Here is a 288,358-nt window from a genome sequence, read left to right as displayed (position 1 = left end):
TGAACATAAAATATCAACAAGTCATCTTTTAAGCAAATATGATTTAACTTTACTATGTATTAAATTGGGACAAGGGATACGGGTCAGCCCACGGCAGATCCACTTGGCTTGAATTTTTGTGAAGAATAACCATGGCATTTTTTAAATCATAATTGGCTTTGAAAGCTTAGAATGGCCAGTAATGGGGGGAATTGGATAAACCATCCCCTTCACTATGAAAGGGGCCAGAAGCCATAAAGTCCCTGTATTGAACCTGCTGTAGGTAGAGGGGGAATTAGGTCTGTTGGAAAACTTTACTTTTGTGAATTTCAGGGGTAGGATCTTATTTAAACAAAAATTTATTATTAGGGTTACCATTTGCTTGATTTCTAACTCTTGTCCAAATATCTCAGACAGTTAGTGAGTTTTTTGATTTAGTGTTCTTTTTGCCGCTGATCTAGCTATAGCAAACCACAAACACTTTTTATCAAAGTCCAGTTGCAGGTGTGTAAAAATTAGCTACAGGACAAATTTAATGAATAAGAACAGGAGTCATTGCAGAGACACATGGTACAGACAAGTGTCAAAGATTTAAATGTCTCAGCACTTTAGATGATACATAAAGGCAAGAAAAACACTGCGCTAGAGTGAAGAAAAAAGCTGCTGACACTAATGGTGCTTTTCCCCTGCATGGAACCAAATGGTTCAGCTTGCTTTTGTGCTTTTCCACTGCATGGTACCGCATGGTACTGTGTAGGAACGCTACGGTACGGCGGCGCTTTTCCACTACATGGAACCGAACGGTACGGCTCGCTTAAACAGTACCACCTCAGTTGTGGTTCCAAGAGGGCCGTACCGGTATCATATCCCACAATCCTTTGCATGCAGCCTTGACTGTTTGTCACTACTAGCCACTGATTGGTCAGACAATCGTTGTTATCCCACCCACTTACTTTAGTACTACTTTAGTGGAAAAGCAAACTGTACCAAACCGTACTGAACTGTTCCATCACCGTACCAAGCGGTACCATGCAGTGGAAAACCAAACCGGGCCAAGCAGGGCCAAGTGGAGCTGAGCTGGTACTTGCAGTGGAAAAGTGCCATAAGAGCTAAGAGTATACCCTAAAAGATCAAAAACAAAAAACAGTGCAGTGCTAAATGGTAATTGGCTTATTGTTTAAAAAAGTCAAAAAGGAAAGAAGACCAAAATCCACAGAAGTAGTCACAGCAGGGAAGGAACCACCGGTGATGTCAGATGTGGAAAAATGAAGAAGGAGGGGAACTGAAAAGATTCACATCACACCCAAGGTGAACAATTTAATCTGCTTACCAGATAATGTGACCACTAAGCTATAGGTGGTCAAAAGCAGGGATTCAATTTAATTTTGCCTGTTCAATGGGCTCACCTACCAACATCTGTGAGAGGCTTATCGGTATATGCCCTGTATGACTGCCTAATTTAGGGGTCTTCTATCTGAATTTGATCCTGTCTGCTGTATGGCTTCCATCCACCAATATCAGCGAGAAGCTTTTTGTTTCTATGCTGCTTTTGACCACCTATAACTTAGTGGTCACATTATCTGGTAAGCAGATTAGATTACTCACCTTGGGTGTGAATTTAATTTTTTCAGTCACCCTCCTTCTTCATTTTTCCACATCTGACATCACCGGTGGTTCCTTCCCTGCTGTGACTACTTCTGTGAATTTTAGTGTTCTTTCCTTTTGGAATTTTTTTTTCAAGACTGGACTTAAAAACAGTCCAGCTAAAAGCTGGACTGTTTTGTTCAAAGTCACAAAATATGGCAGGAAAAAAATAAAAAATGTGTGGGAGAGATGTGTTATATGATCTTGAGCTAAACTGCTTTTAAACTGTGTGAAAAAGTTAAGTAAAAAAAAAGATATTAATAAAAGTGTAAAACTTAAAAATAGCTCCCGGAGTCTATTGCTGCCCGATAGCCCATGTGAGCATGCTCCAAACCAAAAAGTAGGCAAAAAATAAAGTTTTTGAAAACGTTAGCGGGCGGTATAGTAGATCAGGGGTTCCCAAACTTTTCAGACCGCGACCCCCAATATTAGATTGCTGACGACCCGCGACCCCGACCCCTCCCCCTCCCCCTCGTATGTAAGATTTGCGATTTGGTTACATACTGACAGAGCTAAAACAAAAAGGAACACAATCTCTAAGCCAGGCTATTTTATTAACAAATTATGGACAAAAACAAATACATCCATAACTGTGAAATGCTTACAGACAGAATACGAACAAGCTGCCCACCAGAAATGAAGTATTTTAAGTTGTTTCCACTGTTGATAGGAAAATGCGAGTGATGGCAGCCGCGCCTCTATCCATGTCATATAGTGCGCGCTCCACTCCGCACAAACACTTGGATATGCGCTTTATAAAGGCTAACATTTATCTGGTTAACGTTAGAGTGAGCGGCCTCTTTCTTTAAACAAATTTGTTTAGGCTTTACAATAAATATTGTTTATGGGCTAATTAATGCCACAATAATTTGTTTATTTTATTGGCTAATTGTATTTTTCATTTTTGTTTTGCACTGAATACCATTGAATATTTTCATTGAATGCATTAAATATTTGCCGTGCACCGCTATGCCAGAAAAACGTTAAGAGCCACCTATTTTTTTTATAATAAAGGGTTTCTATTTCCTATTTACGCGAAATCTACAGACGCAAACAGACAAAGTGTAATAAAATAAAGACCTAAATGTGTATTTCGGACTTTTTTTTTCACCACAGTCTGAAAGAAGACATGTTATTGAAGACAAATATCCAAAAATCTCAAAATTGACCAGTAAAAAAAAAAACAATGTTTTTGCCTGCCGTGTCTCGCATTAACTCGCATTAAAAATAATAAAAAAAAGTTTCTGTAAATCATCTCGCGACCCCCCGCTCCCCACTCCATGACCCCCCGGGGGGTCGCGACCCCCACTTTGGGAACCACTGTAGTAGATTGTGCTAGCGCTAACGCCGAAAATCGCGGTAAAACAACGTTCATCCGGCGCTAATTGTTTTTTTTTGGATCCTCCTTTCACATTAGACATGGGAACATAGATAGGGATACCTAGGCACGAATATATATATATCTATATATATATATATATAGATATATATATTTATATATATCTATATATACTGTATATATATATATATATATATATATATATATATATATATATATAGTGTGTGGGGCTAAATTGTAAGAAATAATTAAAGTGTTTATGTATAGATTTAGCTCAGAATATATATAAATTAAGGAATAATACAAAACTTCCATTCAGCCTCTGTGGATGAATGTAACCAAAACATTTAATAAAAAATCACTAAAAATGATTACTGAATAAAAGATTGCTACAGCGCTCACTCACCTTTTTAGTTGGCCTAGGTCAGTGATGATGAACCTTGGCAACACAGGTGTTTTGTAACATTTCCCATGATGCTCACCTACACTGCAGAGTACATGAGCATTATGGGAAATGTAGGGCAAAAACATGTAGGGGGGGAGGGGGGTTAAGGATTACCATCACTGGCCTAGGTAAAACATTTCCAATACATTTTAGTTGTCTGTGTGCACCATTTTTAACATAAAGCAAAATCTGTGTGTGTGTGTGTGTGGGGGGGGGGGGTCTGTGCTTGTAATCAGAGCATTGATTAACAGTGCAGACCCTTGCAGGATGCCACTAGAGCCACCAGGGATTGCTGACCCATGGCCACCAGGGATGCCCTCCGATGCCACCATAGATGCCAATCAGTGCTCAGGGAACCTGTTAGTGCCCTCCTCATCAGTGCTGCCCATCATTACCATCTATCAGTGCTGCCCACCAGTGCCAATCATTGCCCATCAGTGCCACCTATCAATGCTGCATATCAGTGCCGCCTATCAGTGTCCATCAATGCTGCATATTAGTGTTTCATCAGTGCCTGCCAGTGCAGCCTCATCAATGCTTTTCAGTGCAACAAAAAACATGTTGATTAACCAAATTTTATTACATAAACAAAAACACATTTTTTTTAGGGGTCAAACATTTAGGTCTTCTTTTTACCAATAAAAAAAAAAAACTTGCAGTGATCAAATACCACCAAAAAAAAAAAGCACTGTTTGTGTGAAAATAATGTCATACATTTGTGTTAGGTACAGGGTTGCATGACCATGCAATTGTCATTCAAAATGCAACAGCATAAAAAGCTGAAAATTGGCCTGGGCAGGAAGGTGTAACTGCCCTGTAAGGAAGTGGTTAACTATTGAAACATGGGACTAAATATTCCATGGGTAATCATGCTCAGCTCAATGGTTTAGTGGTTAGTGGTCCTAACTATAAACACTGAGAGCATGAGTTCAAATCCCAAGTATGCCATCGCCTCCTTAAATTTTAGACAGCTGTAAATAAATACTGAAACTTGGCAAATGCATAATGGCACCCTGCACATATGTATGTCTGTTTCTTGAATATACATGCAATTTTTGGTGATGTAGCCAATGTATTACTATGTGGCAAAAAAAAAAAATAATGACACACAACTGTGAGCACACAGGGTGTTATCATGGTTGGGCCTTGAACTCATGACCTAGCAATCTTTGTCTATGAGCATAGACCACTACACCAAAGTGCTGAATACAATCAGATATGCCTGAAAGTTTCAGATGAATAAAGAATGAAGATTGCTAATTAGACAGCTGTGTAGTCTGCTATTAGTAAATCTAAAGGGTTAAAACACATAAGATACATAACTATACCTTAAAATTAAAATAAACCATAATAGATGACATTGCTGTGTAATAGTGATTCAAAATAGACAAATTTCCTTTTATGAAAAACACAAAGGGAATTTGGTTAACTCCAAACCCAAATTCACTCTTGGTTAACTCCAAACCCAAATTCACTAAAGCACCTAGTTGAAGGTTTAACTCCAGCAACTTCACCTAATTAGGATGCAATGAGTTTAGGCTGGAGTTATTTCCGGAGAAGTGAGCAGCTCTACTCCAAACTTATAGTGAATTAGGCCCTTAGCTACAATGTAAAGTAGTGAGTGTATAGCTTGTATAACAGTGTAAATTTGCTGTCCCCTCAAAATAACTCAACACACAGCTATTCATTTCTAAACCGCTGGCAACAAAAGTGAGTACACCCCTTAGAGAAAATGTCCAAATTGGGCCCAAGTAGCCATATTCCCTCCCCGGTGTCATGTGCTGTACCCAAATAAAATGTATGTCCTTTTTTCCCCACACATAGAGCTTTCTTTTGGTGGTATTTGATCACCTCTGCGGTTTTTATTTTTTGCGTTTTAAACAAGAAAAAGCCGACAATAAGAAGAAAAAAAAACAATATTTTTTTTACTCTCTGCGATAAAACATTCCCAATAAAAAAAAAAAAAAAAAAAATTTCTTTATCAATTTAGGCCAATTTGTATTCTGCTACATATTTTTGGAAAAACAAAAATCCCAAAAAAAGGTATCTGCCTTCTCCTCTTCAGTCCTAGCTATAAGCATATTATATAAACAGACCAGTATGGTATAAGAACAGTTGACATTATTAAACAGCAAATAAATCTAGGGGTTCAAGGTTTGGAGTATAAGCAAACGTATGCAGAAATTTTATAGGACTACTAATTTAGTGTGTGTGTAGAGAGAGTTACTTGGTATACCACAATATACAGTGATATATTGTGAAAGTGTATGTTGAGTGCAGTGTTATGGGCAACATATTCTTGTGTAACCCACCTCCCTTGGAAGGCTGTCCACAAGGTTTAGGAGTGTGTCTATGGGAATGTTTATGGCCACTGATATGTTTAGTAACAAGGTATTTAGCCTATGCATTGGGGCTGTGATGAAAATAGCTAACAAGGTCAGCTTCACTGAATTTTAAACCAAATTTGCTGAACCCTCACTGAATTGAACCCAGGCAGATTTGCCCATCACTACCCATGGCTTTCTGCACTTTATGTTGAAGATCTATAAGGCATTGTCAAAATAAATATATGTTTTATATTGTTTACATTTTTACAGAAATAAGGAAAAAACAAAACAAAACAAATACATACCTGTAGCTTTAGCCATCCTAAAAGATGTGGAGTTTGTCTGCAACTGTCTCTTTGTGAATGCTGAAAAAAAAATTATAGTTTAGTTACTTGTTTAGACTAAATAGACTGTATAATATATATATATATATATATATATATATATATATATATATATATATACACAGTGGGGATCGAAAGTTTGGGCACCCCAGGTAAAAATTTGTATTAATGTGCATAAAGAAGCCAAGGGAAGATGGAAAAATCTCCAAAAGGCATCAAATTACAGATTAGACATTCTTATAACATGTCAACAAAAGTTAGATTTTATTTCCATCATTGACACTTTCAAAATTACAGAAAACAAAAAAATTGTGTCTGCAAAAGTTTGGGCACCCTGCAGAATTTATAGCATGCACTGCCCCCTTTGCAAGGCTGAGACCTGCCAGTGTCATGGATTGTTCTCAATCATCGTCTGGGAAGACCAGGTGATGTCAATCTCAAAGGTTTTAAATGCCCAGACTCATCTGACCTTGCCCCAACAATCAGCACCATGGGATCTTCTAAGCAGTTGTCTAGAAAACTGAAACTGAAAATAGTTGATGCTCACAAAGCTGGAGAAGGCTATAAGAAGATAGCAAAGCATTTTCAGATGTCAATATCCTCTGTTCAGAATGTAATTAAGAAATGGCAGTCATCAGGAACAATGGAAGTTAAAGCAAGATCTGGAAGACCAAGAAAAATATCAGACAGAACAGCTCGCAGGATTGTGAGAAAAACAATTCAAAACCCACGTTTGACTGAACGATCCCTCCAGAAAGATCTGGCAGACACTGGAGTTGTGGTACACTATTCCACTATAAAGAGATACTTGTACAAATATGGTCTTCATGGAAGAGTCATCAGAAAAAAACCTCTTCTACGTCCTCACCACAAAAATCAGCATTTGAACTTTGCAAATGAACATATAGACAAGCCTGCTGCATTTTGGAAACAAGTTCTGTGGACTGATGAGGTTAAAATTGAACTTTTTGGCCGGAATCAGCAAAGGTACGTTTGGAGAAGAAGGGGCCCAGAATTTAATGAAAAGAACCTCTGTCCAACTGTTAAGCATGGGGATGGATCAATCATGCTTTGGGGTTGTATTGCAGTCAGTGGCACATGAGCATCTCACGAATAGAAGGAAAAATGTATTCAATAAAATTTCAGCAAATTTTGGATGGTAACTTGATGCCATCTGTGAAAAAGCCGAAATTAAAGAGAGGATGGCTTCTACAAATGGATAATGATCCTAAACACTCCTCAAAATCCACGAGGATCAAGAGGCCTAAACTGAAGGTTTTGCCATGGCCTTTACAACCTCCTGACCTCAACATAATTGAAAATCTATGGATAGACCATAAAAGAGCAGTGCGCGACAGACAGCCCAGAAATCTCAAAGAACTGGAAGACTTTTGTAAGGAAGAATGGGCAAAGATACCTCAAACAAGAGTTGAAAGACTCTTGGCTGGCTACAAAAAGCATTTACAAGCTGTGATACTTGCCAAAGGGGGCAGTACAAGATATTAACTCTGCAGGGTGCCCAAACTTTTGCAGACACCATTTTTTTGTTTTCTGTTATTTTGAAAGTGTAAATGATGGAAATAAAATCTAACTTTTGTGTACATATCACAAACAGCGAGGAAGACATTACACCCCCCCCCCCTATCACCTTCTACCGCTCTGCCCTGGTCTCCCGTCATACTCTGCACGTAACGCACTCCAGGAACTCTGCACTCTGTATGTAACGCACTCCTGAACTCTGCACTCTGTATGTAACGCACTCCTGAACTCTGCACTCTGTACGTAACGCACTCCTGAACTCTGTGCTCTGTATGTAACGCACTCCAGGAACTCTGCACTCTGTATGTAACGCACTCCTGAACTCTGCATTCTGTATGTAATGCACTCCTAAACTCTGTGCTCTGTATGTAACGCACTCCAGGAACTCTGCACTCTGTATGTAACGCACTCCTGAACTCTGCACTCTGTATGTAATGCACTCCTGAACTCTGTGCTTTGTATGTAATGCACTCCTGAACTCTGCACTCTGTATGTAACGCACTCCTGAACTCTGCACTCTGTATGTAATGCACTCCTGGACTCTGTGCTTTGTATGTAATGCACTCCTGAACTCTGCACTCTGTATGTAACGCACTCCAGGAACTCTGCACTCAGTATGTAACGCACTCCTGAACTCTGCACTCTGTATGTAATGCACTCCTGAACACTGCACTCTGTATGTAACACACTCCTGAACTCTGCACTCTGTATGTAATGCACTCCTGAACTCTGTGCTTTGTATGTAATGCACTCCCGAACTCTGCACTCTGTATGTAACGCACTCCTGAACTCTGCACTCTGTATGTAATGCACTCCTGAACTCTGTGCTTTGTATGTAATGCACTCCTGAACTCTGCACTCTGTATGTAACACACTCCTGAACTCTGCACTCTGTATGTAATGCACTCCTGGACTCTGTGCTTTGTATGTAATGCACTCCTGAACTCTGCACTCTGTATGTAACGCACTCCAGGAACTCTGCACTCAGTATGTAACGCACTCCTCCTGAACTCTGCACTCTGTATGTAACACACTCCTGAACTCTGCACTCTGTATGTAACGCACTCCTGAAATCTGCACTCTGTATGTAACGCACTCCTGAACACTGCACTCTGTATGTAACTCACTCCTGAACTCTGCACTCTGTATGTAACGCACTCCTGAACACTGCACTCTGTATGTAACGCACTCCTGAACACTGCACTCTGTATGTAATGCACTCCTGAACTCTGTACGTAGAGTAATCCTGAACTCTTCACCCTGTACATAACGCACAGCTGAAGGGTTTTCTCAGCTAAGCACAGCCATCTTTCTTCGTACCTGAGCTAGGAGCAAATGGATTCCATGAAGTAAATATTACATTAATTTTCTGCCCTTACTCAAGATGGCCGCAGCTAAAAATGTTGCAAAGTGATTTCTCAACAAATGAAAGCATGGAGACATGAATGGGTGGGGAAGTTTGCTTTGAATATTAAAAATAATTGAAAAAACATTTTCGGTTTGTAGTTTTCAGATACAGTTTAGTTCTACTTTGAATTTTTCCAACACATAAAGGACCTTTTTCAACAATCTCTGTTATTTATTTATTTATTTATTTTTTTGGAGTATCCACTTAATATTATTGCAAATTTCTCCCACGTCTGCCTTAAATCCTTTGTTAAAATAGAACATCTCTTAGTGACTAGAAGTCCATGGGGCATGATCTTCAAGTCTTGAATTCCACTTTTGATATCCCACCAGTGAGAAATCAATTAATAGTGAATCCTCCAGAGCTCCAAATCTCTAAGTGATCTAATCTAAAGGTAAAAAGTATGCCATTAATTGTTTTATTACATGTATTACCGCGTATGTCATCTATGGTGTAAATTACCCTTGTGGCATCTATCTCTTGCTCTAACAGCGGTTTCTATTCTGTGCATGGTAATCCTCTTTCACAGAGCTGCAATGTTTCCTGATATTAAAGCGGAACTAAACCCTCCTATCCTTTTCAGGCAAAGAAGCTGCCATCTTAGCCTCTGTTTGATCTGCAACTTCCATTGTGCTGCAAATGTGATCATTTGTGACACCAGCCACTTGATGGCTTCACAGTTTGATTGAGAGCACAAGCAAATGTGACTGTTTTTCACCAAGCAGCTGACCATCTGTGTTCAGAATGCAGCTTCTTGGCACGGGATCCGAAAGCCACTGTAGTTTTGGTGTTGATTGCAGTGATTTTCAGCTTCTAGAGGGATCCCACAGGTATGGTGTATACATAGTTATCTCGGTCCAAGCTAAATATGTAAAAATATCTGTACCTAGCCTCTTGCTGACTGCCGCGTGACTATTTACTGCGCCGGTCAGCCCCTCACAGGCAAAGTGACGTAGGGGTATGTCACTAGCGTGTGAGGCTCTAAGGGGGCGAGTGCGCGCTGCCGGAGGCAGGCTCCCGCCCCCGCTCGTTCGCAGACTCCCCCGCGCGTGTGACCGGCGGACCCGATGTCCGCCGGTCACTCGCGATCATCGGGTGAAGAGGGAGAAAGGCAGGCGGCTAATGTAAACAAAGCCGCCTGTCATTCTCCCCTGTGTAAGAACAGAGATCATACGGTCCTGCTATGCAGGATCGTATTTCTCTGTTGTTACACAAACAGCCACATCCCTTGACATTTAGAAACACGCCCCTAGGGACACACTTAACCCCCTCCTTCTCCAATAAAGTTAACCCCTTCCCTGCCAGTGTCATTTTTACAGTAACAGTGCATATGTATAGCACTGATTACTGTAGTAATGTCACTGGTACTCCCAAAAGTTTCAAAAATGTCAGTCAAGGGTCCGATCTGTCCGCCGCAATGTCGCAGTCCCGCAAAAAAAAAAAAACGCAGAACACCGCCATTACTCGTTAAAAAAAAATGATAAAAATCTTTCCCTTAGTTAGTAAATGCAATAACTTATGCGCAAACCAATCAAAATACGCTTATTGCGATTTTTTTTTACCAAACATATGTAGCAGAAAACAAATTGGCCTAAAATGTTAAAACATTTTGAAATTTTTTTTTTGGTAATTTCATATTAAAAATTGTGAAAAATATTGTTATTTTTTCAAAATTGTCGCTCTTTTTTTGTTTATAGCGCATGATCAAAAAATCGCACAGGTGATGAAATACCACCAAAAGAAAGCTCTGTTTGTGGGGAAAAAAAAGGACGTCAAATTAGTTTAGGTACAGCGTCGCATGACTGCGCAATTGTCCGTTAAAGTCACGCAGTGCCGAATCGCAAAATAGGCCCTGGTCAGGAAGGGGGTAAAATCTTCCGGGGCTTAAGTGGCTAGACCGGGATCCATACCTGTAAACCTCAAAACAAAAATGTAATGCGGTATATTGCAACTTACCAGTCCTTGGATGAGATGGCTTCATTACTCCTCCTTTATTAGACATTTCTTTCCTTATTTTGACCTGGTGATTCTTCAAATAACACACTTCCTGTCGTAAGATGACAGCAATAACTCACTGCACTATGTTTATATAAGAAGCAAAGGCAGTCATCCAAGTTGGACTTCAAACATGTCTGTCTTGGTTCATTTTTATTTAATGGGGCCCGATGGGACTAGTGGTTTTTAGGAAGAAATAAACACTGTTTTATGCTTCCGGTTCATCTCACAGGAAGTGACAAGGTTGATGTTCCTATCCTAAAAGAAAAAAAAATGCATCAGTCACATTTAGAATGGGTAAGCTGCAGTGTATTACATTTTGTATTATATACAGACATATTACATATACATTTTGTTTTATTATTAATATACATTAAAAAAATTCAGCGCTCAATATTTTATTATTAATCCTTTCACGCCCACTGCCCAACCCTTTAACCGGTTCCGGACCACCCCCACCTTTTTATTGCGGCAGGGTGGCTCTCCTGCGCGAACCGACGTAGACCTACATCGGTCGCGCATCTGCAGCTAGGGGGCGAGCACTCCCGCCCACACTCGCCAGCGGGGAAGCCGATGCACGGGTCAGGTGGCTCAGATTGCCACCTGACACCCGCGATCGTTCCCCGCTGAGAGAGAAAAACGGTCGGCTGTTGTAAACACATCTGACCGTTCACTGGTACCCCCAAAAGTGTCAAAAATGTCAGTTAGGGGTCTGATCTGTCCGCCGCAATGTCACAGTCCCACTAAAAATCGCAGATCGCCGCCATTACTAGTAAAAAAAAAAAAAAAAAACAATAAAAAATTTGATAAATCTTTGCCGTAGTTTGTAGACGCGATAACTTTTGCGCAAACCAATCAAAATACGCTTATCATCTTTCTAACCTAAGGCACCACCAAGCTACTCTTTTGTTATCTCCTATCTTGATTTCTGCAACTCCCTCCTCATTAACTACCTCCACACAGTCTCTCCCCTTCAGTCTATCATTAATACTCCTGCAAGACCCACCTTACCAACCGCTCAGTGTCTTCTACCCCTCTATTCCAGTCTCTCTACTGGCTTCCAATCACCTAACGTATAAAATAAAAAATGCCATCTGATCACTTTAGCTGTTGGGTCTCTGGCAGCCAGCAAGTCCAGCCTGTATGCCATCTGGGACCTGCAGGAGATATTGACCCTGGGTGGCATTTTAAGACCAGTTACAGGTGGGGGAGGTGACCACTTTTTGCAATATCGTTTATATTGGTCAGGCAACGCACTGACACCTTTTCTGCCATTGTGCGACGTGCTGGGTGTTCAGCATGACCCTGTGCCTTTAAGGAGGGGTGGGCTCCATCCAGTCACCTGTCCTCCATCTATCTCATCAGAATGCATGCACTCCCATTGTGGAGAGACTTTAAAGGTAGAGTTAGGGACTGCAGATATCAGGGTGCCTTGCCATGGCCTGCAGCTTACGCATGTATTTGCAAATGTGTGCAACTAAACCCCCGCTTTTAACGCATACTGTTAGACAGGTTAATTTGGTTGGTTGCTGGCTGATTGGTAAGTAGTGACTGGAAATCCCCTTGCTTTTTTGAGCCAGCAAGTCCAGCCTATATGCCATCTGGGACCTGCAGGAGCTATTGACCCTGGTTGGCATTTTAAATTTGCCCTGGGACGAATAGCCATTGCCCCTATGACATTTAAAAACGGCACCTGAGACTCAGGCAGTTAAGGATGCAACAATATTGATGAAACTCTTGCAACATTTGGCATATTAAATAGCCTGCTATAATACAAATGTGGTGTTGCATTTTTAATATATATAAAGTACTGTGCAAAAGTCTTAGACAGGTGTAAAATTAAGAATGCTTTAAGAATTATTCTACTTTCCACAATTTTTATTGAAAAAATAAGCAACGGTGAAAGTACAATTACAGAAATAAGTACATTCAAAATCGGCATCTGCTAACAGCAAAAAACACTCGCCCTAAGGCTTTCGTAACGCTAACGTATAAGGACTAAAGAGCGGGAATATTCGTGAGATAGTAATTTGCTAGTCATACAAACGAGCAACCAAAGACTAGTATGCCTCTAAAATGGAATTAGAAAAAAAAATGGCATATCAGGTGTTGAGGACAAGGCCCATGCACCATGGTGTGGTTTCAAAACATATAGGACCCTTGCCCTCACTCCAAGTAGAGGCTATGGAGCCCCTGGGATAATACATCCATAGGGAATCCCAGAAGTCATCCTGAGGTCCCGCCGGGAAAGGGGGGACAGGCAAGGTGTACAGTCAGCAGAATCTCATAATTGTCATCTAAGGTCATAAAGTCAAATAGAGATATGTGCATGGGCCTTGTCCTCAACACCGAAATGTCATATATCAGGTGTTGAGGACAAGGCCCATGCACCATGGTGTGGTTACCCTTGCCCTCACTCCTAGTAGAAGCTATGGAGCCCCTGGGATAATACCTCCATAGGGAATCCCAGAAGTCATCCTGAGGTCCCGCCGGGCCTGGATGAGTGTTCAGAGTGAAAATATTTTGGGCCCTATGATACTTTTAAGCTCTGAAACACAGACTGCCCGTGAAGATCTCTGCTCTCGGTCCAGGATAAGCCTGGATCCAGGAGAAGAGACCAGCCCATATCCTAACAAATGGGGGATAGGAAATACAAAAGATGGAAAGGGGGAAAGGAAAGGGGGGACAGGCAAGGTGTACAGTCAGCAGAATCTCAAAATTGTCATCTAAGGTCACAAAGTCAAATAAAGATATGTTCAAATGTTGCCCACGGCTCGCAAATTTGCTCAAATCTGTTTTCAGAATTGTCAATTTACCAAATCCAAAGTGAGCCGACAGAGAAAAAATCTAAACCAAATCAATATTTGGTGTAACTACCCATTGGCTTCAAACCAGCATGAAATTTACACTTTCACACTTTGAATACTTGTACAAAGTCAGGTAGGATTAGAGGCAGGTGTATGTTTAGCTAATTATAGCGAGAATGTGCCAATGATTATCAATTTCAGCTGGAGGTTGAAACACAGTCATTAACCGAAACAGGAACAGCTGTGTAGGAGGCTTGTCACTTGGTTTGGAACAACCAAACTCTGACGTTGTGGAAGATAGTTTCATGTCACAGGTCATACACCACGGCAAGACTGAGCACAGCAGCAAGGTAGTTATACTGCTTCAGCAAAGTTTCTCTCAGACAAAGAGCAGACTGAGGTTTCAAGATCTGCTGTTCAAGCTCTTTTTTTTGAAAAACATTTTATTGAAGTTCAACTCTTTACAACAAAATAAAACTGCAAACAAATATGAAAGCATAAAAGACATTGACAATACAAAGTATGACAATTGGTCATAAAATACTGTCCCGCTAGTAGGCTCGAGGAACTTCAAGGTTAGTGGTATCAGTATTGGGCGAGAAGTGTATCGGTATGAATGATACCATTTTAACTAAATAGTGGAGAGGGAGGGGGAAGAATGGAGGGGAGTCAAGTAGGGTAGTGGGGGGGGGAGGGGAGGGGAGGGTTGGAGATAGGTAGCTAGAAGGATATGTGTCAAACAATCAGAGTTTATGATGGGGGGCATAAGGCCCACAGGGAAAATGCTAGTAAAAGAAGCGAGTATCTCGCATCGTAGGTCACTGTCTCAGCTGCCCCTTGAACAGTACAAATCAGCATAGCATATTAAGAATCAATTATACCAAATGTCCCCTTTATACAAACTGGCAATCGGTGATGGCACTCGGCTCCCGGCAGGGTTATTTATAACAAAGGAGTTCAAGCTCTTTTGAAGAAGCACAAACAAACGGCAATGTTGAGGACCGTAGACGCAGTGGTCGGCCAAGGAAACTTAATGCAGGAGATGAAATCATGCTTACTTCCCTTCAACATCGGAAACTGTCTAGCAGTGCCATCAGCACAAAACTGGAAGAACCCAGTGGGACCCAGGTATATCCACCCATTTGCAGCCTAGTTTGTATACAGTATACACCGATCAGCCATAACAATTATGACCACCCACCTAAAATTACGTATGGCCCCCTTTTGCTAAAACAGCCCTATTGCATTGAGGCATATGGACACCAAAGAAACATCCACATGAATGGCAGGACCCAAGGTTTCCCAGCAGAACATTGCCCAAAACTTTACACTGCCTCTGCCGACTTGCCTTCTTATACCGCATGCTGGTGCCATCTCTTCCTCAGGTGAGTGACACACACGCACCCGGCCATCCACATGATGCTAAAGAAAACGTGATTCATCAGACAGGGCCACCATCTTATATTGCTCTGTATTCCAGTTCTGATGTTCATGTGACCACTGTAGAATCTTTTGGCTGTGGTCACAATGGACTTCACAGCCCCACACACAACAAACTGCCATGCCCATTTTTTTCTGCTTTCACCACATCAACTTCATGGACAACATGTTCACTTGCTGCCTAATATATCCCACCCATTTTCAGATGCCATTGTAATGAGATATTCCCTTTTACCTGTCAGAGGTCATAATGGTATGGTTTATCGGTGAATATAATAACTAATGTTTATAAAATATAAACAAATTTTAAAACACACACATGCATAATATAGAAATGTTACGTATACAATATTAACAAATCTGCAGTGTGAATTTATTTAAAACTCAATGTGCATGAGACATTTCATAATTACAGAACAGAACTTTATATCTATATACTTTTTGCATGCACGTTATTCTAGAGGTTTTGGAGTCTTTATCTTAATGCAAAATTCGAATACAACATACTGGAAAGAGTGGCAATGGTAACTAGCCTTACCTCCAGCTGAGAACGTAACCCAGGACACTGGCGTGAAATACTGACTGCACCAACTCTTTACAGAAGGCATTTTATGATATTTTAGATACTGTATTTTGTGTTGGGTGAGGTACTTAATGAGAGTCACAGAAGTCAATTATTGACTAGATGATAAATGTGTTTCTTACTTTTGGTTTCTGGCATCCAACTTCAGATATAAAACATCACCAATAGATGGAGCTACACAACCCTTAGTCATCACTGAGCCACCACTCATCCAACTCTCACTAACGCTTCATCCAATAATCAATAATCATAAAAGCAGCACTAAGACTAATCACAGAAGCAGCCCTAAGTTTAGTTTTACTTTAATTGTTTACTTTAAAGCTTTTTTAAAATACATTATTACTTTGGAGAAAAGGTCTTTATCTTTTATACTATAATTTGTCAAATTTACTAAAACTATGATTTTAGTATAGCGTTCCAAATTTGCAAACAAAATAAAAAATTGTTTTTAAGTTTGCATTTTTAATGCAACCAGGAAAAAAAAACCCAAACTAACTATATAAATCTTTTAGAAATTAAATAATAATGGTTAAACATTGGAATTAAAAAAAGTATAGCAAAAAAATAATAGCTAAGGGGAGAAGGGGGTGGGGGAGTTAATTGCAACCTCATATTAATATTAAGTAAAGGTTAAATAGCAGCAAACTTACATCATATGCAGAGCAAAAGTCACACATTTGGGCTACATATGAATGAAAGGCAGTAAATACAACATGGACGTCCGCTGAAGAAGATGGAATTGCAAAACGCGTCTGGGGCGTGACCACGTGACCTCAGCAAGGATTTATTGTATGCAATATAAGTACACTCACATATACGTGTGCCAACTGGCACATCCAAAGAGCAGAGTAGGGTGTGAGCGCCGATCGGTAGCAATGTGCGTTCCACAATGCGTTTTCAACAGCGGGCGGAAGTGGGGAACCGGAAGTGATCACCGGACCAACCTCAATGCATTTTGTGAAGTTCCGCCCCAAAGCACCACAACCCCCCATGTTGAGGGCATGTGGCCTGGTATAATTCAGGAGGGGGAGGGGGCGCTCACTCATTGCAAATGTAAAGTGAATGTAAAGCCAAAGCAAACACCACACAAATCCGAAATGCAAATCGTGGTAAATACGCAGTACTTTTGGATTCAGGTTCATTGAAGTCTGTTACATGCAAAACGCTGACTTTTGCGGGGAAAAAAAGTCCCCAACCCTTTCCAAAAGCTCAGAGGCACAAAAATGCATTGATGTGAACGTGTTCCATAGGAACCCATGTTAAGAAAATGAAATGCATTCCTGCAAAAAAGCATTAAAAAAACACAGTGTGAAACGAGCCTTATTGAGGACCTGTATCTCCTATATTTTTTTGGAGATACTCGACCTAGCTTATATATGCCTTCTCCGATTGTTCTCTTCTTTTTCATGTTTTTTTTTTCCCTGCTCTACATTCCCTCCTCTTTCTGGGGTTCTTGCTCTCCTGTTTTCCCACCAGTTTTGTTTGTATGTGCATGGCTGCCTCCAATTGCCTAAAAATGGCCTTGGGGATGTACTGTATCATCCTGATATTGTTCTCTCAAAGATGAAACCTATTGGATAGAGGTATGACATTATACCTGTAGTGTATTATAACAAGTTTTTGAGGTCCTGGTCTGAACTTTATGTTCCATATATTTCCTTTATTCCTTTGGATTCTTCCTCTTTCTCTTCTTGGGGGCCCACGATTAATCAACCTTAAATTTTCTTCTCCTTCAATATAGTATAGAGCAGGGAAGAATATATATCAATGTCAGTAGAAAAATAGAACAATAGGGGATGGCATATATAATCTGAATGGGTTTTTTTTTTTTTGTTAAAGCGGAGTTCCGGCCACGAAAATTTTTTTTCAATAAAAATACCCCCGGGACAGTCAGGGCTAGTACTTAGTACATTCCACAATGGATAGCCTCTGTACTGTCCCGGGTCGCACTTACCTGCAAGAAGAAATACTTACCTTTAAAATTTCTTCTCCAGCATTGCCATCTCTGTTGTGGGCAGTTGAAGCCAGCGCGATCCTCTTCTGTGTCCTCTTCCGTGTCCTCTTCTCCTAGAATGCGTCGGCACCGGCCCCGCTCGTCACTTCCGGTGCGGGCGCATCATCCCTCCACAGCTTCTGGGCATGCCTAGAAGCTGTTTAGCAGGGAATGAGGCACCGCACCAGAAGTGACGAGCGGGGCCGGTGCCGGCGCATTGATTCCTGGGAGCGATGACGTTCAGCTCCCAGGAATCATTGCAAACCGGAAGTGACGGAGCGGGCCGCGGCCGCCGAGGGAGGAAGTGGAAGAAAGGTGAGTATATTTTTCTGCAATAACAAGGTAAGTAAAAAAAAAATAAAATAAAATCGTAACTATCCATTTCTTTTTCAGGTGACAAATAGGAAGCGGATGGCCACAAAATTGATTATGTCGATTTTGTGGCCAGAACTCCGCTTTAAGGGAATACCTCGTTTTTATTGAAACACTGTACGGATTTTAAAACATTGAAGATCTTTAGTTACAAAACTTGCAGCACTTCACATTCCTATAATTTGTATTTACTAGTGTTTAACCACTTTAGGACCGCTCACATTGCTGCTACTGCGGCAATGTGGCACGATCCCGTCCAGCGACGTAGACCTACGTCGCTGGACTCCTCCCCCTGTAGGCGGCGCTCGCGCGCCGCCGGAGGCGCGCTCCCGCTGTTTTCATTCACAGCGGGAGTCGGACCGCTGCTCTTCCCCGATCGTCAGGGAATCTAGTTTGGAGATCCGTCCGCCTGTGTAAACAGAGCGGGCGGATCTCCTCAGTGACAGGGAGTGACAGATCGGAGTGTTCAGCATAGCTGGACATCCGATCTGTCCCTGACTTACTCAGTCACCTCCCCCCACACACGTCAGTAAGCACCAGGCATACATTAACCCCTCCCTCTCCAATAAAATTAACCCCTTCCCTCCCAGTGTAATTTTTACAGTAACAGTGCATATATATAGCACTGATTACTGTAGTAATGTCACTGGTAACCCCAAAAGTGTCAAAAATGTCAGTCAGGGGTCCGATCTGTCCGCCGCAATGTCGCAGTCCCGCAAAAAAAATCGCAGATCGACCGCCATTACTCGTTAAAAAAAAAAACACAAAAAATGACAGAAATCTTTCCCTTAGTAAACGCAATATCTTTTGCTCAAACCAATCAAAATACGCTTATTGTGATTTTTTTACCAAACATAGGTAGCAGAAAACAAATTGGCCAAAAATTTAAAAAAACATTTGATTTTTACATTTTTTTGGGGGGGAATTTCATATAAAAAAATGTTAAAAATATTGTTGTTTTTTCAAAATAAATGCTCTTTTTTTGTTTATAGCGCAAAAAGTAAAAATCGCACAGGTGATCAAATACCACCAAAAGAAAGCTCTGTTTGTGGGAAAAAAAAGGACGTAAAAACAGTGCCGAATCGCAAAAAGTGTCCTGGACGTAAGAGAGCAAAATTCTCCGGTGGTAAAGTGGTTAAATACATTGAATATCACATCTTATAAGGTTATAAAGATTATTTTTTTCCTTGAAAGCTTCTTTTACAAGGCTACTAGTAAAAAAAAAAAGATGTTTGAATATTTTAAATTTTTTTCTGGAAATAAAAAGTATCTATGGGTATCTCTGCACGTACACATTCTAAAGATCCATGTCTTGTATTTATCTAAAAGATGAACTGAACAATTAACTGGTAGGATGGTCCATAGGCCACCGCTGGACGTGAGGGTGCCCAAGGACAGTCAACCACTAGAGCATGGGTGGAGTGCCATCTGCTGGGGAAGTGGAGGATCAGATAAGTAAAACTGCTTTTACTCTCTCCTAGACTAAACTGGCAGTTAACCCTCGTAGTGCAACCCAACTACAAGGGATAATTTTAAAGTTTCCCGGCGTTGGGCTTTATAGATAACTAAACTCAAGGACAAAAATTATAAAAAAATGTGATATACTACAGCCAACAATACTTAGATGTGGCAGCTGCCTTCATTTTTTTTTTTTCAAGCTAAGAACATTTTCAGCAAATACAAAGAATACCGCTTGATCCTGCTGGAAGTGCTGTGTTTTTTTCCACTTTTTGTGATCCTTCACTGAAGATTGTCTTCCTTCCTAGCGATCTTCTGTAAACTACCAATTGCCTGCACCCCATATAATGAAGATAAAGATATAAAGACATGTTTGTAGTTAAAACCAGTAGAGCAGTCTAGGGTGACAACCATGACTCCCTGCATAGATGAGTGAAGGAGAAATGTAGCCACCCAGGGACAGGAAGTGTGTTATTTGCAGGATAACAAGGTGAAATTAAGGGGAAAAATTGAAAAATTAAACCTAACACAGTCACCCCCACCAAGGACAAGTAAGCTGCAATATATTACAATTTAGGTTTTGGGTTTAGATACACTTTCATTTTCTATATCTGCTTATTATGCTATCATGAAGATCTTGCAAGCTCTATTACAGTAGAATAATAGACTTATTACCAGGATCATTTTCTGGCCCGGAAATGAAGACAGAGGAAAGCAATAGAAGGATCAGCATTATATTTTTCCATTTCTACTAAATCCCTGTATGATGCAGCATATAAATTTACAGCACACTTAAAGTGTATTTTTATCCAGACCTATTTATTTTTGTTTTCTATAGAGCAGAGAAGAGTTAGAACCCATATAAGACTTTTAGTTCTGTATTTGTCCCCTATACTTAGACTGGCTCTCTTTATTTGTCTTGGTGACTAAAGATGAGATTCAGGTTTGGGTGGAATGTTATTTCAACCCAAACCCAACCTGTCCATTATTGGCCCATGAGGCTGCCCAAATAACTGGCTGCTGTAATGTAAACAAGCAGCCAGGGATCCCAGATGACATCCTGACTCTATTCGGTCAATGACATCACCCAGGAACCTGTGTGCTCTGTAGCACTGGGAATTCTGTCATTTGTGATGGGACTGTAGGGTTGAGGTGCAATTAATGATTTGGTGGGTCTTTCGGCCACGGGGAAACATCATCAGGTAACAGGCTATTGTGTCTGAAGTGGATTAACATCTCTGAATGCCGTGATTGACAATCACCTATTACGGTTCCTGAATTTAAGACCTTTCTGGGCCTATCCCTCAACATGGGCATTACTGAAAAGAGTGAGTTGCGGTCATATTGGTCCACTGACCTAATTCATCATATGCCTGTGTTCTCTGCTGCCACGGCCATGGCTAGATACAAGCAAATATTGCGGTTTATGCACTTAAATGACAATGAACTCTGTCGTCCCAGAGGAGTGATCTAGGAACCCTGTGATATCGAGTAAAATCTCAGTATTTGCGGATGATACTAAACTAAGCACGCCAATATCTTCTGGGCAGGATGTGGAAACCTTACAAGCGGACCTGAACAAAATTATGGGGTGGGCAACTACATGGCAGATGAGGTTCAATGTTGGAAAATGTAAAGTAATGCGCTTGGGTGCCAGTAACCAGAAAGCAAGCTACTCACTGGGGGGGGGGGGGGGGGAACCTCTGGGTGAGTCTAGGATGGAAAAGGACCTGGGGGTACTGGTAGACAACGGGCTTGGCAGTGGCATGCAATGCCAAGCCGCTGCAAGCAAAGCCAACAGAATACTGGGATGTATAAAAAAGGGGATTCACTCCAGAAATAAAGAGATTATTCTCCCGCTCTACAAGACTCTGGTCCGGCCACAGCTGGAGTATTCTGTCCAGTTCTGGGCACCGGTCCTCAGAAAGGATGCGCTGGAGCTGGAGAAAGTCCAGAGAAGGGCAACAAAAATAATTAGGGGAATGGAGGACATCAGCTATGAGGAAAGACTACAAGCACTGAACTTATTCTCTCTGGAGAAGAGACGATTGGGGGGGGATATGATATCAATGTACAAATATTGTACTGGAAACCCTAGCATATGGAAAAACCTATTCAGAGAAAGGAAATACAATAAGACACGTGGCCACTCACTAAAACTAGAGGAAAGGCGGTTTAACCTTAAAATATGCAGGGGGTTCTTCACTGTAAGAGCAGTAAGGATGTGGAATTCTCTTCCACAAACAGTTGTATCAGCAGGGAGCATTGATAGTTTCAAAAAACTATTAGATGGGCACCTTAAAGACCACAACATACAGGGGTATACAATGTATGGTTAACAGTAGACACACACACACATCATAGGTTGAACTGGATGGACTGATGTCTTTTTTCAACCTCACTAACTATGTAACTATGTAACTATCTCCTTGGAGTGACCCTGGATATGATTGGCTCCACAAAATTTGGCCCCTCGTAAACAACTTCACCTAAAAATTTGCAGTCTTATATATCCCCCAACAAGATGTCTGCATAGATGAGTCCCTGATTAAGTTTTCTACCTGCCTTGTTTTCAAACAGTTTCTCCTCAGCAAGCGTACCAGATATGGGGTCAAAAAGCTCTGTGACAGGGCAACAGGCTATACATGGACTTTCCTGTTTTACGTGTAAACTCAAACTGCCCAGACTACATAGGGAGCAGAAGCAAGATTGTTTAGGACTTGGTGTCACCCTTATTTGGAAAGCGGTACCACTTGTACGTGGACAATTTTTATACAAGCGTGACACTTTTTAGACATCTATTTAAGTTTGGAATTGGCGCATGTGGCACCATGCGACCTAATCACCGGGGTTCCCCCAAGTGCTTGTAAGTGCCCTCCTTAGACAGGGGGAGAGAGCCTGCTTGAGGTGCAATGAATTGCTTTTAGTAAGGTGGAAGGATAAACTGAGGGTTTTCGTTCTGTCTTTCATTCACGCAGATAAGGCAGTCCAAACTGACGGTGTTGTTAAGAAGCCCCTCTGTGTCCACGGCTACAACCTTAACAAGGGAGGGGTGGACTTTAACGAACAGATGATGGGGCCGTACTTAATTGTCCGTAAGGCCAGACGCTGGTACAAAAAAGTGTCTATATATTTATTCTAATTGGCTTTGTTTAATGCTTACAGTATGTACTATACAAAGAGTCAGGAAGAGGTGGATCCTTACTAAAATTCCAGGAAGAGATCATCACTGCCCTTTTGTATCCAGAAGGTGCTGTGGCCCAATTTCCCAATCCAGATGCAGTGAGCCGACTGCATGGGAGGCATCTTCCTGGATACCCCTACCCAAAGAGCACCCCAAAAAAGATGCCGTGTCTGTAGCAAGTGCAGATTAAGGCTTGACACCTGTTATTTCTTTTCCTCCTGTCCTGGCAAACCTGGTCTCTGCATCGGGGACTGTTTCCGTCGCTACCACACACTAGTAGAGTATTAGTATAGGGTACAGCATGGCACAGTCTAGGGCACATATTCACACAGGGTCTCGAAAGATGTTAGATGGCTATCACATTTTGAGAGACCCCAGCCTGGAACATTTATAGTTACAATAAAAGTGTAAAAAAATAAAATAAAAACATAAAAAATAAATAAAAAAATAAAAAAGCCAAAAATAGTTGTTTTATTGTTCTTACTGTTTTACTGTATACTATACTGCTATACTGTAATGTTTTAGTGTTACTGTGTTTTATTGTTAGTCTGACAGTGCTCTAGTGGGTACTCCGTGAGCCCTTTCAACGGCAAACAGGGGGGGAGAAAGCTTCCTTGCCAAAAATTTCACACAGCCACGTTTCCACAAAATCAGTGGGGTCCCTGCCCTCCACTTTCTCCAGGAGCTCCACTTTTTCATTTAATAATTTTTTTATTGAAAAGAAAAAAGGATTTTCCAGCAAGAAAAACAAGGAAATAGAAAAAAGATGACAAAAAATCGAAAAATTCAAAAGATTCCAAACAAAATATTAATATTATATTAATATTAAAATACAAAATATGGCCATATTAGCATAACATAGTATAGTGTGTGAGTACATATCATTATTCAAATAATAGGTCATTTTGCCATATTGGCATAACATATTACAACATATTAACATATGTCATTGTTCAAATTACAAATCAAATAGCCATATCTAAGATATGTGACATATTTGGATCAAACTATCACACTAAACTTCTATATAATCATAACGAGAAAAAAAAAAAATAGGAAAGAGATGGTAGGGAAAGGATAAGGAAGGGAAGAAAAGGGAAGGTATCATCCGGAGACCTCCGTGGACTTCTTAAGTCAAAGTATTTGTATTAGATAACATAGTTTCGATATATTCCAATAAAGGAAAACCAACCAGCCCATCTTTTAAGATATGTATGATTTTGATCTTTTAAAGTTAGAGAGAGATCCTCCATCCGAGTGCGACTCGTTCTAAGCACATTTGGACAGTAGGGATAGTAGGTTTTTTCCACAGTTTAGGGATTAGGGATTTTGCCGCATCTAATAGATGAGGGGTAATAGATCGCTTATACCTGTCCACTGATTCCCCTGAGCAATGGAACAAGACCACCCAGGGATCATCCAACACTGGATGCCCCTGGATGATGTTAATCCAATGCAACACAGAGGACCAGTATGGGCGCAGAACTGGGCATGACCACCACATATGGGCATGAGAGGCTTCTTCTCCGCATCCTCTCCAACAAAGAGCCAAGTAGTCTGGGGAACATTGACCGCAACTTTCTAGGAGAGTAATGCCATCTAGACAACAGTTTATAGTTTAGTTCTGAAGATTGTGTAGAAATAGAAGAAGTATGTACTAGCTGTAATATCTGTTTACATTGTTGATCAGTTAAAGGGCGGTCTAGGTCCTGTTCCCATTTCAATAAAAATGGGCTATTCGATGTCTTCTCAATTTTTATTAATGCCCTATAGAAGTCGGATTAGCTGCCTTTGGTTGTTTGTGACCTTGCCATGATCTCTTCGATAGGATTCAACTCTGCCAATGAGCGAGTAGGCTTAGGTAAAGCATGAAAAAATCCAAATATTTGTCTACATTGCCATTTAATCATTGTGGTTGTTGTTGATGAATCGGGGATCAAGTCTGAAAGAGATAGCACTCCTGTGGCCGAAGTAACATGTTGGAGTGTAGGCGGGAAAATAGGGAGCCACTTACCAAAAGCAGGGTCCATATTCCCTGGTAAAAAGTAAGAATGGCCTAATAGGGGCATCAGAGGAGAATTATAGGGCTAGTGGTTATGCTTATGGCACGCGTAGAGGCATTTAGAGGAGAAATATCTCCAAAGTGTGGTCTGTGTTGATGTGGTATCCACACCTGTGTATATAAAGTAGTATGGTACATATCCGACTCTAGTTGAACCCAAAGTTTGGTATCCTCATGTTGTTTCCAATCTATCACTCGGAGAAGTACTGCTGTCTCATAAAAATGGACCTAAACTGTCATTTCATATTGAGTACACCTCCATCCCTATTGAATACATATAAAAAGGAGAAAATTGCCCACGGGACTTTAGATGAGGTGGACAACGTGAATGTTTGACATACACAAAACAGAACATGGTCATACAAATATGTTAAAATGTCTCATAACAGTAACAATATGCACATCAATACAAATGTCTTGAAACTCGACGCACGTTTCGTGGGTCACATTGCCCACTCGTCAGGAGTGTAAGTGTGTCACATGTATGTATATATACACCTACACATATATAGGTGTGAAAGTAGCAGAAACCTATGCCAGCGCAAATGAAATAATTAACAGCCATAGGGCTTCGCTCCTATCACACCTATATATGTGTATAAATACATATAAGTGTGTGTGTGTATATATATACCCCTATACACAAGTTCAGATGTTATGCCTGCCTCCAAAGACGCCCAAAAAATGCCCATAAAAAATGCCTGCAATAACACACCTGGGCGTTTTTGTAGCAGGCGTTTTTTTGGGCATTTTTTGGGCGTCTTTGGAGGCAGGCATAACATCTGAACTTCTGTGTAGGGGTATATATACACACACACATGTATGTATATATACACCTACACATATATAGGTGTGAAAGTAGCAGAAACCTATGCCAGCGCTAATGAAATAATTAACAGCCATAGGGCTTCGCTCCTATCACATCTATATATGTGTATGTGTATAAATAGTGTGTGCGTGTATATATACCCCTATACACAAGTTTTTATTGGGCATTTTTTGGGTGTCTTTGGAGGTAAGCATAACATCTGAACTTCTGTATAGGGGTATATATACACACACACTTATATGTATTTATACACATACACATATATAGGTGTGATAGGAGCAAAGCCCTATGTCTGTTAATTATTTCATTAGCGCAGGCATAGTGTTCTGCTACTTTCACACCTATATATGTGTATGTGTATATATACATACAGTACATGTGTGTGTGTATATATACCCCTTCACAGAAGTTCAGATGTCATGCCTGCCTCCAAACACGTCCACAAAAAAGCCCTATAAACACCTGCAACAAAAAGCCGGGTGTGAAAATAGCGAAACCACTATTCTGCTCTACTGCAATTCTAATACAAAAAAACTTTTTTTCTAGTTCTGGACATGTTACAGAGCTGAAACCTCACAGGTACACTTTTAGACCCACCAGACACTAAATCCAAAGAAATCTAATTTTTTTTTTTCAATAATTTTTTCAATAATTGGCTCTCTATCAAAAATGACAGTTTTTAAGAACTTTTTTTGTGTGATTAATAGTCCCTGGAGCATGACCCAGAACCCTAGGCACTTTTTAGTGGCATTTATTGGATTTGAGGGCTTCAAAATGGTGTTATTTGATTACCGAAGTTCGGGTCCCATTGATTTCAATGGGGTTCTGAAATCCGTGCCGAACTTTCGGGAGGTTCAGGTGTTCTGGTCGAACCGAACTTTTCAAAAGTTCGATCATCCCTAATGAAAACCTGCTCCAGAGCACTCTGGACCTCAGACTGGGGCGAAGGTTCATTTTCCAACAGGAAAATGACCCTAAAAACACCCCCAAGATAACAAAGGAGTGGCTAGGGGACAACTCTGTGAATGTCCTTGAGTGGACCAGCCAGAGCCCAGACTTGAGCCCAACTGAACATCTCTGGAGAGATCTGAAAATGGCTATGCACCGACGATCCCATCCAACCTGATGGAGCTTGAGAGGTCCTGCAAAAAAGAATGGGAGAAACTGCCCAAAAATAGGTGTGCCAGACTTGTAGCATTATATTCAAAAAGACTTAAGGCTGTGATTGGTGCCAAAGGTGCTTCAACAAAGTATTGAGCAAAGACTGCGAATTCTTATGTACCTGGGATTTGTTTTCCTTTTTTATCTTTTAAAAATTTGTAGATTTCAAACCAACTTCTTTCACGTTGTCATTATAGGTTATTTGTAGAATTGTGAGGAAAATAATGAATTGAATCCATTTTGGAATAAGGCTGTAACATACTAAAATGTGGAAAAAGTGAAGCACTGCAAATTCTTTCTGGATGGTGATGAACCTCAAGTGGTTGATGCATTTTTCAGTGAGTAAAGCCTGACCAAACTTCTCGCAAGCCCACTTTTATTAGAAAACAAAACTAAAGTCCATAAAGCTTATCTAGGCAGGGGTTTCCATTATCAGCAAAAACAGAACAGAAAATTCCACTCCACCTGGCTCTCCTTCAGCAGCACCTCTGCTCCTGACACAGACCATGGGCTCTTCAGACTTACTCAGCCTTAGTTACAGCATCTCGCTGCATGGGCCCACTACTTTTTTTTAGATGGGTTTCTCTTAGCACCCCAGGCTCCCCCACTTTTCCACAGACCCCTTCAGTCCCATGAACCCACTAAAGCTAGGTGATTCCCAGAGAGCAGGAGGGTAAGGCTGTGATGATCTTAAGTTTCAGTTTCTCCTATACAGTGCGTGCAATGGATTGATAACCCTCTCACCAGATCCTGCGCCTCAGCCATTTGTGCTTGGTGCGGGGGGGGGGGTGGGGGGGGGACTCGAAGATTAATGTTTGGAGCTTCAGTGAACCCACTTTATTCTGCTGGAGAGGCAGAGTGTAGCCCAGGGAACTCACCCTGTGCTGATAGAATGCTGGGGATAGGTCATGCTGGCAGGCAAGTGTTAGGTAGGTTCAGCAATCTGGAGCAGTTCCACCTATGCATAATGGAACTACACCTCCCATTGTTCTCTTCTTAATAGCGCTTCCTCCTCAGTGTCCAACATTGACCAGTCAGAGAAAGGCATAAAAAGTCAAAAGGATCATAGCAGGGTTCTGATGCAACAGAGAGAATATACTCTATCATTGTTTGCAGATGACATCTTGTTGACCCTGACTAACCCGTTGCTGTCCCTGCCATCCCTCCATGCTGTGTTGTCCTCTTTTAGTGCCATTTCGGGTTATAAAGTTAACACCTCCAAAACGGAGGCTATGCCGTTTCATATGCCCCCGGGTCTTCTGTCCCAGATTCAACAGTCCTATTCCTACAGATGGTGCCCGTCCTCCCTTTCCTACCTGGGGGTAAAATTGACTCCCTCACATGCTACCCTCTATCAGATCAACTTTGTCCCCTTGTTTCGTGAGATTTTGGGTTCTCTACGTCAGTGGATGGGGTACCCCCTTTCACTGCTAGGTCGAATTAAGGTTCTAAAAATGTCCATCTTGCCTAGACTGCTCTATTTCTTTGACACCTTACCCATCCAGGTCCCTATGGTACAACTTAAGTCTCTGCAACGAAGTTTCCTCAACTTCATTTGGAATAACAAAGCCCATAGAGTGGCTAGTTCGGTGGTTTTCTCCCCGAGGCGCAGAGGTTGTCTTAAATATTACTATGCCTCCCCCCTCCGCGTGGCGGCCTCCTGGTCTTCTCTGGCGGCCCCCAACCGGTGGTCAGAAATCGAGAGGGGGTGTGATTTTTCCGGTGCATCCCTGCTCTCTTTTATGGTCCCCCACCCTGCATACTGACCGAGCTCTGCAGGGGATGTGTCTTGCCTCAATACTCTCCATGATTGATGTTTGGGTTAGATGTTATCGCAAGTATTCCCTCTCTTCAACATGCCCACCGCTCACTAATATTTTGTTTAACCCCTTAATTCCAGATAGTTTACAGGTGGGCCGTGTGTGGACCTGGTCTCGGGCACCCCTTTTCCAGCTCCATAACCTGGTCCACCCGGTCTCGCGCACAATCTATTCATTTGAGACCTTGAGGGAGAAATTCAATATCCCAAAGCATACCTTTTATTTCTATTTACATGTAGGGATGTAACGATATCGAAGATATCGCGATATCGTATCGTCGTGTTCGTCTCGATATCGTCGTGGTCGTGTCTCGATATTGTCGTGGTTGGGTTACAATATTAAAAGGACAGGTGTCCGTCAAAAAGCAAGAGGAATAAACACAGTCCCGCGGAACAAATCATTTTTAACTACATAGACCAGAGTTTAAGGATTTTTTTTACTGTTTTTTTTTTTTTTTTTCTTGCAATGTAGATATTTTGATCTTTCTGATGAAAAACGTGAACATAAGCTAAATGATAGGTCAGTGTTTTTTTTAAAGGCTTTTTGATTGACTATTTTATTTAAGTTTAAGTTATGTTCCTAAATACCAGTTTTAAAAGGCTGCCTTTATTTGCCTTAACTTGATCTTTGTTTGCACTTAAAGGGAATTGCCTTTTGTTTGTTTACAATTGTTCTACCTGCTTCTTAACTTGAACATTGCACAGAAGAATCAGTTATGCAACCAAATATTACTATACAGAATATTGATGTTCCTGACTACAACTTGCACTTTAAAAGCACTATGTGATCAGTGTTTTATGTTGTCATGGATCCATAAATACAACAATAAATTGCCTGTTGACTGGCAAAAGCAGAATAAATGTCGGTATTTTTTCGCTATTATCATCACAAACACTATCATGAGCTATTTAACAATACCATGAGCTTTTCCACAATATCGCAATAAATATCGTACCGTGAGGTCAATATCGAAATTGTATCGTACCGTGAGATTTTGATATCGTTACATCCCTATTTACATGTACGTCACCTTTTCCACTCCATGACTAAATCGTTGTCCCTGGAGAGGCCCACTGCTTTTGAACAATTGTCGGCACAGGGACCTCATCAGCGACATTTGGTCTCCACCATTTATAACATTTTACATGATGCCCTTCCCTTGGCTGAGGATTCCCACCTCTATATGCGTAAGTGGTCAGAGTTATTGCAGAGGCCCATCTCTTTGCAGACGTGGGATAAAATTTGGACCTCTGCCTTAAATCATCCAGATGCATGGTGCAGAGATAGACTACGTTGAAGATTTTGATGTTCTGGTATAGGACACCTGCTAGATTACACAAAATTGATCCATCCTGCCCTGCCATGTGTTGGCGATGTGACAAGGATCTGGGCACACTATATCACATTTTCTGGCAATGTACTCTCATACAACCTTTTTGGGAAATGGTGGGGTCAATGATTCAGTCGGTGACTGGCCTATCTTTGCCACTTGATCCTATTCATTACCTGTTGGGTCTTCCATTCCCTGGGGTCTCCAAACACACCAGACGCTTGATCACCTATCTCCTGTTGGCAGCCAGGAGGGCTGTCCCATTGTGCTGGCTTAAGCCGGGACCTCCTGATAAGGCACTTTTCCGGCGCTTGGTGATGGAGATACGGAGAATGGAATTCTTGACCGCTACCTTCCATGATGACATTACCCACTTCAATGCTACTTGAGCTGACTGGGATCTGCACGTTTTGGTCTTGACGCGAATGTACCTTACATGTTCCTGACACTGTTGTTTTGATGTATTTTATTGTTTCCCTTTATGTTCTTTAAGTTCTCCACTCTGACTTATGATCTGGTTGATCTTTTGATGTTTCATTGTTCATATTTAGTTCGATATTTGTAATTTTGCTGTGCTTTGATTTTTGGAGACACCCAAAATTCTATTCATTCAATAAAAATACAATTATAAAATAAAAAAAAAGGATCATAGCAACCAGACATGCCGGAACTTAAATTCAATATTGTTTTTATTTCTTCATTTTCCTAATAATTGTGACAAAAAATTACAACTTCAAAACTAGTCATGCCTCTTACTAAATACCTTGGACTGTCTTCTTTCTAAAATGGGGTCATTTGGGGTATTTTTTTTTATTTTGGGCATTTTTAGGCCTCAAGAAATGAGATAGTCCATCAGTACATCAGGATTGATCAAGTTTCAGATATACTGTATACCATAGTTTGTGGACTCTATACATTTCACACAGGCTAAGTAATATACATTGATTTGGGTTATTTATTTAATATTTAATTTTTTTAAATTTATTTATGAAGAACAATTATTTCTTTCCAACGTTTTATAACAGAAACCAAAAAAATATATATATTTTTTTCAAACCTTTCAGTCTTTTTTAATTTATTTAGCAAAAAAAAAAAAAAAAAAACAGTGGTGATTAAATACCGCTCAAAAAAAGCTGTAGTTGTGTGAACAAAATTTAAAAAAATTAGTTTGGGTACAGTGTTGCATGACCGTTCAATTGTCATTCAAATATGTGACAGAGCTGAAAGCTTACAGAAATAATGACCGTAAAGCAGATCTTCTTACACTTGGAGTATCGGCCAAATCTGCATATAAGACCAACCACTTCAGCATACAATAAACCATTTACCTGTTCTATAAATACTTGCGTATTAATCCAAAGTCAAAATAGCATTTTGATTGGATTGGTATACTGTTCAAGCAACAGACCTCACTAAATGGTGGGAAGCTGCTCAACTGCACAACTTCAATAGAATATGGTGAAAGGGTCATACATCCTTGAATAAAAACTCATGAATACATCATGTAAAGGAGTTCCTAATGATCTCTTTACTATGGATCACTATATGACTGTCGATTCATATTAAAGACTGTTTTCAAGCTTTGAAGTGCTTGCTCTCTGGTGATTTGCTTCCAAATATCTGGCAGATCAGTTGGTAATGTTCCAAATAATTCTGAAAATTCTTGACTAAACTTTACAAAGATGAACTTCCAGTAATCCGAGGACTCAATGCTGAAGTCTGGATGAATTGCCCAATCTGGATAATAAGTACGATACTCTTTATAGGGATGCCATTTCCATTCAGTTTCTAAACTTGCAAAAACTGTGTTAGATACCACAACATTAGTACAAATATCAATTTCCAGCTTCTTACTTTCCTCATCATAGTAACCTGCCAATCCCTGTGGTCTGTGAATAGATGCTGAATGAGTCTTATGATCAACCTCTCCAGCCTCACAGGGGACTCTACAGAATGGACACTGCTTGCCACATCCAACCACCTTCCTGTATAATTCATCCTGAGGCTTCACTGTCACCCTGGAAAGTACAGACTGTATGTCTATAGATCGTAGTTCTGATTGGATTTGTTGTTGCGTCTCTGTGAGGAAATGCTGGATTTCTAATGAGAACTGCATAACGCTCCCCGAGTTGTGAAATGCGATGACTTTCATCTCTTTCTCTGGAATCACCAATTCTGTTTTTAACAATTCACAGAACTGCTCCAGAAATCTTGACACAGAATCTCTTTTGAGACAACTTGCACTTTTAAGAGCGTTTTTTATTTTGTTGTCAATGGATGACAGAATTTGCCCCAACAAGGTTTCTAAAACTGGCGCCTTGTCAATTTTTTTTGTGATGTAACTTAAAATCCATTTCTTTAAAAAATTGTCATAAGAACCGATGTATTCAACATACTTTCGGAATGACATGTCTTCTAGAAGCCCCTCCAAAATTGTACACTGAAAAAAACTTCGGCTGCTAAATGAGAAATTTTCAGAACCAGATAAAATCTCATCCACTATTTTTTGTCCAAGATGTTTGAAAATGTAATCCATTATTGCCGGTTTCAAGCACAGCTCACAAAACTGTTTAGCTCTGTTTCGGTATTCATCTTTTTTGTGGAAAATACTGAGAAACATGGACAGGTATTGGGGCTTTAGCTTTTCCAGGCAAAGTTTGGGGTCATTCGTAATTATAAATTTGTCATGTAACTTCTGGAAGGCTTGTGAGGCTTTCCCAAAAACGAGAAGTTTGATATCCAGTTCAAACTGTGCTGTGAAGTTAAGCTTTCTCGCATCTATATGAGCTAGTATATTATTGATCTTGTGTAGCAGTTCCATAGCGTATATTTCATTGTAATCATCACTGGAAGACATCTTCTCTTTTATATACTCTTCACTGGTCTGAATTATTGAATCAACCAGATTGGTAATCTTCTTTTTGCAGTCTTGCCTAAATATTAGGTTGTTAAAAATTGCACTATACGAGTGGTCAAAGTACCTTCTATCTTCTCTACAAAACTTGATATCTTGCTTTGCATATTGATGTAAATCATTAACCCTAATTAATGCTTCATTTATTTGAGGTCCTCTATTCTGCATGTCATTTCTGAGATAGTGAAGAAGGGAATGATCCACATTACATCTCCTAAGTTCTTCAAACTGCAGCTCTGCTAACGTCTTCTTCCACATCAACTCAAATTCTTGTTGAATTTCTTGTTTACCTACTTCATGATTATTCTGTCTATGTCTGTGCAAAAGATGTGTTATTCTATCTTCAATTGATGTCTGGGATTTCTTCTGGATGTTCTGGATTTGTGTTTTCCCTTTCTGGATAGAAACAGCCTCATGGTACTTACTAAGAGCATTTCTTTCAAGTTCTTTTCTCAGGCTCTGTATACTTAATTTGAATTCTTCTTTGTGTCGTTCTATAAGATTAGCATTTTCTGACTTTTCAAAATATTTTTCTAGTGATTCAGTCATCTTGTTTTCTTCCTCCAGAAGAATATTCTGCAGCTCATGTTTAGTGATTTCATATGTTTCTCCAGATTGATTTCTAATGTCATTTTCTGTGCTGATCACCCAGTTGTGAATTCTTTTACAGAAATCCCATTTCCACAAGGAATACTGTCTAGACAAACAATTGTAGGCTTTGGCCACCAGGCTGTTTCTGAAACTGAAGATGAATTTCTCATGTTTCACAGATCGCCATAAACTTTCTATCCAAGTAATAAAGTCAGAGATGCTGGATGCTTTGTTATCAGATTTCTCACTTTCCATAATCGTAAGCAAATACATTTTTATCTGAAGCAGATTTGAGCTGTAGCCACGATTTACTGGAGCCATTGGTGGGTCTCCCTGCCACAACCCGGGAATGTACCAATTGTCCTTCTGAAGATCATATTTCATCACATCAGTGAAAGCTGAAATATTATTTTTTCCCTCCATTTTGGCAGCAACTCTTGTCATTTCATTCAGCTGTTCCAGAAGTTTCTTCCTGTCTCTCATGTTCTTATCAGGAGCAGATACATCGCTGACATTCTGGTGTACAAACTGGCAGTTGGGCCTCTTCCCAATTTCTGTCATTCTAAGAAAAGCATGGACTACGATTTGTAAAATCTCCTTCATTTCTGTCGTGTTTTCCATGGCCATATTGACTATGGTGATATCACTCAGCCCAACCACTAGTGTGGCCAGCTCATTGTCATGTTCATAGCTGCCCTCCAAAGAGTCTAACTCAGGAGCTTTAAGTCCCTCAGTGTCAATCACCAGAATGAAGTGACAGCCCAGCTTTTCCTGAAATTCCTTTTTCACATTTAGAAGAGTCATGAAGGCCCCTCGTGTGCATCTTCCACTGGCCACCGGGAACTGCAGACCAAACATGGTGTTTAGAAGGGTGGATTTCCCTGTACTCTGCACTCCCAGCACTGTTATCACTCTCAATCTGCATTGTCCTTTTGTTCTGATGTCCAGCTCAGTCAAGACATCTGTTATCCATTGCAAGGGTATGTTGGAGGCATCCCCATCAATAAGCTCCAATGGAAACCCATCCAACAAAAGATCGGCAGCTATTCCTGGAAGTTTAGCAAACTTTTTTGTGTGTATATCAATTTGTTTTTGTTTTGTCATAGAACTTTCAGCTTCATAGAACTGACCCAGTTCACGTAAAAAGTGTTCTATCCCTAAAGAGCTATCTGAAAGTTTATGATCCAAGTCCTGAAGTTCTTTTCTATGTGCAGTGTTGGTACATTTCTCCTTATATATACTTTGAAGTTTAGTCAGATTGTTTCTTGCAATTGCATCAAGCTTAAATTTCATCCATTTTAGAAAATATTGTCTTTCTTTGTCAGACAAGTCAGTAAGAGCATCCATAAATATCTGTATACCATTTGGAGTTTGATGTTTATATTGCTCTGAATACAGGTTATTGCATTTCTTAAGGAGAGCAGACTGATATTTTTCTGCATTTTCGTCTCCTTGATTTTTCATTCTGCAAAGTTCTTTTTCTATTTTGGACAACTGTTTCCAGAGATCTCCTTGTAATTTCAGGGTTTGCTTTTTATACTGTGCTACATTATTAATTCCTCTAGTGATTTCATTGGCAAGGTCTCTTGCCCTCTGGCATTCATTTGTATTTTCATCAACCACAAAATTGGGATCATCAATGGAAGCATCTCCTAATATTACATTTTTGCAGCATCTCTTTAAAACACTTTGAAGTTGTGCTTGCAAAGCTTTAATGAAAAGTGCGTCATTCATTTTTCTGCCTTTTCGGATAACGTTTTCTTTCTCACTTCCTAATTCTGATAATAGACGCTGAAGAATACTTGATGTCTCTTTCTCTATATCTTTGCCTGGACTAGGAGTAACAACAAAGTAAAATGTGGTATCATTTTGAATGCATTTTGATAACAGCTGGCATTCCCGCTCATTGATTGTCTCCATAAATATAAACACAGCTAATGAAATTTTACTCAGAAATTTAAACTGGTCCCAGTTGGACTCTATGTCTCCACGTAGGTTGGTCACTGCAAAGGGTTCTGGAAAAGTATCATATTTCCCAGAGGGAAAATACCAGGACATTTCCACAAGTCCTTCAGATATTTTCCTCTCAAGGTTTCCTCCTTCCATATCATCATGGATGAAGAAGTTGTGAAGCTGTTGGGCTGGATTAAGAACTTGATTCAAGATTTTAGATTTGGACAGCTTGTTTTTCCCCAATCTTACAAAGGAAATAACTGGCATGGAAATATTCACCACATTTTCCTCTCTGGACCCTTTACTGTCAGCTAGTGACTGAGGTCTCCATTTTTTCACAATGTCTCTCATTGCCCACAGCATGAAGGTACAATGTGACCCGTCACCAGCAGGGAGCAGCAGAGGGACAGCGAACTGACACATGGCCATTTTGCTGACAATCTCCTGTTGTAGAAAACTGTCTGAACAATGTAGAAGAACACAGAGGACATCAAGGGGGTGGGGGAAATAAGCATTTTGTAGATCTTCAAGCATAGTTTCAACAGAATATTTTTCTTCTCCCTCATCTGTGTCAAATAGAGTGTTCCGTGCAGTACTGTCCAGAGCCATGATCTTCCTTAGAGTATACCACGGTACATCTTCTATCTTCTGGGGTTTATTTCCTTGACTGTTCTCTGCAGAGATTTCTAGAATATCCCCCAAAGTCAGCTTATTAGAAATATACTTCTCCATCTTCAACTGTACAAGGAGACTCATAAAAGCTTCTTTCTCTGTAAACAGAAATAATGAAAATAAAGTATCAACAAGTCATCTTTTAAGTAAATTTGATTTACCTTCACCATGTTTTAAATGAGGACCAGGGATAAGGTTCAGACCATGGATTCATGGCATATCTACTTAGCTTAAATTGTTGTGAAGAATAACCATGGCATTTCTTAAATCATACTTGGCTATGAAAGCTTAGAATGGCCAGTAATGAGGGGAATTGGATAAACCATCCCCTTCACGCCAGAAGCCAGAAGCCATATCCATACTGCCAAATTACTATACAGCCACTGTGCAAAATTTGTTTCTTTTTTTCTCTTAGGTAATACACTTCAGTTTCAAGATAAAACACTTTTTGTCTTTTTTTGTGGCCTAACTTAGGTGCTCATATACTGTCCAGCCACTGCACAAAATTTTGTGGCTATTATTACTTCAGAGAACACATACTAATGCTTATTTCAAAATAAAACCTGAATCTTCTTAATTATGTTGCTGTATACCCAAGGTGCTCACATACTTTACAGCCACTATAAAAGATTTGTGGCTATTGTCTCTCCAAAGCATTTTCATTTGTATTTCAGGATAACAACTGCAGCATCTCTACCACTTTTGTACTTTTGAAGCAATGGATACAGTCTCCTACACACTCCACGGGCAACACCCTTGACCATGTCTTCTCCTATCTATGCACTCCCTGCAACCTCTCCAACAAACCTCTCCCACTCTCTGATCACCACCTTATTGGTTTTGCACTCTCCCTGTCTTCCACCTCCTCTCCCTCCAACCGCCTAACAGTTACCCGTAGAAACCTTCGCCACCTCAACCCTTCTATCCTCTACTCTGCTACTGACCATCTATATGACAAAATATCACACTTGTCATGCCCCAACCTAGCCACTTCCATCTACAACAGCTCACTGTCATCCTCCCTAGACAAGCTCGCTCCCCTCACTACACACAGAATTTGGCCCCGACCACTACAACCCTGGCAAACAGACGACACCCGAAGTCTCAGAAAACATAGCCACGCTCTTGAGCGCCTGTGGCGTAAGACTAAGTCCCTGGAAGACTTCAGCAAATATAAATCTGCCCTTCTAAAATATTATTACTGCCTCCTCACTGCCAAGCAAACCTATTTTACCAAGCTCATCCAAACATTCTCTTCTAGTCCCTGTCATCTCTTCTCTACCTTTAACTCTCTACTCTGTCCTCCACCAACTCCACCTTCTAACTCGCTCACTGCCCAGGAGATCGCCAATCACTTCAAAATTAAGATAGATACAATTCGCGAGGAGATCTCCAATGTGCAGAAACCTCCCCCACCTACCAACCCATATCAACAGGTACAATCATTACTTCCCTCGTTCCACCCTACTAGTATTAACGAGGTTGCTGTACTTATATCTAACACCCATCTAACCACCTGCCCCCTGGATCCTGCTCCCTTCCACATGCTATGCTTACCCTCTGACTCTATTCTGCACTCTCTACCTCACATCTTCAACCTCTCCCTCTTTTCTGGCATCTTCCCTAATTCTCTAAAACACGCGCTAGTCATTCCCATCCTTAAAAAGCCCTCACTGGACCCCACCATACTTCACAATCTACGCCCCATCTCCTTACTCCCCTTCTCCTCCAAACTCCTTGAACGATTGGTCTACAACCAACTGAGTGACCATCTGACTAAGAACAATCTACTTGATCCCCTTCAGTCCGGATTTCGCCCTCAATATTCCTCTGAAATTGCTCTCCTTAAACTCACAAACGACCTACTAACAGCTAACACCAATGGACACTATTCTGTACTACTCCTCCTGGACCTCTCTGCTGCCTTTGACACAGTAGACCACCCCCTCCTCCTCAAAAAACTCCACTCCTTTGGCCTACGTGACCGTACTCTTCACTGGTTCTCATCCTACCTATCCCAATGCACCTTCAGTGCTACTTACAACTCTACTACCTCCTCTCTTCTTCCTTTCTCTGTCAGGGGTCCCCAAAGGTTCTGTCCTTGGACCACTCCTTTTCTCAATCTACACCTCCTCCCTGGGTCAACTGAGTGCCTCCCATAGCTTTCAATATGATCTCTACGCTGATGACACCCAAATCTATCTCTCCACCCCTCAGCTCACTCCTTCAGTCTCCTCACGCATCACCAGCTTACTAACAGACATATCAGCCTGGATGTCACATCACTTCCTCAAAATCAACCTATCCAAAACCGAGCTCGTGATATTTCCTCCCCCTGTCAACATTAACGGCAAAACTATCAACCCGCCCACCCATGCCAAGGTCCTAGGTATAATCCTGGACTCTGAACTATGCTTTCAGCCACACATCCAGTCACTGTCCAAAACTTGCCGCCTCAACCTCCGCAACATCTCCAAGATACGTCCCTTCCTAACCAATGATGCCACAAAGCTTCTAATACACTCCCTGGCCATCTCTCGTCTCAATTACTGCAACTCCATTCTCATTGGCTTACGTTTAAAAAGACGATCCCCCCTTCAGTCCATCATGAACGCTGCTGCCAGGCTCATCCACCTTGCAAACCGCTCTGTGTCTGCTACCCCTCTTTGCCAATCCCTCCATTGGCTGCCACTCAACCAACAAATTAAATTCAAGTTACTAACCATAACTTACAAAGCCATCCATAACTTGGCGCCCAGCTACATCACTAATCTGTTCTCAAAATACCAAACAACTCGTTCTCTTCGTTCCTCCCAGGACCTCCTGCTCTCTAGCTCCCTTGTAACCACTTCCCATGCTCGCCTCTAGGACTTCTCCTGAGCTTCTCCCATCCTCTGGAATGCTCTACCCCCATCTGTCCGACTATCTCCTACTTTGTCTACTTTCAGACGATCCCTGAAAACACATCTCTTCAGAGAAACCTATCTGGCAACCACCTAACAACTGTACTTTTATTTTCTCCATCAGCCCATCCCCCACAGTTATTACCTCTTATATCTCTTGACTGTCCCTCTTAGATTGTAAGCTCTAACGAGCAGGGCCCTCTGATTCCTACTGTATTAAAGTGTATTGTATTTGTACTGTCTACCCTCAAGTTGTAAAGCGCTGCATAAACTGTAGGCGCTATATAAATATTATATAATAATAATAATAACAACTGCAGCATCTCTACTACTTTTGTACTTTGCAGTCTAACCAAGTTTCTTACATACAGTACTTTATGTCCACCATAAAATATTTGTGAATATTTTTTTTCCCAGATAATATGCTCCGATATTTATATTAAGATAAAACATGCCTTGTTTCCCCCTTATCTTGCCCTTTAACCAAGCTGCTTACATACTGTCAAGGCACTATAAAATATTTTGGATATTGCTTCTCAGGTAATGCAGTTTACTACAAGTTTTATAAAAGCTGCCTCATCTCCCTTTTATATAATGAACTAACCAAGCTGCTTACATACTGCTCAGCCACTATAAAGTATTTGTGGCTATTGTCTCTCAGATAAGGCACTATTTTTTTTTTTTTTTTTTGTAACAAAACCTATATTGTCTCTCTATTTGCTGCATATTTAGATGCTGACATGCCGTCCTGACATAAGCCAATTTCTATCAAATACAAACCTACAGTCTATAGTTTGATTATTTTGGGAAAAACTGTAAATACAGGGATGGAAAGGTATGTAGGGACTGTTGGGCTGTGGCTTTCAAGAGTTTTTATGAACTCTGTATTGATATTCTATGAAACCCATAATGTGGTACTTCAAAAAAAGAAGTTCACAAACTATACTATTAAACTGTTGGGCCACTGGCCAGTTTGTAATAAGTTGATGGCTTTAGCTTTATTCATTTTTTTAAGAGGGAACCTTTCAGATTTTATGTGGCTGCTACTTCTTTCTGGTCAGTTCAGCCCTATTAGCACTTGATGAAAAACCAGGTATCATGGCCAAAACTACCTAAAAAAAGCATGTTTTACATTGAAATGAATTATATTGACATGCTGCTGTATGTAAGCCAAACTGAATGTGAATGTGAATTTCTTTACACAAATTGCTAAATACGTGATGCCAGAAAACAGTGTTGCTGTCTGGGAAAATTGTACTATCCCATAGCACTTCATACAGCTTACAGGTATCTTTCAATCATGTATTTAACCACTTGCGGACCGCCCACTATAGATAAACTGTGGCAGGGCGGCTGCTCTGTGGCAGATCACTTACTTAGTACGTGATCTAACACTCCTGGGTCTGGGGCACACACGTGTGTTACCGGGGACCTGCTCCTGCTGTGATCACACACAGCAGGACCCAAGCGGTGAGTACAGCGGACTTAATGTTCACTGGCACCTGTCACTTATACAGAACACAGGCAGAACAGTCATCTGCCTCTGTAGACAAGGCAGATCACCATTCTGCCAGTAGAGAAGGCATTGATCCTGTTTTCCTGCAGAGAAGGATCTATGCCTTCCCTTAGTAAAAGCAACTCCCCCAAAGTACACAAGCACTGGCTAGGAACAAAGTTAACCCTATGACTGCCCCTGATGTTAACCCCTTCCCAGCCAGTGTCATTAGTACAGTGACAGTGCATATTTATTTATTACTGATCACTGATCAACAGAATACTGGCATGTCTTAAAAAGGGGATTCACTCCAGAGATAAAACAATAATTCTCCCACTCTACAAGACTCTGGTCCGGCCACATCTGGAGTATTCTGTCCAGTTCTGGGCGCCGGTCCTCAGGAAGGATGTGCTGGAACTGGAGAGAGTCCGAAGAAGGGCAACAAAGCTAATAAAGGTAATAAAGGCTATGAGGAAAGACTACAAGCATTGAACGTATTCTCTCTGGAGAAGAGACGCTTGAGAGGGGATATGATATCAATGTACAAATACCGTACTGGCGACCTTAGCATCAGGAACAAACTTTTCAGTGAAAGGGAATATAAAAGGACTCACGGCCATTCGCTAAAATTAGAAGAGAAGCGGTGTAACCTTAAACTGCGTAAGGGGTTCTATACCGTCAGAGCAGTAAGGATGTGGAAGACTCTTCCACAAGCAGTGGTATCAGCGAGGAGCATCGATAGTTTCAAAAAACTATTAGATGGCACCATAAGGACCACAACATACAGGGGTGTTCGAGGTACTATTGACATAAACACACACACACTCATCATAGGTTGAACTGGATGGACTGGTGTCTTTTTTCAACCTCACTAACTATGTAACTATGGAACTATGTGTTAGTGTCACTGGTCCCTAAAAAGTGTCAGGTGTCAGATTTGTTTGCCGCAATATCGCAGTCTTGCTATAAGTCACTAATCTTCAACATTACTAGTAAAAATAAATAAATAAATAAATAAGAACATCCCTTGGTTTGTAGGCACTATAACTTTTGCACAAACCAGTCAATATATGCTTATTGAGATTTTTTTTTTTTTTTTTTTTCAACAAAAAATATGTAGCAGAATACATATTGGCCAAAACTGATGAAGAAATTTTATGTTTTTCATTTTTTTTTATTGGATGTGTTTTATAGCAGAAAGTAAATATATTGTTGTGTTTTTTTTTTTTTGTTTATTGCTCAAAAAAATAAAAACCGCAGAGGTGATCAAATACCTCCAATAGAAAGCTCTAAATTATGAGAAAAAAAGGACATACATTGTATTCAGGTACAGTGTCGCATGACTGCACAATTGTCAGGTAAAGTATTGCATTGCCGTATCTCAAAAAATGGCCCGGCCATGAAAGGAGGGTAAAAATTCTGGAGGTAAAGTGGTTACAGGATTGGAAGTATTTTCATTTTGCCCCCAAAGCCACATTAATAGCCCCTTGTTTCCGGCGCTGTATTTTAAAAGTGTTTCTTGCTTTGTTCAGAGCCTGTCCGCACTAGTGAGCCGTGCCCAACACATGGCCAATAATCCTGGCACATTGTACTCTTTACCTATTTTCACAAAGCGTTATTGAAATGTTTGGAGACACATTTCAATACAGTTCTATGCACCATGGCAGTGTAGTGATGTGGCAAGTCTTGTTACAACCCACTGAAAAAAGAGGTGCATATAGTACTTATTGTCAGCAAACACTACAACAACAAGGTATTTATCCTATGCATTGGGGCTGTGATGAAAATAGTTAACAAAGTCAGGCTCACTGAATTTTAAACCAAGTTTGCTGAACCCTCACTGAATTGAACCCAGGCAGATTTGCCCATCACTACCCATGGCTTTCCACTCTGTTAATGCTTCCAGATTAGATTCCGATAAGCCTCCCTCCCACAAAACCCAACAAACACAGCCCAGGGTTGTCGGGAAGAGGACCTTGTCCCCATCAACATGGGGACAAGGTGCTTTGGGGTGGAAGGCACAGAGCCCCCACCTGCCCAAAAGCAACCAGCCCCCCATGTTGAGGACATGTGGACTGGTATGGTTGAGGGGGGGTGCTCTTTCGCCCACCCTTTAATGACCTGCATTTTTTTTTTTTTTAATAATACCTTTTAGATCTTCAAGATATATAAGGTATAATAAAAAAAATGGATTATATATTGTGTATTCATTGTTTACATTTCCACAGAAAAAAAGACAAAAAGAAACATACACATACCTGTAGTTTTATCCATCCTAAATGATGTTGAGTTGGTCTGCAATCGTCTGTTTGCGCCTACTGAAAAATAAATTATAATTGAGTTACTTTATTAGACTAAGAAAAAAGAATATATATTGTAGAGAGTCAGCCTGGGGCAGAGTTAGGAGAGGGTTCATTGAAGAGGGCCGGCTCGGTACTTTCCCTTCATACCTGCTTATTAGTCAGGTGGTCTGAAAGTGTCGGTGGAGCTGTTTGCTGAGAGACATCAGGAAAGGCTCCACTTGTGGACTGCGACCTGCTGGGTGATCTAAACTTTGTAAAGGACTGTGGCTCTGGCTAGAGCTGTGAAGTTGTGCATATAAGCTAGATATGTGTAAAACGAAAAAAAAATGTGTTCTGTTTAGTTTCGGATAGATCCGTTATGTTACTAATTTTGTTTCATTATGGAATTTGTTTAGTTTGGTTTCGGAATTAGTTTCGTTTTCGTTAAATTTAGTTTAATTTTGGTTAAAATGAATTTAATTTATTAATTTTCTATGGAATTTCAACTTTTCAGAATGATTAGAATTTGGATTGGTCGAAAAAAAATTGACCGATTCAAATTCTGTGTAAAAAAAAAAAAAATAACTGGTTGTTAAGCAGTGGGCCAGGAAGCCGTCCGCCCCCGTCTTTAGCAACCATGAGTCATCATCTGTTAGCAGGCTTCCCCACTAACAGATGAATGTAGAGATAAAGAATGCTGTTATAAAAAAATAAATAATGCCGGCAATTGCCAAGCAATAGAAAAATGGAACAGGGCCCCCTCCCCCTCCAGTCCATACCAGGCCATTCGGGTCTGCTATGGATTTTAAGGGAAAGTCCAAGCCAAAATTAGGATGTTTGTAAATGTTTGTCTCATGTTGTAAAGTGCTGCAAAAACTGTTGGCGCTGTATAAATCCTGTATAATAATAATAATAATAATAACTCTAGTAAACAACACATATGGTGCTTTTCCACTGCATGGAACCGAACGGTTCAGCTCGCTTTTGCGCTTTTCCACTGCATGGTACCGCATGGTATGGTGTTGGAACGGTTCGGTACGGTACGGCGGCGCTTTTTCCCTGCATGGAACTGAACGGTTCGGCTCGCTTTTGCGCTTTTCCACTGCATGGTACCGCATGGTACGATGTTGGAACGGTTCGGTATGGTACGGCGGCGCTTTTCCACTGCATGGAACCGAAAGGTACGGCTCGCATAAACAGTACCACCTCGGTTGTGGTTCCAAGAGGGCCGTACCGATACCATATCCCACAATCCTTTGCATGCAGCCTTGACTGTTTGTCACTACTAGCCACTGATTGGTCAGAGAATCGTTGCTATCCCACCCACTTACTACTAGTGGGTAAATAGTGGAAAAGCAAACCGTACCAAACCGTATTGAACCGTTCCAACACCGTACCATGCGGTACCATGCAGTGGAAAACCGAACCGAGCCAAGCAGGGCCGAGTGGAGCCGAGCCGGTACTTGCAGTGGAAAAGTGCCAAGATAAAGCTTTCCCTGAATGGACAAGATGTGACATCACCATATTTCCTCCCCACTATCTCCATTTAGAGAACACTTTGCCTTTAATGAGAAAACACAAAGCATGCTCTGAATGGCACCTGTACTAAGCGGCTGACCATCTATGTCCAGAATGCAGATTTTTGGCATGGGATCCGGACGGCAGGGAAGATCACTGTAGTATTGGTGTCTAGTACAGTGATTTTCAACTTCTAGAAGAGTCCCACAGGTATGGTATATACTGTACAGAGGTATCTTGGTACAAGCTAAATATGTAAAAAAATATCTGTACCTGGACCTTGATCCATACCTGTAAACCTCAAAACAAAAATGTAATACAGTATATTGCAACTTACCAGCCCTTGGATGAGGTGGCGTCATTACTTTTCCTTTTTCAGACATTTTTCCCTTTATTTCCACTTGGTGATTCCTCAAAAAACACACTTCCTGACGTAAGATGAGAAAACTCACTCACTGCACTATGCTTATAGAAGAAGCCATGGCTGTCACCCAGGTTGGACTTCAAACATGTCTGTCTTTGTTCATTTCTTTTCCATTGGGACACCTGTGATATACGACAAAATTTGAATAGGTACATAAATAGATTCAGGAACAAAGTAATGGGTTGCTCACCCCCACTTCCACTCCACATACATATTGATATACAGTACACCTTGTTTTGTCTGAACCATTAGGAAACACATGGTACTTCCCAGTATGGTGGAGCATTTGACCTCTTTCTCCTAATGTAGGTATCCAGATGCAGCAGGGATGGCCAGATCAATGTAGCTGTACTTAGGAAACTGGATTTAGACTGATTAAGATTAAAATAAAGTTTATACATGCACACAATACCAATACAACATCAACAGACCATAAGTAAAGAAAAAGTAAAACATAAATGTGACAGTGAAACAAAACTAAACCAACAACCTCACTTAGGCCTCTTTGACTTGGAGTGGATCTGTTTGGACAGACTCCGCTTACTCAGCAGGGATCACTCCATTAATTTCTGCTGAGCAGGTGGATGACAGGTCCGTCTCTGCTTACTGTGCAGAGACAGACCTGCCACTGGCTGTCTGGGAAGTGCAATGCTTTGCAGTAATATTCAGCAGAGAATACAAAGGAACATAGAGTAACATTGCTAAAAACCACAAATGCACATTATACAAATATACTCACAATCACATCTTAGGGTAACGGAAAGCTCAAAAGGCACCATGCCACGGTGCACTGGGGGTTGTGCTGATGTCATAGGCCATTAGCCCTGCCCTACATGCTTTGCCTCTGCAAGGGACATCTTCAAGGGACATCTGTTACCCTAAGATGCTTGTAAGTATATATTTATATGAAATATATTTGGGGGTTTTAGCAATATTACTCTATGGTTCTTTGTATTCTCTTCTAAATATTACTGCAAAGAATTGCACTTCCCAAACAGCCAGTGGAGGACCATGTGGGTGTTGAGGTTGTTCCCTCAAGATTTTGCATTGGTCCCTTAGTGGAGCCCTGAATGTCTCTTTTGGGAATGGATTTTTATTATCAATATAATATTATTCTGATTTCCATGGAACACAATTGTTTTGTGATGTATGGTTTTATTTTGTCACATATTGGTGGCATTATACATATTTATCTATGTTGACAGCGTGTATATAATTTTAATGTTTGATTTCTTTATTCTTTATTTTGAGTTTTATGATTACAGGTTTTGCACACTTTTTTTGTATATTATTTGCTTTTTCCTGTATCCAAAACATAGTGTGAAGCATTACCCCAGCAATGAGTGCATAATTATTTGTTGGATTATAAACAAGGCATAAGCAGGACTGGGACTAATAATAAGGGGAGCAGAGATGTAGTAACAAGATACAGGGTACTAGATGCAAGCTGCATGATAAGACAGGGATCAGGAGAATCAGCAATCAGGGATATGGCTAACAGGCAGAACACTGACACACAGATGAAAAGCCAAGGGAGGGGTTATATACCTTTCCAGCGGCCAGCATCAGGTGGAACCTATTTACTGTGATCTGCTGGCTGCTGGGAGACACCCACTGGTGGCCATGGGAGCGGCACCCTTCAGCTATGGGAGCCAAATTTCCTCAGAAATGCCCACTGTCATTCTCAGTGACTTTAACATTCTTGTCAATGCTAACACCTTAACTGCTTCTCAGTTTCTCAACTTGACTTCTTCTTTTGTTCTAATATTATAGACTCATACTCCTACTCACTCTAAAAGCAGCACATTTGACCTTGTATTCTCATGCTTCTGCACTCTTTACAATCTCTTCAACACTCCTTTTCCTCTTTCTAATCATAATCTTACTGGTTTAATGCTCACCCTGCCTTTAATGCCTCCAACCAGCAAACAGTTACCCGCAGAAACCTTTGCCACTTCAACACTTTTCTTCCACTCACTAACAACTTGATAGCTGCTAAAACCATTGGACAATATTTAATACATGTACTATTACCCCTTTCAGTTGCCTCTGACACAGTTGACCACCCCCTTCTCCTAAAAAAAAAAAAACCTCCTCTCCCCTGGCCTGGCCTCCTATTCTTTCCTGGTTCTCTTCCTAAGTTTTCTTTCTGTAAGCCCCCCCCCCCCCCAGGCTCTGTCTTTGGACTACTTCACCTCACCCCTTCAGTCTCTATGCTCATCATTAATTTACATACTGACATATCAGTCTGGATGTCACAATACTTTCTAAAACTTGTTCTCTTGAAAACTAAGCTCATAATAGTTCTTTCCTCTATACCCCTTTTCCAACTGTTCTATCACGATTAATAGCACAACTATCCTTTACATCTCCCATGCCAGGTTTCATGTTCACCCCGCCTTTAGCCCTCTATGCCTTCAACCAGCAAACAGTTACCCACAGAAACCTTTGCCACTTCAGCCCTTCTCTTCTTTATTCTGATACCGGCTACCACTCACTAACAACTTGATAGCTGCTAAAGCCATTGGCCAATACTTAAATTGCTTTTACTATGACACCTTTCAGTTGCCTTTGACATAGTTGACCACCCATTTCTCCTAAAAAAAAACTGCACTCCCCCGGCTTCCAAGATGCTGTTCTTTCCTGGTTCCCTACCTGTTCTTTCTGCAAGTGACCCCCAAGGCTCTGTCCTTGGAATACTTCACCTCACCCCTTCAGTCTCCATGCTCATCAGTAATTTATTAACTGACATATCAGTCTGGATACCTAAAACTCAATCTTTCAAAAACTAAAAAGCTCATAATATTTCCTTCCTCCGTACCTCCTTTTTATACCAAGGTCTAGACGTAATCCAAGAATCCAAGACTCCAACCTACCCTTTAATCTCCACATCAAATCCCTGTCCAAATCTGTCCAAATCTTGTTCCCTTCAACTCTTAACATTTTCCAAAATACACACATCTCACCAAAGACACCACCCAGCTACTCAATTGTTATCTCCCAGCTTGACTGCTGCAACTCCCTCCTCATTGGCTACCACCACATAGTCTCTCCCTCTTTAGTCTATCATGAATGCTGATGTCAGACCCACCTTACGATCCACTTATGCCTCGTACACACGCATCGATTATTGGCCGGGAATTTTCGGCCAACGTCCGATCGGCCGATTTTCGGCTTGTTAGTATGATGCTTTCGACAACCGACTCCGACTTTTCGGCCGAAAAAAATCTGGTGTACAGGCTATAAAATTTTTGTTGGCCTTCAACACAACGTCCGATTTTCGTGCAGTCAGTACAGATTTCGGCAGACAAAAATCTGATGAGCAAGACTGGGCATGCTCAGAGAAGAAAAAACACACGGAAAGTAAACCAGCACATGACATCACTTCTGAAGTAGATTTTTGTTGGCCGAGAAAATTTGTGTGCAGTCTAGGCACATTCCAACCAACAAAACACAACTCTGGACAAAAGTCGGATGATCGGTCGGCCGATAATCGTTGCGTGTGTACGAGGCATTAGTCTCTTCTACATTTCTATTCCAAACCCTCTACTGGCTTCCAATCCCCCAACATATAAGATAAAAATACCAACTGATCGTTTGCTATATTGACAAACCTGCAGTGTGAATTTATTTAATACTCGGTGAGCATGAGACATTTCCTAACTACAGAATTTAGGCTTATATCTGCAAAATGCTATTGATCTGCCCTGTTGAGGTAAGGGTGATACAAATAAGGTAATTTCCTAAGGAGAAGAACTTTATATCTATATATTTTTTGCATGCACGTTATTCTAGAGGTTTTGGAGTCTTTATCTTAATGCAGAATTTAAATACAAAATACTGGAAAGAGTGGCAATGGTAACTAGCCTTACCTCCAGCTGAGAACGTAGCCCAGGACACTGGCGTGAAATAATGACTGCATCAACTCTCTACAGAAGGCATTTTATGAAATTTTAGATATATTGTGTTGGGTGAGGTACTTTATGAGAGTCACTGAAGTCAATTATTGTCTAGATGATAAATGTGTTTCTTACTTTTGGTTTCTGTCACCCAACTTCAGATATAACACATCACCAATAGATGGAGCTACACAACCCTTAGTCCAGTGTTTCTCAACCTTTTTTCAGTTGCGGCACCCTTTAAAATTCTGCACAACCTCGAGGCACCCCATTCTAAAATGTAAAAAAAAAAAAAAACGAATAGTTTTACATATAGCAGCAACATCCATACACATGGGCCATCCAACGTTAGAACTTATTCCTCCTCTATTGCAAACTGGTACTGACTAGTATTCTAGCGTTTCTTTTCTCCCTTAGTTTCTCTTCTTCTACTTGCTAATGTGACCCCAGTGCTGATGGAGAGGGGAAGAGGAGGAGTAAACAAGGATTCTATGCAAGCACCTGTCATTCTCCTTATCAACCAGTGATGTCATTGGTTGCCAGTGGCTTGACCCGCCTAGGATTGTGATGCTGCAATGTAAAAAAACCTGTTTCAATTTGTTGCAATTTTTAGGCACTTTGACAAGGCACCTCTGAAGTACCCAGGAGGCACACCAGGGTGCCTCAGCACCCTGGTTGAAAAAGGCTGCCTTAGTCATCACTGATCCACCGCTCATCCAACTCTCACTAGCCTATTTCATCCACCAATCCTAGAAGCAGCACTAAGAATAATCACAGAAGTGCTGTATCACCAAGTTTAGTTCTATAATTTGTCAAATTTACAAAAAAATGTATTTTAGTAAAGCGTTCCAAGGTTATTTCTAAACAAAATAAAGCATTTTTTTTTTTAAAGTTTGCATTTTTAATGCTACCAAAAAAAACCCCACACTAACTATATATAAATGTTTAAAAATGTAATGTTATTGGTTAAAAAAAATGAATTAATAAAAAGCACAGGCAAAAAAAAATCACTAAAAGGAGAATGGGGGAGGGGCTGGAGGCGTTTATTATTACAACCTAAAATTATTATTAAGTAAAGATTAAATAGTAGCAAACTTATATAATATGCAGATCAAAGGTCGCACATTTGAACTACATATGAATGAACGCAGTAAATACAATGTAACAATAATGTTGTTACATTGTATTTCTCAATTAATCTTCTGCAAGCTGTTCCAACTTCTGTTCAGAAGCTTCCGTTTACACAATAGCAGTTGCTGTGTTACATGACAAGTTTTGGCTGTCATGCTGACAGCTGGAATTTTCCAGCAAGTGTGACATGAGTAAAGGGACAGTGTATGTCCTGTATGTTTTAAATACATTTTATAGGGGGTACACACACCCAAAGTCTGGTTAAGCAGCAATGGTGAGCTAGCAAGTAATGTAGGTTTGTGGTGATGCTGGATCCCAAGATAAATTTGATCTGTATATTAAATCATACCGAGGACTTATTTACATCCATTGTCCCTCTGATCCACAGTGGATTATTTTTCACAGGCATTTGACAGGTGGCTGGGAGGTGACATGTCACCTTTACACCATCTGTATTAACTATGAAAAGCCTGAACCACCACACAGCAGTTGCAGTGCAGTTCCAAAAAAAAAAATAATAATAATAATTCTTCCATGCTGTTCAGGTAGATTTCCACCTCTCCAAGGTTGCCCACCCGTGTGGTAGAACATGCATTTGCTTCAAAATGCATTTTAGGAACAGCCTATGGATGAGAGTGATGACCCCTGGCTCGCGTTCCAACGACAAGGGGGCTTCTACTAATGTGTCCACCCACATATTCATGAGAGAAAACTGAGTGTCCTGGAAAAGGGCGATAGCTACCCTGAATTGTTTTAAGTGTCTCAGGATCTGAGAAAAATGTTAGTCATTAGTAATTTGTCATAAGTACAGTGACAGTGTATAGTATTAGCACTGACCACTGTATTAGTGTCTGTCATGTACCTGACTGGAGACTGAGGTGACAAGAGGGTTCCCCATGCGGCTGAGTGCAGAGTATCCCTGAACGTGGTGACAGAGGGTGCTATGCCCAAAGATACACGGGTTGCCTACAGGTGAAGCTGCCTGATGAAACCAGATGTGAGGACACCCAAGGGTAGAGACGGTGATCACAGCCAATGGTTCTCCGGAGGTGCTGGCGGATCTTGACAGATGGGTAAGCAGGAGCAAGGTAAGAGGGGTTTTTTTGGTGTCTCAAACCAAAGTGGTGGGACTTTGTGGGCAAGTAATGATTTTAGATCAAGAAAGTAAAAATAATTTTGGATTTATTCCATTAATACATATAAACATACATATCGGTAATGTGAAAATTGGTGTTTGGGTATAAGCCCAATGTGATAAAGATTGGTGAAAGAAAGATTCTAGTGAATCTGTGACATATGTGGTAACTTGTGACAAGGATATGGATATTGTCTCTGTGTTTCCTGTAGAAATTCCAGGAAAAGGTGGTTCACAGAGTTCATCCGTAAACTGACGCGTTTCGGCTGTTTATAGCCTTTTTCAAAGATTTTCGTCACCCAGCTGTAATGTATAAACAATAACATTTCCGTTATTGAAAATATACATGCAATTTGAGTTACAAATAAATAATAATATAAGGTATTTGTACATACATAGTTTATCTTTGTTTCTGCAAAAACTTTTTCTCTCTGTGTCCTCAAAAACTGCAGCAAGGAACCGTAGTGTACCTTGGTCTGGAAGGATATATATTGTATACAAGTTTAAGTAACATATATAGGCGTTTATACCATGTGATTTTGGTTATTTTCATTTACTCACAAATAAATTGGGTGTAAACGTTCATGTATGGGTAGCCAGGTAAGTTGCAGCACTATCCTGAATAATCCGTTCTAGGGAGATCATATAGATGTTTATTTAGATGTTTATTACATCAAAATAGTGAAATCAACAATATTAGTGACTTTTACATGGATCTTAATGCCCATTGTGACTTACTTTTGCCAAGTATTGTAGGGGGAATGGAAGAGAAGAAAGTGGTTCTTCCAGCGCCGCAGGTAAATTGCAGCACTGTTCTGGTGGACCGTTCTAGGGAGATCATATGGATGTTTTTGTTTCAGTGCTTTTACATCAAATAATAGTGAGTTTTGCAGTATTTATTAGGTGACTTTTTAGTATTTTTACATGGATCTTCAAGGTCCATTGTAACTTACTTTTTGCCAGGTGTTAAAGAGGAGAGAAGAAGGTGGTTCTTCCAGCGCTGCAGGTCCGTGTCCGTCCTGTTCCCTCGCCTGGAGGGAAGTGAGGAGAGACGTCGGCTCCCCGGCCTTTTAAAGCTGTTCGTGCATGCGCAGACGGCGCTGCACATACTCAGCCTTCTTGTCAGTGACATGGTATCTCCGTACTGCGCATGCGCCTGGGTGATGCGCGCGCAGTCTGACTTTTCGGCTGCAGGAGCAAGGTCAGAAGCCAGGCCGGGGGTCAAACACAGCAAGTCAGTCAGGAGCAGAGGCAGGCAGAGTAGTCGAGATCAAGCTGGGGTCAAACACAGGATGTCAATCTGGAATAGGCAGGAGCAGGTCTGTGAAGAAAGCCGGTTCAGAGCCAGGAGAGAAGCCAGAGCAGGTCAGGAATAAGCTGGGTTGGTAACATGTAATCAAACAGAAGCACAAGGCACAGGAACACCGAATACAAGGCTGATGATAATCCAGCAATTTATGATAGCCACTGATGTCCTTATATAGGCCTGTGAACACTGACAATTAGCACGCTTTGCGTACGCCAATGCGCTTTCGCGTACAACGATTTGACATTGCATGCCTTTCGCTAATGCGCATGCGCAAAATAGCGTGGCCATATCGGGCATTGGCATATTTGCCAGTTCTTCTTGGAATTCTTCCCTGACAGCGTCACTGGTGATGTCAGTGTCAGTTAGTCAGTTCACACAAAGTGTCAGATTTGTCAGTGTCTGACAAATGTCAGTTGGTGTCAGATTGCCTGCCGCACTATCACAGTCCCACTATAAGTCGCTAATGACCACCATTAGTATTAAAAAAAAAAGTCCAGTATATATACTATAGATTGTGGATGTTATAACTTTCACATAAACGTTTTTGCCAAAGATATGTAGCAGAATACATTTTATACATATGTATAATACATTTATGAAGAATGTATTTTGTTATGTTTTTTTAGCAGAAAGTAAAAAAAAAAATCTTCAAAGTTTTCGGTATATTTTTGTTTAAAAAATAAAAATAAAAAACCCAGTGGTGCTCAAATACCACCAAAAGAAATTTATGTTTGTATGAAACAAATGATAGAAACTTCATTTGGGTTTGGTGTTGCATGACCGAGCAATTACCAGTTAAAGTAGCACAGTGCTTAATAGCAAAAAAAATGGCCTGGCCATGAAGGGTGTAAAGTTTTCCAGAGCTCAAGCGGTTTGTATTTATTTTTCCACAAATAATTTTTATTTATCATAAAAGAAATGGTACAATTCCGACAGGCCATATGTAACAATGTACAGAAAGTAGTCAAACAGAAATAATAACATAACTTTTGGGTCATGGGTCCTGAAGAGCATACACAACCCTCTGCGTCCAAAGCAATATTGTATGTGCATCAACAATACAGCAACGCAAATGGTGTACCAGAAAGTAAGAAAAACCTCAAGATATGATATAGTATCCTAACAACTTCAGTTAAATTTGCCTCCAGGGCAGGGACCGTCGAACGGCCTAACATGGGGGTTATGTCCTGGGGCATTACAAAAAGAGTATATTTTGAGTAGAACAGGACAGCTAAAGAAAAGAGATAAAGAGAGAAAGGGAGGGGGGGGGAGGGGGAGAGTTAGGGCCGTTAGGGCCGGGTAGGGCGGGCGGATTACCTTACCACTCTCTCCCCCACGTTGATCCAGAAAAAACATGACAGGCATAGTCATATTGGGGTGGGTTATAGGTCTAACTCTTCAAGGGAAGTATCTCTTTGTGGTTTTGAAATGAGACCAGCAAGACCAAGTAATGGCAATTTTTCAAGTCTGTCCTGAGAGATGTGAATCAATTCCTCCATCTCTTCCACCTTGGAAAGCCTAGTAAACCATTCTCTGATCGTGGGGGTGATGGCAGTGCGCCAGTGAACAGGGTGCACAGAATGCAAAATCTTGCCACATTCACCATATGCATGGACAGTGATTTAAAATATTATTTTTTAGGTAAAGATGTATAGTGTAGCAGAAATTGCTCGGGGGTAAAATCTAGAGTGTACGTAGTGACCTGATGTATGAGCGTGGTTTGTATTTCTATCATTGTTATTCAATTTGTTCTAAACTATTTTCATCACCCTGCCACACTATTAGCAGATCATCTATGAATCTCTTATATAATTTAAGCTGTTTCGGTGGGTGTTTAAGTACTAAATCCTCGTCCCAATTTGCCATGTACATATTTGTTATATTGGGAGCAAATTTGGCTCCCATTGCCCCCCCCCCCCATCACTTGTTTGCCAAAACGAGAATCATACCAGAAGTAATTGTGTTGTAAAGAAAATTCCAGGCATTTTAATAGATTTTTTTCATGGGCCTCTCACGTTTCCTTATTCTTTCTCTATGGCCATCTTGATGTGTTTATGGTTCCTTTATGGTTGAATATTGTATAGTGAACACACGTCAGTAGTACTAAATCCTCCTCCCAATTTGCCATGTACATATTTGTTATATTGGGAGCAAATTTGGCTCCCATTGCCACCCCATCACTTGTTTGCCGAAACGAGAATCATACCAGAAGTAATTGTGTTGTAAAGAAAATTCCAGGCATTTTAATACATTTTTTTCATGTGCCTCTCACATTTCCTTATTCTTTCTCAATGGCCAACTTGCTGTGTTTATGGTTCCTTTATGGTTGAATATTGTATATAGTGAACACACGTCAGTTGTAGCTAAGTATAGTACTCTCTGTAGTTTGCATTTCTTTTAACACCTGAAGTAGACGTTTAATATCTCTTAGGTATGTTTGAGTTGTTTGAACTATAGTTTACAAGAACCAATCTATATATTGTCCCAATCTGGCACAAATGGAATCCCATTAACTATGGGGTGACCTGGTGGGTTTTTACTATCCTTGTGAATTCCCAGGATACAGTAAGTAATCGATAATCTGCATGTCGATGGAACCAAATATCTTTCCTGTTTTTTATTTAAAATTTTCTTTCTAACCCCCTTTGTTACTGACTTTACAACCTAAGGTCTCTTTGACAGACCCAACCAGGACAGGGGCTTTTGGACTGCAGGATGGCCTCTTGCCTACTGACTATGGGCCCTGGCTTTTAAGGGAACACTAGTCTTTGGGAGGTGTGTGCCTGGGGGATCCTTGGAGTGGTCTTGCTTTGGGTTCAAGCTTATGTCTTCCCAAAACACACAGACTCTGGGAACTGGAGGACCCATATACAGATTTAGGGCTTCTATGCCCAAAACAAGCAATACCTGCTTTAGATTGTGATATCAGAGCAGATGTTAATATCATCAGCTCAAAGCAACCTGATACTGGGGTCCCCTGATATAATCTGTTTAAGGTGTTATGTGTTAAGTATCTTTAGGGTCAATTCACAAAGCTTTACCGCATGCGATAAGGGTATCATGTTACATGCATGTGGTAAACCTTTAGTCCAATTCACAAGAAAAAAAACGATTATGCGGTATTTACCAAACAAAAAAAAAATGTGGCAGTAAATACAGCATAAAAAGTCCAATTTAAGAATGGAACAGAGCATAAAAAGCATGCATTATTTACCACCAGGGTTTTGCTGGCAGTATCAAATGCGGGGGACCCTCAGGCTGATTTTTGACATATAGCTGATTGCTAGGCAGCGGGTCAGGAAGTCGGCCGCCCTTAACAACCGATGATTCCCTGCTGACAGTTGATTGTGGAAAAAAAAGGACAACAATTAAAAGTATGAAAAAAAATGGTGCCCCCCCCAGTCCATTCCAGGCCCATGGTGGGTCACCAGGTGGCCCCACCCCTTACCTATATAAGAACTGTCAAACCGTGAAGGAGGCATTTGGCGGCCAGCCATCCTCGGGAGCAAAGTTTTTTTTTTTTTTTTTCCGGTTTCGGCGCCATAATCGACTATGGATTTACATCAGGGGACAATATTATTTTATTTTTTATAAAGCACTTGTCAAAAACTGTCTTTGTGTGTTTTTACTTTGTGAATGGGTAGGAGTACGATGTACCCAATACTCATTCAAATGGGGAGGGCGGGATCTGGGGGCTTTCATATTCCAATAGGCTGCCTGCCTGCAGACACCAAATCGTGGTTTCCCACACCTCTGGGAAAGAATATATTCACTATTTTATTAATTGTGGGACAAACAATTAATTATATGTTGTGGAATGCACCGCATGCAGGCTGCAATTTGTAGGGTGTACAACTATATCGAACTAGGATTGGGGAACACTACAATAGTGCTAATTATGCAGATGACAAAAATGTATCTCATGTGTTTAGACATTTTTAACATACACATGTGGGAGACATGTAATCCTTTGAGTTCACTGGCATGGAAAGAGTTAATAGGTCTCTTCATGCAGGTGATGTCCACTGTAGACTTCTTGAGAGAGAGGTCTGGTGGATCTTCACCTTAGGTACTAGAAGCCCTCCTGGTATGAATTCCAGATGGAATGTAGACCTCTTGTTTTTTTTAATAATGATTTAGTTTGTGTATGTAATGATAATATTTTAGTCCCTCATTTGTTGTTTCCTTTCCTTAGCTCTGCAGGTCAGTTTTCATCGGTCCCTGTAAAAATGATTGTGTTCTGATGTTTAAGAATTGCTATGGAATTTTTCTAAATGTTCATTGCATTTATTCCCTTGCCATTAAGCACATCACTGACTATTCCTTGTTACATTAGATGTTAATTGTTTAATGTTGTTATTATGTTGTGCCAGCCCCTTTGGGTGGAGCAAATTTGTGTATATATGTTCTGTCTTTTTTTTATTAAGCAAGTGAATGAAGCTACATGCCGAAACGCGTTAGCTTGTTTTTTATGTCACTCCTAAGGCACGATTAAATAAAGGATCAAAAGGATTTTGGGATTGATGGCTTTTTTCATTTATGTATTTTGCATTTCTGAATTCATACATAAGCCTCAAATTTATTTCAACTATTTTTTTAAGTATTTCAGACCTTTATTGAGGACATGTACAGTATCTCACAAAAGTGAGTACACCCCTCACATTTTTGTAAATATTTTATTCTTTCTTTTCATGTGACAACACTGAAGAAATGACACTTTGCTACAATGTAAAGTAGTGAGTGTACAGCTTGTAAGTTTGCTGGTCCCTCAAAATAACAAAACACATAGCCATTAATGTCTAAACCTCTGGCAACAAAAGTGAGTACACCCCCTATGTGAAAATTTCCAAATTGGGCCCAATTAGCCATTTTCCCTCCCGGTGTCATGTGACTCGTCAAGTGTTAAAAAGTCTCAGGTGAGAATGGGGAGAAGGTGTGTTAAATTTGGTGTTATCGCTCTCACTCTCTCATACTGGTCACTGGAAGTTCAACATGGCATAGAACTCTCTGAGGATTTGAAAAAAAGAATTGTTGCTCTACATAAAGATGGCCTAGGATATAAGGAGGTTGCTCTGAAACTGAGCTGAGCTTAACAGGACAGGTTCCACTCAGAACAGGCTTCGCCATGGTCGACCAAAGAAGTTGAGTGCCTTGCTCAGCGTCATATCCAGAAGTTGTCTTTGGGAAATAGGCGTATGAGTGCTGCCAGCATTGCTGCAGAGGTTGAAGGGATGGGGGGGGGTCAGCCTGTCAGTGTTTAGACCATACGCCGCACACTGCATCAAATTGGTCTGCATGGCTGTCATCTCATAAGGAAGACTCTTCTCAAGATGATGCACAGGAAACAGTTTGCTGAAGAAAAGCAGACTAAGGACATGATTTACTGGACTCATGTCCTGTGGTCTGATGAGACCAAGATACATTTATTTGGTTCAGATGGTGTCAAGCGTGTGTGGCGACAACCAGGTGAGGAGTACAAAGATAAGTGTGTCTTGCCTACAGTCAAGCATGGTGGTGGGAGTGTCATGGTCTGGGGCTGCATGAGTGCTGCCGGCACTGGGGAGCTACAGTTCATTGAGGGAACCATGAATGCCAACATATACTGTGACATACTGAAGCAGAGCATGATCCCCTCCCTTCAGAGACTGGGCTGCAGGCAGTATTATTCCAACACGATAATGTCCCTAAACACACCTCCAAGACGACCACTGCCTTGCTAAAGAAGCTGAGGGTAAAGGTGATGGACTGGCCAAGCATGTCTCCAGACCTAAACCCTATTGAGCATCTGTGAGGCATCCTCAAACAGAAAGTGGAGGAGCGCAAGGTCTCTAACATCCACCAGCTCCGTGATGTCGTCATGGAGGAGTGGAAGAGGACTACAGTGGCAACCTGTGAAGCTCTGGTGAACTCCATGTCCAAGAGGGTTAAGGCAGTGCTGGAAAATAATGGTGGCCACACAAAATATTGACACTTTGGGCCCAATTCAGACATTTTCACTTAGGGGTGTACTCACTTTTGTTGCCAGCGGTTTAGACATTAATGGCTGTGTGTTGAGTTATTTTGAGGGGACAGCAAATTTACACTGTTATACAAGCTGTATACTCACTACTTTATATTGTAGCAAAGTGTCATTTCTTCAGTGTTGTCACATGAAAATATTTTCTTCTCTTTCATTATACACAGCTCAAAAAAATTAAAGGAACACTTTGAAAACACATCAGAACTCAATGGGGAAAAAATATCATGCTGGATATCTATACTGATATGAACTGGGTAATATGTTAGGAATGAAGGGATGCCACATTGTTTGATGAAAATTAAAATGATCACCCTACAGAGGGGTGAATTCAAAGATACCCCATAAATCAAAGTGAAAAAATGATGCAGCAGGCTAGTCCATATTGCAGAAATTTCATTGCAGCAACTCAAAATGGTCCTCATTAGTTTGTATGGCCCCTATGCGCTTTTATACATGCCTGACAACATCGGAGCATGCTCCTAATGCAACAACAGATGGTGTCCTGAGGAATTTCCTCCCATATCTGGACCAGGGCATCACTGAGCTCCTGATCAGACTGAAATGCAACCTGGTAGCATCAGATGAACCTAAACATATCGTCTCAGAGGTGTTCTATTGGATTTAGGTCAGACGAGCGTGGGGGCCATATGGTATAAATTCATTCATCCTCCAGGAACTGACTACATACTCTCGTCACATGAACCCGGGCATTGTGGTACACCAGGAGGAACCCGGGAGCCACTGCACCAGAGTAGGGTCTGACAATAAGTCCAAGGATTTCATCCCTATACCCAGTGACAGTCAGGGTGCCATTGTCAAGCCTGTAGAAGTCTGTGCATCCCTCCATGGATATGCTTCTTCAGACCAATCCTGGTGTCCAATGGCAAATGCTAATCAGGCTCCATGGTGCCAGGCAGTGAGCACAGAGCCCACTAGAGGGCGTTGGTCCCTCAGGCCACCCTCATGAAGTGGCCTGCTGGAGGTAATTTTGTAGGGCTCCTGCTGATGGGTTAAGGACGTTCTACACACCTACACAGGTTGAACTGGATGGACTTTATTCAACCTCACCTACTATGTAACTATGTAACTATGGCCCTTCTCTCCTACAGTAACTACCTGTCTCCTGGAATCTCCTCCATGCTCTTGAGACTGTGCTGGGAGAAACGGCAAACCTTCTGGGAATGGCATGTATTGATGAGCCATCCTGAAAGAATTGCCTGTGCAACCTCTGTAGGGTCCAGGTATGGCCTCATGCTACCAGTAGTGACACTGACCCTAGCCAAATACAAAACTAGTGAAAAACAGTCAGCAAAGATGAGTAGGGAAAAAAATGTCAGTGGCCTCCACCTGTAAAACCATTCTTGTTTTGGAGGTTGTCTCACTGTTGCCCATCTAGTGCACCTTTACGTAATTTAATTAATACTAAAGCAGCTAAAACTATTAACAACCCCCTCTGCTACTTAACTGACCAGGAGTTGAATTGACTTGATGTTATACTCTGATTAAAATGTGTTCCTTTAATTTTTTTGAGCAGTGTATTATAGAGCAGGAAAGTATATCAATATCAGTAGAAAAATAGAACAATAGAGGATGGCATACATAATCTGAATGGGTTTTTTTGGGAAGTGAATAAAACACCTAGTTTTTACATGAAACACTGTACTGATTTCGAAATGGAGATCTTTAGTTACAAAATGTGCAGCACTGCACATTCCTATAATTTTTAAACACATCACTTCCGAAGACGTCACACATTGATGACGAAACGCGTCAAGTTGAACCGCACATAGCCTCGTTTTCACTGTGGTACGTGGAACGCAAGCCGAGTCACACCTGGAAGCTCCGTGTAGAGAGCGGCCGAACCCTCACCGGCGTCCCGCAAGGCTTCCAATCACTCAGGTTTTTTGCGGTATTCCACTGTCATCTTAAATTGTACCACCAATGTTTTACCACCAATGTTTTATATGAACCATTTTTTAAGCACTATTGCACTTTTTTGTTCTTTTAAAAAAATAAACACGGAGTTTTATACTACACCATGAGGAGTGCGATACTTTTGTCTCAATACACCAACTAATAGGATCCAGGACCACCTGAGCACGGGCGGCTAGGACCCCGCTGGACACTCACCACATAAGCCCATTTGACCCACTTGCCGTATGACATTGAGGGTCAACAACATCTGGTGAGTTTGCATTGCCTACCTCATGTATACAGGAGCACGGAGGGTGACACCACCATTGCACTGTTGATTTGAACAAACACCAACACTGAATTTAGAACAGTCACTCGGAATTACTTATTTTTGGAATATATGGACACTATCCTTTTGCACTAAGCACTTTTCCTCTGTTTTGTTGGACTTTTTAATGAACTTTTTATCACTGTCTTATGAATATTTATTTATATAACGTATATACTATTTTGTTTGTAATAACCAAAATAAGCACAGCTTATGCACTTTATACAACTTTATTTGGTTAAGCAAGCACAAGGGATTTAGCGTGTGCATTATTATTGTTTATGACTACAAAGTCAAATTTAGCACAGTATATGCACAATTTATTTTATATTATTTTTTTGTGGTTTATTAAGCACATGGGAATAACATATAGGTGGTATCAGACACCCCCTATATTCAGGTATATGCTGTAGGTAACATTTATTATACTACCTAGTACTACATGTACACTTTTAGGGCTGTTAGCAGCAGCAACCCCTAAGTCATAGGTAGACTTTGTTGGTGTCAATACTAACACATTTGATATCCATATACCATCATATACAGCAATTTTTCCCATACCACCCTGCTACAGGATATGCGCTGTTGACGTAATATCCAATATTACATACATTTCCAGCTTTTCACCCTTAGAGGTTAATCACAGCAGCAATCCATTTTTTCACCAACTATTGGCGCGAGTGCTTTTCATTCCCATACATCATATATAACATCTTATAAGGTTATACAGATTTTATTAATTTAATGCTTCTTTCACAAAGCTACTAGTCTCTGCATGCATACATTATAATGATCTATGTCTTGCGTTTATCTAAAAAACGAACTGAACAATTAACTTCAACTTGTCATAGGCCATCACTGGCATGGGTGGAGTGCCATCTGCTGGGGAAGTGGAGGATCAGATAAGTAAAACTGCTTTTACTCTCTCCTAGACTAAACTTGCATTTTTCCCTTGCAGTGCAACCCAACTGCAAAGGAATAGGCATAAGATTCCCAGGGTTGGGCTTAAAGGATAACTAAACCTCAAAAATGTGATGTACTCATATGTGTGTGCAGCCTATTGCATTAGGGTATGAACCCCAAAGCATGTATGTATGTATGTTTAACCACTTTAAGACCGGAAGGATTTGCCCCTTAATGACCAGGGCCTATTTTGCGATTCAACGGACAATTGCGCGGTCGTGCAACGCTATACCCAAATAAAATTGACGTCCTTTTTTTTCCACAAATAGAGCTTTCTTTTGGTGGTATTTAATCACCTGTGCTATTTTTATTTTTTGCGCTATAAACAAAAAAAGAGCGACAATTTAAAAAAAAAAAAAAACAAAACAAAAAATAAACAATATTTTTCACATTCTACTACGTATATGACATTCTCAAAAAAATAAAAATAAAAACATAATTTTTTTTTTTAACATTGTAGGCCAATTTGTTTTCTGCTACATATTTTTGGTAATGCAATAAGTGTATTTTGATTGGTTTGCACAAAAGTTATTGCGTTTACTAACTAAGGGAAAGATTTATGTAATTTTTAATGTTTTTTTTTTACTAGTAATGGCGGCGATCTGCGATTTTTTGCGGGACTGCGACATTGCGGCGGACAGATCGGACCCCTAACTGACATTTTTGACACTTTTTGGGGGTACCAGTGACATTACTACAGTAATCAGTGCTATACATATGCATTGTTACTGTAACAATGACATTGGCAGGGAAGGGGTTAACCCTGTGAGTGATCAAGGGGTTAAATGTAAGCCTAGGGGAGTGATTCTAACTGTAGGGGGGGGGGGCGTGATCTTGAAGTGCTGTGTTTTTGCCACTTCTTGTGACCTGCACCGTACCATGTATTCCTTTCTAGCCATATTCTGTAAACTACCAATTACCCTGCCTCCCATTTAATGAAGATAAAAAGATAAAGACATGTTTGTATTGTAATTGTACTGCTGCCCTCAAGCCGTAAAGTGCAGCGCAAACGGTTGGCGCTATGTAAATCTTGTATAATAATAATAATATGTCACGTACCTTGTAGCAGGGGCTGACGTGTAGACAGCGCCGGCTCAGGGACCACTGATGTTGTGAAAGTGGACACAAGAGAGCGGTGAGGTATGAGTTCCTGTAAGATGTTCTGCAGTGGTCGTAGTGGTGATAGTAGGTGCATCTCCAGAGGTGGGTTAGATGGCTGGTACCAACAGCAGATGGCAGCAGAAGCGGTGGACCCTGAGCTGGGCGGATGGCAAGCAGCAGTTGCTTGGCAGACAGCTGGCGAGTTGCAGGAGGCTAGCAGCACACAGAAGGACCAGCAGGAACAAGGTAGCATGCAGAGGTAGAAAGATGGATGCGTGGTCAGAGGAGCCAGGTCAGCAACAGACGGTCAGGTACAGGCATAGATGGCAGGCAGAGAATGGTCAGGGCACAGGCAGAGGTCAGCAACACTTGGAGCAGGCAGATGAGCAGAAGGCAGAGAAGGGTCCAGAGACAGGCCAAATGTGCACTGGCCGGGCCCTAGGGCCTGGTAAGCAAAAATTGCCGTGGACTTTAGCCAAAAGGCCCAGTCCATGAGGCGCAGTGCAGAAGGAAAGCAAATTTGGTGCTTTGACCTTGTGCCTGTTCACACTGTGGGGTCCCACACCCATGTGTTACTAAGAGCACCCCTGGGGCGACCACTCCCAGGGGGCACAGTCACCGCTGACCTTTTGCCCTCCCAGCCCATTGTCAGACAAGGTAGTCCATTCAAATCAGGAGGTAATGGACCCTTCCAGCTTTCTCGCGGAGAACTTACTCCCGGCCCCCAATTACGCTCTTCCAGGTCCCCATCACTCCAGCAGGTTTGCCTAGCCACCATGCAACCTTAGTCAGGTCAGATGACAGCACAGCGCCCCCACTGGATCACTGATAAGAACAGATACTACACTTGATCTTAGCCAAAAGGCAGAGAAGCCACCAAAGTGATAAGTGCCAAATTCACTCCCTTAAAGAGGAAGTAAAGCCAGTGATTTTTTTGGCCAGGGTCCAGGCAGAGGTTGCCACTAATACACTCATCTTAGGGACAGCACGGATGTGCGGCTACAGGGAGTCTTTTCTTAACTTTAAGCGATCACAGGAGTTGATTTGTGTATTATCAATATTGCCTTTTTGGCCACATGAAAAGACTCATGTTTTTTTAATTTTTATTTTTTTACTATTTTTTTACAGGACAGGGAAGCCAGCAGTGCTGCGGGAGGGGGGGGGGGGCTTCACAGTGAAAGAGGGGCACACGGGGGGATGATCAGAAGCAGGCAGAACAAGGAGGGTGATCAGTGTCAGAGAAGCAATTACAAGAATGATGCCCTGTGTCTGTGTCTCTCCCTGCAGCAACTGAAAGCTGGCGGGGGGGGGGGGGGGAATGTCTTTCTGCTGCTGCAGAGAGCCGCACAGGGCTTCCTTCTGTAATTTCCCTTCCTTCCCACCCCACCGATTCCCCATGCTGTTGGGGCCCCCCTACAGGAGGACTGGTGCCCCCCCCATCAGCGGACCTGAAGATGCATTATGGGGAAAGGAGAAGTCCTGCCAAGATCTCTTGCTCTCTTGCTCCCTTGTCACATCCTTCCATGCTCACCTCCAGGACATTTCCAGAACCTCTCCCATCCTCTGGAACTCCCTATCCTAGTATGTCAGGTTAGCTCCTACCCTGTCTGTCTTTAGGCGATCCTTAAAAACTCACTCCACTTCCACCTAAAAACTGTACTTCGGCCACCTCCATCAGATCATTCCCCTGTAGTTATTACCTTTGGTAGCACCATTATATTGTAAGCACCATGAGCAGGGCCTGCTGTTCCTGCTGTATTGAACTTCATTGTAATTGTACGGTCTCCCTTTATAGTGAAAGGTGATGCACAGACTGTTGGCATTATATAAATCCTGTATAGTAATAATAATATTAATAATAATGATTCTAAACAGGTTGCAAGAAAAATTTTCCAATTGGGACCTCTGTTTTGGTGACAACTGTCTAAGAAGGGATTTTCTCCCTCAAACTTTGAATAAAGTGAGAAAAAATTTCCCAAGTAGAGAAACGGACAGCAAAAATAAAATAAAAAAACCTGCTAAGAGATCTAACCCTTTTCAGTAAAAAAAATACTAGACATAGATTTTATGACAATATACCTTGCATAGTATGAGATCTAACCTTACAGTGATAGTCTCTGTTAATCATTAAGTTGCTGCATTGTAATATCCACGCCTCAGTATACAAGAAAGTAATACAACTAAACCAGAATGAAACTAAAAGAATAGAAGAGAGCAGAAAACAGGGAGCGAAATCCATCAGGGAGTCAATGCACACAAAATAAGGCTGGGGTAAAAATAATAATAAAATCAAAATATAAATTTTGGATACATGAGAGTTCGGGATAAAGCGGAGCGTTTCCATTCTGATTGGTTTATCACAATATGAAGACAGGTAAGTGATTTCCAGTAATTATTTACACAGATACTTACATATATGTGTACATGCTTGTATAAATGTGTGTGCAGATTTATCATTTTATTTCATGTTTATTATCCTGATATGGAAAATGTTCAAACTGATTGTGTGTGAGTGTGTGCAGTAATGCAGTGTGGATGCAATAAACCGATTGAAAAAAAAACAAGGAGTGCGTATGTGTATTGTGTAAAATAAGATGGCAAAAGGGGTAACTGCCCTGGTCGCCTTGACAGAAGGAGCCCCCCCTATATAAAAAATAAAATAAGACATAGAAAAAAAAAAAGAAAAATAATAATAATAAAAAAATAATAATAATGAAATAATTTAAAATATATAATAATATACTCTAAAAATATAAATAATATAAAAAAATGATATTAAAAAAATAAAATAATAATAACAATAATAAACAATTAAAAAAAATACATATAATAATATTATATAAAGTAATATAACATATATAATAATACAAATGAAAAACAAGGTATACTGCACTAACAATATGTGATATTAGCAGCCAGCAAAAAACGAAGGACAATTCGCAATAAGTACAATAAACAGACAGATATTGCAGCGTTGCTAGATTAATTAAAGTGATAAAGTGCAGCATTCAAAGTACATTTGATGGGTCCGCTACGAGTGTTGCTATAATTCTATATGTTCTATGCATATAAGCGTTATTTTCTTTGGATACATGTAAGTGATTCTATTTTAAAATTAAATTCCTTTCACGAGGGTACACACTATGTTGAGTCTTCTCTTTCCTTGAGCTCATGAGTATGATATATTTGATCTATGTGGTAACATATGATTACATACTTGCTGGGAATAGAGCTGTCCAATACATCGGATCCATCTTGGGATTGCTGACACCGTGATCGTTGAATGAATTAATCAGCCTTTGAGACCTGGAGTGGAGAGTATACGCTCTATCAGATCCTATCCGTCTGGTAAGCCCCCTCCTGTTTCATCTATGAGTGGCGGTGCACATATCGATTCATTTAGAGACAATTTATACAGGAAGAATTTCCTGCACTCTTTCTGCAATTTGGGAGTTTCTTCTTTTTAAGCACAGAAACTGTTTTTTGCTAAAAATACAGTATATGCACGTTTTATATAATTATGGTTTTTGCTAATCCCAACTGCTTACAATATTCAAGATTCATATGCACTTTTATTATTGCACATTGTCACTTTATGATTATAGTTTCATCACAAATATTCAAATGTACTTTGAATGCTGCACTTTGTCACTTTAATGAATCTAATAGTGCCACAATATCTGTCTTTTTGTTATATATAATCAGGCCTTTTTTAATCAGGAATGCGGGGGAACGCAGTTCCGGCACCTCCAGCACTGAATGTATGTAATAGCAAGGGGTGTGCTGGAGGGTCTATTGATGCTGGCTGCTGGGGGATCTATTGTTACTGGTGGGGATCTGTTTTTGTGTGAGGGTCTATTGTTGATGGTGGGGGGTCTTATGTAGCTGGTAGGGATCTACTATTCAGGGAAAGGTGGATTATTGCTGGCTGCTAGAGGGTCTGTTGATGCTGGCTGCTGGGGTATCTATTGTTACTGGTAGGGATCTGTTTTTGTGTGAGGGTCTATTGTTGATGGTGTAAAAAATGGGGGGGGGGGGGCTTTAAATGAGGTGTGTGGTCATGACCATAAACTATACAAAAAAGTATGTACATTCACATTGAAACAATGAACATGAAAAAGGTCTTCACTCGGTCATGACCACATGCCTCATTTAAAGTCCCAAACCCCCCCCCCCCCATTTTTTATGCTTATTATTAGGGATGGAGATACAAACAATCCTTTTAACCTCATTTAAATTCCCGCTTACCTTTCTTTTCTCTTATTGTTGATGGTAGGGGATCTATTATTGTTGGGGGGTCTTATGTAGCTGGTAGGGATCTACTATTGAGGGAAAGGTTGATTATTGCTGGCTGCTAGAGGGTCTATTGATGCTGGCTGCTGGGAAATCTGTTGTTTCTGCTGGGTGGTCTAATGTTGCTGGGGGTGGTATTTTGTTCTGGGTGGTCCATTGTTGTGTTTGGGGGGTCTATTTTTGCTTGGGGGGGACCTTTTGTTGTTGGGGTGGGGTCCATTGTTGCTTGGGGAGTCTATTGTTGTGTGAGGGTTCTTTTGTTGCTGGCTCCAGGGGATCTGTTTTACTGTTTTTCTTGTTATTAGACTGGAACAAATTCCATACAAATTATTTAGCTCCACAAAATGATTCTTGGGGCAGTACTGGGAGGTGGGTAGGGGGGTGGAACCTAAGGACGGTGCTTAGAGGTGGGTAAGGCACAGAGACAAGGGGGGACTCAGAAGGGGGGGGGGGGGTTCCTGCACCTATTGTCTGAGAAAAAAAGCTCTGAGTATAATAATAAAAAATTACTTTCTTCTATTAAATACATCTTGGGAAGTGATATTTTGCCGATCATCATTTGTAAAAGTCTTTACTATGGACTGGTATATTGTATTATAGAGTGCTATTACTGGGTGTGTGTGTGAATGCAGGACCTCAGAATGACATTGTGTCATGCATTTTAATATGTGAATGTCATTGAGAATGTAAAGCAACTCCTTGTATGAGGGGCCCCCAGAACCTGAAGTGCCCTGGGCTCCCCAAGGTTTAAATCTGACCCCAGTTGTGGGATTGTCCAATGGTGGATTGCCTGCATTCACTTTGTACTTTTTCCAGCACAATCACCCTCAAAACTCCTATCAGCACCTGGGTAGAGAGCGGTGGGTTCATTTTGTTCAGTGTTGTGTAGAATACATCTATAAGGACTTCTATAATATGTAAATGTATTTAAAGCTGAAATAAATATTATAACAAGTTTTCTTATTGAGGAGACTGATTTAAAAGTGTATTTAACCACTTAAACCCCAGAAGATTTTACCCCCTTCCTGACCAGGGGTTTTTTTGCGATTCGGCACTGCGTGACTTTAACGGACAATTGCGCGGTCGTGCAACGCTGTACCTAAACTAATTTGATGTCCTTTTTTTCCCACAAACAGAGCTTTCTTTTGGTGGTATTTGATCACCTGTGCGATTTTTTGATCATGCGCTATAAACAAAAAAAGAGCATCAATTTTGCAAAAATAACAATATTTTTCACATTTTTTTATATGAAATCCCCCCCCCCCCCCCAAAAAAAATGTAAAAATCAACATTTTTTAACTTTTTCAGCCAATTTGTTTCATGCTACATATGTTTGGTAAAAAAAATCGCAAAAAGCGTATTTTGATTGGTTTGCGCAAAAGTTATTGCGTTTACTAACTAAGGGAAAGATTTTTGTCATTTTTGTTGTTTTTTTTTTTAAACGCGTAATGGCGGCGATCTGCGGTTTTTTTGCGGTACTGCGACATTGCGGCGGACAGATCGGACCCTTGACTGACATTTTTGACACTTTTGGGGGTACCAGTGACATTACTACAGTAATCAGTGCTATAAATATGCACTGTTACTGTAAAAATTACACTGGCAGTGAAGGGGTTAACTTTTTTGAGAGGGAGGGGTTATGTGTGTCCCTAGGGGCGTGATTCTAACTGTGATTGGCTGTGGCTTGAGGTGTAGGAACAGTGATCAACAGTCCTACATAGCAGAACCGTATGATCACTATTCTTACACAGGGAAGAATGACAGGCGGCTTTGTTTACATTAGCCGCCTGCCTTTCTCCCTCTGCACCGACGATCGCCGAGTGACCGGTGGACATCGGGTCCGCCGGTCACACACGCGGGGGGGGTCCGTGACCACTCGGGAGCGCGCCTCCGGGGGCGCATGCTCGCTCCCTAGACCCTCACAGGCTAGCGACGTAGTAGTACATCTCTCTGCCTGCGGCGGTTGGCAAGTGGTTAAAGGCATTTATTTATTTTTGTTTTGGATGTAGTGGGGAACAGTAAGGCCTCATGTACACTGCAACTTGTAAACGGACGTTTAGGAGCAGTTGGGCGTTTTTTCAGAAGCCCCTGAACCAGTGGCGGAGCCAGAGGGTTAGCTGGGGTGGCAATTGCCACCCCAGAAGAAGTCCTTGCCACCCCTGTTGCCTCCCCGATCCTGGGCGGGTGCATGGCAGTGGAGGAATCACAGGGGATCGCCGTACGGGGGCTGCGGAGGGAGGAGGGAGGCGGATGGAGAGCTGGTAGGCAGAGGGAGGGAGGAGGAGCGGAGTAATCACAGGGGAGCGGCGAGCGCCGATCCATCCCACACTAAGACAGGAAGACCGGACAATCTTCCTGTCATGAGCAGTGCCCACTGATGATGACATGCTACATGGATGCCGGCCTAAAAAATTTAAAAAGCCAGGAGGCGCCAAGCCGCGGCGGGTGGATGGGAAGAGACTTGACTTGTGGTGTGAACAGTGCAGGGGGGAGCCGAAGGACTGTGGCAGCACCAACAAGAAAGACAGACAGCGCAGACCCGATCACCCCGAATGGATTGGACACACAAAGCCCTGACCAGTGCCACTAGCCGACACTGAGCACACTCTGCTCTGGCTGCAGCCCCCTGGTAAGTGAGTGAGTGGAGTCAGGACTCGGAGTGTAAGCATGCATGCCAGTTTTAACTTAGAATGAGTCCCAACACCTGGCCTGCAACATGCATCCATTGCTTGGCTGGCTGCTGTCGATGTGATGTCCACTGGCAGGCACAGGCAGAAGTTATCAGACAAGAATGGCAGTGGTGAGATTGTACAGAATCACAGATGTTTCACAATATTTGTCTTGCTATCTCCTGTATCCGCATCCTCTGATCACCATCTGTATCCTGTCTGTATCCTCTGACCACCACCACCACCTGTATCCTGTCCGCATGCTCTATCTGCCACCTGTATCCTGTCCGCATGCTCTGTCTGCCACCTGTATCCTGTCTGCATGCTCTGTCTGCCACCTGTATCCTGTCTGCATGCTCTGTCTGCCACCTGTATCCTGTCTGCATGCTCTGTCTGCCACCTGTATCCTGTCTGCATGCTCTGTCTGCCACCTGTATCCTGTCTGCATGCTCTGATCACCACCTGTATCCTGTCCGCATGCTCTGACCGCCACCTGTATCCTGTCCGCATGCTCTGACCGCCACCTGTATCCTGTTCGCATGCTCTGACCGCCACCTGTACGGCTAATATGTATTCTGACACATCTTTTTTGTAAAAAATCCTAAGTGTATTTTGATTGGTTTGCAAAAAAGTTATTACATCTACAAACTATGGAACTTTTTATTTTTTAATTGTTTTTACTAGTAATGGCAGCGATCAGCGATTATTAGAGGGACTGCGACATTGCGGTGGACAAATCTGACACGAAATGACACTTTGTATATTGACCCCCCAAAATAATACCTTGCCACCCCTTTGCCACCCCTGTTTTAAAAGTCTAGCTCCGCCACTGCCCTGAACCCACCTCAATGTTATCTTATCTGTCCATGTACCAGGGTCGTTTACAGTCATTTAGAGGCAGTTGAGTTCAGTGTCGTTTTTTGGAAAGCAATTATTTGCGTTCAGGATGTTCAGAACGTGTGCTTACCGCCATTTCTAACGCAAAACACGACCGAATGCAATCACCCCCGTTTAGCGCTTGCATTTTTCCTGTTTAAAGGGGAATGATTTTTTGACCTCTAAAAACAGATCTGAGCGCAAACGCCTGCTAAATGCTGCTAAACGCGGCTGCAAACGCGACACAACGGACATTTTTTTTTTTTGTTTTATCTTTTTTAATTTGGTTTTAAACAGAAAAAACAATAACACATTTGAATGAACTATAGAAACAGTAGAATACACATCTTAATGAATGATGAGGTTGCATAAACAATATGCATAAAGGAAATGCATAAAGGAAATGTCAACTCAATTGAAGATAATCAGGCTGGACTTAAACAAATTCAGATATGTGTGATATATGGGGATATCAAGTAAAAGGGAAGAAAGATCAAGAGCACGGATAAATAGTACAGACAGTATAAGCATGCAAGCGCCAACTGTTCCCCTCGAGACACCCCATCGGCATCTCTTTACGTCCCAAGGGGGGAGCCGGCCTCGCCAAACCACCGCCGCCAGGCCACCCAGGGGTACACCACTAAGACCGCTCATCCATAAAAAGTTCCCAAATTTGCCATCTAGCTTTAAATTTATTGGGGTTGGACAGATAAGGACTAAGGAGTTTTTCATATTGGTAAGATTCTCTCACTATTTGAATTACCTCTCTCCAAGATAGGGGAGATGTATCTTTACATTTGCGGGCAATAGCCATACAACGGACGTTTTAACCACTTGCCGACCGCCGCCCGACTATATACAGCGGCGGTCAGCCCCTCCCAGGCAAAGTGACGTACCGGTACGTCACTAGCCTGGGAGCGAATAGGGGGCAAGCGCGCGCCGCCGGAAGCGCGCTCCCGCCCCCGCTCGTACCCAAAGAGGCCAGCACGCGTGACCAGCGGACCCGATGTCCGCCGGTCACTCGCGATCGTCGGGTAGAGAGGGAGAAAGGCAGGCGGCTAATGTAAACAAAACCGCCTGTCACTCTCCCCTGTGTAAAAGCACAGATTATACGGTCCCGCTATGTAGGACCGTTGATCTGTGCTGTTACACACAAAGCCACATCCAATCACAGTTAGAAACACGCCCCTAGGGACACACTTAACCCCTCCCTCTCCAATAAAGTTAACTCTTTCCATCCCAGTGTCATTTTTACAGTAACAGTGCATATGTATAGCACTGATTACTGTAGAAATGTCACTGGTAACCCCAAAAGTGTCAAAAATGTCAGTCAAGGGTCCGATCTGTCCGCCGCAATGTCGCAGTACCGCAAGAAAAAATCGCAGATCACCGCCATTACTCGTTAAAAAAAAAACAACAAAAATTACAAAAATCTTTCCCTTAGTTAGTAAACACAATAACTTTTGTGCAAACCAATCAAAATACGCTTATTGTGATTTTTTTTTACCAAACATAGGTAGCAGAAAGCAAATTGCCCAAAAATTTTAAAAAATGTTGATTTTTACATTTTTTTTTGGGGGGGGGGGGGATTTCATATAAAAAAAATGTGAAAAATATTGTTATTTTTTCAAAATTGTCGCTGTTTCTTTGTTTATAGCGCATGATCAAAAAAATCGCACAGGTGATCAAATACCACCAAAAGAAAGCTCTGTTTGTGGGAAAAAAAGGACATCAAATTCATTTAGGTACAGCGTCGCACGACCGCGCAATTGTCCATTAAAGTCATGCAGTGCCGAATCGCAAAATACCCCCTGGTCAGGAAGGGGGTAAAATCTTCCGGGGCTTAAGTGGTTAAACGTCCTTTACATAGCTGTTAAATTCCAGCGTTCAAAGGACTTTTTAGCCTTAGACTATTTACCGAGTTTCAGTGTGGTCTGTGTTCCCCCCCTGGAAGATACCCCACCTCTCTTCATCCTAATAATCATTGTCACTGAGGAAGAATGTGAGGGGAAATTTTTGAATTATTTAAAAAAAAAGTTTAGAGTTTTATTATAAATAAAAATCATGGGGAGTTGTTTAGGCAACATTAAAGAGACTGCAAACATTACAAATACATCATTTTTGCTATGTACAAAAGATTAACAAATTCTAATCATAGAATGTAGGGGGACATTTTGGAATTACTTATAAAAAAATAAAAAAATGAATGGGAAGATGTTTAATCCACAATCATAAAAATACACCATTTTTATTGTGTACAAAGATTAAAAAAGGTTCAAATTTTGTAAAAACAATTACAAACTCTTATTGTACATGTATATTTATAAAAACGGATTGTATATATGTAGCAATAACATTAGATACAGCATTAGACCCTAGTGGCATATACAATAACAATTTTTATTATTTACACAATAAAAATAAAGTCAATTATATTATTAATATTATGTTTAATATTATGTTTACGGTCTCTTCAATGAGGCCTGAAAAAAAAAAACTAATTCATTTGAATGAGTCCGTACCAGACCCTGAATGAGTTTGTATGAATGGACACAGGGGTAATTAATACAGATCGCTCACTGTGTTCATTCAGGTAAGGGAGGGGCCAGTAAATGACATCCCGTGTGCTCGCATCAGCTGCCGATGGGAAAGGAGGGAAGCACTGTGGGGTAAAGGGGCACACAGGGGGGTCTGGACAGGAGATGGAAAGGGCACATGTGCTAGAACCAATCCCCGAAAAGTGCAGCCAGTGGGAGGGAGAGGAGGAGAAGCTGGCAGCGCTGCAGTGGGAGACAGAAGAGGCTTGGTGTCTGCAATAAGACAGTACAGCCTGCCCTCTGCCTAGCAACTGCCTGGGCCCCCCTTTTGAACTAATGGGGCCCGGGTCCAATAAAGGAGGACTGGCTGTACTGTCTTATCAGCGGCCCTGGTCACAACATAACAAAAAATGTCCTGTAGTCACTGTGACAGGAATACACACTTAATCATATTTTTACAGAATTGTTAACCCTACCCTGTTAATATGTTGCATTCTGTGTCCCTAATGAAAATATTTTTTCAACACTTCCTGTTTCTAGCTTATTTTTTTTATTTTTGGCTATGGAGTCATAACCAGTGGCGGCTGGTGATGAAAAATTTTCGGGGGGGCACAAACAAACCTCTCAAGATCCGCACTCACAATGGCTATGGGTCCCCTGATACCTGGCAGCTTCCGTGTTAACCCAATCTTCTTTCCGGGTTCCAATGCTTTAGCCTCTTGATTGGCCGGGACAAGAAGCTGGAAACCGGAAGTGATGCAATGGCGAATATTGATTTGCTAAAATCAAAACTGGGAGCGTTCGGTGAGCTGTACTCTGTGCCCAGAGGACAACCTAAAACAAGTCATATAGAGCCTCAGGCTTTAATCACATGCTTGTCAAAAATTGATGGACCTAATAGACACCAATTAGTCCGATGCCCCGCACACACATAGAATAATTTATTTTTAAATAACTGATAATATGACTAACATTTTTAACTTTAAGATGTTAAAAAATGTTAGTCATGTAGCACCCTCCTGGACAGGTGCTAGGGAAAAGCATTGCTTGCTCCATTTGCTTATCAGGGGAGCCTGATTGTTAGTTCTGCCTGTTGCATATGTCCATGTGTGATTCATTTGGTCTGAGGCAGTTTCCCCACTATATCCAATAGGGGAGCCTGTTGGACAGTGGAGGAAACCCAGCCAATGACACACTGGCTTTTGTGGCTGTCCCAGTGGGTGGGCACGAGAGTGGTGCATTCTGGGATAGGTGATAAAAGCTGGGGGCACATGGGACAGGGTGTCTTTGGGCGGGAAGCCAGGTCCTGGGAGGAGGGTGACGGCTGTCTCTCCTCCTGTCTGCTGAGGAAGGTGATCACAGGCAGTCGGACGGTGAACCAGTGGTGTGGCTGAACCCAGAGGTCCAGTGGAAGCTGACTGTGGAGGTGAAGGCAAAGCAAATCTGGAAATACAGTGTCCATGAGTACAGGGGGGCTTGCCTATGTGTCTGCCCAGGAAGGGGACCACTCCAGTGGCTAGAGTCAATGGACAGGTGTCGGCACACAGACAGTCATAGTAAAGGGGGTGCCAAGTTGTTAACCCTGAAGAGAATATTCAGACAGGAACAAGCTATTCATCTTCACTTCTGTGGCAAGGCGAAGCAGTGGCCTTGCCGCATACTCTACAGCTAGTTGTCCTCTACATTGTGCATAGTTCAAGTTGGAGTATCCCACTCATCCCTTCTCCCATCCAAGTTCTAAAATAAAACACAAAAAACCAAATCCCCTGGACTGTTTATTGCCTGAGCAAAGTGTTAAAGTGATGGGATTGTACAGACTATTGCTATGGGTAACCCAGGGGAATCCAATCTCCACAGCTCCCAAGGGGGCAGTGCTACAGTCATATTGTCATTTATTTAAAAATAAATAATTCTATAATTAGCTCTCTTTTTTGGCAAAACTTTGAGGGGGGGGGGGGGCAGCACCCCTGTGCTCCTTATTGGCCGGCCGCCACTGGTGAGAACCTCTGTCAATGTTTTGTTGCTGTGCCCACATTGGGAAGATTTCTTCTTGATTCCCAGGTTTCAGACAGAGCAAGAACTGAAGGGAAAATTATCTGCTTCCTGTTTTATTTACAACCGTCTGATAGAACGGGGAGCGGAAATCAATTTATTCCCTATCAAGGTTATAATTGTGAGGAGGAGAACAGGAAGACAGGAAGAGAAATCTTTTCCATGGCATACCCCTAAGTCACCTAATCATCACATGAGCATTGCATGAGAACAAGTTTGGACCATATATGGCCAGCCTAAGCAGTATGAGATCCATTCTAAATGAACAGTTCCTTTTCTTCAACAGGGAAGAGTCACAATTCCTTTCTTCAATGGTGGTGGATGGAATGCCTCGTGACTGTGTTCTGGGTGATCCCAAGTGTCTTTGGAGAAGGTATCAGTATTATTGTTAAAAGTGCACATTTAAAGCAGAACTTAAAATGGTTCTAAAGGCATTCAAGTCACTAAACCCACAACAGTAAAATCAGTCTGTATAAGCAGTAAAGCATGCTTGTTATACTCACTGTGGAACCTAATGGGTTAATTCCCCACATTGTGTAAAAAGGCTGTTTGATCCTGTCGTCTCTGATCCTCCCCTTCTTCCTCTGTCCCCAATCCATCCCCTGATAAGACAGAGCCTTTGGAATCATTCTGCACATGCTCAGTTTGGTGTGTATTGCTATTGAGTTTTTTTTTTCCTTGGGAGGGTGCATGTGATCAGCACAGGGCCAATCAGCACTGTCCAGACAGAGGGACGGAGGTCCTGTAGCCTCATAGGACAGTCAGAGGAGAATAAAAACTCCTCCTACAAGCTTTAACTGCTATGTGGTAGCCTAACTCCAAATTGTAATGCCCCATTAAATAGTTCAGTTGGGTCAAGATGGCTCAAATGTATTACTGTACTAACAGGTTTGCTTGCTGTGAACACTGTATTAAAGGAGAATTGCAGGAATAATAATAAAAAAATACCCACCTTTTGCTGCAGCATTGGTGTGATGCTGTAGCTGTTCCCTACTAGGTCACAATTATCAGTCCAATCTAAGCACAAAGCAGTGACTATCAGTCACTGGCTCTTTGCTTAGCTCCTCCAGTTCTCACTGGAGCACTGGGCTGTGGAGGGGTAGGAGCATCTGGCTCAGGCTCTCAGAGGCATGCTAAGAGGCTGAACCAGCTGCCAATTAGGCATCTGGGTGGATCCCAACATTAAAGTTGGGATCCTTACAGAGCATGGACCGGCTCTGTGACATCAGCCAACAGAAGACTTTAACCCCCTGCCAGCTGAATATGGGTCACAGGAGTGCACTCCTGTGACTCAGAAGAGAAGTACAGACAAAAGAGCTTCAGGCATGCTTCCCTTTTAACTGTATATAGCCTAAGCTACATACAGTATACAGCACTGTGTTCCAGCAGGAAGAAAGTGACTTCCTGTCTCACTCCTGGAACAAAATAAGGTTGGCCTGTGCACTACTCAGCCATTCACAGGAAGCTTTGTATTCTATGAATGAATACAAAGCTTCCTCTGATTGGCTGAGGTGGAAATTGTGATATCATCCGCCCGCCTCTCCACCTCAGCCAATGGTTTAGCATGCAAGGAGTCCTTTATTAGGGGTGAGACTGTCAGGTCAGTGTTGCCCCACAAAAGGCAGGGAGTCTGATCAGCCAATCTTCCTTGCCAACCAAGTGACAGATGTATGCAAGGAGCGCAGCATGTATGTGGACACTATGAGATTGTCTGCTCTAGCCTTTGGCCTCAGAGACAGGTACACTGATCAGTCCATTGAATTATCTAGGAGGTTGAAGTAATGTGTTAAGTTTTACGATGCTGAGAACCTCTTGTGTAGGAAAATCAGTGGACTGAGTCCTTGAAAACTGTACATTTTAAGCTAAATTCCCATAGTACAAATATAAATTAATAATAATGATCTTTGGTGTGAGGATAATGCGCTAAACTGTTTGTGCATCAAACCCCCTTGGTCCTAAAACTTTACTTTTATTCATCAATTTAATAAAATAGTACATCTAACAAACAAAACAGTGGTGTAGCACTACCCTCAAGGTAACCTATAGATTCAACAGGTTATTTCTCAACACAGAGCAGAGGCAGAGAGGCACTCCAGTTTATTAAACAGTCACGGGAATGTCTTTTTGAAGTTTATTTGCTTGTAGAACTGGCAACAGGAGAGGGTTTGGGGTTTTGTGGGATATCTCAAAACAGGAGGTATTGGTAGCAGAGGACACTTCTCACTCAGTAACAGTAGCACAAGTACAGGAGGACTGGAACAGTCTTCGGGTTCACGGCTGGAGGCCATGAAGTAGCTTTAGCACAGGAAAAGAGACTCTACTCACAGGAACCTGGAATAAATCAGTCCATAGGTGCAGCCTCTAGAGTAGCCCAGAATTCAGTCCATAAGGCTCCAGGGGCAAGCAGCCCCCCCCCTCCCCTCCTCTCAGCTCACAGATCCTTTCCACCAAAAGGGAAAAATAAAATCTATCCAGGGCTCCAGATTATTTAAAATCATTACAACCACCATCTGGGCACACACTCCCCCAGGGATTGGCTGGGCCCTGCTCAATATACAGGCTGGTCATTCGAATTCCCCCTCCCTAAACTCCAGAAACTTTTTCCTGAGACAGGGGTTCAATCAAACTCACAGCCTGTGAACCCCCAAATGAACTACACCAAACAATCCTTGTTCCTCTGATTACAGAAGAAGTTGGAAACTAAATTTACCTAGCAGGCTAACCAGGATAGTTTACAATGATGAAGCTATTTTTTCGATCAGATAGACGCAAAAGGATAAGGTAAAGCAGGTGGACTGCAATGGCAAATCTGAGGAGCTAAAATACTTCAAAGTCCAAATAATTATTTCTCCTCTCTGCCTCACAAGCATGTAAAACTGCCTTGAAACCCTACGCTTTCTGATAATAAAGGTGCTCAAAAACCCCAGTCCCCCAAAAATACCAACATGTTTCGCCCAAAAATGGGCTTTGTCAGGGATGAAGTGTGTAACATAGTGGAACACAGCAAAATAAAATAAAGAGTGTGTTTAATAGCCACTACATGCATCATTATAAATAACATCCCATAATATAAAAAGAAAAAAAAACAGCTCTGGTTGCAGTATTTATCTCCTCTTAAGCAATGTCTCCCACAGAAACTGTGAGCCAATGCCAGCTCTCTTGCGTATTGAAAGATGACTGTCATCATTCTACTAATTTCCAATGAGCCTAGGCTGTTTTAGACCTGACTCCAGTAGGATGTATTATCACCTTGGCCTTAACTGACAGTAAAACAACAAACACATCAGTGCCATATAAAAAATAATGAATTGAACACTTTAGGTTCTTTTCACAATCATTTGACCCCAATTTTAATGTTATTCCTATATTTATGTGGGGAAAAGGGAGGTAAAATGGCGCTGTCAGGCTAATAAATAGGAAATATAAATATGTCTTATAAGTGCACTGGTGATAAAGTGAATAAAAAATCAAGGTATATAAAACTTAATATGGTGAATCCTTAAAAAGTGTAAAAATGTTTAAAAGAAATTAGTAAAAAAAATATATATATATATATTATCGTGGTAAATGGGTGAATAAGAAATTTAAGATATAAATATTAAATTATTGAAAATCAATTCAGTGTGTGATCTTAAGGGTGTATATATGATTTCATACAAATTACATTAAATAAATAAAGTGATGTTTTAAATAACTTCCATAAATAATTAAGGTGCTAATTAATCAAATATAGATTGTGCTAGTGAGCCAAACAATAGATAGCTTTGTATAAATCTGTACACAATCAATTCGTAAATAGTGTCCCAGCAATTTAAATAACATAAATAAATAAATAAATGTAAAAAGAATATATAGAAAAATTGTCCATATAAATAGCCAAATATTAAATGGTGCTGCAAATGTAATTAAGTCCCAAGATGGGAAACGAAGCAGGGATTTAACAGGAAAAAATGGATTCCAGGAGTTCCAGACTGATGGGGGTGCTCAATACAGGAATAAGTGCTCCCCTCCTATTACTCCCGCACTCACCAGATGGTGGTACCCCCACAGGGGTAATCAGCGTTTGGGGTGACTCTCAAAGGTCCCTCCGAAGGCTGGCTAGTAATCCACTTAATCCCGGCTTCATATGCTGTATTTTTCTCCAGGGGAAAATTGATGAGAAATACCTCCTCTTAAAGTACTCCAATGTATTTGAGAGATCCGGATGAGGAAAGAAAAAAGGGGCTCCAATAGTGAAGTATTGCAAAAAATAGGTGCTTTATTCATATAAAATTACAATACTCACATTCATTAACAGAAAAACGGTGCATGTATGTCCTAGGGACCGCAACACCCTCGTGTAGCGGTAGTTCCGGGACGCGGTGCGTTCCAGTATTAGAAACAACTTAAATTTATAACCATTACAGCCTTTAACCTTTAGAGGTATCCCCCGGTTATCTGTAGATCTTTCTGAAGTGAAACCTATTCAGATCTACAGATAACCGGGGGATACCTCTAAAGGTTAAAGGCTGTAATGGTTATAAATTTAAGTTGTTTCTAATACTGGAACGCACCGCGTCCCGGAACTACCGCTACACGAGGGTGTTGCGGTCCCTAGGACATACATGCACCGTTTTTCTGTTAATGAATGTGAGTATTGTAATTTTATATGAATAAAGCACCTATTTTTTGCAATACTTCACTATTGGAGCCCCTTTTTTCTTTCCTCATCCGGATCTCTCAAATACATTGGAGTACTTTAAGAGGAGGTATTTCTCATCAATTTTCCCCTGGAGAAAAATACAGCATATGAAGCCGGGATTAAGTGGATTACTAGCCAGCCTTCGGAGGGACCTTTGAGAGTCACCCCAAACGCTGATTACCCCTGTGGGGGTACCACCATCTGGTGAGTGCGGGAGTAATAGGAGGGGAGCACTTATTCCTGTATTGAGCACCCCCATCAGTCTGGAACTCCTGGAATCCATTTTTTCCTGTTAAATCCCTGCTTCGTTTCCCATCTTGGGACTTAATTACATTTGCAGCACCATTTAATATTTGGCTATTTATATGGACAATTTTTCTATATATTCTTTTTACATTTATTTATTTATTTATGTTATTTAAATTGCTGGGACACTATTTACGAATTGATTGTGTACAGATTTATACAAAGCTATCTATTGTTTGGCTCACTAGCACAATCTATATTTGATTAATTAGCACCTTAATTATTTATGGAAGTTATTTAAAACATCACTTTATTTATTTAATGTAATTTGTATGAAATCATATATACACCCTTAAGATCACACACTGAATTGATTTTCAATAATTTATTATTTATATCTTAAATTTCTTATTCACCCATTTACCACGATAATATATATATATATATTTTTTTTACTAATTTCTTTTAAACATTTTTACACTTTTTAAGGATTCACCATATTAAGTTTTATATACCTTGATTTTTTATTCACTTTATCACCAGTGCACTTATAAGACATATTTATATTTCCTATTTATTAGCCTGACAGTGCCATTTTACCTCCCTTTTCCCCACATTCACTAAATATAGTTATCTATATTTTTGAGGTAGGCTGCAGTCATTTATTTACTTAATTCCTCCAATAGCGCGGAAACTTTCCCCTATATTCCTATATTTATGTTGTTCTAAATCTGAAAATGTATTTTTGTGTCTATGACATTCAATTTACAGGATCACAAGTTAACAGCGTGGAAATGAACAGACGTCGCTGGGGTCTGTTCGCGGCTTTAGTAATCGCGGCTGTCATCTCTTTCCTCATCTTTCTCCTAAGAAGTAAGCAATTTGTTAAAAAGAACCATAAATCTATTGAATGTTAAAAAAAATTGCAGTTTCCATTGGCTGTACTTATTTTTTTCAGATGACTGTATGTTTAAATTAAAGGTGATATCACGATCAGGAAAATATTTTAGCCGATCCACCCCCCGGTTTTAGATAAAAGAAGGAGTAGTAAGATGGAGATTAAAATCTTACTACACCCTATCGTGATTCCCACTACAGCCAATTAAATCCATCATACTCACTATGTTCATTATTTTTAGTTTACGGACATCACTTTCTGTTTACAACATGAAGTGTAATTTACACTTCATGTTGTAAACAGAAAGTGATGTCCGTAAACTAAAAATAATGAACATAGTGAGTATGATGGATTTAATTGGCTGTAGTGGGAATCACGATAGGGTGTAGTAAGATTTTGTATACTGCACAATGAGTGTTCCTCTTCCTCTCTACAAGTCACCTTTGCTCTTATAAATGGCTGCAAGTACATTGCCCCTGTCTTATTGTCTATTTCAATTTACTTCTTACCACGTATTTAATTTATTTATTATTTTTATAAGACACTTAAAAGCACTTTCTGGGATAGCACACCTCCCCCCCCCCCCCCATTTTTTAAATAATCAAAGATGATTGCTTAACCACTTAAGGACCGGAAGGTTTTACCCCCTTAATGACCAGGCAATTTTTTGCAATTCGGCACTGCGTTATTTTAACTGACAATTGCGCAGTCATGCGAAGCTGTACACAAATAAAATTGATGTCCTTTTTTTCCTCACAAATAGAGCTTTCTTTTGGTGGTATTTGATCACCTCTGCGATTTTTATTTTTTTGCGCTATAAACAAAAAAAGAGCGAAACTTCTGAAAAAAAAAAAAACAATATTATTTACTTTCTACTATAAAACATGTAAAAAATATTTTTTTTCATCAATGTAGGCCAATATGTATTCTACTACATATTTTTGGTAAAATAAATCCTAATAACCGTATATTGATTGGTTTGTAAACAAACAAGGTATCGCGTATACAAACAAAGGGAAAGATTTCTGTCATTTTAATTAATTAATTAATTTTTTTACTAGTAATGTCGGCGATCAGCGATTTTTAGCGGGACTGCGACATTGCGGCGGACAGATCGGACACCTAACTGACACTTTTGACACTTTTGGGGGGACCAGTGACATTACTACAGTAATCAGTGCTAAAAATAAGCACTGTTACAGTAATAATAACATTGGCAGGGAAGTGGTTAACACTGTGGGTGATCAAGGGGTTAAATGTGTACCTAGGGGTGCGTTTCTAACTGTGAGGGGCGTGGCTTGTGAAATGATCATAGAGACCTGTGTTCCTATATAGAAGGATCACAGGAGCTCTGTGATCATTCGAGGGAGAAGAACGGTCAGCTGTGTTTACAACAACCGACCATCCTTCTCTCTCAGCGGGGAGCGATTGCGGGTCTCAGGTGGCAATCAGAGCCGCCTGCCCTGTGCATCAGAGTCCCCGCTGACGAGCGGGGGTGGGAGAACAAATACCACCAAAAGAAAGCTCTATTTGTGGGAAAAAAAGGACATCAATTATATTTGGGTACAGCGTTGCAGGACTGCTAAATTGTCAATTAAAGTAACACAGTGCTGAATTGCAAAATATGGCCTGGCCATTAAGGGGGTAAAACCTTCCGGAGCTAAAGTGGTTAAACCTACATGTTCTTTTTTTAACACTACTGTTCCTTTTTCTGGCTTTTAAAAATAAAAAGGCAATTGTTTAGAGGTTGGATGAATGTTTTGGTATAGTGTAATACTTACAGTAGTTTTTTTTTTTTTTAGATCTTTATACTGTATCTTAGAAAAAAAAACTTAGATGGAACAGAAGTACTGTATTGGGTTCCAGATGAGTGATGGCTGGAGCAATGCAATCTTCAATGTAATCACAGAGCAGCTGCCCGGGAAGAGATGAGAGAGGCATGTTGAGACCCAACTTGGAAAGCTTTATTTATTCTCTTGTAAAAATTGAGAATGCATTGCTCCACAGTGCCTGCAGTTACAGAGGTCAATAACACTTGTTCTAATGCTCATGTAAATAAATTGTGAAGGCCGTAGCTGTCATTACTCAGTAACTATGCATATGGCAAGAGAGAAGGGGGGCTAATTTAACTCAGGAGGGGGCAAAAAGGATGAGTAAACTTTGTTTGAAAGTGAAGTTATTTTAAAGTTATATTTAAAGTGCATATGTCAATATCTGGGATTTATTTAGATCCTTCCATAATGTATGTCTTCATTTTCAGAACGCTCCAGCACAAAAGAAGAAACTGAATCTCTTTCAAAGAAAGGAGGCTCTGACCATGATCTAAATTATGAGTCTGTTAAAATCTCCAATACAGCAACAGAAGGGGGGAAAAGAAAAACTGGATTTTCAGGTAACAGAATATAGAGGCATGCATACCTGTATATAGGTTTCCTTTCCTATTATCCTTATAATAAGCAATGGTGAATAAAGTGAACCTTTACTGAGAAAAACATGAGTATTGTATGCTAGTTCCTTAAAAGAAATTGTGCTATTATGTCACTGGCAAGACTAGCAAGACTAAGCTGATCATGAAAGTTACCCATTTGCTTACAGGGCACTTAAACCTCTTTCCTGCCCAGGCCAATTTTCAGTTTTTAGCGCTGTCACTCTTTGAATGGCAAATTACATTTTTAGCATTTTTTTCACACAAATAGAGCTTTCTTTTGATGGTTTTTAATCACCTCTGGGTTTTTATTTATTGCTAAACAAACAAAAAAAAGACTGAAAATTTGGAAAAAAAAAAAAAAAAACAGTTTTCGTAACTTGTTATAAAATTTAGCAAACTGGCAATGTTTCTCCTTCACTGATGTGCGCCGATGAAGCTGCACTGATGGGCACTGATAGGCTGCACTGATGAGTACTGATAGGCGGCACTGATGGGCACTAATAGGTGGCACTGATGGGCAACGGTAGATGACACTGATAGGCAGCACTTGTGGGCACTGATTAGGAGGCACTGAAGGGCACTGATAGATGGCACTGATGGGCACTTATAGGTGGCACTAATGGGCAATGGTAGGTGACACTGATAGGCAGCACTGATAGGTGACACTGATGATGAGGGACTAATGGGCACTGATGAACACTGATGGGCACTGATAGGTGGCACTGGTGAACATTGATAGGTGGCACTGGTGGGCACTGCTTAGCAGCAGTAGGTGTCCATGTGCGGGACTGATGTCCCATTCATACAAGCCAGTAATCTGCTTTTAGTGTGAGGATTAAAAAAAAAAAGAAACGATTACTGGCTTTAATTTGATAAAGCATGCTTAGTCATGTGAAACGCGTCATTCTTTTGTCCCCTGCATGATGCCTGTTACATCCTGTGCCTTTTTTTACTTTACTAATGAAGCCTGATTGCATCCTATGGGAAGTGAGACCATTCCCCTACTCTTCTTACAATTGGCTTCGGTTTACATCATGTGATCAGCTGTTATTGGCTGACAGCAGATAACATGGTAAGAGGCCGGGATCTCATGGACTCCCTGATCACAGAGCAACCTGCAGGGAGTGCCCAGGCAACACATGCATGGGAGGACGTACATGGATGCCCTCCCGGAAATTTAGGCCCACGCTATAGCCGTCTTTCGGCTATAGCGCGGGCGGGAAGAGGTTAAAGTAAAACCAAAAGTTGTTATATTGCCTCATAAATATTGTAAAATCCTAATGTTTTTGGTATATGACCCCTGAGGTATTATACTCCTACATTCCATCAGTATCCAGTCTGGCTGGAGATGTGGACAATCAGTAGGCACTATTTTATACAAACCCGATTTCAAAAAAGTTGGAACACTGTACAAATTGTGAATAAAAACAGAATGAAATAATGTGGAAGTTTCAAATTTCAATATTTTATTCAGAATACAATAGATGACATATCAAATGTTTAAACTGAGAAAATGTTTAATTTTAAGGGAAAAATAAGTTGATTTTAAATTTCATGGCATCAACACATCTCAAAAAAGTTGGGACAAGGCCATGTTTACCCCTGTGTGGCCTCCCCTCTTCTTTTTACAACAGTCTGCAAACGTCTGGGGACTGAGGAGACAAGTTGTTCAAGTTTAGGAATAGGAATGTTGTCCCATTCTTGTCTAATACAGGCTTCTAGTTGCTCAACTGTCTTAGGTCTTCTTTGTCGCATCTTCCTCTTTATGATGCGCCAAATGTTCTCAATGGGTGAAAGATCTGGACTGCAGGCTGGCCATTTCAGTACCGGGATCCTTCTTCTACGCAGCCATAATGTTGTAATTGATGCAGTATGTGGTCTGGCATTGTCATGTTGGAAAATGCAAGGTCTTCCCTGAAAGAGACGACGTCTGGATGGGAGCATATGTTGTTCTAGAACTTGGATATACCTTTCAGCATTGATGGTGCCTTTCCAGATGTGTAAGCTGCCCATGCCACACGCACTCATGCAACCCCATACCATCAGAGATGCAGTCTTCTGAACTGAGCGCTGATAACAACTTGGGTTGTCCTTGTCCTCTTTAGTCCGGATGACATGGGGTCCCAGTTTTCATAAAAAGAACTTAAAATTTTGATTCGTCTGACCACAGAACAGTTTTCCACTTTGCCACAGTCCATTTTAAATGAGCCTTGGCCCAGAGAAAACGCCTGTGCTTCTGAATCATGTTTAGATTTGGCTTCTTTTTTGGCCAATAGAGTTTGAGCCGGAAACGGCGAATGGCACGGTGGATTGTGTTCACCGACAATGTTTTCTGGAAGTATTCCTGAGCCCATGTTGTGATTTCCATTACAGTAGCATTCCTGTATGTGATGCAGTGCCGTCTAAGGGCCTGAAGATCACCGCCATCCAGTATGGTTTTCCGGCCTTGACCCTTACGCACAGAGATTGTTCCAGATTCTCTGAATCTTAGGATGATATTATGCACTGTATATGATGATAACTTCAAACTCTTTGCAATTTTTCTCTGAGAAACTCCTTTCTGATATTGCTCCACTATTTTTCGCCGCAGCATTGGGGAAGAATTGGTGATCCTCTGCCCATCCTGACTTCTGAGAGACACGGCCACTCTGAGAGGCTCTTTTTATACCCAATCATGTTGCCAATTGACCTAATAAGTTGCAAATTGGTCCTCCAGCTGTTCCTTATATGTACATTTAACTTTTCCGGCCTTTTATTGCTACCTGTCCCAACTTTTTTGGAATGTGTAGCTCTCATGAAATCCAAAATGAGCCAATATTTTTTGGAATTAACTTTTTTGGAATTGGGTTTGTACATTCTGGCTATGCCCCCTGATTCAGCCCTTCTAATTAAAAGCAGTGGATGTTATATATTATCATGTTAAGTCCTGGACCCAATTTATTGCCTTCTTGGCCTCCCTTTACCAGGTATATCCAAAATAAAAAAAAAAAAAAAAAAAAAAAAAAAATATATATATATATATATATATATATATATATCATCCATATTCTTAAGACATCTAGGGGACTCTCCTTTGGAAGATGACTATTGTCACATCTTAGACACACCACTAGTTATAATTATGGAAATTAGGAGGATGGAATATCTGAGTGCTGAAATGTGGGATAGACTTGAAACATAATATATTTGTTTGTGTATTTAAAGAAATGTTTTTGAAAAATTAATAAAATTTTTAAAAGAAACATCCTTTCAACTAGGGGCATTTTGGGATGAATCACCTTACAGCCTCCCCCATTCTCCCCCTTAATACTTTTAATCATTTTCATTAAATCTAGAACACATTGCATTGTATAATGTGGGGTTCTCTATTTTTACCACTTTCCTCCTAACTTATAGCACCTTACCCTCTTCCTATCCTCCCCTTCCTTGATTACAAGGTTAAAATATGAAATGCCCACAGCCATATGGATATTACATGTAAGAATGCAAGAATACCCTGTGGAATTGACTTAGATACTTTGTGTCTATTTAAAGGGTCAGATTTGGTAATTTCTTGGTAACAAAAATCTATTTTACAAATCCATCATTCATTGCTTACAACTCTATTATTTTCCATATAGATACAATATAATTTGTATTGTTTACATATTGGCTTACTCTGGGCTTTTTTTTCTCAGATAATAGGTGCAGGATCTCCCCCTTTCTGAGTCACCCCTTGTCTACATCCCTTACCCACGTCCTGCATCATTCCTTGGGTCCACCCCTACCACCTCCTGCACCATTCCTTGGTTCCACCCCCTACCCACCTCCCAATACTGCCCCTTTTAGAGAAAACAGAACCAAACAACAATTATGGTACTAAGTAATGTGTATGTAATCAGTTAATAATAACAAGAAAAGCAGTAAAAGAGATCACATGCAGCCAGTAACAATAGATCCCCCCCCCAGCAACAATGGACCATCTGCAACAAAATACCCCCCTCCCCCAGCAATGATAGACCCCCAGCAACAGATTTCCCTACAGCTAGCATCACTAGATCCCTCCCAGCAACCTCTGACCCCCAGCAACAGGAGATACCCCAAGAACAACAATAGAAAGCCTTAGCAACAATATACTTCCCCCCCCCGCCCCACAAAAAGATTTCCTCCAGCAATAATAGATCCCCCAGCAGCTAGCATCTATAGACCCTAAATCCCTCCAACTACATACATTCAGCACTGGAGGTAGCGGAACTGTGTTCCGACCTTCCCTCTGAAAAAAAACCAAGGTATTCCTGATAGCCAACATCCCTAGATCCCTCCCAGCAACAACTGACCCCCAGCAACAGAAGATCCCCCACCAGCAACAATAGAAGGCTTGAGCAACAATATCTCCCCCCCCCCCCCCACACACACACACGCACACAGACAAAAATAGTTACCATCCACTAATAATGGCTTAACCCAGCAGCTAGCATCAATAGACCCTAAATCCCTCCCATTACATACATTCAGCACTGGAGGTGGTTCCCCCACGTTCCCACTGAAAAAAAAAGCCACGGGCTTTCCATCACTGTAGTCCTGTACTTTGTTGAATCTTGTAATCCTAAAAAAAAAAAATACAATTACAAAAAAAACTTTAATGAAAAAATGTTGGTGTGCACCGAGATACATTATATTTTGTATATTTTCTAAGAAATGCTTTCAAAGAATTAACAAACTTATTTAACTTTGTTTTTACAACACAGACTGCCATGCATTAGTTGACAATGAACATCCTCAGTCAGAAGAAAAGAATATAAAAATTGATCAGAAACATGATATCAGAAGTCAAAATGACCCAAGAACAATATGTAGAGAAACGGGAAGAGTCTCAAACACCGATAGAGGTATAAATAACACAAAGCTATAAAACTGCCCTTACAAGGGACACCATTGATTTTTTTTTTTCATTCTTCAACACATTTGGATCAAATCTGGTAGATACAGGGAAACCAGTGCTGATACCAAAAACATATCATGTGGAAGACAAATGTAATAGAACAAAAATGATTTGCAATGAGCTTCAAAGTATCAGATAATCTTTTCATTATTTAGACCAATATTTGTCCATCACAAAAGCTAGTTGCAGTAAATCAACAAACTAAAATCTTATTGTGAGCCATTGTTTTGCTTTCATACTGGTCTCTCATGCTGGTTTCATCAGTCTTTTGCTTGATATTCCTGATACAGTTGAGACATCCCATATGTATATATCTAAAGTGTCAGGAACAGCATGCAACAGACTGATGAAACCAGAATGAGAAACCAGTATGAATGATATCATAGTTGGGTGAACTCCTACTGTATACAATGACTATTTAAGTATTTCCTCTCTTTGATATTTAAAGGAAATTGTGCCCAATTTACTCTGCTATACTTTGACTTTTAACACAATGGTCTTATTTTCAGCCCTCATTGGCTGTAGCAGCTGAAAAAAAACCCACCATTTTGTAAAACAATAATTATTATATCTTTAAAGTGTTATTAAAGTCAAGTTTTTTTTTTTTTTCATTCAAATAAACATGGTATACTTACTTGCTCTGTGTAATGGTTTTGCACAGAGCAGTCCCAATCCTCCTCTTCTGGGGTCCCCTGCCAGTGCTCCTGGCTCCACCCTCCTGCTAAGTGCTCCCAAAGCAAACAGCTTGCTATAGGGGCACCCATGCAGGCTCGCTCCCAAGCCGCAGCTCTATGTGTCCATTTAGACAGGGAGCCACGGTTTGGCCCTGCCCGCTCTCTCTTCTCATTGGCTCACTGGCTGTGATTGACAGTAGCTGGAGCCATTAGCTATCTTAGTCAATGAGGAGAGAAAGTCCCTGGAGAGGGACTTTTTTTTTGGGGGGGTTCTTCCCCCCTTCCTTCCCTCCTCCCACCTCTGGTATTGCTAAGCTTTTTTCTGGGTTAATGAATCTTTTATATTGTTTCTTAAATTAGTCCGGATGTATATGTGGGAGCTTGAGTGGAGGCCGCGGCTATATTGCCCTTGCATGCATATGGTTGTATGCACGGGCAATGTCCCATAGATTTTTTTCTATGGGTTACTGTTTAAATCTTTGCTATATGTGCATGATGATTTTTTTTTTCTTTTTCCCTTTTTATTCTTTTTTTTTATTTTTATCCTTTTCTTTTTTTTTATATTTTTTTATATTTTTTTTCTTTACTGCTTTTGAAGATCGCTGTGTCCTGGTGTGCCTAATTGACCTCAATTCTTGTAGCGATGTAAAGTATAAAGAGTATATTGCCATGATAAATGTAATGGGTGGATGATCAGGTGTATTAGATCCCTTTTAGAAGGGAATATATATTCTAAAAGCTTAAGGTGTTTAAAATGACTACACAATGTAAATTTGTATCATGGAATGTTAGGGACTTGGGCACCCCCCAGAAAAGATCCCAGGTAATTACAAGTATAATGCAAATAAAAGCACAAGTCATTTGTTTGCAGGAGACACATCTGACTTCTGATACAACAAATCAATTGTGTAAACCCTGGATTCAATGGTCAGTACACTCGAGCTATTCAACATACGCAAGGGGGGGTTTCATTGCTTGTCAATAGGTCAATACCATGGAAATGTCTTAGAAAAAGAGCAGATCCGGAAGGGCGATATGTATTTGTATGAGCTCAAGTGTATGATATACCATTTGTTATCTCAGGTATATACAATCCACCACCTGCCACACTATGTGTTATTAAAGAAGCCATGATATTTGCAAGTTCATACCCAGAAGCCTTAGTGTTATGCCTTGGAGATTTTAATCTTCTATGGGATCCACTAATGGACAGGCATGCCCCCCCTTAAAAAAAAACTCTAAAATCGCTCATGTTACCTCAATTGGGGGAAGAATTTGGATGGAGAGACTTGTGGCGAATGCTTAATCCCTGGACCAGAGCTTATTCTTGGGCCATCCCAGGGAGGGGATGTCTGTCGAGAATAGACCTGGCCCTGGGAAATGATAAAATTACTTCTAAGATTGTTTCTGTTGAGTATTTAACTCGAGGAGTGTCTGATCATTCACCACTGGTGATAAATATAACAACTGGAATTGAGGGAATGAAACAAAATTGGAAATTTCAGCCATATTGGTTATTACAGATTGGAACGCATGATCGCATACCCGAACAATTACAGATATTTTTGGAAACACATGGATCCCAAAGAGATCTGATCTTTGGGATACCCTGAAAACATATCTACGGGGTGCTCTTAGATCAACGATATCATATATTAAAAGAGCCACTAGACAGGAGACAGAGGACTTAGAAGAGCAATGTAGAGATACAGCGTTTTTGACAACACTATCTGAAATTAATAGGGATAAGTGGGAAACTACAGTAAGAAATTATACTACACATATGGCAGCAAAAGCTACTGTAAAGTCGCTTGTTAGCACATATGGCTAAGCAACAAAATACGAGCTTAGGTATAACCAATATACAATGTCCTGATGGGGAATAGGTGAGAGATGTGACTGGCATTTTGTCTTGCTTTCATACATTTTATACTAATATGTATGCCACCTCCCTCACGTATAGCACAGATGAGATTTCAACATATTTAAGTGAAATACAGTTTCCAACTTTAATGGATGAACAGGTTAAACTATTGGAGGAAACCCAAACGAGGAAGAAGTAAGAAGGGAAATAACAAGTTTAACAACAGGAAAGGCCTCGGGTCCGGACGGACTTCCAATAGAAGTATATAGTAAATTTGTAGATATCCTTGCACCAGTGTTAGTTCAAGTATTTGACATGGCTTTTAGGGTAAAAAAAACTCCCAGAGACCATGTATTTAGCTACAGTAGTTCTTATTCCAAAACCAGATAAAAACTTAACAGACTGTGCTTCATACAGACCTATATCATTGTTAAATACAGATTATAAAATCCTTACAAAAATTTTGGCCCATAGACTAATTACTGTTATACTCGATATCATACATCCAGATCAAACTGGATTCATGCCAGGGAAATCTACATCTATAAATCTTCGAAGGACACAACTCATAGCTCAACTCAGAGACCAATTGCCAGATTTGAGTGTATTGGCCTCTCTTGATACAGCAAAGGCCTTTGATTCTATTGAGTGGCCTTTTCTGCAGGCTGTACTTAAGGCATTTGGCTTTGGAGGGAAAGTCTGTACATGGGTGGCAATACTGTACTCAAATCCCTCTTCTCAGCTGTTGGTAAATGGCTTTTTATCTAAGGCCATACAATTATATAGAGGCACCCGTCAGGGGTGTCCTCTATCACCGCTTTTATTCTCAGTGGCTATTGAAGCCCTAGCACTTCGCCTACGGCAAACTCCTTCTGTAGTAGGCATTACACTGGCAGAAAGGATAGACGTGGTTGGCCTGTTTGCTGATGACCTTGTTTTATATTTAAATTATGCAAATGGATCTTTGGAAGCAGCAATGCACATTATAGAATTATTCGGTCTTTATTCAGGCCTTAAAATAAATTGGCATAAAATCCCCTCTTATGCCATTGCAACCACAATTACTTACTTTGAGTAAAGATTCAAATGTATTAAAGGTGGTGTCCTCCTTTAAATATCTGGGAATAAATATTACAAGGTCACCACAAGCAGCTCTACAGGCCAATTTGAACCCACTTATGACAACAATTCGAACTAAACTGATTACTTGGGCTAAACTGCCACTCTCAGTTGCAGGTAGAATAAATTTAATCAAGATGATTTTACTACCTAAATGCTTCTATATTTTTACACATATGACAGTCCCAGTCCCTAAAATCTTCTTCAAAAAAATAGATGCTTTATTTACCACATTCATTTGGGGAAAGGGTAGAAACAGAATCAAACTAACCACTCTCCAGAGATCTAAAACAGAAGCAGGTATGGCATTGCTACTACCTTGCTGGTCAGCTTAAACACCTTACAGGATGGATAATACCAGTAACACCACATATGGTAGAATCACACTTGGCTCACGTTTTACAAAACAACTTACTTATAGCTTTAGAGGCGCCTTTGAATAAACTAAAATGTAGGCAAATATCAATATTAGCTTTAGCTCATACAATATGGAGAGAGGTAAAAGGTATAGAAGGGAGTACCCAAATAAATATAGATCTTCCACTATGGCGGAACCCAATGTTTGTCCAACTGAAACAATTGGCAGAGTATCGGTTTTGGGAGCATAAGGGGATTTTAGTCTTGGCAAATATATATACACGATAAAACCCATATGTACTCTTTTTTGGACATACAAATGAAACATGATATACCACATACTTCATTGTATAGATATTTACAGTTGACACATGCACTACAAGCACAATTTGGGATTGTAGGACCTAAATTCTCTAGATATCCAATGATTGGTATTTTGAAATCCCAGGGCCCTAAGGGGCTGGTTTCTGAAATATATGCACATTTAAGCAGGATTAATTCAGGAAAGAACCCCTTGGCAATAAGAACTAAATGGCAGGAAATAATTCCCAATTTATCTGATGAAGATTGGGAAGGAGCATGCACTTTCCATCTATATGTATCACCAGCAGTAAATAATAGGTTGATACAACTTTATATACTACATCAATCATATCTTTCCCCGAGCAGACTTTATGCAATGCATCGCATTGCATCTCCTAAATGCTTGAGATGTAGTGCTGTGCGAGCAGATTTCATACATATCATGTGGCTCTGTCCAGTGATAATGAGATTTTGGCAGGAAATAGTTTGAATATTAATCTCTGTCCAGACTATGTCCGTACCTCTGACCCCAGAGATTTGTTTGCTGGGTATACTAGATGAAATGATATGGTCTAGACATCATAGAATAATGCTTAGAGAAACATTGTTTTTGGCAAGAAAAACTATTACTGTAAAGTGGATCCAATTAAAACCCCGTGTTATTAAGAATTGGATATGTGCGGTTAATCAAATTTTGCCATGTGAAAAAGTATTGTATATGAATAGAGGATGTTTAAAGAAATATCATAAGATCTGGGATAATTGGTGCCAATCAACACTGACTAATGGTTGAATAAACGAGAATAGTAAGAAGAAGTAAAGGGTTATTATGTCTTGAAGTTGAGGTATCGAATCGATGGTTAAACTGGAGCGAGGGGCTGGGGCACACCGGACAACAGTGATCAATTAAGTTAAATGGAAAAAAAAAAGGTCCCTGGAGAGCCGAGACTCTCGTGCACGTCGCTGGATGGAGATGGGACTCAGGTGAGTATTGGGGAGGGGCTGGGGAGGATGCTGAACACATAAGATGTTTTACCTTCATGCATAGAATGCATGAAGGTAAAAAAAAAAAAAAAAAAACTTGAGCCTTTAGAACCACTTTAAGCAAAACTGTCAATATATTATAACAATTTATTATTTGCACCCTGTGAATGTTTAATACTTACAAGAACTGAGTAAAATGTTTATTACGCTGAAGGGTTACGAGCACCGCTGGTATGCAACACATATGAGTGTATCAGATAGTATGTTTCCACTAGGCAATGTGGTTCTTTCCACCATCCCTATGTCACTACAGTACACAGCAGTGACATAGTAGCAGGAGGAACTATATAGGGCCAGGTATCTGATACACCCATAAGTGTCAGACAGCAGTGGTGCCTGTAGCTTTTCAGGAGAGCGAAGATTTGTTTTACCACCCACTGGAAAGTGAGTATTAGGGGGCGTGGCTTGCCGACATCGCAGATGGCCGCCTGATTCCTCTGTTCCGCACAACACCCAGCACATGGTGACTTAACACAACCTCGAGCAGGATAAAAACTACATACCCTACACCTTAAGACAGTGGGCAACATCAGGGTACAATGTCCAAGTGGAGGAAGCAGCTAAAACTTTCCCAGAAGCTGATGTATTTCTTCCCCCAAGCGGGACCGAAAAGTAGCCAAGATGGCGCCGGCAGCTTACACGGACACGCTGCATGGCCTCTCTCACCTCAGGCTGGCCAAAGCACAGCCCAGCAACCATGTTTCTCTCCGTATACAGCAACAAACAGTGAGTACTCTCCTCCCTGCTCACCCTCCATGGCCAGACCAGGAAAACCCAAGCCCAGGAGGGATAAGGGGGCTCCAGTGCAGGCTCATACCTTCCCAATATCCCTCCCTCCGCCTGATCCTCAGCAACCCTTAGCCATAGATGCCTTATCAGTAAAGCAACCTGGACTGGTGCACTATCTACAGTCTTTGATGCACACACTGGTACCTGGTCTGACAGACAAAGACCTAGAAATTGACAGAGCTCATAGGTTGCCGAAACCATCTCATCTCACTGAAGAAAAGTCAAGAGACGTGCCGGCTCACATTCATTTCTACAACGTGAAAGAGAAGGTGATGCTTGCAGCTAAATACATCCCAAACTTGCCGAATTCATTCACCGCAGTCATCCTGTATGTGTATGTTTCCAAGGCAACAATGGACAACCAACAGCAACTGACTACCATTATGAAGGCGCTTAAAAATCATCACATACCCTATAAATGGTGATTTCCCAGCAAGTTGCTAGTCACACACCAAGGTAAAACCCACGTGGTATGTAACCTTTCAAGTGGCCTCCAACTATTACGATTCTGGCGTCTCATCCCAGAGGAAGCTCCAGTGCAGACTACTTCTCCAAACTCCCAAATGGAGGATAACTGGTCCCTCCAAGATGCCTGACAGACCCTGCTCATCCTTCAATTCTTAACCTGCCATTTTACCGGCTTAATGCAGACACCCTTTCTTGCTGAAAGCCTTATCCCTACTCCACCGACCCCAAGTTCACTGGTCTCTGTTGGAGGAATACCCCCCTGCCTCTGGAATTTGTTAGTAGTTACTCTGTACATTGAACCCAGGTTCCCTTTTCTACGCACCCTACCCCTGGTCTCTGCACCAGCATTGAATCTTTGTTTTTGTTACTTTGTCCCTGATTGTACAACTGGCACGCAACAGTTCCTGCTTGCACTACGCAGTCAGTGGCTAACCCAAGCGTACGCTCCACCTGCAACCATGCACCAGCTGTCCACCATTAAAGGTCCACATTAACTTCACTGCCATGCTGTTCAAACTGCTATCTTTAAATGCTAAGGGGCTAAATAGCCCCCAGAAGAGGTCTACTCTCCAAAAAGAAGCAATTAAGCAACACGCTGTCATTGTTTTTGTGCAGGAAATGTACTTTGCCTTATTCAAAATCCCAACATTTAGGATCAAAGGGTAGTGAAGTTTTCCTCACATCTGGCTTTAGCAAAAAGAATGATGTCCTAACAGTGGTTAGAAACACACTCCAGTTTCAGCACATCCTCACTCATTCTGACTCACAAGGTTGCTACTTAATACTAGTCTGTACCATCGCTCAAACCATCTATACCCTGGTGAAAGTATTTGGCCCCAACACCAGACAACTTCACTTTTACAAATGCCTGAACAAGAAGATTGAAAGCATAAAGCAAGGTAGCATTTTGATAGGTGGCGACTTCAACATCATTAGTGACCCATCTATGGATACTTCTATGAAACATCCCCAAAGCCGACCTTCCCTGAATCCCTTTCTCCAAGCCTCTGATCTCTTTGATGTATGGAGATGTCAGCATGGATCAGAGTGTGATTATACCTACTTTTCTCCTTTTCATCTATCAACCCTACTCACGCATCAACTTCTTTCTGGTTGATATATGGACCCTCCAGAACATTGTTTAATCTGACATTGGCCTCATTATATGGTCTGACCATGCCTATATTTCCATCTCCCTGGGAGACCAACGACCAGGACCGCCAAGACTTTGATGTCTTGACCCCTTTCTAATGGCTGACACCATGGTTCAACAAGTAAATGAGTCTGAACATCAATCTTTCTTCGAACTGAATTACTTGCATAACATCGATAGGTATACGCCGGTCAGCTTACAAAGAATATATAAGGGGATCTTTATTCAACTGAACAAGAGAATTAGATGCCAAAGGACCAAGCAGCTTGATGAGGTCATTCTCCAGATTGCCCATCTAGAAGATCAAAACAAAATATCCCCTTCCCATACATTGGCCACTAAATTATTTGGAGCTGAGACAAACATTCTGATCTATTTTACTATATAAATAGGAATATAACCTTGTTCATTTTAAAGCTAATTTCTATGCCCTGGCAACAAGGCAGGAGCGCTTTTGACCATGCAATTTAAAGCTCAGCACTCGAAAGCCAAAATAACCTCATTGCACCACCCCACCTCAAAACGACCCTTAACCAACCCAAAAGATATAGCCAACACGTTTAGCGACTACTATGCATCTTTGTACAACTTTAAAATGACCCTATCACCCCCCAGCGCACCGATGCTCTTATCCATGACTTCTTAGCTTCCATTAGCTTACCCTCAATCTCTGTTGCTCAATCAGAAGCACTCTCCCAACCATTCAGAACAGATGAAATCCTTAGTGCGATTAAAGTGCTACCTCTGCACAATTCGCCAGGGAAAGATGGGTTCTCAAATGCATTCTACAAAAATGTGCCGACATTCTGGCATCTAAATTGACAGACCTCTTTAATACTGCTGGGTCCTCTTGCTCCTTTCTAACTGATATGCTACGCTCTATAATTTCTACTATCCCTAAACCTGAAAAAGACCCTTCTTCAACCTTGAAAAACAGACCAAACTCTCTCCTGAACACTGACATTAAGCTTCTAGCTAAAGTATATGCCAGTAGATTAAAGGTGTACATCCCATCTCTAGTACATCTCTAGACAAGCTCCGGACACTGCCAGACGAATGTTGAACCTCATTCACGATGCTACCCGTACACAAACGCCTACTCTGCTACTGTCCCTTGTCGAAGGCGTTTGATAGTCCACTGGAAGTTTTTACAAGCAGTGCTTATCAAATTTGGCATCATGAGGGGTTCCAAGCAGCGATCCTCTCTTTATACTCCAACCTGTCAACGAAAGTAGTCACGGGGGGGGCCTATCCAATCCATTCAAAATCACAAACAGAACCTGACAGAGATGCCCTCTTTCCCAATTAGTTTTGCTTTCCTGGTGGAGCCGCAGGCTGCTAAGATTAAAGCAGACCCATGCATTTCGGGTATCTTATGCAATGGCACTAACCACAAAGTTAACCTCTTTGCTGACGATGTGATCTTAATGGTCACTAATCCCCCTCAATCCCTGCAGACAATACAAGCAATCCTTCATCCATTTAGCTCAGTGTCATATTATAAGCTCAATTATTCGAAATCCCTCATACTTCCCCTGCACCTCTCTTCAGAGACGATTTCCCACCTAAAGACCAACTTACCATACATGTGGGGAATGTATGGTACCATCCCTTACTTGGGAATCCAACTAACCCTCATATAAGCCAGATGGTTGACCTAAACTTTCACGCCTTTTCCCGACGCTTACCCTTTCTCTTGCGATCGATGCACAGTGTAGGTCTTTCCAGACTAGGTAGAATTGCTACCCTTAAAATGATTGTGTTACCCAAACTTTTCTACTTCTTTTGTACACTGATTGTCCCTATCCCCCAAACATTCTTAGCCTCAATCCAGAGACAATTTTCTAAATATGTATGGAACTCAGTGGGCTAACTATATACTAACTAGACCTCATAGCCAAGGTTGAGATGGACTACTTAATGTTATTAATTACTACTATGCCGCAATCCTGGACCAACTCTATTTTTGTTGAAACAATGCACACGAGAAGTTATGGTCCCTTATAGAAACCTCCTCTTCCCATCTTCCAAACCTTAACTGACTCTCTCCTTCTTACCACAGCTCTCCCTTCCACACCAAATGCATTTTCCTCAATTAAAGCTTCCCTCTGAGCAAGGCAAAAGATCCTGCCCATATACTTTCCTGGGCTACTTACACGATCACTACCGATCCCGCTTAGAGCTTTAAACACCTTCCTTCCCGACCTAAACATTTCCGGCTGGCAATCTGCTGGTATTACAACAGTGGGTGATATTGTAACAAATGATTCTTTTAAAATGTTTAAAAGGCTTTAAAAATATTTTAATCTTCCAAATGCCGAGGCATGCACGCACACAAGGATTACCCATTTCCTAGGCATCTCTAAACTTCCACCCTCTGTAGCTATTCCTTAAACTGTCTTTCAGTTCTACTCCTGTACCTATTATACTAAGAAAGGTATATCCTTACTATACTCTACACTTAGCGATGACCGACCCTGCTCCCAAATTGCAACTTTAAACAAATGGGTGGATGAGTTAACCACCCCTATTACTCAAGCTATGTGGCAGCGAGCATTTTGATTACCTATGAAGCATCCCACATCAGCAACCATTGGGAATCTTACCAAAAAAAGGTGATAATTAACTCTGTATCGCCTTTTGAAAATGTACCCTGGAGATTCTCCTGACTGCTGGAGGAATTGTGGTAGTGTGGGGTCTATGGCTCATATCTTGTGGTTCTACAGGTCTTTAAGCTCCTTTTGGAAGCAAATATTTGCACTAATCTTCTCTATCTCTGGAATACCTTTGGCCCCCCCACTCCCTCCCTGGCCCTGCTTCATGTAGGCTTAGAAATAAATCCTCCCAACTCCTGGGTCACTATCATACACTTATTGCTAGCTGCAAAGCTAAATATTGCCAGGTTATGGAAAACCTCAGAAACCCCCTCTATCTCAGGAACTATTGCAGATCTTAATCTTTAATGTGAAATAAAAAAAATGGTGGCTAGAAAGAATTTGAAGGTGGAAAAGTTTGTAACCAAGTGGTTGCAATGGCTGAGGCACCCAAAGTGTAAAGTGCAAGTATGAACTGATAGCTGTCTATCTCATTTAACTGATACTGTTGTGCTGGTGTTCCTCTATCTCCTACCCCATACTTCTTTACTCCCCCCCCCTTTTTCCCTTCCTCCTTCCCTTACCCCCCCCCCCCCCTCCACCATTTTATGTGGCCCTGCAGCAGTGGCAACCTCATTGTTGCCCTCACCTTGTCTCAGCAGTCTGCAGCAGAGAGGAAGACAGATACAGTTCCTCTCTGTGCAGCCACAGCTCCCCCTCATCTCCACCTCCCCTGATCTCAGCATTCAGTAGACTCCAGCCTTCCTCTGGTCCTCCTCCAGACTTTGCACTTTCTGCTTCCCAGTGACACCCTCATCTTCTTCCTGGTAGCAGCACAAGGTAAGAGGGTGCACTGTGCAGGAAGATGAGGCATGCTTGACTTCTGATGGTTGGCGGTGCTCTTGACATCTTATGTAGGAGAAGTGGGGTGGGGTGCTCTGAAATATAGTCTTACACAGGGATCCTCAAACTACGGCCCTCCAGCTGTTGCGGAACTACACATCCCATGAGGCCTTGTAAAACTCTGAGACTCACAGGCATGACTAGGCATGATGGGAATTGAAGTTCCCGAACAGCTGGAGGGCCATAGTTTGAAGCCCCATGGTCTTACAGATACAACCGGCCCTTTGACTGCAACTATAATGCTGATGCAGCCCACAGTAAAGTTGAGTTTGACACCCCTGATCTAGAGCATCTAGTTTTGGCATTTAGTGTTTATTCAAACCTTTTTGAAGTGCAAATGTTTACCTCAAGTTTAGAACTGTTGATTAATGTATAGTGCTTTGGATGGAACATCTGTTTGTATCTGATACATTTCCTGACCTTGTCTCCTTTGTGAAACTCTAATAAAGAACTATTGAAAAAAAAGTGAGTATTAACGTGATTTAGGACCAATAAAAATTCACCCCGTGCATTCAAAATGCACCTGGAATTATTTTTGGTAATTAGTATTGGTAAAATTAGTGGTCTATGAATAAATATCCCTGAATAAGCTCTACCACATGGCATGACTTCACTTTCTTTTGTTTTTTAAGATCAGTAGCCTCTGCACTCTTCCCTAGTCCTAAACTTACATATTGTAGATACACAGTTACATAGTAGTTGGGGTTGAATAAAGACAATAGTCTATCCAGTTCAACCTGTGTAGGTGTGTGTGGAAATATTCATTTCCCATACCCCTGAATGTTTTGATCTTTGAAATGTACGTCCAAGAGTCTTTTAAAATTAGCCATACTACCCGCAGTTACCACCATTTGTGGAAGAGAGTTCCACAATCTTATAGCCCTTACTGTAAAAACCCCCCTGCGTAGCCTGAGGTTAAAACGCTTCTCCTCTAATCGCATTGTATGGCCTCGTGTCCTCTTACATTCCTTGCGACTGAATCATTTTTTTCTATGCTTAGATCACCATTGAGGTATTTGTAAATCGCTATCATGTCCCCTCTCAGGCATCTCTTCTCCAGGGAGAATAAATCAAGCACTTGTAAGCGCTCCTCATAATAAAGGTCTTCCAATCCCCTAAATATTTTAGTTGCCCTTCTCTGGATTCTCTCCAGTTCCAGCACATCCTTTCTGAGAATTGGCGACCAGAACTGGACAGAGTACTCCAGATGTGGTTGGTCCAGGGTTTTATAAAGTGGTAGGATTATAGTTTTATCTCTGGAATATATCCCCTTCCTTATGCATGCTAATATTCTGCCGGCTTTGGCAGCTGCAGCTTGACATTGCATGCTATTGCTTACTCTATCTTCTACTAAGACTCCCAGATCTTTCTCCATTCTTGATTCCCCCAGAGGTTCCCCCCTAAAGCGTATTTTGCGTTTGTTTTTAGTCCCCAATTGTAATACCTTACACTTCTCCACAATAAACCTCATTTGCCATGTAGTTGCCCACTCTGTTATTTTGTTCAGGTCATTCAGTAAGATTTCTGCATCATGATGTGAAGTTACTGCCCTGCTTAATTTTGTGTCATCTGCAAAAACTGAGATTGAGCTAATAATCCCGCCCTCAATGCTATTTATGAATAAATTGAAAAAAAAATGGTCCCAGGACTGAGCCTTGGGGGACCCCCCTTACCACTCCAGACCAGTCTGAGTACGCGTTATTTATTACCACCCTTTGGACTCCCCCTTTAATCAGTTTTCTATCGAACAGCAAACCTTGTGGTCGATGCCTGCAGACCTTAGTTTGTAAATTAAGCATTCGTGGGGAACTGTATCAAATGCCTTAGCAAAATCCAGATACACCACATCCACTGGTCTGCCCTTATCTAGCTCACAGCTCACCTTCTCGTAGAATGTTAACAGATTGGTTTTACAAGAACGTCCTTTTGTAAACTCGTGCTGAGTACTGCTGATGATACTGTTAACTTTAGCAAATTCTTGGATATAGCCCCATATCATTCCTTCCAGTAATTTACATACTATTGACATCAGGCTGATTGGCCTATAATTTCCCAGGATATGCCTCTGCCCTTTTTTGAATATTGGTATCACGTTAGCTTTCCTCCAGTCACCTGGTACAGTTACCTTTCAAAATACTATTAGCAAAGATCAGGAACAGTGGTCTTGATTAGGGTTGAGCGAACACCTAGATGTCCGTGTTCGACGGGTTCGGCCGAACTTTAAAAAAAAGTCCGGGTCCGTGTCCCGGACTTTTACCGAACTTTTCCCGGACACCGAACCCCATTGAAGTCAATGGGGACCCGAACTTTAAGGCACTAAAATGGCTCTAAAACACCAAAGGAAAGGGCTAGAGTGCTGCAAATGGCAGCAAAACGTAATTAAGAGCATGGCAAGTGCTCTGCAAACAAATGTGGATAGGGAAATAACTTAAAACAACAAAAAAAAAACAGAAAAATAAAACAATGTTCTTCTTCATCTCTGAAGGACGAGGCCCATATGGAGTAGGAGGGAGGTTGAGGTGGTGGTGGATGTGGCGGTGACATAGGCGTGCGCACAGGGTGTGCTGGGTGTGCCTGGGCACACCCTAATCACCTAGGGCACATAGCATTGCCAGTGAGGAGATGGGAAAGATCTCCCTGGGACCTGCTCTGCTCTATTTCTCCTTGCCTACAGGTACATGGCCCCGATACATTACTCTCCCTGCTGGCAAACACATGCATGTGTATTTCAACTTTGGGGTGCACACCTTAATGCAATAGGCTGCGCACACCTATGGGCGGTGTAGGTGGAAGCGGCGGTGGAGGAGGACCAGGGCCGGATTAACAGCATCATGGGCTTGGTGCTGAGGATTTTGAAGGGCCTTAAGGGCCGTGCCTTGCCATGCACCCAGAGGAGGAAGGGTGCAGCCATGCATGCCTAATTCAACATGGGATGCTGTCTCTGAAGCCCATAAACACATCCATGCATCGCCAACTGTCCCTCCTTGTCCGGCCTTCACGCTGTGTGGGGAGGTTCTGAGGGTGCTGCCTGGGGAAGCGAGCATAGAAGCCAGACTTCTGTGTTTACAAGTGACAGAAGAGCGGTAACAGTGAATATGGCCAACCCGGGGCCTATATAAAAGGTAGGGGCCTGGAGCTGCAGCTCCAATAGCCCCTACATTAATCTGGCCCTGAGGAGGAGGACGAGGTAGCCAACACTGCTTCTTTTCAAAAATTTTAAATGAGGGTACACCCCAAAAGAGTGAGAAAGAGCAAAAATGGAACAATGGGTGGGTAAGGTCGGTATCCATTGCTATTCTGCATAAGGTACGGAAAAGTCCCGTGGGATCCATGCCTGGTTCATTTTAATGAACGTGAGCTTGTCCACATTGTCTCTGGACAGGCGGCTGCGCTTGTCTGTTATAACGCCCCCAGCCGTGCTAAATACCCGTTCAGATAATACACTGGCTGCAGGGCACGCCAGCACCTCCAAGGCGTAAAGGGCAAGCTCAAGCCATGTGCCCAATTTGGAGACCCAGAAGTTGAAGGGGGCAGACCCGTCATTCACTACATGTAGGCGTGTGCACACATACTGCTCCACCATGTTGGTAAAATGCTGCCTCCTGCTAAGACGTTCCATCTGAGCTGCTGGTGCTGCTGTTTGTTGTGGCGTGCTGACAAAGCTTTTCCACATTTCGGCCATGCTAACCCTGCCTTCTGAGGTGCTGGCGGTGCCCTGGTTGCGTTGGCGACCTCCTCCTCCTCCTCCTCTGCCTTGTGCTTCCACTGTGGCCCCGCTGTCAGATGGGAATGCCAGCAGCATGGCGTCTACCAGCGTGCGCTTGTACTCGCGCATCTTGCGATCGCGCTCCAGTGAGTGAATTAAGGACGGTACGTTGTCCTTGTAACGGGGATCCAGCAGCGTGGCCACCCAGTAATCAGCACAAGTTAGAATGTGGGCAACTCGGCGGTCGTTGTGGAGACACTGCAGCATGTAATCGCTCATGTGTGCCAGGCTGCCCAGAGGCAACGAAAGGCTGTCCTCTGTGGGAGGTGTATCGTCCGTGTCCTCTGTATCCCCCCAGCCACGCACCAGTGATGGCCATGAGCTGGCCTGGGTGCCACCCTGCTGTGAACATGGTTCCATCTCCTCCTCCAGCTCCTCCTCCTCCTCATCCTCCTCATCCTCCAGAACTGTGCCCCTGCTGGACAATTGCGTCCCTGGCGTTTGCGTGTGCAGGAACCCACCCTCGGAGCCCCTTGCGAATGACTGCCCTGAAAGCCTTGGAAATGTTACCTCTTCATCCTCCTCCTCCTCCTCATCCTGTGCCACATCCTCTTCCATCATCGCCCGAATTGTTTTTTCAAGGAGGCATAGAAGTGGGATAGTTAAGCTGAGAACGGCGTCATTGCCACTGGCCATGTTGGTGGAGTACTCAAAACAGCGCAACAAGGCACACAGGTCTCGCATGGAGGCCCAGTTAAATTAAATAGCGGAATAGAAAATATGATCCAAAAAAAGTGTATGTATATCACACGTACACAACCACACTGGGCCCCAATTACTATTGTTTGTACCCCTAAAAGGCTAGATGAGGAGTAGGGGGAGTATGGAACAGGCAGCACCCTCAAACCTTCAGAAGTATGAGATGAACCCCAACAACTTGGAAAGGTGGATCTCTCTCACACGTACCGACACAGACTATCCCGCAATTCAATTGATCCTCAAAGGTTTTTATTGAATAGCGGAATAGGAAATATGATCAAAAAAAGTGTATGTATCTCGCACGTACACAACCACACTAGGCCCCAATTACTATTGTTTGTACCCCTAAAAGGCTAGATGAGGAGTAGGGGGGGTATGGAACAGGCAGCACCCTCAAACCTTCAGAAGTATGAGATGAACCCCAACAACTTGGAAAGGTGGATCTCTCTCACACGTACCGACACAGACTATCCCCCAATTTAACTGATCCCCAAAGGTTTTTGATTAAATAGCGGAATAGAAAATATGATCCAAAAAAAGTGTATGTATATCACACGTACACAACCACACTAGGCCCCAATTACTATTGTTTGTACCCCTAAAAGGCTAGATGAGGAGTAGGGGGGGTATGGAACAGGCAGCACCCTCAAACCTTCAGAAGTATGAGATGAACCCCAACAACTTGGAAAGGTGGATCTCTCTCACACGTACCGACACAGACTATCCCCCAATTTAACTGATCCCCAAAGGTTTTTGATTAAATAGCGGAATAGAAAATATGATCCCAAAAAAGTGTATGTATATCACACGTACACAACCACACTGGGCCCCAATTACTATTGTTTGTACCCCTAAAAGGCTAGATGAGGAGTAGGGGGGGTATGGAACAGGCAGCACCCTCAAACCTTCAGAAGTATGAGATGAACCCCAACAACTTGGAAAGGTGGATCTCTCTCACACGTACCGACACAGACTATCCCCCAATTTAACTGATCCCCAAAGGTTTTTGATTAAATAGCGGAATAGAAAATATGATCCCAAAAAAGTGTATGTATATCACACGTACACAACCACACTGGGCCCCAATTACTATTGTTTGTACCCCTAAAAGGCTAGATGAGGAGTAGGGGGAGTATGGAACAGGCAGCACCCTCAAACCTTCAGAAGTATGAGATGAACCCCAACAACTTGGAAAGGTGGATCTCTCTCACACGTACCAACACAGACTATCCCCCAATTTAACTGATCCCCAAAGGTTTTTGATTAAATAGCGGAATAGAAAATATGATCCAAAAAAAGTGTATGTATATCACACGTACACAACCACACTAGGCCCCAATTACTATTGTTTGTACCCCTAAAAGGCTAGGAGTAGGGGGAGTATGGAACAGGCAGCACCCTCAAACCTTCAGAAGTATGAGATGAACCCCAACAACTTGGAAAGGTGGATCTCTCTCACACGTACCAACACAGACTATCCCCCAATTTAACTGATCCCCAAAGGTTTTTGATTAAATAGCGGAATAGAAAATATGATCCCAAAAAAGTGTATGTATATCACACGTACACAACCACACTAGGCCCCAATTACTATTGTTTGTACCCCTAAAAGGCTAGGAGTAGGGGGAGTATGGAACAGGCAGCACCCTCAAACCTTCAGAAGTATGAGATGAACCCCAACAACTTGGAAAGGTGGATCTCTCTCACACGTACCAACACAGACTATCCCCCAATTTAACTGATCCCCAAAGGTTTTTGATTAAATAGCGGAATAGAAAATATGATCCCAAAAAAGTGTATGTATATCACACGTACACAACCACACTAGGCCCCAATTACTATTGTTTGTACCCCTAAAAGGCTAGGAGTAGGGGGAGTATGGAACAGGCAGCACCCTCAAACCTTCAGAAGTATGAGATGAACCCCAACAACTTGGAAAGGTGGATCTCTCTCACACGTACCAACACAGACTATCCCCCAATTTAACTGATCCCCAAAGGTTTTTGATTAAATAGCGGAATAGAAAATATGATCCCAAAAAAGTGTATGTATATCACACGTACACAACCACACTAGGCCCCAATTACTATTGTTTGTACCCCTAAAAGGCTAGGAGTAGGGGGAGTATGGAACAGGCAGCACCCTCAAACCTTCAGAAGTATGAGATGAACCCCAACAACTTGGAAAGGTGGATCTCTCTCACACGTACCAACACAGACTATCCCCCAATTTAACTGATCCCCAAAGGTTTTTGATTAAATAGCGGAATAGAAAATATGATCCCAAAAAAGTGTATGTATATCACACGTACACAACCACACTAGGCCCCAATTACTATTGTTTGTACCCCTAAAAGGCTAGATGAGGAGTAGGGGGAGTATGGAACAGGCAGCACCCTCAAACCTTCAGAAGTATGAGATTGTGTTCACTGTACCCCACAAAGATTGAGTTCACTGCACCCCACAATGATTGTGTTCACTGCACCCCACAAAGATTGTGTTCACTGCACCTCACAAAGATTGTGTTCACTGTACCCCCCAAAGATTGTGTTCACTGCACCCCACAAAGATTCTGTTCACTGTACCCCACAAAGATTGTGTTCACTGCACCCCAAAAAGATTGTGTTCACTGCACCCCAAAAAGGATGTTGTTCACTGCACCCCAAAAAGGATGTTGTTCACTCCACCCCAAAAAGATTGTGTTCACTGCACCCCACAAAGATTGTGTTCACTGCACCCCAAAAAGATTGTGTTCACTGCACCCCAAAAATGATTTTGTTCACTGCACCCCAAAAAGGATTTTGTTCACTGCACCCCAAAAAGGATGTTGTTCACTCCACCCCAAAAAGATTGTGTTCACTGCACCCCACAAAGGATTTTGTTCACTGCACCCCAAAAAGATTGTGTTCACTGCACCCCAAAAAGGATGTTGTTCACTGCACCCCAAAAAGGATTTTGTTCACTGCACCCCAAAAAGATTGTGTTCACTGCACCCCACAAAGGATTTTGTTCACTGCACCCCACAAAGATTGTGTTCACTGCACACCAAAAAGGATTGTGTTCACTGCACCCCAAAAAGATTTTGTTCACTGCACCCCAAAAAGATTGTGTTCACTGCAGCCCAAAAAGATTGTGTTCACTGCAGCCCAAAAAGATTGTGTTCACTGCAGCCCAAAAAGATTGTGTTCACTGCAGCCCAAAAAGATTGTGTTCACTGCAGCCCAAAAAGATTGTGTTCACTGCAGCTCACACACAGAAAAATGGATGTGGATCACTGACACCTGCCTATCTCCAATCCCACACCACACAGCAATATCGATTGTAGTTTGTAGAACACAGTTTCCCTAAAATTCAGCAGACTCTGTCCCTAACAGGATTGAGAAGAGATCGTAGATCAGGATTGAGTGCAGATTCACCCCACCCCCCACACAGCAATATCGATTGTAGTTTGTAGAAGACACTGACCCTATAATTCAGCAGACTCTATCCCTAAAATGCCTACAACTCGCCCTGCCTAAACACTCCGACCTGTCCCTCAATTCTATCCGGACACAAATGGTTTTTTCCTGCCTATCTTTCCCTAATCAGCAGCCAGCACGTTGATGTGTGCTCTGTCCCTGAATCTAAGCAGCATAATGACGCCGCTGCGGCTGCCTCGAACTTATAAAGACTTGGTCACATGCTTCAGACGGCCAATCACAGCTACTGAGACATTTGCAGGCATGGCTGGGATGGCTTAAGGCACACCAGTTAAACGATTGTTGATTGGCTGTTGAAAGCCCGCCATGAAAAGAGCGCCAAAGCATGCAAAACCCGGAAATAAAACGACCGAACACGGATTTTTACCCGAACATACAGTAAAGTGTCCGTGTCCGTGTTCGGGTACAAAAAATCCAATTATTCGGTACGAACACGAATAATACAGTCCGTGTTCGCTCAACACTAGTCTTGATGTAACCTTACTGAGTTCTTTGAGTACTCTCGGATTCACACCATCCGGTCCTGGTGATTTATTTGTGTTAATGTTATCAAGCCTTTCTGTGATTTCACCCTCTGTTAGCCATAGCGGCAAGTCATGTGAAGTACTGCTAACCATACAGTCATGGTCAGTGTACCCCTCCTTTTCCTGTGTAAAGACTGAGGAGAAGAAAGCATTTAGCACAGTTGCCTTCTCATTGTCCTCTGTAACCATCCTCCCATTATAGTTAATTATGTGTGCAACATGCTCTGACCTTATTTTTTTTTTTTTCTATTGATATATTTAAAGAATTTCTTAGGGTTCCTTTTACTTTCCTCTGCTATTTGTCTCTCCAAGTCGAGTTTAGCCTTCTTGATTTCGTATTTACATTTCTTATTCAAAAAAGAAAGCAAACCTGCAATAGCTTTGGATCATTTCATGGTTTCTACAAAAACTGTAGGCGGGAGGTTGCCTTGATCCTACCAGTAATTTTAACAATGGTATGCTAGTTAAAAGTGAAATTGGTTGAAAATTGTAAATAAATGTTCCTTTCAAACATTGAAGGATTAAAGTAATACTAAAGGCTTGTGTTTTATATATATTTTTTAATATAACAACAATGTAATACTTACCTGTTCTGTGCAATGATTTTGCACAGAAAAGCCCCCTATCCTCTTATTTGTGGGTCCCTTGCTGGCAGTCTTAGTTCCTCCCCCCTGCTGAGTGCCCCCGATAGTAAGCCTTTTGCTATGGGGCACTCAAGTAGGCTCACTCCCAAGCCAGGCTCCTGTGAATGGACAGAACCCCTCGCCTCCACCCCAAGCTCTCTCCTTATTGTCTCACTGGATGTTTTTTTTTTTTTTTTTACCTTGAATGCATTAAGGTATACCTTGCTTTATGCACTGATCCAAATCATTTGGTGGAGGGGGGGGGTGGATTATGGTGTGGGGTTGTTCTTCAGGGGTTGGACTTGGCCCCTAGTTCCAGTGAAAGGAACTCTTAAGGCGTCAGCATACCAAGACATTTTGGAAAATTTCATGCTCCCAACTTTGAGGGAACAGTTTGACCCCTTCCTGTTCCAACATGACTGCGCACCAGTGCCCAAAGCAAGGTTCATGAAGACATGGTTTAACAAGTTTTTGGGTGGAGGAACTTGAATGTCCTGCACAGAGTCCTGACCCAATAGAGCACCTTTGGGGTGAATTAGAGGTGGGACTGTGAGCCAGGCCTTCTCGTTCAACAGCAGTGCCTGACCTCAAAAATGTGCTTTTGGAACAGTAGTCAAACATTCCCATTTTCACAGTCCCAAACCTTGTGGACAGCCTTCCCAGAAGAGTTGAAGCTGTTATAGCTGCAGATGGTGGGCCAACTCAATATTGAATCCTACAGACTAAAACTGAGATGCCATTAAACTTCATGTGCGTTTATATTCAGGTGTTCCAATACTTTTGTCGATATAGTGTATCTACCTATAGAGAAGTGTCTAAGTAGGTTTGTATTTATTATTTTTTATAGAAAGTTATAGACAAAATCAAAAGAACATCTACCACCAAAAGAGAAGTGATCCAAAGTATCAACAGGAATGTTGGGCTCCTGAAAAACAGGTCATCTCCCAGGAAAGAAACACAAACGCTCAGGAAGTAGTCTACAGGTTTTCAGCAGGTAGGATACTGGAAACCCAAGAATGGACTATCAAAAGTGTGCCTGTTTGGTACTACATGACCCCCTCCAGATTACATGTAATGAACTCGAGTGTTTCCCCTCTGTGTTGGCGAGAATGTTAGGAGAGGGGGAATTTACTTCATGTTCTCTGGGAATGCTTGAAGGTCCAACCGCTCTGGCGGGGAGTCTTTTCTCTGAAAAGTGTGCCTTTTTGTTCAAAGAAATTATATTATGATGATGATTATTATTATTATTCAGGATTTATAAAGTACCAACTGTTTGGACAGTGCTTTACGGTATAAAGGAGACAGTACAGTTACAATACAAGTCAACACAAGAGGATTAAGAAGGTCCTGCTTATGAGAGTTTACAATACAAAGGTACAGGCAAGTGATAAAAAAAAGTATTACCTGTGCAAGACCAGCTGATGGAGAGAGGAAAGTACATTTTTTATGCTATGACAGAATAGGTTTCCATTCCATTAAGAGATGAGTTTTCAGGGATCGACTTAGGGCAGACAGAGTTGGAAGTAGCTAGACAGAGTGAGGTAGGGAGTTCGAGAGAGAGAGAGGTTCTGGAGAAGTCCTGGAGGTGAGTACTGAAGGAGGTGAAGAGAAAGTTAGATAGCAAGAGACCTTCGGAGGAGCAGAGAGTACAAGTTGGGTTTAATTTCGAGATGAGGTTGGTGATGCCATTGAAGAAAGAGTTGAGGATGGCTTTGTATGTTGTTATTAGTATTTTGGATTTTATTTATTAGAGGGATTGGAAGAGGCGGTCGATAGGCACCAAATAGTTGGTAAGGTAAAAAAGTTTGGCAGCAGCATTCATTATAGATTTAAGAGGGGAATAGCCTGCATAGATGTAAGCCAATGAGGAGGGAGTTACAGTTGTCAAGGCAAAAGATAACAAGGGTCACAAAAACAAAGTTTTGTGGTGTCATTTTTTGCAGAGGTTAAGGTGGCAAGAGTTGGACAGGGCTTGGATGCGGGGCTGAAATAAGCTGTCAGGGACCACCGGTGGCGCACGCTCGCCCCCTAGCTGCCTGTGCGCAACCGACTTAGAGCTACGTCGGTTTTCCCAGGAGCGGCTGCCTAAATCTGTGGCGAGCGGTCGTAAAGTGGTTAAAGGAGAGTTCACTGGGTGGTGGATTTCATTACAGCTGAATAATCAGAGTACTATTAAATGTGGGTCAAATTTAAGAACTATTATTTAGATTTTTCACATCATGGACAGTTGGTGAAGTGGACTTTGTTCTTTTTATCTTATATAGTGGTATAATATTGATACACTCTGTACACTTATGTGACATTTTGTAATTTGTTTTAGTGTTTAGTTGGTATAATATGTATGCACTGTTTGCACTTATGCAATAATTTGTATCAAAACTAGCGCTGCTGCAATCACCATAAGTAAAAAAGTTATCTTTCCTTTTCCCCTTTCTTATTTTTTCTCTCCAATATGTTAAACTTGGAATGTTTGGATGACTGTTTTCAAATCTCTATCTTTCAACAAATTTGATAAAGCACTTGTGGATTTGTGATTTTTCAATTTTTTTGCTGGAATATACAGATAATAGTGAAAAAGTAGAAAGAGATGAAGAGTTTTTCTGTCAGAAGATAATTAATACTAGTTGAAGTGACCTTATCTGTATGCCTATAAAAATTTTCAATAAAATGTTTAAAAAAAAAAAAAAAATTAATACTAGTTGAAAGGCTTAAAAGCAGTGTTTCTCAACTCCGGTCCTCAGGACACACTAACAGGCCAGGTTTGCAAGATAAATGAAATACATCCCAGGTGATATAATTTGCTGCTCAGTGATTGCAGTATTCTAGTCCGCATCTCCCTAAGGTAATACTTAAAATCTGGCCTGTTAGTGTGCTCTGAGGACTGGAGTTGAGAACCACTGCTTAAAAGGAGTGGGAATTTAGTGAGGGGGCATTATGAGTTTACATCCATCTTGAATACTGTTGCCAGGCTTACCAACCGCTCAGTGTCTGCTACTCCTCTCTGTCAATCCCTCCATTGGCTTCAGCTCACCCAACATATTAAATTTAAAATACTAACATCAACTTACAAAGCCATCCACAACTTAGCCCCCAGCTATATCACTAGCCTGGTCTCAAAATACCAAACTACTCATTCTCTTCCTTCCTCCCAAGACCTCCTGCTCTCTAGCTTCCCCGTCACTCCCTCCCATGCTCGCCTCCAGAACTTTTCCCAAGCCTCTCCTATCCTATGGAACTCCCTACCCCTGTCTGTCCGAGAATCTCCTTCTGTGTTTGCTTTTAGACAATCCCTGAAACCCCTCTCTTCAGAGCAGCCTTTTCTGCCTTAACCTAACAACTATACTTTTATTTTCTCAATCAACTCATCCCCCACAGTTATTACCTTGTGCCTGTCACTGACAGTCACTGGTTTCAGTGACATTGGTAGCAGAGAATCTGGAAGTACCTGAGACCTGAATCTGTTTTACAAAAAAAAAAAAAGGTGCTAGTGAAGTAAAGCTACTATGTCAGTGCCATTTGTAATTGATGCTGGGGGCTCAAGTGTTAAAAAAAATACTTATTATATGATATATATATATATATATATATATATATATATACAGTCAGGTCCATAAATATTGGGACATCAACACAATTCTAATCTTTTTGGCTCTATACACCACCACAATGGATTTGAAATAAAACAAACACGATGTGCTTTAACTGCAGAGTTTCAGCTTTAATTTGTGGGTATTTACATCCAAATCAGGTAAAAGGTGTAGGAATTACAACAGTTTGTATATGTGCCTCCCACTTTTTAAGGGACCAAAAGTAATGAGACAATTGGCTGCTCAGCTGTTCCACGGCCAGGTGTGTGTTATTCCCTCATTATCCCATTTACAAGGAGCAGATAAAAGGTACAGAGTTAATTTCAAGTCTGCTGTTTGCATTTGGAATCTGTTGCTGTCAACTCTCAATATGAGATCTAAAGAGCTGTCACTATCAGTGAAGCAAGCCATCATTTGGCTGAAAAAACAAAACAAACCCATCAGAGAGATAGTAAAAACATTAGGTGTGGCCAAATCAACTGTTTGGAACATCCTTAAAAAGAAAGAATGCACCGGTGAGCTCAGCAACACCAAAAGACCCGGAAGACCACGGAGAACAACTGTGGTGGATGACGAAGAATTATTTCCCTGGTGAAGAAAACACCCTTCACAACAGTTGGCCAGATCAAGATCACTCTCCAGGAGGTAGGTGTATGTGTGTCAAAGTCAATAATCAAGAGAAGACTTCACCAGAGTTAATACAGAGGTTCACCACAAGATGTAAACCATTGGTGAGCCTCAAAAACAGGAAGGCCAGATTAGAGTTTGCCAAACAACATCTAAAAAAGCCTTCACAGTTCTGGAACAACATCCTATGGTGGTGGTAGTGTCATGGTGTGGACATGTATGGCTGCCAATTGAACTGGTTCTCTTGTATTTATTGATGATGTGACTGCTGAGAAAAGCAGAAGGATGAATTCTGAAGTGTTTCGGGCAATATTATCTGCTCATATTCAGCCAAATGCTTCAGAACTCATTGGACGGCGCTTCACAGTGCAGATGGACAATGACCCGAAGCATACTGCAAAAGCAACCAAAGAGTTTTTTAAGGGAAAGAAGTGGAATGTTATGCAATGGGCAAGTCAATCACCTGACCTGCATCCGATTGAGCATGCATTTCACTTGCTGAAGACAAAACTGAAGGGAAAATGCCCCAAGAACAAGCAGGAACTGATGAAAGTTGCAGTAGAGGCCTGGCAGAGCATCACCAGGGATGAAACCCAGCGTCTGGTGATGTCTATGCGTTCCAGACTTCAGGCTGTAATTGACTGCAAAGGATTTACAACTAAGTATTAAAAAGTGAAAGTTTGATTTATGAATGTTAATCTGTCCCATTACTTTTGGTCCCTTAAAAAGTGGGAGGCACATATACAAACTGTTGTAATTACTACACCGTTCACCTGATTTGGATGTAAATACCCTCAAATTAAAGCTGAAAGTCTGAAGTTAAAGCACATCTTGTTTGTTTCATTTCAAATCCATTGTGGTGGTGTATAGAGCCAAAAAGATTAGAATTGTGTCGATGTCCCAATATTTATGGACCGGACTGTATATATATATATATATATATATATATATATATATATATATTTTTTTTTTTTTTTTTCAGATAATGTAATTATGTTTTATTTCTAAAAATACATCTTAAAACGGTGCATCATTAGGGAAATTCACATCTGGTTGTAACAGAAAAGGAAACCTTCTGTCTCTCCATGTGTGACTGTGCGTACATGCGTACGTGATAGAGATTTTTAGCTTGTAAAGTAGAAATACGATCTGAGACACTGTAAGGTTTTCAATCCACTTTATTACAGCAATAATACAAGGCTAAAAACACCTAAAAATGTGGTTAACAATCAATTTGTCCCACCTATGCATGGTTTCACAAGGCAATATGTATATACTAATAATAAAAGATAGTTTTAAGAAATTCCCCTCATAGTGTTCTAGTTGTAAAAATCTCTTATATGTAAATTCCTGAGGATTGACTGGATTATTCAAAGTATTATGCTCAGCTCTTAAAGTTAATAAGTGACATGATTTACAGTGATAAGATATGATGTGAAAACACTTTATTGCTACAAAGATAAGATCATTAGGGTTCTGCTTGGAGGTTTATTTTTTTATTTTTTAAAAAGGACAGTTTTATAGAGCTATAATAAAGTTTTATTGTTTTATACTGTCTGTAGGAAAGTGTGTTTATCATTTAGCACCTAACTTTGAGCTACTGAAATAAAAAGAGCAGAAAATATTAAATATTGTCAGATGCAAATCCAGCTTGCAATGACAGAGCAGATTTTTTTTTAAAAAAATGTTATTGATATTTTTTAACATTATAAATTAGAAAGGGTTGCATAGAATTTAAAAAGCTTTTTGGTCAGATTGTAACCGCTAAGGAAAAGCAATGATAGATTAGGATGCTATAATACACCACTTATCAAAAGAATCAAAAGCAACTGCTTAAAAATCCTAAAGATCTGTTATGGGTAGAGCCACCAAATAAAACTATAACATAATATAATAATATAATATAATATAACACACATGACGAATGCTGCCCAAAAAGCTGCCATCCCTCGCGTTGAATGTGCTCGGCCTACTTCAGAAGGAGCCAGCATTTAAATTGTTGCAAGTTAGGGTGATAACCTTTAACAATTAGGTGGAAATAATCGTCGAGGTTGCCGCCTCGCTTTTCTTTGGACCAACCTGGGAGATAAAAAGGTTATTCATTTTCCTAATAGGAGCCATCTTTGTAAGTATATTGTTAACAAGTTCACCAGGTTTAAGGTGCTAAAGTCGCCTGGTTGAGAAGGTGAAGGTGCCTGCTCAAGGATTGCCTCCCAATTCTCATGGAAGCTAGAGGCAACCTTTGGCCTGAGACTTGGAGTGGGTCAAAGAATAGCTTTCTGTAGGAGGATTATACAATAGGGTTCCTTGCAGGACAGGGCCACCAACTCCGATACTCTCCTTGCAGAGACTATGGCAATCAGGAACACCAACTTTAAGGTCAGGAATCATAGGGGCAGGAGTCTGATAGCAAAAAAGAAGGCTACATGGGAGACTTGAGAACTAGGCTGAGATCTCAGGGTGGTATAAGGGGTCTATTTGGTGGTCTTATTTGGATTGCTGCCTGCAGGAAACATTTTACCAGAGGATCTTCAGCCCATCTATAACCAGTCAGGGATGACAAGGCAGAGACCGGTACTCTAATTGAGTTATATGCCAATCCCATATCTAAGGCAGAATGAAGAAAATCTAATATGTTGAGCAGAAATTGAGTCTCTCGTGAGAAGTTTTTCGCTGAGTGAATTCCACGAAATTCCTCCAAATACATTAGTACCCGAGCTTGGTAGACATCCTCCTGGCACTTATTAGGGTCCACACCACCTGGGAAAAGAACCCCATAGCCCATAAATCGGCCAATTTAGCAGTCACACTGCTAGGTGTAATCTTGTCCGGTTGGGGTGCTGCCATTGGTTCTGGACCAGAAGATCTCTCTTGACTAGGAACACGACTGGGGGTGCCGATAGCATCTTAAAGAATACATGAAAAAAGAGGGTGCACTGGTCTAGTGCATTATTTCACAACATAGTCATATGTCAAAGATTTCTAAGAAGTACCTTTTTTTTTATTTCATGGACGAAATTTGAGAAATAATGTATACAGTATCTCACAAAAGTGAGTACACCACTCACATTTTTGTAAATATTTTATTATATCTTTTCATGTGACAACACTGAAGAAATGACACTTTGCTACAATGTAAAGTAGTGAGTGTACAGCTTGTATAACAGTGTATATTTGCTGTCCCCTCAAAATAACTCAACATACAGCCATTGATGTCTAAACCGCTGGCAACAAAAGTGAGTACACACCTAAGTAAAAATGTCCAAATTGTGCCCAATTAGCCATTTTCTCTCCCTGGTGTCATGTGACTCATTAGTGTTACAAGGTCTCAGGTGTGAATGGGGGAGCAGGTTTGTTAAATTTGGTGTTATCGCTCTCACTCTCTCATACTGGTCGCTGGAAGTTCAACATGGCACCTCATGGCAAAGAACTCTCTGAGGATCTGAAAAAAATAATTTTTGCTCTACATAAAGATGGCCTAGGCTATAAGAAGATTGCCAAGACCCTGAAACTGAGTTGCAGCACAGTGGCCAAGACAATACAGTGGTTTAACAGGACACGTTCCACTCAGAACAAGAAGTTGAGTGTACATGAACAGCGTCATATCCAGAGGTTTTCTTTGGGAAACAGACGTATGTGTGCTGCCACCATTGGCGCAATTGTTAAAGCTGTGGGGGGTCAGCCTTTCAGTGCTCAGACCATACACTGGGTCAAATTGGTCTGCATGGCTGTCGTCCCAGAAGTCCCTCTTCTAAAGATGATGCACAAGAAAGCCAGCAAACAGTTTGCTAAAGACAAACAGACTAAGGACATGGATTACTGGAACCATGTCCTGTGGTTTGATGGGACCGAGATAAACTTATTTGGTTCAGATGATGTCAATCGTGTGTCGCGGCAACCAGGTGAGGAGTACAAAGACAAGTGTGTCTTGCCTACAGTCAAGCATGGTGGTGGGAGTGTCATCGTCTGGGGCTGCATGAGTTCTGCCGACACCAGGGAGCTACCATTAATTGAGGGAACCATTAATGCCAACATGTACTGTGACAATTGAAGCAGAGCATGATTCCCCCCCCCCCTTCGGGGACTGGGCCTCAGGCCATTATTCCAACATAATGACCCCAAACACACCTCCAAGACGACCACTGCCTTGCTAAAGAAGCTGAGGGTAAAGGTGATGGACTGGCCAAGCATGTCTCTAGACCTAAACCCTATTGAGCATCTGCGGGGCATCCTCAAACGGAAGGTGGAGGAGCACATAGTCTCTAACATCCACCGGCTCCGTGATGTCATCATGGAGGAGTGGAAGAGGACTCCAGTGGCAACCTATGAAGCTCTGGTGAACTCCATGCCCAAGAGGGTTAAGGCTGTGCTGGAAAATAATGGTGGTTACACAAAATATTGACACTTTGGGCCCAATTTGGACATTTTCACTTAGGGGTGTACTCACTTTTGTTGCCAGCGGTTTAGACATTAATGGCTGTGTGTTGAGTTACTTTGAGGGGACAGCAAATTTACACTGTTATACAAGCTGTACAATCACTACTTTACATTGTAGTAAAGTGTCATTTCTTCTGTGTTGTCACATGAAAAGATAGAATAAAATATTTACAAACGTGTGAGGGGTGTACTCACTTTTGTGAGATACTGTATATCACACAATCATTCCATAAACCCATACCACATACACTGCATATATAATTTGAGGAAAATATGCTTTTAAAATGGTTAACCATTTGCCAATAAAAGAAAAAAGAAAATTATGTCTCCGGATTTCATTTTGAAAATTCAGGTCACCCTAATATAGCCCCTGAGCCATGATTGGCCAAAGACACTCTGCCTTGGGCCAATCATGGCTCTGACAGTACATTGTGCTGTCATTGGCCAAAGGTCATATACAGGCCAGGTGCATGATTTGGCCAATCATCAGCAATCAATGCACTGCAAGAGTGCAGTGCATTATGGGACGCTCATCGGCGGGCAAATTTCCTGCTGAGCACCCCATTTGTTCAAATGTCCTGTGAACACAGGAACAGCTAATGTTTGGGTCGAACTTACGTTCGACTTGAACACACAGCCCTTTCCTAGTGTACATGAGTAAATTCATATACTGCGTATGATGTTTATGAAATCTAGCACTGGTCATCTATGCTTCCTTGTTTTATTCAATGGCTGAATAATTGATGTGTTCTTTCTGTTTGTAGAGCTGGATTCCCCTAAACACAGTTTTAAAAGACCACTGGAGCCTACAATGGGTACAATTATTTAAAAGAATATGATATCCTTTGTCATATAACATTATTTTGAAAAGCTAAGTGTTATTTCTTACATCATTTACAGATTCAAATATCGCTGGAAGTAAACAACAAAGGATTGAGCATGAAGACATTGAAAAAGGTAAAAACTAAAATAGGATGCTAGTTTTAGCTTTGTTCAAAAAAGTTTATAACAATGTGATAAAAATAGTGCCAATAGCTATACCCGGTGTGCCCTAAAGTGGGAGGTAAATTTCCATTCTCCAAACTGCAGTAAAGAAACTGAACACATTTGGGCACCCGTCCCAGAGTATGAAACCTTCCATTTTCTCACAATTAAGACACCTTTGTGTAATGCAGTGGCTTTCACTTTAAATGGCACTCCAATACATTGTTACAGTATCAGGCAATGCACCCTCACATTAGCACACCACAATGCACATGCTGTGGCATGCAGTACACTGCACTTAAAGGTTATATGTATATTGTACACATTTTAAGTGGGATTTTAAGGATACAATACATACAGTATCTCACAAAAGTAAGTACACCCCTCACATTTTGGTAAATATTTTATTCTATCTTTGACAACACTGAAGAAATTACACTTTGCTACAATGTAAAGTAGTGAGTGTACAGCTTGTATAACAGTGTAAATTTGCTGTCTCCTCAAAACAACTCAACACACAGCTATTAATGTCTAAACCGCTGGCAACAAAAGTGAGTACACCCCTGAGTGAAAATGTCCAAATTGGGCCCAATTAGCCATTTTCCATCCCAGGTGTCATGTGACTCGTTAGTGTTACAAGATCTCAGGCATGAATGGGGAGCAGGTGTGTTAAATTTGGTATTATCGCTCTCACTCTCTCATACTGGTTACTGGAAGTTCAACATGGCACCTCATGGCAAAGAATTCTCTGCGGAGCTGAAAAAAAGAATTGTTGCTCTACATAAAGATGGCCTAGGCTATAGGAAGATTGCAAGACCCTGGAACTGAAACTGCAGCATGGTGGCCCAGACCATACAGCAGTTTATCAGGCAGGTTCCACTCAGAACAGACCTCGCCATGGTCGACCAAAGAAGTTGAGTGCCATATGCCGCACATTGGATCAAATTGGTCTGCATTGCTGTCATCCCAGAAGGAAGCCTCTTCTAAAGATGATGCATAAGACAGCCCACACTTTGTTTGCTGAAGACAAGCAGACTAAGGACATGGATTACTGGAACCATGTCCTCTGGTCTGACGAGACCAAATATGTGGTTCAGATTCTGTCAAGCGTGTGTGGCGGCAACCAGGTGAGGAGTACAAAGACAAGTGTGTCTTGCCTACAGTCCAGCATGGTGGTGGGAGTGTCATGGTCTGGAGCTGCATAAGTGCTGCTGGCCCTGGGGAGCTACAGATCATTGAGGAAACCATGAATGCCAACATGTGCTGTGACATACTGAAGCAGAGCATGATCCCCTCACTTCAGAGACTCGGTATTCCAACATGATAACGATCCCAAACACACCTCCAAGATTACCACTGTCTTGCTAAAGAAGCTGAGGGTAAAGGTGATGGACTGGCCAAGCATGTCTCCAGACCTAAACCCTATTGAGCATCTGTGGGGCATCCTTAAACAGAAGGTGGAAGAGCGCAACATTTGTAACATCCACTAGCTCCGTGATGTCATCATGGAGGAGTGGAAGAGGACTCCAGTGGCAACCTGTGAAGATCTGGTGAACTCCATGCCCAAGAGGGTTAAGGCAGCTCTGGAAAATAATGGTGGCCACACAAAATATTGACACTTAAGGCCCAATTTGGACATTTTCACTTAGGGGTGTACTCACTTTTGTTGCCAGCGGTTTAGACATTAATGGCCATGTGTTGAGTTATTTTGAGGAGACAGCAAATTTACACTGTTATACAAGCTGTACACTCACTATATTACATTATAGCAAAGTGTAATTTCTTCAGTGTTGTCACATGGAAAGATAGAATAAAATATTTACAAAAATGTGAGGGGTGTACTCACTTTTGTGAGATACTGTATATCATACAATCATTCCATAAACACATACCACATACACTGCATATATAATTTGAGGAAAATATGCTTTTAAAATAGTTACCCATTTGCCAATAAAAGAAAAAAGAAAATGATTTTCCCGGATTTCATTTTAAAATTCAGGTCACCCTAATATAGCCCCTGAGCCATGATTGGCCAAAGGCACTCTGCCTTTGGCCAATCATGGCTCTGACAGTACATTGTGCTGTGATTGGCCAAAGGTCATATACAGGTCAGGTGCATGCTTTGGCCAATCATCAGCAATCAATGCACTGCAAGAGCGCAGTGCATTATGGGATGCTCATTGGCGGGCAAATTTCCTGCTGAGCACCCCATTTGTTCAAATGTTCAGTGAACACACGAACAGCTAATATTTGAGTCGAACTTTCGTTCGACTCAAACTCACAGCCCATTCCTAGTGTAGATGAGTAAATTCATATACTGCGTATGATGTTTATGAAATCTATCACTGGTCATCTATGCTTCCTTGTTTCATTCAATGGCTGAATAATTGATGTGTTCTTTCTGTTTGTAGAGCTGGATTTCCCTAAACACAGTTTTAAAAGACCACTGGAGCCTACAACGGGTACAATTATTTAAAACAATATTATATCGTTTGCCATATAACATTATCTTGAAAAGCTAAGTGTTATTTCTTACATCATTTACAGATTCAAATATCGCTGGAAGTAAACAACAAAGAATTGAGCATGAAGACATTGAAAAAGGTAAAAACTAAAATAGGATGCTAGTTTTAGCTTTGTTCAAAAAAGTTTATAACAATGTGATAAAAATAGTGCCAATAGCTATACCCGGTGTGCCCTAAAGTGGGAGGTAAATTTCCATTCTCCAAACTGCAGTAAAGAAACTGAACACATTTGGGCACCCGTCCCAGAGTATGAAACCTTCCATTTTCTCACAATTAAGACACCTTTGTGTAATGCAGTGGCTTTCACTTTAAATGGCACTCCAATACATTGTTACAGTATCAGGCAATGCACCCTCACATTAGCACACCACAATGCACATGCTGTGGCATGCAATACACTGCACTTAAAGGTTATATGTATATTGTACACATTTTCAGTGGGATTTTAAGAATACAATACATACAGTATCTCACAAAGGTGAGTACACCCCTCACATTTTGGTAAATATTTTATTCTATCTTTTCATGTGACAACACTGAAGAAATTACACTTTGCTACTAACTTATGTTGCCAGTGGTTTAGACATTAATGGCTGTGTGTTGAGTTATTTTGAGGGGACAGCAAATTTACACTGTTATACAAGCTGTACACTCACTACTTTACATTGTAGCAAAGTGTCATTTCTTCAGTGTTGTCACATGAAAAGATATAATAAAATATTTACAAAAATGTGAGGGGTGCACTCACTTTTGTGAGAAACTGTATACCAACACACTATAATAAATAAAATTAATTTGGTTTATTTAAAAAAAAAATGGATATTGGGGATTTAGTGTTGGCCAGTACTACAAAGAAAATCTATTTGGGGGTACTTATTTCAGATTATTGCAAACTGTAGGAGGAAAAGTGAAAATAATTCTAAGATGCATCAATAGAGGGATCAATCGGCAGGAGGAAGGAGGTCCTAATTTCTCTATATAGATCTTTATATCAACAGAGGGATCACCAGCAGGAGGAAGGAGGTCCTGATTCCTCTATATAGATCTTTATATCACTAGAGGGGTCACCAGCAGGAGGAAGGAGGTCCTGATTCCTCTGTATAGATCTTTATATCACTAGAGGGGTCACCAGCAGGAGGAAGGAGGTCCTGATTCCTCTGTATAGATCTTTATATCACTAGAGGGGTCACCAGCAGGAGGAAGGCGGTCCTGATTCCTCTATATAGATCTTTATAACACTAGAGGGATCACCAGCAGGAGGAAGGAGGTCCTCATTCCTCTATAGAGATCTTTAGCCATCACTAGAAGGATTACCAGCAGGAGGAATGAGGTCCTGATTCCTCTATATACAGTAGATGTTAAGCTATGTTAAGCTATCACCAGAGGGATCACCAGCAGGAGGGAGGAGGTCCTGATTCCTCTATACAAATCTTTAGCTATTACTAGAGGGGTCACCAGCAGAAGGAGGAGAGATGTCTTCATTCACTTCTAAAGATGTTTATTTATCACTAGAGGAACCACCTGCAGAAAGAAGAATGCCCTAATTTCACTGTACAGAGCTTTAGTTAGGCCTTAGTTAGAATACTATGCCTAGTTATGGAGACCTCACTTACAAAAAGATATTGATAAAATAGAACAAGTCCAAAGACAGGCAACAAAAATGGTGAAAGGTCTGAGGAATAAAACATACCAAGAGAAACTTCAGGAGATTAATATATACAGTCAGGTGAAAAGAAGAGAAGGGGGGAGATTAATGAAACCTTTAAATACATCAAGGGGGTGAACAAGGTTCAGGAGAGCAGTATTTTTAATATAAAGTCAAAATCAAGAACACAATAGCAGTCCCCTTGAGACAGCAGCTCCGGGGTTCTTCTCCCTGCACCTGCTGTCACAATTAAAAAAAAAATGGCCAAGTGGGGCTCTGCCTGATGGCTTGTAGTACTCAATGAACTACCAGGGCACTGATGAGCACTCTAGGTAGTTCATTGATTCCTCCTGTCTAGAGATGGATGAACATCGGCCGCAAATTTTCTCAAAAGTCCGCGAACCGCAAGTTTGCGGCGGGCCCCATTGACTTTAATGGGAGGCGAACTTTAAAAACCTTTAGGTCATATATGCAGCCACAAAATACGTACTAGCTGTGCACAAATAGTCCCAGCACATGGACAATGTCACAACAGAAGTATTTAAATTGGAAAAGTTGCCCTAAATTTATTTTTTATTTTTTTTTACAGCAAAAAATATATATTTTTTTTTCATAAATCAGCCAGAACTGACAGCATCCGGTAAACACATGTCTAATACATATAGGGTCCATTCACACATCTGTAAAATGGGAGCGCATCCATTCCACAATTTGGCTGAACCTTTACAAACCCATTGTTTTTAAATTCCAGTCTGAAAAATTAGGCATTCACGGGATAAAGAAGTAAGTGTCGGCCAGTATTGGCCCCAAAAATTAGCCCACATGGGTTTACCTGACAGCTAAGAACGTAGTATTCTGTGGCTGAAGGTACATTAGGCATTCACAGGATACAGAAGTAAGTGTCGGCCAGTATTGGCCCCAAAAATTAGCCCACATGGGTTTACCTGACAGCTAAGAATACTGTATTCTTTGGCTGAAGGTACATTAGGCATTCACATGATACAGAAGTAAGTGTCGGCCATAAAAGGCCCCAAAAATTAGCCCACATGCGTTTATCTGACAGCTAAGAACGTAGTATTCTGTGTCTGAAGGTACATTAGGAATTCACACAGGATACAGAAGTAAGTGTCGCCCTGTATAGGCCCCAAAAATTAGCCCACATGGGTTTAACTGACAGCTAAGAACTTAGTGTATTTGATGGCTGGAGGTACATTAGGCATTCACAGTATACAGAAGTAAGTGTCGCCCTGTATAGGCCCCAAAAATTAGCCCAAATGGGTTTAACTGACAGCTAAGAAAATAGTGTATTTGATGGCTAGAGGTACATTAGGCATTCACACAGGATACAGAAGTAAGTGTCGGCCTGTATAGGCCCCAAAAATTAGCCCATATGGGTTTAACTGACAGCTAATAAAGTAGTGTATTTGATGGCTAGAGGTACATTAGGCATTCACAGTATACAGAAGTAAGTGTCGGCCATAAAAGGCCCCAAAAATTAGCCCACATGCGTTTATCTGACAGCTAAGAACGTAGTATTCTGTGTCTGAAGGTACATTAGGAATTCACACAGGATACAGAAGTAAGTGTCGCCCTGTATAGGCCCCAAAAATTAGCCCACATGGGTTTAACTGACAGCTAAGAACTTAGTGTATTTGATGGCTGGAGGTACATTAGGCATTCACAGTATACAGAAGTAAGTGTCGCCCTGTATAGGCCCCAAAAATTAGCCCAAATGGGTTTAACTGACAGCTAAGAAAATAGTGTATTTGATGGCTAGAGGTACATTAGGCATTCACACAGGATACAGAAGTAAGTGTCGGCCTGTATAGGCCCCAAAAAGTAGCCCACATGGGTTTAACTGACAGCTAAGAATGTAGTGTATTTGATGGCTAGAGGAACATTAGGCATTCACACAGGATACAGAAGTAAGTGTCAGCCTGTATAGACCCCAAAAATTAGCCCATATGGGTTTAACTGACAGCTAAGAACATAGTGTATTTGATGGCTAGAGGTACATTAGGCATTCACAGTATACAGAAGTAAGTGTCGGCCTGTATAGGTCCCAAAAATTAACCCACATGGGTTTAACTGACAGCTAAGAACGTAGTGTATTTGTGTAACGCTTCTGCGTTTCTTATATGGTGTGGATTTTCAGCTGCAGAAATAGTTCCACGTCAGTAGTCATGTAAGAGATATGCTGAGATACCATTCCCAACCTCAATGACTCATCATGTGTGGAAGGTCTTATTTCAGCCAGTAAATACACACAATTAGCAAGCTGGTTCCTAGAGTGACTTTATGTATGTGGTAACACAATGATGAAGGTTGAGGGATAGGTTGAGTGGAGGTGGTAGGTGATAGACACTTGAAGGTGAGACAGTAGCAGATGGATGCAGGAAGGTTTAGCAATGTTGTATGATAGCAGATGATAGAATAGCAGGTGGACATACAAAAGAGATCAACCCAGTGCAGAAAAGTAGCAGTAGTCTCAAGAGCTAGCAATCTAGTTATGCAGATGTGATAAACAGTCTTTACTATGCAGAGCTAGATAGTGTAAGCTTAGTATAAGTTTATAGAGAATTCCCCTGCGGGGTACTTAGCACTATTAGCGATACAGCCGAAGGGTGGTTCAGGAGAGGCGGATGATCCAGTAGCGGGATACAGGGATCAGCGCAGCGAGGTTCCGTCAGCGAAGTAAGCTTGCAAGCATGGAAGCTTCAAGCAAGGTTAGCATCCAGGTAAGGGTGTTTGAACGAACACATGTGAGTGAGAACCGGCGCTTTAAATAGCCATCTAGTCCGGCGCTGGGTGATGACAGCTCCAGTCTTAAAGGTGTATGCGCACCTTTCCAAAAGTAAATGGTGGGGCGCATACACTTGTGGAAAGTGTAATTTAGGGTACCAAAGGTACCGGAACATTACAATACCCCCCCCTTAAGGCCTGCTCCTGAAGGCCTCTGGAGCTGGTTTGTCTGGGTATCTCGCATGAAAATTGCGGATTAATCTAGGGGCATGTATGTCAGAGGTGTTTAGCCAGGTGTCGTCTTGGGGCCCATAGTTCTTCCATCTAACCAAGTACTGAAGTCTTCTTCTGTAGATACGAGAATCCAGAATCTCTTTTATCTCGTATTCTTCTCCACCTTCAACTTGTACAGGAGGGGGAGGTGGAATATTAGGCCTTATTCCTTGGTCCGGAACATGGGGTTTTAGTAGCGACACATGGAAAATGGGATGGATTTTTAGGTCCATTGGCAATGTAAGCTGCACTGCAGCTTTTCCAATAAGTTTCTTGATTGGGAAAGGTCCCAAGAACAGAGGTCCAAGCTTTTTGCTAGGGATCTTCAGTCTCAAGTTTTTTGTTGAGAGCCAAACGAGGTCCCCGATAGTATACTGTGGAGAAGGTCTTCTACGAAGATCATAGTACTTCTTTTCAGACTTGTATAAAGTACTCGAAATTTCTACTTGAGTAAAAGTACAAGTGCTCGATCAAAAAATTACTTGAGTAGAAGTGGAAGTGCTCGCAGAAAAAGTTACTTAAGTAGAAGTACTAAAGTATTCAACATTTTTTTTACTTAAGTATTGCAAGTAATTTTTTCAAAAAATTTGCTACTTAAGTACTAAAAGTAAAAAGTACCAGTAGTTTTGAAAAAAAATTTCTACTCAAGTACTGAAAGTAGAAGTACAAGTACTGTGTTATGTAGTTATTAAAGAAATAAGTCAAAAGTTTGAACATCATATTGTTTTTATTATTTCAAATGATTTATTCAAATGATTAACCTGTGTTTGTTAGTAGTTTCTTGATGCACTTTAAGCGCTGTAGCACCATTTATTTGTTTGTTTCATATTTTCTTTTTATTGGAAAGATTTGGTATAGCAGCTTTTATTATACACAGCCTTTATTTTCGTATGCGCTGATTTACAAATGACATTATACACATTTTTTTGAACTTTATGCAACCTGCCATCTACTGTTCTGGCAGTGGTAATTTTTTTAAAAGTAACGAGTAACTATGCAGTACAAAAAAAAAAATACTTGAGTAGAAGTATCGAAATCATCGAAAAAATGTAGTGAAGTAAAAGTAGAAGTAGGAGAAAAAAATTCTACTCTAGGAAAGTACAGATACCGCATTTCGGTACTTAAGTACAGTACTTAAGTAGTTCTACTTCGTTACTATACATCTCTGCTTCTTTTGTTGACTGTGAGCGTGTGCAATGGTAGTATTTAGTAAACCCAGAGAATCCTTTATTTGGGTAAGATAGTCTGAGGCTACTGGGTTATTTGAAGGAAGGATGCGTGGAGGGAGAATAGAGGGATGGAACCCATAGTTCAAGTAGAACGGACTCTGCTTGGTTGTACTGTGAGTTGCGTTGTTGTAGGCAAATTCTGCCAGGGGGAGAAGATCCAACCAATCATCCTGTTGGTAAGAAGTGTAACAACGTAAATACTGCTCGATGCATTGGTTGACTCTTTCAGTCTGTCCGTTGGTCTGCGGATGGTAAGGAGAAGTGAGCTTCCGCTCAATCCGTAGTATGTGACATAGTTCTTGCCAGAATTTAGAAATAAATTGGGATCCACGGTCAGACAGAAGAGTTTTTGGGATACCATGTAATCTGAAGACATGTTTCATCAGGAGTTCTGCCGTTTGTTTGGACGAAGGTAGTCTGCGAATAGCAATGAAATGTGCCATCTTTGTCAGATGGTCCACTGACACCAAGATGGTATTAAATCCTTTGGAAGGAGGCAATTCTACGATGAAGTCCAATGACAAAACCTCCCATGGAGTTTGGGGTATTGGTAGACTGCATAGTAGACCGGATGGTCTCGTAGTGACAATTTTGGACCTGGCACAGACATTGCACGAAGAGACGAATTTTTGTATAGATGTTTTCATGTCAGGCCACCAGAATTGTCGAGAAATCAAATTGAAAGTCTTTGTCATACCCATATGTCCTGCCATAGGCACATCATGCGATAATTCCAAGATCTTGGTGCGTAGGGTAGGTGGTATGTAAAGTTTGTCGTTGTAGTAGAGGAAGCCTTCTGCATCAGTATTTAGTTGTGGTGGGGGTGAATCCAAACTTATACCATGCAGAACCTCTTCCTTTAAGGAACGGACAACTCCAATAATGCGTTTGTGAGGTATTATAGGAACGGAAGGGATTTCAAAGTAGTTTTCTTCAGTTAGTCGTGATAGTGCATCCGCCTTTTTGTTCTTATCTGCAGGTGTGTAGGTCACTAGGAAATTAAACCTTAGAAAGAATAGTGACCATCGTACCTGTCGATGCGAGAGAGTTTTGCTAGTCTGAAGATATTGGAGGTTTTTATGGTCCGTGTATATAATTATTGGTAGTTGGGTGCCTTCGAGTAAATGTCGCCAATTCTCCAGAGCCAATTTTATAGCAAGCAGTTCCTTTTCACCCACGGGGTAATTTATCTCGGGACTGCTCAGGGATTTAGAAAAAAAAGCGACTGGATGAAGTGGTGAAGTGTGGGTAGGTCGTTGGGAGAGTATTGCTCCTACTGCCATGTTTGACGCATCTACCTCCAGAATGTATTGGAGGGATGGGTCTGGATGGCGTAATATGGGAGCGGAAGTAAACCTTGTCTTTAACAAGTGGAAAGCCTTATTTGCTTCTTCTGACCATTTAAATGGTATTTTTATGCTAGTGAGCTGTGTGAGGGGTCTCACAATAGCAGAAAAGTTTTTTATGAACCTCCTGTAGAAATTTGAAAATCCCAGGAATCGCTGTAGCGCCTTGCGTGTAGTTGGTGTAGGCCAATCCTGAATGCAGGATATTTTACTCATGTCCATCTCGATTCCTGTTTTGGATATGATGTAGCCTAGAAAGAGTACCTCATCTTTATGGAACAAGCATTTCTTCAGCTTCACATAAAGATTATGTGCAAGCAATCTCGATAATACTAGTCTTACATGTCTTATGTGTTCAGACAGGGTCCGTGAATATATAAGTATATCGTCCAGATATACCACAACACAGACATCTAGTAAGTCTTTAAAAATATTGTTTATAAATCGTTGGAAAACTGCAGGGGCATTGCATAGGCCGAATGGCATCACAAGATATTCGAACAATCCGTATCTAGTTCTGAATGCAGTCTTCCACTCGTGTCCATCACGGATTCGAATGAGATTGTATGCTCCTTTCAGGTCTAATTTTGAAAAATAGGTAGCTCCACGCACCTGCTCAATGAGCTCAGGGATAAGCGGTAGAGGATAGCGATCTTTTATTGTGATAGCATTCAATTTCCTGTAGTCGATGATAGGTTTGAGACTTGAATCTTTATTGCGAACAAAAAAGAGTCCTGCTGCTGTGGAAGAAGTGGAAGGTCTAATAAAACCTTTTTCCAAGTTCTCATCCAAATAGGTTTTGAGATGGGCAAGTTCATCCTGTGAAAGAGGATAAACATGACCGAACGGCAATTTGCTATTTGGGAGTAGATCAATGCTACAATCATAGTCTCGATGAGGAGGTAATGCTTGAGCATTTTTCTCAAGAAAAACCTCAGAAAGATCCTGATAACATAGTGGTGCAATCTCATCTGTCACCACAGACAGAATCTTCCCTGAAAACGGGAGGTTACACGTTTCCTCGCAATAACAAGAAGGGAAGGTCAAGGACCGTTTCTTCCAATCTATGGTTGGTTGGTGTGTGTGCAACCAGGGAAGTCCCAACACAATGGGAAAGTGGGGTGATGGTATTAAATCAAAGGTAGAAGTCTCCCTATGAGACTCGTTAATAGTGACTAGAAGTGCTTGTGTCTGATCGGTGATCGGACCAGAGGATAACGGAACACCGGTAATAAGACTTACTGAGACAGGTTTGAGTTTAGAAATAATAGGAATTTTATTTAAAGCAGCAAAACATATATCCATATAATTTCCACAAGATCCTGTGTCAATCATGGCCTTAGTAGTAATCCTGTTCTGGTCCCACTGTAATGTCAAAAAAACAGAAATGTAAGGGTTAGTGAATGAAGTTGTCAATCCTCCTAGGGAGACATGTGAACACTCACCCTTCTTTTTGTTGACTAGGGGACAGACGTTTATCTTGTGATCCGGGGATGCACAGTACAAGCAGAGATTTTCATCTCGTCTTTTGGCTTTTTCCATAGTTGATAGCGGTGGGCGTATGGTTCCTACCTCCATAGGAACGGCCAGACTCCGAGAGGAAACGGATAATGGCATTCCCATCTTTTCAGCCTTTCTTTCTCGTAGTCTTCTATCTATGGTAATACTGAGTTGTATTAATGCATCCAGGGTTTTTGGCAGATCCGCTCGGGCGAGCTCGTCCTTAACGGCTTCTGATAGGCCAAGCCTAAATTGGGTTTTCAGAGATGCATCATTCCATTCTGAATCAAGGGTCCATCTCTTGAACTCTGCGACAAAGTCTTCTACAGGCCTCCTTCCTTGTTTCAAGGATCTTAACTGAAGATCAGCAGTACTCTGCCTATTGGGGTCATCATATAGGCTAGTGAGCTCTGCCAGGAACAAGGCATAGGAGTTGAGAAGCTAGTCGTTTTTCTCAAAAAGAGAATCTGCCCAGGCTCGAGGATCGCTTGATAGGTAAGAAATAATAGTACAAACCTTAATGTGATCAGTAAGGTAGGTACGAGGTTTTAGCAAAAAAAGTAACTCACATGCGTTTTTAAATTTGCGAAATTTTTTGCGATCGCATGTAAATACCAAAGGGGGATTTATCTTGGGTTCAGGGGACTGAGCAGAGGTAAGTTGTGTCAGTCTAATTACCTGCTGCGACAGAGCCTGATTGTCTTCTTTTAATTCAGCAAGTGCGTGTATTAACGCAGATACTTGCTGTTTTAATTGTGTCACCTGAGTGGTTATTTCTGCTGAATCCATTTTTTGGTTCGTTCAATCTGTAACGCTTCTGCGTTTCTTATATGGTGTGGATTTTCAGCTGCAGAAATAGTTCCACGTCAGTAGTCATGTAAGAGATATGCTGAGATACCATTCCCAACCTCAATGACTCATCATGTGTGGAAGGTCTTATTTCAGCCAGTAAATACACACAATTAGCAAGCTGGTTCCTAGAGTGACTTTATGTATGTGGTAACACAATGATGAAGGTTGAGGGATAGGTTGAGTAGAGGTGGTAGGTGATAGACACTTGAAGGTGAGACAGTAGCAGATGGATGCAGGAAGGTTTAGCAATGTTGTATGATAGCAGATGATAGAATAGCAGGTGGACATACAAAAGAGATCAACCCAGTGCAGAAAAGTAGCAGTAGTCTCAAGAGCTAGCAATCTAGTTATGCAGATGTGATAAACAGTCTTTACTATGCAGAGCTAGATAGTGTAAGCTTAGTATAAGTTTATAGAGAATTCCCCTGCGGGGTACTTAGCACTGTTAGCGATACAGCCAAAGGGTGGTTCAGGAGAGGCGGATGATCCAGTAGCAGGATACAGGGATCAGCGCAGCGAGGTTCCGTCAGCAAAGTAAGCTTGCAAGCATGGAAGCTTCAAGCAAGGTTAGCATCCAGGTAAGGGTGTTTGAACGAACACATGTGAGTGAGAACCGGCGCTTTAAATAGCCATCTAGTCCGGCGCTGGGTGATGACAGCTCCAGTCTTAAAGGTGTATGCGCACCTTTCCAAAAGTAAATGGTGGGGCGCATACACTTGTGGAAAGTGTAATTTAGGGTACCAAAGGTACCGGAACATTACAATTTGATGGCTAGAGGTACATTAGGCATTCAAAGTATACAGAAGTAAGTGTCGGCCTATATAGGCCCCAAAAAGTAGCCCACATGGGTTTAACTGACAGCTAAAAACGTAGTGTATTTGATGGCTAGAGGTACATTAGGCAATCACAGTATACAGAAGTAAGTGTCGGCCAGTATTGGCCCCAAAAATTTGCCCACATGGGTTTACCTGACAGCTAAGAATGCTGTATTCTGTGGCTGAAGGTACATTAGGCATTCACATGATACAGAAGTAAGTGTCGGCCATAAAAGGCCCCAAAATTTAGCCCAAATGCGTTTACCTGACAGCTAAGAACGTAGCATTCAATGGCTGAAGGTACATTAGGCATTCACACAGGATACAGAAGTAAGTGTCGGCCAGTATAGGCCCCAAAAATTAGCCCACATTAGTTTACCTGACAGCTAAGAACGTAGTATTTGATGGCTGGAGGTACATTAGGCATTCACAGTATACAGAAGTAAGTATTGGCCTATATAGGCCCCAAAAATTAGCTCACATGGGTTTAACTGACAGCAAAGAACGTAGTATTTGATGGCTGGAGGTACATTAGGCATTCACACAGGATACAGAATTAAGTGTTGGCCTGTATAGGCCCCAAAAATTAGCCATTCGATGGACATGAAATGCCTTTTATGTCGCTGTATGTAGCAAAGCCAAGGACCAGGAATTGCTGTGGGTGTATGGCGGTCTGGCAGATGATTGTGGCCTGGCATGAGGAATTTCAATGAAATATGGTCTACTGGTCACATGTGTTGAATTCCTCAGAGATCCATGCCTCATTCCTTTTTATAAATGTGAGGTAGTCTACACTGTCATGAGCTAGGCGAGTGCGCTTATTGGTCATGATCCCCCCTGCTGCGCTTAACCTTTTAGACAGGACACTGGACGGGGGGCAAGCCAACAGTTCTATTGCAAATTGTGCAAGCTCTGGCCAGAGGTCAAGCCTGCCTGCCCAGTAGTCCAGGGGTTCATCACTCCTCAGAGCGTCCACATCGGTCGTTAGAACCATGTAGTCGGACACCTTTTTTTACGCTCCGACATTTGAGCCACAGAAGCCTGCCTTTTTCTAGAACAACGTGACAACGGCATCATGGAAGGTGGTGTGGAGGACAAATGTGAGGAGAAGGAGAAGAGGTTGGACGGTGAGAGCCTGGAGTGTGGCTTTGTGGGTTCTGACGGTGTTGCTCCCACTGGGCTCGGTGATGGGATTTCAGGTGCCTTCTTAAGGCGGTTGTCCCTAGGTGAGTGTTGGGCTTACCGTGACTTATGCGTTGACTGCAAAGGCTGCAGATGGCAACACTGTTGTCAGCAATGGACACATTAAAAAAAGCCCACACTGCGGAGCCATGTGACGGCGTCCTGGGAGCACCAGATGTGACTGTACATGGTTGATGGCTTGCTCCTGATACATTTTCAGTCTGCTTTTTTTCTCTTGTGCAAGTTCTGCCTGCCTCTCCTCCCTATCTGCCGGTCCATCAATCCGCCAGTTGTACAAATAATTGGCCAGTAACTGTTGTCACTGTGTGTAGTACTGTTAACACAGCAAAAGAGGCCAAATTTTTGCAGGACTAAAATACACTCTTAGAAAATGATACTGTTAAAGAACACCCCACTTCAATATGTGGTATTGGGGGGCCACTGATCTATCACACCAGTTGTTCAAAAAATTGGCCAGTGAGTTTGGCACTGTGTGTATCAGACTTAACTCAGCAAAAGAGGCAATATTGTTGCAGGACACAAATACACTTGTAAAAGTATACTCAGATAACACCCCACTTCAATATGTGGTATTGGGGGAGCCACTGGTCTATCACACCAGTTGTTCAAAAAATTGGCCAGGGAGTTTGGCACTGTGTGTATCAGAGTTAACCCAGCAAAAGTGGCAATATTGTTGCAGGACACAAATACACTTATGAAAGTATACTCAGATAACACCACGCTTCAATCTGTGGTATTGGGGGGCCACAGGTTTATTACAACAGTTCTACAAATAATTGGCTAGTAACTGTTGTCACTGTGTGTAGCACAGTTAACACAGCAAGAGGCCAATTTTTTGCAGGACTAAAATACACTCTTAGAAAATGATACTGTTAAATAACACCTCACTTCAATATATGGTATTGGGGGGCCACCGATCTATCACACCAGTTGTTCAAAAAATTGGCCAGTGAGTTTGGCACTGTGTGTACCAGAGTTAACCCAGCAAAAGAGGCAATATTGTTGCAGGACACAAATACACTTGTAAAAGTATACTCAGATAACACCCCACTTCAATATGTGGTATTGGGGGGCCATTGGTCTATCACACCAGTTATAATACATTATAAGTGCTTTTGTCACTGTTTGTAGTATTGCTGCAGCAACGCTCAGTCACCACACCTGTCACAATGCTGCACAGTGCACAATAATACTACTAATCCATTATAATATGCTTTCTACAAAGTATATTATACTGTGGATTACCCCCCCCCCCTATATAGTGCACTGCACAGCAATACCAAAAAATTTGCAGCCCTTTAAATGACTTTTGTGGACATTAACAGAGCAATTTGTGTGACTGCTGCCGATCTCTAACTGCCCCTAAAGCACAGACTGGATACCTGTCCCTACACTGAAAAGAGACTGGACCTATACTGAAATACCAGCCCTGAAAAGGACTTTTGTGAATCTTCACAGAGCTATAGGTGTCTGGCAATCTCTCCCTCATGAGCACAGCAGACCTCTCCCTACACTGGCAAAAATAAGAATGTGAAATGACCGACAGCTCAGGTCTATTTATAAGGTAGGGGGCATGTCCATGTGCTGAAATGTTTTAATTGGCTGTCCCGTTCCACCTGACAGCTGTGTCATGGGTCAAAGTTCTCCCCAATGTAAACTAATATGGTCGCCGCGAACAACGCCATGTGTTCGCAAATTTGGCAGGTAGCGAAGAAGCAAAATTTGCCACGAACCGACCGCCGGGCGAACCGCAAGGCCATCTCTACTCCTGTCATTCAGTAACTGCCTGCCCATACGAGATATCAGTAGACAGCTTACACAAACAGTCTGCAGGAGCTTTGCATTGCACACGTGATGTTCTGATCATAGGTGCAATGCTTTCCAGGCTCATAATAAAAAAAAAAGAATGAATGCACATTTTTTTACCTGCAAAAAGATTTGAATTTATTATTTTCTTTTTAAAAAGGTGAACTTATCTTTTATTGCACTTGAATCTTCTGACAGTAATTGCTGCTGCTGTTTTTTATGACTCTGTCTATTTTCATATTTCAGATCTTTTATACTATGTCCGAATGATTGGAACTGAAAGCAACACAGAGATTCCACCAGCTGCTGAGACAGAGCTTCAATTTCTAGAAAAACTAATGGCCTTGGATAGTACTGCCAGAAGCAACAATCCTGTCCAAATGGATTGGCAGTCAACAGCAGGCACAGATTTTCAGGATTTAAATCCTTGTGATATTCTGTGCGACATTTTAAATATTTCCTGTAAGAACTACAATTCTCGTCAGAAAATTATAACCAAAATGGCCATGTGTCAGTTTGCCATTCCCCTGCTGCTTCCTGCTGGTAACAGGCCACACTGGACCCTCATGCTGTGGGCAATGAGGGATATTGTGAAGCGGTGGAGACCTCAGTTATTAGCAGACACAAAAGGGTTCCGAGAGGACAACCTAGTAAATATTCCTATGCATTTCTTCTCTTTTATCAGATTGGGTGAATGTGGCTTGTCAAAGTCTAAAATCCTCAATCAGGTTCTTAGTCCCACCCAGCAGATTCAAAACTTCTTTGTACATAGAGATATGGATGGTGGGAACATAACAAAGAGGAGTTCAGATGGACTGGTGGAGATAAGCTGGTACTTTCCATCAGGACAGGAAGCTATAGATGTTTTCAATGAACCCTTAGCAGTCACCAATCTTCGGGGAGACCTGGAATCACATACCCTACAGTTCCAGTTCTTGTTATCCATATCAACAGCCATGTTCATATTTGTGGAGAGCATTAATGAAGAACAATATAAAGTGCTTTCTAGTCTATCAGAAAAAAGAGACACACAGTACTTCTTTATTATTAATGTGGGCAATGTAAAACCTGGAGGAGACACGCTGAACTATTTAGGCAAGTTATCAGAAGATCTAGAACTGAAGAAAATGAATGTGATAATTAAAAATAGAAATGTGAACAACTCACAGGTTGTACTGAAATTACATTCAGCAATAAAAGCTTTGCTTACAAACAACACAAACATTTTAAGTTTGCAAGACATTGCAGACAGGGAGATTGGGAACAAAGCTCAGCAATATGAAAACCACATTTCAGTAGATGAAGATTTAGTATCAGCAAAAACAAAAGCCATGAAAATCACAGATAAGATTAAGGATATAGCACAATTTAAGGAAAAAACAATGAAACTGCAAGGAGAGCTCTGGAGACAACTGACTAAAGCAGAGAAGGAGTTGTGCAGAATGAGAGAACTTGGTGATAAAGATCCAGAGGAATATAAATCACAACTCCAGAAAGATATACATCATCTTCGAAGAGAGCAAAGTAAACAGAAAATGCCTAAAATCCTTAAAATGTTTATAGAAGCAATGACAAAGCCATCTCCTACAGAGAAACAGTTTTTCATGAAATGGTTGGCAATTCATCTTGACAAAGCTGGAAAAAGTAATCTTACAACTTTGCAAGGAGAGTATAGAGAAAAAATCAAGGACTTAGTTAATAATGCTAGTGAGCTAAAAAATATAGATCAAAGGATAGCTGATAGTAGTTTAGGCATTGAGCATTTCCTGCGTGAGCTGGGGCAGTTTTATGAAGCAGCAAAGTTTATGAAAGAAAGAGGTGAAGACAAAGAAGATATTTATAGTGAACTTCCCAAAATTGCTTCAGATATGCTATTAGAGGGGTTTCCATTAGAGCTGATAGATGGAGATGCTTCTAACATTCCCTTGCTTTGGATAACTGATGTTCTAGAAGAATTAGATATTAGGACAGGAGGGCAAAGTAGAATAAGAGTGATAACTGTACTGGGAGTGCAGAGTACAGGGAAATCAACCCTTCTAAATACCATGTTTGGTTTGGAACTCCCAGTGGCCAGTGGACGATGTACAAGGGGAGCCTTCATGACCCTTCTAAATGTGGATAGAGATTTCCAGGAGATTCTGGGCTGTCAGTTCATCTTGGTGATTGACACTGAGGGGTTGAAATCTATGGAACTGGCTTCCCTTGATGGCAGCTATGAACACGATAATGAGCTTGCAACAGTGGTGGTGGGGCTGAGTGACATCACCATCATCAATATGGCCATGGAAAACACAGAGGAGATGAAAGACATTTTACAGATTGTAGTTCATGCATTTCTGAGGATGAAAGAAGTAGGAAAGAAACCAAACTGCCAGTTTGTACACCAGAATGTGAGTGATGTGTCCGCTCATGTGAAAAACCAAAGAGCCAGACAGAAATTTCTTGAGCAGCTTAATGAACTGACTAAGATTGCAGCAAAAATGGAGAAAAGAAGTGGTATAGCTAGCTTTTCTGACATTATTTACTGTGACCTTGAAAAACACTCTTGGTACATCCCTGGCCTGTGGCATGGCATACCCCCCATGGCCTCAATAAATATGGGTTATAGTGAGACTATAAAAGAATTTAAAAAATCTATAATTGAATATCTAAAAACAATTCCTGGAAAGCCACAATCCATTAAGGAGTTCACTGAATGGTTAAAAAGCTTGTGGAATGCTGTGAAACATGAGAAATTTGTGTTCAGCTTCAGAAACCGATTGGTGACCGAAGCCTACAACCAGCTTTGCATTGAGTACTCAGATTGGGAATGGAGATTCCAGAAAAATGCTCATCATTGGATGATAAAAACTGAGACAATAATCTATAATCTATCATCTGATAAACTAGGGGGAGATACCTGGAACAAAATTAAAGATGAAATGTATCAATTGTTGGATAAGGAGGAGAGAATCATGTCACAATCACTTAAGATTTACTTTGAAAATGACTATAACAATGCTCATCTCTTGGACATGTTCAGAGGAGACTTTTTTAGGAGTGTCAACTACCTCAAGAAAGTGCTAGAAAATACTCTAGTTGTCAAATGTGAAAAAACAATGCACATCCAGAGAGAAAAATGTGAAATCCAAGTCATGCAAGAGCGATACATTAATATAATTGAGGCAAAGGTGTCAGAAATAATGGAAGAAAAACGAAGGAATAAAGATTATATCAGTTTTCAGAAACTAGAGAGAGAATTTGACATGATGTGGGAAAATACTTTATCTAATTTACAGCTCAGTAAACTGGAGAGGCAAAATATTGAACAAATCATCATTCAGCAGCTGAAACATGATATGAAGAATGATGAACAGGCCCTCAAAAAGTTGCATAATATCACAAGCCTTGCTGCATATAAAAATACATTTATGCTCAATGAAACGCACCATTTCAGCAAATCTAGTGAAGAGATAACCCTCATAAAAAAATGGGCTTCCTCTTTACTCCATGAGTGCAATCAGTATGTCTCTAAGTGTGCTAATACCAGGGAAAACTTCAATGAAATGTTGCCTCAAGAATTGCTAAAAATCATAAATAAAAGTTTAAATAGCCAAGATGTAAGGCATTTCAGTATTACAAAAGGATTTGAACTGGATCTAAAGCTTCATGTTTTAGGAAGTGCTGCTCCCAAATTTCAGAAGATGCACAATGACTTTGTCCAAAAAAATGACCCCAGAAGCTGTCTGGAGATGCTGAAACCAGAATATTTTTCTATTTTCCAAAGTAAGTTTGAGAAAAGAAATGAATGTCAACGACGAGCCAAACTATTTTGCGAACTGTGTTTAAAGCCGGCAATCATTGATCACATCAATAGACATCTAGGAAAGGAGATAGTGGAGAATATTTTGCAGAAAGGAGGACCATGGGAATTCAAGAGTCATACTGTATTTCAGAGTGTGTTGCTCAAAGAGTTACTGCAAAAGAAATCATGTGAAGAATACATCAATTACATCAATGATTATAAACATTTTGTTGAAAACTGGATTTCCCAGTACATTCTTAAATATTATAAGGACCAAAGAGATATCCAAGATTTGCAAGTGGGCATCTTACAATCATTGACTAAGAAAATAATGCAAGCTCTGAAGAAATTATGTACGGTTCAAGACACTAATGTGTCAGCATGTTTGGCATCATTTTGCAATATTTTGAAAAAAGACCTTGTTATTTCTCAAAATAATTTAAAGGTTGTAGCTTTCCAAAGTAATGCTGATGTAGGAAAGTTCATTCATGACATTAAGGCAATTCTTTCAGACTTACAGAATGAACTACAAATGGAAATGACCTCAGCAAGTGTCAGTTCTATACTTTCAAAGCTGAATTTGAAACCTCAGGAGGAACTGGTCAAGAAGGTGATCGGATGCGGCAAGCAGTGTCCATTCTGTAAAGCCCCCTGTGAGGCTGGAGGAGCTGACCATAAAGAGCATTTTGCTTCAATACATCGATCAAGAGGATTAGCCCAGTACAAAGATCAACAGACAGGGGCTCTGGACCATTCAATATGTTCTACAAATGTCATCTCCAATAAGAGTTTTGTCAATGCTAAAACAGAATGGAAGCCCCATCCTTACAAAGATTACCGGACAATTTACCCAGATTGGGCCATTTACCCGGACACAACTGGTAATGGCTCGGATTACTGGAAGTTTGTTTTTAAAGAGTTAAATTGTAAGTTTGCTGATCTATATATGGCAAAACCAGCAAATATTCCAACAGAATGGCACAGAATAACAGAGAATCAAGCCCTTAAGGGCCTCAAGAGAACATGAACTACTGAAGATCCAAAGAGTTATGTGTGGAATAAAATGTTAAAAAGGTAGAACAGAGTAGTATCTTGCTATTGTGATATCTTATACATACTGTACTTTTTTTTTTTTCTGAAATGATATCTTTGCAGATTTGAATTGATATTATGTAAACAAGTGTATAATTTCACTGCACTTTTTTGTGCTCATTTAAATTTCTGATATATCTAAATATAACCATATACAATGGTATTAGTTTGTTGTTTGTGTATTTGCTGTATAATTTATATATTGAACAAATTTGTCTATATCAATTTATATTTAAATTAAATACATTACCTATCTCTTTCAATAAATATGAAACGTTTGTTTCTACATAAGCTTTTATTTTTCATCATTTAGGGCAGAGCGAAGATCTAAAAAGAAAATGCTAATTTTACAGTGCAACTGGATGAGCTTCGATAATGTTATAGAATGAATGGGTTTCTTCTATTAGTTAAGCCTTTATATTTACTTTTGTTACAGAATGAATAGTTTGTATGAACTAAGAAAACTGTGGGATTTTTAAAGTAAAGCTAAAGTTTTGCCAGAAAACACTTACTGTAGTCTGCTCTGTGTATCATTAACACTAAAATGCAATATTAAAGACTGTGCTTGTAATGCCTCTAATATCTAAAGGGACAAAGCTGCTTGCCTGATCTTTTGATAAAACAAACATATGCATCAAATAATTTGCTAAAAGCAGAACTAAATCCCTATGTGCAAGATGAATGATAATTTACATATACAGTATATCATATACAACCAAGTGCCCCCCCCCCCCCTGGAAATTTCCTGGCGTGCTCTAAGAGGGGAATCTATGAGGACCCTGCTCTAAATGGGGATCTATGGGGGACCATGGCCTGCTTTAAAGGGGGATTTATGGGGACCCTGCTCTAAAGGGGATCTATGGAGGACCCTGGCCTGGCCTGCGCTAAAGGGGGATCTCTTGGGACCCTGGCCTGCCCTAAAGAGAACCTATGGGTTCCTGGCCTGCTCTAAATGGGGTCATATTGGCTATATATTCTTTGCAGGGAGTCCTTGGAGTAGCTGGTGGTGCAGGAAAACCTGGTAGCATGGGAAATATAGGTGAACAGGTAAGACTAAAAAAAGGATCTATGGGGCCCTGGCCTGCTATAAAAGGGGGATCTATGGGGCAAAAAGGGGCGGGGCATGGATGATCTTAAAATGATGCCCCCCGCTGAAAAAAGTTCTGTGGACGTCCATGTATACAACATAATAGTGAGAATCAACAACATAAAATAAAATGCATGTGTCTTTAAATCCACACATTATTAAATTCCGTTGAAAAAAAGAAGAAAAGACCACAATGAAGAAATCTTGTGAAGTAATGGTGCAAGCCACCTCTCAAGATGTAAATGCACCAAGGTGCATGTGCCTTTAAATTAACACCTTTTACTGTTTGGTGCAAAAAAAAAAAAAAAAAAGTGATAGTCCCAGAAATACTACCTGTACCTCAAGCCACACCAGAGAGGCAACAGGAGCTTAGGGAACTTAATAGTGGCTAAGAAATTGGTGTAGGCAGGCTGACTTCTCAGTCGGTTACTGACATTTCAACACTTCAAGGGATGCAATTAGAAGTGCAAGAATGCAATCAGGGCAGCTAAAAATGACTATCAGAGACACATAGCGTTGGAGAGTAAACAAAAAATTCCAATAAATATTTTAATCATATTAACAGTAAAAAAGCGAGGTCAGGGCATATTGGCCCCATAAGGGATGATGAAGGGAAGTTGGTCACAGATTACGAAGAGTAGGCAACTGTACTAAATGCTTTCTTCTCCTCAGTTTTTACAAAGGAAAAGGAAGGATATATCAACCACGACTGTATTGTTAGTAACACATCACAGGATGTAATCTTGTGGCTAACAGAAGCCGAGGTCCAGAAAAGATCCGAAAAGCTTAACACAAATAAATCACCAGGACCAGATGGCTTACACCCAAGAGTCCTCAAATAACTCAGTCAGGTAATAGCCTGACCACTATTCCTAATCTTTATAGACAACATACTGACAGGAATAATACCAGCTAATTGGCAAAAAAACCCACGTGGTATCAATATTCAAAAAAGGTACAGATATATTCCGGTACAGATATATTCCTGGAAACTACAGGCCAGTCAGCCTAACATCAATAGTATGTAAACTATTTGAGGGGATGATAAGATACTATATCCAAGAACCTGCTGAGAAAAACAGTATCATTAGTAGTAATCAGCTTGGGTTTACGAAAGTTGGTTCTTACCAAACCAACCTGTTAACATTCTAGGAGGAAGTGAGCTGCCATTTAGATAAAGGTAGGCCTGTGGATGTGGTGTATGTGGATTTTGAAAAAGCATTTGGTACAGTTCTTGGATAGAAAACTAGCTACAATGGTGCGTCCAAAGGATGGTGGTAAATAATATGTATTTAGAAAGGTCTGGAGTGGTAAGTGGTGTACCCCAGGGCTCTGTCCTAGGATCAATTCTATTTATTTTTTCATAAAAGATATAGAGGATGGGATAAATAGTTCAAACTCAGTGTTTGCTGACAATACAAAAATAACTTTACAGCAGGATATAGAAACTGTACAAGAGGACCTGAATAAATTATTGGGGTGAGCAACCACATGGCAAATAGTGATGGGTGAACAGTTCAAGCCTAGCAAAAGTTCAGCCTGAACATTGGCTGTTCACCTATTTGGCAATCATCGGAATTGGCAGGACATTTGACTGTTTGTCGCACAGTGCATTCTACCCCCTGATTGGCTAAAACAATGAAGGCTTTGCCCAATCAGGGCACAGAGCACTGTCAGAGCCATGATTGGAGAAAGTCATGATGATGCTATCAGTTAGTGTGCTATTATGATTCTATTGGGAGTGTAAAGTGTCAGTGTAGTGTGAATATAGTGATATTGCAGCGTCAGTGTTGTGCGTCAGGGCAGTTTTCATGCAGTATATTTAAGTGTGCCAGTGTAGTGCTTTAGTGCAGTTTTACTGCAATATATTTTAGTGTGTCAGTGCAGATTTACTGCAGTATATTGTAGTGCATCAGTGCAGTTTCACTGCAGTATATTGTAGTGCGTCAGTGCAGTTTTACTGCAGTATATTGTAGTGCATCAGTGCAGTTTTACTGCAGTATATTGTAGTGCATCAGTGCAGTTTTATTGCAGTATATTGAAGTGCATCATTGCAATTTTACTGCAGTATATTGTAGTGCATCAGTGCAGTTGTACTGCAGTACATTGAAGTGTGTCAGTGCAGTTTTACTGCAGTATATTATAGTGCATCAGTACAGTTTTACTGTAGTATATTGAAGTGCGTCAGTGCAATTTTACTGTAGTATATTGTAGTGCGTCAGTGCAGTTTTTCTGCAGTATATTGTAGTGTGTCAGTGGAGTGTGTCTGAGTGGTGCAGTGTTTTACACTGCATTACATAACATTTAGTCTGTATACAGCGCTGTATCCCCCCCTTTTTTTTTTTTGGTTGCTGCATGTTTTTTTTTTGTTTTTTTGTCCTGTGTCTGCCCCTTGTTTGAAATTGTGAGCTGCAGTTTTTCTGAGTGTGACACTGTTGTTCTCCGTTTTAATTTTTTTTTTTATAAAATGAACATTTATGTCAGCAGTAGTGTTGAGCGAACACGGACTGTATTATTCGTGTTCGTACCGAATAATTGGATTTTTTGTACCCGAACACGGACACGGACACTTTACTGTATGTTCGGGTAAAAATCCGTGTTCGGTCGTTTTATTTCCGGGTTTTGCATGCTTTGGCGCTCTTTTCATGGCGGGCTTTCAACAGCCAATCAACAATCGTTTAACTGGTGTGCCTTAAGCCATCCCAGCCATGCCTGCAAATGTCTCAGTAGCTGTGATTGGCCGTCTGAAGCATGTGACCAAGTCTTTATAAGTTCGAGGCAGCCGCAGCGGCGTCATTATGCTGCTTAGATTCAGGGACAGAGAGCACACATCAACGTGCTGGCTGCTGATTAGGGAAAGATAGGCAGGAAAAAACCATTTGTGTCCGGATAGAATTGAGGGACAGGTCGGAGTGTTTAGGCAGGGCGAGTTGTAGGCATTTTAGGGATAGAGTCTGCTGAATTATATAGGGTCAGTGTCTTCTACAAACTACAATCGATATTGCTGTGTGGGGGGTGGGGTGAATCTGCACTCAATCCTGATCTACGATCTCTTCTCAATCCTGTTAGGGACAGAGTCTGCTGAATTTTAGGGAAACTGTGTTCTACAAACTACAATCGATATTGCTGTGTGGGGGGTGGGGTGAATCTGCACTCAATCCTGATCTACGATCTCTTCTCAATCCTGTTAGGGACAGAGTCTGCTGAATTTTAGGGAAACTGTGTTCTACAAACTACAATCGATATTGCTGTGTGGGGGGTGGGGTGAATCTGCACTCAATCCTGATCTACGATCTCTTCTCAATCCTGTTAGGGACAGAGTCTGCTGAATTTTAGGGAAACTGTGTTCTACAAACTACAATCGATATTGCTGTGTGGTGTGGGATTGGAGATAGGCAGGTGTCAGTGATCCACATCCATTTTTCTGTGTGTGAGCTGCAGTGAACACAATCTTTTTGGGCTGCAGTGAACACAATCTTTTTGGGCTGCAGTGAACACAATCTTTTTGGGCTGCAGTGAACACAATCTTTTTGGGGTGCAGTGAACAAAATCTTTTTGGGGTGCAGTGAACACAATCCTTTTTGGTGTGCAGTGAACACAATCTTTGTGGGGTGCAGTGAACAAAATCCTTTGTGGGGTGCAGTGAACACAATCTTTTTGGGGTGCAGTGAACAAAATCCTTTTTGGGGTGCAGTGAACAACATCCTTTTTGGGGTGCAGTGAACACAATCTTTTTGGGGTGCAGTGAACAAAATCCTTTGTGGGGTGCAGTGAACACAATCTTTTTGGGGTGCAGTGAACACAATCTTTTTGGGGTGGAGTGAACAACATCCTTTTTGGGGTGCAGTGAACAAAATCCTTTTTGGGGTGCAGTGAACAAAATCATTTTTGGGGTGCAGTGAACACAATCTTTTTGGGGTGCAGTGAACACAATCTTTGTGGGGTGCAGTGAACACAATCTTTTGGGGTGGAGTGAACAACATCCTTTTTGGGGTGCAGTGAACAACATCCTTTTTGGGGTGCAGTGAACACAATCTTTTTGGGGTGCAGTGAACACAATCTTTGTGGGGTACAGTGAACAGAATCTTTGTGGGGTGCAGTGAACAAAATCTTTGGGGGGTACAGTGAACACAATCTTTGTGAGGTGCAGTGAACACAATCTTTGTGGGGTGCAGTGAACACAATCATTGTGGGGTGCAGTGAACTCAATCTTTGTGGGGTACAGTGAACACAATCTCATACTGAAGGTTTGAGGGTGCTGCCTGTTCCATACTCCCCCTACTCCTCATCTAGCCTTTTAGGGGTACAAACAATAGTAATTGGGGCCTAGTGTGGTTGTGTACGTGTGATATACATACACTTTTTTGGGATCATATTTTCTATTCCGCTATTTAATCAAAAACCTTTGGGGATCAGTTAAATTGGGGGATAGTCTGTGTTGGTACGTGTGAGAGAGATCCACCTTTCCAAGTTGTTGGGGTTCATCTCATACTTCTGAAGGTTTGAGGGTGCTGCCTGTTCCATACTCCCCCCTACTCCTAGCCTTTTAGGGGTACAAACAATAGTAATTGGGGCCTAGTGTGGTTGTGTACGTGTGATATACATACACTTTTTTGGGATCATATTTTCTATTCCGCTATTTAATCAAAAACCTCTGGGGATCAGTTAAATTGGGGGATAGTCTGTGTTGGTACGTGTGAGAGAGATCCACCTTTCCAAGTTGTTGGGGTTCATCTCATACTTCTGAAGGTTTGAGGGTGCTGCCTGTTCCATACTCCCCCCTACTCCTAGCCTTTTAGGGGTACAAACAATAGTAATTGGGGCCTAGTGTGGTTGTGTACGTGTGATATACATACACTTTTTTGGGATCATATTTTCTATTCCGCTATTTAATCAAAAACCTTTGGGGATCAGTTAAATTGGGGGATAGTCTGTGTTGGTACGTGTGAGAGAGATCCACCTTTCCAAGTTGTTGGGGTTCATCTCATACTTCTGAAGGTTTGAGGGTGCTGCCTGTTCCATACTCCCCCTACTCCTAGCCTTTTAGGGGTACAAACAATAGTAATTGGGGCCTAGTGTGGTTGTGTACGTGTGATATACATACACTTTTTTGGGATCATATTTTCTATTCCGCTATTTAATCAAAAACCTTTGGGGATCAGTTAAATTGGGGGATAGTCTGTGTTGGTACGTGTGAGAGAGATCCACCTTTCCAAGTTGTTGGGGTTCATCTCATACTTCTGAAGGTTTGAGGGTGCTGCCTGTTCCATACTCCCCCTACTCCTAGCCTTTTAGGGGTACAAACAATAGTAATTGGGGCCTAGTGTGGTTGTGTACGTGTGATATACATACACTTTTTTGGGATCATATTTTCTATTCCGCTATTTAATCAAAAACCTCTGGGGATCAGTTAAATTGGGGGATAGTCTGTGTTGGTACGTGTGAGAGAGATCCACCTTTCCAAGTTGTTGGGGTTCATCTCATACTTCTGAAGGTTTGAGGGTGCTGCCTGTTCCATACTCCCCCTACTCCTAGCCTTTTAGGGGTACAAACAATAGTAATTGGGGCCTAGTGTGGTTGTGTACGTGTGATATACATACACTTTTTTGGGATCATATTTTCTATTCCGCTATTTAATCAAAAACCTTTGGGGATCAGTTAAATTGGGGGATAGTCTGTGTTGGTACGTGTGAGAGAGATCCACCTTTCCAAGTTGTTGGGGTTCATCTCATACTTCTGAAGGTTTGAGGGTGCTGCCTGTTCCATACTCCCCCTACTCCTAGCCTTTTAGGGGTACAAACAATAGTAATTGGGGCCTAGTGTGGTTGTGTACGTGTGATATACATACACTTTTTTGGGATCATATTTTCTATTCCGCTATTTAATCAAAAACCTCTGGGGATCAGTTAAATTGGGGGATAGTCTGTGTTGGTACGTGTGAGAGAGATCCACCTTTCCAAGTTGTTGGGGTTCATCTCATACTTCTGAAGGTTTGAGGGTGCTGCCTGTTCCATACTCCCCCCTACTCCTAGCCTTTTAGGGGTACAAACAATAGTAATTGGGGCCTAGTGTGGTTGTGTACGTGTGATATACATACACTTTTTTGGGATCATATTTTCTATTCCGCTATTTAATCAAAAACCTTTGGGGATCAGTTAAATTGGGGGATAGTCTGTGTTGGTACGTGTGAGAGAGATCCACCTTTCCAAGTTGTTGGGGTTCATCTCATACTTCTGAAGGTTTGAGGGTGCTGCCTGTTCCATACTCCCCCTACTCCTAGCCTTTTAGGGGTACAAACAATAGTAATTGGGGCCTAGTGTGGTTGTGTACGTGTGATATACATACACTTTTTTGGGATCATATTTTCTATTCCGCTATTTAATCAAAAACCTTTGGGGATCAGTTAAATTGGGGGATAGTCTGTGTTGGTACGTGTGAGAGAGATCCACCTTTCCAAGTTGTTGGGGTTCATCTCATACTTCTGAAGGTTTGAGGGTGCTGCCTGTTCCATACTCCCCCTACTCCTAGCCTTTTAGGGGTACAAACAATAGTAATTGGGGCCTAGTGTGGTTGTGTACGTGTGATATACATACACTTTTTTGGGATCATATTTTCTATTCCGCTATTTAATCAAAAACCTTTGGGGATCAGTTAAATTGGGGGATAGTCTGTGTTGGTACGTGTGAGAGAGATCCACCTTTCCAAGTTGTTGGGGTTCATCTCATACTTCTGAAGGTTTGAGGGTGCTGCCTGTTCCATACTCCCCCTACTCCTAGCCTTTTAGGGGTACAAACAATAGTAATTGGGGCCTAGTGTGGTTGTGTACGTGTGATATACATACACTTTTTTGGGATCATATTTTCTATTCCGCTATTTAATCAAAAACCTCTGGGGATCAGTTAAATTGGGGGATAGTCTGTGTTGGTACGTGTGAGAGAGATCCACCTTTCCAAGTTGTTGGGGTTCATCTCATACTTCTGAAGGTTTGAGGGTGCTGCCTGTTCCATACTCCCCCCTACTCCTAGCCTTTTAGGGGTACAAACAATAGTAATTGGGGCCTAGTGTGGTTGTGTACGTGTGATATACATACACTTTTTTGGGATCATATTTTCTATTCCGCTATTTAATCAAAAACCTTTGGGGATCAGTTAAATTGGGGGATAGTCTGTGTTGGTACGTGTGAGAGAGATCCACCTTTCCAAGTTGTTGGGGTTCATCTCATGCTTCTGAAGGTTTGAGGGTGCTGCCTGTTCCATACCCCCCCTACTCCTCATCTAGCCTTTTAGGGGTACAAACAATAGTAATTGGGGCCTAGTGTGGTTGTGTACGTGCGAGATACATACACTTTTTTTGATCATATTTCCTATTCCGCTATTCAATAAAAACCTTTGAGGATCAATTGAATTGCGGGATAGTCTGTGTCGGTACGTGTGAGAGAGATCCACCTTTCCAAGTTGTTGGGGTTCATCTCATACTTCTGAAGGTTTGAGGGTGCTGCCTGTTCCATACCCCCCCTACTCCTCATCTAGCCTTTTAGGGGTACAAACAATAGTAATTGGGGCCTAGTGTGGTTGTGTACGTGCGAGATACATACACTTTTTTTGATCATATTTCCTATTCCGCTATTCAATAAAAACCTTTGGGGATCAATTAAATTGCGGGATAGTCTGTGTCGGTACGTGTGAGATCCACCTTTCCAAGTTTTTGGGGTTCATCTCATACTTCTGAAGCTTTGAGGGTGCTGCCTGTTCCATACTCCTCCTCCTCCTCATCCATCCTTTTAGGTGTACAAACAATAGTAATTGGGGCCTAGTGTGCTTCTGTACGTGTGAGATACATACACATTTTTTGATCATATTTCCTATTCCGCTATTCAATAAAAACCTTTGGGGATCAATTAAATTGCGGAATAGTCTGTGTCGGTACGTGTGAGATCCACCTTTCCAAGTTTTTGGGGTTCATCTCATACTTCTGAAGCTTTGAGGGTGCTGCCTGTTCCATACTCCTCCTCCTCCTCATCCATCCTTTTAGGTGTACAAACAATAGTAATTGGGGCCTAGTGTGCTTCTGTACGTGTGAGATACATACACATTTTTTGATCATATTTCCTATTCCGCTATTCAATAAAAACCTTTGGGGATCAATTAAATTGCGGAATAGTCTGTGTCGGTACGTGTGAGATCCACCTTTCCAAGTTTTTGGGGTTCATCTCATACTTCTGAAGCTTTGAGGGTGCTGCCTGTTCCATACTCCTCCTCCTCCTCATCCATCCTTTTAGGTGTACAAACAATAGTAATTGGGGCCTAGTGTGTTTCTGTACGTGCGAGATACATACACTTTTTTTGATCATATTTCCTATTCCGCTATTCAATAAAAACCTTTGGGGATCAATTAAATTGCGGGATAGTCTGTGTCGGTACGTGTGAGATCCACCTTTCCAAGTTTTTGGGGTTCATCTCATACTTCTGAAGCTTTGAGGGTGCTGCCTGTTCCATACTCCTCCTCCTCCTCATCCATCCTTTTAGGTGTACAAACAATAGTAATTGGGGCCTAGTGTGCTTCTGTACGTGTGAGATACATACACATTTTTTGATCATATTTCCTATTCCGCTATTCAATAAAAACCTTTGGGGATCAATTAAATTGCGGAATAGTCTGTGTCGGTACGTGTGAGATCCACCTTTCCAAGTTTTTGGGGTTCATCTCATACTTCTGAAGCTTTGAGGGTGCTGCCTGTTCCATACTCCTCCTCCTCCTCATCCATCCTTTTAGGTGTACAAACAATAGTAATTGGGGCCTAGTGTGTTTCTGTACGTGCGAGATACATACACTTTTTTTGATCATATTTCCTATTCCGCTATTCAATAAAAACCTTTGGGGATCAATTAAATTGCGGGATAGTCTGTGTCGGTACGTGTGAGATCCACCTTTCCAAGTTTTTGGGGTTCATCTCATACTTCTGAAGCTTTGAGGGTGCTGCCTGTTCCATACTCCTCCTCCTCCTCATCCATCCTTTTAGGTGTACAAACAATAGTAATTGGGGCCTAGTGTGCTTCTGTACGTGTGAGATACATACACATTTTTTGATCATATTTCCTATTCCGCTATTCAATAAAAACCTTTGGGGATCAATTAAATTGCGGAATAGTCTGTGTCGGTACGTGTGAGATCCACCTTTCCAAGTTTTTGGGGTTCATCTCATACTTCTGAAGCTTTGAGGGTGCTGCCTGTTCCATACTCCTCCTCCTCCTCATCCATCCTTTTAGGTGTACAAACAATAGTAATTGGGGCCTAGTGTGCTTCTGTACGTGCGAGATACATACACATTTTTTGATCATATTTCCTATTCCGCTATTCAATAAAAACCTTTGGGGATCAATTAAATTGCGGAATAGTCTGTGTCGGTACGTGTGAGATCCACCTTTCCAAGTTTTTGGGGTTCATCTCATACTTCTGAAGCTTTGAGGGTGCTGCCTGTTCCATACTCCTCCTCCTCCTCATCCATCCTTTTAGGTGTACAAACAATAGTAATTGGGGCCTAGTGTGTTTCTGTACGTGCGAGATACATACACTTTTTTTGATCATATTTCCTATTCCGCTATTCAATAAAAACCTTTGGGGATCAATTAAATTGCGGGATAGTCTGTGTCGGTACGTGTGAGATCCACCTTTCCAAGTTTTTGGGGTTCATCTCATACTTCTGAAGCTTTGAGGGTGCTGCCTGTTCCATACTCCTCCTCCTCCTCATCCATCCTTTTAGGTGTACAAACAATAGTAATTGGGGCCTAGTGTGTTTCTGTACGTGTGAGATACATACACTTTTTTTGATCATATTTCCTATTCCGCTATTCAATAAAAACCTTTGGGGATCAATTGAATTGCGGGATAGTCTGTGTCGGTACGTGTGAGAGAGATCCACCTTTCCAAGTTGTTGGGGTTCATCTCATACTTCTGAAGGTTTGAGGGTGCTGCCTGTTCCATACCCCCCCTACTCCTCATCTAGCCTTTTAGGGGTACAAACAATAGTAATTGGGGCCTAGTGTGGTTGTGTACGTGCGAGATACATACACTTTTTTTGATCATATTTCCTATTCCGCTATTCAATAAAAACCTTTGAGGATCAATTGAATTGCGGGATAGTCTGTGTCGGTACGTGTGAGAGAGATCCACCTTTCCAAGTTGTTGGGGTTCATCTCATACTTCTGAAGGTTTGAGGGTGCTGCCTGTTCCATACTCCCCCTACTCCTCATCTAGCCTTTTAGGGGTACAAACAATAGTAATTGGGGCCTAGTGTGGTTGTGTACGTGTGATATACATACACTTTTTTTGGATCATATTTTCTATTCCGCTATTCAATAAAAACCTTTCTAGGGCAAGATCTTAAATTACAGAAATATGAGGAGACCGTCAAATAAGGGCCGTGGCCTGGGTCGTGGTGCTGCTGGTAGAGCTCCTGTTGCAAGGAGAGGACATGGTCGATCTGTGCCAGCTACACGCACAAGTGAAACACCTTCCTCAAGTGTGAGTAGGCGACAGAACCTGCATCAGTATTTGGTAGGGCATCAAACGCCCCTAGAAGTGATGAGGCCAGAACAAGTTGAGGCGATAGTAGATTGGTTTGCTGCTGACAGTGCCTCCAGTTCCTTCACATTGTCTCCCACCCAGTCTACTGCAGAAAGGTCAGAGTTGGCACCTGCAGCCAATGTCCAACCGTCTTTCACCTCACCCCCTTGCAAATCAGGCCAGCAGTCTGAGCCCCAAGCCATACAGCAGTCTCTTATTCTTTTTGAGGACTCTGTCAGCAGGGTTTCCCAGGGCCATCCACCTAGCCCTGCCCCAGAAGTGGAAGAGATTGAGTGCAGCGATGCCCAACCACTTATTCCTCAAGATGAGTACATGCAAGGATCATCGCAGCACGTCTCCGATGATGACGAAACGCAGGTGCCAACTGCTGCGGCGTTCAGCATTGTGGAGACCGACAAGGAGGGCAGGGGTGAAGACTGGGTGGAAGATGATGTGGAGGACGATGAGGTCCTCGACCCCACATGGAATGAACGTCATGCAGGTGAACTGAGTAGTTTGGAGGAAGAGGCGGTGGTCGCACAGAGCCACCAGCACAGCAGAAGAGGGAGCAGGGTGCAGAAGCGGAGCGGCCGTGCCCTAGACACTACGCCCGCTACTGCCCAACGCAGCAAGGGAACGAGCGCACCAAAGTCAGCTCAAAGGAGTTCTCTAGCGTGGAAGTTCTTTAGAAAATGTGCTGATGACAGGACACGAGTGGTTTGCACCCTGTGCAATCAGAGCTTGAAGCGAGGCATGAACCTTCTCAACCTGAGCACAACCTGCATGATCAGGCATCTAAGTGCAAAGCACGAGCTGCAGTGGAGTACACACCTTCAAAACCAAGAAACGTCTCTGGCTCATCCTGCTTCCTCTTCTGCTGCAGTCTCGGCCGCTCCAGCCACATCTGTAGTGATACCGGCACCTGCCACCCCGCAAACAGACGATCTGTCAGCAACACCACCACCTGGGTCACCAACAACCATCTCCACAATGTCCCGTGGAAGCGTTCAGCTTTCCATCTCCCAAACACTTGAGAGGAAGAGGAAGTACCCCCCTACCCACCCGCGATCCCTGGCCCTGAATGCCAGCATTTCAAAATTATTGGCCTTTGAAATGCTGTCATTCCGTCTGGTGGAGACGCACAGTTTTAAAAACCTTATGTCGGTGGCTGTCCCACAGTACGTCGTGCCCAGCCGCCACTACTTTTCCAGGCAAGCCATCCCTTCCCTGCACAACCAAGTGGGGGAAAAAATCAGGTGTGCACTGCGCAACGCCATCTGTGCCAAGGTCCACCTAACTACGGATACGTGGACCAGTAAGCACGGTCAGGGGCGTTATATCTCCCTAACGGCACACTGGGTAAATGCAGTGGCGGATGGGCCTGAGGCGGATAGCAATTTGGCGCATGTCCTTCCACCACCGAGGATTGCAGGGCGCTTCAGTTTGCCTCCTGTTCCTAACTCCTCCTACTCCGCTTCCTCATCCTCTACCGCCTCCTCATCCGGACAGCGTAACACCTTCACCACCAACTTCAGCACGGCCAGAGGTAAACGACAGCAGGCAGTTTTACAACTTGCCTGTTTGGGGGACAAACCACACACCGCGCAGGAGTTGTGGAGGAGCATGGAACAGCAGACAAATGAGTGGTTGCTGCCAGCGAGCCTCAAGCCCGGCCTGGTGGTGTGCGATAATGGGCGAAATCTCATAGCAGCTCTGGGCCTAGCTGGTTTGACGCACATCCCTTGCCTGGCGCATGTGCTGAATTTGGTGGTGCAGAGGTTCCTTAAAAACTACCCCGATATGTCAGAGCTGCTGCAGAAAGTGCGGGCCGTTTGTGCGCACTTTCGGCGTTCTCACCCTGCTGCTGCTCGCCTGGCAGCGCTGCAGCGTAACTTCGGCCTTCCCGCTCACCGCCTCATATGTGACGTGCCCACAAGGTGGAACTCCACCTTGCACATGCTGGAAAGACTGTGCGAGCAGCAGCAGGCCATAGTGGAGTTTCAGCTGCAGCACGCACGCGTGAGTCGCTCTGCGGAACAGCACCACTTCACCACCAATAACTGGGCCTCCATGCGAGACCTGTGTGCCTTGTTGCGCTGTTTTGAGTACTCCACCAACATGGCCAGTGGCAATGACGCCGTTCTCAGCTTAACTATCCCACTTCTATGCCTCCTTGAAAAAACAATTCGGGCGATGATGGAAGAGGATGTGGCACAGGATGAGGAGGAGGAGGAGGATGAAGAGGTAACATTTCCAAGGCTTTCAGGGCAGTCATTCGCAAGGGGCTCCGAGGGTGGGTTCCTGCACACGCAAACGCCAGGGACGCAATTGTCCAGCAGGGGCACAGTTCTGGAGGATGAGGAGGATGAGGAGGAGGAGGAGCTGGAGGAGGAGATGGAACCATGTTCACAGCAGGGTGGCACCCAGGCCAGCTCATGGCCATCACTGGTGCGTGGCTGGGGGGATACAGAGGACACGGACCATACACCTCCCACAGAGGACAGCCTTTCGTCGCCTCTGGGCAGCCTGGCACACATGAGCGATTACATGCTGCAGTGTCTCCACAACGACCGCCGAGTTGCCCACATTCTAACTTGTGCTGATTACTGGGTGGCCACGCTGCTGGATCCCCGTTACAAGGACAACGTACCGTCCTTAATTCACTCACTGGAGCGCGATCGCAAGATGCGCGAGTACAAGCGCACGCTGGTAGACGCCATGCTGCTGGCATTCCCATCTGACAGCGGGGCCACAGTGGAAGCACAAGGCAGAGGAGGAGGAGGAGGAGGTCGCCAACGCAACCAGGGCACCGCCAGCACCTCAGAAGGCAGGGTTAGCATGGCCGAAATGTGGAAAAGCTTTGTCAGCACGCCACAACAAACAGCAGCACCAGCAGCTCAGATGGAACGTCTTAGCAGGAGGCAGCATTTTACCAACATGGTGGAGCAGTATGTGTGCACACGCCTACATGTAGTGAATGACGGGTCTGCCCCCTTCAACTTCTGGGTCTCCAAATTGGGCACATGGCCTGAGCTTGCCCTTTACGCCTTGGAGGTGCTGGCGTGCCCTGCAGCCAGTGTATTATCTGAACGGGTATTTAGCACGGCTGGGGGCGTTATAACAGACAAGCGCAGCCGCCTGTCCAGAGACAATGTGGACAAGCTCACGTTCATTAAAATGAACCAGGCATGGATCCCACGGGACTTTTCCGTACCTTATGCAGAATAGCAATGGATACCGACCTTACCCACCCATTGTTCCATTTTTGCTCTTTCTCACTCTTTTGGGGTGTACCCTCATTTAAAATTTGTGAAAAGAAGCAGTGTTGGCTACCTCGTCCTCCTCCTCAGGGCCAGATTAATGTAGGGTCTATTGGAGCTGCAGCTCCAGGCCCCTACCTTTTATATAGGCCCCGGGTTGGCCATATTCACTGTTACCGCTCTTCTGTCACTTGTAAACACAGAAGTCTGGCTTCTATGCTCGCTTCCCCAGGCAGCACCCTCAGAACCTCCCCACACAGCGTGAAGGCCGGACAAGGAGGGACAGTTGGCGATGCATGGATGTGTTTATGGGCTTCAGAGACAGCATCCCATGTTGAATTAGGCATGCATGGCTGCACCCTTCCTCCTCTGGGTGCATGGCAAGGCACGGCCCTAAGGCCCTTCAAAATCCTCAGCACCAAGCCCATGATGCTGTTAATCCGGCCCTGGTCCTCCTCCACCGCCGCTTCCACCTACACCGCCCATAGGTGTGCGCAGCCTATTGCATTAAGGTGTGCACCCCAAAGTTGAAATACACATGCATGTGTTTGCCAGCAGGGAGAGTAATGTATCGGGGCCATGTACCTGTAGGCAAGGAGAAATAGAGCAGAGCAGGTCCCAGGGAGATCTTTCCCATCTCCTCACTGGCAATGCTATGTGCCCTAGGTGATTAGGGTGTGCCCAGGCACACCCAGCACACCCTGTGCGCACGCCTATGTCACCGCCACATCCACCACCACCTCAACCTCCCTCCTACTCCATATGGGCCTCGTCCTTCAGAGATGAAGAAGAACATTGTTTTATTTTTCTGTTTTTTTTTGTTGTTTTAAGTTATTTCCCTATCCACATTTGTTTGCAGAGCACTTGCCATGCTCTTAATTACGTTTTGCTGCCATTTGCAGCACTCTAGCCCTTTCCTTTGGTGTTTTAGAGCCATTTTAGTGCCTTAAAGTTCGGGTCCCCATTGACTTCAATGGGGTTCGGTGTCCGGGAAAAGTTCGGTAAAAGTCCGGGACACGGACCCGGACTTTTTTTTAAAGTTCGGCCGAACCCGTCGAACACGGACATCTAGGTGTCCGCTCAACCCTAGTCAGCAGCAGTCCTCAAGTTAAAGTGCACCAAACACCACTTTCCATTGAATAAAGTGCATCCAATTACACATTTTCCCGTCACTATTTTCTCTGTTTAGTGATATTGCCGTGCTATCTAGCCACAGCATGCAGAGGAGGTGGTGGACTGGCTTACTAAACCATACTCATCCTCCTTATCCTCTAACACCCAAGCAGAGCCAAGTAGCTTATTCTGCCTCCTTGTTCACAGCTACTCCTGCCATAGCCCCAGCATCATGAATGAAGGAGTCAGCTGAGTTATTTAAGCACAACGTCAGCCACTTGCTTCTTGAAAATGCATAGACATTACTTGATTCATATGTTGGTAGGATTATGAGCCTACAGAGCTGGGAGAACATTGGCAGTCATGTTCTCCCAGCCGCAGAGTATTGTCAGGTTGACTCCAGTGATGATGAGGATGGAGGGGATGTGGATGATGAGGTCACTGACATGACTTGGGTGCCAGATAGAGCAGAGGAGGAAAGTGAGGGTGGGGTACAACCCCAATAAGGCAGGATGTCCTTGAGAGGCAACCGTCATGTAAGAGTACAGAGCAGCCACCCTATTCAATTCCATCACATTGTGGAGTTGTTATCTCCTGGCTCACTTCCCCCAGCTCAGCTGTGTGGGTCTTTTTTAGCACATGTGCAGCCAATTGCACTGTTGCAATTTGCAAACTTTGCCTTAAGCAGATCAAGCGTGGCAAAAACACCAGCCATTTGGGTACCACGTGCTTAACAAGGCATTTAACCTCCCACCACTCAGCCCATTGGCAAGAGCATCAAAAAGCCACACACAAGGGACACAATTCTTCTCCTCCTCACTCCTCACCTTTCAGGTTTACCCCCACTATACCGAACAGCAGCCTCCATTGACAGGGATGATGGTATAGCAAAGGGTGTCACGGGTCCTTGCAGCACATCTGCCAGCAGCACACCACCAGCTGTAGAGTATAGAAGGCACATTTCTCTACCCCAGATGCTGCAGAGCAAAAAAATATAGTACTTGCCACCCAGATGCCCAGCATCTAAATTCCAGCTTGTCCAAATTGCTGGCTTTACAACTCCTGCCTTTCTGTCTGGTGGATCCTGCACCCTTCCAAAAATTTTCAGAATGTGCTGTACTACAATAGCAAGTTCCCAGTCGCTATTTCTTTGCACGTAAGGCCATTCCAGCTCTGTACCATCACGTTGAGGCAATGTTGTGGCATCATTGGGCAAGGCAGTCAGCAGCAATGTCAACATTTCTGCTGACACATGGCCCAGCAGGCATTGGTTAGGGATGCTATATTTTGCTCACAGCACACTGGGTACCTCTGCTTGCAACCCAGAAAGGATCCAGGACAGGGCCCTGTGCTGGAGCTTGTTTTGCCACCACCTCTCTATCCAGCTAATGGTGATGATGCAAGATTTGTCAGCCCCATCCCCTCCTCATTCTCCTCCATGCTTCTTTGCTCAATTGCCCTATGAACCACAAGTCAGACTAAAAGATGCCATGCAGTGCTTCAGCTGGTCTGTCTAGAAGACAGGAGCCACACCATGGCAGAGATTCTTTCAGCTCTGCAGATGCAGGCCCAGAGGTGGTTCACGCCACACCAGCTTGAGCCAAGAATGGTAGTGTGCAATAATGGCACTAACCTCCTAGTCTCCCTTCGACAGGGAAAGTTGACACATATGCCATGCCTGGCACATGTCTTCAGTTAAGTAGTGCAGAGTTTCCTAAACAGGTACCAAGGATCGCAAGATCTTCTAAAGCAGGCCAGAAGAATCTTTAGCCATTTCAGGCAGTCATACATAGCCAGTGTTCGGTTGGCTGGAACTCAACTTTGGCAATGCTGCAACGGCTGCACATGTAGCAGAGGGCCATCAATGAATACCTGTGTGAGTACGGCACAAGGACAGGCTCAGGGTGTTCCCCACGCCAATAGCTGCTGATAAAGGATCCAGGCACTGTACTGTCACCATTTGAGGAGGCGACAAGAATAGTAAACTGTGACAATGCTTGTGTCAGTGACACAATCCCCCTCGTGTTCCTGCTGGAGCAAGCTCTGGATGGCATTATGGACAGGGCACTTGGGACAGAGCACTGGGAGGAAGAGGAGGACTTCCTTTCCTCTCAAGGCCCACTTTATACAGACACTATTCTTGCCATGGCACAGAACACACAAAAGGAGCGGGAGGAGGAGGGTTCTGGCAGTTTTGGAGGCATTGAAGCAGAGGAAGACATCCGTCAAACCTTAAGAAATGGTTATTCTTGCCCAGAGCCCTTGGGAGTAGTAAGTGGCTAGGAGGTGGCAGTTCCAAATACTGTAATCCTTAGTGACCCTGAGGACCCTGCTTCTTATGCCTGCACTAATTTGCAGTGCATGGGTCCCCTTATTCTTCAAAGTCTGTGAAAGGAGCCAAGAAATATATTGAGGACACCTTAAAGAGGAGTTTATGTAATGCTTTTCCAGACTCTGCTAGGTTACAGTCTCATGGAAAAGCTAGTTTTGAGTCTTCTGTCAGTCAAAAGAGGAGCGGTGGAGAAGGAGGCCGCCCTCAGTCATGCATTTCAAATTTGTTTAGTCCTCGATGCCCAGGGCTGTCAGCTTCCACATCCCATCGGCAACATCTGCATCATATGGTAGAAGATTATCTAGGGGCGAAAGCAGACATAGAGAGCTTTCCAGTCGATGATTCACTGGGTTACTGGGTCTTGAGGATAGACCACTGGCCAGAACTTGCCCAGTTTTCAATTGAGCTGCTGGGCTGCCCTGCATGCAGCATGCTTTCTGTATGGGATTTCAGTGCTGCCAAAGGTTTTGTGACAGATAAAAGTGTGTGTCTGTCCACAGACTCAGTTGACCGACTGACATTTATCAAAATAATCATTCTTGGATTGCCAGCAGCTATCAAGCCTCTGATGCCAATGTCGCCCATTAAGTGTTTTTTGGATGTGGAATCTCTGCAAGACTGTCTAAGCTGCCTAGCTTTGTAGGTGTTGATTTTATCTGGAAGACATTTTTTGGTATAGGTTTCATAGGCACAATTAACATTCAAGGACCAATTTGAAGGCACCACCATCACCCAAAGCCGATTTTTTTCCGCACCTGTTACTTCTATCTAAATTCTGTGAAACAGACACCGGAATTTATCCAAAAAATCTCTAATCTTGTTCCCAGTGCACTACATTGAAGCCTTATCATACAGACTGAGGGATATTAATCTTTTTTGAATATTGAGTTTCTGTAGAATTTAATAATTTACAGCTATTTTGCAATGCTGATGAAATTGAGCCTGGAGGGCTACCTTAAGTTTTAAAGATTTTGTTACAGGAAAGTACTTGCACAAAAAATGGAGAAGTTGCTGGCTTAACCACTTGCCGACCGCCGCAAGTACATATACTGCGGCGGTCATACCTGGCCAGGCAAAGTGACGTATCGGTACGTCACTAGCCTGTCACTAGCTTGTGAGCCAATAGCGGGTGAGCGCGCGCCCCCGGAGGCGCGCTCCCACCTCGGCTCATTCCCTAACAAGTCAGCGTGTGTGACCGGCAGACCCGATGTCCACCGGACACTCGCGATCATCAGCTGTGAAGGGAGAAAGGCAGGTGGCTAATGTAAACAAAGCCGCCTGTCATTCTCCCCTGTGTAAAAATGGAGATCATACGGTTCTGCTATGTAGGACCATTGATCTCTGTTCTTACACCAGTAGCCACATCCAATCACAGTAAGAAACACGCCCCTAGGGACACACTTAACCCCTCCTGCCCAATAAAGTTAACCCCCTTCCCTGCCAGTGTCATTTTTACAGTAACAGTGCATATGTATAGCACTGATTACTGTAGTAATGTCACTGGTACCCCCAAAAGTGCCAAAAATGTCAGTCAAGGGTCTGATCTGTCTGCCGCAATGTCGCAGTCCCGAAAAAAATCGCAGATCACCGCCATTACTCGTTAAAAAAAAAAACAACAAAAATGACAAAAATCTTTCCCTTAGTTAGTAAACGCAATAACTTTTGGGCAAACCAATCAAAATACGCTTATTGTGATTTTTTTTACAGCATATGTAGCAGAAAACAAATTGGCCAAAAATGTTAAAAAAAAATTATTTTTTTATTTTTTTGGGGGGGGAATTTCATATAAAAAAATGTGAAAAATATTGTTATTTTTGCAAAACTGTCGCTCTTTTTTTGTTTATAGCGCATGATCAAAAAATTGCACAGGTGATCAAATACCACCAAAAGAAAGCTCTGTTTGTGGAAAAAAAAGGACATCAAATTTGTTTAGTGTCTAGGTACAGTGTCGCACGACTAAGCAATGGTCCGTTAAAGTCATGCAGTGCCGAATAGCAAAATAGGCCCTGGTCAAGAAGGGGGTAAAATCTTCCGGGGCTTAAGTGGTTAAAGTTAATCACAAGTCTTTGTAAATATCATTAGGAACAGAAAGTAACCAGTTAGAAAGTATATTTGTAGGTGGGGTTTCAGTTAATGTGTTCACATATGGGGCTGTATTTTGGAAATATAAATAAGCACATACCAATTGGTTGAGTGTGTCACTGTTTACGAATATATCATGGATAGGTGACAACCCCCATGTCATGTGATATCCTGAATTGTATATCCTGCATTGAAACAGTTTTTAAAGAGTCAAAAGGAGGGAATAAAGCTGAGTGTTGTACCAACCTGATTGTAACATAACATGATGTGTATGGCACTCCCCGTGAGCGGTCTCTGAGAATGCTGAATTGAGGTAAGAGGTAAAATATTATTTAAATAAGGTAAAATAATAGAAATAGATGATTACACAGACTGGCTCCCCAAGCCATTGTTTAGAAAATAAAGAAAGCTTTCAGGAAAAATTTAGTTTTTTTTCCTTTAGAAATGTATTTTTTCCTGCAGCAGGTTCTATGCATGGTACAGATGGGCCACTTTACAGACAGACTAAGGGGACCCCCCAGGCAATATATTTAAAGGAATCCAGGCAATATATTTAAAGGAATTTCTAATTTTTATTGTTTCATTTATAGCATCATTAAATCACAGCTCATTTAAAATTATCTTTTTAAAAAAAACATTTTTTGCATTGATACTTGTCCCTCAGGGCAATACCAGGGCCACCATACACTTTGTGTGCCCAATAACTTGCATATAAGCCTTTAAAATGGGCAATTTCAATTTTTCAAGTTCTGGTCCCATAGACTTTAATAAGATTCATTGTTTGGCTCTGAACTTTTGCGATTTTCGAAAGTTCTGGCGCAAACCAAACCATGTTGAAAAATGTAATGCACTTGGGGGTTAGAAATATAAATGCTTACTCACAAGAGGGGGAAACTCTGAGGAAATCCAGGATGGAGAAGGATCTGGGGTTCCTTGTAAAAGATAGACTGAGCAATAGTTCCAGCAAGCAAAGCCAGTAAAATATTAGCATGCATTAAAAATGTAATTTACTCCAGAGATAAAACGATAATCCTCCCACTTTAAAAAATTCTGATTCGGTCATATCTGGAGTATTCCGTCCAGTTCTGGTCACCAATCCTCAGAAAGCAAGTGCTGGAGAGAGTCCAGAGAAGGGCAACAAAATTAATAGGGGGATTGGAGGACCTCAATTATGAGGAATGGCTATAAGCACTAATCTTATTTTCCCCGGAGAAGAGACACTTGAGAGGAGATATGATAGCAATATACAAATAACTCAATGGAGATCCCAGTGTAGGAAGGAAACTATTCAGTCTCAGGGAGTGTAAGAAGACACGGGGCCACATAATGAGACTGGAGCAAAAGCAGTTTAACCTTAAACTGTGTAGGGGTTTTTTCATTGTCAGTGCGATAAGGATGTTGAACTCTCTTCCACAATTGGTGGTGTCAGCAGGAAATATTGATAGTTTTAAAAGTCTCTTGGACATGCATCCTAATTAACACAATATATAGGGATATGGAAGATGATTATCAACATGAACACACACACCCACACAGGTTGAACTGGATGGACTCGTGTCTTTATTCATGAAACTATGCCTGGGTGTTTTTTTTTTTACCTTAATACATTCCCTGCATTCCCTGGAAAAACACCACACTATCTATTCCCCCCTCTTATCTGAGCCTGTCAGATATCCAACGCTGTACCCAGCGTTGGATATCTGACTCTCTCTCTTCTCTCTCCTCTCTTCCTCACAGGGACTCGGGCAGCTGTCAATCATACAGTGTGAGAAGGGAGCAGGGGGCAGAGCTACACTGTCTGTGTCAATGGAGCACATGTGTGCCCCCATGGCAAGCGGCTTGCTGTACAGGCACACAGAGAAGAGAAGGGGCCTGGATCGCCAGCGGGGGACGTTACAAGAGCAGGATTGGGTCTGCTTTGTTCAAAACCATTGCACAGGCCAGGAAAATATGATACATTTGTTATTTTTATAAAAAAATTAATGGCTTTACAATCACTTTAAGTTTTGGATTTAATGACACTTTGAATTCCAATTGAACTAACAAAGTTAGATGTGCACTTAGACATGGTACTAAAAACCTGTATTGTCCTATTTTTACCGCTCCTCTCCTGTAACTTTGCAGGTAAACAGAAGCCAGAGTTTAAGCATACTATCCAGTGCCTTCTAACAGAAAGGTCACACAATACAGGAAACATATAATGATGGCTGTTACCCAGCAATAGTATCACCAACCGGTGCATGCTGGGTTGGTGATTTAAAAAGGCAGCAGGGCCATCACCAGGTGGCCCCACCTCTTACCTATTTAAGAACTGTCACACGGCGGAGTTGGCTTTTGACGGTCAGCCTTCCTTGCGGGCAGAGCATTTTTTTTTAGGTACAACAGTGCAGCAGGCATCATGATTGATGATGGATCTACATCGGGGGACATTGTTTTTTTTATTTATTTTTTTTATAAAGGACTTGTCAAACACCAGGTACTGTTATTTTTTTTTTACATTTTATTTTGGTGAATGAGTAGGGGTACAATGCATCCCATATTCATTCATATAGGGGGGGGTGGGAGCTTCCAGATTCCAATAAGCCCCCTGCATGCAGACCCCCCAAACCTCGGCCCAGAGCCCCCCCTGCTCCAAAGCACCCTTCCCCCCATGTTATGGGCATGCAGCTTGGTATGGATAAGGAGGGGGGCACTCGCTCGTCACCCCTTTCCTAGCCTGCTAGGCTGCACACTCATATAGGGGTCTGGTATGGATTTTGGGGGCTTTTTTTATTTTGGGATGGGGCTCCCCTTAAAATCCATACAAGCCTCAAAGTGCCTGGTATGGACTGGAGAAAGGACCCCTCTTTTTTTCCATTTTTTTTTTCCGGCCGGCAATTGCAACCACAAGTTTATTAAAATGTGATTTGACTCATTTTTTTTTTCTGTAGGAATGTCGTTTTTGCTGAAGCAGGTTCTATATATGCTACAGATGCACCACTTTACAGACAAGGAATTTCTAATTTTTATCATTTCACTTTAAGCATCATTAAAATCACTGCTCCTTTAACTGGTTCCTGACTGCCCACCGCAGTTTTACTGTAGCAGGCAGCCCCTCCTGGGCAAACTGAAGTAGCACTACGTTGGTCGCGCACAGGGCTCAGGGGCACGTGAGAGCATGCCCTCTGTCCCCACAATGGTCTGATTAGTTTCAGAACTGATCAGTCATCAGGCCCAGGCCAAAGATTTTTGGCCTGGACCTGGTAATCGGTTCTGACCAATGCAAGATCGTCCTGTACCTGTGTTTTGTAAACCAAGGCACAGGAAGCAATGCTCTCTCCCCTCATGGAGACCTTTTGTGGTTTCAGCTTGAGAGGAGAGAGCATCTAACAGTGAGTACACAAATCAGAACACTGACACAACTTCACATAGGCACATTTAACCCCCTATTAATTATTTCACTCCCTGTCACACTGCTCACTATATACATTATATAGCTTTTTTCCTGATTACTGTAATAGTGTGCCTTGTGACTTCATTTAGCGTTACAGACCATTCGTTTATGTCCCAAATAGGTTTAGGGTACCCACCACCCCCCCAATAAAGGTTTAACCCCCAGATAACCCCCGTTTAACCCCATTCATTGCCCTATCTCACTGTCACTTTTATAGTGTACAGATATTTTTTCTGATCACTATATTAGTGACACAGGTGACATCAGTTAGTTAGCGTCAATATAGGACAGCGTCAGATCCCCGCCGCATATTTAGTAATCTATTTTAACCCTTTAATTGCCATACATACACACACACATACACACACACATACACACATACACACACTAAATACCTTACATTACTAGGATAGTGTCTGAACAAATCGATCTTTGATCTGAGCATAACTATACTAGCGTCCCCAATAGTTTAGTGTTCCCAAAATGCAGCGTTAGCAGGATCGGCCACGAGACCTGCCAGCACCTGCATTTAGCCCCTCCCCCCCAAGCAAGTGCAGTAATCAATAGATTACTGTCACTTTCAAAGCACAACACACAAAACTGCAGCGTTGGCAGAGTCAGGCCTGATCTCTGCTAGAACTAGCAGTTATTTTTTTCAAACAGTCCTCGATAACTAGATGCTTTTTTACCTGTGAGTCACACTAGGTACCTGTAAATTTATTGGCCAAAATGTCAAGTCAGAGGTACTCTAGTGAAGAGGCCTACAGGATACTGAGCATGACCGATGAGAGCGATGGGGAAGCCTCGCGGTCAGAATCAGGCTCGGTATATGACAGCAGCGGCACCCTGACAGATAGATCTGACGATGGAGGTGCAACAATCGCAGGGTTCTTGTATGCAGCAGAGTGTCAGTACTAGTGCCGCTCAACCTTCTGGTGAACTGGCGAGAACCAGCGGCCTTGTTCATCCTGGTCGTAGTCAAAACCAGCACCGCAGTATCACTTGGTGACATGGCGAGTCCCATAAGTGCAGTTCAAGCTAGTGCGGTGGCTATCACAAGTAGTGTCCCGCAGCCACCAATAATTCGTAGACAGGCCCATAGAGCCCATACTGTCCTTCCTGATGCGCTGGCAAATCCTATTTGGGAGCCCACCACTTCTGCAGCGCCCGTACTTCCCTCATTCACTGGCCAACCTGGAATTCAGGTGGAAACAGCCAATTTTACTTCCCTTGACGTCAATGAGTTGTTTTTCACGGAAAATCTGTACAGATCTATTGTGGACCAAAGCAATTTGTATGCTGATCAATTCATCGCCGCACATCCACATTTGTCCCTTGCCAGAGAATTTGCATGGAAATGTATCACTGTTTCCAAATTGAAAACCTTTCTGGGCCTATCCCTCCTCATGGGCATTACTAAAAAGAGTGAGTTGCGTTCATATTGGTCCACTGACTCAATTCACCATATGCCCGTGTTCTGTGCTGCCATTGCCGGGACGATGTACGAGCAAATCCTGCGATTCATGCACTTCAGTGACAATGAGCTCTGTCATCCTAGGGGTGACCCTGGATATGACCGGCTCCACAAAATTTGGCCGCCTGTAAACCACTTCAACCAGAGGTTTGCAGCCTTGTATATGCCAAAACAAGCTGTCTGCATTGATGAGTCCCTAATTATGTTTTCTGGCTGCCTTGCTTTCAAACAGTTTCTCCCCAGCAAGCATGCCAGATACGGGGTCAAGATGTGTAACTCTTTGACAGGGCAACAGGCTATAGATGCAGTTTCCGTGTTTACAAGGGCAAATATAGCACTATGGAGCCCCCCAACTGTCCAGACTACATGGGGAGAAGCAGCAAGGTTGTTTGGGACTTGCTGTGACCCTTATTTGGAAAGGGGTACCATTTATACGTGGACAACTTCTACACAAGCGTGCCACTTTTTAGTCACCTTTCTAAATTTGCAATTGACGCATGTGGCACCATGTGATCTAATCACTGGGGCTTCCCCCAATGGCTTGTAGATACCTGACGTAGATGGGGGGAGAGAGCCTGCTTGAGGTCCAACAGATTGCTTGCAGTGAAGGGGAGGGACACACGGAATGTTTTCGTTCTGTCCTCCATTTACTCAGATACGACAGTACAAATTCCATCGGCAACTGGTGTTGTTGAGATGCCCCTCTGTGTCTACAAATACAACCTTAACATGGGAAGGATGGACTTCAATGACCAGATGATGGTGCCATACTTAATTGTCTTTAAGGCCAGATGCTGGTACAAAAAAGAGTCTATTTATTCATTTCAATTGGCTCTGCTGAATGCTTATGTGCTATACAAAGCATCAGGACGAAGTGGATCTTTCCTAAAATTCCAGGAAGAGATCATCACAGCCTTTCTGTATCCAGAAGGTGCTGTGGCCCAAATTCACAACCCAGATGCAGTGAGCCGGCATTTTCCGGATGTCCTTCCGAGTACCCCTACCCAAAGCACCTCCAAAGAAGATGTTGTGTCTGTCGAAAATGGGGAAATATACCCGTGACACCCCCTTTTCTGTCCCTCCTGTCCTAGCCAGCCTGGTCTCTGCATTGGGGACTGTTTCCATCGCTACCACACACTAATGGAATATTAGTATAGGGTACAGCATGGCACAGTCTAGGGCACACTTACACAGGGTCTCGAAAGATGTTAGATTACGATCGCATTTTGAGAGACCCTAACCTGGAACATTTTAAAGTTACAAAAAAAGTGTAAAGAAAAAATGTAGAAAAAGTTACAAAAAATGAAATAAAATAAAAAAGTCAAAAATAGTTGTAATTTTATTGAGTTAACTTTCTGTTCTTACTCTACTTTTATACTCTATCTACTTTTACTGTACTTTATAATATAGTGTTATACTGTAATGTTTTATTGTTACTGTTTTTCATTGTTAACCATTTTTTTACTTTTCAGATACCAACATTCTATGTTATAATGTAATGTTTTATTTTTACTGTTTTATTGTTAACCATTGCTTGCCTTGCAGGTACGCCCATCAGCTGCCACCCTGATTTATATATTCTGACAGCAACAGCGTTTGATCTCAGCATATATGGAAATCTAAGATGGCGCTGTAGGAGGTGATTGTACCACCACAGTTAAAAAAAAGAGCATACATGGCTTTCATCATGTATGCTCATCATTAGAAGTGGGTGGATGTTGGGAGGTCTAATGGTGGGTATACCACACATTTTCTGGCAGAGATTTCTTCATCTACATCAATCGATGTGAATGGAGGAATCTGTTAGGTTCTCTTTTTTTCATGCAGCCCACAGGCTGCATGAAAAAAAAAACCTACAATATTTGCCCAACAAGGACCAGCAACGTACTGGTACGTCACTGGATTTTGAGTGGTCATACCAGGATGATGCCTGCAGATTTAAGCATCATCTTGGTATCGTTTTTTACAGCCAGTGGTCAACTTTCATGTAAAAGTGATCCTAGCAGATAATTAGCCGCTAGACTGCTTTTAAAAACAGTGGGAAGGGAATCCCCCCTCCCGCCACCTTCCACAGTTTTCTCTGACTCTCCTGTCCCACTAGGTAACCCGAGAGTGCAGCTCCATTATCTGACCATAGAGCTGATTGGAGATGAGAATGGCTCCAATCATCTCTAAGGCCTAATATACCGGAAGCTACGAGCATTCCATAACTTTGGTTTCGCCAGATATAAACAGTGCCTTTGGGAGATTGGGAAAGCATCTTATCACACCAATCTTGGTGTGGTAATATGCTTGAAGGACAGAGGCGAGATCCAGAGTCTAACAGATCCCAATTTCTTTTTAAAAAAAATAGTACCTGTGACTACAGATTGCTATCTGATATTTAAATTCCCTATAATAACAATAAAAATGAAAAAAAAAATGAAAGGGAGGGTGTCAAAATAACATAAAAAAGAAAAATAAATAATAATAATTAAAAAAATTAAGCGCTCCTGTCCCCCCGTTTTTGTGCGCAAAGACGCATGCAAGCATCAGTCTAGTGTCATATGTAAACAGCAATTGCAGCATGCATGTGAGGTATCGCCGCAAACTTCAGGTTGAGGGCAGTAATTATTGCACTAGACCTCCTCTGTAAGTCTAAAGTGGTAACCTGTAAAGACTTTTAAAGGCTTTTAAAAATGTGTGTAGTTTGTTGCCACGGCACGGGCGTGCGCAATTTTAAAGGATGTCATGTTTGGTATCTATGTACTCGGCATAAATTTTACCAAACAATTATGAAATATATAGTGTATTTGTGAATTAAACTTTAAAAAGTGTTTTTTTTTACACAAATTGCGTTTGGAAAATCTGCGCGCAAATACCGTGTGACAAAAAAATAAATTGCAACACACACCATTTTGTTCTGTAGGGCCTCTGCTTTAAAAAAATATATAATGGTTGGGGGTTCAAAGTAATTTTCTAATAAAAAAAAATATTTTTTCATGTAAACAAAAAGTCACAGAAAAGGCTTGGTCTTCAAGTGGTTAGAAGAGTGGGTGATGTGTGGCTATGATTGAGCATAAAATGCCAGGACAGTTCAAACACCCCCCAAATCACCCCTTTTTGTAAAGTAGACACCCCAAGATATTTACTGAGAGGCATGTTGAGTCCATGGAGTATTTTATATTTTACCACAAGTTTTGGGAAAATTACAATTTTTTTTTTTTTTACACAAAATTGTCCCTAAATGATATATTGCTCATGCATGCCATGGGTATATGTGAAATGACACCCCAAAATACATTCTACTGCTTCTTCTGAGTACAGGGATACCACATGTGTGAGACTTTTAGGGAGACTAACTGTTCACGGGACCCCGTAAACCACCTTCTGGTTTTCTAAAGGCGTGAATTGCTTATTTTACTTCCTCACTACCTATCACAGTTTCGGAGGCCCTGAAATTTCAAGATAGCACAAAACCCTCCTCAAATTACCCAATTTTATAACGTAGACACTCCAAGCTATTTGCTGAGAGGCATGGTGAGTCCATGGAATATTTTATATTTTGCCACAAGTTTCGGGAAAATTATTATTATTATTATTTTACACTAAATTGTCACTAAAATTATATATTGCTCACTCATGCCATGAATATATTTGAAATGACACCCCAAAATACATTCTGCTGCTTCTCCTGAGTACAGAGATAGCTCATGTGTGAGACTATTTGGCAGTCTAGCCGCGTACAGGACCCCGAAAGCCAATCACCGCCTTCAGGCTTTCTAAGGGCGTAAATTGATGATTTCACTCCTCACTACCTATTACAGTTTTGGAGGCCATGAAATGCCAAGATAGCACAACCCCCAAATTACCCCTTTTCAGAAGTAGACACCCCAGGGTATTTGCTAAGATGAATAGTGAGTATTTTGCAGCTCTCATTTATTTTGAAAAATGAAGAAAAAGAAGGGAAAATGCTTTTTTTTTTTTTTCAAAACTTGGTGACAAAAAGTGAGATCTGCAAGACACTCAACATGCCTCTCAGCAAATAGCTTAGGGTGTCTACTTTCCGAAAAGGGGTCATGGGGGGCGGGGGTTGTGCTTTCTTGGCATTTCATGGCCTCTGAAACTGTGATAGGTAGTGAGAAGTGAAATCAACAATTTACACCCTTGGAAAACTTGAAGGCAGTGATTGGTTTTTGGGGTCCTGTACGCGGATAGACTGCCAAAATGTATAGTATCCCTGTACTTGGGAGAAGCAGCAGAATGTATTTTGGGGTGTAATTCCACATATACCCATGGCATGTGTGAGCAATCATTTCACTGACAACTTTGTGTAAAAAAAACAATTTTCTTTTTTTTTTTTAGTCATTTCTCAAACACCTGTGACAAAAAAATGAGATAATCAGTGGGCTCAACATGCCTCTCAGGAAATTCCTTGGGATGTCTACTTTCCAGAAAGGGGTAATTGGTGGGGGGGGGTTGTAATGCCCTGCCATTTTAGCACTACAAGAAATGTGATAGGCAGTCAGAAAGTAAAAGCTGCATAAATTCCAGTATATACACCATAGTTTGTATATGCTATAACATTTGCGCAAACCAATAAAAATATGCTTATTGAGATTTTTTTGTCAAAGATATGCAGCTAAATGCATGTTGGCCTAAATGTATGACAAAAATTTAGTTTATTGGATATTTTTTATAAGAAAAAGTAGAAAATGTCATTTTTTCTCAACATTTTTGCTATTTTTTTGTTCATATTGCAAAAAATAAAAACTGCAGAGGTGATCAAATGCCAACAAAAGAAATCTCTATTTGTGGGGAAAAAAAAGGAGATAAATTTAATTTGGGTAAAGCATTGCATGACCGCGCAATTGTCAGTTAAGGTCATGCAGTGCCAAATTGCAAAAAATGGCTTGGTCATTAAGGGGGCAAATCCTTCTGGTCCAGAAGTGGTTAACGATGGCTTTTTTTTTTTTTTTCATTGATACATGTCCCCCCAGGGTAGTGTTCAGGTCTTATAGACTTCAATGGAGTTCGCAGATCGGGGCCAAACTTTTTTGCCAGCAGAAAAGTGATGTTAAAAAAATCTGAAGGTGATCAAGAAAGGTTTTTAGATACAACAAAAATAGAAAGTACACTCGTAGATGTAGGCCACACATTACTCAACAGAAATAAAGATGCCGATAATGCAGTTACTGGATAAAGGAGAGGCCATATGATATTGGGAGTGGTGGGGACATTAAAATAGAAATTCAGGAAATAGACAGAATTTATTATTATGGGAGGGTGGGGGTAAGCACACAAATACCAAACAATAAAGGGGCAAGAGGGGAAAAAGACGCCAGGGAATAAAGAGAAGGAAAAAAATCATTCATCATGATTCTGTCTGAATGATAAATACATACAGTGCATCTGGAAAGTATTCGTAGTGCTTCACGTTTCCATATTTAGTATGTTACAGTCTTTTTCCAAAATAGAATAAATTCAATATTTTCCTCAAAATTCTACAAACAATCCCCCATAATGACAATGTGAAAAAAAGTTTGTTTGCAATATTTGCAAATTTAGCAAAAATGGAAAAAAAAAACCCATGTACATAACTATTCACAGCGTTTGCTCAATACTTTGTTGAAGCACCTTTGGCACCAATTACAGCCTCAAATCTTTTTGAGTATGATGCTACAAGCTTGGCACACCTATTTTTATGGCCATTTCTCCCATTCTTCTACCTCTCAAGCTCTGTAGAATGACATTATAGGATATAATAAGCAAGCCATATAAAAATGTATTTACTTTCCCCCATCTCATTCTATAGACCATATCTCTATTCCTTATCTAGTTCAATTTTATTACCATAATTTTATCACACTCCTTTAACTTTTACAGATTATTATCTTAAATGCAGATATGCAGATTTCCCATAGCATTTTAACCTCTGAATATCATCATTGTTTGAAATGAGAAAAGGGGGTAGATCTTGAAAATGTTTAGTGCATTTAAAAAACAGCATTAGAGTTAAGGTTTATGTTTTCTCTTACCATGGATTTGTAGCAGATACAGTGGGTTCTAAATTTTGCAGTTCACTGTGAATTAATGTGGGAATTCACCAAACCAATTTCTTAGTAGCAATAATGCACTGTCTGGCTTTTGAACTAATATCAGGTGGCTTAGAAGGGTAATTCATGGGGCTTTAGATAGGCAAGACCCCTCACAGGGTGAGCTCACTCCAGCCACATTGGCGAATTGGCTCAATTCACAAAGCTAAAACACCAGGGTAAGGATAATTATTAGTATAAGTAAGTATAAGGCTTGGTTCACACGGATGCAAATTAGATGCAGGTTTCCCCGCTTCCAATTTGCATGACAGGAGAGTGTGACCGGCTCTCTATGGAGCCAGTTCACATACCTCTGGAGCGGCCGTGGTCTGCAAAGGGTCCTTTGAGTCTTTGGCTCCACTTCAGGTGCAAATTCAGGCAAAAATTTGGACTTGATTTGCACCTGAAGGGGTGAACAGGGACGCACCAGAACCCCTGCTGTGGCCCGCAGCGGCATCAGTGTGAACCCAGCCTGAGGAATGCTTCTCTGCATAGGGAGCAATTAGTGTGGGCTTGTAGGCACTGGGTCATATGTTAAAGTAGATGTAAACCTTTAATGAATGTCATATACAGTGGGCAGTGAAGTGCGGCTATTCTTGGTTTTTAAAATGAAGCCAGGAGTTGCTGTGTACATAGAGCAGTGCTATAAGCTGCAACGTTAAAAAAAAAAAAAAAAAAAAAAAAAAAAACACATCTTATGGGTTGATTTACTAAAACTAGAGAGTGCAAAATCAGGTGCAGCTGTGCACCTAAACTCAACATAAAATGACAAATCTTGTCTCATTTATTTAACTAGACCATATGAGGTCTTGCAGTTGGGAAGCCCAGTTATAGCAAGATATATATAAAAGTGCAAATGTGCATTATAGGGCCACCCAAGCAGTCTTATCTAGATTTTGTTTGTATCCAAGGTTCGTATAAGATACAATAAACCTTTTTAAAATGCATGAAGTGATAAATTCCACTATTTAATAATGTGAATGTATTGTACATATATTCTTTTAAGGTTTGTTGGGTCTATTTATACAGGAGTTTTTTGTATTTATTACTTGTTATCTTACTAGAGTACGGTTGACTACCTTTTTGACCATGAATCAAAGTGTTTGCTCTTCTATTATTTCATGAAAGCTTGAAATAGAAAAAAATGGAAATTCCAAATCATATTATCATGGTAATGCTTAGTTTTTAGTAGTAGGGTTTACATCAACTTTGACAAACTCTACTGAATTAATTTGAATTGGGGTACATTTTCCTATGTATCCTGTCTGTATAAACAGCGTTGTACAGCAAAAATCTTTGAATCACCTATATCTGTCCATAACAACTGATTTAAAGCTAACTATTCTATTTTTTTTTTTAATTTAATCATTTTTATTATTTTTTTTCAATCAAAATATAACAAAAAAATATATAAATTTTCCATGGAACAGTTACCCTATATACAGAAATGATCATGAAAAAGGAGACAAAAAAATCAAGAAAAAAAAAAAAATACACCATAAGTGTTTGCCTACAATATTTTAATTGTTTTGCTACAGTTGTTCTTGTCAGAGAGAAATGTGGATAAGAACCCACATCATGATCAGTGAAAAAATGTGAATATTAAACATCGTGATAGGAAAAAAGAAAAAAAAAAAGGGTGTTCAAACCGTACGATACATACACATTGTGATTTCCTCCTCGTGTCAAAAATATTAAAAATGCAAATTCAAACTTAATGCAACGTGATAAAAATGCAAACTCCCTAGGTAATAAAAACCTTATTTAATTGCGGTGTGAAAAATCAGTGAAGAAAGAGTAAAAAAAAAAAACAAAGAAAAAAAAACGAACTATTCTATTAATTGTTCCTTTTTTTTAATTATACCTTGTTAGGTTTTGCAGCCAAAACTACCTAAAAAAAAGTTTTTTTATAAAGTTGAAATAAATCAGACTAAAGTGAGACTGCTTTATTTAGACAACACTAAATGTAAAAATTCAAAATAAATTACCTGTCCAAAATATGTGATGTCAGAATGTGGTGTTGCTGAAGCAGTCTATGAAAAATGTACTATTCCATAACACCACAAAAAGCTTAAAGCCATCTACAAAGTATGCCATTTAAAGGATTGTTGTTTTGACCTTGTCATCCTCAAGTCACCCTCTCTCTCTGATATATGGTGTTTTAGTTCTTTATTTTTGCTTTGCCTAACCTCTTTGCGTTGGCTCTTCCCGGATTTTAAGGTGTTTCAGATACCGGGAGATGGGGCGAGGTTTTTGATCATGTGAGTGCTGTCATTGGCTGTCACATGATCCAAAAGCTCCCAGTCACTAGAATAAATCTGGAGCTTTTCAGTATCCACTGGCTACCATGCTGGGAGCTTGTAGGAAGCATGCTCTCAGCACAGTAATTTGTTTTACCAGTCCGCATATAGGTTCACCCACCAAACTGCCGGGCCGGTGTCAACGGCTTCATGTGCTGCATGCCAGTGCCCAGCGCCCGAAGCTCTTTTTAACAGACACTTGCACATTAGTCCTGAAAGTGGCCAGATTTTATAATCAACATACTTTAATAGGGTTCACTTGTAAGTTCTGTTTTTTCAGACACAAGTCAGGATTCTGCAAAAATTCAAAACCTGGTCTGAATCCTTATGAAGGAGATTGAATGTATTACTGTAGTGTATTCATGGTGTATTTAGAAGATCTGGGAGTGGGAACAAGCCATGTTTAATTTTCTTGGTTACAGAGAAGAGTATCTATGCAGTAACAAGTGTAACCAAGTCAACCCTTTTGGTTATGTGTCTGCAAGTGAACATTCTAGTCAACTTTTATGGTTGGGGAGCAAAGGTGTAACAGGAAGGAGTAACAGCCAGCTGGTAGTGGAAGCAGTGACAGTTGCAGGTGATAGAAGACTTGGTAGTGAGGGAACAGTTGGTACTTCATGTTTCCAACTTAGTGGCAGGGTCTCCATACTGAAGCCTGCTTTAGTACAAGACTCACCTGTAAAGATGGGCCGATTAAACCCCCTGTTCGGTTTGCACCAGAACTTTCGAACATCGTGAAAATTCGGAACCAAATAATGAACCCCATTGAAGTCTATGGGTTCTGACCTTGAAAAACCAAAAGTGCCAATTTTGAAGGCTTATATGCAAGTAATTGGGCATACAATGGTTATGGGGGTCCGGGTCTGGGGGACATGTATCAATGAAAAAAAGTTTGTAAAAAATTTCATTTTTAAATGAGCAGTGATTTACTGATGCTTAAAATGAAAGCACCAAAATGAGAAATAATAATAAAAATTCCTTTCAATAACGCACCTGTTGGGGGGGGGGGGTCCCCTTAGTCTACCTGTAAAGTGGCACATCTGTACAGTGTATAGAAGCTGCTGCAGAAATAATTGCATTTAAAAAGCCAAAAAAAAAATGACATTTTCCCTGCAAGCTTTCTTTATTTTGTAAACAACGGCTTGGGGAGCCAGTCTATATGATGAGGTTACAACGTAGTGCACTGGGAACAAGATTAGAGATTTTTTTGGATAATTTGTGGTATATCTTCCACAGACTTTGGATAGAAGTAACAGGTGCAGAAAAATTTGTCTTTGTGTGTCGAAGGTACATTCACACTGTAACCCTATAGAGGTACTCTTGATGAAAGCAAGAATTAAGAATGTGAAAAAGGGTGCGCTGATAATTATAAGTATGCTGCAACCAAAGATCGAAATACCTGATTTGGAAAAACACAAATGAAAAATGAAATAGTTTGGTGCACTAAACTAGAATACTATCACTATTTAAGTGATATGAACCACAAGTGTAACAACCAGGTGATAATACAATATATGATGATATATAAAATATATATATATATAATGGTGGTGCTATCCAAAAAAATATATTTTTAAAGTAAAAGTAAGGTACCCCCAAAAAGGGTGTGATAACATCAATTATACCAATACCACAATGTGCACAATAATGTGATCAATTTCTGACTTGTATGATTCCCACAAACAAAAATAAAAATTATTGTGTGAGATACCCTCAAAAAGGGGTCTGATAGAGTCCTAAAAAGAATGTCCCAAATTAAAATGTCCGAAACCCTAAGGTTCTGAATAAATGAAAAAACAATATAATCTTCAAGTGATGAGGTGAAATCTCATGTTGAATATTCCACAACCGTACGTGTCTGATTCTTATAACGTGAATCCCACCACCTTTAAGGTTTGCTTCTTACCAGCAGATAGAATAATAAGGGAAAAAAAACACAGCCACCCCCAAGAGTGATGATTCCCTGTGCAGGAATGCCTCTTTGTTTAATCCCACAGGGGCACAAATTAACAATGTTACGGTGTTCAGGGATCTGGTCCTAAAGGAATTTAACCCGTTTTGTTCTTTTTAAAAGAACAACTACTCCTCCTTTGCTGGAAAGTGGATCAATGTCTTTTACAGCTAATCAGGTAAGTAGACAGTTAAAGAGTGGTTCATATCACTCTTTATATATATCATCATATTGTATTATCACCTTCACAGGTTGTTACATTTGTGGTTCATATCACTTAAATAGTGATAGTATTCTAATTTAGTGCATCAAACTATTTCATTTTTCGAAAGCAAGAATTAGCCTTGCTGTCAAAAATTTAAATGATATGCACCTGTCAAACAGGTAAGGAAAAATTGGTCTTTGGGTGCCTGTGGTGCTGTCACACCGTAAGCTTATAGAGGTATTCTTGATGAAAGCAAGAATTGGCTTTGCTGTCAAAAATTGAAATGATATGCACTTGTCAAAAAGGTACAGAAAAATTGGACTTTGGGTGTTAATAGTGCCCATTAAACCTACACCATAAAAATTCTTCCAGATGAAATCAACACCCACAACACTAGGCAGCCTAGAAGTCTTGCAGAGATTCCACATCCCAAAAACACTTAATCAGTGAAATCGGCATCAGGGGCTTCATAGCTCTTGGTAATCCAGGACTGATTCAATTTGATAAATGTCAGACGGTCCACTGAGTCTGTGGACAGGCATGTTCTATTATCAGAAACAAAACCTCTAGCAGCACTGAATGCATGTTTGGAAAGAATGCTGGATGCAGGGCAGCCCAGCAGCTCAATTGCATACTGGGCAAGTCCTGGCCAGTGGTCTATTCCCATGACCCAGTAAATCGTCCCATGATAATTGTCCATGATATGATGCAGATGCTGCTGATGGGATGTGGAAGCTGAAAGCCCTGGGCGGTGAGGACTAAAAAAATTGTGAAATGCATCACTTAGGCGGCCCCCTTCTCCACTGCTCCTCTCTTGACCAACAGAAGCCTCAAAACTATTTTTTCCATGACACTGTAACCTACCAGAGTCAAGAAAAGCATTAGATAAACTCCTCTTTAACTACTTCAGCCCCTGACGGTTATACCCACTTAATAAACCAGCCGATTTGTTTGCAATACAGCACTGCATTATTTTAACTGACAATTACACAGTCATGCGATGCTGTATCCAAATAAAATTGATGTTCCTTTTTCAAACTGTGATGGGAGTCACTTTGGTTGGGGGCCCGTGAAAATCAGCTTACTTTTGAGAGGTTGAGAAATCCCTCTCTCTGCTCCCTAGGCCCCTCTTATGTGTAAGTCACCCTGTGTCTATTAGGGGCACAGGGTGGCCAAGGAAATGATGGACTTAATGGACACTGAGAATATGGTTTGGATTACTCAATTGGGACAGTAATATTTGTCAACAATATATCTCAAGGAATATATGAAGACTCTGGGACTCTAGGCCTAGCTGCCTTTTGCCAGGAAGAGGCTGCTTTACACAGTCAGACTCCTAGCAGATGCTAATATCATCAGCTCAACCACCTGTCTTCCACGCATTGTAAATTATGCTGATTTGCTCCCCTATTGTTTACTGTGGGTTCTGTGTTTACACTTATAATAATGTATATTGTATTTTGTTTTAGCCTTGTTGCTGGCAGTCTGGTCATCCAGGCTGGTTTACATGTGCTAAATTAATTAGCATGTTAATGATAACATTGTCTAGATGGGATTAGCCATGATTCAGATGTAACTCGTTATCTAACCATTGTGTAATGTTTTGGATAAATATTTGTGCCATTGTTCATGTAGTGACTGACATACTTCTCAAGTGTATAAAAGGTATGTTTCTTGTTCAATAAAGTGGTTATTCCAGCTACATACAAGCTAAGTTCAGGCTAGCTTTGTATGTAGGGCGGCTATAATATCTGATATCTATGTTCAAGACTGGAGGAAACTGTATACTGATGGCAACCCACAAACAGTGTGGGTCGCGCTTCCATTACACCCACAAATAAAGCTTTAATTTGGTGGTATTTGATCACTTCTGGGGATTTTATTTTTTGCGCTATAAACAAAAAAGCGACAATTTTGAAAAAAAAAAAATATATGAATTACTTTCTGCTATGAAACATATCCAATAAAAAAATGTAAAACTATGTCTTCATCAATTGAGGCAAATATGTATTCTGCTATATATTTTTGGTAAAAAAAAAACAATAAGTGTATATTGATTGGTTTGCGCATAAGTTATCGTGTCTACAAACGATGGAATATTTTTTCATTTATTTATTTTTTTATTTATATATTTTTTTTATAGTAATGGCGGCGATCAGCAATTTTTAGTGGGACTGCAGACAAATCGGACACCTAACTGACACTTTTTTGGGGGCCAGTGACAATAATATAGTGCTTGCTGCTAAAATTATGCACTATTACTGTACTAATGACACTGGCAGGGAAGAAGTAACATCAGGGGTATTCAAAGGGTCAAGTGTGCTCCTAGCTGGTGCTTGCTTGCTGTGTAGGGGATGGTCTGACTGGATGAAGACAGAGATACATGTTCATGCTTAGCAGGAATACTAGATCTCTATCTTCTTCCCTGTCAGAATGGTGATCTGCCTTGTTTACACAGGCAGATTGCCGTTCTGCCTCTCTGGTTAAGGATCGCGGGGGGCTGTCAGACATCGAGTCTGCTGGACCCGCCGATTGGCATCTCCGGTGTCCAATCAGTGCATGCACGCACAATCCAGTGGCTACTGCACAAAATGACATACAGGTACGTGATTTTTGCGCAACTGAGCCAACCTGCCGCAGTAAATATGCGACAGGCAGTTGGCAAGAGGTTAAAGTGTCCTCAAGAGATTTCATCTTCTGCACCCTCTGTGGGGACTGGATGAGTACTGAGATTTTCTCCTTGTAACGGTGGTCAAGGAGGGTTGACAACCACTAGAAATTCTTCTCCTTGATGCCACGTATTCTTGGGTCCTTTCGCAGGCTTTGAAGCATGAGGGAGCCCATGAACCACAAGTTTGCAGCGACATGAGAAGCAGACTCCTTGGGGTCACAGAGGATTACAGTGGTTTACAAATAGTTTACATTTACGAGGATTACAAAGTCGAGTTCCACCTGGTGGGCATGTCATAAATCAGGTGGTTTATGGGCAAGTGGAATTCCCACTGAATTTCGGCCAATCAAGCAATGGCTGTTTATGACCTCCTGAAAAGGCTACAGACTCTTCTGGCCTGCTTTAGCAAATCTTTCAACCCTGGGTACCTATTCAGGAAACGCTGCACCACCAAATTTAGGACATGTATCCGGCATGGCACATGTGTCAACTTTCCCTGTCTAAGGGTGCACAGGAGGTTTGTGCTATTATTGCACACCACCATTCCTGACTCCAGCTGGCATGGCATGAACCACCTCTGGGCCTCCCCCTGCAGAGAGCTGCAAAAATTAATTGTAATGGATCGGCGAAGGAATCTGAAGAAGAACGGGTCCCTCCTAAAAGGGCACGGCACTCCGGAAACCAGGCAGCCACAAGCAATAGACCCCAGGATCAAATTCCCACTCCCAATATCAGCAATGCAATAAGCAATAGACCCTAGGATCAAATGCCCACACCCAATACCAGCACTGCCACCAGCGATACACCCCAGGATTGAATCCCGAGGCCCGGCACCAGCATTGCAGTATCACTCCCAAGTACCAGCGCAGGAATTTCAAATCCCAACTACCAGCACTGGAGTGTTACATCCCCCAAGAGCCAGGGCCACTACATCCCTCCCAGATGCTCTTGCAAACCCAACATGGCTACCTTCCAACTCGGGATCAGCAAGCATTCTCCCTTTCACCGCACAGCCAGGTGTACAAGCCAATCCTGAGAATTTCTCAGAAATTGATTTTTAAAATTTATTTTTTGCCCAACACTGCAATTAAGCATGGACCAGACCAATCTCTATGTCCAGCAGTATACAGTGCCTTGCGAAAGTATTCACCCCCTTGAACTTTTCGACCTTTTGTCACATTTCAGGCTTCAAACATAAAGATATAAAACTGTAATTTTTTTTGTGAAGAATCAACAACAAGTGGGACACAATCATGAAGTGAAACGAAATTTATTGGATATTTCAAACTTTTTTAACAAATAAAAAACTGAAAAATTGGGCGTACAAAATTATTCATCCCCCTTAAGTTAATACTTTGCAGTGCCACCTTTTCCAGCGATTACAGCTGTAAGTTGCTTGGGGTATGTCTCTATCAGTTTTGCACATCGGGAGACTGAAATTTTTGCCCATTCCTCCTTGCAAAACAGCTCGAGCTCAGTGAGGTTGGATGGAGAGCATTTGTGAACAGCAGTTTTCAGTTCTTTCCACAGATTCTCGATTGGATTCCGGTCTGGACTTTGACTTGGCCATTCTAACACCTGGATATGTTTATTTGTGAACCATTCCATTGTAGATTTCGCTTTATGTTTTTGATCATTGTCTTGTTGGAATACAAATTTCTGTCCCAGTCTCAGGTCTTTTGCAGACTCCATCAGGTTTTCTTCCAGAATGGTCCTGTATTTGGCTCCATCCATCTTCCCATCAATTTTACCCATCTTCCCTGTCCCTGCTGAAGAAAAGCAGGCCCAAACCATGATGCTGCCACCACCATGTTTGACAGTGGGGATGGTGTGTTCAGGGTGATGAGCTGTGTTGCTCTTACGCCAAACAAAACGTTTTTCATTGTTGCCAAAAAGTGTGATTTTGGTTTCATCGGACCAGAGCACCTTTTTCCACATGTTTGGTGTCTCCCAGGTGGCTTGTAGCAAACTTTAAATGACACTTTTTATAGATATCTTTAAGAAATGGCTTTCTTCTTGCCACTCTTCCATAAAGGCCAGATTTGTGCAGTATACGACTGATTGTTGTCCTATGGACAGAGTCTCCCACCTCAGCTGTAGATCTCTGCAGTTCATCCAGAGTGATCATGGGCCTCTTGGCTGCATCTCTGATCAGTCTTCTCCTTGTATGAGCTGAAAGTTAGAGGGACGCAGTGCAGTGGTCTTATACTCCTTCCATGTCAATATTATCGATTGCACAGTGCTCCTTGGGATGTTTAAAGCTTGGGAAATCTTTTTGTATCCAAATCCAGCTTTAAACTTCTCCACAACAGTATCTCGGACCTGCCTGGTGTGTTCCTTGTTCTTCATGATGCTCTCTCTATGCTTTAAACGGACCTCTGAGACTATCACAGTGCAGGTGCATTTATACGGAGACTTGATTACACACAGGTGGATTAAATTTATCATCATTAGTCATTTAGGTCAACATTGGATCATTCAGAGATCCTCACTGAACTTCTGGAGAGAGTTTGCTGCACTGAAAGTAAAGGGGCTGAATAATGTTGCTCGCCCAATTTTTCAGTTTTTTATTTGTTAACAAAGTTTGAAATATCCAATAAATTTCGTTCCACTTCATGATTGTGTCCCACTTGTTGTTGATTCTTCACAAAAAATTACAGTTTTATATCTTTATGTTTGAAGCCTGAAATGTGGCAAAAGGTCGCAAAGTTCAAGGGGGCCGAATACTTTTGCAAGGCACTGTATATATATATATATATATATATATATATATATATATATATATATGTAATGTTTGGGGGTTCTACGTAATTTTCTAGCAAAAAATACTGATTTTAACTTGTAAGCAACAAATGTCAGAAAAAGGCTTAGGCATGAAGGGGCTAAAATATACAAATATTTGGTATGTGCTAACACAATACAGTTTTAGCTTATATATTTAGTAGGAATTTAGCAGGAATTTTGTAAGTTTTGCTGTGTTTGTGGATAAGGATTTTTTAACAAAAATATTGTTTTGATAAACATTTGCGCAAATATCACAGGACCAAAAGAACTCTATAGCACCATCTTTTTATTCTACTTGTCCTATGCTTTCAGAAAATATATGGTTTAATATATGGAGTAATTCACAAACTCTGAAAGCTGTAAGGGAAAATTAAAAGAAAAACAATAGAAAAATTTCAAAAATGGCTTAAAAGTGGAGAGTAGGGCCCGGCAGTGAACGGGTTAAATATCAACTACCAGCATTTGTTATACCGCATGTACCTAATGACTCTTTCTGATAACTAAAAATTTAATTTTTTTCCTATTTATTGTTTTAAACTTGGAATGTTGTTGCTTTTATACACTCTGAACATAGCTAGGTAAAAATACTGTACAAAGAACGTGTAGCTCCATCTATTGATATCTTACACGAAGGTTGTGTGTTAGAAACCAAAAGTAAGAAACAAAGATATCAGCTGGTCAATAATTGACTTCCAAAACTCACATAAAGCAGAAAAAAAAACTCTGTTTCCTTGAAGAGCTGCTATATATATATATATATATATAGTCAATCTTGTTTTACAGTGTCCTGGACTACATTCTCAGCTGAAGGTAAGGTAAGTTATTACTGACATTCTCTCCAGTATTTTATACTCAAATGTTGCATTAAGATGAAGGCTGAGACCAGAATGTATGAAAGTATGAAAGTATTTAGATATAAAATGTAAAGTCCTGCTCTTTAGAAGACTTAAGCCGTCAGTACACTGTAAAGGTTTTTTTTTTTCATTAGTTTGCCTTTTTGTTTAGCCTACGGGCTGAACAAAAGTAAGTCTGGGAGATAAAAATGTGGCAGACTCAATAAGTTTGAAATATAACTTGGTTAAGATATCTCTCTGCATGCCATGTTTCAAATGTTATTAATGAGGGATTTGCCTTTGCCTAACAACAGTAAGATTTAAAAAAAATGAGCATTCAATTAATTGTTTTGTTTGAATTTGATAATGACATAAATAAGCTATTCAGTTTTCTTTGAAGAGATATATGTAATAAGCTATTAGAGATTTGTAACATACAGTATCTCACAAAAGTGAGTACACCCCTCACATGTTTGTAAATATTTTATTTTATCTTTTCATGTGACAACACTGAAGAAATGACACTTTGCTACAATGTAAAGTAGTGAGTGTACAGCTTGTATAACAGTGTAAATGTGCTGTCCCCTCAAAATAACTCAACACACAGCCATTAATGTCTAAACTGCTGGCAGCAAAAGTGAGTACACCCCTTAGTGGAAATGTACAAATTGGACCCAATTAGCCATTTTCCCTCTCTGGTGTCATGTGACTCGTTAGTGTTACAAAGTCTCAGGTGTGAATGGGGAGCAGGTGTGTTAAATTTGGTGTTATCGCTCTCTTTCTCTCATACTGGTCACTGGAAGTTCAACATGGAACCTCATGGCAAAGAACTCTCTGAGGATCTGAATAAAAGAATTGTTGCTCTACATAAAGATGGCCTAGGCTATAAGAAGATTGCCAAGACCCTGAAACGGAGCTGCAGCTAGGTGGCCAAGACCACACAGTGGTTTAACAGGACAGGTTCCACTCAGAACAGGCCTCGCCTTGGTCGACCAAAGAAATTGATTGCAGGTGCTCAGCGTCATATCCAGAGGTTTTCTTTGGGAAAGAGACGTATGAGTGCTGCCAGCATTGCTGCAGAGGTTGAAGGGGTGGGGGGTCAGCCTGTCAGTGCTCAGACCATATGCCGCACACTGCATCAAATTGGTCTGCATGGCTGTTGTCCCAGAAGGAAGCTTTTTCTAAAGATGATGCACAAGAAAGTCCACAAACAGTTTGCTGAAGACAAGCAGAATAGAAAGAAAAGGGGGGTCTCTATGGCCCCCCTTTTCTATATGGGACAGTGACAGGTAATTTAGACATGACAGGAATTAGTTTTGGCGGGCTTAGAGAGGAAGATTATAGTTACTAGGGGGTAACAGGTTTTCTAGTTGATGGTTGGCTGAATAAGCCCCTATCAAATTAGAGATAACAAGTAGCTGGGGAGATTGTGTGAGGTACCGGTTTTTTCTAGTCAGCTTCCCGCCTTCTGAGCCTGTTCCCAGCCCTATTTAAGGGGGCTCTCAGGTAGCTGGACCCTCAGATCACCTCAGCATCCCGGATTGTGCGGTTCCTGTATCCTCTAGACCGTCCATCAAGATGAGCCTCCTTCGCCGACTAATTGAGTGAGCTGGTGCAGAAGGGGGAGAAGAATGGGTTAAGCGGTGTCTCGCTATCCCTAACCCGTCTACAGCAGAGCTGCCGGAGCCGTTACCTGAGCCGCCGGCGGAGTTGGAGCCCGTCGCCGGCCCGAGCTGGAGGAATGAAGCCGTGTCCGTGGTGCAGGGAAGTGCGCAAGTCGTGACCCCGGCGAGAGGAAGTTCACAGCAATTGACCCCGGCGAGAGGAAGTTCGCAACAATTGACCCCGGCCAGAGGAAGATCGTCGTCTACCCCGGAACCGGATGAAGCTCAGCGGGTGACGTCAGAAGTGCGCAGGCGCAGCTCATCAGGCCCGTCCGCCGAAGAGGCCGGTGCCAAGAAGAGGAGAAGACTCCCCTGCCGGAGATTCTCACCGCCCGCCGGGGACCGAACAGCGGCAAGACGTCCAGGGAAGTCCGCTTCGCGTGCCAGAGGTGCCAGTCAAGACGCCCTCCCCGTCACCGGCAGGCTGGCCCGTTCCAGGGCAGCGTCTCCACGGCAACCGCAGACTCAGGAGCACCCGTCCAGGAGTGGAGCTGTTCACGCTGCAGGTGAGCTTTTTACCCCTGTGAGCGCAGTTGTCCAGAGCATGTCATTTTCTGCCCCTACAGGTGGTAGCGGGGGGGAGCCTTTGATGTCAAATGAGGGGGATAGGAGTAGGGGTTCTTATGCTCAGTCCTCCACAGGTGATATTGCTAGTATTCTGCAGAATTTTTTGACAGAATTTAAAAGTTTGATCAATCCTCCTAATTCGGTTACCTCCTCTACAGAGGTTCTACAGCCTGTGGCTGCTTCTATTGTTGAAGTGTGGGCGCCATCTAGCGGCCAGTCCGCAAATTGCGCTCCAAGCAACAATAATACAATTTCTGTGCCTGATTCAGTTATATTGCAGGATTTAAATGTTTCTCACGGTTCTTCTGCTTTATCTGCTGAATCCAATTCCTTTTTGTTAGCTAAAGCACAGAACTTGCCTGAAGTTTGTCTAAAAGAAGCTCTGACTTGTGAAATGTCCCCACTGGGATTTCACTTGTCCGATTCTGTTAAGGAAAAAATTTGGAACGGTTGCTTTGTATACATGCTCTCCCTCCTACCCTCAGCCAGGGATTTCGTGTCCAAAAGTGACAAGAAAGAGGATGAGGAGAGGAAACGCCCCGTTGCAAAAAATTTCAACAATTGGTTGCAATCGTTTTTTATATATTCCGCTGTATTATGTGAAAGATTCCCGTCCAAAAGTACTGGTCTCTTTCAACACTTGGACATTGTTCTGGAAGCCTTTAAAAATTTTGGTGGCACAGCGTGGTACAACTACGATGTGGCTTTCCGCCAAAAGTTGGCTGTTCAGCCGAACCTGAAATGGGGGGTTAAGGATGTCAGCCTCTGGCTGGATCTGTTTCTCCCTCAACGGCCTATCCTTAACCGACAGTCTTTTCCTGGCCAGCAGCCTCAACCAGCAACTTCCACCTTTCGTAAGGGAGTGTGCTTTAATTATAATGAAACACAGTGTCGATGGCCTGGGACCTGCAAATATAGGCATGAATGTGCCTTCTGTGCAGGATCCCACCCCGTCCACAAATGTTTTAAGAAATTGCAGTGCGCTCAGAACCCAGGAAATATTCCAAAAAGCCTCAACACCGGTGAACCTGCTCGCAATGCTCCCATGGCTGCAGCGGTACCCCGACAGGGTGAAGGCCACCTTAATAACTGAGGGCTTTAGAGATGGTTTTGTTTTGCCCAGGTTTTCAGGACAGGGTTGTTCTTTGGTCCCTAATTTGAAGTCCGTTATGTATTTGGAAGATGTTGTTAAAGAAAAAATTAATAAAGAATTACAAGCCGGAAGGTTTTCTGGCCCTTTTGTTTACCCTCCTTTTGTCAACTTCAGGATTTCTCCTCTGGGCATTGTACAGAAGAAGGAGCCGAATACTTATAGGCTTATTCATCACTTATCGTTTCCCTTCGGCGGGTCCTTAAATGATGAGATAAGCGAGGACCTGGCTTCTGTGCAATACTCAACATTTGATGATGCCCTGGTTATACTTAGGCGTTTAGGCAGGGGTGCGCTCATGGCAAAGACGGACATCAAGTCCGCCTTTCGCTTGCTTCCGGTGCACCCTGAAGCATTCAATTCTTTAGGTTTTTATTTTTTAGGCCAATTCTTTTTTGACAGGTGTCTCCCCATGGGCTGCTCCTTGTCTTGTTTTTATTTTGAATGTTTTTCATCCTTTTTAGAGTGGGTAGTGTCCTCAGTATCTAATTCTGCTAACATAGTCCATTATTTAGATGATTTTTTGTTTTTAGGTTCAGCCGGATCTTCAGATTGTCTGCATTTATTACATTCTTTTTTAAATATGTGCAGACAATTTGGCATTCCATTGGCCCACGAAAAAACTGAGTGGCCGTCAACGTGCATTCAGTTTTTGGGCATCACTATTGATTCCAACATGATGGAATTCAGGTTACCGTTAGAGAAGGTGGTTAAACTGGAACATTGCCTTTTGACAATGATGCGCAGGAGGAAAGTTTGCTTAAAGGAGGTTCAGTCTCTTTTGGGCTTGCTCGCCTTTGCATCTCGGGTCATTCCCCTTGGCAAATTATTTGCCAGAAAGCTTTACTCTGCAATTTCCGGTTTAAAATCTCCTTCAGCCCATGTCAGACTGTCAGCTGATATTAAAGAAGACATGCTAATTTGGATTCAATTCCTGATACATTTCAATGGTAAGTCTGTCTGGCAAGAGGACTTTATTTTGGATAGGGATTTTCTGTTATCCACTGACTCAGCAGGCTCAGTGAGGTTTGCCGCCATTTGGCGCAATCATTGGTGTGCTGACTCGTGGTGTCCTAGGTGGATTTCTTTAGGATATACCCGGAATAGTGTGCTTCTAGAGCTCTTTCCCATCATAGTAGCTTTAGAGATATGGGGTCATCAGTTCCAGAACAGGCGCTTGATGGTCAGGACAGATAATAAGGGCGTTTTATTCGCTATAAATTGTCTGTCTTCCAAGTCCCCGCCTGTCCTGAAGTTGTTGAGATATCTAGTTTCTAAGTGCTTACTTTTGAACATTTGGATCAAAGCTACGTTTATTGCGGGCAAGGACAACACATTGGCAGATTCTTTGTCTCGCCGACAGATGGATCATTTTTTCCAGCTGTTACCAACCGCAGATCAGACGAGTCATCAATACCCGGCCCGCCTTTGGGATATTGTTTAAATTTAGTTTCAGACAACATATCAAATTCATTGGCCCCAGCAACCATGGCTGGATATCAGTCAGCTTGGTCTCTGTGGATATCTCATTTGAACGACATGGGTGAATGTCCTGATGCTTTTTCTGAACATCTTTTATTGTTTTTTCTGAATAAATTGTTCGCGCAACGCTACTCTTGGTCCCATATTAATAAAATCCTAGCGGGGATATCTTTCTTTGGTAAACTGCGTAATTGTCCCCCATGTTCGTCCTTTTTTTCAATAAGGCAGGCTATGAAAGGTTACCGTAAGTGTACCTGGCAGAGAGATTCCAGGCAACCTATTACACCGGAAATTTTGGAACGACTATGCGAAGCCGCTACAAAGGTATGTTTTTCGTTTTATGAATCTGCTCTTTTTCAAGCTGCCTTCTCCATCATGTTTTTTGCTGCTCTAAGGGTTTCCGAGTTAGCCATGGATGTGAAGTATGGCAGAACTGGTTTGTTACTGTCTGATATCCTTTTTTATGATAATTCAATGAGCATTTTGTTGCGCTTTTCCAAAACCGACCAGTTGGGAGTGGGCAAATGGATTCACCTAAATGTTTATAAAGATTCTTGTATCTGTCCAGTTTTCCTGATGAAACAGTTCCTGCTGATCCGGTGCCCCAATACTGGCCCCTTTTTTGTTCATCAATCCGGAAAACCCTTAACAAAGTTCCAGTTTGTTGCTGTGTTTAATAAATGTTTACGTTTTTTGAAACTTGATCATTTGAAACTGTCTTCCCACTCTTTTAGGATTGGGGCAGCGACGGAAGCTGCGAGATTGGGTGTTGATACTGAGTTGTTAAAGAATATTGGTAGATGGCGATCAAATGCCTATTTGTCATATATCCGACCTAATTTTATGTCTTAATACTTCTAGGACGCAGGGTCTCAGTGTGGATTGTGGGCCATTCTTTCATCCACTGGGCCCGGGCGAGAGCTAGAAGACGCAGTTACACGGAGAATATCGGTTTGGATCCACGTCATTTTCAGGTCAACTGGTTCAGCAAGAGGGGCATGAAATGGTCCCAGCTTATCTTTGAAGTTTGTAGGTTAATGCAGCTCCTTTCCCCTCCAGATGTTCTCATCATTCATCTGGGGGGAAACAATGTGGGCAACGTAAAAACTCTTGATTTAATTTTTAGGATTAGGGATGATTTTTCTTTTTTGCAATCCTTTTCACCTCACACGGCTTTTGTTTTCTCGGAAATTATTCCAAGGTTGTCTTGGTTTAAACATGCACACTTGAAGCCTTTAGAGAAAGTCAGGAGGCGTATCAACAGGGCTTTAGAAAAGCTGCTAGGAGGTATGGGAATTGCGTCCTTCCGACATCTGGAGCTGGAAGGCGGAATTCCTGGTCTTTATAGGAAGGATGACACGCATTTGTCTGACTTGGGTCTGGACATTTTGAATGCTAATCTGGGCACTTGTGCCGAGAGGGCCGCGCTGTGGGGTGGTGACAGGCGGGTGTGATGCCGCCTGTCTATTGGATATGTTTATTGATTATTTATTATTATTGTAAACCTGGATCGTAGTGGTCGGGTTTATTATTTATAAGTTGAAAGCTTTGAGTTTTAAATGTTATTTTATAAATAATAAACGGCCGCGGCCTTTTTATCCAACAGTTTTTTGTACAGTGTCATCCTTTCATAGATAAGTTTAGCTTTAAAGGTAAAGAATCCTGTCTACTGTCCCATAGAAAGAAAAGGGGGGTCTCTATGGCCCCCCTTTTCTATATGGGACAGTGACAGGTAATTTAGACATGACAGGAATTAGTTTTGGCGGGCTTAGAGAGGAAGATTATAGTTACTAGGGGGTAACAGGTTTTCTAGTTGATGGTTGGCTGAATAAGCCCCTATCAAATTAGAGATAACAAGTAGCTGGGGAGATTGTGTGAGGTACCGGTTTTTTCTAGTCAGCTTCCCGCCTTCTGAGCCTGTTCCCAGCCCTATTTAAGGGGGCTCTCAGGTAGCTGGACCCTCAGATCACCTCAGCATCCCGGATCGTGCGGTTCCCCTCCCCCCCCCCATTTTTTTGTTTTGTCGCGGCCAGTTTGTTATTTTGGGTCACCTTTGTCAGTTTGCAAAGGGGGACGATATGTTTATATTTATTGATGAGTTTGATGGATATGTTTATTGATTATTTATTATTATTGTAAACCTGGATCGTAGTGGTCGGGTTTATTATTTATAAGTTGAAAGCTTTGAGTTTTAAATGTTATTTTATAAATAATAAACGGCCGCGGCCTTTTTATCCAACAGTTTTTTGTACAGTGTCATCCTTTCATAGATAAGTTTAGCTTTAAAGGTAAAGAATCCTGTCTACTGTCCCATAAGGGCATGGATTACTGGAACCATGTCCTGTGGTCTGATGAGACCAAGATAAACTTATTTGGTTCAGATGGTGTCAAGAGTGTGTGGCGGCAACCAGGTGAGGAGTACAAAGACAAGTGTGTCTTGCCTACAGTCAAGCATGGTGGTGGGAGTGTCATGGTCTGGGGCTGCATGAGTGCTGCCAGCACTGGGGAGCTACAGTTCATTGAGGGAAGCATAAATGCCAACATGTACTGTGACATACTCAAGCAGAGTATGATCTCCTTCTTTCAGAGACTGGGCCGCAGGGCAGTATTCCAACATGATAACGACCCCAAACACTCCTCCAAGATGACAACTGTCTTGCTAAAGAAGCTGAGGGTAAAGGTGATGGACTGGCCAAACATGTCTCAAGACCTAAACCCTATTGAGCATCTGTGGGGCATCTTCAAATGGAAGGTAGAGGAGCGCAAGGTCTCTAACATCCACCAGCTCTGTTATGTCATCATGGAGGAGTGGAAGAGGACTCCAGTGGTAACCTGTGAAGCTCTGGTGAACTCCATGCCCAAGAGGGTTAAGGCAGTGCTGGAAAATAATGATGGCCACACAAAATATTGACACTTTGGGCCCAATTTGGACATTTTGACTTAGGGGTGTACTCACTTTTGTTGCCAGCAGTTTAGACATTAATGGCTGTGTGTTAAGTTATTTTGAGGGGACAGCAAATTTACACTGTTATACAAGCTGTACACTCACTACTTTACATTGTTGCAAAGTGTCATTTCTTCAGTGTTGTCACATAAAAAAATATAATAAAATATTTACAAAAATGTGAGGGGTGTACTCACTTTTGTGAGATATGGTATATGCCAGGTATTGTTGTAATGTCTATGCTAAACATTCCTCATTTTAATTTTGCAGAAAATAATGAAAGCTGAGCTACAGTTGGAACTTTGATCAAGACTTTACAATATCATATAAGATGAGTAACACAACGGGTACGTCTGATTAAAGAAAAATGTATTGGTATGTTTAGGTTATCATTGGTGGGGAACTAAGTTAGGATTTTGCAATTAAAAATGCCCAAATTGCATTTCCGTCAATGGGAAAGTCAAAATGAAAATCGTTTTTGGTTGTTTTTAATGGGATTTTAATTGCTTCATAGAATTACAGACACTCTTTTCACCTATCCTGGCCTTTTCTTGTGCCAAACACTAACTCTAATGGGTTACTACAAAAGGTAAGGTTACTGTAAGGGACAATGCTGGCTATGTTTATCAGGAAAGTAATTTATCATGCTATCGTTGCTAACCATAAGCCGAATAAAAGCCCTAACATAACATATATAAATAATGTGGGGGATATACACAAGGCAAATACTAATTAACTACTTTAATACTGGGCACTTTAAGCCACAGTGATTGGCCCTTTACAGTGATTTCTAATCAGCTATGTCCAAAGGACACAGCAGTCCCAGAGCTCACCCGATGCAGGGAGGCATGCATGTGGGAGGACTTCCATGGATGTCCTCTTAGGACTGAGAGCAGCGCTGTAGCTGTCTTTTGGCTATAGAGCAGGCAGTAACAGGGTAATCTATCCACTGCTGTATAGAGTTAGGACTGAAGTACACAGAGGAGTGTTGGCACTGTAGCTTATGCATATATTAGCAAATGTGTGCAAACAAAACACTCTGTTTTTAACATCAGTTGTTAGACAGGGTCAATTTGGTTGTTTTGCAGGCTGGCTGGTAAGTGTGTTAGGAAATCTTTTGTTTGTAAATAAAACTGATCCCTGTATGACAGAGACAGAATTAATCAATCTGCAGCTGTTGATCCAGTTATTCTAACCCAATTGATCATTTTGTGATCTCTCTCCTTTTCCTGTTGTAAGGGAAGGGATCAGCACAGTAAACAGTACCATGTGATCGACATGATGACCAGTCACAGCGATCACATACATGGTACCAGCCCCTTGGATCAGCTGGGTACAGTGTCTCAGTGTACAGGATCTAATGATGGCTGGGTACACAATGGCCACCAGGTGGCTGATTATCTATTGCTGGCACTGAGTAAATAGAGAGTCTCCTATCCGCCTTTGAAAAATGTACAGTTAAATTACATTCTTGGGAGATTATTTTAAACGGTATGTGGTGTTACAGAACAGTTTCATATTCTGACATTACATACTTTGAATGTGCTAGATTGATTTTTTTTAACTACAGTATTATAGCAGCATCCCAATTTGATTAGTTTCAAGTGAGGTAGGTAGTTTTGACTGAGACATCTGATTTTCTATTCAAGGGTGCAACAGATCTAAACCAATACCAATAACCAATATCTCAGTACTGGACACCTTCACCCCCTTCCTGCCCAGGCAATTTTTGCGTTTTCAGCGCTGCCACACTGTGAATGGCAATCACTCAGTCATGCAGCATTGTAACAAAATAAATGCAAATCGTTATAATTTTTTTTAGGCAGGTAGAGCTTTTTTTAGTGGTATTATAGTCACCCCTGGGTTCTTTATTTTTTGGTATATACACTATCTCACAAAAGTGAGTACACCCCCCATGTTTTTGTAAATATTTTATTCTATCTTTTCATGTGACAACACTGAAGAAATGACACTTTGCTACAATGTAAAGTAGTGATTGTATAACAGTGTAAATTTGCTGTCCCCTCAAAATAACTCAACACACTTCTGGCAACAAAAGTAAGTAACACCTAAGTGAATATGTCCAAAATGGACTCAAATTGTCCATATTTTGTGTGGCCACCATTATTTTCCAGTACTGTCTTAACCCTCTTGGGCATGGAGTTCAGCAGAGCTTCACAGGTTGCATGTGATCATGGATGTTAGAGACTTTACACTCCTCCACTTTCCATTTGAGAATGGCTCACAGATGCTCAATAGGGTTTAGGTCTGGAGACATGCTTGGCCAGTCCATCACCTTTACCCTCAGCTTCTGTAGCAAGGCAGTGGTCATCTTGGAGGTGTGTTTGGGGTCGTTATCATATTGGAATACTGCTCTATGGCCCAGTCTCCGAAGAGAGGGGATCATGCTCTGCTTCAGTATGTCACAGTACATGTTGGCATTCATGGTTCCCTCAAAAAACTGTAGCTCCCCATTGCCGGCAGCACTCATGCAGCCCCAGACCATGACACTCCCACCACCATGCTTTACTGTAGGCAAGACACACTTGTCTTTGTACTCCTCACCTGGTTGCCGCCAAACACGTTTGACTCCATCTGAACCAAATAAGTTTGTCTTGGTCTCATCACACCACAGGACATGGTTCCAGTAATCCATATCCTTAGTCTGCTTGTCTCCAGCAAACTGTTTGTGGGCTTTCTTGTGCATTATCTTTAGAAGAGGCTTCCTTCTGGGATGACAGCCATGCAAACCAATTTGATGCAGTGTGCGGCGTATGGTCTGAGCACTGACAGGCTGACCCCCCACCCCTTCAACCTCTGCAGCAATGCTGGCAGCACTCATACATCTATTTCCTAAAGACAACCTCTGGATATGACGCTGAGCACGTGCACTCAACTGCTTTGGTCGACCATGGCGAGGCCTGTTCTTAGTGGAACCTGTCCTGGTAAACCTCTGTATGGTCTCAGCTCAGTTTCAGGGTCTTAGCAATCTTTTTATAGCCTAGGCCATCTTTATGTAGAGCAACAATTCGTTTTTTTCAGATCCACAGATGACCTGTATGAGAGTGACAGCGGTAACACCACATTTAACACACCTGCTCCCCATTCACACCTGAGACCTTCTAACACTAACGAGTCACATTACGCCGGGGAGGGATATAGGCTAATTGGGCCCAATTTGGACATTTTCACTTAGGGGTGTACTCACTTTTGTTGCCAGCGGTTTAGACATTAATGGCGGTGTGTTGAGTTATTTTGAGGGGACAGCAAATTTACACTGTTATACAAGCTGTACACTCACTACTTTACATTGTAGCAAAGTGTAATTTCATTTCTTCAGTGTTGTCACATGGAAAGATAGAATAAAATATTTACAAAAATGTGAGGGGTGTACTCACCTTTTGTGAGATACTGTTAATGAAAAATTCCAAAAATGTTGAAAAAAAAAACAAGTTGCTCTATGTTCCTTTTATAAAATGTAGCAAATAAAAAATCTTTCTTCATAAATTTAAGCCCCGTACACACGCACCGATTGTTGGCCGACCGATCGGCCGTCTTTTGTCCATTGTTGTTGTGTTGGTTGAAATGTGCTCTAGACTGCACACAAATTTTGTCGGCCAACAACAACCAACTGCAGAAGTGATGTCATGTTCTGGTTTACTTTTCGTGTGTTTTTTCTTCTCTGAGCATGCTCAGTCTTGCTCATCTGATTTTTGTCTGCCGAAATCTGTACTGACTGAAGAACAATCGGCCGTTCTGGTGACGCCAAACAAAAATTTTATAGCATGCACACCAGATTTTTTTCGGGCGAAAAGTCGCAGTCGGTTGTCGGAAACATCATACTAACAAGCCGACAATCGGCCGATCAGACGTTGGCCGAAAATTCGAGGCCAACAAACGGTGCGTGTGTACGAGGCTTTAGTCGAAAATGTATTCTGCTACATTTCTTTGGTAAAAATAATCCAAATCAGTGTATATGGAATTATTTAGTCTGTAGGAAAGTTATAGTGTCCACAAACTATGGTATATATCTGAAGTTCATTCAATCCTGATGTACTGACAGCCTCATCTCATTTCTTGAGGCCCTAAAATGCCAGGACAGTACAAATGTCCCTCAAATTACCCCTTTTTAGAAAGTAGAGAGTCCAAGGTATTTAGTAAGAGACATGGGGAGTTTTTTGAAGTTGTAATTTTTTTGTCACAAATTTTTGGAAAATTAAATAAAATGTGTTTTTTTCCACAGAGTTGTAATTTTAACAGATTATGTCTAAAACACAGCATAGGCATACTTAGAATTACACCCCAAAACAATTCTGCTATGCCTCCCGAGTATGGGGACATGACATTTTTGGAGGCCCTGGAGCACCAGGATAGTGGAAGTACCTGCAAAATAACCCCATTTTGAAAAGCAAACACTCCAAAGTATTTGCTAAGATAATTAATGGGGTTGATTTACTAAATTTGTAGAGTGGAAAATCTGACGCAGCTCTGCATGGCAGCCAATCAGCTTCTAACTTTAGCTTGTTCAATTAAGCTTTGATAATAAAACCTGGAAGCCGATTGGTTTCTATGCAGAGCTGCTCCATTACACCCTAAACACACATTCTGTTACTCCTCTTGAGTATGGGAATATCACATGTGTGAGACTTTTTCACATCCTAACCATATAGATGGGGGCCAAAATCGAAGGAGCAGCTTTCTAGGGGCATAAATTATGCATCTAATTTCCCGACTACCTATCACATTTTTTGAGGCCCTGAAGCACCAGGACAGTGGAAACACCCATAAAATGACCACAAAGCAAACACCCTAAGTAATTTTGTAAGAGGCATGGTGAGTCTCTTGAGGGCTTCCATTTTTGGAAAAGTGGAATAAAAATTAGAAATATTTTTTTTTCCAAACAAATTTGTAAATTTAATAAGATATTTCTCACACACAGCATGGACATATTTAGAATTACACCCCTAAACACATTCTGCTACTCCTCCTGGGTTTGGCAATACCACATGTGTGAGTCTTTTCAATGTTTGGACTAATTATGTACAGAATCTCACAAAAGTGAGTGCACCACTCACATTTTTGTAAATACTTTATTTTATCTGTTCAAGTGTACAGCTTGTATAACAGTGTAAATTTGCTTTCCCCTAAAATAAGTCAACACACAGCCATTAATGTCTAAACCGCTGGCAACAAAATTGAGTACACCCCTAAGTGAAAATGTCCAAATTGGGCCCAATTAGCCTATATCCCTCCCCGTCGTCATGTGACTCGTTAGTGTTACAAGGTCTCAGGTGTGAATGGGGAGCAGGTATGTTAAATTTGGTGTTATCGCTCTCTCTCTCATACAGGTCACTGGAAGTTCAACATGGCACTTCATGGCAAAAAACTCTCTGGGGATCTGAAAAAAAAGAATTGTTGCTCTACATAAAGATGGCCTAGGCTATAAGAAGATTGCCAAGACCCTGAAACTGAGCTACAGCATGGGGGCCAAGGCCATACAGTGGGTTTAACAGGACAGGTTCCACTAAGAACAGGCCTCGCCATGGTCGACCAAAGAAGTTGAGTGCACGTGCTCAGCGTCATATCTAGAGGCTGTCTTTGGGAAATAGATGTATGAGTGCTGCCAGCATTGCTGCAGAGGTTGAAGGGGTGGGGGTCAGTCTGTCAGTGCTTAAACCATATGCCGCACACTGCATCAAATTGGTTTGCATGGCTGTTGACCCAGAAGGAAGCCTCTTATAAAGTTGATGCACAAGAAAGCCCGCAAACAGTTTGCTGAAGACAAGCAGACTAAAGACATGGATTACTGGAACCATGTTCTGTGCTCTGATGAGACCAAAATAAACGTTTTTTGTTCAGATGGTGTCAAGTGTGTGTGGCGGCAACCAGGTGAGGAGCACAAAGACAAGTGTGCCTTGTCAGTTCATTGAGGGAACCATGAATGCCAACATGTACTGTGATACACTGAAGCAGAGCATGATCCCCTCCCTTCAGAGACTGGGCCGCAGGGCAGTATTCCAACAGATAACGACCCTAAACACTCCTCCATGATGACACTGCCTTGTGTCAGTTACCTTGGTGGAGGCCGAAGTGCTGAGAGGGCTTCCCTTGCCGCTCGGTGCGGATCACCCCTGGAGGTGAAACAGGAGATGGCACATCCCAAGGAGCACTGGATGCAGATGAATTCCGGATGGATGGATGGTATGGTATGTACACTCAGGACCGCTTCCAGGAGATCTAGAGATGCTCAGTGTAAAGAGACAAAAGGTTAATGCCAGGCCAAGGGTCATACACAGTTAATCAGTCCGAGGTAATGGAGGTACAGAGGGGCAAGACAAGAGAGAGAGTCCGTGGGAGTCCAAGCCAAGGTCGGTACACAGAAGATCCAGCAGAGGTATTGTTAGAGCAAAGAGTGGTCAGGCAAGCTGAGGTCGATCAAGGGAGAAGTGCAGACGAGTCAAAGGAGCAAGCCGGGTCAAAAGCAGGAACGCAGGTAAAAAGACAGGTCATGAGTACAGGAGCTGATGATAAACCAGCACCGGAGCGTAGCCAGAGAGTGTCTTATATAGGGCCCGGATGGGCGTGATGACGCACACGCTCTGTGCCGGCACGCCTACGTGCACGCGCCAGTGCGCTCCCGCGAATGCGCACCCGCGCATGCGCACCCGCTGCTAACATCATTATTGCGGCTGAGTGGCGCTTCCTTTCCTGACACCTTGCTAAAGAACTTGAGGGTAAAGATGATGGACTGGCCAAGCATGTCTCCAGACCTAAACCCTGGTAAGCATCTGTGGGGCATCCTCAAATGGAAAGTGGAGGAGCCTAAGGTCTCTAACATCCACCAGCTCCTTGATGTCTTCATGGAGGAGTGGAAGAGGACTCCAGTGGCAACCTGTAAAGCTCTGGTGAACTTCATGCCCAAGAGGGTTAAAGCAGTGCTAGAAAATAATGGTGGCCACACAAAATATTAACACTTTGGGCCCAATTTGGACATTTTCACTTGGGGGTGTACTCAGTTTTGTTGCCAGTGGTTTGGACATTAATCACTGTGTGTTGAGTTATTATGAGGGGACAGCAAATATACAAGCAAATATACTAGCACCCATTGCCTGACATTGTACTGATCATGGGTGCAATGTTGTGTAGGCTCCTGTGTAAAAAAACAATCATTGCTCATTTTTAACCTCAAAACACATGTGCATTTATTGTTTTTTTTTTTTTTACAAAAGTGAATTTATCCTTTAAAGTAACATCAGATGGTTCATGTGACGGTGGCGGGTATCAGACCACTGGCCTTCTCATCCAACTTGTGACCAAAGACCAGGCAATCCCACACCCTGCTGTCACTTGCATAACAATGCCACTCTCAGCTGCACCCGGCACACATATTGACCAGCTTGCAGGACCACAATCTAGATGCCAGCAGCCTGAGAGCAATTGTCACCGGGCTAATTAAACAATTAACCCTTTCTCTGCCACCACCTCTACGTTATAATGAGCCCAGAGGACGCTCGTAATTTTAGAAATACCAATTATGACTTTAGAATAATCATCTGTAACACACACTGTCACCTCAGACAAGAATGTTCAGATGGTTTATTCTATACAGTAGCGCTCTTCCAAGAGGCAGGCTCTGGTTAGCTTGCGTTTAAGAGCTTAGAGACAAAATTAACACTTTTCAAAATAAGATTTAATTATAAGAAAGGTTAAAATTGGTGCAAATAAAAATATTTACAGAAAAATGGGTTACAAAGAAATAGAGACACATTATACCAATTTAGAAGAATAGATAAAGAATTGGAAATGGAAATACTTGCATTCAAAAGTCCCAAGTGTATCTTAGTTTCAGAAGCTGAACGTGATCGGTCCTCCAACTTGATGTTTCTGCTTTGATGGTAAGATGAGAACTGAGAGCTCCATCAGTTCCTGTCTTTTTCTCTGGCACGCAGGGGGTGTCACCAGAAGCACTTGACCAATAACACAGAGGCCCTGGGTGGCCCTGAAGGCTCATAAACTGCTAAGGGGCCTCCCGGTTAGACAGATTTCTAACATAAGTCATATCTCGAAATATGTTATGGTTACATTCTTGAAACTGATATTTTATTGTCGGGCATTAAATTTATTATCCACAGACACTAAACAGTGTCGGAATAACCTCTGACCTGTAAGGCATCTGATCACTAGCTTGTCCTCCCTAGCAGCAAATGTGATCATGTTTGATCTTAATTCGATCGGTATTTTATCTGGCATTCAACTATCTACTTTTTGTCAATGTTTCATGTTCGGGTAAAAAGTTATGAATCGGGTATGGATTTGTGAGATGTAGGTTTTACATTTTAATTAACAACTGGGCTTGTGGAAGTTACAAGGCAACCTCCCTGGCCATCTGCTCAGACCTCTGTCTGCATTTGAGATAAGATGGGTCTGTTAAGATAAGGCTGCTTTGAGGCTTGCATACTAATTAGGATAAGGTGGGGGGCTAATTCAGCTCGAGGGAGAGAGAGGGGGAAGGAAAATCTCTCTGAGTACACATCTGCTGCTACAGCTTTAAACGAAATGGTCGCCTGTGTCACTTGGACAAAAGGGATGCCGTGATGACAAAATGGCGTCCTAACGCACTACACCATTACAGTTCACAAATTTCTTTCTGCAGGGTGGAATGTTGGGAGTTAGACTTCTGATTTGGGGAGCTGTATCAAGGAGGTTGTAGGTTTTGTTTTTTTTTGTAAATTCTACATTAAATAGCCATAATATAGGGAGGTTTGGTGAATGGTTTGTTAGTGGATTTAGAAGAAGGAATGTTGCGCAGCTGAGGTGGAAAGGGGAGGGAACTCCACTTGTAAGGTGGAAAGTACTGATTTTGGTTTTGGGTTTTAAAGTTACTGATTCTTTGCTTTCATTTGCTCAGTTGGGAGTTTTGAAGGTCCTGATTTTATTTTTAGAGAGATATGAGAGATGCAAGAGTCTTCCACAGTGGGGTGGTTTGGTGACAAAGGTAAGGAGGGAGCAAGGGGTGGAGCCGACACACATCTCCACCCCTTATGGACACACAGAGCAGGGCTCAGGTACAAGCACACATAAGTACCCCCACAGCACATAGCGTGCTATGGAGGCACTCAAAAGGGGGGAGGAGCCAGGAGCGCTGGCAGGGGCCCGAAGAAGACGAGAAGCAGGGCTGTTTTGTGAAAAACCATTACACAGAGCAGGTAAGTATAACAGGTTTGTTATTTTAAAGAACAAAAAATTGAACCTTTAGTATCACTTTAACTGTCACTTGCCACTTTGCCATTATAGCTCTGCAGCAAAATAAAATTTGGTATTTATTTTTAGTGTCCAATTGAGTGACAAAAAATATTTTTTTTATTTAATTCCCCACCACTTGATTGGATGATTAAAGTGACTTCACTTCACATTTTAGAAAACTAAGTCCATTAACACTTCACTTAACATTCTAGGGTTCAGACCCTTTATGCAGAACTTGCTAATGACATGTTTTAGGAATTGAAATAATACAATTTCTAATATAATATGATCATTTTTTTTTACAGACAGTGCAATGGATCTTATGCTATATCTTGGAAATCTGGGTCTAGAAAGATATACAACATCAAAACTTACACTTAAAGACGTCCTAAATATTGGATCAGAGACTTGTAAGAAGATTGAACCATCAGAGAATGTTTTCTGGTGCTTCCTACAAAAACTTTTTGCTCTAAATGTAACTGCACGAATATTCAATTCAAAAGATATGGAACAAAATAATGACAGTGAAGAATTTACTGTTGATGACTTATTTGATAACAATGACAGTACAACAAACGCAGTAAACCCTCTTGATGTTGTATGTGCTCTCCTCCACTGTTCAGATGAGTTTCTTCAACAGGAGGTTATAAGAAAAATGTCCATGTGTCAGTTTGCTGTCCCCCTGATCCTTCCGGCTGCTGATGATTCAAATAACTGCACCTTTATGCTGTTTGGTTTGAGAGATATTGTGAAAAGATGGACACCAAGAAACCAGAGACAACTAAAAGGGTATGCTGAAGAAAGTATAGTGCTACATTCCATTCCTCTTATCTCTTTTATGAGGTTGGGGGAATATAGTTCATCAAAATCTAAAATGCTGAATCAAATCCTCAGCCCAGAACAGCAAGTCTATGATTTTTTTGTACATCAGGATATGAATGGTGGGAACATAAAAAGAAAAATTGCTGATGGATTGGTGGAAGTAGCCTGGTACTTCCCAGGTGGAAGGGAGTCAGATCTTTTCCATGACCCCATTACAATTGCCAACCTGAGAGGAGACCTGCAGAATAATAAGAAACAGTTCTGCCTTCTTTCCAAAATCTCACAAGCTGTGTTTATTTTTATTGAGGACACCAAAGAACAAAGTCATTTTTTCACAGATATTGATGTTTCCAGCAAAAACTACTTTTTCATTATCAGTCTCCAATCTTCCAAAATCATAGATGGAAAATTCAGAACATTTCTGACAAATTTGTCATGTGCGGAAACCAGAAAATATCTTTTCATTATGAGTAAAGATAACAAAGACATAGCAAGAAAAAACATTGATTATTTGACAGAGATTTTTCCAGATCTAAAGCAAAATATTATAGCTCTAAATCCAAGAATATCTCAAGAGAGGCAGATTGCAAGAAAACTGCAGTTAATAATGAAGGAACTAATAAGTACAGAAGAAAATACAGTTTTACAGGACATGGCACATATTGCATATGAGATTGGAATAGATGTTGATGAAAACTGTAGGGAGTGTGAGGACACAAGAAAAATGTCCCTGGAAATCACTAAATCAATAAGTGATGTTGTTGTTTATAAGAAAGAAACAATGAAACTACAAGGAGATGCCTGGAGAGAACTGGCCAAACTTGAAAAAGAACTCTGCCAAATGAGGAATCAAGGTAATCTGTCCGGGGAGGAATACAAGTCCCAGCTGATTAAAAGAATCGCAGGTTTGCGTAAACAGCAAAATCAGCACAGTCTTCCTGAAGGCATGAATACATTTCTAGATGCACTCACTAGGTTGTCAAAAGAAGAGTTGCCCTTTTTTTTGAAGTGGTTAAAATTCGATGTAGATGCAAAATCTAGAGAGAGTATCTTACAAGTTCAACAAACTAGAGAAAAATGTCTTGGTCAAAATATATCTGACAGAAATTTGGGAATTGAACATTTTCTCCGTGAATTAGGACAGTTTTATGAGGCTGAGTGCTTTTTGAAGGAAAGAGGAGAGATCAATGACAGGCAGAGGAAATTTCATTACCTTCCAGAAGTGGGTGCTCGTCTCTTGCAAGATGGGTTCCCATTGGAACTGATGGATGGGGATGCATCCAATGTACCCCTAAAGTGGGTAAGTGATGTTTTGCAAGAACTGAACAAAAAGACAGGAGGAAAATGCAAAATCAGAGTGATATCTGTTCTGGGAGTGCAGAGTACAGGGAAATCCACCCTTCTGAACACTATGTTTGGTCTGCAGTTTCCAGTAGCCAATGGACGATGCACAAGAGGAGCCTTCATGACTCTTCTAAACGTGAGAGAGAACTTTCAGGAAGAGCTGGGCTGTGACTTCATCCTGGTGATTGACACTGAAGGATTAAGAGCTCCTGAGTTGGCTTCCCTTGGTGACTGTAATGAACATGACAATGAGCTGGCCACACTAGTGGTTGGGTTGAGTGATATCACCATAGTCAATTTGGCCATGGAAAACAAAACAGAAATGGCAGAAATTTTACAGATTGTGGTCCATGCTTTTCTTAGGATGAAACAAATTGGGAAGAAACACAACTGTCAGTTTGTACATCAGAACGTTAGTGACGTGTCTGCTCATGACAAGATCATGAGAGATAACCAGTTACTACTGGAACAGCTGGATGAGATGACAGAAGTAGCAGCTAAAATGGAGAATTATGATGGCGTCACACAGTTCTCTAAAATCATTGACTATGACGTTAAGAGAGACAACTGGTACGTTCCTGGCTTGTGGCATGGTGTTCCCCCCATGGCATCTATTAGCACAGGATACAGTGAAAAAGTCAATGAACTAAAAATGCATTTAATAGAATTTATCAAACAGAAACCACAGTCTGATCCCTACAACATAAATGAATTCCTTGAGTGGATTAGGAGTTTATGGAATGCTGTGAAACATGAGAAATTTATCTTTAGTTTTAGGAGCAGCTTAGTAGCTAAAGCTTATGATCAACTATGTATAGAATACTCAGAACAGGAGTGGAAGTTCAGGAAGGAGGCACACAGCTGGATGATAAAAACAGAGAATAATATCAAGAATCAGACTTTTGATGAAAAGGAACCTGAGCTCAAGATAGATTTAAATGGGGAAATAAACCAATTTCTGTCAACACAAGCTCAGATCATGCAAAAGTTTCTTGAAGATTACTTTAAGAAAGATGATAAGTATGTGAAGTTGGTTCTAAATTACCAAAATGAATTCATTACTAATGTGTCAAGGCTACGAGAGGAACTTAAATATTATTTAAATAACAAGTGCATGGAAGTCATTCGGATTCAAAATGAAAAAAATAAACTAAAGAGAATCCAAGAAAATTATCAGAAAAGGATTGAAGAACGAGTCAGTGCCCTCCTGGAAAAATACAGACATGAAAGGAGAAAACTCAGTGTTGAGGAACTGGAGTCTGAGTTTGAGACAATGTGGAAAACAACCTTACAGGAATTTAATCTGAGAGGTTTAAACAGACAAGATATTGCTAGAAGCATCCTGGAGCATCTGAAGACAAACATGAAAAATAAAGCCAGCTACATTATTCAGAAATTATGTAATATTGACAGTTTAGAAAAATACCAGGAAAAAGATTTTAAGATGAAAATCAAGTATCTTGAAGGACCACTTTTTCATGTCCTCAAACAGAGATTTACAGAACAATTCTGGGAGGAGTCAACTGCTGTAGCTCTCACTATCATAGATAGATGTAATCGTTATGTCACAAACAGGATTTCCACAAAAGAGGATTACAGTGAAACATTCTGCCAGCAATTATTGGACATTGTAGAAAATGGCCTCCAAGAAAAACCTGTGCAAATATTTAATTTCAAACCATTGTTTGAACTTAATCTGAAACTTTTAACTTTAGGCAAAGCAGCACCAATGTTGCAGAAGATGCATGAGGACTTCATCCAAGAAAATGATCCAAAGCTCTCTCTGGAAAAAATAAAACCTCTTTACCTCAACACATTTAAAGAAGTCTATGCAAACAAAAATGATTGCAGAGAAAGAGCTCAGAGATTCTGTGAATACTGTTTGAAGCCAGCATTGATTGAGTATGTCTTTTCAAACCTTGGAAACAATATTACTGACGACATCTTACACAGTGCTGATGCTGTGAATTACTGTTGTAGAGCTTTCTTCCAAACCACTCTACTAAATGACCTACTGACACAGAACATATTTAAAGAATATGTAAAGTATTGTCTTCACTATGAGATCTTTGTAAAAGACTGGATCACAAAATACTTATCAGTTCAGTACACAGAACCTGGAAGGTTAAAAAAGTTAATATCAAGTAGCTTAACAACTATTACAAATAAAGTCAGAGAATCTCTTGGGAAAAGGTCTGTTTTAAATTGTACAAAGTTGTCTGAAAGTTTAAAAGAATTCAGCAAAATCTTAAAAGATGATTTAGTCATCTCACAGAATAATATTGATGCAGTTGTATTTCCAGACACCGAGAGTGTTCAGGAGTTCTTCCAATGTGTAAGGTCATTTTTAGATGACATCGAAAGACAAATAATAACTGAACTAAGCAGCTTGGAAGTTGGAGATGTGCTATTCACAGTTTCTATAAAACCTGAAGATGAGCTGTTTAAGAAAGTCTTTGGATGTGGGGAGCAGTGTCCATTTTGTAAGGTTCCTTGTGAAGCCGGTGGTATCAATCATAAAGAACACTTTTCATCTATTCATCGGCCTCAAGGATTGGGAACATATAGAAATAAAGTCACACATATTCTTTGCCATGAGCTGTGTTCAACAGATGTTGTAACTAATGCAACATTTGAATGTAAAGACACAGAGTGCATACCACATCCTTACAAAGACTATCGACAAATTTACCCTGACTGGAAGATCCAACCGGATCCGAGTATTGAGGCCTCCGTATACTGGAAATATATTTTTAAGGAGTTCAATCAAAAGTTTGCAAATGAATACAATGCCTTACCAGCTAAGTTACCTGAAGACTGGAACAAAATAACAAAAGAACAAGCTTTTGAGAGCATTAAAAGTAAATAAATGATAGGAGATTTGTTGGTGCTCCACCCATGATGACCGTCTTCCACTCATGTGCAGCTTTATTTTGCAAGATAGTCAACATAAGACACATTCTGATATTGACTTTGTGTTTCTATCCTCTGTTTATCTGTCCTTAAATTTCATACATTTTGTACATGTAATCTACAGTAAAGATTTAAATTGAATTTACTGCTGATTGTATGAAAAATCACAAGCTCTAGGGTCAGAAAAATGTTTAATTGCCCCATGACAGCATATTATTCTGAACGTTCTCACAATGGCCACATGGAACAGTTCCACCTTTGCTTGCTTCAACACAGTTATTCTATTCATCATCTTAATTTCGCCTATGTCATTATAGCTTTAAGTATAAATCCTAACAATGAGTTTCTTTTATTTGCTCCCCTGTTAAATATATAATTGAAAGTGTTTTTTTTATATCTGCTCTATTATTGCTTAAGTGCAAAAAATACATCTTGATCCTGCTAGAAGTACTTGTGCTGCACTCTCTTTGTCAGCGTTTCTCAACCTTTTCAACACAGAGGAACCCTTGAAATAAATTTCTGGTCTCGGGGAACCCCTGCTAAAAAATAAAAATCTACGACTCATGACACATTAGTGTGACAGTCAGTGGGAAGAATTCTCCTTAATCTTGTCATCATTGGGAAGAATTACACCCTTAAGCCCCGTACACACGATAAGAAAATCTGAAGGGAAATTTCGTCCGACGACCGATCTGCCGATTTTCGGATTTTTAGTATGGTGCTTTCGACAGCCAACTCCGACTTTTTCGGCTGACAAAATCCTGATGTGCAGGCTATAAAATTTTTGTTGTCCGTAATACAACGTCCAATTTTCGTCTTATTAGTACAGATTTCGACGGAAAAAAATCTTAAGAGCAAGACTAGGCATGCTCAGAGACGAAAGAACACATACAAAGCAATCCAACACATGACATCACTTCTGCAGTAGAATTCTGTTGTACGGGAAAATTCGTATGAAAAAAAAAACCTCTTTACTTTCCACATCAGACTAGCATGCCACAAAAACGGACGACAGATCGTTTCGATAATCTGATCGTGTGTACGAGGCTTTACAGATAGCTAAAAGGAACAATGATGTCATTGGGAAATCATCTGAGAGGCAGAAATTGCCTATTGCTCAAGGAACCCCTAGCAACCTCAGGAGGAACCCCAGGGTTCCACGGAATCCCTGGTTGAGAAACCCTGCTCTATGTGGACTACAGAACACCTAACTGTTATATAATGGAGATAGAGAGAAGGGAAGTAGTGTAGTCCTAACACACTTTCTGTATTAGGCATATCAAGTTGATTGGAGGGTCATCATAGACACCACAACCATTACAATACCAAAAATTAACAATATCAATTTCAATGGGACTTTCTTGCCAAATGTTAACATATTGATGCTCGTCGGGTGGGCCTTAAAGCCAAGTAGCCGCATATTTGCAGCCCTGTTAAATTACTTACTGCGCTGAGAGAGAGCTCCTTGTGCACTCCCAGAATGATAGCTGGTGGGTACCGGGAAGCTCCCGATGCATACTAGCGATCAGGAGCTTTCCGATCATGTGACCGCCGTTGTTCACATGATCAGAAACCCCGCCCCCACCTCCCGGCATCTGAAACCCCTAAAAGGGCTGGGGGGCACCAGCGACAAGGGGTTAATCACACATTTCTTATAAAAGACATTTTTAATGACACATTATAAATCTCAAATCATATGGAAAAAAAATAAATAAATCTCAAATCAATTAATCTCTTGGGTTTAGAAACACTTTATGGTAATAAGGAACACAGAATTATTGGCAGAAATGATGTAATTTAGCTATGTATTAAACACTAAATGTAATAAAGAATAAAAACACTTTATCGTGTGCTATCATCCTTTGTAGACCAGGGCTGAGATTGGGAGGCACAGCAATGTCAACCAATCAGGCTCTATTACTTTACAAAGTGCTGTCAATCTAAGACAGGGAGCTTTCTGGCATGAGGACAGAACACAGAGATTTTTGGTGTTCCCTCACTATTCAATCACAGACTGAACATGTCATTGACCAAACTGTATTCCTTTAATTACAGTTACAAAAAGTGGGGTCAGGGACCTGACTATAAATTCTGGAAGTGGTAAGAGAATATCAAAACTTGCTAAGTAGAAAATTGTTTGGGAAGGTAATCGATTCACACATGCATATTTATACACAATAACTGTGTGTTTACCTTTTTGTCTATTGACCCATCTAACTTGTATAGCTTTTTGCATACACATGTCCCAACTTTTTGTGTGCATTTTTATTGAGTTTGCCCGGCACCATAGCAAATCCACTATGATACACTTCAAAAACAAAATATGAGCTAGAGATTATAGGCTTCACTTATTGGCTTTTATTTACTAAAGGCAGATAAACTGGTTACTTTGCAAGGGACGTTGAAAAGGAATATTCCTTAGAGCTTAGTGAATGTGGTGAAATTTCACTTAGCAAAAAAATCCCCAATCAAATGCAAGGTAAATAAAACAGCAGCATTTTTGCTTGCACATGATTGGATGATGGCATTCAGAGCTTCATCACATTCACATTCAAGTTTTGGAGAATATCTCTTTGTAAAGTGAAACTTCTCTTATAAAACTCTGGTCCGACCGCATCTGGAGTATTCCGTCCAGTTCTGGTCGCCAGTCCTCAGGAGGGATGTGTTGGAGCTGGAGAGAGTCCAGAGAAGGGCAACTAAACTAATTAGGGGATTGGAGGACCTTTACTATGAAGAGCGTCTACAATCGCTCGATTTATTCTCCCTGGAGAAGAGACGTCTGAGGGGGGACATGATAGCAATTTATAAATATCTTAATGGGGATCCCAGCTTAGAAAAAAAGCTGTTCATTCGAAGGGATTGCATGAGGACTCGAGGGCATACAATGCGATTAGAGGAGAAGCGTTTTAACCTCAGGCAACGCGGGGGGTTCTTTACTGTTAGGGCAACAAGATTGTGGAATTCTCTACCACAAGAGGTGGTTTCTGCGGGTAGTATGGTGGCTTTCAAAAGACTCTTAGACTTACATCTCAAGGATCAGAACATTCAGGGGTATGGGAGATGATTACAGCCACACACACCTACACAGGTTGAACTAGATGGACTATTGTCTTTATTCAACCTCACCTACTATGTAACTATGTAACTATGTAACTCTTGCAAAGTGAAGAGCCTATTGTCTTTAATCAATCAATGAACCCTATTGTATTATATGATTCAATGTGAACTGTAGGCTGGTGTAAAATATACCAGGCTCTATTCATTAAAGCAGATAGCACGCGGTATTTAGGTGTCCAGACACATTTTCCCTAAATATTGCATTCAATCCTGAAACTGTCAATTTATTTGCCATTTTGTGATATTTACTGTAAAATGCTGCTAACACTTAATAAATACCACATGAAAAGGCGTTATACTCAATTCATAGATTAAAATAAATAAATAAATAAATGCATGCAGTAAATAAGTAGTGGTCGAGGCATGCAGTAATGATGGAAGTAATGACTTTGGTCACCACTCCTCAATGGGCAGGGCATGAAAATGTTTAAAAAAGGGTGCCAATTGACAATCTAATGAACATTTGACTCTCCTACATCCATAATGAAGCTTTTTGAGGCCAATTTGTTGGAGTTTCAGGCCATTCTAAGGAGGGCGAGGAGAAGAAGAAGAAGAATGGTTGTCATGCTTCCACGTTCCTTTAAGCAGCGCACCTTGCTGAATGATTTCCCTGAAGCAGAAGTGCTCACTAAATTTTTTCTGTCTAAGGAGCTGATTATGATGCTGTTTGGGGAATTGCATTCTTTTCTGGAGCCCACCACACTGCACAGTCACACCATTCCACCCATGAACAAGTTGCTGGCTATCTTGCACTTTCTGGGCAAGTCCTCCTATCAGATGGTAGCGGGAGAGTTAGTGAGGGTATCACAGATATCTTTCTATGGCAAATTGCCCCTAAATATATCTACCTGCCTAACACCTGTCAAGAGTTGGATCAGATTAAGAATGATGTCTATGTGGTAGATGGGATTCTCAATGTCATGGGTGTTGTAGACTTATCCCCCCTCTGATAAAAAGTACATCTTCCGTAATTGGAAGGGGTACCACTCCCTAAACATACAGGTTGTCTGCGATGCATATATGTTCATCAGAAATGTGGTCACTGGTCCAGGATCTGTCCATAATGCCAACATATTAAGGCAATCACAGATCTATCACCATTTTCCCAATACCAGAATAACCAGGGGCTGAATACTTGATAAAACACTCTTTATTGTCAAATATGTCTCCATGCATGCCACATACATCATACATGGAAGTACAGTGGGTATGGAAAGTATTCAGACCCCCTTAAATTTTTCACTCTTTGTTATATTGCAGCCATTTGCTAAAATCATTTAGGTTCATTCTTCTTCCTCATGAATGTACACATAGCACCCCATACTGACAAAAAAACACAGAATTGTTGACATTGTTGCAGATTTATTAAAAAAGAAAAACTGAAATATCACATGGTCCTAAGTATTCAGACCCTTTGCTCAGTATTTAGTAGAAGCCCCCTTTTGATCTAATACAGCCAGGAGTCTTTTTGGGAAAGATGCAACAAGTCTTTCACACCTGGATTTGGGGATCCTCTGCCATTCCTCCTTGCAGATCCTCTCCAGTTCTGTCAGGTTGGATGGTAAACGTTGGTGGACAGCCATTTTTAGGTCTCTCCAGAGATGCTCAATTGGGTTTAAGTCAGGGCTCTGGCTGGGCCATTCAAAAACAGTCACGGAGTTGTTGTGAAGCCACTCCTTCGTTATTTTAGCTGTGTGCTTAGGGTCATTGTCTTGTTGGAAGGTAAACCTTCGGCCCAGTCTGAGGTCCAGAGCACTCTGGAGAAGGTTTTTGTCCTGGATATCCCTGTACTTGGCCGCATTCATCTTTCCCTCGATTGCAACCAGTCGTCCTGTCCCTGCAGCTGAAAAACACCCCCACAGCATGATGCTGCCACCACCATGCTTCACTGTTGGGACTGTATTGGACAGGTGATGAGCAGTGCCTGGTTTTCTCCACACATACCACTTAGAATTAAGGCCAAAAAGTTCTATTTTGGTCTCGTCAGACCAGAGAATCTTATTTCTCACCATCTTGGAGTCCTTCAGGTGTTTTTTAGCAAACTCCATGTGGGCTTTCATGTGTCTTACACTGAGGAGAGGCTTCCGTCGGGCCACTCTGCCATAAAGCCCCGACTGGTGGAGGGCTGCAGTGATGGTTGACTTTCTACAACTTTCTCCCATCTCCTGACTGCATCTCTGGAGCTCAGCCACAGTGATCTTTGGGTTCTTCTTTACCTCTCTCACCAAGGCTCTTCTCCCCCGATAGCTCAGTTTGGCCGGACGGCCAGCTCTAGGAAGGGTTCTGGTCATCCCAAACATCTTCCATTTGAGGATTATGGAGGCCACTGTGCTCTTAGGAACCTTAAGTGCAGCAGAAATCTTTTTGTAACCTTGGCCAGATCTGTGCCTTGCCACAATTCTGTCTCTGAGCTCTTCAGGCAGTTCCTTTGACCTCATGATTCTCATTTGCTCTGACATGCATTGTGATCTGGAAGGTCTTATATAGACAGGTGTGTGGCTTTCCTAATCAAGTCCAATCCGCATAATCAAACACAGCTGGGCTCAAATGAAGGTGTAGAACCATCTCAAGGATGATCAGAAGAAATGGAAAGCACCTGAGTTAAATATATGAGTGTCACAGCAAAGGGTCTGAATACTTAGGACCATGTGATATTTCAGTTTTTCTTTTTTAATAAATCTGCAACAATGTCAACAATTCTGTGTTTTTCTGTCAGTATGGGGTGCTATGTGTACATTCATGAGGAAGAAGAATGAACCTAAATGATTTTAGCAAATGGCTGCAATATAACAAAGAGTGAAAAATTTATGGGGGTCTGAATACTTTCCGTACCCACTGTATATGTTCATATGTTACACTCCAGTGTTTACTTCTCACACCTAGCAGATGAAGTATACATATCAGAGTGTTTGTCTTGGTGCATCTAAGAGCTAGAGAAAACCACACCAGATCCTTAGCTTGGTCTAACCATTTCCACCTTAGCCACTTTACATATAGACTAAGGCCTTCACATGACATATATGTTTAGCCATTAAATACAAACTGTAGGGAAGAAGTGATCCTGTTATTTGCCACTCATCATGATATACTGTAGTAATGTTGTTCCAAAAATAGCATTTTACAACTGTATTGTAGGCCAATCTGGCTATTCTTGTCTGCCCTGGCTGCTAATCCCCACTCTTGAGGTGCTGAACACCTGCAGAATCTCATTACAATGCAGCAATTACTAAGACAAGACATGTTATTGAGCAGACCTTTGGGGTTCTTAAAGCAGGTTCCGCTGTATCTCACTATCTGGTGGTTTTCTGCGCTATAGCTCAGAAAAAATTGGCAACATGTTTTTGGCCTGCTGCGTCCTTCATAACTTAGCCCATTGTGCAGGATTGCTTCTGGATATTGAGGTTCAAGACCCTAATAAGGACCCTATTCCTCCAATCACTGAACTTATCATTAAGAGCATGGCCATGAAGTCAAGCAGTGCTTTATGCAAAGCTATTTTTCAAGGTATGCAGCAACTCTTACTCTGTACATCTTACCAGGTAGTTTTTTGTGAAAAGGCTGTGTTTGTTACAAAGGAAAATAGGAAGTGGCACCATATCAGGCTGTCTGTAACCCTCTTACTTCAACACAAGCTGTTTATTTCAGCAGCTTCTGTTGAAGCTCGGAGCCCCTTGGTTGAACATATGTCACATGTACTGGCAATATGTTCATTTTATCTCAAACAGGGGAAATTTTACTGGACATGCAAACTCTACTAAAGTCTATGGGACACGAACATTAAAAATCAAAAAACCTAATTTTAAAGGCTCATATGCAATTTATTGCCATAAAAAGTATATAGGGACCTGGGTACTGCCCTGGGGGACAAACATTTTTTTTTAAACTATAGTTTTTACAGGAGCAGTGATTTTAATAATGCCTAAAGTGAAACAATAAAAATTAAAAATTCCTTTAAATATCCTGCCTGGGGGGTCCCCTTAATGTGCCTGTCAAGTGGCGCATCTGTACGATGTATGGAGCCTGCTGCAGCAATACTGACATTTCTAAAGGAAAAAATTTAATTTAAACTTGCCCGCGGCTGTAATGTATTGTTGGCTCCTGGAAATACAGATAAAAAAAAAATGAAAACAACGGCATTGGCCCCCCTGAGTCCATACCAGGCCCTTCGGGTCTGGTATGGGTTTTAAGGGGAACCCCACACCAAAATTGAAAAAAATAACGGCATGGGGTCCCCCCCAAAATCCATACCAAACCATTATCCGAGCATGCGGCCTGATGGATAGCGGCAGCCGCTCTGGACACGTCTTTCTTCCCCTCTGCATTGTGGTGGTCTCCTCGCTTGCAGCAAGCCTCTGGTGTTTGATTCCACTAATTGTGAGAGGGCATGCTGGGCTGTGTCATTGTTGCACAGGAATCACAATGGGGCTGCTGGTGATGGGGACTACATGTCCTAGGGTGCCTTGCAGCTGCTGGGTCTTTCCTCTCATTGGCTCTCTTCCTCCTGCCAATGAAGATGCAGGGGAGGGAGCAAGGAAGGGGAGGAATCCTCCACAGAAGCTGGCAGGCTCTCTCTCTCTCCCAGAGAGCCTGTGTAAAATCTGGTGGCCGCCGGCAAGAAGCGCGGGACCGCGGAGCACACGCTACATATAAAAAGGAGACTTTAGAATAAAAAACTGGTGGCTAAAGTGTAATGTAATGAAAAGGCAACAGGAGAAGGAGAGACAAAATCAGGCACTGAAGACTTTTTAAGCCACTGTTTAAATAAGTCAAGTTTATTTTTCAGATATTCTGTTGTACTTCTAAAGAACTCCTGCATACATACCTTCATTCCCTGAATTTCTACTTCAATGGCCTTTGAATGACCCTCAAATATTTCACAATGTTCTGATTAAGATTGGTGAAACCTCTCACTCTGCTGTTGCTCAAAAACAAGTTCTCGATCAAAATTTCATATGCAGCTTATAGTATACACACTTCATGTGTCGATTGGTAGAGTGGATGAACCCAACTTGGCGTTAACATCTGCTGAACTCTGTGGTAACAATTTTATTTGCTTTGGGAACTTGCGGATGCTGGCAGAAGGTTGACTACCTCAACACTGACATTGGGTGGGTGGTCTTGAGACTGGCTGAAGTTGTCATCATTCTTGTTAGATGCAGAGATGCCTAAATCAGGAACATCTGTTGGCTCCGAAAAGATTAGGATGGCTACTTTCTGTGCGGGATTATCTGCAAGAGAACACATACTGATTAGGTCAAAGTTGGCACATCTCCTCCCTTTCTTGAAAACTCACACAAGTCCCAGACAAATCGAGCACTGGCCAAAGATGTTCCATGGTCACCTGTAGGGATATTTTGCCAAAACAGGATTGTATTCTGAAAGAGAGGGGAGAGGGTTCCTCCTGACAATATACAATAGGCCTGCAAGGGAGAAATGAGCATCAACACTGAGCTTGCATAGGTAACAGTGAGAATATTTGGTAACATGATGTACTTACCTCTCTTGTTGAGTAAGGTATCGAAACCTTTGCGCAGTCCTGTAACTGTCTCTTTATGGATGAAGGGCATCAGCTTTTTTTCATGCTCCAACCGCTGAACAGAAGCTGCTAATCCTCCTCCAGTTTTTTGCCTACAAGAAATGAGATAAGCAATCAAGCAAACAAGTTAGACATCTAAGATGTACATTAGAAAAGATGAAGTGACATTTACTTGACAGATATTCTAGATATTTTTAGTCAAGCTTTCTAAAGTCTGTATACACAATCAACCTTTCCTTCCTGGCCAAGCCAATTTTCTTCTTAACCACTTTAAGACCGGAAGGATTTGCCCCCTCCCTGACCAGGCCCTATTTTTTGATTAGTCACTGCGTTATTTTAACGGACAATTGCATGGTTGTGCGACGCTGTACCCAAACGAAATTTACGTCCTTTTTTTCTCACAAATAGAGCTTTCTTTTAGGGGCATTTGATCACCTGTGAGATTTTTATTTTTTGCGCTATAAACAAAAAAAGGGTGACAATTTTGAAAAAAAAATACTTTTCACATTCTGCTATATGACATTCCCAAAAAAATATTTAAAAATCAAAAAATTTTAACATTTTAGGCCACTTTGTTTTCTGCTACATATTTTTGGTAAAAAAAAAAAAATCGCAATAAGCATATTTTGATTGGTTTGCGCAAAAGTTATCGCATCTACTAACGACGGGAAAGATTTATGTCATTTTTATTGTTTTTTTTTTTTTTACTAGTAATGGCGGCGATCTGCAATTTTTTGCTGGACTTCGACATTGAGGCGGACAGATCGGACCCCTAACTGACATTTTTGACACGTTTGGGAGTACCAGTGACATTACTACGGTAATCAGTGCTAAAAATATGCACTGTTACTGTAATAATGACATTGGCAGGGAAGGGGTTGTCAGGTTTATTTGGGTGATTAAATTAAATAAAAGAAAATGGAAATATTTAAAAACCATGTAGACTATAGAGATTGTGAACAGCACAGCTTCCATCTTGTTTGGAGGTGAATGAAAGTTCATATATGTTCTTTTGCAAAATGTCCCTTACAAAAGAGTCTAGAATTTCAACAGAGATATTTGTATTCCTTTTGTCATAAATAAGTGATACATTGACATCTCATCAGATAAGACATCATGGTAGGGCCAGTCTGTCTGTAAGTATTGCAACAATGGAAAATAGCCCAGTGTACTCTATAAGACATTTAACATATATATGTGTTAAAGATGAATTATATTGTATGTAAGAAAACATGAGTAATAATTATACGTATATGTATACATATATTAAACAAGCAAAAAATTGGGGAAGCAAACCCTGAACATGTATATCTAAAGCCGGTGCAGCTATGGACCAAGCGACATGTATATTAAAAAAGAATAGCGCACACATGCAAAAGAAATGACTATCAAATATGGAGACAATCCATAAATAAAAATGGGGATTTAGTCCCACCATATGGCCATATCGTGCTCAAGCCCACCACTGCGTCAAAGTACCCCATTATCAGTGGGTCCTACACTATCCATAAAAAAGGGGTGAATCCAGCTTCTCTAACCCTTGGAGACAACACTCCTTGCTGGGATAGATGTGCTAATGCACTACAAAGGACTCCTCCTATATCTACTTGATAGTGGACACTGATAGAGTACAGGTGTGTGTGGGGGGTGGGGTGCTCAACCTCAGAAGTCTGGTCAGACCGAATACATAATAAACAAGCAAAAAATTGGGGGAGCAAACCCTGAACATGTATATCTAAAGCCGGTGCAGCTATGGACCAAGCAACATGTATATTAAAAAAGAATAGCGCACACATGCAAAAGAAATGACTATCAAATATGGAGACAATCCATAAATAAAAATGGGGATTTAGTTCCACCATATGGCCATATCGTGCTCAAGCCCACCACTGCGTCGAAGTACCCCATTATCAGTGTATGTATACATATATATTTAGGAATGTTATATCGCATTTTGGTTTTATATTCTTGCACATAGTAATTTTACTTAGATAAAGAGTGAATACCAATTACCTCACTTTATGTAAGTTTGTGTTTATGTTTTTAAGGTAATATAAATCCTAAAAGCCAGACACTGTGTCTGACAGTAATGGCAGAATTCAAGTAATTAATGGATCTTCACTAGCCAGAGGTCAATAAGGTCATCAGATACGAATAGGTTCTAATTATTTTATATGCTGAATCTAATGAATGGTACAATACTGCCTCCTTTGGACAAGCTACCAAATGCAGTCTTGGGATAATTTAGTATTTTCCAATATAAAAATATATTGTATTAATAATTATCTTTATAAATGGCTTACCAGATCCAATAATTGCAAGGGGTACATGATGGAGATTAGATGGACATTTGTGTATGTACTGAGAGTATGGACAAGTTTTTATGTTGTGTTTTATGGTTAATCTTGAATTTAAAGAAATCATCATTTAACTTTATAATGCGAAGTATTGGGTTAATTATTAGGATAGGTGTGACTATGACCTCACCAGTTAATGGATAGAATATCCCAAACAATGGGGATAATGTTCCTCCCTCTGGGTTTAACCTTATGGTAATTTTAATAGTCCTTTGTTCATACCATATAAAAAGGAGAACCTAAATGTGAGACAGGACACATTACATACTGACAACACCCATTACACTGGCCATTACACTTGCAACATACACACTACTACATCCATCGATATACTCATCTAGACAGCAGGGTCTATATAGCAGGATCACATGATCTCTATGATCATCCCAGGGAGAAGAACAGTCGGCAGTGTTTACAACAGATGACCGTCCTTCTCTCTCAGCGGGGAACGATCGCGGGTGTCAGGCAGCTATCGGAGCTGCCTGACACAGGCATTGGCTTCCCCGCTGACAAACGGGGGCGGGAGCGCGCCGCCGGCGGTACGTGCGCCCCCTAGACTCCCGAGAGCGAGAGCCGTACATGTACGGCGATTCGCCCAGGAGCGCCTGCCTGCCGCAGTACATCTGTGGCGGGTGGTCGTAAAGTGGTTAATGTTGCCATTGATATCTTGGTACCTCTGACATGCTTTGCTACGGGGTGCTACTCCCACTGAATTGACAGATCTTGTAATTTTGTTCCACTGTTTTCTTTTCCAAGCTTCATCACTCTTAAGCATGTGGGGGCCCAGCAGCTTGTCGCACACAAGAGCCAAATTCTCGACCAATGCCACATTCTCTGCATAAGTGAACTTCAGATTTTGTTATCGACCAGCTCATCATTTCCTCTTCTTGTTAGAGGTTGTGGAGATTTGCTTGACACTGCGTTCACTGAGACTTTCCTGATCTACTGAGAAATTTACAGATCTGTTGAGAGAGTTACATAACATTGATAACAGGTTCACTTGTTTGACTTCAGCCTTCTCAGAGGTTTACAGTAACCTTGTTTTTGTTTCTTCCAGATGAGCGAGACTTTGTGGGCGACCTGCCGATTGCAGGATTGCTTGCTTCTGGGACAACGTTGTCTTTGGGGCACTATGAAAAACACAAAGATACTTTTTAGTTGCTGAGTATTTCACTTTACATGTGACATGTAAAAATATCCCCTATTGTTCACCAATAGGTGACAAGATAACTAGAGAGCAGGAGGTCCTGGGAGATCTCTTTAAAGAGGAAGTTAACTTTCATCAATTATTTGGCCAGTAACACAGCCGGTGTCCACAGACCCGAAAGGGAGATAGGTGAAGATGGATGTGGCCTCTAGCGGTGACAAGGAGGGCTTAGTTTGCAGGGAAGTTTCACATAATGTGCTAGTATGCAATGCATGCCTTTACTTTGCAGGTCATATAAAAAAATTTAAAAAACACATCAGTTTACTTCCTCTTTAATGGAAAAGCATTCCTATTGGCTAAAAAGGGGAGCCTGGGATTGAAGTCAGCGGTTCTGCTGGCTTACCATAGAGATGACCGAGGACCAGAACATCCCTAAGCATCACTATAGTCTAAGACACCAGAAGCGACAAGTATTTTGTAATTTCCAGTTTCAGTCCAGTGTAAACAGGCAGTTACCAGCCTGTAAACGTATCTGATCGAATCAATCTTGGTTTGATCAGATGCTTTTAAGGGCAGGACAGATCTGGGGTCTAATAGACCCCAGATGTCTCAGTAAAGAATACCTGTCACTGTCAATGCTATCACAAAGGATGTTGTTTTTCCTATGTGATAGCAATGAAGTTGATAAAAAAAAGTAAAAACAATTAAAGTGCCCTTAGTACAGGGGTGACACAGGGATGTGTGCTAAGCCCCCTTTTCTTTACTTTATATACTTCTGATATAATTCGCAGGTGACACCACATTAGTTGGGAGAATAAGCAATAGGCTGCATATCAAAAGGAAACAGGAAATTTAGTAGGTTGGTGCAGAGACAATAATTTAGAGATACGCAAGGGAGAAAACAATGGATGGGATTTCTAAGGTACCAATCATAAAAAAATAACGAATAGTTTGTATTTGTAAAAAATATTTTTTAACAGTTTATTTGTACAAAGATTCCTAAAAACAGACCCATGGTCACAGCAGTTTAAAAAAAAAAAAAAAAAACATCATGTCAATGCATTTCAACGTTCAGATAATATGCTTCTTCTTCAGGGGATAATGAATTGGTGAGTTCTGAAATAAAGATACAAAGAGTACAAGGATAGACCAAGAGATAATAGCAGACTAATTACAAAAAAGTTTTATACAATAACTCACGATAATAAAAAAAGTCAAATAACAACTTGAATAGATGTGTTCGCTTGGTATCAATATTGGGTTCCCCTTTGAAAAAGTATTTTACAGACAAATGTTAGGAGTGAAGCCTGGTACACACAATGAGATCATCAGACAAATGATCGCCCGCTTTTTTTTTTTGCATGCTAGTCTCCATATCGAAAATTAAGGGGTTACTGAAGTTGTGAAAATTCTCATATGACAATAAAAATTTGGAAGTGGAGGGGGGGCTTGGCTTGATGACAGACTGAGCAGTTCACTAACTTCTGAGTGCCACGATTCTTCTGCCATCCTGCTTCGTTTCATTCCTCAATACCATTGCTGGTATTCTCGAGACACCGTGCTTCTCCTGAGTCTGCAGTATGGTGAAGATCGGCCCAAATAAGCTGCCGCGGCAGCTGGTACACTGGACGAATTCCTCTCGAAAATGGCACCAGAGACCCCACTCCCTCTCAGGGGCATACCATGGGGTTGGCCAGATCGGCGCCCGCCAGGGGCACAGGCCGAGGGGGGCACGCAAAAAAATTGGAAGTCTTAGCAGTGATTTTTCACGCCCTCCGCTCAGACTGTGCCCCCGGTGACCCCAGGCAGCGTGCGGCTCCAATCCTGGAGCCCTGTATTCCACTGCAGACAGAATGGGGGCAGTATGGGCTCTCTGGAGCTCTTTCTCCGCCCAGCAGTCACATGACCGTGACATCATTCATCGTCGCTCGGCGGCAGGCTGGGGTTGGAGACTGCACTGAGCTGAGCTGTCAGAGTAGCCCGTACCGCCGCTTAGCACCTTTAACCTCCTCTCCACTCCTAGCCCGAATGGACAGGCTGACCCAAGGACACCCCCCTCTCTCTGTGTCACAGCCCTCCCTCTCCGTCACCCCCCTCCCTCTCTGTTACCCCTCCCTCTCTGTCACCCCCCTCCTTCTGTGTCACCCCCTTCTCTCTGTGTCACCCCCTCTCTCTGAGTCACCTCCCTCTCTCTGTGTCACCCCCTTCCTCTCTGTCACCCCCCTCTCTCTTTGTGTCACCCCCTCCCTCTCTGTCACCCCCCTCCCTCTCTGTCACCCCCTCCCTCTCTGTGTCACCCTCTCCCTCTATGTCACCCCCCTCCCTCTCTGTCACCTCCCCTCCCTCTGTGCCACCCCCCCCCTCTGTGCCACCCCTCCCTCTGTGTCACCACTCCCTCTCTCTCTCTGTCACATTCTCTCTCTCTCTGTCAACCTCTCTCTCTCTCTCTGTCACCCCCTCCCTCCTTTCCTCTCTCTTTCTGTCACCCCCTCCTTCCCTCTCTCTCACTGTCTCCCCCTCCTTCCCTCTCTCTCTCTCTGTCACCCCCCCTCTCTCTGTCACCCCACCTCTCTCTCTGTCACACCCTCCCTCTCTCTCTGTCATCCCCTCCCTCTCTCTCCCTGTCACCCCCTCCCTCTTTCTCTCTCTCTGTCACCCCTTCCCTCTTTCTCTCTCTCTCTCTCTCTGTCATCCCCTTTCTCTCTCCCCCCTCTCTCTCTCTGTTACCCCCTCCCTCTCTCTTTCCGCCATTCCCTCTCTCTCTCTTCAGGGGGGGGGGGGGTGCCGATACAGCTCCTCGCCAAGGGCTCTGGGGATGCTAGGTACCCCCTCTACAGCCACAGCAGCCTTGCTTCCTCTGCTGGACACGCAGAAGGATCTATTTCACTCCACAGCTCCTTGAGTCCTCGGCTTTTCACAGGACACTGTACCCATGGTGTAATTAATTCCTGAAAAAGATATAGTTGATCCCCCCTGCTGAACCTACTTTGGCACAGATCATGTCAGCCATTCAGGACTGTAAGGCTACACTGACTGCACAGATAGGAGCAGGATCCATGTGACAATAGCGAATATTCATTCGCTATTGTCACACAAATGGGTGGGCTCGGGGCGCAGTGCTCTGCACCCCGAGCCCACACTTTTCTGAAGCCTACTAGAGCCTCTGACTCTAATCACATGCTTCAGAAAAAAAAACCCCACTGGAATCCATGCGTCCGGCGCCTCGCATGTAGATTAGGTGGCCGGATGCATGGATGGGGGGGCGGCGCCCCTGCGCCCCCAACGTACCAGCCGCCACTGCATACAATATCTTGCAAAAGTGAGTACACCCCTCATAATTTTGTAAATATTTTATTCTATATTTTCATGGGACAACACTAAAGATATGACACTTTGCTACAATGTAAAGTAGTGAGTGTACAGCTTGTATAACAGTGTAAATTTGCTGTCCCCTCAAAATATCTCAACACACAGCCATTAATATCTAAACCGCTGGCAACAAAAGTGAGTACACCCCTAAGTCAAAATGTTCAAATAAGGCTCACTTAGCCATTTTCCCTCCCCGGTGTCATGTGACTCATTAGTGTTACAAGGTCTCAGGTGTGAATAGGGAGCAGGTGTGTTAAATTTGGTGTTATCACTCTCACTCTCTCATACTGGTCACTGGAAGTTAAACATGGCACCTCATGGCAAAGAACTCTCTGAGCATCTGAAAAAAAGAATTGTTGCTCTACATAAAGATGGCCTAGGCTATAAGAAGATTGCCAAGACCCTGAAATTGAGCTGAAGCACGGTGGCCAAGATTATACAGCGGTTTAACAGGACAGGTTCCACTCAGAACAGGCCTCGCCATGGTTGAGCAAAGAAGTTGAGTGCACGTGCTCAGCGTCATATCCAGAGGTTGTCTTTGGGAAATAGATGTATGAGTGCTGCCAGCATTGCTGCAGAGGTTGAGGGGTGGGGGGTCAGCCTGTCAGTGCTCAGACCATTAGCCACACAGTGAATCAAATTGGTCTGCATGGCTGTCATCCCAGAAGGAAGCCTCTTTTAAAGATGATGCAAAAGAAAGCCTGCAAACAGTTTGCTGAAGACAAGCAGACTAAGGACATGGACTACTGGAACCATGTCCTGTGGTCTGATAAGACCAAGATAAACGTATTTGGTTCAGAGTGTGTCAAGCGTGTGTGGCGACAACCAGGTGAGGAGTACAAAGACAAGTGTGTCTTGCCTACAGTCAAGCATGGTGGTGGGAGTGTCATAGTCTGGGGCTGCATGAGTGCTGCCAGCACTGGGGAGGTACAGTTCATTGAGGGAACCATGAATGCCAACATGTACTGTGACATACTGAAGCAAAGCATGATCCCCTCCTTTCCGAGACTGTGCCACAGGGCAGTATTCCAACATGATAATGACCCCAAACACCTTCCCAGATGACCACTGCCTTGCTAAAGAAGCTGAGGGTAAAGGTGATGGACTAGCCAAGCATGTCTCCAGACCTAAACCTATTGATCATCTCTAGGGCATCCTCAAACAGAATTTGGAGGCGCTCAAAGTCTCTAACATACACCAACTTCATCATTTCGTCATAGAGGAGTGGAAGAGGACTCCAGTGACAACCTATGAAGCTCTGGTCAACCCCATGCCCAAGAGGGTTAAGGTGATGGACTGGCCAAGCATGTCTCCCGACCTAAACCCTATTGATCATCTCTGGGGCATCCTCAAACAGAAGGTGGAGGAGCTCAAAGTCTCTAACATCCACCAGCTCCTTGATTTCGTCATAGAGGAGTGGAAGAGGACTCCAGTGACAACCCGTGAAGCTCTGGTGAGCTCCATGCCCAAGAGGGTTAAGGCAGTGCTGGAAAATAATGGTAGCCACACAAAATATTGACACTTTGGGCCCAATTTAGGGTGTGCTTACTTTTGTTGCCAGCGGTTTAGACATTAATGGCTGTGTTGAGTTATTTTGAGGGGACAGAAAATGTACACTGTTATACAAGCTGTACACTCACTATATTACATTATAGCAAAGTGTCATTTCTTCAGTGTTGTCACATGAAAAGATATAATAAAATATTTACAAAAATGTGAGGAGTGTACTCATTTTTGTGAGATACTGTACTGACTTTTCATTGCTGAACCAGTATGTCCAAAATCTGCGGGATCACACTGGGGTTGCAGAGGATCGCATTAGTACTGTAAAAGACACCCTTGCTCCTCTTACTACTAATGTGCGGGAAGCTTCAAGTGAATTAGCGGCACTCCATGCTAAGGTGGATGAACTTGAAAATACTGTAGGTCCCGTCTTAACAACTTACGCTTTGTGGGCTTTCCTGAAAAATCTGAGCGGGCAAACTGGGAGCATTTCTTAATCACCTGGCTGTGGGAGACCCTGGGCCAAGACCATATCCCTACGTCTTTTGACATTGAACGGGCACATTTCACTCCTCCTCGCCCTCCTCCTGTGGGTGCTTCACCACGACCCGTCATTGCTCATACCCTCAATTTTCAGGATAAAGTTGCTATACTGTGAGCTGCGAGATTAAAGTGTGAGCTACGCTTTAATAGCCAGGTAATTCAAATCTTCCCAGGTTTCTCAGGTGAAGTTCAGAAACAGCACGCCTCTTTCACCTCTGTTAAAGTCAGGCTGTGAGAACAAGAAATTCAGTACTCTATGTTATATCCAGTGAAGCTTAAACACGGGCAAGTCAAATTTTTTCACTTTACCTGCTGATGCCTTCTCCTGAATGGATGAGACCTTCGGTGGTTCACAACGCTCTCGCAGATGCTTAAGGTCAACAATAAATTAGCTTGCCTTTATCAGCACCTGTGCCGTTTGACACTTGTTGTCTGCAATGCAATTTTCTATATAGGATATCACTTGATGTTCCCCTTTTCATTTACATTGCAACCCCCTACCTATATGCGATGTTTACATCACAGGTTTTGTTGACTTTTTTTTCCTGTTTGGGACATGAGCTTTCTGTAATTGGGATAGAAGAGCAGGGTGGGAGAGTTGGGTTACCAATGTACTATTGTTTTCATTTTTTCTTTCTTGTTTTTTGCTATTGTTATCTTTTGATTGTCTGTGCTTCCCTTGGGTCTCCTCCACCCTGTTTGCTTTATCATGCTGGTTGAGGAATGCTGGGTACCCTACGTGGTGTCCTACAATTGCTAATACTTGTGTGTCTTACCAATAAGGCTAACAATTAAAAGGTTCTTTTATGGCATGTTCGGGGACTAAATTCACCCTGTAATTCTCTTTTATTAAGCAATACAAACCTCACATAATTTGCTTGCAGGAGACTCATCTAATGGCCCTTAAGCACCTTGCACTTAAAAAGGCCTGGATAGCACACTCATTTCACATGCACAACACTTCCTACTCTAGAGGAGTCTCAATATTATTAGCAAAATCTCTCCTAGGTGAGTTTATCCATGTCAAAACTGACCCGGAGGGTCAGTTTGTTCTCATATCCATACAGATTGGTCATTCAATATAAAATTGAGTTGCCCTCTACATACCTTCACCCGTTTTTGCTCAAATTCTGACTAAGGTCACCTCGGTCTCACTTGATCTCCCTAGAGGTCCTGTGATATACGTTGATGACTTTAATGCAGTGATGGATCCTGCTTTGGACCGCTTGAAGGGATAAGAAAAAACCTTCCGATCCCTTTTGGATTGGGTACGAGTGTATGATCTCACAGTTGTGTGGAGATACAAGCATCCAGATGTTAGATAGTTTCATGTCACTCAGAATTCACTTGTACAATGTCCTGTATTCATCTGGCTTTTGCCACTTCATTCACCCTTCCTCTCATATCCAATGCCACTATACTACCTTGTGCTGGATCTGATCACGCACCACTCCAACATGAGTGGTGCGACCAAGTCGCCTGACAAGTCGCGGTAGTGTGAACCGGCAGTCAGTGTTGTCACATGAGAAGATATAACAAAATATTTACAAAAATGTGAGGGGTGTACTTACTTTTGTGAGATACTGTAGTCACCACCATGTGGTTCAACAGTAACCCATACCCTTTACAGCACTAGCTGTTGCAGTTCGTTCCTTAAAAATATTTCTATCATTCATTGCCACAACCAGACAGGAATGAGGACAGGAGGAGCTTTTACACTATAGTAGCTTTTTTTTTTAGAAAGGCAGGGTTCCTTCATTTCTATTTAGAGCATTTAGAGGAGTAGCCTAATTTTTAAATATTGTTTATTGAAAAGAAAAGCAACATGATGCAAGAAATATATAAAGAAAAGATATAACAAAACATACATAAAGTACAGTAAAACAACAACGGTTTAAAAGTGGAATGTACCACAGTAGAGTCCACTTGGTTTTTGATACAGTACTGAGTTTGGATCACTTGAAGGGTAAGACAAATACAATGCTACGAGAGTAAGTGTCGGTTCACACTATGGTGATCCGACTTCGGGGGCGACCTGTGAAGTCGCGTGCACTGCGACTTCGGCGCGACTTGCATGGACTTCACATAATGGAAGTCAATGCAAGTTGCTCCGATGTCGCCCCGAAGTAGTACAGGAACTATTTTCTAAGTCGGAGCGACTTGAGTCGCTCCTATTAGAACGGTTCCCATAGCACTGCATGGACCGCGACTTGTCAGGCTGACAAGTCGCCTGACAAGTCGCGGTAGTGTGAACCGGGACTAACTGGCCCTCATCGAGTAACTCTCAGTAATCTTTGGTAGTTCTGGTGGTAAAACAAGAACGCTTAGATGCTCATGTAGCCACCTTTTCTTTTTTATTTTATTTTCTCCTGACCAAGTTTGTGCAGAGCCACCTCACACAATCAAAGAGTCTTATGAGTGTGTTGTAGGTGTACTGGAAAGTTTACTAATGCTCAAAATATATAATGTAAAGTTTTTATTTCCACAGGACAATGTTCCACTACTTAGCTATCAGACTCAGCTGGTCCATATAACCTGTGGCTTCTTCAGGAGCTAAGACTTCTTCTCACAGCGGGTGAGGTGAAGCCCCAGAGGTCGTTGACCAAGAGTTATAGTCTGTCCCACATCCATAGCTCATTCGGTAGCGCAGCAAAAAACTGAACAGTGTAATGTGTATCAAGCATGTTCTAAACAAAGATGGAACTTTTGGTGTGTTCCTACCAGCAGGATAAACCATACTACCAAAAAATGGGAACGCTTATTTCTGTCTTTCCTCCCATTTATTTCAAATAAAATAATTAAATTTTCTTTTTGTAATTTTAACTTTTTCTAAGCACTGCCCACCTATGGATATTAAATTACAAAAATAAGTGTGTACTTAGCTTAGAATTCATACTCCTAGACAGATTAGTGCATTGTGTTACCAGTATGTATGTATGCTTATGCCCCGTACACACGTTCCGATTATCATACGACTAAAGTTTGTAATTGTATGTTACTAAAATCGAAAGCAACTCTGCGTACAAACCATCCGACTTTCTTCGTACGATTCACTGACCAAGTGTATTTTTCATAGCTACGTAACAGAAGTGATGTATATACGTCTGACCCCTGCGGATTATTTTACTGTTTCCGATCATGCGTGGTATTTGTCGATCGACTTTTAGCGTACGAATACTGTACTGACGAAACGATTATCGGTCGAGAAGATGTCGTACGACAGAAGTTTTCCTGTTTTTCCCCTTCGGATTTTGTTGGACCAACTGTCGCGATCGGCTGTCGAAAGCTGTGTACTAACGATCAGATTATCGTGAGACCAGGTCGAAAGCGAGTTTTGTCGTACGATAATCGGAACGTGTGCACGGAGCATTAAGCTGGATACACACTATACAACTTTTGTTGTCAGATTTCCTTTAGATTTACCTTTTCTATGTAGTGCAAGGGCCTGCCAGATTGCATACAAATTGAAAGTGTTTAGGTTTGACCTCATATTATAGGGTTTTGGTAAGTCTGAAGGAAAAAATCTAAAGAAAATTGTATAGTGTGTATGGACCATTACTGTTTGTTGTTAATCTGTGGGGAATTGCATTGCATGGCTGCTGATTGCATGCAGATAAGTGTCAGTGTAGGCAAGCTAGCAACCCTGCCAGACAGGGATCTGTGTGTGTGTGGTTGCTTTGCAGACAAGATAGTGGATAAACTACAGGTGGGAGCAAGTTACCCTATGTTGTGTGTATGGTGTGTGTGTGGGTGGGCAGTGGGAAATGTAATAACAGAATTATAGTTTGCAGGATATCTTGGGGGAATCTCAGAAGTGTGTGGGTAGCTTAACTGCTTGCCAGCCTTTGAGTTGCACTAGATTGTATGCAAAATTTTGCATCTGCAAGTGGTTGTCCAGCTAGCTAAAAGTGGGTCGCCATCCAGTAGCGACCAGTGGTATTGCAGGCTGTGATAACTGTGTCATAGCTGGTTGTATCCTCTCAAAAGTAAGCTCTCTCCTCATTCCTTCTCAACCAAACACGGTTCTCGCTCCAGTTAGCAAATTGCTGGGGGTGCGATTCCTTGAAATTATTGTTTTTATGAACCCTTTGAGGTGAATACTTTTTGGGCCAGCAATGAAGTCCAATAGTTTTTATTTTGCTGGGTTTGAAAAATGTCCTTAAGTTATTTTGGTGGCTTCTAAACCCAGCATTATAAGGGGCTTTGCAGTATTGGTTCTGCTTCCTACATTCAAAGAGCTTCTCGCATACTCTACGTATCATAATCCTGAATGTGTCTCTGTTTGGCTGGAGTTCATTTTTTAACTGTCTTATAAAAAAGTCAACATGGGTGGAAAATTGATGTGGGGTTAAGGATGTGACTTTCAAAGGGTATTCTGCTATATCCCTTTTTTTTAAAGACAATTCAGAAGCCAGCGCAACGCAGACATCTCTCATAAATTCATGAACGTTGTCGTATTCCATCTCTGTGTGATGTTGTAACACCCTTTTAAAAATTGACAGGGTGAAAGAGATAGCATTGGCCAACAAGTTACAGTCAATATAAACTTGGCTCTTACTGTTAAAGACAGTGAAGCCTCTAATCACATCTACAGTTGGTGATGTCCTCCTGCTCTTTCTTACTGCACTTACAACATCCCGAATAACATAGGGTTGTAGAGTTGACGTCATGTGTAGTTCCATAGCAGGTTTGAGACAGAGGTGGCAAAACCGTTTAGCGCTGCATTTGTCTTTTATTATATTTTTCAAAGAATTTAAGGGTGGCAGATTCAGTTGCTCCAGAAACAATTTCTCTTCTTTCGCTTTGACAAGGGCATCATGTGTTTTTTGGAAGGCCTCAGCTGCTTTTCTCAAGATGTGAAGCTTCAAGTCGACCTCAAACAAATCTGTGAAGGGAAATTTTTCCTTTCTGATCACTTTGTTAATCATTCGTAAGATCTCTAGACAATGTATCGGCTCATAATCTTTATTTAATTTAGCCATGGTCAGGGCGTATCTGCTGCACCTTTTAGTTAGAGATTGAACAAGGCTATCCAGTCGACTCCAAGGTTTGGTACTGTTCTTGTTCTTTGCCCCTTTCCTTGTGAACCAAGTTGCATCAATATGTTTTTCCTCAATAGTAAAGCTTTCGCCCGTTAAGTCTGACAACTTTTTGACGCTGTTAAGAACATCGGTAACCAAACCTCCTCTGTCCCTCAACTCCTTTTTGAGTATCTGCAGAAATTCATTCTGAATATCAAGTTTTTTCAAAAATTTTAACTTCAACTGGCTTACCTTGTCTTTCCAGAATGAGTCAAAATCAAAATTAGGCTCCAGCTCATCGGGGTCCCACTCCTGACCACGAAGGTCTTCAATAACGGCCATTTGCAGGCTATGCCTTAAGATCTGAATTTTAGTGCACTTCTCTTTATAGAAGGTTTCTAGTTCTTTACAAAGGAGCTGGAATTTCTCAATAAAACTTTTTTCAAATAGTTTTTTGTCAAAATCCAAATAGAGTCTGAAATTTTCAATTTTTTCCTGCTTCTTTTTTTGCAGGTGTTTCAACATATCTTTTTTTAAGATGTCTGCGCCATGATATACTGAAATTTGTGCTTCCTCTTTGGAAGTCCACTCATACAATTCTTTGTGGATACCTCGTTCTAACTCCCTGTACCGATCAGACAGTTCAGTGTAGATTATAACCTCTTTTATGTGCTCATATTTAAGAATGGGCTCCAGGTTCACAGCATTCCACAGACTTTTTATATCATTGATAAAGTCTAGCATAGTCCGCAAACTGCCATGATTTGCTTTTTGGGTTAGAGTGCGAATTAAATGCTTTTTTAACTCCATTACTTTTTTTAGCATATTCAGAATTGATGCATCTATTGAAAGGATCTCCTTGCCAAAAACTGGGGAGAAAGTTGTACCAGTGCCTGCTTAAAAAGTCACATTCAAAAACATCATTTATGGATAGATAGCTAGCTCTTTTTACTACTTTAGCGGCTAGATCAATTGTTTCATGAAGACATTGGTGTATTTTGTCTTTGTTACTGTTTTCTCCATCAAAAGAAGCATTTGTTGCATCCGTTTGTACAAAAAACAAAGCCGGTCTTCTTCCAGAGTCTCTCATCCTGAGAAGGGCACATGTTGCCATTTGTAAAGTGTTAATGGTGTCCAATGGATTCTCACTGGACAGGCAGAATACGACTATGTCACTTATCCCAATCATGAATGCAGCCAATGAATTGTCATGTTCAAATCTCTCCTTTTCGGATGCCAACTTGGAGGCTCTTAATCCTTCTGTGTCAATCACCAAGAGGAAGTCACAGTCCAGCTTCTTTTTAAAGCTGTCTTCCACTTTGATAAGACTCATTAAGGCTCCTTTTGTGGGTTGAGGTCTAGTGATCTGGAACTGCAACCCAAACATGGTATAGAGTAGGCTGGATTTCCCTGTGCAGTAAACTCCCAATGCAGATATCACTCTCACTCTGCATGGTCCTCTTTTCTTGTTGACCAGGTCAGTCAGGACATCAGTTATCCATGAAAGCTGTACGCTAAAGGTGTCTTCACTGGTCATAACCAGGGGAAACCCATCCAACAGAAGATCTGCAGCAGTTTTTGGCAGCTCAGAACATCTAGGAATGTGTTCTGTTGCTTTCGCAACTATGGCTTCTGCTTGATAAATGTATACTAAATCGTAAAAAATGTTCCTCTGCATTACTTTCTCAAGCAAAGTGTTTGTAGAGGCTTTGTGACGGTGAACCTGCATCCATTTTAAGAAATATTGTTTCTGTGTCTGGCTCATAAAAGTAAAAGCATACACTAAATTGGTGATTTCATCATTCCATAAGCACCTAAGGAGGCTCTTCAGCATTTGGTCAGCTAACTCTGACTTGAAGTGTTCTTTGTTGGACTTGCCTTTTTGTATTGGTTGACTCTTCTCTTTTTGAACTTTGGTGAGCTGTGTTCTTATTTCTTTCAGGGACTTTAGATAATTTTCATTGTATTTTGCTGTAGTTGAAATATCATGGGTCAGCTCCAAGGTGTGCAGTTTAGCATACTGGCAATCTCTTTGGTTTTCGTCAATGCAGAAGCCAAAAGCTGATCCCAGTGCTGCCATATCAGTCAATGTCATTTGGTTAGGGTTTACTTTAAGAGTTATTTGAATAATTACCTGGATTTTTTCTTCTAGATTCTTCTCAATTCCCAACAGAAAATCAAGATTTAAAAGTGCTGAAGATAAAGCTTTAAATAGTTGTTCTGTCTCATCATTCCTGGAACTATGGGGTGGGTGTCCAACAATGAAATAAAAATGATCATATTCCTCGTTGCATATCTCACCCCAGACAGACTCTCCTTCAAGAAGTATGAACACGGCGGATGAAACATTTGCTAGAAACTTAAACTGTCTCATGTTTGCCTGTATGTCCCCGTGTAGATTGGCAATGGCAAAAGGTCGTTGGGCACAACAATGACCAGTATTTTTAGTAGGGAAATACCAGGCAAGCTCTACCAGCCCATTGGATATGATTTTAGAGCCTTTACCGCAATGCATTTCCCGATGTACAAAATCTTTACGGCAGCTGTGTGAGATGAGGCTGAGAACTTGGTTAAGGATCTTAGATTTGGACATGTTCTTACATTCGCCAAGTCTTACAAACGAGAATAAGGGCATAGGAATATTCACCAAATTATCTTCTACAAACTCCCCAGTTTCTGTTGGTAAGTACTTCATAATGTTTCTCATTGCCCACAACATAAACATGCCTTCTGTAACATCACTAGTAGGGAGCAGTAGAGGGACAGCAAATTGAGACATGGACAGTCTGGTTACAATCTCTTGCTGTAGAAAATTGTCTGAACAGTTCAGGAGGGCACATAGTACATCCACAGGGTGGACAGTTGGCAATGTATTTTCACTATCTCTTAAATAAAGTAAATCAGACAAATTGTAGCTCTCATTTGGTTTTGATAAATACATGCTAATATCAATAGGGCTCTCAGATCTTTCCCTTGTAACCAATGTGTCTTGTCCGGAGATACTGCGTATTGAGCGTCGATCCATTTCAGAGCCGCAGAACGTTGAATTATTGCCATTGGTATTCAGTGATATAAGCCGTCCTAAGAAGCGCAAAGAAATGTCCTTTTTAGAGTGGCAAGGAGCCTCTGATAGAACTTCCTGATTGATGCTCAGAACATCTGAAGGTGTCAGCTTGTGCTGTGTATACCCATTCAGTCCCAGTTCTTCAATGAATTGATTGAACACGTTCTTTTTTTCTGTAAATAGAATAATAACAGAAAAAAATATGTAATAATTCCTAGTAAATCTTTGACAAATTCCAAAATGTATGCTTTAAGGCAAGTACATTGATGTGCAACTAACCAGTATATTGAAGAACCTTATGTCCCTGAAAGCACCTGTTCTTATCTTCAGATCAATTTCAGTTTATCTTGAAGGAGCCCTATTCCTACGCTTAGGCTTTATACAGGGCTGCTACTTTAAACCCTACCTCTTGAGATTAAGCCCCACCCAGCTCAGGACTAAACCACTCTCCTGCCATTCAGCTGGTAACCTGTCAGAGCGCCTACTGGCCATTGGTTTTGCAGTTTACAAGCAAAATGAAGAGGGATGAGCACTTGACACTTTGACCACCATTGTGATGGATGTTTTTTGACCAGGAACTCTGGTCAATGTTTGCATGCTAAGGCACCTTGGGATTCTGGAGACAGAGGGGTGAAATCTGACCAGGTATAAAGACTACTGTGGATATCTGATGATGTATATGAAGACTAAGCAATTTCTGTCTGACCATAGGTGCACTTTAACCTCAACTCTAAGGCCTTGTATGCAACCTAAGCCTAAGGTCCAGAGTTCACCAAGATACTCAGGAATTATATCTAAAGACCAGTCCAGAAACACTGCAAGGTACTTTACGTTACTAGTAATGTTGGTGGGTAGAACAGGTTTGCTTTAATTATTTTTTAAGGTCCAACTCAAAATGTATTTTTAAAGCTACCCCATGAGGTATGTTAAAAAAAAAAAGTGCAAAGTTGTTGTTGCATTGGACCACCTGAAGACAGTGTAAGAAATGATTTGAGCAAAATTGGGAACTCATCCAAATAGTTAGAGGATTAAAAAGGAAATGGTCCTGGGTTTCCTAAAAAGCAGTGAGGGACAGACATCAGTCTTCCCACCTGAGGTACCCCAGGTTCTCTCCTTGCAGCATTTAGATCAAACTGCTCTAAAATATTGTTATAGATTTCATCATTTGCAATAGTTGTATAAAAGTTAAATACTCAAGGGAGCCATTACACAGTATACTGTCATTCAGACTTTAGGGAGGGGGCTGGAATGTGGCCAGTGAGAGTAGAAAATGGTCCATTGTCAATGAGAGTAAACAATACCACAGGATTGGTGGTCAGCAGGAGCCAACAAATTACATAGCTACTGTGGTCAGTAGGAAGAGGAATAGTGCCCCATCATTGGTATCAGTGGGAGGAATAGTGCCTCATCATTGGTATTAGTGGGAGGAATAGTGCCTCATCATTGGTATTAGTGGGAGGAATAGTGCCCCATCATTGGTATTAGTGGGAGGAATAGTGCCCCATCATTGGTATTCGTGGGAGGAATAGTGCCTCATCATTGGTATTCGTGGAAGGAATAGTGCCTCATCATTGGTATTAGTGGGAGGAATAGTGCCCCATCATTGGTATTCGTGGGAGGAATAGTGCCTCATCATTGGTATTCGTGGGAGGAATAGTGCCTCATCATTGGTATTCGTGGGAGGAATAGTGCCTCATCATTGGTATTCGTGGGAGGAATAGTGCCTTATCATTGGTATTGTGCAAAGGAATAGTGTCCTATCATTGGTATCAGAGGATGGAATAGTGCAGGGATATGCAAACCTAGGCCCTCCAGATGTTGCAGAACTACAAGTCCCATGAGACATAGAAGAATCTGACAGCCACAAGCATGACGCCCAGAGGCAGAGGCATGATGGGACTTGTAGTTTTGCAAGAGCTGGAGGGCCGCAGTTTGCATATCCCTGTAACAGTGCCTCATCATAGGTTTCAGTGGGAGAAATTATGCCCCACTGTTGGTGTCAGTAAAGTAATGATGCCTCATGGTTGGTGTCAGTAAAAGTAATGATGTCTCATGGTTGGTGTCTGTGGGAGGAATAGTGTGCCATCATTGGTGTCAGTGGAAGAAATAGCACCCCATCATTGGTATCAGTGGGAGGAATAGTGTCCCATCATTGGTGTCATTGGAAGAAATAGCACCCCATAATTGGTATCAGTGGAAGGAATAGTGCCCCATCATTGGTGTCAGTGGGAGGAATAGTGTCCCATCATTGGTATTCGTTGGAGGAATAGTGCCTCATCATTGGTATTCGTGGGAGGAATAGTGCCTCATCATTGGTATCGTGCAAAGAAAATGGTGTCCTATCATTGGTGTCAGGGGATGGAATAGTGCAGGGATATGCAAACTGTGGCCCACCAGATGTGGCAGAACTACAAGTACCATGAGACATAGAAGAATCTGACAGCCACAAGCATGACACCCAGAGGCAGAGGCATGATGGGACTTGTAGTTTTGCAAGAGCTGAAGGGCCACAGTTTGCATATCCCTGTAATAGTGCCTCATCATAGATGTCAGTAAAAGTAATGATGCCTCATAGTTGGTGGCGGTGGGAGGAATAATGTCCCATCATTGGTGTCAGTGGAAGAAATAGCACCCCATCATTGGTATCAGTGGAAGGAATAGTGTCCCATATTTGGTGTCAGTGGGAGGAATAGTGTCCCATCATTGGTGTCAGTGGAAGAAATAGCACCCCATCATTGGTATCAGTGGAAGGAATAGTGTCCCATATTTGGTGTCAGTGGGAGGAATAGTGCTCCATCATTTTTATTAGGGGGAGGAATAGTGTCCCGTCATTGGCGACAGTGGGAGGAATAGTGTCACATCATTGGTGTCAGTGGGAGGAATAGTGCCCCATCATTGGCATTAGTGGAAGAAATAGGGACTAGTATCAGTGAGAGAAATAGTGCCCCAAGAGTCAAATAAGGGCAAGTGGAGGGCCACATTCGGCCCACAGGCCAAAGTTTGGATACCAAAAGTGACCAACAGAGGGAAGCTCAGGGTTTATTTACTTTATACTAAGCCTGATTACCTCATAACTCTTTAATTTCAACTCACTAACATGCATATCAAGCATTAATTGGTCAGCTCTGTAAGTAGTTTATCACGACTAGTGCTATTATATCACTCTGTTATTTTATCATCACATATAAAAACAATATAAAAGTCAGTTCATAAAGATAACCACACAGGTTATAAACCTTTAGGGCTGGTTCATGCACAGGAACGCAATTGAGTGTCTCCAAAGTTTAAACCTGTAGAGGCTTTTAAAGTGTCGCCTATGGAGAATTTTCACAATTTCATAAGTGCACACCATTCTAAGACTTGATATGTTTGGTATTTATTTCTTTGACACAACCCCATCTACAGTATTTTACTTTCCTGGAAAATATGCGTAAAATAAACAGTTGTGCAAAAAAAAAAAAAAACAACAACATAAATAATCGCAACTACCATCATTTTATTCTAAAGGGTATCAACTTTCAGAAAATATATCATTTATGTATGTATATATACACATACACATAAATAGGTGTGAAAGTAGCAGAAACCTATGCTTGCGCTAATGAAATAATTAACAGGCATATGTCTCCGCTCCTATCAAACCTATATGTGTGTATGTGTATAAATACATATAAGTGTGTGTGTATATATACCTCTATACAGAAGTTCAGATGTTATGCCTGCCTCCAAAGACACCCAAAAATGCCCCAAAAAAAACGCCTGCGCCAAAAAAAAAAACGCCCAGGTGTGTTGTTGCAGGCGTTTTTTTGTGCATTTTTTGGGGGTCTTTGGAGGCAGGCATAACATCTGAACTTCTGTATAGGGGTATATATACACACACACTTATATGTATTTATACACATACACACATATAGGTGTTATAGCAGAGAAGCCATATGCCTGTTAATTTTTTCATTGACGCAAGCATAGGTTTCTGCTACTTTCACACCTATATATGTGTATATATACCCCTACACAGAAGTTCAGATGTCATGCCTGACTCCAAACATGTCCTCAAAAAAGCCCTATAAATGCCTGCAACAAAAAGCAGGGTGACAGGGGTGAAGCCACCATCCAGTTCTGTAAGTGTTCTAAAAGAAACAAACTTTTCTCTATAGCGGTCACCCTGACATGGAAGGGTTTTGTCACCCTGCCATAGCAGTCAGAGTCAGTTAACCCTACACTACACTACGGTCCCCTTACACTTAACACTTTCCCTACTGAAACTAGATTATTAAATCTAACTATAGTGGAAAATAGTACCCTAACTACAGTAGATATCCCTTTCCTCACACTAATAATTGCTAAATGACACTTTGAAGCAGAAGTAACAGAACTGCTTCCACTCTCTTCCACGTCCCTGTATTACAATGCTAGAGATTTGGCGGGGCTATCTTATATACTGGGGGGCGTATTCACTAATGATTGACCTCTGGACCCCCTAGTAGGGATGATCGAACTTTTGAAAAGTTCGGTTCGACCAGAACACCCGAACTTCACGAAAGTTCGGTTCGGATTTCAGAACCCCATTGAAATCAATGGGACCCGAACTTCTGTAATCAAAAAACACCATTTTTAAGCCCTAAAACCCAATAAATGCCCCTAAAAAGTGCCTAGGGTTCTGGGTCATGCCCCAGGGACTATTAATCACACAAAAAAAAGTTCTTAAAAATTGTCGTTTTTGATAGATAGCCAATTATTGAAAAAATTAAAAAAAAAAAAAAAAAAGAGATTTCTTTGGATTTAGTGTCTGGGGGGTCTAAAAGTTGTACCTGTGAAGTTTCAGCTCTGTAGCATGTCCAGAACCAGAATTACAGCATACCAAACCTTCAAAAATGACTTTTTTGCTTAACCGCACCTTTCTTTTGCTCCTAATCAACGGCTCAGCCAATGTGTATGATGGGGACATAATGCAGTGCACTGGGAACAAGATTAGAGGTTTTTTTGGAAAAAGGTGCTGTCTCTTTAAATGTGCATATAATTAACGGGTGTATTTCCACAATGGGGCTTTTATTACCAAATGTTTCAAGAAGTCCAAAGATGTATGTAATTGCACTTTATTTCATGTAAAATGGTGTTTGGTGCACTTTAACTTGAAATCTCACAAGAAACAGACATATATGCACGGATACATTGAGGGTTAGGGGTAGGGGCCACAATGTAGTGCAGAGTGAACAAGATTAGAGATGTTTTGGATGAATAGTGTTGTCTCTTGACTTTGAATAGAAGTAAAGGATGCTTAAAAATTGGGCATTTGGTGGTGCGGACGATGCCTTGACACCATATCCCTATGAAAGTGCTGGTAATGAAAGCAATAATTGCCTTTGTAAGGAAAAAAATTACAATGATATGCATCTGTGTGACAGGTGCGCAAAAATTGTTGTTTGGGTGTTGGCGGAGCCATACCACTGTAAGCCCAAAGAGCTGGTGTTGAAGAAGGCGTAAAAATTATGAAGGTGTGCACCTGTGGAACAGGTGCGCAAACATGGTAGTTTTGGTGTTGGCGGAGCCTCCCCACCATAACCCCAAAGAGCTGGCTTTGAAGGAGGCCCAAAAATTGTAAAGGTGTGCACCTGTGGAACAGGTTCGCAAACATGGTAGTTTTTGTTTAGCATAGCCTCCCCACCTTAACCCCAAAGAGCTGGTGTTGAAGGAGGCCCAAAAATTGTAAAGGTGTGCACCTGTGGAACAGGTTCGCAAACATGGTAGTTTTTGTTTAGCATAGCCTCCCCACCTTAACCCCAAAGAGCTAGTGTTGAAGGAGGCCCAAAAATTGTAAAGGTGTGCACCTGTGGAACAGGTTCGCAAACATGGTAGTTTTTGTTTAGCATAGCCTCCCCACCTTAACCCCAAAGAGCTGGTGTTGAAGGAGGCCCAAAAATTGTAAAGGTGTGCACCTGTGGAACAGGTGCGCAAACATTGTCGTTTTTGTGTTAGCATAGCCTCCCCACCTTAACCCCAAAGAGCTGGTGTTGAAGGAGGCCCAAAAATTGTAAAGGTGTGCACCTGTGGAACAGGTTCGCAAACATGGTAGTTTTTGTTTAGCATAGCCTCCCCACCTTAACCCCAAAGAGCTGGTGTTGAAGGAGGCCCAAAAATTGTAAAGGTGTGCACCTGTGGAACAGGTTCGCAAACATGGTAGTTTTTGTTTAGCATAGCCTCCCCACCTTAACCCCAAAGAGCTGGTGTTGAAGGAGGCCCAAAAATTGTAAAGGTGTGCACCTGTGGAACAGGTTCGCAAACATGGTAGTTTTTGTTTAGCATAGCCTCCCCACCTTAACCCCAAAGAGCTGGTGTTGAAGGAGGCCCAAAAATTGTAAAGGTGTGCACCTGTGGAACAGGTTCGCAAACATGGTAGTTTTTGTTTAGCATAGCCTCCCCACCTTAACCCCAAAGAGCTGGTGTTGAAGGAGGCCCAAAAATTGTAAAGGTGTGCACCTGTGGAACAGGTTCGCAAACATGGTAGTTTTTGTTTAGCATAGCCTCCCCACCTTAACCCCAAAGAGCTGGTGTTGAAGGAGGCCCAAAAATTGTAAAGGTGTGCACCTGTGGAACAGGTTCGCAAACATGGTAGTTTTTGTTTAGCATAGCCTCCCCACCTTAACCCCAAAGAGCTGGTGTTGAAGGAGGCCCAAAAATTGTAAAGGTGTGCACCTGTGGAACAGGTTCGCAAACATGGTAGTTTTTGTTTAGCATAGCCTCCCCACCTTAACCCCAAAGAGCTGGTGTTGAAGGAGGCCCAAAAATTGTAAAGGTGTGCACCTGTGGAACAGGTGCGCAAACATTGTCGTTTTTGTGTTAGCATAGCCTCCCCACCTTAACCCCAAAGAGCTGGTGTTGAAGGAGGCCCAAAAATTGTAAAGGTGTGCACCTGTGGAACAGGTTCGCAAACATGGTAGTTTTTGTTTAGCATAGCCTCCCCACCTTAACCCCAAAGAGCTGGTGTTGAAGGAGGCCCAAAAATTGTAAAGGTGTGCACCTGTGGAACAGGTTCGCAAACATGGTAGTTTTTGTTTAGCATAGCCTCCCCACCTTAACCCCAAAGAGCTGGTGTTGAAGGAGGCCCAAAAATTGTAAAGGTGTGCACCTGTGGAACAGGTGCGCAAACATTGTCGTTTTTGTTTAGCATAGCCTCCCCACCTTAACCCCAAAGAGCTGGTGTTGAAGGAGGCCCAAAAATTGTAAAGGTGTGCACCTGTGGAACAGGTGCGCAAACATTGTCGTTTTTGTTTTAGCATAGCCTCCCCACCTTAACCCCAAAGAGCTGGTGTTGAAGGAGGCCCAAAAATTGTAAAGGTGTGCACCTGTGGAACAGGTGCGCAAACATTGTCGTTTTTGTTTTAGCATAGCCTCCCCACCTTAACCCCAAAGAGCTGGTGTTGAAGGAGGCCCAAAAATTGTAAAGGTGTGCACCTGTGGAACAGGTGCGCAAACATTGTCGTTTTTGTCATAACCAAAATGAGGTTCTGTGAACGTAAAGAGAATGAGAGGAGGGTTTGAGGGTGGCACCATGGTCCAGGCTTAAACTGAGGCTCAACTGCCACATCACAACGATAGCCTAGTCTACAAGGTCTGCATCAGGTGCATCAAAGCTTGATATCCACGACTGATTCATCTTAATGAATGTCAAACGGTCGACTGAGTCGGTGGAGAGTCTAGTTCGATGGTCTGTGACGAATCCTCCTGCTGCGCTGAATGCCCGTTCCGATAGGACACTGGAAGCAGGGCAGGCCAACAACTCCATGGCATACTGGGCCAGTTCTGGCCAGTGGTCTAATCTTAAGACCCAGTATGCCAGTGGATCGGATTCGTCACATGAAAAGCCCTCTGTGTCACTTTGTGCCCTCACGTAATCGTCCACCATGTGATGCAGACGCTGTCGATGCGATGTGGCAGCTGAGAGGCCTGGGCGGTGAGGACTAAAAAAAGACCGAAAGGCATCCGTCAACCGCACGCCTTCTCCAACGCTCCTCTCGTGACCACCAGTAGAATCCATGGTAGGTTGTCCCCGCCCCTGCACCCTACGGGAGTCGGGGAACATGTTCACCAGATTCCTCTTGAGACTGTCCTCAAGGGATTTGATCCTGTGGACTCTATGGGTGGATGGGAAAAGCTCCGAGACTTTACACTTGTACCGGGGGTCAAGTAGGGTGGCCAACCAATAGTGGTTAGTCTCTTTAATGGCCTTGATTCTGGGGTCCTTTCGCAGGCTCTGGAGCATGATGTTTCCCATGCGTCGCAAATTAGCGAAGGCCTGAGAAGCTGACTCCTCGGGGTCACTCATAACGACATTATCTTCAACGGGCTCCTCCTCCTCCCAGCCACGTACTACTCCAAAGTGTCCCGAGGGAGTCAAACTAGGCCTTGCAGATTGCCGCATGTCTTCCTCCTCCTCCTCCTCAAACCCTGCAAAAGTTCCCGCAGAATCGTCCTCCTCCTCCTCTTCCACCCCTGGATCCTGCTCGGGCCTCTGGGAGCTAGGCATAATGGGGTCAGGATTCTCAGGATAAAGGGGGCCTTGAGAGGCAAGGAAGTCCTCCTCTTCCTCCTGCTGCTCTGCCTCCAGTGCCCTGTCCATAATGCCACGCAGAGTGTGCTCCAACAAAAACAGTACCGGTAGGGTGTCACTGATGCATGCGCTGTCCCGGCTGACCATCCTTGTGGCCTCCTCAAATGGCGAGAGGACAGCGCATGCATCCTTAATCAAAAGCCACTGCCGTGGTGAAAAGAAGCCCAGGCGCGCAGAGCCAGTGCTGGTGCCGTACTCGCATAGGTATTCATTGAGGGCCCTCTGCTGCGTGTACAGGCGCTGCAGCATAGCCAAGGTGGAGTTCCAGCGGGTGGGCATGTCACAGATGAGGCGGTGTACCGGCAGGTGAAACTCGCGCTGCACTTCGGCCAAACGTGCAGTGGCACTGTACGACCGCCTGAAGTGACTGCACACCCTTCTTGCCATCCTTAGCACATCCTGCATTCCCGGGTACGAGTTCAAAAACCGCTGTACCACGAGATTCAGGACATGCGCCAGGCATGGCACATGGGTTAACTTTCCCTGACGAAGGGCGGCCAGGAGGTTTGACCCATTATCAGTAACCACCATCCCTGGCTGCAGCTGGCGTGGTGTCAACCACCTCTGGGCCTGTGCCTGCAGAGCCCCAAGAATCTGAGGGGCAGTGTGCTGCCTGTCCCCTAGACACACAAGCTGCAGCACTGCGTGACACCTTTTGGCCTGAGACATAGAATAGCCCTTTGAACGTTTACGTGGTATCTCATCATATTCAAAGGACCATTCTGCAGAGGAGGGCATGGAGGAGGTAGAGGAGGAGGAGCAGGAGGGGGTAGAAGTGATCGATCTACCCGGATCAGCGACACCACCAGCTGTTTGCAGACGTGGGGGCAACACTGGCTGCAGCACCGAGCCCTGGCTACAATCCCTTCCACTGGCAAGCAGTGTCACCCAGTGAGCAGTGACAGAAATGTACCGTCCCTGCCCATGTTTGCTTGACCAAGTGTCAGCCGTCAAGTGTATCTTACGGCTGACTGACTTGGCCAGGGATGACACTACATTGCCTTCCACATGTTGGTATAGGGATGGCAGGGCCTTACGGGAAAAGTAATGCCGACTTGGCACCTGCCACTGTGGAACTGCACATTTTGCAAAGTCACGGAAGGGAGCAGACTCTACCAGGTTAAATGGTAATAGTTGCAGAGCCAGTAGTTTAGCCAAACTACTGTTTAGACGCTGGGCATGTGGGTGGCGGGGAGTATACATTTTTTTTCGTTCCAGCATGTGTGGAATCGAAATTTGGCGTCTAGATGATACAGCTGGTGGTGTGCTGGAGGTAGATGCGACACTGCCTGCTATATCATCATCCCTGCCAGTGGAGGCTGCCAACAGGTGACGAGTGACTATAGCAGGGCCAGGAACAGACTGATGTGCAGGTGGAGCAGGTGGAGCAGATGGAGCATGAGGAGGAGCGCGAGGAGAACTAGGAGGCCGACTGACCAATCTTTGGCCCTTTTGTGGGTTCTTTAAATGCTCCTGCCAACGGGCCGAGTGGTGGGTTGTCAAATGCCTGTTTAGGCAGCTTGTACCCAGGTGGTTGACATTTTTGCCACGTTTTATACCCTTCTTACAAATCTTGCAGATCGCAACTGTTTTATCTGCATGGGATGTCTCAAAAAAGGCCCAGCAAGATGAGGTGTGTATAGTGGCCCGGGAGACAACAGGTGCGGCCTTAGATGGAGTAGGCCGTCTGCTCTCCCCTCTTGCTTGCTCTGCCTCCTCCTCAACCTCAGACCCAACATCTGACTCCATCAAAGACTGAGCATCAGGCCTGGCCTGGGAGACAACAGGTGCGGCCTTAGATGGAGCGGGCCGTCTGCTCTCCCCTCTTGTTTGCTCTGCCTCCTCCTCAACCTCAGACCCAACATCTGATTCTATCAAAGACTGAGCATCAGGCCTGGCCTGGGAGACAACAGGTGCGGCCTTAGATGGAGCGGGCCGTCTGCTCTCCCCTCTTGTTTGCTCTGCCTCCTCCTCAAACTCAGACCCAACATCAGACTCCATAAAGGACTGAGCATCAGGCTGGAGTAGATGGCCGACACTGTGGTCAAACAGCTCAGCTGACTCCTCTGCCATGTCTGAAATTGGGTCTAAGGGAGGACATGAGGTGGACATGGACTCATCTGTATTTGTTCTGACAACTGCAGAAGACTGACCACTTTTCTCTGCCTGGGTCACTGTAGTTGCAGATGATGCCGATGATGAGGGTTTGTTCATATAGTCCACCACCTCCTGTACATACTGTGGACGTATAGCTTGGCCACTGCCGGAGAACAATCCAAATGGTGGCCTGGCTGAGGACTGACCACCACGTCCACCCCTGCCTCTAGACACCCTAGAAGCTGTGCCCCTTTCCGCAGCAGGGCCACGTATGCCTTTTCTTGGTCTACCAGGCATATTTGTCACTGATGCGTTGGCAACTGTGTGCGGTGAAAAACGCACACTGCTATGCGACCCACAGTTGTCGCTGGATACAGCACAGCAGTTGCGGTTCACGCACAGTAGCAAAGCCTTTTGCACAGTGGACCTAACGCTTTGAACAACAGGCGTTAGGTTGTCACTGATGCGTTGGCAACTGTGTGCGGTGAAAAACGCACACTGCTATGCGACCCACAGTTGTCGCTGGATACAGCACAGCAGTTGCGTGTCACGCACAGTTGCAAAGGCTTTTGTACAGTGCACCTAACGCTTTGAACAACAGGCGTTAAGTTGTCACTGATGCGTTGGCAACTGTGTGCGGTGAAAAACGCACACTGCTATGCGACCCACAGTTGTCGCTGGATACAGCACAGCAGTTGCGGTTCACGCACAGTAGCAAAGCCTTTTGCACAGTGGACCTAACGCTTTGAACAACAGGCGTTAGGTTGTCACTGATGCGTTGGCAACTGTGTGCGGTGAAAAACGCACACTGCTATGCGACCCACAGTTGTCGCTGGATACAGCACAGCAGTTGCGGTTCACGCACAGTAGCAAAGCCTTTTGCACAGTGGACCTAACGCTTTGAACAACAGGCGTTAGGTTGTCACTGATGCGTTGGCAACTGTGTGCGGTGAAAAACGCACACTGCTATGCGACCCACAGTTGTCGCTGGATACAGCACAGCAGTTCCGTGTCACGCACAGTTGCAAAGGCTTTTGTACAGTGCACCTAACGCTTTGAACAACAGGCGTTAAGTTGTCACTGTATTTTGCTGCCTAGCAAGCACGTATACCTGCTGTGATACAGCAGCACTGTGCCACGTGCTCACTAAACAGAACCCTCACACTTTCCCTACAGAAACTAAATTTTCAAATCTAACTAATGTAGTACAAAGTTCCCTAACTACACTAGATATCCCTTTCCACTAAATAGAAAGCTCCATACAGCAGAAGACTGACACTGTCCCTTAAGTTTTTTTTTTTTTTTTTTTTTTTTTTTTTTTTAACTCTAAGAACCAGCACAATCGCTGTATCTAACTACACTGGCTGTAAGCTAAATACAATTCTGCTATATGGAGCTTTAGAACCACTCGATATGTAGGAAATGTAGTGTAGCAAGCAGGAGTCAGACAGAACTGCTTCAACTCTCTTCAACAGGCTCTGGATAACTGTGCTAGGGGTTAGGCGGGGCCATCTTATATAGTGTGGGGCGTATTCACTCCTGATTGGCCTCTGGTCCCCGTAGTCACTCCAATCACGTTCCTAGGAGACTCCTGCCCCCTCATTGGCTTTTGCAGACGTTTCTGGGCCAATCACGGGCTTTTAAAGCCCAGTTCCTGTCCCAGTGCATTTTGGGCGGTTCTGATGGCCGAATACCGAACTTTTGCCGCAAAAAGTTCGGTATTCGGCCGAATATCGAACATCCAATGTTCGGGTCGAACCGATGGTCGACCCGAACCGTTCGATCATCCCTACCCCCTAGTCACTCCAATCACATTCCTAGCATTCTCCTGCCCCCTCAATTGGCTTTTACTGATGGTTCTGGTCCAATCACAGGCTTTTAAAGCCCAGTTCCTGTCCCATTGCATTTTGGTCGGTTCTGGTTGCCGAATTCCGAGCTTTTTCAGCAAAAAGTTCGGAATTAGGCCGAATTTCGAACAGTCAATGTTCGGGTCGAAACCGATGGTCGACCCGATGGTCGACCCGAACCGTTCAATCATCCCTACTGATGAGGAGGCACTGACATGCATTACTAATGGGCACTTGTGAGCACTGGTGGGCATCACTGAGGGGGCTGCGCCTTATAATCACAGCACTGATTATCAGTGCAGACCCCCCCGTCAGGAGAGTCGCTTATCTCCTCTACTCACGCCTTGTCAGCCTTGATTGGACACAACTGATTGCATAGTAAACAGTTTACGTCATAGGCTCTATACCGTGATCAGAGATGCGGTGTGTTAAAGAGACACAATGCACTACTGATTGCCGTGCTACGCGCCCCCAGGGGCGCGCACGAGCGGCTTGTGCTGCTGGATGTCACATGACGTCCAGTCAGAACGGGAGAGCCACCGCCTGGCCGTAATTGTGCTATAGACTGGGCGGGAAGGTGTTAAATAAAACCTTTATATTTTAATTACAAACCTAAATTTTAAATTTAGTGACATCATTGGATGCTGATAATGGCTGGTGGGAGGGGCCAGCTGGTTGCTGTACATAGCTTCCTGAAAAGATCACAACACCTTGCCTCAGTACTCCTCTCAAGAGCATTCAGCCCTGATGCAAGCAGTGGGCTGGCTAATGTGAGGAGTTATGCAAATATAAAAATGCCTTGATGAGATTTGGAAGTAGTTAGGGCTATTGCCTATAGAATACACCCACTGTCTGCTGTCAATCACAAGGAGAGAGCAGACCAGATGGGAAACAAAGGTTTTTAGGCTCCACTCACAATAGTGTCACTGGTTGTCAATGAAGCGGTCAGCTGTGACAGCAGTGCATAGAGACAGGCATTCTGCCTATCTCTGTACACCAACTTACAGTTGTTTTTAATTACCTCCAATTTCATTATCTACAAAGTGGAGGTAATCATTTTAGAATTTGCTACATCAATAGCGCCATTTTGTGGAAGTGGCCCAATTAAGGACTACCAGAATCTGCCACACATATTGGTCAAGCTACCCTTCTAGTGTAGGATTCCAGATTTTTGCCTCCTTCGGTAGTCAAGGGAAAACTGATTGTTTTGGTTTGGTCAGGGTTTAACAGGCAGGGAGTTTGAATGCTTCGAATGCTTCCCCCTGCCTCTGGAAGAAGGGAGTCTAAATGACCAGTCTGAATATTTATAATTCTCCAGCCAATCCCTGGGAATGAGTGTCCAGAAGATGGCTGGAAAGGTGATAAATAGTCTGAAGCACTGGAGAGCTGGGTTCTCTCTCCCCAGGAGGGTTCTAAAGCCTGAGGTGCTGCTGCCATTAGCCAGCCCATAGAGTCTTGGACTGTATAGCTGTTCCTGAGACCTCAGCAGAGTCAGGGCTGAGGACCTGGATTGATTTTCTTAGATGCCGTTTGCAGGACCTCATTATAAAGGTATCTGGTCTGGAGAAGGACAGTCTCACTAACTGGACCCTGTCCAGAGAAAGATGGAAAATGGCAGCTATCCTTGGGGACTTGTGATTAAAGACCCTAAATTGATCCTTGTGACTGTGCAGTGTTCTGGAGATCGCATTGGATATCAATAGTTGTGCATTTGCAAAAGGTAACCAGATGCCAAAGAGTCTTTCCTCATGGTCCCCAGCTGTGAGGCCTTAGACTGTTCAGGGACTTGCCCCATGGTCCCGAGCTGAGAGGCCTTAGGCTGTTCAGAACGGTACCTCATGGTCCTCAGCTATGAGGGTTTAGACTGTCCAAAATTCATGTTACTTAAGGAAGAGATTGTCCATTCATAGATGATACTGACCATTTTGGAGTATCCTGTTCCCTAACCCCTCTCCTGTTAAAGTTTCTGCAAGCAATGAATCTAAAAAAAGACCCTGAACTGTTTAATTAGAGCCGATGCGAATGGACTGGTGCTTGGGGTGGTGGGCAGCCTCCAGGCCTGGACTGGGACAAAGAAAAAGGCCTAAAAATTTTAGACTGAGCAGCTCTGCACCATAAACATGCTCCTTTACCTTCATCCTTACCATGCTGCTCTTTGAATCATCCTCATTCCCTTCATTCTCCTATCCACCGCCATTTCCCTCTCTGGTCACTATCATTCTTTTCTATAATTTCTTATTCTACCTCTCCATGATCGTTCTCCTCCACATCCCTCCATACCTTCTCTCCTTTACTCTTCTGTAATGAGCAAAGTTAACATCCATTGCCTTTATACACAGCTTTCAGACTGTGTATAGAGACAAAAGGAGAGTCTATTGAAAAGTCCATATGGGAAGGAATGTATACATACTGTAGCATGTCAGAAAATGAAAAAGTCCAAAGGCTTAGGACTGTAATCAAGGGGGAACAAGCCAAGGTTCCAAAAAGCTTTAAATAGACAAAAGGAGAGGCGCCTCTAAGTGAAGACTGTAAACTTTAATACATGGTAAGGTAATAAGTAACTCACAGAGTTGTAGAAGATGAGCATGACAAGTAAAGGGTCAGTCTAAAAGGATCATCCGGGGAATGGAGTCATCTGTCACGGCGGCGCTGTGCAATTCCCTTTCCTGCTGGTCACCGTGGGGCCGGCCGTGTGGTGTGTGGATGGTCACAGCGAAGCTTGAACAGCATAGGTCCGGAGGTGTGACTAGATGACGTCACCAATGTGCGACGCGTTTCTGAACGTGCTTGCTGCGGGTGGTATGGCAGCGGCGCTCTTTTGATGCTGCTATGAAAAAGGAGCGCGGCTGTCATACCACCTTGTCATGCTCCTCTTCTGCAACTCTATGTGAGTTACTTATTACCTTACCATGTGTTAAAGTTTACAGTCTTCACTTAGAGGCGCCTCTCCTTTTGTTTATTTAAAGCTTTTTGGAACCTTTGCTTGTTCCTCCTTGATTACAGTCCTAAGCCTTTGGACTTTTTCATTTTCTGACATGCTACAGTATGTATACATTCCTTCCCATATGGACTTTTCAATAGACTCCTAATGGTCTTATCTGGGGCCTGCAGCCCATGCGCCTGTTAACTGTGCTCAGACTGTGTATACATTGTGGCTCAATGGTGGGGCGGGAGATGTTCGTCCTTCCAGGCTTCTTATCGCCTTCTTTCATAGGACACAAAGTCAGGGAGGAGCCTAGGGGGAAGCTTCCCCGGCTATGTTTGACTAGCATGATAGGCGGTAAGGGATGATGCGAGAGCAGGCGATTGAAGCAGGGCAGTGGCTAGATGCCCAGCACCAGTGGCAGCAGGTGCTCCATGGGTCGGGGGGGTGGCAGATGGACCACACCATACCCCCCAGGCCACACCAGCCCGCACACCATACCCCCCCCCCGGCCACACCAGCTCGCACACCATAAAACCCCCCCCCCCCCCGTCGCCGGCTCACTCACCCTGGACTGACGTGGAGGGCAGGCAGGCAGTGGTGGTGGCGGCTTCCCCCGGCAGGGGCAACTTCCCCTGCGTCTCCTCCCTCCTCCTCCTTGGCCAATAGCATGGCCTCTCCTTTCAGCCAATCGAGAAATAGGTCTCAGGACCCGCTTCCTGATTGGCTGGGATGAGAATCAGTGTGATAATAGCGAATATTCATTCACTATTGTCACACAACTGGGTGGGCTCAGGGCGCAGTGCTCTGCGCCACAAGCTCACCTTTTTTTGAAGCCTATTAGAGCCTCTGGCTTTAATCAAATGCTTCAAAAAAAAGCCCATTGGAATCCATGCTTCCGGCCCCCTGCATGTAGATTAGGGGTCGGATGCCCCCAATGGACGGGCCTCCACTGCCCAGCACTTGCAATGCTACTGGGGCCCCTCCCTCTACATTAAACCAGCTGTGCCCAGGGCACATGACCTCTCTGCCCACCCCTTGTCCTGGCACTGGGACATGCGGCTCGGCTGCCGCCGGCCCATTGGGCAAATGCCCGATATGTCCTATGGCTAGTCTGGATCTGGCAGAATATATACTTTTAGAGAAGAACCCGTATTTACCAGCGGCCCCTATGAGGGTAGCGCTACTAGTTCATTTTAAAAGGGATTTACCAAATTCCCCCATTTGTTGCATATGGATTAAATAACTTGGAAAAAAATGGAAATGTTCTTATCCTCATCATGGTGTTATTTGCATTGTGGGCTCACCATTCCCTTCTTTATTTAGAGGTTGTAGATGGTTGGGAGGTAAATCCGGAGGTCTCTCCATGTTCCAAGATGGGAAGACTCTTTCTCAGGATATTCAGCAGTTGTGTTTTACTGATTGGATCACCACCCCGCAGAGCGAGAGCAGGCGATTGAAGCAGGGCAGTGGCTAGATGCCCAGCACCAGTGGCAGCAGGTGCTCCATGGGTTGGGGGGGTGGTGGCAGATGGACCACACCATACCCCCCCAGGCCACACCAGCCCGCACACCATACCCCCCCCCCCCGGCCACACCAGCTCGCACACCATAAAACCCCCCCCCGTCGCCGGCTCACTCACCCTGGACTGACGTGGAGGGCAGGCAGGCAGTGGTGGTGGCGGCTTCCCCCGGCAGGGGCAACTTCCCCTGCGTCTCCTCCCTCCTCCTCCTTGGCCAATAGCATGGCCTCTCCTTTCAGCCAATCGAGAAATAGGTCTCAGGACCCGCTTCCTGATTGGCTGGGATGAGAATCAGTGTGATAATAGCGAATATTCATTCACTATTGTCACACAACTGGGTGGGCTCAGGGCGCAGTGCTCTGCGCCACAAGCTCACCTTTTTTTGAAGCCTATTAGAGCCTCTGGCTTTAATCAAATGCTTCAAAAAAAAGCCCATTGGAATCCATGCTTCCGGCCCCCTGCATGTAGATTAGGGGTCGGATGCCCCCAATGGACGGGCCTCCACTGCCCAGCACTTGCAATGCTACTGGGGCCCCTCCCTCTACATTAAACCAGCTGTGCCCGGGGCACATGACCTCTCTGCCCACCCCTTGTCCTGGCACTGGGACATGCGGCTCGGCTGCCGCCGGCCCATTGGGCAAATGCCCGATATGTCCTATGGCTAGTCTGGATCTGGCAGAATATATACTTTTAGAGAAGAACCCGTATTTACCAGCGGCCCCTATGAGGGTAGCGCTACTAGTTCATTTTAAAAGGGATTTACCAAATTCCCCCATTTGTTGCATATGGATTAAATAACTTGGAAAAAAATGGAAATGTTCTTATCCTCATCATGGTGTTATTTGCATTGTGGGCTCACCATTCCCTTCTTTATTTAGAGGTTGTAGATGGTTGGGAGGTAAATCCGGAGGTCTCTCCATGTTCCAAGATGGGAAGACTTTCTCAGGATATTCAGCAGTTGTGTTTTACTGATTGGATCACCACCCCGCAGAGCGCCATTCTCATCTGTGTTCAGGAGAAGTAAATGGAGCTCCTTCTGACCGTTCCCATCACTGGGCTGTAAAAGAAGGTTGTCCAGTAGATGTTGGACCATTTGATGTCCTCTATCCGTGATCACTGGTCTCGTCCCAGCTCTAGATCCTATGTGAGTGAACATACATCAAAAAATAATTAATAATAGAGAGCCAATATACGCCAAAGTATTATTCAGCTGAAAGGTTGGGTTCACATATGTGCGCCCGCAAGTTCGTGCCTGGAGTCGGGTTCACCAGTTCAGGTGCGATTCAGGTCCGAATTTTTGCCTGAATTTGCACCTAAATCAGACCCAAAGATGGACAGGACCCTTTTCCAGTGCGCTCCGCGGCCACCCCGGCCCTGTGTGAACCGGCTCTATTGAGAGCAGGTTACACTCACCTGTCATGTAAATTGGATGCGGGGAAACTCGCATCTAATTCGCATATATTTATGGGTGCTCCGTGGGCTGGGGGGGCCGCAGACGGACCACACCTTACCCCCTTATCCCCCCCCCCCCGGATAACAACAGCTCGCACACCATACCACCCCCCCCCCCTGTTGCCGGGTCACTATCCCTGGACTGACGTGAAGGGCAGGCAGCAGCGGCGGCTTCCCTTCCAATAATAACACTGACTGGTCTAACTGACACTGATACTAACTGACACGGATACTGACATTGACTGACGCTAACTGACACTGACTGACACGGATACTAACTGACACTGACTGACACGGATACTAACTGACACTGACACTGACTGACAATGACTGACACAGATACTAATTGACACTGACTTTAACTGACATGATACTAACTGACACTGATAATAACTGACACTGACTGACAGTAAACAACACTGACACCGACTGACACTGAAACTTAACAAAAAGCTTTTTTTGAAATTCTACCTGAACAGACTGACACTGACCTTTACCCCAATCCTGACCCTGACCCTGACCTTGACCTTTACCTTTACCTTTACCCCAATCCTGACACTGACCTTCACCCCCAATCCTGACACTGACCTTCACCCCCAATCCTGACCCTGACCTTTACCCCAATCCTGACCCTGACCTTTACCTTTACCCCAATCCTGACACTGACCTTCACCCCAATCCTGACACTGACCTCTGTCATTCCTGACCTAGATATTTTATCTTTATTTTATTTTCTTGCAGAGACTTCTTTGGTGACATTGTTCTCCTCTAGCACGCAGGAAAAGATACAGAGGAGAGAATCCTTTCACACGGGCTTCTCCATTTGATGGACTCCCCTTGCTCAGCGGGGGATGGATCTGCTGATCTCTGCTGAGCAGACGGATGACGTCTCCGCTAACTGTGCTGGGATGGACCTGTCAGAGTCCCGCTCTCCTCTAGGGGAGATCGGGTGAAAACAGACCGCATGTCCATTTTCATCCAATCCCACCTGATCCATTTGGCAAAACAGATGGTGGGAACCCCTCATAATGAGAAAGCAGGTGTACAGACCCGGGAACTCAGCACAGGGATGGTGGGAACCCCTCATAATGGGCACAGCAGGTGTACAGACCCGGGAACTCAGCACAGGGATGGTGGGAACCCCTCATAATGGGCACAGCAGGTGTACAGACCCGGGAACTCAGCACAGGGATGGCGGGAACCCCTCATAATGGGCACAGCAGGTGTACAGACCCGGGAACTCAGCACAGGGATGGTGGGAACCCCTCATAATGGGCACAGCAGGTGTACAGACCTGGGAACTCAGCACAGGGATGGTGGGAACCCCTCATAATGGGCACAGCAGGTGTACAGACCTGGGAACTCAGCACAGGGATGGTGGTAACCCCTCATAATGGGCACAGCAGGTGTGCAGACCTGGGAACTCAGCACAAGGATGGTGGGATCCCCTCATAATGGGCACAGCAGGTGTGCAGACCTGGGAACTCAGCACAGGGATGGTGGGAGCCCCTCATAATGGGCACAACAGGTGTACAGACCTGGAACCTGCCCATGTACACAGACACACGCACACACACACACACAAGCGTGCACACACAGACATGTGCACACACATGTACACAGACATGTACACACACACACATGTACACAGACATGTACACAGACACAGACACACACACACACACAGACATGTGCACAGACACAGACACACAGACACACACACACAGACATACGTACACTACCAACCCCCTCTTCACTTGTACAACAGCCCTTACCTGTAAGGTGGTCCTCCTCCCCCCAGCTCTTGTTCCCACATGTGTCTGTGCACAGAGGAGCTGCAGTCCAGGAGAGTACAGGCTGCACATATGAGGAGTGCACATGCAGATACCAGCCAGAGGTGGCAGCAAAGCGCCCGATGTGAGCTCAATGACACAGAGCAGCAGCAGCTGCCGACTCACACTCAGAAAGCCAGCTCAGCCATGGAGCACCTCTGTACCTGCACGGATGGTGGGAAGCCCTTATAATGGGCACAACAGGTGTACAGACCCAGCAACCCAGTGCAGGCATGGTGGGAAGCCCTTATAATGGGCACAGCAGGTGTACAGACCAGGCAACCCAGTGCAGGGATGATGGGAACCCCTCATAATGGGTAGAGGAGATGTACAGACCCGAGAACTCAGCACAGGGATGGTGGGAACCCCAATAATAGGCATAGCGGGGGCAAAGACCTGGGAACTTAGTGTAGAGATGGTGGGCTTATAGAAAATGACACGAGTCCATCCAGCAGCTTGTTCATTATATATTTATAATCACAGCAAGATAAGGAGCCCTACTGTATATACTGCTGACTGCTGCATCCTGACCTGTATATTTATAACATTTTCACATAACTGCCTGTAAATGTGATCTGTGCAAATGGACAAAGTTGAATGTTCACAGGCTATATTCTCTGCAGAAAATACCACATTATGGCCACTAGATGGAGTTGACTATCATAGGAAATAAGTGAGCTCCTCTGCTCCATCTAGTGGTCATAATGTGGTATTTTCTGCATTCACAACATGAATCAGCAGAGAATTTAGCCTGAGATTATTCGATTTTTCCCCATTTTCAAAGAACAAATTTACATGGCATTTTGATGGACGCACACCTATGCATTTGTATTTTCATTTTTTTATAAACACACCCCTATGATATACATTTCATAGTCCTGAAAGCTACATTATGTGTGTTGTGCAGTATGTTACACAGACCTGACCCTACAATTAAATGTATTGTGTTTTTTTATTGAAATGTTGCACTTTATATAAACTATTGCGCTAATAATATGTGATATATCAAATTGAAACTATCACCATTTTATTCTCCAGGGCCTCTGCTTTCAGAAAATATATTCCGTAATTTTCAAACCTGAAATTATTTTTTAAACGTTTGCAAAAAAAAAAAAAAAAGCAAAAATGGCTCTGGGAGTGAAAGGGTTAGAGATCTGACATCTTCCAGTAGCTAAGGGGTTAAATGGCAGTCAATTACCCGGCTGTGCCATTACCTGGAAGTCTGGAAGTTGGGAATGTTGAAGACCGGTGTGGAAGGCCTGCTGTGCAGTGGATTAGGAAAGGATCCTGTCCTCACTATCTCCAGGACTTTGCTCCTTGTCTGGTCCTGTAGACGTTCTCAGGTCCTGTAGACGTTCTCCTCCACATCTCCCCATCCATGGTCACCTTAAAGGAACTCAGAACTTCCCTGACACCTCCTCCATTAGGATGGTGCAGAGTCGGAGTGGTGGTCACACACTGAGAAGTCAGGCTTCTCCTATTCTGGAAGGCTGGAGCTGTTCCTGCTTTGGAAGTGAAACTAGAATGAAGAGTTTCATTTCTCGCACAGAACCTCCGGCTTTTCTGGCTCTCAGACAAAACAAACGAAAACTTGGCAAGAGTATAAATAACTGACAATGGTTTTCTGGTTCAACCGGGTCCCACGTCTGTGTCCATAAAAATTTGCCTACCGCTCCCATCGATCATGCCCTAAAGCGTTAATGATGACAAAACAGTAGTAGCTCACGCAGCCTTAACCAGTTGAGCTCTGGATCAGAGCATTTTTTTTTTTTTTGCTATTCAGCACTGCGCTACTTTACCTGGTAATTGTGCAGTCATGCGACACTGTACCCAAATTCAATTTATATGATTTTTTTCACACAAATAGAGCATTCTTTTTGGTATTTGATCACCTGTGCGATTTTTAATTTTTGCGCTATAATAAAAAAAAAAAAAATTGCGACAATTTTGAAAAAAAAAAAATATATTTTTCACATTCTGCTATTTGACATTCCCAATAAAAAAATGTAAAATATTTATTTATTTTTTTTTACATTTTAGGCCAATTTGTTTTCTGCTACATATGTTTGGTAAAAAAAAAAAAAAATCGCAATAAGCGCATTTTGATTGGTTTGCGCAAAAGTTATTGCGTTTACTAACTACGGGAAAGATTATGTCATTTTTATTGTTTTTTTTTTTTAACGAGTAATGGCAGTGATCTGCGATTTTTTTTTTTGCGGGACTCCGACATTGCGGCGGACAGATCGGACCCTTGACTGACATTTGTGACACTTTTGGGGGTACCAGTGACATTACTGCAGTAATCGGTGCTATACATATGCACTGTTACTGTAAAAATGACACTGGCAGGGAAGGGGTTAACTTTATTGGTGATGCAGGGGTTAAGTGTGTCCCTAGAGGCGTGCTTCTAACTGTAAAGGGGTGTGGCTAGTGGTGTAACAACAGAGACATAGGATCCTACATAGCAGGACCATATGATCGCTGTTCTTACACAGGGGAGAATGACAGGCGGCTGTGTTTATATTAGCCGCCTGCCTTTCTCCCTCTGCAACAGACGATCGCGAGTGGCCGGCGGACATAGGGTCCGCCGGTCACTCGCGCGGGGGTGTCCGTAAACGAGCAGGGGCCGTAACTCGCCCCCTAGAGGCTCACAGGTGAGCGACGTAGCCCTACGTCGCTTTGCCTGTGAGGGGCTGACCGCCGCAGTAAATAAACTGACGGCAGTCGGCAAGTGGTTAACTGTCAAAGAAGAAAATGTCAATTTTCGCAACATATTCGCTATTTTTTTATTACTATCGCAAAAAATGAAAAGCACAAAGGTGATCCAATACCACCAAAAGAAAGCTCTGTTTGTGGGAAAAAAAGGACGTAAATTTAGTTTGGGTACGGCGTTACATGACCGCGCAATTGTCAGTTAAAGTCGCGCAGTGCCAAGTTGCCTGGACGTAAAGCAGGGAAATCCTCCGGTGGTAAAGTGGTTAAACAGGTTCTGAGGCTGATAAAATGCACACAAGGCAATAAACTGGTTTAATTGCCACCTTAATCAGCCTGGGAACCTGTGTAATTATGTAATGTGTGCCCTGGGGTGAGGGGGCAACCCTACTTGTGACATCACCCAAATGGGCGATGCTTGGCCTGAACCGTTCGACCAACACTAGTGGCTATACAATTTTCTTATTTAGATTTCCCTTCAATCATGTAGTGCAAGAGCCTTCCTGGGTGCCTACAAATTGAAAGAGTTTAGGTTTGACCTCATATTAGATGGTTTTGGTAAATCTAAAGGAAAATCATACAAGAGAATTGTATAATGTATGGCCAGCCTAAGGCGTTCTCTATGCTGGAATGATTTAATTACAGTACATTGGAAGTATTGACAAATCCCAGCCGCATGGCATGCCTCTACACACTCACCTTTGCTTCTGTTTCGTCCTGCTTTGCTTCTCCCACCCCGCCTGACAGCATTTCCCTGCTGATTATATCTCCAGGTTATGTACTAAGAGGTGCAGCTCCCTAGACACTGCCAATTAACAAGCCTTCTAATGGGCTCAGCTTGTGCTATCGGCTTCATACAGAGAAGAAAAGTGACAGCCGATGCCAGATTTATGATTTCCCAAAGAGGGATTGAAACAATCCCCACTCTGAGAATGTAAATTGTCATGTTTGATTATCCGGGCATTGAGGCACAAAATACCCCAACTCTTAGGCCCAGTGGCGGTTTTAGGCATGGGCGAATAGGGCAGCCGCCCAGGCCGGCATTTTTTAATGACACGTGGGGGGCGGCATGACAGTGTTCCCCAACCCCCGGGCCGCGGACCGGTACTGGTCCGTGGATCAAATGGTATTGGGCCGCCCGAGGAACTTTGAATAATTTCACTGTGGCAGCTGAGCCGAGGCGCAGAGCATTAAAGCGCTGCGCAAACTGTTGGCGCTATATAAATCCTGTATAATAATAATAATAATAATTGCTCCCCCCCGAGCCCGCCCATTGTGTGACAATAGTGAATGAAAATTCGCTATTGTCACACTGATCCTCCTCCTGGCCAATCAGGGAGCGGGTCCTCCCGCTTCCTGATTGGCCGAAAGGCAAACCCCACGCCATTGGCCGAGGAGGAGGCGCCGCAGGAGGACTGAGGAGACGCGGGAAAGAGAAGTGAGGTAAGTGCACGGACGGGTCTCGCAGGGGGAACGCAGGCGCTCTGCATTGAAAGGTGGCACGCTGGCATCTCTACATTGAAAGGGGGCAATGCTGTGGCACTCTGCATTTATTGGGGGCATTGCTGTGGCACTCTGCATTTATTGGGGGCATTGCTGTGGCACTCTGCATTTATTGGGGGCATTGCTGTGGCACTCTACATTTATTGGGGGCAATGCTGTGGCACTCTGCATTTATTGGGGGCAATGCTGTGGCACTCTGCATTTATTGGGGGCAATGCTGTGGCACTCTGCATTTATTGTTATGTTGTCATGTTATTTTTTTTTTTTTGGGGGGGGGCATCGGGAGGGAGTCTTGCCCAGGGAGCAATTTAATGTAGAACCGCCACTGCTTAGGCCCCTTTCACACATGGTAGTCCATCAAGCGGACTCCATTTATCTCTGCGGGGGTCAATCTGCCCCCTGGGGGAAAGGCCGATGGCAGCTGTGTGCATAGATGGAGCGGTCAGGTCCCCATTCTTCTCTATGGGGGAATCGGATGGGAACGGACCGTCTGTCCATTCTCATCTGATCCGATTGGATCCGCCAAAATAGGGTTTCCATCCGTCCGGATTTGACGGATCGGATCGGATGTCAGCGGACATGTCTCCACTGACTTCCGATGCCCCATAGAGATGCATTGGGCGTCCGTTCAGATCCACCTGACAAACGGACAGGCGGATCTGAACGGTCCGCCTGTGTGAAAGGGGGCCTTATAGATTTGCAGATGGAGCTCTCAAGGGTTCCACACCTGAGCTGTTACTTCTATGTGCGCGGAAAGATCTTGATCTCCAGAAGATTTACCCCCCTTTCATGACCAGGCCATTTTTTGTGATACGGTACTGCGTTACAATTGTGCGGCCATGCGACGCTGTACTCAAATACCATTGATATAGTTTTATCCCACAAATAGAGCTTTCTTTTGGTGGTATTTAAACACCTCTACACAAAAAAAGACCAATTTTGGAAAAAAAAATATATATTTTTTACTTTCTGCTATAAAACATGTAAAAAAAAATCTTAAGTTCTTCAATAATTTAGGCCAATATATATTCTGATACATATTTCCCAGTAGGTGTATATCGATTGTTTTACATGAACGTTAACCACTTGCCGACTGCCGCACGACTATTTACGTCGGCAGTCAGCCCCTCACAGGCAAAGCGACGTAGGACTACGTCACTAGCCTGTAAGGATGTGCGCTCCCGCTCGGTCATGGACCCCCCCCCCCGCACGTGTGCCCGGCGGACCCGATGCTTGCCGGGCACTCGCGATCGTCCGTGATAGCGGGAGAAAGGCAGGCGGGTAATGTAAACAAAGCCGCCTGTCATTCTCCCCTGTGTAAGAATGGAGATCACACGGTTCTACTATGTAGGAACGTTGATCACTGTTCTTACACATCAAGCCACAGCCAATCACAGTTAGAAACACGCCCCTAGGGACACACACAGCCCCTCCCTCTCAAAAAAAGTTAACCCCTTCACTGCCAGTGTCATTATTACAGTAACAGTGCATATGTATAGCACTGATTACTATAGTAATGTCACTGGTACCCCCAAAAGTGTCAAAAATGTCAGTCAAGGGTCCGATCTGTCCGCCACAATGTCGCAGTCCTGCAAAAAAAATCGCAGATCTCCGCCATTGCGCGTTAAAAAAAAAAAACAACAAAAATGACAAAAATCTTTCCCTTTGTTAGTAAACGCAATAACTTTTGCGCAAAGCAATCAAAATACACTTATTGCAATTTTTTTTTACCAAACATATGTAGCAGAAAACAAATTGGCCTAAAATATGAAAAAAATTTGATTTTTTAATTTTTTTTGGGGAATTTCATATAAAAAAATGTGAAAAATATTGTTATTTTTGCAAAATTGTCGCTCTTTTTTTGATTATAGCGCATGATCAAAAAATCGCACAGGTGATCAAATACCACCAAAAGAAAGCTCTGTTTGTGGGGAAAAAAAGGACGTCAAATTTGTTTAGGTACAGCTTTGCACAACCGCGCAATTGTCCGTTAAAGTCACGCAGTGCCGAATCGCAAAATAGGGCCTGGTCAGGAAGGGGGTAAAATCTTCCGGGGCTTAAGTGGTTAAAGCATCTAAAAACGATGGAAAATATTTATGGATTTTTTTTATTTATTTTTTATATACTAGTAATGGCGGTGATCAGTGACTTATAGCGGGACTGCGATGTTGTGGTGGACTATCGGACATGAACTGACACTTTGCGGGAACCAGTCATGCGAATAGAGCGATCAGTGCTAAGAAGAAATTGTACGGGATCAGAGGGGTAAACAGCCAGAAAAATGAAAAGGTGCTTTATTCAGCAAAAGGCAAAACAAACAGAAGGAACAACAGGTTTGTCCTGTAATATAGTTGCACATACGGGTACAGTTCAAGTTCTGCCGTTTACAGGCAACAATTCCCAGGTCTGAACAGCACTGCAGTCTTTCCTAAGGCTTGGCTCACCCAGGAGCTCACAATCCAGCAATGGAGCTTTCCTCACAACATGCTGAGGTCTCTCCCACTCCTAGCAAACAGCTCCCCTGACACTTTCAGACCAGCTGATTAATAAGCAGGTCTGAAAGGAAAGTTCCTGCCCTCTATAATTTACCCTCTCTTAGCCCCGTCCCAGGCTGACCCTCTATAACAGAGATGTGGCCCTCCAGCTGTTGCAAAACTACAAGTCCCATCATGCCTCTGCCTCTGGGTGTCATGATTGTGGCTGTAAGAGTCTTGCTATGCCTCATGGGACTTGTAGTTCTGCAACATCTGGAGGGTCACAGGTTGAATATCCCTGCTCTACAATATGCACTGTCACTGTACTAATGACACTGGTTGGGAAGGGGTTAAACATCAGGGGCGAGCAAATGTGTGTATAACAAGTGTTTTTGTGTACACAATGTGGTGCTATAACGAGGGGAAGATTCTAGTCTCTACTTTGCAGAGAGACAGGATCGTCCCTCCCCCCGTCAGACCTGAAATACTGTAAGCCGTGTTTACATTGGCATATCTCAGTTCTCCGTGTTTTACTAATCATCACTAATGATTGGCGGGTGCCGGAGGACATGGATTCCCCGAGACCTGCAGACCAGCTTTTATTGTGTATTATCACTATAGAAGTGGCCTGCCGGCCTTGCGCGCCCCCTGCAGGCGGAATTGCGGGATCACGTCTATATACTGGATGTGATCCTGCACACAGCTACTGCCCTGGAGCAGTAAAAGTGCTATAGGACAGTCAGTAAGTGAAAGATACAGCTATTGGCTGTGGTATCACTCGGTGTGTGGCGGCAATTGGCGTCTGGACAAAAGGATATTTGTTTATTATTGTTTTGTGTTTGTCTTACATGCACTTAGATGTGTCTTTTTACTTTTGTGATTTCCTCTTAACCTTAGCATACATTTTTATACAAAACCTATACACCTATAAATATTTAATAAAGTTTATTTTTCCTGAATAGACCCAACCACTAATATTTTCACTAGAATAACCGCTGTTTTTTTCCAGGTAACCTTACTACATAGGGATCCTTTGTATTGTAGTGGGGGCAGTATGTAGTGGGGTGGTATGTAGTGGGGGCAGTATGTAGTGGGGGGAGTATGTAGTGGGGGAAGTGAGCAGTATGTAGTGGGGAAAGTAGGCAGTATGTCGTGGGGCGGTATGAAGTAGAGGCAGTATATAGTGGGGGCAGTATGTAGTAGGGGCAGTGAGCAGTATGTAGTTGGGGGAGTAGGCAGTATGTCGTGGGGGGGTATGTAGTGGGAGCAGTGAGCAGTATGTAGTGGGGGCAGTATATAGTGGGGGGCAGTATGCGGTGGGAGCAGTATGTAGTGAGGGCAGTGAGATATATGTAGTGGGGGCGGTAAGCAGTATATAGTGGGAGCAGAAAGCAGTATGTAATGGGGCAGTATGTAGTGGAGGCAGTAAGCAATATGTAGTGGGGGCAGTATGTAGTGGGGGAAGTATGCAGTGGAGGCAGTATGTAGTGGGGGCAGTGAGCAGTATGTAGTGAGGAGAGTGAGCAGTATGTAGTGGGGGTAGTGAGCAGAATGCAGTGGGCCAGTATGTAGTAGGGCAGTATGTAGTGGGGGCAGTGAGCAGTATGTAGTGGGGTGATATGTAGTGGGGTCAGTGAGCAGTATGAAGTGGGGCAGTATGTAGTAGAGACAGTGAGCAGTATGTAGTGAGGGCATTGAGCAGTATATTGTGGGGGCAGTGAGCAGTATGTAGCGGGGGCAGTGAGCAGTATGTAGTCATGGCAGTATGCAGTGGGGGCAGTATGCAATGGGGCAGTGAGCAGTATGTAGTGAGGCAGTATGTTGTTGGGGAAATGAGCAGTATGTAGTGGGGACAGTTAGCAGTATGTAGTGGGGGCAGTGATCAGTATGTAGTGGGGCAGCGATCAGTATGTAGTGGGGCAGTATGTAGTGGGGGCAGTGAGCAGTATGCAGTGGGCCAGTATGTAGTGGGCCAGTATGTATTGGGAGCAATGAGCAGTATGTAGTGGGGCGGTATGTAGTAGAGGCATTAAGCAGTATGTAGTGAGGGCATTGAGCAGCATGTAGTCAGGGCAGTATGCAGTGGGGGCAGTATGCAATGGGGGCAGTATGCAATGGGGAAGTGAGTAGTATGTAGTGGGGCAGTATGTTGTTAGGGAAGTGAGCAGTATGTAGTGGGGCAGTATATAGTAGGGACAGTGAGCAGTAAGTAGTGGGGCAGTTTATAGTGGGGGCGGTATGTAGTGAGTGCAGTAGTATGTAGTCGGGGCAGGGAGCAGAATGTAGTCAGGGCAGTATGCAGTGGGGACAGGGAGCAGTATGTAGTGGGGTAGTATGTAATGGGGCAGTGAGCAGTATGTAGTGGGGATGTGTTTTTGGTTATAGTGTCAACACCCCATTGGTGAGTGGATTTATGGGATTCTGAACCTATTGGAATTATTGCCTCACTTTGTTGTGTTTATTTGATACTCCCCATTACATACTTCCCCCACTGCATACTGCCCCACTGCATACTGCTCACTGCCCCGATTGCCCCCGTTGCATACTGCCCCACTGCATAAAGCCACACTGCATACTGCTCACTGCCCCCACTTCATACTGCCAGTTTGTAGTGGGGGCAATATGTAGTGGGGACGGTAAGCAGTATGGAGTGGGCCCAATATTCAGTGGCACTGCTGGAAGCAGATCCCTTGCAAGCTGTTAGTGTGCAGTGTAATAAGTAGGGAAGGGAACTGAAGCATTACAGATGGAGGGAATTAGTTCAGGAAAATTGCCTCTCCTCGTCAGTCACTCACCACATGGCTGGAGACTCCCGGGCTGCCATCTTTCTCCTTCTCCCAGTTTCTCTCCCATTTTTAGTACAGTGGCTACCTATGTATGTGGGGGAGATTGGCCACACCACCCCCACCCCTAGGGCCGGAGCTACCTGTAAGGCGACTTAGGCAGCCGCCTGGGGCGCAGCATAGCAGGGGGCGCTGGCGGAGCCTGACCCAGCACCAAGGTAAATCACCAGTGGTGCCCTATCCATTAGGAGCGCAGGGGCTCCGCCCCCCTATCCATGCATCCGGCCCCCTAATCTACATGCAGGGTGCCGGATGCATGGATTCCAATGAGGGTTTTTTTTTTTTTTTTAAGCACGTGATTAGAGCCAGAGGCACAGAGCACTGCGCCTTGAGCCCACCCGGTTGTGTGACAATAGTGAATAAATATTTTCTATTGCCACACCGATTCTCCTCCCGACCAATCAGGAAGCGGGTCCTGAGACCATTTTCCCAATTGGCCAAATGAGAAGGCATCCTATTGGTGAAGGAGGAGGAGGGAGGAGACAGCTGCCAAGAGGGGACATGGAGGAGACTGAGGGGGAAGCCGTCGCCGCCTGTCAGTCCGGAGAAACAAGGTAAGTGAACTGGCACTGGGGGGGGGGGGATATGGTGTGGACTGGACTCTGGAGTGATGGGGGGGTTCATGGCCAGGTCTGTCTGCTGCCCCCCCCCGACCGATGGAGCACCAGCCGCCACTGGTTTTAACCCCTTTAGCAACTTGGGATGGGGGGTGGGAGAGCATATTGGGGGGCGGCAATTTTTATTTTGCCTAGGGCGGCAAAAATCCTTGCGCTGGCCCTGCCCACCCCCCTCCCCCATCTTGATCAGCCCATAGAGAAGCTAGGCTACCCGAGCTAGGCTGCCAGCCATAGAGAGCTAATTGCTGGGCAAAGAAAGCCGTCAGAGGCAGCTCCTGCCAGTCCTCCCAGCAACCCGATGGACCTTGATCTGGAAGCAGATGACTGCCTATAGTCTATGGGTAGCAACCTCTTGTTATGACATGTGGCTCCAGCCCACCAAGAAAATGCCTGGTGTGCCCTATGGCCAGTCCACGCATGTGTGCCATTCCCAAGCTTGGTGTGATTTTGCTGCGATTGTCATGTTTTAAAACGCGAGTGTAAAATTGTGCCTGGCCCAGGGCCAAAATTTGGTCCCTGAACTTTTTTAGGGTGACAAATCAAATCAAGTGAATGGGCTTTCCTATGCATGACACATGGAAACATGTGAGAATCGCCTAAACAAAATCACAAGAGTTCACACTATGCGCAGTGTGAACAGGGCCTAATGCCAAAGGTAACAGTGCCACCTACTGACAGGAGGGAGAACTGACAGCTAAACTAAGTTTAGGGGAAGCAGAACAAGACATATTATAATTGGCATTGGCTGACTGCAGCCATGCAGACTAAATTGAATGGGATAAAACCTACTTTATATTTGTTACTTGTTCCCATTCATATAGCAAAACCCCCAGTGTCATACATGTATGCAGCATCAGGAAAGTTAGTCTTCTATTGAGCCACCATATATTTACACACTACCACCACTATTAAGAGTGCACTATATGCGAATGACAAAAACTCTACAGCTCAAATAAAAAAAAAAAAGGTTATATTTTGGGCTAGTAAAATCAATTGATATCCATTACCATTTACCACCTATGGAAGAGTCCTGGGGCCATCATAAAAAATTAACACACAGAATTCTGAGTTTCAAAGTCAGAATTCTGACTTTGCAAGTCAGAATTCTGAGATTACAAGTTTGGACCATGCTAAAATTTATTAAACACAATTCTGAGATTAAAAGTCAGAATTCTGAGTTTCAAAGTCAGAATTCTGAGATCAAAAGTCAGAATTCTGACTTTTAATCTCAGAATTGTGTTTAATAAATTTTAGCATGGTGCAAACTTGTAATCTCAGAATTCTGACTTTTAATCTCAGAATTCTGATGTTGAAACTCAGAATTCTGTATAAAAAAAAATGTTTTTTTTCAAACTCAGAAATCTTTTAATTTTTTTTTTTTTATGATGGCCCCAAGGCTTTTCCATAACCACCAAACAAATGACCATGTATCTTAAAAAAAAAAAACACAGTAGGGTTCATCTGATTACACAAAGAAGTGGTGTGTGGTTTCATTAGCACATGTTATAGTTGCCAAACCTCATTCAGGCATTAGATTTGTTTTAACTTCTGTCATTAGGGAGTAAATAATATTGAAGCAGGGTGTATTATATCAGTTCAGCCACTAGATGGCATGATGTGAAATGCTTTGTTACATGTATCCCCTCTTTTTTTTTTGTTACATTTTATTTTTAATCAATTTTCAGGGGGGGGGGGGGTGTTCTGTTTTTTTTTTTTTTTCAGGCCATCATTGGGTGGTAATTTATTTGTCAAAACAAAATGGCCAAAACTGTAAATAAAAAAATAAATAAATAATATTTTTTTTTTAAATTAGCTGTATATTTTTTGCCATTATTATGACCTACCACCAAAGACCAACCTAAACCCAATTCTCCTACCACTGATGTATGCAGCAATACCACATGTTATTCTTTGTACCTGTAGGAGGGTCTAGATTCAAAAGTGTGCACTTTTTTTTTTCTTTTACCTAAAATACAATAACACTAACTGACACAGATACTACATTTAAATAAAAAAAGTAATTTTTTTGTTTTAAACAACACTTAAAACACATTGATCTTTGAGCCTGACCTGGATAAAACTCTGGTCTAGCTATTTTATCTTTATTTATTTATTTATTTATTTTCAAATATTTGTATTGAAAATTTGCAATCAGTTTTAGAGCCCATTCACATTAGCGCGACTTGTCAGGCGACTTGTCAGCCTGACAAGTCGCGGTATGTCGTGGTCCATTGAATAGTACAGGACCCGTTCTAATAGGAGCGACATAAGTTGCTCCGACTTAGAAAAAGGGTCCTGTACTACTTTGGGGCGACCTCGGAGCGACTTGCATAGACTTCCATTATGTGAAGTCTCTGCAAGTCATGCCGAAGTCGCGGTGCACGTGACTTCACAGGTCGCCCCCCCGAAGTCGTGTCGCCTCAATGTGAATGGGCTCTTACCCTTCTCACAAGTATTGAAAATAATTGAAGACTGGTGAAGTATTCAAAATATTCACCAGTCAATAACTAACACCAAAAAAACTTTTGATCTCAAATGGGATCCACGGTTTGTTCATAAAAAAGTAAACAATGGGGGCATGGTTTCCGCATGAAACTGTGAGGACGCTTCCTTGGTGAGATCTTCCGGAGGTATCCCTTATACGCTATACCACAGGGGTCTTCAAACTATGGCCCTCCAGTTGGTCAGGAACTACAATCCCCATCATGCCTAGTCATAGCTGTGAATGTCAGAGTTTTACAATGCCTCATTGGATGTGTAGTTCCACAACAGCTGGAAGGCCGTAGTTTGAGGATTCCTGCTATACCAGCACTCTACTGAACTTTCAAACTTCCACATTTGATATGGGGAAACACACTGGGGAGTCCCTGCCAACTAAAAACCCTTCTTTTTGGAAAAAAAAAAACAAACAAAAAAAACCCCTTCTTTAGGGTCCATTAACCGTTTTCTGCCGGCAGAACCTGAGGATTCTCAATATGCAGGAGATTTAGGCTGCTCTCCTCATGGCGCTGGCTCCGCCTCTCGCCACAGATTTCCTTCTCGTTGTAGCTCCCTGGCTTCTTCATAGTGCTTGGACAGAGATGGCTGCTCACCAAGAAGATCAGAAGTGGCAGCTCTTGTGAGTATTGTCCCCACCAAGTCGGAATTGACCTTGATGCTCCATAGCCTAGAAAAGGCTATTAAGAAGGAAGTATCGGCCATCCATTCTGATCTATCCCAGGTTCTACTACGGGTAGAATCTGAGCAACATCTGGACCACCAGGCAGCTGCCATATGCGAGCTCCAACAACAGTCTAGAGGCCTGGCTATCTCCCACAGGATGACCCTCTATAAGATAGAAGATCGAGATAACAGGATTCGGAGAAACAATATCCAAATCCGCGGTCTCCCTGAAGCGACAAGGGATGCAAATCTGCCAGCAATGAACCATGGAATCTTCAACAAACTGCTGGGTAACCCTGCCGATAATTCCATAAAAATCCACCATGTCCTTCGACCACGCAACATGCCCTCTGAGACCCCAAGGGATGTGATCTGTTGGGTACATTTTTACGAGGAGAAGGAGCTGATCATGACCAAAGCTAAGCAAGCCTCATCCTAGGAGTTTTTATGGATTTATACTTTCCTTCTTCCCCGACCTAGCCAGGGAGACGCTGGGTCGGCGATGTGCTCTGTGGCCTCTCACAGTGAAGCTTCACAGCAACGCTATAACATATCCTTGGGGCTTTCTGGCCTGCTTCATTGCCACCAGGGATCGTCGTACCGCCACTCTCTGCTTCCTGAAAGATCTAGAAAAGTTATGCATAGACCCTAACATCTCCCCACCAGAACTACCAGGCTGGCAAGTCGACCTGCCTATTCTGGAGCCTCCTCCTGAACCACAGTGGCTGAAGTCTTACAAGAAACATTGTACAGTTACTTCTTCCTCTAGCAGGGCTCATTTTGTCTCTGGCTTCAGTTACACTTGCTTCACAAGCTTACCTAAGTGAGGACGCCCGAGACATGGTGACCCCCTGCTCACGCACTGCAAGTGTTTGTGTGGCTTGTTCAGATGTATTAGACCCTTATTTTACATATGGTCTTTTCTTTCTTTCCTTTTCTATACAGACATCTCTTGCCCTCTCTGTTTCCTGATTTCTCCCGCTTCTCTGCCTACACCTACCCTGCTCCTTTTCAGAGTATACGGGATAGTTGCTGTATGGAACGCACTCTGCGATCCCCATGCCTCAGGTGAGAGACATAGTTTGTATAGAACTTAAAAGGCTCCAATGTGATGTGGCTTCCCTCCAGGAAATGCATCTTACACACTTCACCGCCACTAGATTATTTTCCCCAAATTACCCCGATTGGTTTTATAGCCTTTCTGATGTACATAAAGCGAAAGAAGTCACCATTGGTTTTCGCAGAGGGACGTCCTTCAAATGTGATTCTACTCTGGTGGATATCTATGGGAGATACTTTTTTTTAAAACGCACTCTGGGTAACATGCCATATACGTTGGTGAATGTATACGCCCCTAATCAGGACCAAGTTGGATCCTTGTCTGACACTTTAACCACTTGCCGACCGCCGCACGACTATTTACAGCGACGGTCAGCCCCTCACAGGCAAAGCAACGTAGTACTATGTCGCTAGCCTGTGAGGCTCTAGGGAGCAAGCGCGCACCGCCGGAGGTGCGCTCCCGCGCGGTCACGGACCCCCCCCCCCGCCGGACCCCCCCCGATGTCCGCCGGGCACTCGCGATTGTCCGTTACACCGGAAGAAAGGCAGGTGGCTGATGTAAACAAAGCCGCCTGTCATTCTTCCCTGTGTAAGAATGGAGATCAGACGGTTCTACTATGTAGGACCGTTGATCTCTGTTCTTACACCAGTAGCCACAGCCAATCACAGTTAGAAGCACACCCCTAGGACACACTTAACCCCTCCCTCTCCAATACAGTTAACTCCTTCACTGCCAGTGCCATTTTTACAGTAACAGTAGTGCATATGTATAGCACTGATTACTGCAGTAATGTCACTGGTAACCCCAAAAGTGTCAAAAATGTCAGTCAAGGGTCCGATCTGTCCGCCGCAATGTCGCAGTCCCGCAAAAAAAATCGCAGATCGCCGCCATTACTCGTTAAAAAAAAAACAACAAAAATGACAAAAATCTTTCCCTTTGTTAGTAAACGCGATAACTTTTGCGCAAACCAATCAAAATACGCTTTTTGCGATTTTTTTTTTTTTTACCAAACATATGTAGCATAAAAAAAATTGCCCAAAAATGTTAAATTTGGATTTTTACATTTTTTTGGGGGGGAATTTCATATAAAAAAATGTGAAAAATATTGTTATTTTTGCTAAATTGACGCTCTTTTTTTGTTTATAACGCATGATCAAAAAATCGCACAGGTGATCAAATACCACCAAAAGAAAGCTCTGATTGTGGGGAAAAAAGGACGTCAATTTCGTTTAGGTACAGCGTTGCACGACCGCGCAATTGTCCGTTAAAGTCAAGCAGTGCCGAATCGCAAAATAGGCCCTGGTCAGGAAGGGAGTAAAATCTTCCGGGTCTTAAGTGGTTAAACAAGTTAAAGGACTTTGCGAAGGGTTGTAATATCTTGGCAGGAGATCTCAATGGCCCCCTAGAACCTAAATTGGACACTTCACAAGGTAAATTATCCATCTCCCATAAACATTTGGCCAAAGAAGTGCAGTGCAACTTGAATATAAAAACAACTACAAGATTTGTATATATGAATAAATATTAGAATAACCAGTACCAAATAAGAAAAACAGGGAAAAATATTCTTACAACCTATAAAGGGTGATGATAAAATTATCAAAGTGTGTAAGAATCCTAAATGGATAATTGGATAAAAATTGATAAATAAATAAATATATATAAATAGCGAGTCATAAACTCCAACCATGGAATCCTCCATCCCTCCCTACCAGTACAAGTAAAATCCACCTCTACAGGATGGAGGATCCCATGGTTTGAGTTTATGACTCACTATTCACCTATGGGAGCTTTACAGTGTGATCCTGAGATTCTTGCATTCTAGCTTAGTTACGAGAGTGATTAAGCAACAGCATTTGGTGAGTGCGTTTTTCAGCTGTTTCCCTGGACACGGTGGTGGTGGTGGAGATTGGTGACCCATAGTCTCAACACACATTATATGAAGAGTTCTCCCTGGACCATTTTTTTGTGTGCTTATCATATGGCCTTTAATTTTAAAGTTTTAACAGATTGATATTCATGTTATATTCATGTTACATTGATTAAGGATTTTTGAGGTTTTTATTTCTGTGACCCTATTTTTGCACTATTGACACTGTATTGATACTAGTACTGTGTGCTTAAGTTGTGGCAGGAAGGTGCCACCATTGTTGCGCTACTGGATTTTTCTGTTATTGCTACAGGAAACTCCTTTTTATATACAGTTTTTATTTAAGTAGCAGCATTATAACGAGGTCTGTGATATCTCCTAAGCACTTGGGGCTACTCATTATTCCTTTATTTAGAGGCGTTGTGGGTATCTGTTTTACATATATATAAATAGAAAGAGAGTCCAGTGCAAAAATCAGTGCAAAACCGCCAATAAATGTTCATGAAAGTGCCAGTGCTTGGAAATGGACCTTTTAGATGTGCAATCCTTCACCATATATAGATTAGCTCACCTCACGTTCTGACCCCTGTGTTACCAGCGGGTCAGAACAGACTGTTCCCAGATGGGGATAAGCTGCTAATGATAGCGGTCAGCCTATAATCTTGTAATGCCATGATCCTCCGCTGTTATTTACCTTGGGAGAATCTCCAAGGGAACAAGGGTGGAGACAGATCTAGTGCTCACCGTTTAAATATTTTATTCAGGGCAACGAACAAACAAATGTCAAACTCGCATTTAGAAGCACAATCAGCTGTGCGGGCTCTATTCAACTCTATGGGTCAATACATCCAGCAGGGAGATACCTGTCAACAGGCTCCGCCCCCTGTACGCGTTGCGTCATCTAATTGACTTCTTCAGTTCTATTTAAATATATATATTTTTATCCAATTATCCATTTAGGATTCTTACACACTTTGATAGTTTTATCCAGGGCCGGCCCTACAATGGGTCCCACTGGGTCCATCGAACCCAGGCAGCACTTAGAGAGGGGCAGCAATTTGGCTGCCAAGATTTTTTTTCCTGGAAATCATTCATTTTGCGGTGCGTTGCGGGCGGCATTTCCCCATCTCACACTGCCGCCTGAATTGAAAACTGATGGGAACGTTCCTCACATGATCGTGGTGTGCGCAATGACGTCAGACATCAGCGCACTCCATCCCACACAGGGCAGGCTGGATCTTCTTGGGGGGAACAGGAGGACTGAGGACACAGTTGGTGTTTGGTGGACTGGTCTGGTGGTGAGTTATGGAAGAAGATAACAGATTAGATTATATTTTCAAAATTTTATATTTATATAAAATAATGAATGTGGGGGCATTTTGGTGGTCGTGCATTTTTTTTTTTTTTGGGGGGGAGGCAGCATTTCGTTCTAGGACCCAGGCAGCACAATGTCTTGGGCCAGCCCTGGTTTTATCATCACTCTTTATAGGTTGTAAGAATTTGTTTCCCTCTTTTTCTTATTTGGTACCGGTTATTCTAATATTTATTCATTTATACAAATGTGTAATTGATTATATATTCAAGTGGCACTGCACTTCTTTGGCCTAATGTTTATTGTATGCAGTGGATACATATATAGTGTCAGCAGAGGCTTTTCCCATTGGATTTATTTTTATTTGCACTTTTATTGTTAATATACATTTATTTGCTTTATATTCACTTTGATTTTTACCTATTAGCACATTTTGGTCATCCATTTTTTTTGCGCTGATTTTTCTTTTGCACCTAGTTCATCTCCCATAAACACCTCACTTTTCTACATAAAAGCTTACATGACTCTCAGCTCATGGATACCTGGCGTATCTTGCACCCATCGGAAAGAGATTTCTCATTTTGTTCACAATCGCACCAAAACTATTCTAGAATTGACTATATTTTCATTGATCACTATCATCTAGAACTTTTATCCCAGGCCAAAATAGAATATTTTTCCATTTCGGATCATGCCCCGATATGTTTAGCCCTGAATATTCTTAAATTACATTATTGACAAGACTCAAATTGGTGCTGATATCTCTTCCTACTTCAACGAGAACACATTTGGGGATACGTCCCTCACAAACCTATGAGAAGCACATAAAGCGTTCATACGGGGCAAATTCATAGAACTTTGCTCATGTAAAAAGAAGGAGAGAATACACTGAAAATCTGAACTTCTCAAGGAGATACAGGTTCTTGAACGCAAGCATAAGGCCTCCCTTTCACCTTCTCTCCTCCATTCCTTAATGAATTGAAAGCTATTTACCATTTAGAGCAAAAATTTTCTTTCCGCAGAATAGCTCAAAATATATATGAATGGGGGGACAAACCAAGCAGATACCTAGCTAGGTCACTACACTACACCATTAAAAAAAGGCCTCTTTCATATCTAAATTTAAAACCACAACAGACACGTTAGTTCATCGTTAGTTCATGAAACTAAAGCTATAGCTAAGGAATTTAGATCTTTCTTTAGGGCGAACTGCCCTAAAATCCATGGCCTCTGGTAAGGCATCGGGTCCGGATGGCCTCACTGTAGCTTATTACAGTGCCTTTCAAGACAAGTTACTTCCTTTTTTAGCTGCCTACACCAGTACACTTTCAACTGGGGGTACACTGAGATCAGAGACACTGCACGCACACATCACAGTCCTTCCCAAATTGGGGAAAGACCCTAGTCTTTGTGGAAGTTATAGGCCAATCTCGCTCTTAAACATTGAAACTAAATTAAATGCGAAAGTATTATCGAATAGACTTTTACCACTGATCCCCCACTGGTTTTCCAACGACCAGATGGGATTAATTCCTGGCAGAGAGGCCAGGGATAATGCAGTTCGCACAATCTCACTCTCCTATGTCCGAAGATCTTTCCAGCCCATCCTTCTTTTATCCACTGATGCTGAAAAAGCATGCAACAGGGTGGACTGGGAATATCTAATGGCTATTCTCTCTTAGACATTGGTGCCAATATGCTGCACATGATTGCTGCTTTGTATAATTCGCCTTCAGCCCAAATCCGGGTCAATGATACATTGACACTTTCACGCTAAATAATGGCACTAGACAGGATTAACCCCTCTCTCTTATGCTTTTTGCCCTTTACCTTGAACCTTTTCTTGCCACTATTCATCATAACCCTAAAATCCATGAAATTCAGGTTGATAGTTGTGAACACAAATATGCTGCATACGCAGATGATATATTATTCTATATTCAACAACTTAATACCACCCTACCCAATCTCATGGAGTCTCGGCCCCCCTTTTGAACTAATGGGCCTGGGCCCAGTAGAGGAGGGCTGGCTGTACTGCCTTGTTACCAGCCCTGGCCCAAGCCATACAACTGCACTCTTAATGCCTGTTGAGATACATTCCATTGCTGTCAGTGTAACCAGATATTCATGAAGAAAACAAAAGAGATGAGAACAGTGACAGTGAATAGTAGGACCCACTACACTATAGGGCTAAAGGCATGTAGGAACCCCTACAAATAATTTAGTTCAGGAGCCTTCAGTGATTGGTACAGTCATGATGCAGCATATACAGATGTTTCCAATCCCGGGGAAAACAATTTAAGGAAGTCTCCTTTCTGTTCCAGCATGAACTTGCCCCTATGCACAAGGCCATCTCCATAAAGGCATGGTTTAATGACTTTGGTGTGGAGCAACTTGAGTGGCCTAGAGAGAGCCCTGACCTTAACCCTACTAAAATCCTTTTGGATAAATTAGACTACTGATTGCAAGCTAGGTCTTTCTGTCCACCATCAGTGCCTGACCTCACAAATGCTTTTTTGGGTGAAAGAGCACAAAGTCTACAGACACACTTCAAACATTTGAGGAAGCCTTCCTAGAAGAGTGGATTATAGCTCCAAAGGGGACAGAGAGCCCTATAATAATGCTAAAAATAATAACTGTTTGGCCATATAGTGTATGTGTGTGCGTTTTAGGAAAGATTTTGATTTGACATAGATAGAGAAATTCTGCTTTGTTTTAGGATATTCTCATTTGATCCATCACCAAATGTTCGTGCTTCTTTCTTGCCAAAACCAGGGACTGTTGTAGGGGCAGTAGGAGGTGGTGGAAGTACTCCTAAGAAGTGTACACTGAAGAGTGCCCAGTCTCCTAGACCCATACATAAGACATCTTTTATGTCATTGTTATCACTATACACCAGGGCTCTGCCATTCAGATTGTTGTCTCTTATCTTCTGTCGATACAGTTGGAAGTTTTCCTCCTGGAAACCTAGTTTACCCATCTGGAAATAAAAAAAAAGAAGGTATGGTTCATAAATATAAATTGAAGAGTAAGGATGTGCATGGGAAATGTATAAAATGGCTTTGATATGTAGTATGATAATAATACATGTATTACTTATTTGAGAACAAGCTTTTCTAGCCCCACCAAACACCATTGCTGTTCAATAAGTCAATATGTAGAAAGAGTATTTTTTTTTAAATCCGCACATAAACAGTTATCGGCATGCAAGGATAGTAATAACAGAATACACTTACTTCTTTACAAACTTCCTCTACGCTCATGTTTAATAAAGTCAACATGGTCAGTATGTGGCACTTTTTGGCTTCCCACATGTTCTTACTGCCTCGTAAAAGTTCCATCTGTCTTTTAATGGACTGGTCCAAATTGACAGTGAATGGAAAAAAAAAGTTGGCATCTGCTACTGTAAAATTTCCATACAATAGTTTGTGGAAAATCTCTGGGTCCCCATCCAGTTCCAGAAGCTGTTTGAGACTTGTTTTTATAGCATCTAACTCTTCCAAAGACTTCTCAAAAACATCCCAAAGGAATGTTTGAGCGTAGATAGAAGATTCTCCTGTTGCATTGGTTTGATCAAGGCAGCTCTTCTGTTGTTCATCTTCAATGCACTGCAATATCCAGCTGAGGCGACAAGGCCATTGTGTTGCCAATAGTACCCATTCCGTTACTTTGTGAGGCCTAATCTTAGTCCTTGGAACTTCTCTTATCATAAGTCTGATTGTTATAGCAAGAGTGTTTACTATCCTTTTGATGTGGACAATGTTGTCTGTGATATAGTCTTTCATGTTTTCGTCAAAGAGGTATCTGAAGGTGTCATTAATTAAGGTTTTGGTCTTTGGTCCTTTATCTGCACTAAAGTTGCTAGGTTGCCCTAGTTCCCTAGAGAATCTGATGTTCAAGGGAATGTCCTGGACTCCAAAATCATTTTTATGGGTACCTCGTGGTCGAAGGAGTTGCTCTTTCTCATCTGCTACCTGTAATAAATCTTCTGTAACATTTGCTACTTCTGTTTCTCTTTTCAGCTCGCCTTGTCCTTTAATTATCTTTTTCATCAAGAAGCATTTAGTATCACAATCCATTTTGGGAATGCAAAAAGGCAGAGTTATAATACGGTTTAAGAACTGATAACCATTGTTTGCCAATCCTTTCATCAATGGTGAGCTTTCTACACATTCCACAATGATCCTAGGGTCTACCGCTAGAATAGAGATAAATGGGGCACTGGGATCGGAGAGTAGAATATTCATGGCATTTAAGACTCCTACTACTTTACCTGGCATGCAACTATCTAGGTTTGTGATCTCTAGAACCACTTTAATTTTCTGCCGTTGGAAGACCTCCATGAGTTGGAGGTACTGGGTGATGATCTGAACCTCATGTTTTACATCGCTCATGAAGCCCAGCTGGGAACTCATGTCTCTCCGGTTCATCTTTTGCTGAACCACACCCTTTTGGGTAATAATTGTGTTTTTAATGGTCACAATAACATCTCTTAATATCCCTATTGCAGATATGCCAACAACAGCTGCCCCAACACTTTCAGCAACAGCCAATATATTTCCAGTTGGGTCACCTAATGAAAAGCCATATATTATAAACAAAGCACCAACAACAATAGAAATCAAGATTACTAAAATGGTAACAATCCAGAGTGGGAGACATAAGAATCTCTTACTAACCCATTCTTGTTTCAGTGGTGCATCAATAATTTTAGTTTTTTCGCTTACGGCTCGATAGAAACTTATTGGAGTCAGTCCAAAGTGGTTCTCAATACCGTCACAGAGGGTGGTAACAAGACCAGCCCAGAGGTGGTCACTGCCTGCATATTCCCATGCACTGAAACGGATGAAGATGAAATGAATGTTCTCTCGTTCTTTGTGCTTTTCTGTTATGACGGGATGGTAAAATATCATAAGGAAGATAAGCTTGATGAGATCTTTTCCAATGCATTTTCTTATTCTCTGCCTGGTCTTTGCAATTTCACTCTGTTCTTTCTTCGATGACTCCAAACATAGATATGCTAAAAACCAAATCATAAGAATGAAGTATAAGTAAATAGAGCTGAATATGTATTTAAGACTGGGACAAGGTGGGGCAGTGTTTTTTATGTGGGGGGGTTTGAACTTGCTTATCCCGTTAATTTGGGTCGATTATATATGTTTGTGACAATGCTATTGCTTTATTGACTAATCTAGATGACTTTTAACATTTGATGTATTAAGAAATTATGTTTTTATTCATTTGTGGATTATTATATCATTAATCATTTTTATACAAACTGTTGGGCACTTAAAAATCCCCTTTTTTTCCTGCCATCTCCTCCAAGGGTAAGCGAGGAAGGGGCCTCCTTTATAATGTTGTGTTATTGAACCCAATATAAAGAATGTTTGCAATAAAGACAGGCAGTCGGAGAATTGTTAGCATAGATAATTAGTCAACCCTCCCAGTCAACCCTGGTACTAGATTGCCCCTAGGACCTATACACAATTCTATAGTGCCCGGCCACCATGCTGAGGCAGATGCAAACTGAGCAAAGCAAACAGGTAGTTGTGGTTGGCAGACAGGCAGAGTGGTTCAATGACAGCCCATGTACAAAGCAGACATGGTTTAGAATAGTCAGGGTTAATCCTTAGTCAAAAGGCAGGAAGAGTTCGGAAAGCAGCCGATATTCGACCTGAGGTCGTTAACGAGTGAATTCAAAAAGCAGAGCAGGACAGACAAAGGGAGCTTGTGTTACAAACAAAATATCACAAGCATGAGACTGCAGTCTTGGCTGGCTTAAGCACTTGCCCACTGTCACATGACTATTTACTGCGGCGGTCAGCCCCGAACAGGCAAAGTGACATAGGACTACGTCGCTCGCCTACGAGCCTCTAGGGGGCAAGCGTGCGCCGCCGGAGGCGCGCTCCCGCCCCAGCATGTTCCCTGACATGTCCGTGCGAGTGACGGTCACCCGCAATCTCCCGGTGCAGAGGGGAAAAAGGCAGGCGGCTAATGTAAACAAAGCCGCCTGTCATTCTCCCTGATCTAACTGCAGAGATCATATGATCCTGCTATGTAGGATCGTATGTCTCTGTAGTTACATCACTAGCCACGCCCATTTACAGTTAGAAGCACGCCCCTAGGGACACACTTAACCCCTTGATCTCTAATAAAGTTAACCCCTTCCCTGCCAGTGTCATTTTTACAGTAACAGTGCATATGTATAGCACTGATTACTGTAGTAATGTCACTGGTACCCCCAAAAGTGTCAAAAATGTCAGTCAAGGGTCCGATCTGTCCGCCGCAATGTCGCAGTCCCGCAAAAAAAAAAATCGCCGCCATTACTCGTTAAAAAAAAACAATAAAAATGACAAAAATCTTTCCCTTAGTTAGTAAACGCAATAACTTTTGCTTATTGCTATTTTTTTTTACCAAACATATGTAGCAGAAAACAAATTGGCCTAAAATGTTAAAAAATTTAGATTTTTTTACATTTTTTTGGGGGGAATTTCATATAAAAAAAATTTGAAAAATATTGTTATTTTTTCAAAATTGTCGCTCTTTTTTTGTTTATAGCCCAAAAAGTAAAAATCGCACAGGTGATCAAATACCACCAAAAGAAAGCTCTGTTTGTGGGAAAAAAGGACGTCAATTTCCTTTGGGTACAGTGTCGCACGACCACGCAATTGTCCGTTAAAATCATGCAGTGCCGAATCGCAAAATAGGGCCTGGTCTTTGAGCAGCCAAATCCTCCGGGGCTTAAGTGGTTAAATCAGGTTTGGTCTCCACCCAGAGACTGGCCACATCAATCACCCTGCGAGTGGACAGACAGATTAAGAGAAAGCCACAGCCAAAACCAGGATGCTAAAATGAGGAGCAGGAGTGCTACAAGCCCTAGACACTCAGACTGTATTAAGCATACAAGGTAATATCAGAATGTTGACCACGGTGGTGTGGCAGAGTGTTGCTCTGCCAGGGCCTAGAAAGAGACTTTGACCCAGAATTCTCAACTAAGGAGGTTGAGGGGCTCCAGGGAGTTTGTGTCATGGAGAGGAAAGTTGCTTTTTAGTTTCTACAGTTTTTTGTAAAGTCAAATTTGGGACCTGGAGCCTGGAGATTTCAAAGTGACCTGGGTGGGATGAAATCTCCAATTCTGGGTTCAGGTTTTTAGCACCACCCGCACATTAATTGGGTCAGGTGTGTGCTGAGCTATTAGTAGAGACCTGATCATGGTTCTTGGCTCCCCCCCGGCAGATAGAGACATTGCCAGGAGTTCAAGTGGGGTCCATGTGGAAGTCAAAGCAGCAAGTGGCTGCATAGTATGTGCAAAGAGTGTGCATGAAGACTGTCTGTGAGAGGCAGACAAAGGCCTAAAGGGTAAGGCCAGAGCAGGAGTGCTGCATGTACAAGCTTCAATGGCTGAATGTTGTCTATTTTGATTGAAAAGGAATTCTGAATATCCCTGTGAGAGATGTTTGTTTTCTGGAATTTTCTTTTAAATAAAAATGGGCAAGAAAAGGCATTAAAAAAGAAGAAAAGCGAGTGGTGGTGTCCTTCAAAGTTCAACACTTGATGCAAGTTCTCACTGTGGCCAGAATTCCTAATAGCAATAAACCGACTCAAAAATTGGGAAAAGCAAGGGAGATCTTAGACTAACTACTTCCCAACCACCCACCACCATTTTACTGGCTCTCCTGCGCAAACTGGGGTAAACCTACGTCGGTCGCACACGGGAAGCTAGGGGGTGAGTGCGCACCACCGGTGGTGTGCTCCCGCCCCCACTCGGCAGCGGGGAAGTCGATTTACGGGTCAGGCGGCTCAGATTGCCACCTGACACCCGCGATCGTTCCCTGCTGAGAGAGGACGGTCGGCTGTTGTAATCACAGCTGACTGTTCTTCTCCCTGGAATGATCACATAGCCCCTGTGATCCTTCTATATAGGATCACATGTCTCTATGGTCATTTCAGAAGCCACGCCCCCCCACAGTTAGAAACACTCCCCTAGGCTCACATTTAACCCCTTGATCACCTACAGGGTTAACCCCTTCCCTGCCAGTATCATTATTACAGTAACAGTGCATATTTTTAGCACTGATTACTGTAGTAACGCCACTGTGTCAAAAATGTCAGTTAGGGGTCCGATCTGTCCGCCTGCAATGTCGCAGTCCCGCAAAAAATCACAGATCGCCGCCATTACTAGTAAAAAAAAAACAATAAAAATGACATAAATCTTTCCCATAGTAGTAGTAGATGCAATAACTTTTGCGCAAACCAATTAAAATACGCTTATTGTGATTTTTTTTTAACCAAAAAAATGTAGCAGAAAACAAATTGGCCTAAAATGTTAAAAAATTTTGATTTCTACATTTTTTTTGGAATGTCATGTAGCAGAATGTGAAAAATATATATATATTTTTTTCAAAATTGTTGCTCTTTTTTTTTTATAGTGCAAAAAATAAAAATCGCACAGTTGATCAAATACCACCAAAAGAAAGCTCTATTTGTGGGAAAAAAAGGACGTCAATTTTGTTTGGGTATAGTGTTGCACGACCGCGCAATTGTCCGTTAAAATAATGCAGTGCTGAATCGCAAAATAGGGCCTGGTCATTAAGGGGGCAAATCCTTCCGGTCTTAAAGTGGCTTAGGACAGTATGGAAAACAATCTGATGCTTTTAACTACAGTGGATTGGGGCAATAATGACACAACACTGGATCTGTGTTACTTTTATATGCACACTGAAATACCATGTTGTCTCATCAAACTATATAATGGGGCCCCCTTCCTAACTTTGGGTCCCATAGCAGCCGTATGGTCATAGTCACACCACTGCTTTTGGTGTTTCTGGGATATGGTTTAATTTACTTTTACTTATTGCCTGAAATTGCCCATTCAGCCATGCTTTCAATTCCCCCAGAACTACCTACATGTTATTAATGCCCATTTCAACAAGCCCTTTGTAGTTGTCCATAAGGGGGACAACTGAGAGATGTGCGTGGGACCTTTCTGGAAAAAAAAGGTTGAATGCAATATGTTCCTAAATTGTTCTGATACTTACTTTCAATCTTGTTGAGTAGAAGGTCCTTGCGCCTACCCCATGGAGCATAAAATCCCACTGTCACTGGAGAAACCACGTAGTATAGTGCCTTGGCCAGAGAATAGCAGTAGACATCATCCTTGGTATTGAATCCTTCAAAAACACAGTAAATAAGTATAAGGAATGGAAAGTGGCAGTTAGGGAGACAGAAAGGTAAAGATATCCCAATAAGAACATTATACGTTACTTACTAGGACACATCATCTCATCACCTAGTAATGTCCACCTTCACCAGAGATCCTTATACCTGTGGAAACCAGCAAACCTTTCTGTTATTATGACCTGACAATTATATCAAGACCAAAGTTCATTGCAAGATATAGCACTCTTCTATCTCCTCCATCCTCTAACATTCTTCCAATTCCATGTTAAAAAAAAAGGTATTATTTATTTACACTAAGGGGTTAAAGTATAAAAAAAATGTTGTTTGAATGTCTCAAGTATTTGCACAGTCCTCGCAAATAATCCCCATAGTTAATTTTCTATGATCATCAGCTCCATCTAGTGGCAATAATGCTGGATTTTCCTGATTGGGCTATTTAGCACAATACTGCACTATGACCACTAGATGGAGATGACGTTTATAGGAAATAAATATTAGAGAACAGGGATTGTTTGTATGTGAATACAGTTGGAGTATTGCCAAAAAAGCTTGGTCATAATATATAGTACAAAATGTGACGGTGGCGGGTATCAAATCCCTGCCCTTCTCACTAACTCGTGACCAAGGACCAGCCAACCTCACACCCTGACGTCACTTGCATAACAATGCCACTCTCAGCTGCACCCGACTCAAATTTTTCCAGCTGGCAGGACCCCAATCTAGATGCCAGCAGGCTGAGAGCGATTGTCACTGGGCTAATTTAAGCCATTAACCCTTTCACTGCCACCACTGCTACATTATGAGCCCAGCGGACGCTCGTAATTTTAGAAATACCAATTATGACTTTAGAATAAACATCTGTAACGTACACTGTCACCACAGACAGGATTGTTCATAGGATTTATTCTATACAGTAGCACTCTTCAAGAGACATATCTTGTTTGTGTTTAAAGTTATGAATTTGTGTGTGAATTTGTTCAATTAACAGAGCTCTTGAATGGCTCTGTTTTACGACCCATTAGCCTTTATCCTTCTTTGCCCGGTTATGGCTTTACGACCGGCCTGAGTATCAGAACAGATATCCGTCCAGACATCTTTTCAGATAACGGCTTGTTTGAAGTCGAAACTCTCTGCATTCCAGGAATTAATTGAGGCAGGGAGAGGGGGATGAAAAATATCTGAGTATACATTTGGTCTGCCTGTTATGGCAGAGCACTGAACAAAATGGTTGCTTGCGACAGCTTTCGTATATCCAGTGCAGGATATCATTACACAAAAGTCTTAAGAACTGCCGCTGCACACACATTTCAAAGCAAATTAATAAAAGGAACATATACTGGGTTATGTAAGAGTATTTCCATAAATGTAATAACTTTGTTTTAAGTGTTTTTTTTTACAGACAATAATGAACACACGGTTGTCATCAAACATGAAGTCCACTTTCACATGGACAGTATGATCTGTCTGTCAGTTTTTCAGGAAGACCCGAATAAAAGCTCCAGGTAAGTCTTTGGATAGGTGGATGTAAACTGATGTGCATCGATTTACATCTGACTCAGTGGCTGCCCGTCCATTTGGGGCGCCGCCTCCCATCCATGTGTCTGGCCCCCTAATCTACATGCAGGGCGCCGGATGCATGGATTGCAATGGGGTTTTTTTGTTTTGTTTTTTAAGCACGTGATTAGAGCCAGAGGCTCTAATAGTCTTAAAAAAAGGGTGTGCTCGGGGCGCAGAGCACTGCGCCCTGAGCTCATCCAGTTGTGTGACAATAGCAAATGATTATATGCTATTGTCACATGGATCCTCCTCCTGGCCAATCAGGAAGTGGGTCCTGAGACCCTTTTCCTGATTGGCCGAAAGGAGAAGCCGTGCCATTGGCCAAGGAGGAGGGAGGGGACAGGAGACGCAGGAGATTGAGGGGGAAGCCGCCGCTGCTGCCTGCCCTCCACATGTCCAGGGTGAGTAAGCCAGCGACTGAGGGGGGGTATGGTGTGCGGGCTGGTGTGGTCCGGGGGGAGGGTATGTTGTCGTCCGTCCCCCTGGCCAATGGAGCACCAGCCCCTACTGATCTGACTACTTCCAATTCTGTCCTTTTCCATTTTTCTGGACCTAAACGTGATAGATCAGAGGTAGTCTGATGTGAATGGACGCAAGTCCTCTGAATGCCTATGGATCCAAGATGAACCATATAGTAGGGGAAAGTTAATCCAGCATATACAGGATATTCTAACAATACTGTATCAAAGGAAAGCCAAATGTTTATTTGAGTGTGTCTGAGCAGCAGGGATCCATTTAGATCCTGTGTGTTCCTCACTAAGCACTCTAGACCAAGAGGCCCAAAACCACAGCCAATGATCCAAATTCTTCCTGCAGATAGGGTCATTGCCATATCTTTAATATGGGCCCCAGTGTGGTATCAGAGAGATGTAATGGGGCTCTGATGGAGACCTTGATGTAAACAGGGATTCTAATGAGAACTTTGATATAAGGGAGATTCTTATGTGGACTCTGATGTAAGGGGCCTCCAATAGGGAACCTGATGTAAGGGAGATTGTTATGGGAATCCTAATGCAAGGTGCCTCTGATATAAGGGGGGATTCTGAGGAGAAAGGTACAGACTTAAAGTGGTTGTAAATCCTTCCTGATAGCCAGCTATGTGATTGGCCTCAGGAGATACAGAGCGATGAAACAAATCCTCCTACATAAGTTTTACCTGTTAATCTGCAGTCTTCTCTTCCCTACATCCGTTCAAAGTGCTGCAGTTTTTAAAACTGAGCATTCATAAAAAGAGGGCAGGGAGCTGATGTCACACTCTGCAGAGATCAGCAAGGAGAGTTCTAAAAGATGATTGGAGGGAAGTGACACCCCCCCCTCCCCTCCACACAGCACACAGGAAACACAGCTGAGGCTGCCAATCAGCTAGAGTTCCTCCCCTGTCACCATTTTTCTCTTGGTGTCAGGAGAACTTATCAGAAGTGACTCATGCTAATGAAAGAGGAAGGAAGCAGTAGACAGAAATGACATTCAGTGCTCTGGATTGAGACAAGAACACACTATACAGGGCAATGCTTAAAATGTCTGAGGTTTACATCCATTTTAATTAATCTTTGTTTGACTTTTGACTTTTATTAATTTCTCACTTTTGCTTTGTTTTACAGATTTTTTTTTGTTCTCTGTTGTTCCGAATCAACCTCTGAACCATCCTTCAATAAATGTGTTGTGGCTTTGACACAAAGCATTGCAGCCTCAGATTGTGGGAAAACCCCTCCGTCTGTATGGCAGGTATTGGATGGGCAGTCAAGAACCAGTAAAACCACATCTCAGTGACCTTCTCCTGTGGTCCTGCTTATATTCACACCTGTGTTCGTTTTTTCTTACAAAATAGATACTTTTTATATATTTTCTCCTAAGACCCCATTCACACTAGCGCGACTTGTCAGGCGCCATTGAATAGTACAGGACCCGTTCTAATAGGAGCGACACAAGTCCCTCCGACTTAGAAAAAGGGTCCTGTACTACTTTGGGGCGACCTGGAGGCGACTTGCATTGACTTCAATGATATTTGATTAAACATTCTAGCATTTTCTGGATTAATTAAATTGCATCTCATGTTGTAAATACATACTGTAATGCTCTTCACCTCCATCTAGTGGCCATAATATGGTATTTTTCTACTACTCATAAAAAATAAATAAATAAATAATAAAAAAAAAAACATTCCTTTGATATGGAAAATAGAGCATTTATTTTTATCCATTGTGCACAGAAAATGCAGATTTGCTGGGTGGGTGGCTTTTTTTCTTTTTTTTTTGTAACGTATATGGAGCTACATCACAAAAAAAATGGAACAAAAGTAGCACCAAGAAAAAAAAAAAAAAAAGAAGAATGCACGAAACAAATGCAATTTACTTATTTTCATAACATGCCATCTAGTGGCACAACTGCTAAAATACAGCCTGTCGCAATATCTATTATTAAAATGCTTCCTCTTACTTGTCGAAATTACTAAAAAAAATATGTATAATTAAGCATATAATTAAGCACCATACATGGAGACATACTTTTTAAAAACCTGAAAGGGCCTTCAAAACCCCCAACAAGATGTGAATAAAGCACTGTTTCAGGATAGCATAAGGCTATGCTTACACTTATGATTTTGGGAAAGTGATCAAAACATGTGGTTGAACTGCACTTTTACCCCCCCCAAAAAAAATAAAATAAATGCTGCAGCTGCAATGCTTTACATCTGCCTTTAAAAACGATCCCCCTGCTGTGTTCGGCGGACAGTACCACCCAATTAACTTTACCCATTCAAACAGTTATAAATGCTTTCTTGTGCTAATAAGTAAATCATTCTGAATGAGGCTACATTAACATCGGGGGGTGACCAGGGGCATCCACTGGTGAGGATCGGTTGAATCTTGCTAGAAGTATTAAACGTTGCCTACACAAATTCACACCTCCCAACACCTATTAGTAAAAGTATGTAGGAATAGGACACACCCCCTGCCACGCCCCCTTAAAGGAGAATTCTACAAAAAAATGGTTAGTTAAATCCACAAGTGTTTTCTTTTAACCACTACTATACCTTTATATTGGCTTTCGACATTTACAAATGCAGCAATTTAGAAAATGATTGAAAGGTTTAACACTGGGAAATATTTTTTGAAAAGCTAAAAAAAATGCATTTTATATACAACTATGAAGATCATACCAAAATGAGGGACAAATGAGGAGGAAAGAGGGACAGAGGGGACCTTGTTCCAAATCAGGGACAGTCCCTCGACATCAGGGACAGTTGGGAGCTTTGCATACTGCAGCTGGGGCGGGCCCCACTGCCATGGTTCTCAACTGTCCCTGATTTGGCACAAAGTCCCTCTGTCCCTCTTTCCTCCTCATTTGTCCCTCATCGATCCGATATTCGGATCGGATATCGGCTCCGATACGGGCAAAATAGCTGGATCGGGGATCGGTAAAATTAACAGATCCACGGGCCGATCCGGTTTTTGCTCTTTATAGCTTGTGAGGGAACAGCTGTCAAAGAAAAAAAAAAAAAGAGCCTCCTGCAAATGCCTTTCAACTCTACCAGTTAAGTAAACACAATGATTACAATGTATCTTTTCATTCCGTCTGCCCGAGGAGGGAAGTTTAACCTCTTAACCACTTTACCACCGGAGGATTTTGCTGTCTTACGTCCAGGCCACTTTTTGCGATTCGGCACTGTGCAACTTTAACTGACAATTGCGCAGTCGTGCGACGCCGTACCCAAACAAAATTTACGCCCTTTTTTTCCCACAACATAGCTTTCTTTTGTTGGTATTTGATCACCTGTGCGATTTTTACTTTTTGCGCTATAAACAAAAAAAGAGCGTAAATTTTGAAAAAATTACAATATTTTTCACATTTTTTTATATGAAATTCCCCCCCCCCCCCAAAAATGTAAAAATCTAAATTTTTTAAATTTTTGGCCAATTTGTTTTCTGCTACCTATGTTTGGTAAAAAAAAATCACAATAAGTGTATTTTGATTGGTTTGCGCAAAAGTTATTGCGTTTACTAACTAAGGGAAAGATTTCTGTCGTTTTTGGTGTTTTTTTTTTTTAACGAGTAATGGCGGCGATCTGCGATTTTTTTTGCGGGACTGCGACATTGCGGCGGACAGATCGGACCCTTGACTGACGTTTTTGACACTTTTGGGGGTACCAGTGATATTACTGCAGTAATCAGTGCTATAAATATGCACTGTTACTGTAAAAATGACGCTGGCAGGGAAGGGGTTAATTTTATTGGAGAGGGAGGGGTTAATGTATGCCTGGTGCTTACTGACGTGTGTGGGGGGAGGTGACTGAGTGACACAGGGACAGATCGCATGTTCAGCTATGCTGAACCCTGCAATCTGACCCTGCCTGTCACTTAGGAGATCCGCCCGCTTTGTTTACACAAGCAGGCGGATCTCCAGACTCGATTCCCCGACGATCGGGGAAGAGCGGCGGCGATCGCCGCAGCTCCTCCCCTGGCCCGACTCCCGCTGTAACTGAATACAGCGGGAGCGAGCCTCCGGCGGCACGCGAGCGCCGCCCACAAGGGGAGGAGTCCAGTAGGTCTACGTCGCTGGACAGGAACTAACTACTTTGCTGCAGTAGAGCTCGAGTGAGCGGTCGGCAAGTGGTTAAAGACTAAACCCATGACATTTTAGATTTTGAATGCACAATGTTATAAGGTATCTGCCGATACCGATCCGGAAGTATTATTTTATTATAAGCTCACAAAACAGTACTTCCGGATCGGACTCGGGATCAGCGATTTCACAAAGCAAAAGATCGGTATCGGGATCGGGACCAAAAAAGTCGGATCGGTGCATCCCTAGTCTGATCTATAAAGTTGTATATAAAATGCACTTTTTCTTTCAAAAAATGTTTCTCAGTGCTGCTAAACCTTTCATCTGATTTCTAAATCGCTACATTTGTAAATCTTAAAAGCCAATAAAAAGGCATTATAATAGTGGTTAAAAAAAAAAAGCACTTGTGAATTTAATTCATCTTTTTTTTTTTTTTTTTAAACTCCCTTTAAGGGGGCGTGGTTGTGTGTGTCCTATGCCTATATACTTTTGCTAATAGGTGTCCCTTGTTCCAATTTCAAAAAGTTGGGAGGTGTGCCCACTGCTGTTCAAGTGTAATCGCTCATCTGAGCAGTTGCATACAAATAGAACCTTTGACCGGCCCTGGGATTTTGACTGGTCCAGATTTGGCTTTTCTGCATGCAGCTAATCACAAATTTATATTCTGCCATAGCAGAGAATGCTGCTGCGTTTAGCAACAAATTAATCACACCCCATTGCCCGAGTGAATGGAGCCTGAAGGCTCATACACACTGAATCAGGCGAGAATTTACCGTCCAAAGAACTTTTGTACGACTTTCATATAGTGTGTACACAACTTTCTACAGCCAATTCCAACTTTCCCTCCGAAAATTCCAGAAGGGACAAACTCCCAATTTTTTCTCGTACGGGAACAGAATGAACGATTTTCATTTAACCACTTAAGCCCCGGAAGATTTTACCCCCTTCCTGACCAGGGCCTATTTTGCGATTCGGCACTGCATGACTTTAACGGACAATTGCGCGGTCGTGCGACGCTGTACCTAAACGAATTTGACGTCCTTTTTTCCCCACAAACAGAGCTTTCTTTTGGTGGTATTTGATCACCTGTGCGATTTTTTGATCATGCGCTATAAACAAAAAAAAGCATCAATTTTGCAAAAATAACAATATTTTTCACTTTTTTTTATATGAAATTCCCCCCCCCCAAAAAAATGTAAAAATCAAAATGTTTTAACATTTTTGGCCAATTTGTTTTATGCTACATATGTTTGGTAAAAAAAAAAATCGCAAAAAGCCTATTTTGATTGGTTGGCGCAAAAGTTATTGCATTTACTAACAAAGGGAAAGATTTTTGTAATTTTTGTTGTTTTTTTTAACGCGTAATGGCGGCGATCTGCAATTTTTTTGCAGTACTGCGACATTGCGGCGGACAGATCGGACCCTTGACTGACATTTTTTAAACTTTTGGGGTTACCAGTGACATTACTACAGTAATCAGTGCTATAAATATGGACTGATACTGTAAAATTACACTGGCAATGAAGGGGTTAACTTTTTTGAGAGGGAGGGGCTATGTGTGTCCCTAGGGGCGTGATTCTAACTGTGATTGGCTGTGGCTTGAGGTGTAGGAACAGTGATCAACGGTCCTACATAGTAGAACCGTATGATCACTATTCCTACACAGGGGAGAATGACAGACGGCTTGTTTACATCAGCCGCCTGCCTTTCTCCCTCTCCAACGACGATCGCGAGTGACCGGCGGACGATCGGGTCTGCCAGTCACACGCGCGGGGGGGTCCGGGAGTGCGCCTCCGGCGGCGCGCGCTCGCTCCTGAGACCCTCACAGGCTAGCGACGTAGTACTACGTCGCTTTGCCTGTGAGGGTCTGACCGCCGCAGTAAATAGTCGTGCGGCGGTCGGCACGCGGTTAAAGTGTACCGTTTTCGTACAAGTAAAATCAGAAACAATAAACAGCAACAAAAAAAAGAAGCCTTTGTAGTATTAGAATTTTCGTTCATTGGTTTTGATTTGCTGTGAAACCTGATTTTCTTCTAGTGTGTACCCCATTTAACCAATTGCCAACCGCCAGCAGTACATATACTGCGGCAGGTCAGCTCTGTCCTGCGAAACTACGTAACTGTACATCGCTTTGCAGAACCGCGAGTGGGAGCAAGTGAACCCATTCGCCACAGGGGGCGCCAATCAGTGGGTCCGGTAGCTGCAATTGCCACCGAGCACCCTTGAACGCTCCCCATGGAGACAGAATGGCGATCTGCTGTTGTAAACACGGCACACTGCTGTTCTGTCAGTTATGAACGCAGAGCTACTCCTATTTAGGAACACAGGTCCCTGTGTTCATGCAGCAAGTCCATCCCCCACACAGTTAGAAAGCACCCCCTAGGGACACATTTAACCATTTGATCACCCCTGGTGTTAACCCCTTCCCTGCCAGTGTCATTATTACAGTAACAGTGCATATTTGTTAGCACTGATTACTGTAGTAATGTCACTGGTCCCCCCCAAAAGTGTCAAAATGTCAGTTTGGGGTCCGATCTGTCCACCGCAATGTCGCAGTCCCGCAAAAAATCGCAGATCGCCACCATTACTAGTAAAAAACAAAAAATGACATAAATCTTTCTCCTAGTTTGTAGACACGATAAATTTTGCGCAAACCAATCAAAATATGCTTATTGCAATTTCTTTTACCAAAAAAAATGTAGCAGAAAACAAATTGGCCTAAAAGGATGAAAAAAATAGATTTTTTTTTTTTGTGAATGTTATATGTCAGAAACTAAAAAATATTCATTTTTTTCTGAATTGTCGCTCTTTTTTTGTTTATAGCTTAAAAAATAAAAATCGCGAGGTGATCAAATACCACCAAAAGAAAGCTCTATTTGTGGGGGGGGGGGGGGGGAAGGACATCAATTTTATTTGGGTACAGCGTCGCACGACAATTGTCAGTTAAAGTAATGCAGTGCCAAATCGCAGAAAATGGCCTGGTCATTAAGGGGGAAATCCTTCCGGTCCAGAAGTGGTTAAAGTAGCGCGGTGCTGAATAGCACAAAATGCTCTGGTCATGAAGGGTGTAAAACCTTGTTCTCCAGAAGTGGACAACACAGCTTCAATCTTCAGAACTCTCACAATGGAATCATTTTTCCTCCGTTAATCGCACAATCTCGTGTATTCGGTGACCGGCTCACATTTCTCTACTCACCAGATACATGTTTCCCGGTAGAGCTGCTTGGCTTTTTCCATATAAGAGGAGCTCATTCCACGCCTGTTTGTCGGAGGATTATAGTAAAACAGTATATGGGCTTCACTACAACTTACTCTACAGTCAACATCCGCCTGGCTCGGACTTTACCCTCATAAAAGGGATTTAGGAGGCAGTACACACCTAAGTATACACACACTATACATCAGGGGTGTCCAAACTTTTTTCAAAGAGGGCCAGATTTGATGAAGTGAACATGCGTGAGGGCCGACCATTTTTTCTGACATTCTTTGGACCATTAAAAAATAAATGCAAACTAACTATTTTATGCAAAGTTTATTGCAAACGGCATACTTTTCATTTCGTCACATGGACGGCAAATCTAAACAGGTGGTAAATCACTCCGCTTTTCATATCTGAAGGCCAGGTGAAAAACAATAAAAAAATCATGAAGCTGAAATATATGTCAGGAACATTTTAACCACTTAAGCCCCGGAAGATTTTACCCCCTTCCTGACCAGGGCCTATTTTGCGATTCGGCACTGCGTGACTTTAATGGACAATTGCACGGTCGTGCGACGCTGTACCTAAACGAATTTGACGTCCTTTTTTTTCCCACAAACAGAGCTTTCTTTTGTATTTGATCACCTGTGCGATTTTTTGATCATGCGCTATAAGCAAAAAAAGAGCGTCAATTTTGCAAAAATAACAATATTTTTCACATTTTTTTATATGAAATTCCCCAAAAAAAGTAAAAATCAAAATTTTTTAACATTTTCGGCCAATTTGTTTTATGCGACATATGTTTGGTAAAAAAAATAGCAAAAAGCGTATTTTGATTGGTTTGTGCAAAAGTTATCGCGTTTACTAAAAAAGGGAAAGATTTTTGTCATTTTTTTTTTTTAACGCGTAATGGCGGCGATCTGCGATTTTTTTTGCGGTACTGCGACATTGCGGCGGACAGATCGGATCACTGACATTTTTGACACTTTTGGGCTTACCAGTGACATTTCTACAGTAATCAGTGCTATACATATGCACTGTTACTGTAAAATTACACTGGCAGTGAAGGGGTTAATTTTTTTGAGAGGGAGGGGCTGTGTGTGACCCTAGGGGCGTGATTCTAACTGTGATTGGCTGTGGCTTGAGGTGTAGGAACAGTGATCAACGGTCCTACATAGTAGAACCGTATGATCACTGTTTCTACACAGGGGAGAATGACAGGAGGCTTGTTTACATCAGCCGCCGGCCTTTCTCCCTCTGCACCGATGGTCGGCGAGTGACCGGCAGACATCGGGGTCCGCTGGTCACACGCGCGGGGGGGTCCGTGACTGCGCGGGAGCGCGCCTCCGGTGGCACGCGCTCGCTCCCCAGAGCCTCACAGGCTAGTGACGTATATATATGTCACTTTGCCTGTGAGGGGCTGACCGCCGCAGTATATGTACTTGCGGCGGTCGGCAAGTGGTTAATGTACTTTACATATAATTGGTAATAAAGGTTGTCTGTCAACTCTCAAGTTAAAAAAAATTTGAACAGGAACATCACACCGAGTATATTGTTGTGTCCAAATATATTTATAACTGATTTAGACCAACTGACATTTTACAATGTATTCATCTCAATTCGGAGCATGCGCGCTCCCAAATCAGTCACACAAAGGTTAACCACATGTATCACCCTCCTAGGTAGGTGCTAGTGAGAGAGTATAGTTTTTGGCTCTGTCTGCCTATCAGAGGAGCATCAGGGAAATCTATATTGCATTCCGTCTACCAGAAGGCAGGATCTGCGGGTGAGGTCTGCTCAGAGTGCTCAGTGTGTGATTCATTGAGTCTAGAGAGTGTTTCACACTGGTCCAATAGGGAGGCATGTTAGACAGTGGGAGGAAACCTGACCAATGGATACAGTCCTGGTGATTGGCAGAGACAGGTTGTCTCGGCGCATTCTGTGCATTCTGGGATACTGTATAAAAGCCAGGAGCACATGTGCTCCGGGGTCTTTGGCTGGTGAGCAGAGTCCCGGAGGGAGGGTGGCGGCTATCTCCTCCTCTGTAGAAGTGGCACATGGCATCAGGAGGTCGTCCTGAGGGCCTGAGGAATGGAGCTGAACCCAGAGGTCCAGGAAAGGGGGAGACACTGAAGACCCTAGATAAACAGTAGCATGAGTACAGGGGATTGTGTCAAGGGGCCTGACCTGAGGGGGGCCACCCTGGAGTAGGATAGTCAGTGGAGGGGTGTCAGTGTGTCAAGAGATAGGGTAATACTAGGAGAGTGTCCTGAAGATAACTTTAGTTCATCAAGTCATATGGATAGAGACTTAATCTTAAATCCATCTAGTGGCAAGGTGGATCAACAGCCTGGCTGTACCAACAGATAGATGTCCTCCAAACTTTGTGCATAGTTAATCTGGAGTATCCCACTAATCCCTTGTTCTATCCCTAATTTATACAACTCAAACACAACAACCACATACCCCTGGATTAATTATTGACTGAGCCAAGAAGTAAAGTATAAGACTGTGCATGCCAAAGGTTGCTAACTGTAACCCAACAAGCAACAAGGTAGGATGGGATGATGCCATGTGTGAGAGTTTTTCAGTCAGGTGAACTAAAGTGGGCTGGTCTAAGGCATGAAACTCCAGGGCTGAAAATGAGTCCCACTCCGGCCCTGAGCCCCGTCTCCCAGAAGAGAAAATCCCAAGGTGGCCACCTCATCCCTTTAAACCCCAACACACACAATATAACACCGGTTCTGAGGAAAATGTATTGCAGATAGGGCATCAAGTGACTTTCAGTAACACTTTAATTAGCAACAGAACCTGTGAAATTAATGTGTATGGTTTTAAAGGAATAGGGCGCCAACCCTAAAAAGTACCCTTAAAGTGCCAATGGTAGCCTACGCCAAGGGGTTAAGGATGTTTAAAGTAAAACAAGAAAAGCAAACATTTTGATTAAATATAGTGCCTGGGGTTCACCTTAGTCTGCTTGTAAAGTGGTGCATCTGTACTGTATCTAGACCATGCGTCCTCCCAAATCACCCTGCATTGATGGGGGCATGCTGTGGCACTC

The 288,358-nt window shown here is 42.3% G+C and overlaps 3 protein-coding genes, 1 long non-coding RNA gene and 1 pseudogene across 5 annotated transcripts; 1 reads left to right on the top strand and 4 right to left on the bottom strand.

The window, feature by feature from the left end:
• Nucleotides 1-31,590: 31,590 nt before the first annotated feature.
• LOC309558495 (up-regulator of cell proliferation-like) lies at nt 31,591-36,249 on the bottom strand (the record flags this gene model as incomplete). Its single annotated transcript, XM_082261577.1, has 1 exon — nt 31,591-36,249. The coding sequence occupies one exon, from the start codon at nt 36,247-36,249 to the stop codon at nt 31,591-31,593; it is 4,659 nt and encodes a 1,552-aa protein (XP_082117703.1).
• Nucleotides 36,250-83,011: 46,762 nt separating this feature from the next.
• Nucleotides 83,012-203,266, top strand: LOC309558493 (uncharacterized protein; the record flags this gene model as incomplete). The annotated part of the gene is made up of 16 exons (XM_082261575.1): nt 83,012-83,015; nt 83,123-83,254; nt 88,018-88,158; nt 91,259-91,497; nt 94,244-94,782; nt 95,445-95,728; nt 109,417-109,563; nt 117,985-118,035; nt 118,121-118,177; nt 120,619-120,669; nt 120,755-120,811; nt 134,390-138,853; nt 141,477-141,585; nt 185,154-185,512; nt 186,906-187,073; nt 198,537-203,266. 16 exons carry the CDS (start codon nt 83,012-83,014, stop codon nt 203,264-203,266), a joined length of 11,532 nt encoding a protein of 3,843 aa, XP_082117701.1.
• A 21,206-nt stretch (nt 203,267-224,472) lies between these two features.
• Nucleotides 224,473-245,853, bottom strand: LOC309557829 (up-regulator of cell proliferation-like; annotated as a pseudogene). The gene is made up of 2 exons (XR_014226192.1): nt 245,750-245,853; nt 224,473-229,140 (listed from the first exon to the last, which is right to left on the bottom strand). The product of XR_014226192.1 is annotated as an up-regulator of cell proliferation-like (transcript).
• Nucleotides 245,854-246,822: 969 nt separating this feature from the next.
• Nucleotides 246,823-250,537, bottom strand: LOC309557831. Its single transcript, XR_014225396.1, has 2 exons — nt 250,463-250,537; nt 246,823-247,104 (listed from the first exon to the last, which is right to left on the bottom strand). It is a non-coding gene; the product is annotated as an uncharacterized lncRNA (long non-coding RNA).
• An 18,932-nt stretch (nt 250,538-269,469) lies between these two features.
• On the bottom strand, nt 269,470-276,079 carry LOC309558492 (NTPase KAP family P-loop domain-containing protein 1-like; the record flags this gene model as incomplete). The annotated part of the gene is made up of 4 exons (XM_082261574.1): nt 269,470-269,781; nt 270,038-271,821; nt 275,840-275,971; nt 276,070-276,079. 4 exons carry the CDS (start codon nt 276,077-276,079, stop codon nt 269,470-269,472), a joined length of 2,238 nt encoding a protein of 745 aa, XP_082117700.1.
• Between the last annotated feature and the right edge of the window lie 12,279 nt (nt 276,080-288,358).

The sequence above is a fragment of the Pelophylax lessonae genome (assembly GCF_965119305.1).
Source record: "Pelophylax lessonae genome assembly, chromosome: 6".
NCBI lineage: Eukaryota > Metazoa > Chordata > Amphibia > Anura > Ranidae > Pelophylax > Pelophylax lessonae.
The sequence above is the reverse complement of the archived record's forward strand: the minus strand, read 5'-3'. Positions and strand labels throughout refer to the sequence as shown.